Genomic DNA, 288358 nt, shown 5'->3' on the forward strand with positions numbered 1-288358 from the left:
TGAGTGAAGATTTTTTCAGCATGGGGAAGACTTGGGTGTGTCTGAAGTCACTATCCTATAGATAACAGATTTCTATATTCTGAACAGAGTTATAAAATAACAGTTAACATCACACTAAGTGCCAAGCACTGTGCTAAATCCTTTACAGATAATTCATTTGATCCTTGCAACAATCCTTGGAGAAAAGTACTATTATTTCTATTTTAATAGGTGAAAAAAACAGACAAATAAATTGTGACTTGCCCAAAGGTCAGGCAATTAGGCTGAATTTGAACTCAGGTCTATCCTGACTCCAGGCCCAACATTCCATCCATTGTGTCATCTATGATCATCAAAGCCATGAAGCCATATAAGAAGACAGGAAAGTGATGAAAACTTTCTGTGGGCACACAGGTCTTAATTCTTTTCCCTTTATCCTTGAAGCAGAGATTTCCTGTTTATTATGCTGGGAATGGGAAGCAGAAAGCCATTGCCATTAGACTGAGACTCCCTCTTACCTTGTTAGTGACCAGCAACTGATGGGAATTGGAGATTGCTGACTCAAGTAGTCATAAGATAGGAGGAAGAAGAAACAAAAGGCCAGCACTGGGGAGGTTATATTCCTGAGCAGACTCAGGATCTAGAATTTGAGGAAGAGAGAAGAATCTCCAGTGCCTCAAGAATATCAACTATCACAAATCTTGGTGGAGTGGTGAGCCCAAGGGGAAATCCATTCTCCCTTACAGAATTTTTACTGTGTTTCTTTGAAATATATACCTCACCCTTTTTAAATACTAGAGTCATATATATATAACTTTGATAATTTTATAAAATATTATATATTATCCCCTGGCTAAATCTGAATCCAATCAGCATAGATTTTGTTCTATTTTTAAGAAATTAATTTTAACACTTAATTTTTGAGTTCCAAATTTTCTCCCTTTCTCCAACCTTTCCTCACCCATTGAAAAGGGAAGCAATATGATATTCATTATACATGTGAAGGCATGCAAAATATATTTTCATATTAGGCATATTTTTATAGTTTTTATTAAAGCTTTTTATTTACAAAACATATGAATGAGAAATTTTTCAACATTTACCCTTGCAAAACCTTCTGTTCCAAATTTTCCCCTCTTTCCTTCCACCCCCTCCCCTAGATGGCAGATAATCCAATACATGTTAAATATGTTAAAATATATAGGCATATTTTTTAAAAGGCAAGAAAAATAAAGTGAAAAATAAAATGATTCAATCTGCAGAGTTCATTGGTTCTCTTAAGGTGGATAGCATTTTTTCATCACAGCATGGGTTTTAAACTAATGAATTGCACCACAAGAAACCTCAAGCTATGAAGATAAGGGAGCAACCCAAATGTTTATAGATTTAGTGTCCTCTTTTTATAGGTTCAGTGTCCTAAAGGAGAGACTGTAGCACTATAAAAAGACTGAACCATATGAATATCAGAAAACTGAAGCATCCTCAATGGAGGAGAGTGCCACCTGATGGATAACTCCGATATTGCATTTCCTTGGAGAATGATTGATTTTACGTTGCCTTTCAGGAAGTTTAAGGAAAAAAGCATCCCAGCTGGTTTGGATGTTGCCACAAGGATCCAAATGTCACACATACAAGATAGGACAATGAATCCACAGGTGTCACATATTATCAACTAGACTGAAATGTTGAAAATTTTTTTTCATTTTTCTTGTTTTTAATAATACATTTTATTTTAACATCCATGGACAAATAAAGCAATATATAACAATATAAACAAATAAACATGACATTATCAAAAGTACACTGGAACAAAAGGGGTGTGTGTGTATGGTACATGCATGTGATATATTAAAAATCATCTTGGCATTAAAGTTGAATCAAAAAAAACCAATATAAACAAAATAAGTACTATTCATATATTGTGTATATATACAAAATAGAGAAAATGCCCCTTCAAAAGCACAAGTGAACAAACACACAAAAAAGAATTTTAAGGTATTGCCATGTAACCAGACCTTTCTGTTATTTGTCGATTACTCTTTTTTTTTCCTCTCTATTTTTTTTTTAATTATAGCTTTTTATTGACAAAACATATGCATGGGTAATTTTTCAACATTGACCCTTGCAAAAACTTCTGTTCCAACTTTTGCCCTCCTTCCTCCACCCCCTCCCCTAGATGGCAGGTGGTTTCATACATGTTAAATATGTTAAAGTAAATGTTAAATACAATATATGTATACATATTTATACAGTTATCTGCTGCACAAGAAAAATTGGATTTAGAAAGAAGGTAAAAATAACCTGGCTTCCCAGGTTTGCAAGCAAACAACAGAAAGAGTGGAAATGCTATGTTGTGGTCCACATTCATTTCCCAGTGTTCTTTCTCTGGATGTAGCTGGTTCTGTTCAATTGGAACTGTTTTGGATTCTCTCATTGTTGAAGATAGCCACTTACATCAAAATTGATCCTCATATAGTATTGTTGTATATAATGTGTATAATGATCTCCTGGTTCTGCTCATTTCACTGAGCATCAGTTCATGTAAGTCTCTCCAATCCTCTCTGTGTTCATCCTGCTGGTCATTTCTTCAAGAAACACAAGAATGCAAACAGTTTACATTCATTTCCCAGTGTTTTTTCTTTGGATGTAGCTGCTTCTGTCCATCATTGATCAATTGAAACTGAGTTAGGTCTCTTTGTCAAAGAAATCCATTTCCATCAGAATACATCTTCATACAGTATCGTTGTTGAAGTATATAATGATCTCCTGGTTCTGCTCATTTCACTTAGCATCAGTTCATGTAAGTCTCTCCGTCTCTCTGTATTCATCCTGCTGGTCATTTCTTACAGAACAATAATATTCCATAACATTCATATACCACAATTTACTCAGTCATTCTCCAATTGATGGGCATTTTGATAAAATTTTTGCAGGACACTGATAACTCTAACAGACATGCTACCCTTGGCCTATATTCAAGCAATTAAAAAAATTAATGTATACTACTGACTTATATACTTTCTTTGAACAGTTTCAAATTATTTGATTCTTGTCACTTGTATGCACTAAGATTTGAGATGTTACTATTCCTAAAAACTCCATAGGGTTGTCTCCTAGGTTGTCTCCTAGTACTACTATTAGTACAAATTTTATTCTAATAATTTATAAGTTCTTACCTTTGCTCTCTCTCTGCATTCCCAAACTCTTTAATCCCAAAATGTAACATTGTTTTTTGCCATTTCTCCCTTCTCCAGTTCTTTCCTCTCTGCATATAGTCCCTTATGTACAGTGATGAGTCTTTAAAATTCTGCCCTATCTCCTCGTAAATATCATGAGTAAAATTCAAGAAAGATAAACTGAAGAATATTTTCTTTAAGGAAGTTTTTTGTTTGTTTTTGTTTTTTTAAAGCAGAGCTCTATCCCATTAATAAAGTGGTTTAAAAGACTACCTTAAGCAAAAAAAGACCACAAAGAGGAGGCACATAAGCATAAAACAAAGAAGGTAGGTAAGGAAATGTAGGAACCCTTAGAGGAGGGGTTGTGTATGTTTAAATCTGAAGTGTCATTAGGTCAAGTTGCAGGCATCTAATTTTGCATTGCACCTGCATTAACTTTAGATATCTCATTTGCTCCAAGAATCCCTTTATTGTTTTTATCTGACAGCCAGGAATTTTTTGGACTCAGTATCCTGGTATTACAAGGTAAATTAAAGCAAGATAGCCTAAGGGAAGAAATACATCATTCTAGACAGTCTATGGTTTGTACTACATCATTTCTAAGGATTGTATCACATGATTGCAAGATCAAATCAGCCTTGATATTCAAACCTCATCCCTATCTTCTGCTCCTCAGATTAGAGGGTGGAGCCAAGAATTCCCAAACCTTCTTTTAAAGAAGAAACTCAGTACAAATATCTTATTTCCCCACTCTAATGAATACCCTCGTTTTTAGCTTTCTTTCATATGTTATCTTCCTACATTAGACTGTAAGCTTCTTGAAGACAGTCCTTTTGCCTAGCACATAATGGGTGTTTAATAAATGTCTGGACTATTGACTGAATAACACAATACTTAATATTCCAAAAACAGCAACAAGACTAGCTCAGACCTTCCTTTCTTAAGTGTCACAGAGCTTAGCTCTGACATCCCATCTGAAGGTAGGAAATAGGTTGATAAAGTAAGTGAATAAAATAAAAAGAATCCCATCATAAAAGATTGTCTGCCATCCTCCCATAGTAACTAAAACAGGGTTCAGCATTCAGTTTCTTGTGGAAAGAGAAAATATATCAATTTGCCTATATATGTAAGTATGTCATTCCATTTTGATGGTCCTGAGACATCCTATAGTGGTCAAATATAAAATGGTAAGTCAATTAAAAACTTTTGATTTTAAAAAATCCCTAAATCATCAAATTCAGAAGGAACAACTTTATAATTCAAATTCTTGTTCATATTTTCCCCATTTTTGTCAATCCAGCCATTAAACATAATATTTTCCCTAAACTAATTAACAAAATAACTCAGGAACATGCAGTATATTCATACTTATTTAAGACAGAAATATAAAGCCAGAAAGTTTTAAAATTTTCTTATCTGCTAATCTTAGAGGACCCATACAATGAATCTACACATTATTAAAAAGAATTCTTTTCATCTTTAAGTTTCTTATGGTGATATCTTTTATCTTACATGAATTATGTCTTTTCTTTGTTTTTTTTGCTAAGGCAATTGGGTCTAACTGACTTGCCCAGGATCATACAGAGAGGAAATGTTAAGTGTCTGAGGCCAAAGGTCCTCCTGACTTCAGGGCTGGCGCTCTCTATCAGTTGCACTACCTAGCAGCCTCTACATGAATTATAAGTCAATAGTGGGTTGTCAGACTTAGAAAGTCTTGAAAAACTCTCCATCACATATCAGATACATGCCTCTAAAAGACAACTTTTTAATCTTACTATATCTGTACATTTCAGCAAGGAGTCATTGTCACCAACTTTTTTAATCCCTTTTTTCTCTGCTACCAGATGAATTTTTATCTGATGAAATTTGGGGATCCATATTATACTCTCTTGAAGCACAGGAAGCTGCTTCCTTTAGAGGATTCAGCTCCCCAACTAAATATCTTTTCCTCCTCCCAGGACTCTGATGGAGGTCTTTAATACTTTTTCTTATTTGTTCAATACTTCTTTTAAAGACTTTATTGCCGAATGTTTGTGGCAGCCCCCTTTGTAGTGGCCAGAAACTGGAAACTGAGTGGATGCCCATCAATTGGAGAATGGCTGAATAAACTGTGGTATATGAATATTATGGAATATTATTGTTCTGTAAGAAATGACCAACAGGAGGATTTCAGAAAGGCCTGGAGTGACTTACATGAACTGATGCTGAGTGAAATGAGCAGGACCAGGAGATCATTATAAACTTCAACAACAATACTATATGATGATCAATTCTGATGGACCTGGCCATCTTCAGCAATGAGATGAACCAAATCAGTTCCAATAGAGCATCAATGAAATAAATCAGCTACACCCAGGGAAAGAACTCTGGGAGATGACTATGAACCACTACATAGAATTCCCAATCCTTCTATTTTTGTTTGCCTGCATTTTTTATTTCCTTCATACTATTTCAAAGTCCAATTCTTTTTATACAGCAAAATAACTGTTTGGACATTTATACATATATTGTATTTAACTTATACTTTAACATATTTAACATGTATTAGGTCAACCTGCCATTTGGGGGAAGGGGTGGGGGGAAGGAGGGGAAAAGTTGGAAAAAGGTTTTGCATTTGTCTGTCAATGCTGAAAAATTACCCGTGCATATATCTTGTAAATAAAAAGCTTAAAAAAAAAAAAAAACTATAAAAGACTTTATTGCCCTTGATAACCCAAGAATTATCCCTTTTAATTCTTCAAGGAGAGAGACAAACTTGCATGTTTGGCAAGAACAAAAGAAAAAAAATACCTGGTTTCTTCTGACTTTAAGCTTTGAAAGAGAAGATACACCATTTTAACCTTTCTTCTGTTGGCTGAAGAGAAGACTCTGGAAAGAAAACCAATATATAGAACTTCGATCATAATCCCATTCCCAACTTAGTATAGAGATTGCTTTCTTTCTTTCTGTTCTTTGTTTCTTTATTTCTTCCTTTCTGCACTAGAGAAAATTTGGAGAATTTCCCCTCAGATGAGATCAGGGACTCTTTCTCTGTGTTATCTCACTTTCAATGGGAAACTACTTTCATTCTGTATTTACTAATATATGTTCCCCTATATATATATATATATATATATATATTTTCTCAGACTTGTATTTTGCTATCAACTTGGATAAATGAAATTATTTGCTATGTTTATTTATTGTGGAATTGGTATGAGGTGGGAAAGGAGAGCAAACTTTGGATATTGAACTCAGAGCCCTTCTTACCTATTAAAAAATATCTTTCAAGCTGCAGTCTGAATCTAAAAATCACATCCACTATAGGAATAATATTTAAGGGAACAGATAGACATAATTCTAACACAATACTACTCCTCTCTTTGTAGCGTAGTCTAACCTGCTTCACCTCTTGACATAATTGAAGTTTCCCTTGGAGAGGAGTTGGATAAAGATGTTACAGATCTATGTTCTTGCCTCCCAGTGAATTATGTCTAGACAGATCTATGTGGACATACATAATCTACATGATTAAAAATACCCAAATGTTATATGACCTGTGTATATGACTTTACCTCCCTCTGTCTCATTGTCCTCCTCTATATGCAGAACTGGGGATTTCACTTCATACATCTGCCTCATTCCCCCCCCCCAAAAAAAAAAAAAAAACACAAAAAAAACAAAACACACACACACACACAAACCTAAGCCAGTATTAAGGCATTCCATGGGGTTAACATTCATTCAAAATTATTGCTTACAAGTCCCCAGTGATTTGATTATTACCAGTAAAGGCAGAAGATACATCTTGTTCAAAGCAAAATACAATTACTCAATGCAGATATCACGAGTAGACCTCACAGGTTATCATCCAATCATTTAGTCAATTAGCATTTCTTTATTTTATTTTTTATTTTTTTGCTGAGGCAAGGATGACTCATTGAGGAAGATGAGATTGTAGCTGAGACTTAAAAGAATCCATGGAAGCTAGAAAACAGAGATGAGGAAAGAGATAGTTCCAGACATGAAAACTACTAGTACTAGGAAGGTAGGAATAGACCAAGTATGCTGAATTCTTCTGTCAATGTCTGTTAATGTCCTTGAGGAAGGACAGTGATTGTATTCTGGACTCCTTCTAGGTAAAAATTAACTGCTCTTGACTAGTGTCTGTCATGGGAATAAGATGAAAGGCATGAGCAAAAACAATAACCTCATGCAATTTGTTTAGGGCATGGGCTATCTATAGAGTATAAGACTGGAAATGTACAGAAAAGTCAGGTTATAAAGGATTTTCTAATCCAGATAATTTTATGTTTAATGTTGAAAGTAATAAGGAGCAACTGGAATTTTTGAATAAGGGGATGATAGGGTTAGGGTTTAAGAATATCAGTATGACAGCTGAGTGGAGGAATCAGGAGAGGCTTGAAACAGGGAGACTAATTAGTAGACTATTGGAAAAATTTTCAATATTCTCTGTTATATTTTCTAGTCTCCAGATCAGCAAGGCCATCTGTTAGGGTCTTAGCTCCCATATGGAAACACAGTAACCAGAAAATTCTTCTCTGACAATAGTCTAATCGTTCATAACCCCAAAACTTGGCTATGACTACCATTAATAGCTAAAGGTAGACTTCAAAAAGTCAGAAAGAATGCTGATAACTATAATAGAATACTAATTGGCTACAAGAATGAAGAAAAGTTGTACATTCAGAGAAACTTGGTAGAACTTGTATAACCTTTTGCAATATGAAATGAAATTGAACCAATAGAACAATCTATATAATGACTACAATAATGTAAAGAAAAGAAACTTTAAAAGAGTTGAGAACTCTGACCAATTCAATGACCAACCAGAACTCCAGAAGATAGATGATGAAGAGAGAGGTGATGGATTAGAGGTGCAAAATTTTGGATCTCACCAATGTGTGGATTTCTTTTGCTTGATGATGCTTATTTGTTATAAGAGTTCATTTAATTCATTCCCTTTCTTATTATTGTTTTGGTGTGGATGTGTGAGAGAGAGACAGAGACAGAGATGGAGACAGAGAAAGAGAGAATTAGGAGAATGAAATTGCTACTGATAGTATGGCTCCTCCCTACCAAAAAAAAAAAAAAGGAGAAAAAGAAAGAGATGAACATCAATGAAGCATTTAAAAGAAGGCACAGACATGAACAAAAGGAGGTTCAAAGAGAGAGACAGTCAAGCGGGATAATTTAAAAATTATCTTGTTCAATTAATTATATATCCTATCAATTGATCAAGAATGGACAGAAGCAGCTACACCCAAAGAAAGAACACTGGGAAATGAATGTAAACTGCTTTCATTTTTGTTTTTCTTCCCGGGTTATTTATACCTTCTGAATCCAATTCTCCCTGAGCAACAATAGAACTGTTCCGTTCTGCACACATATATTGCATCTAAGATATACTGTAACCTCTTTAACACATGTTTGCCATCTGGGGGAGGGGGTGGAGGGAGGGAGGGGAAAAATCGGAACAGAAGTGAGTGCAAGGGATAATGTTGTAAAAAATTACCCTGGCATGGGTTCTGTCAATAAAAAGTTACTTTAAAAAATAATTATATATCCTAAAAAAAGGAAACAAATGATGTCGTGGAGATTTGAGGTTTCTTTACGCAATTCTCACCTACTGAAGATTCTGGTAAGGAAGTTTTTGCTACTGCAAAATATATATCAGTATTGTAAAGAGTTAAAAATTTATCAATGAAAATAATATTAAATCAGATGCATCTAAAGAGTACTGGGCCTTTTCATCTGACTGGCAGCTAATTATATGCTGTCTCTCCCATTAGAATATAAGATTAATGGGACCAAAAATTTTAGCATTTCTATTTATATACCCAGAACATAGCACAGTTTGAACATACTAAATGCTTAATTATACCTATTCATTTTGTCCTTTGTATATAGAAATGTTCATATTATTTAAAATTCAATTTTATTTTATTTTCAGTTCTAAATCCTCTCCTTCCCTTCAACTTCTATTAAGAAGGCATGAACTACAACATCTATCATGCATATGAAGTCATGCAAAACAAATTTTTATGAGAAGGAAAGGAAAAGAAAAAAATCTTCATTTTATACTCAGAATCCATCAGTTTTCTATCTGGAAGTGGTGGATATAATCCTTTTTTTGTCATGGCATTCTTTGGAACTGTGATGGGTCATTGTGTTACTAAGTATTACTAAGACTTTCACACTTGATGATCTTAACAATATGACTATTCCTATGGAAATTATTCCGTTGGTTCTGCTCACTTCACTTGGTATATGTTCATTTGGATCATCACAGCTTTTTCTGAAACCATTCTTACTTATAATTTTTTTAATCAAACAAATGCTTATTATTTTTTACAAAGAAAAAACAAAAACAATCCCTTCCCTCAAGGAACTTAAAACATCCTAATCAGAGAAATAACATGTATCAAGAATGTAGACCATTTATCATTTCTTATAGCACAATATCCCATAACTTGTTCATCCATACATTTAATGGGCATGTCCTCAGTTTCCAATTCTCTACTGTCACAAAAAGAGTTTCTATAAATATTAGGGCAGTTAGATGGCACACCAAACAAAGTAGGCTTGGAATCAGGAAGGCTCATCTTTATGAGTTCAAATCCAGTCTCGGACTAGATTAGCTATTTACCTTAGGCACATAGTTTACCTCAGTTTGTCTCCTGTGAAATGAGCTAGAGAAGGAAATGACAAACTACTCTCATCTCTTTGCCAAGAAAACTCCAAAAAGGATTCACAAGTAGTCAGACACAACTGAAAGACTCAACAATGTAAATGTTTTTGTATTTATGGGTCCTTTCCTTCTTTCTGTGATTTCCTTGAGGTATAGAACTAGTAGCAGTATTGCTGCATCAGAGGGTATGCACAATTTAATAGCTTTTTGGCTATAGTTTCAAATTCCTTTCCATGATGTTTGGACTAGTTCATAGTTCTACCAACACTGTAGTAGAGGAACTATTTTCTTTTCTTTTTTTTTTTTTTTTTTCCAGAAAGTACCTAAATTTTATTTTATTTTTTATTTTTTTTTTTAGAGGAACTATTTTCCCATATTCCCTGAATATTTTCCATTTTCCTTTTCTGTTATCCTAGCCTTTCTGATGAGTGTGAGTTGCTGCATCACAGCTGTTTTAATGCATAGATGTCTAATTAATAGTGATTTAGAACTTTTTTTCATATGACATGATAGTTTTGATTTGTTCCTCTGAAAACTGCTTATTCATATCTTTTGATTATTTATAATTTGGAGAATAATTCTGATTTTTTATAAATTTGACTCAGTTCCTTAGATATTTGAGAAGTAACACTTATCTGAAAAACTTGTTGCAAAGGTTTTTTTCCCCATTGCCTTGCTTTTCTTCTAAATTTAGTTGCATTAGTTTTCTTTGTGCAAAAATTTAAAAATTTTATCTAATTAAAATAATATCCTTTACTTCATATCAACCTCTTTATCAATCTTATTTGGTTAGGAACTTAACCCAAGAAGGAGGGCTTGACACATTGGATCAAAGGCAGGTCTTATATACAGTAATTGGGTTGTATATGACATAATCATTTTTAGATTTTGAGTTACTATTCCCATGAACTCTGTGGGAAAAGTATTTGTCTCAAGTTTGGGGGGTTGTGCCCAATCTGTGGTGTGAAGAAGCAGAGTTGTATGACAAGAACAGAAGGGCAATACTGGTTGGTGACAAGGAATAGAGATTCTGAATATGTGATGAATGGCTGTAGGGAATTAGATCCCCCATTGAACATCTGTTGCTGGTCCAAATAAAACACTGCCAGAGGTGGTATCATCCCAGAAAGCTAAAGTTTAGTGTTATGTCAAGCTCAGCCTGCTTACTGGGCCTTTGGTCTGGGAAATAGGCTATCTCCAAAATATTTTGACACTTCTCTTGCAGTTTTCCCAGCAGTTTGTATCATAGTGAATTCTTGTCCTAATAGCTGAGATCTCTGGGTTTATCAAATGCTCTGCTCACTTTCTTTCATTGTATATCTAAATGTGCTCCATTTATCAATCACCTTATTTCTTATACAATATTAAATTGTTGTGATGATTACAGTTTTGTAGTATAGTTTGAAGTATGGTACTTCCAAATTCCCTTCCTTATTTTCTTTTTGTTGATTCCCTTGATATATTTGATCTTTTATTCTTCCAGATGACTTTTGCTATAAAATATTTTTCTAGCTCTGTAAAGTAGTTCTTTGGTTGTTTGATTTGTATGTCACTCTATAGGCAAATTAATTTAAATAGAATGGTCATTTTTGTTACATTGGCTTAGCTTGCCTTTAGCAATGTTAATTTCTCCAGTTATTTAGAAATGTGTATGTGTGTGTACACACGCGTATAAAAGGTTCTTTTGTATAGGTTAATTGTATTTTCATAATGCCTATTTTGTCTTGACAAGTAGACTTCTAAGTATTTTATATTGTCTAGGTATTTTAAATGGAATTTCTCTATGTCTTCCTGCTGAGTTTTATTTGGTAACAAAAAATGCTGATGGTTTATGTGAATTTATTTTATATCTTGCAAATTTTTTTCTTGATAGTATTTTATTTTTCCAAATACATGTAAAGATGATAGGTTTCAACATTTAATTTTATAACTTTGTGTTCTAAATTTTTCTTCCACCCTCTCTCACCTTCCCCCTCTCCAAAACAGCAAGCAATCTGATATAGGTTAAATATGTGCAATCCTTTTAAACATATTTCCATATTTGTAAAAAAAAAAATGCCAAAAGGGAAAAAAATGAGGTGGGGGCAGGAGAGGGAAGGAGAGAGAAAGGAAAAGATGAAATGCTATGCTTTAATCCACATTCAGCTTCCATAGTTCTCTCTCTAGATACCAAAGTTATTTTCTATCCCATATCTACTGGAATTGCCTAAAAGAGCCATGTCCATCACAGTTGATCATCATATAATCATGTTGTTACTGTGTACAATGTTGTCCTGGTTTTGTTCATTTCACTCAGTATCAGTTCATGTAAATCTTCCCAGTCTTTTCTGAAATCAGTCTGTGTCATCATTAATGTTTTTTTTAAAATAGCTTTAATTTTCAAAATACATGCAAAGATAGTTTTCAGCATTCACCCCTGCAAAGTTTTTCTCCCTTACTTCCTCCCACCCACCTCACCTAGACAACAATCCAATATATTTTAAATATGTACAATTCTTATCTATCTATCTATCTATATATATATATCCACATTTATCATGTTGCACAAGAAAAATCAGATCAAAAAGGAAAAGAAGAAAGAAAAAAAAGCAAGCAGACAACAATAAAAAAGGTGCAAATATTACATTGTGATATATACTCAGTCCCCATAGTACTCTCTCTGGATGCAGATGGCTTGCTCCATCACAAGTCCATTGGAATTGGTCTGCATCGCCTCCAGATTGTTGAAAAGAGCCACATTTACCACAATTTATCATCACATAATCTTGTTGTTGCTCTTACAATGAAAATTTTGCTGTGTATAATGTACAATTCCCTTTTTTCTGCTCATCGTTTCTTACAGAATAATAATTTTCATTATATTCATATACAACTTATTCAGCCATTCCCCATTGATGGAAAATGAGTTGATGACTCATTTTCCAATTCTTACCACCACAAAAAGAGTTGCTACAAAATTTTTGCACATCTGGTCCTTTCCCCTCTTTTATGATATTTTTGACCTGGTAGTGACACTGCTGGATCAGAGGGGTTTGCACAGTTTAATGGTCCTTTGGGCATACTTCCAAATTGCTCTCCAGAATGGTACATCCTGCAATTTTGATGAATTTGATAATTGTTTCTAGGATTGTAATTAAACCATCTTATCATCTGTAAAAGGTAATAATTTTATTTCTTCATTGACTATTTTTATTCCTTAAATTTATTTTTCTTTTCTTATTGCAGTTATTTAGCATTTTAGCATAATATTGCATAATAGTGATAATTGACCCTTGCTTCATTTCTAATCTTATTGGAAAGGTTTCAAACTTTCTCTTGATTTTAGATAGATATTATTTATCATTTTAAGGAAAGCTCTGTTTATTCCTCTATGTATGTGTGTGTATGCTGAAAACAAGAATGAGTGTAGAATTTTGTTAAAAACCTTTCCTGCATCTTTTGAAATAATCATGATTTTTGTTGTTTTAATTATTGATGTAGAAAATTATGCTTTACAGTTTTTTTATATTGAAATAACCTTTTATGACAATACTATCTAAACTAATGTATTTATTTAGTGCTATACCAATCAAACTTCCAAGAAACTATTTTACTGACCTAGAAAAAATAACAACAAAATTCATCTGGAAGAACAAAAGGTCAAGAATTTCAAGGGAACTAATGAAAAAAAATCAAATGAAGATGAGCTAGATGTACCAGATCTAAAACTATATTATAAAGCAGCGGTCATGAAAAGCATTTGGTACTGGCTAAGAAATAGACTGGTTGATCAGTGGAATAGGTTAGGTTCACAGGTCAAAATAGTCAATAACTGTAGCAATCTAGTGTTGGACAAACCCAAAGACCCCAGCTTTTGGGAAAATAATTCATTATTAGACAAAAACTGTTGGGAAAAATTGGAAATTAGTATGGTAGAAACTAGGCATTGACCCACACTTAACACCATATACCAAGATAAGGTCAAAATGGGTTCATGATCTAGACATAAAAAATGATATTATAAATAAATTAGAAAGACAGAGGATAGTTTACCTCTCAGACTTGTGGAGGAGGAAGGAATTTGTGACCAAAAAAGAACTAGAGATCATTATTGATCACAAAATAGATAATTTTGATTATATTAAGTTAAAAAGTTTTTGTACAAACAAATGTAGCAAAGATTAGAAGGGAAACAATAAACTGAGAAAACATTTGTACATTCAAAGGTTCTGATAAAGGTCTCATTTCTAAAATATATAGAGAATTGATTCAAATTTATAAGAAATAAAGCCATTCTCCAATTGATAAATGGTCAAAGGATATGAACAGACAATTTTCAGATGAAGAAATTGAAGCTATTTCTAATTAAAAGATGTTCTAAATCATTATTGATCAGAGAAATGCAAATTAAGACAACTCTAAGATACCACTACACACTTCTCAGATTGGCTAAGATGACAGGAAAAGATAATGACAAATGTTGGAGGAGATGTGAGAAAACTGGGACACTGATACATTGTTGGTAGAACTGTGAACGGATCCAACCATTCTGGAAAGCAATTTGGAACTATTCTCAAAAAATTATCAAACTGTGCATTCCCTTTGATCCAGCAGTGTTTCTACTAGGCTTGTATCCTAAAGAGTTCTTAAAGGAGGGAAAGGGATCCACATCCACAAAAATGTTTGTGGCAGCCCTTTTTGTAGTGGCAAGAAACTGGAAACTGAATGGATGCTCATCAGCTGGAGAATGGTTGAATAAATAGTGGTATATGAATGTTAAGGAATATTATTGTTCTGTAAGAAATGACCAACAGGATGATTTCAGAGAGGTTTGGAGAGACTTACATGAAGTAATGCTAAGTGAAATGAGCAGAACCAGGAGATCATTATACAAGGTAACAACAAGATTATATGACAATCAATTCTGACAGACGTGGCTCTCTTTAACAGTGAAATGATTTAAACCAATTCCAATTGTTCAGTAATGAAGAATCATCAACACTCAGAGAGAGGACGATAGGAAATGCATGTGGACCATAACATAACATTTTCACTCTTTCTGTTATTGTTTGCTTGCATATTTGTTTTCCTTCTCAGGCTTTTTCTTTCTTTCTACATCCAATTTTTCTTGTGCAGCAAGAAAACTGTATAAATATATATACATATATTGGATTTAATATATATTTTAACATATTTAACATGTATTGGATTACCTGCCATCTAGGGAAGGGGGTAAGGGAAAGGAAGGGAAAATTTGGAACAGGTTTTTCAAGGGTCAGTATTGAAAAATTACCCATGCATATGTTTTGTAAATAAAAAGCTATATATAAAAAAGAAATCTTTCATTCCTATATGTGATTTTTGTCATATATTGTTATCTTCTTACTAGTATTTTTATTTTAAATTTGTGCATCGTTATTCATTTGGTAAATTGGCCTGTAGTTTTCCTTCTCTGTTTTGGCTCTTGGTACTTTAGATATTAATGTCATGTTTGTGTCATAGAGGGAATTTGATAAGACACCTATTTTTTTAAAACAATTTATATAGTATTGGAATTAATTGTTTAAATTTGTAAGTCCATCTGAACCTATTTTTAAATCTTTACCTTAGGGAGCTCATATATAGCTTATTCAAAGATCAGATTATTTCAGTATTGTACATCCTGTTCCATTAATATGAACAATTTATATTTTTTATAAATTTCATCCATTTCATGTAGGTTGTGAATTGTATTGGCATATATCTGAGAAAAATAATTCCTAAAATTGTTTTTATTCTTTCTTCGTCGGTTGTGAATTCACTTTTCATTTTTGATGCTGGTAACTTGGTTTTTGTTTTTTCTTTTTTAAAAATTAAACCATTAAATTTTATTGTCCCCACCCCCCTCCCCCCAAAAATTTAATTCCCAGTTTGTAGCTTTATTAGATCAGAGTTTTTATTTTTACTTTCAATTTTATTCATCTCCCTTGAATTTCTATCAGTTTTTAAATTGTAGATTTTAAATGTGTTGTTTATCTATTTTTTTCTTTTAGTTATATGCACAATTCATGGATTTGCTCTTTCTCACTTTTAGTGATATAAGCATTTGTAGAGTTTAAATTTTCCCCTAAGTACTGCTTTGGTTGCATCCCACACATTTCATTATGTTGTCTTGTTGCCATTATCTTTAATGAAACTTTTGATTGTTTCTATCATTTGATCTTTGATTCACTCATTCTTTGAGATAGTTATTTAATTTAAAACTTTAAAAAGTTTATTCCTCAAAAGTCCTTTATTGAATAAATTTTTATTGTATCATGATTAGAAAAACATGTCCTTAATACTTCTTTTATGCATTTATTTGTAAGCTTTTTAATGCTCTATTAGAGGGTAAGTTTTTGTGAAAGTGTCATGCACAGCTGAAATAGGTATATTCTTTTCTGTTTCCATTCAGTATTCACCAGATGTCTCTCATTTCTAACTTTCCTAAAATTCTGTTCATTTCCTTTACTTCTTTCCTACATCTCAAAGGGATAAATTGAGGTTTTCTACTATTATAATTTTATTATAATGTAACTTATTTAAATCTTCCTTCAAGAATTTGTTATGCCATTTGATGCATATATGTTCAGTATTGCTATCAATTCATTTTCTATAGTAGCTTTTAGAAAAATATAATTTCAGGGATTATCTCTTTTAATTGAGTCTATTTTTGCTTTTGCTTTTTCTGAAATCAAAATTGCTGCCTCTGCTTTTTTTTTTTTTTTTTTTTTTTTTTTTTGGTACTTCAGCAGAAGCATAATAAATTCTTCTTCAAATCCATCTTTTAAGTCCATGTATATTTTTCTGTTTCACGTGTATTTCTTGTAAACAACAAACATGTTGTTGGATTCTGGTTTCCAATTTATTCTACTTTGAATAATAATACTTTCTAGATCGAGTTTTTCTTGTGCAGCAAGATAACTGTATAAATATGTATACATATATTGGATTTAACACATATTTTAACATAGTTAACATGTATTGGACTACCTGCCATCTAGGGAAGGGATTGGGGAAAAGGAGAGGAAAATTTGGAACAATAAATTCTATTTTTCTATTTTATAAATGATTTCATCCCATTCACATCCACAGTTATAAATTTATAACTTTATTTTCCTCTCAATTGTTCTTTTATATTTAACCTTTTGTTTTTTATCCTGTTCCTTCCTCAAGAATACTTTTGTTTTGCTTCTCACAATTATGTCCCTCAATCTGCCCTTCCACTTCTCTCCCTCTCTTTTTTTATAACTCCTTTCCCTTTTATTTCTGTATTGAGATGTGTGTATGTATCTTCTTTTTTCTTGGATCATTTCAGATGAAGGTGAAGTTCAAGGGTTCATTTCTTCCTCCAGTCTTCCCTCCCTTGTACAAATTCTTTCTTGCATACTCAATTTATGTGAGAATATTTTCTTTATCCTTCCTCTCTTCCACTAGCCCAGTATATTCCTCATTCTCATCAAAAAAATGAAAAAATCAAATTGATTCTATTTTCTAATTGATTTCATTTTTTATCACTACTGACATTTTGTATAACTACTTAAGCCACATTTCATTTGTTGCTGAGTTGTTTGGAAGTTCAGTTTTCCTGCTAATCATTGTTCTATACTTGTGCCAAGGAAATCTGTTGTCTTTGAAAGATGCAGATGAATGCTACGGTGTCTGGTCTGTTTTCTCTACAGCACTGGCCATCCTTCAAGAAAATCTAGTCTCTTATCCCTGTGATATTAACTAGTTATGCAAATGGACACCATCCATGAACTTTCCATAATTACAAGGTGGAAGGACTTGCTGCTAGTGCTGCATCCCAAATTTCCAGCCAATCATATTGTCTCCCACACCAGTGATGCTTCTGATTTTGTAATCAACCATATTATTTTCCTCATTTATGATGCTGCCTTCTAATTTTGGGATGCTCTGACTTTCATCTATAAAAATGATCCATCCGATTTCATTCAGTGTCTTAGCTAGCTGAGGAGGTTGAGACTCTGTTTACTGGCAAATTCATGCTTTGTGATTAAACTGATCATTCTTGGAGCTTTGTGTTTCAGTTTACCTAAATCCCCTTTCTATTATTTTAGAGATCATCCTAATATAATAGAATCCTACCCATAACCTTAGACTAAGAATACCTAGTGATACTAGTGATGATTAAGTTTGATATATATCATCCTCCCATATGAGTATATAAACAATTTAACCTTATTTAGTTCCTTTGATTTCTAACTCATATTTGCTTTTTTTACTCTGCTCTTCAGCCTTGTGTTTGAATGTCACATTGTCCATTCAGCTCTGATCATTTCATCAGGAATTCTTGAAAGTCTTCTTTTTCATTAAATATTACTTTTTTTTCCTTTCGTAGGATTATATTCACTTTTTCTGGGTAGTTATTCTTGGTAGTAACCTAGCTCTGTTGCATCTGTAATATCATAACCCACACCCTGGATTTTGGCTACAATATTTTTGAGAATTTTTATTTTGGAATTTCAAACGGGTGATCTGTGGATTCATTCAATTTCTAATTTTCCTTCTGGTTCTAAGATATCTGAACAATTTTCTTTTATAATTTCTTGAAATATGATATCTAGGTTCTTTTTGTTGTTGTTGTTCTTGACTTTCAGGTAGCCTAAGATTCTTAAATTCTTGATGTATTTTTCCAGATCAATTGTTTTTCCTAAGAGATACTTCACAGTTTCTTGTATTTTTTTTCATTCCTTTGACTTTATTTTATTATTTCTTTATGTCTTAGGGAGTTATTGACTTCCACTTGGCCAATTATAATTTTTAAGGAATTATTTTCTTCAGTATTGTTTTGCACCTCTTTAACCAAATTGTTAATTCTCTTTTTATAATTGCATAGCTCTCATTTATTTTTCCACTACTTTTATTTGATTTTTAGAATTTTTGGTTCTAAAAAAAACAATTTTTACTCCACTACTTTTATTTAAGTTTTAGAAATTTTTTTTTGTTCTTAATAAAAAAAAAAAAAACCTCTTAGGAATTCAACTTGTTTCCAATCTGCCTTTTTCTTTGAGGCTTTGCCCTGTAAATCTTTTCTGGTCTGTCTTCTATGTTTGTATTTTGTATTTCTCTGTCACCATAAGAACCTTTTCTGATTGAATTCTTATTTTATTTATTCATTCTTCCAGACTACTTGTTGATTTTGGACTTTATATTAGTGTTCAATTTTGCTCACTTCTCAGGTGAGGGAAGGGGATATCTGCCCTGAACTTCTATTTTTTTTTTAAGATCCTTGTGTTCCTTTCAAAGCTCAGTCTGGGGACCTGCACGTTTTCAGTTATTCTACATGGATATGATCTGTCCATCCCCTCTCGGTCAACTCTGCCAGTATTGTGTGTATGGTTGAATTTCTATAGAATGGTATTAGATTCAGTCACTGCTAGCATGCTGAAAGATTTTGCAGGTTCAGGCTGACTCTTCTGGTTTTGATATCCTAACATGATTTATTTGATGAGGCTAATTTGATTTGATTTATGTGTGGGGCTAAAAGTTTGAACTGAGACCGTTTCTATTCTTAGGCTCAGAGACACACAGATGTCTGGAACTCCTAACTTGCTCCTAACACAAGTAGGGTCCCTGTTCCCTTTCAACCTCACATGCTAGTATAGGGCTTCCCAGAAATCTCTTTTGGTTCAGGTAAATCAGAGTTCCTGGTTACTGAAAAACTCCTGTTGCTGTGATTGCTGCCATAGCCCTCTGTCACTTCTGCCTTGTAGCCATCTCCACTCTTCTGGCCAGCCCTTACCCACATACATCTGAGTGTATCTTGCTAAGCTGTCCGGGGGTAGAAAAATGACATAAATAACACTATGTTAAGTTTGGATGCATCTGTAAAGATGATTATTCTTTTAAAAGGAACCTTAGAAATCTTTTCTTCAAAAATCCATTGCCAATTATGTAATAGCCGGGGTTATCTTTAATGGAGAGTTATGTGTAAAACTTGGAGCCATGGCCAATAAAATTTGCCACTCTGGGATGATTTCACAACATACGTTAATTTGTGCATTGGTATAAAAGGTGTATATCTTGTCAGGTCTTATCCCAGATAATTATACTGCTCGCTTCTTGACCTTTAATAAAATTCTAGCCACAAGCACTGGGTAAGGAGTAAGGCTTTGGTCTAGTTGTGCAGGGAGGGTCACCCACTCTATCACACTGTCTCCTTGGTGAAGGACTGCTGTGGATGCCTCTTTTGTAGCAAAGACTGATATTTCCAAAGGTTTTTGAGTGACTCTTTTAATTACATTGGATAAATTCAGTTTAACCCCTCTCAAAGCCTCTTGAGGTTCTTTTGTAAGCTGGCATGGTGAGTTTAAAGCAGTGTATCCCCTTGAAATGTCATATAATGGTTGTAACTGATAGGTAGTTAAACTAAGACTGGACACATCCATTGGATATCTCCTATCAATTTCTGAAAGTCATTCAAGGTGTTCAACTTCTCTGTTATTAAGGAAGTTTTTGCACTGTAAGTACCTTAGGGTATACTTCATATCCTAAATATTGAAAAGGAGCGTGCCTTTGAATTTTTTCTGGGACTATATACAATTGGTAATTCCTTAATGTTTCTATGGTCTTTTGTAGTCATCCTTCTAACATTTGCTCCTCAGGAGCACACCCCAATATATCATTCATGTAATGTAATAACGTAACTTTTGGAAATGCTTTTCTTACAGGAGTGAGAGCAGCAGCAACATACATTTGACATATAGTAGGGCTGTTTTTCATTCCTTGTGGCAAAATTGTCCATTCAAATCTTTTATAAGGTTCAGCTAAGTTAATGCTGGGTACTGAAAAGATAATTCTTTTCATATTCTCCTTATCCAGAGGGGTAGAATAGAAACAATCTCTTACCCACAGATTGATGGGGATTTTTTTTTTTTTTATTACAAAAGGAATTACTTCTGTCTTATCTTCCAATTTCCATCTCAAAGGGGTAGCACTAACTTCAGCTACTATTGATTCTCCTATGCCAGACATATGGGTGTTTGCTGTAATCTTTAGCTGATGACTGGGCCAGCTGGCACCTCTAATGATTGTATAATCTGCACCCATGTCTACCAACCCTTTCAATGGTATGCCATTTACATAGACAGTGAGGATAAGCTGGTCAGCTACAACAGTTGCAGTCCAGAATATTTCTGGATTCTGTTATTGGGAGTCAAAATCTGGATAAATATCACCAAATTGCATTTCAGGAGTGTGTATCAGGAAGCCTGATGCTACTACTTCTTCTGGGTGATAGATCATACAATGTCAACCTATATCAGTGACTGAAACATTAGCTACACATTCCCCAGTTTCCCAAATCAGTGTATGGATAGACATTGTTTTGTAAGCATAAAAGTCATGATGTGAAAGAAAAAATAGCTCAAACAATTAAAAAGAAAAAAACCTTCTCCAGAAAAATAAAGGTTTTTTTTTGTTTTGTTTTGTTTTGTTTTGTTTTAGTATATTTCAATCAGCATTGGCCATTATCAGTTCTTTCTTTGGGTATGTATAACATTTTTCATCATAACTCTTTCAGAGCTGTCTTGGATCATTGTATTGCTGAAAATAGTTATGTCATTTAAATCTGGTCATTTTACAATATATTGCTGTTACACAGTACATTTCACTTTGCATCAGCTCCTATAAGTCATTCCAGGTTTTTCTGAAAAGCATCCCTGCTCATCATTTCTCATAACCCAATAATATTCCATCATAATCACATATCACAATTTATTTGGCCATTCCCCAATTGATAGGCATCTCCCCAATTTCCAATTTTTTGCTCCCCAGAAAAGAGCTGATAGAATTTTATATATATATATGTCCTTCTCCTTTTTTTTATCTCTCTTGGGATACAGACCTAGCAGTGGTACTGTTAGGCCAAAGGGTATGCATAGTTTTGTCACCCTGTGGGAGAGAACTTAGGCTAGTCCCTGTTTTTATTGCCATCTTGGCTCCAACTCCATTTGTTCTTCTGGTTCTGCTCACTTCATTCTGCTTCAATTGTTAGAAGTATTCCCAGGTTTCCCTATTACCATTCTTTTTGTCATTTCTCACATCACAATAATATTTCATTACTTTTGTTTCCATTTCTTTGCCATTTCAAAAAGTTATATTTTTATAAATATGAATTTTTTCCCCCTGTTTCTTTAAACTCCCTAGGGTATAATAGTGGTATTGATGAAACACTAGGTTCTGAGAAAGAGGTTCAGAATGTGAAAAACTCATAAAGGCTTCTCAAAGGCTTAAAGAGTCTTTTTTCAAAGGACAGGAGTAGATCTAGGTGATCTAGCTGGCATTGTTAGTCAACTTGAAGATTGGAGATAGGGGGAAATTAGGGTTTGATCTACAGAGTTAATGAGGAGTTAGAGAAGGTCCTAGTCAAGAAGGAACTATGCACATTTTGTCTATATCAGTAGCTGCATGATAGGAATATTGGAAAAGCAATATACTAATACAGGATATAATGAGGGAGCTTTCATCAAAAAGGTAATTTGTCTGGTAATAATATGTTTTAATGTGCCTGTTCAAGGGGAGGTAAAGTCCCTTATCTGTCCATGTCCTTAGTGATTTGGTGGGTTGGAAAACCTTGGTCATGCTGACAAGATAAGTCCCAGATATGTGGCCTCCCTTTGTGAGATAAGATTGACTATGGGAACAGGGTGGGCTTGATTAGAGTTCATATCATTATGGCTAGATTAAAAGATGTTTAATAAATTAAAGTTTCATCTTTTTCTTTTTTCCCAGAATGGTTGAACAAGTTCATAGCTCCACTAACTTTTCCATAGCACTTTCAAAATTTGTCATTTTCTTTTCTGTAATTTTTGTTAATCTGATAGTGAGTTTGAACTTTGAAATTGCTTTAATTTGCATTTTTCTATTTCTGATTTATTATTATTATTCTTGCTGAGGCAATTGGGGTTGTGACTTGCCCAACATCACACAGCTAGGAAGTGTTAAATGTCTGAGATCACATTTCAACTCAGGTCTTCCTGAATTCAGGGCTGGTGCTCCATCAGCTGTGTCACCTAGCTGCCCCTGATCTATTACATTTTTAAAAAATATGGCTATTGATAGTTTAGATTTCTTTCTCTGAACACTGTTTGCTCTCATATACTTTGATCATTATTCAACAGGGTAATAGATTTTATTCTTATAAATCTAAATCAGTTCCTTATATATTTTGGAAATGACAGCTAACAATTCACTACACTTTACTATTTGCCTGCTTCTCTTCTAATTTTAGATACATTGTGCAAAACTTTTAATTTTTTTTTCCCGCAGGGTAATTGGGGTTAAGTTCACTTGCCCAGAGTCACACAACTGATAAGTGTTAAGAGAGTACATTTAAACTCAGATCCTCCTGACTTCAAGGCATGTGCCTTGTCCACTGCATCATTTAGCTGCCCCTAAAACTTTTAATTTTATATAATACTGTCCCATTAGCTTACATGACCTTCTCTATCCCTTCTTTTATCATGGATTCTTCCCAATTTCTGGCAGAAAGGAGAAGCTACTTTATACTTTGATTAAAGGAGAACATTATTATACTAGTAGGGGGCAGTATGTCTAAAGGACTGAATGAGAAAAATGCCTGAAAACAGGGGAACCAGAGGCATTTGCTTGATGCATTCAATGTCCTCAACACATAGTTTAAATTTTTTTACAAATTATCTTTTTAGATAGCCTTCATTTTCAAATATATACTACCCCAATTACTTACCCAGAGAGCCATTCTTTGTAATAAAGAATAAAACAAATTTACCAAAACTAGGAGGGGTTGGGAATCAGAAAAAAAGGAATGAATCAATTCTTAAAGGAACCACACCAGCATCATTAACTGTCTGTGACCCTGGGCAAGTCACTTAATCCCAATTGCCTCAACAACAACAAAAAAATCCCTTGAAATTATTTTTTAATTACAAGCAGTTAAACTTGAGTTTCTGCTAAAGTAGTTTTGCTCCCTAGACCAGATGGTAAGAACAAAGCTGAAGAAATTTGTTAAGATGGAAATCTGAATTCCATGAAGTCACCTATGTGTTATACTAACGTATAGGGAAGCTCTTACGCAAATTAAAAGCAGTGACTCTCAAGGTAAAAAGCAAAAAAGGATTTATTATGATCTCTGGATAAGGGCAACTCCTAACAGAGGAGTGCAAAGCACAAAGTGCAAAATACAAGATTATATAGACCCTAATGCAGAAGTCTGGACACCTTTCTGACCTTTTCAAGACCGTACAGGCTTGTATCTTAATTTGGAAATCTACCCCTGAGATAAAGATTACCAGTGAATAACATACTCATACTCTTTACCTAGTAGGTATTTAAATAAGTCTGAGAATAGGGTGGGGGAACAGGAGGGAAATTAAATTTATCTAAGATAATGGAACACCTATAGCTTTTAGCTGTAGCTCAACCTGTTATGGCAGTCTTTAAGTCACAATAGGGCACAGGTTTGAGGCCCTCACATTCACTAACCTTTTAAGCAAGTCACTTCTGTAAAAGTGGGGATTGGTTGAAAGGATTTCCAAGGTCTCTACATCCCACAATTCAATTGTTAGCTTTTATGAAAAACTTTTATCATGTGCCAGGAACTGTGAATGCATTTTGCATGACTAAGTTTAATATATAAACTTTATCCAAGTTATTTCTCTGGCAGAATATCTTTCTAACCAATCAAGTTTTTTTCCCCACTATTCAAACCTGACTTAAATTGGCCAAGCTGACTTTTATGATGAATCCCTTATTTAATGATACCTTTACTCATGCTCTGTTTCCCATCTCAAAAATTTCAGTGTTACTTTGTTGTGCTTTATAGATGCTCTTGTTTGTATCCCACAACTTCTACATAGTATTTTAAAGTGGTTCCTTAATACTCCAATTCTAGGATTCTTTTCACTATTACAGATTTTGTGATTAAAGTTAGATATAATTATAACTTGAAAAAAAACTACATACTGGAGACAAAAATAAAAAGGGGCAAGACAGAATTTTATTTCAGTATTTTAATGAATCCTTTATCTGAATAATGGCTTTCCTAGGCGTTTACGTAAAATAGCCTCCCAGTCTTTGTATTCCGAGTTCCAGACGGTGCAATCTCTTCCCCGAAGTCTGGGCTGAGATTGGATGGTTTGTGTGTGCAGCAGATCTATTCAAATTTGGGTTCTGGAGACAGAAGCAAAAAAAGATTGAGACAAAATAGTATCCCTTCCCATCAATTCAAGACTCTATATTCCTCATATTCCATTTTATACAAGGTCTTTCCTCGATTAACACACCTCGTTATTCTGATTTTGCGATTAGGAATATTTTTTTCCTTACCCGCCTGGTTCCCCAGCTGGGCCTCAGGCCGGTCAACCCAGAGCTGGTGTCTGGGATCATTGAGAAATCTGCGGCTTCGATGGCATATCAGACAAGTCTGTACTGTCCAGCGCTGACCCTGGCGACCTTGGAGGGGGTGGAGGTAAGGACCGGGTGTAGAAGAGAGCTGACTGCCCATCTCTCCTTCCACCCGCCCCCGGACCTTTCCAGTTCATCTAATTGTAGAGGGGAAGACCCAACCCTGTTTTTCCTAGGTGAAGCTATAGTAGAAGAGTTTAGGGATAACGTAACTTTCTGGAAAATCCAGATGCAGCACTCGAGAAACAAAAATAAAACATGGGTGTGCCCTTCATCATTTCCACCTCAAGCCACAAGGATGGAGGTGACACTCACGCCTCTGCCGCTGGGTGCAAGTCAGACCCGGGATGAGAAGGGAGGAGCAGCCGCGACAGAGGGTCCTCTTCACCGAGGGGTCTCTTGGGGGGGCGAGATCAAACAGTAAGATCACCCTGAGGCTCCCTCTCCCGCTTGTTCGCCCTTCCTTTCATCCCCCACCCGCCTAGGTCTCACTGTCGCAGGACGAGCCTCTTCCCGATGGTTTTCTCCGTGTGGCAATAAAACCTCGCCAGCGCCTGGTTCTCAGGGTTGTGGGCTAGGACGCAGTGGGCAGCCTAACGGAGAAGAAAGGGGCGCAGATAGATCTCCGGCTCCACGCGAACCTCCCCGCCCCGCTTCTTCCTTCCTCTCCCTCCATCGTGTCCTCACCTGGTACAGGAAGCTGAGTCTCTGAAATGCCTCCTTGTCCTTCACCAGCCCCGCCATCGGCTCGGCTCCGCAGCCCTTACAGCACCCGGCCTATTGGAACACCTCCCCGCCCCTTTGCGACTGCACGCGCGGCTCCTACTGGGAGTTGTAGTCTCTCCGGACATTACAGAAGCATATGCTTTCAAAAGGCAAAACTCCCTTTCCTCCGCCCCGAAATTCGGCCTTCCGGGGGCAGATATTTCGACTCACTCAGTCCCGCCTCCAAAGGCTCGCCTAGCACACGTGACTCCTATTCCCCATTCCCGTGCTAGTCCTCCCAGTTTCATTTCTATGGTCCTTAAGAATTCGGAAGTCTGGGATCCCTTTTGCTTTCTTCCTGGGATTCACCAATTCCACCCAACTCCTGCCAAATCTCCATATACAGAGATTAACTAGAGATGGAAACCTCAAGTCATAATGTAAATATTTTACAACTAAAACTGAGACTCAAAAATGACTTGCGTAAAATCACAGCTCAGACCTCACTCAGACTTCGGTTCTTGACTCCAGCTCTTCATTTTCACCACAGTAGCTGCCTCTTGGGGTAATATAAACTTTTTATAGATGGTTACAGGGCAGAAGCATCTCACAGCTTTCCCCACGTTCAAAGATCATGAAATCTTAAGTTACCAAACAAGATTATAGGAGGATAAAATAATGCAAAGCACTTTGCAAGCCTTAAGTGTGAGCCATTATGAAAACAAATTTGCTTTATGGCCTGAGAGTTTTGAGGGTATACAAATCAAAAAGGTAGTTAGACTATCTGGAGGAATTTCATACCCCAAGATGCCTTCACAAAAACTCAAGGATGGGTAGTGCCAGAGATTAAAAAAAAAAGTTCCAGACTTTTTTCTCTTTACACTTTGATGTGCCTTCTAGAACATGGTAGAGAATAAACTGGAAAGATACACATTCAGATCCGGTGCAGAATATATTCTAGCTGTATGATCACTTAAAAGTGAATGCCCCAGAAAAATCTGTGGCAGAACTGAGCTCCCATTCTATCACTATGACCTGGAGCATGGGTCTAAACTTTCTTATCTGTAAAGCGCTTTCACAGGAGGTTCCACTAGATAGCCTCTGAGTCCTCTCAGCTCTATGTGATTAATTGCAATGAAAAGTTCTTGAACTTTTGAGTCTTGAACTCTGATGAATTAGATGGAGAAAATGATAAATCTTATTTTGCTTAATTTGCCATAAAATAAGATTCTATTAACTTCATTAATCACTATCTCAATATTTACATATTAACATTCCCCATTTCTATCAGCCCATAAATAGTGCCCAGGCAAAAGACAATAGATTGGGATACTGTGTGGGACTTATCAGTCCACTATTGGCAAGAGACTATACGGAGACCAGGATACTGTGAGAAAACTTTTTTTGGCTTGGGGGTGCAGGGAAGGTTGAAGGGAGCCTGGACAAATCTGATTCACTCAATAAGCTTGTGACAGTGATGCTTGCTTGTATACAAAATCTTGGTTATCAATAGCCACGGACTGTGTATGCTTTTGGCAACATATTTGCCTTCATTCTACTTTGGCGAGCCTTAGTTTGAACATGGCAGTAAATCAGGTATGACAATAGGTAAAAGGTTTAGATACAAGTGTAGGTTCAGGATTTAAAAACATTGTTGGAAACCTTAGTAATGAGGTGAAAAGTGCTGCCTGGTCCCCCCTTACTCATCCTGCCAGCTCCAAATGTAGGAAGTGAATGAGAGGAATATTTCTGGTTCCATTAATAGTACAATTAGTATTATAGAAGGGATCTCAGATTATCTAGTTCAATCCCATTATTTGACAGATGAGGTAACTAATCAGTTAAGAGTGAGCAAGGGACTGGTCCAAGCTCATGTGGCTACTAAATGGCAGAATCAGGATTTCAATCTGTTTCTCAAGTTCAAATCCAGTGCTTTCCCTACCCTCCATCATCATACTACTTTCCCACTTCTGTGCTATAGTTCCATCTATTCAAACCCTTTTCATAGTCAGGACAAACAGAAACAATTCCTTCATCATAATTCCTGAGTCATCTTGGGGAGTGTTTGCCATTTTTGGGCTCCAAACATTTCTCTGCCTGTAATTTTCATTATCTTCACCAGTAATGTGCTTGAGACAGTATAACTTCAAGAAAGCTGGAGAAGGTATCAATTTTTTCTTTCTCTCTACTACACCTAGCTAGGGAATAACCAGGAGACTCATTTTGTATTCTTCCCTGTAGCTGGAACCTCTGGCTCTCTCCTCTTCAACCCTCTTTTCCCAACTTTCCTTTCCCAATCTTCTTTTAGCTTTGACCCAGACCAACTTTAACACTCTTCTTCCCATGTGACTGACAATTCACCTTTATTTCATTCTAGGGATACAGAGATTATCCTGCTTCCCTCAAATGAACAAAACTGTCCTGGACATATAGAATCACCCCAAATGGGTGAACAGAGACTTCAGGGTTCCCTGCACCTATTTCTGTTTTGGAGGGAATTGGGCCCCCTAAAGTCCTCTGGCAATGAGGAAATTGGTTTAACATAGAGCAGGCAACCAAGACATTCTCTCCTTCAGTAAACCTCTCTCCCCCATCTTCACAAAATGGGAAGAAATCAGTCTTTAGGTGTGTGATCTCTAAGACTCTCTTCCAGGCCCAGTATCTTTCCTACGATAATCTTCCCTACTACTTCACCTTCTCCAGGATATAGGACATAAGCCTGATAGTAAGGAAACTTCTAGCAGCAGGACACAGGAAATTAAGAGACACAGTTCCAAATACCTGTCTCCCCTATCACCATCATTACTTTAACATCCCACCCTGTCCCTTCCCATCATCATTCCCAATCTGTTGGAGGCCGGATGGTAAGAGGTGCTGCATTCTTCCGTCCTGCTCGGATACCCGGGTAGAAGAGGGGCCAAAGTTTTTCAGTGAAGGTATCAGTAAAAGTATAGATGTGCGAGCGGTCAGTAACATTGTAGAAAGACAGTGTGCCAGCCTCATAGTCCAGGAATACACCCACCCGCTTGGGTTTCACTTTTATGCAGAGAGGGGTGAAAGGTGAAGTTGTGGCTGCATATTTATCCCCATTCCACAGTCGAACCCTCCAGTATCCAGTCTCAGGCAGTGGAGTTAGCTCGCCTTTTCGGCTCACAGAGTCCTGGCACACACCTACTGCCCAGTGGGTTTTATCACCCACTTCCACCTCCCAGTAGTGACGACCTGAAGTGAAGCCCTCTGTGGCCAGGACACAGGGGTAAAAGGTAAAGCGCCGAGGAGTATCAGGTAAATCCCGGAGCCGAGTTTCCACAAACTTGACGCTTTTTCGGTCCTCTGACAGGACTAAATTAGGGTGAGCTGTTTCTGGATCCAGGATGACATCCGCTGCAGGAAGAAGCCAGAGTAAGGAAGAAGGTGGGAAAGATGCAATGGACCTAACTTTGTAAGGCCTATCTTCTCTAAGATCCCCCAAACACTATTATTTGGTTGGCTTTTAGTTCATGTTCATGGAGGGAATGCTATTTTCATCCTAAATCCCAAACGTATTCCCTTACAGCAAACTCTTTGACTATCCAAAAGCTAATTGGCTAAGGGATGATTAATTCAGGTTTTGGCCTTCTCCATTTTTTTGATTCACTAAAATCTGCCCCAATATGTTGAGAGGGGAAAGGGCAAAGATTGAGGGCCAGAAAGAGGGAAGAAGTTAATTGGAAAGGAGAGAAAATAAGGCTGAAGGTATGAGAAAGAAAGAATAAGGGGAGACTGGAGACCAGCCAAGGGAGGTCAGTGGGTGAGGAAGGTTTGAGGAGGCAGAGGGGAAAGACCTAATGAACCTCTCCTCCCTATATATTCTTGCAGCTAATTCTCTTTTTGGCCCAACTCACCCATCAGCTGTTTAAGGATCTTCCTTAGGGCAAAGTACTGTCGGGGGAAGCTGCTGAAGTTCTTTTCCAGCTCAATGGAGACCGAGGTCACCTCCATGGTCTTCACCTTCTCACATCTGGGAGGGGGGTGGGGTGGGAGTGGGGATAAGGGGCTGGATCAAGGAAATGCCCTAGGCAACTGGGCCACAGCTGTCCAAGTCTTCAAAGAGAAGCTGTGATCTCCAGTCCTTCCCATTCCTTGCTCCCTAACTGTAGCCAAAAATTCCTTTCCTGTTTGATTCTTAATCCAATCTGCTAGTGGGGGAGGATGGGAAGGGCAACACAGGGTCCCCAAAATAACTTCTCCTTTTAGAGTTCTCTTTGTATACCCCTTTATTCCCTCTTTCCTAGTCCCATTCCAACTGGTAGATTTGAGATAGGATTGAATTCTGTCATTGCTCACTATATGTAGGGAAGTATTAAGCAATAAACTGGGAGAAGAGGGTGCAGTCTAGAAGCCCCAATGACCTTGTGCCTCTTGGTGGTAGGTACCTTTCTTTCCCACTCTAAGGCCCTGTTGACTTTGATCCCCCCACAGGCAGCTGGTTCAAGGAGTCACTTACTTTTCCAGGGTGCTTTTGACATCCTGCAGGAGAGAAGGGAACAAAATTAATTTTTATTTTTATTGCCCTTCTACTCCCAGACTTTAGTGCTTCCCAGACCTGAGGGTTCCCAGGGGTTACAATTCAGTATCTTCAGAGAGAGTAAAACATCCTAGAACTGGGAGGGGTAAGGGATAGAGCCAAGTGAGGAGGAGAAAATTCTTGATGGGGCTCATGGCCTCACTTGACATTTTGTTGGGTTTGCAATCTGAGGTTCAACTTTGTTACTTTATCATGATGCTCAGATATTATTTCCAAATTACTTAATGTATATTTGGCTGTGTTCTTCCACAAGGAGGAAGTAGCATGGCATAGTGAATAGGATCTTGGTATTAGAGTCAAGAAGATCTGAGTTCAAGTCCTGTATCAGAAGCCCATGAGCTGTGTGACCCCCTTGAACTTTAGCGTCCAGGCCATTAAGACACAAACTGAGTGTGATAAGCACCAGAAGAATGAGTTTCTACACCAAGTGTACAACACACTCGAGACCCCAAAAAATCCTGGCAGGCAAGAACAGCATTAAAATAAATGTATTAAAATAAAATTCAACAGAGACAAATGTACCTTTCCCTTTTGATCAACCCTTCCCCCCAATTTCACAAGTATATGTTGGGGGAAGGAATATGATTAAACAGCAGTTTATCTGAAGAAAATTTAGGGACTGAAATCTATGAATCAGCATAATGTGTAATATGACAATCCATACAGCAAAAATGACCATAGGCTGTATTGGGGCACAGCTTCCTGGAATATGAAAGGCAGCAGGCCCCTCTACTCTGGTCATATCTTACTGGGGCTATTCTACTCAGTTCTGGGTACTACAGTTTAAAGACAGGGATAAGTTGGAGAGAATCTGAAGTGGGCAGGGGGGCCCCACTAAGCTGGTGAAGGGCCTTGAGTCCACATCATCTGAGGATTGGCTAAGGGAATGAATTAGGGAATATTATACTGGAGATAGGACTTGGGAACACAATAACTATTCAAACATTTAAAAAGTTGCCATTATCAGACAGAAAAGGCAGAACCAGAACAATGTTGTAGAAGTCATAGAGAGGCAAATTTAGTTCTAACATCAGAAAAAACTTAATATTTTGGATGCCAATTTCTCATTATATTGGAAGTCCTTTCAGATTTGGTTGGATTATGTAACTACTTGGATCCCTTCCAAACCCTAAAAATTCTGAGTTTTCCATACTGATGGAATATTATAGGTCTTAATCTACTCCCTCCCACCTCACATCTACCTCCCAACAACAAGGACCTTGTTACAGAGTAAAAGACTGTGAAAGAATGAATCATATATCAGTAGCAATTTTAGATCCCCATTATCATCATTTAGGATCATGATATTTTAAAGCCAAAAGGAAACTAGGGGGTTACCTTCATTTCTACATATCACAGAACTGAGTCCCTGAAAGTGGGATGTGATTTGTCCAACGCTGTAAAGACAGAAGATGCCAGGCCTAGGAATTTGAATCTAGGTTTTCAGCCTCTGGTCCCAGGGCCCTTTATATTATAATGGACCTTGATATTTTATGAGCATGTAATCACGTGTAGCAAGTCCTGAGTTTTGGTGAGTACAAAACAGCAAGATTACCAAGATAGTTTCTGCCTTCATGGAGCCTTCAAGCAAATGAGGATGATAGAACATCAAAACTTGAAAGAATATAGAACAATTAAAGTAATATCTGTGAATGAATAATACATACTTGTTAATTCTCATTAACCTGTCATTTAAAATGGCACAAATACATTTTCTATAAGTTCATTAATTGCTTAATAGAACTGTTTTCAAAAGCATCACTTTATATATAATTGATAAAAAATTTTCTAAGATTCATTAAAGCAAATACTTTAAAGTTTTACAAAGTATGATTTCTCTACAACAGCCCTTTGAGTTAAGTAGGTAGTAAAAACATATTCCCATTTTACAAATGAACACTCAGAAAGCTTAAGTGTCTAGCCTAAGGTCACACAGCCTAGTGCCAAGTGCTAAAGTCAGGATCTGAAATCAGGCTTCCTCACTCCACCCAAGCAAAAATAATTTGAAAGCCTGGAGAGGATGAGTGGGTAGCTTGATATAGACTAAAAAAGCCAAGACCCAGAATCAGTCTTAAAAACCCAATCCAGTGTTCCACTACACCAAGCCATCCTAGGCAGACAGAATGAATAGTACAGTTATTTATAAGGGTTTGATTTTAGATGTGGAGAAAACTGGAGGTGAGGAGAGTGAAGAGGAAATCACACCTTGAGCATCTCAAAACCTGATTGTAGGCACTTGCCCTCTATCTCAGCAGCAAGGCGGGCAAGGTCTCGACGTTGTTCCCCAAGCTGTGCAGCATTTTCCCTAAGCCTCTGAAGGATGTCTTGCTCCTCTTCCTCCAATCGAGAAAGCAGAAGCTGCTGCTCTTCTTCTAGCCGTCTATGTAATTCCTCAAACTCTCCAGCAATTTGCTGCCTCCTACTCTCCACTCGACGCTAAGAAAAGAGAAGGTATATATGTCAATAGGGTCAAATGGGAATTCTGTAGCTCAACCCCCAAGCCACCACTTAAATGTATTAACACAGGTTAAATCCCATTATAAGGAACTGAAGGATACCCATTTTCATGATAACAATTTCTTTTGTAATGAGTACATTTGCAGGAAATAATATTCCAAGCTTATAGAGGTTGAGTTCTACAGGTCTTTGATAGGGTTAAGAGTTAGCAATTGGGAAAAAAAAAAAAAAAAAAGTGCTCAAAACACCATAAGAGAAAAGGGGAAAACCCCCAAAGCAAATTTTCATTCACTTTCAAGGAGGTGGCATGCACACACCTTCACCCCATCCCTTCACTCCTCCAAGTTCCTATATCTTTCTGAGTCTGCTGTTTGGTTTTGCAGGGTTGTTTGAGAATTTAGGATGTTTGAAGAAGGGAGTTGCTTGAATTCCTCTGCTTAATTTTCCACTCTTCTTCCCCTTTACACTTTTACAGTATATTAGCAAGTGAGATGTTCTCTGTAAGTATAGTTGAGAAATATTTTGCAAACAACATACAATTAAAACTTCTCAGAATAGAGTGAACTAGAGTGACAGACTATTAGCTTTAGTGGATTAGTTGTAAGGGAGCGGTGAACATCCGAACAGATAAAATACAATTTGTGATTTTTAACAATTTATTTTCTTGATTTAAAAGTTTTGAAAATTTAATTGGATTCAATAAAAAAGTTCGTTATGATATTTTAGGATGAAAACCTACATAAAGTAGTTTTAATGTAATATATTAAAGTTAAAAGGTATCATGATATTGGCTATAATAAATTTCAAGGCTATACAGTCTGCTGTTATTCACCTTAAATATTTTTAAAATTTATTTATTTATTGCGGAGGCAATTGGGGCTAAGTGACTTGCCCAGTGACACACAGCTAGAAGTGTTAAGTGTCTGAGGCCAGATTTGAATTCAGGTCCTCCTGACTTCAGGGCTGCTGCTCTATCCACTGTGCCACCTAACTGCCCCAATATTTTTTTAAAGAAAGTTGGGTTATGTCTTATGCAATGTACCTAGTGGGTGCTTAGTCAATATTCATCCATTGCATTAATAAACTGAGTTTAGCAATTGCAAAAGCTAAATATACAAATCTTCATAAAAATATTTTTATCATGATAAAGTTTCTATTTTAATGGTACTCTTGTAATGGGATTTGACCTGTAGTAGCCTTTAGTTATATGTATAAGGATCATACCCACAGCATAGTTCTAATTAAACTCTCTCCCCTCCCAAGTATTTTCACCTTGAGTTCCCCAGGTTTCTTCTCTTCAGATGACTTGCACTGGGTGATCTCCTGCAGTTTCTGCTCCAGAGGCTCCAGACACTTTTGCAGCTTCTCCTGAGATGAAGGGATTGTGAAAGGTGATGGGGGCTGGCTGTCACCATCACCTGCCCAATCCTTCAAACTCACTTTTCTTTGCTGATTTTCTCATTTCAACCACTATACCTCATCACACTTGAAATCATTCATTCAGCATCCCACTACCACACAGAGGTTATACACAATTCATAATCAATCTTCTGCTTAATAAATCTCACTTATCTAATTGCTGCCCTAAACTCAAAGTCCCCTAACAACCCTTTTCATCTTCTATTCAACTAGATATAGTTGCTAGGATTCACTGGTCATTACTAATTTTGAGTATTTTTCCTGCTCCCTCCCTTCCTCCCTCTCTCTCCCTCCTATAACCCCAGCAATTCCCCTGCTCGCTTCCTCTCTGTTATTACCTCCCTCTCCCCCCAATTTTAACTAAAGGAATATACTCCTTTTCCATCTGTCCACTCATCTTATTGTCTCCTCTATTTGTCTATCATTAAATATAGTTATTACTCACATGAATTAACTCAAATCTTGTATCTAAGTTAGGAACATAAATAATTCAGCAAAGTAGGTGATAAAATGTAATGTTTATATATTATTCTCTATTTACTATTAAACATTTCCTTCTGCAGTCCAGAAGGAAACATTGTAATTTAAATCAACTCCCTCTCAATCATAGAAACATATGCAAACACCAAAAGAAATTCAACTTGAAACTGGTGCTCCATCAGTCTAAAAGATATGAAGCTACTTGTTCCCAGGCAAGGGAGAACTTTGTGTGTGTGTGTGTGTGTGTGTGTGTGTGTGTGTGTGTGTTGTGTGTGTGTATGTGTGTGTACACACTGGGGTAAAGGGATAGGTAGAAAGGAGCCAGGGAAGGCCAGATCATTGTCCAGTTTCTCCCAACCAGGACTTCTCAAAATGATGCCATTTATTTGTGCAAAATACTGTAAATTCCCAGATCAGACACACCAAAATTCACACATAAGGCCCCAAAATGTGCTGCAAAGTCAAAAATAAATGATTTTTGGATAATCCTCACCACTGTTTGCTTCCATTCGCGTGGATAATTGAGATGACTGGACGTACTGAGCGTCCCCTGTGTGTGTAGCTCTGGGAGGTTTACAGAATGTGGACCAGATGCAGTCTTGCCCTCAAGGAGCTTACAATCCTCTACCCAATGGAGTCTCCCATCCTCTGTTGCTCCTCCCTCTTTTTCTCCCCACGTCGGCATCACGCATCAGGTTCCCCACCTTGTACTCCTGTGCAGCATCATCCAGTGGCACGATGGTGTGAGCCCGGTGGGCATGGGAGATCTCACACACCAAGCATACAGGTTCCTGGTCCTCGCAGCAAAAGAGGTTAAGGGCTTCATGGTGCTGGGGGCAGAGGCTCTCATCCCGGGTCTTCCGCTTGACAGCTTGTAGCTGTTTGGCAATTTCCACCATGTTGCCCAGTTGCCTGTTGGGTCGGAGGCTGCGATAACGTGATGTCTTGCGACAAACAGGACAGGGGAAATCTCTTTCCAGTTCTTCCCACCAACGGGTAATGCAGGCCCGACAGAAATTGTGCCCACATTCAATGATGACAGGCTCCTTCAGATACTCCAGGCACACCGAACAACTTGCCTCTACCTGTAAGTTCTCCAGAGCTGTAGCCGCTGAGGCCGCTGAGGCCCCTGCCTCAATCAGGCCTGTATCTGCCATCATTCACCTAATAGTAGGGAAGAAAAGAAGATAGATTTAGTTTTAATTTTTTGATGCCCTAGTCCAACAGATATTCTCATCTTCATTTCTGATTCCAATTTTCATGTTTGATCCTAGAGGTCTGGAAGCCACCAAGTATTCTTATCCATATGTGTTCCATATTACCTTTCCATACCCTAAACTTTTAATCCCATACCCTTTTAAAAGCATTATTTGCCAGACTTTATTCCATTGACCCTGCTCTCAACTCTGTATCTTTTATTATGTTTTCCTGCTATGTTTCTTTGGCACATCCCCCCTTCTTTTCTTGGATTCTTCTACAGATCCCCATTCTCCTCCACATCTCATTGTGCTGGGCAGTTGAGGGGATACTGAGTTTAGATAAGATAGTCCCCTGCTTTCATGGAACTTTTCTTCTTTGATTCTCAGTGAGGTATGCAAACTATACAGACATCCCCAGCACAATGGTCTGCATATTGGAAGACTATAAATAAACATTATACAAATGCAAAGTATTACCATAGAGTGTATGCAAATAAGTAAAAAAATTTTGTGAAAGCAATTTTTTTTGAAGAAAATCAAGCTTCTCTTTATATATATTCCTAGTCTGACAATTTTTCTGCAGACATAGCAGATACTTTGGAAAATTACAAAGTATCCCAAAAGGTAAGGTTACAATAATTATCTCATATTCTGCACCTTTTCACTTAAATCATTCCACAATAAAACAAAGCAAATAAGATCATATATTTTTATAATTGGAAAAGACCTTTAGAGGCTATCTAGTCTGACTCCCTCTCATTTACAGATCAGGAAAGTGAAGTCCAGGTGTTATAAATGACTAGCTCAAATTCATACAAGTAATCTTGTAGTGACGTAAGACTGAGTAAAAGAGCTTTCTTTGCTTTGAACAGCATTTCTCTACTTATATAATAACCATACCTCTTTCTGTTCAATAGGACATTTATTTGCACAATACTTCTAAAAATGAAATCTGACTAGGCCTAGTTAATTTTTATGGGCTTCTATGAGCACTGTTATAATAGCAAATTATTAAGGTTTATTAATTTTGCTCCCAGTCTTCCCATCATTTCACATGTTACTCCTTTTAGCAATGGATACTGTTAATATTGCATTACAAAATTATTTTTCCTCCTCAAGTGAGCTGATAAATTACTAGAGTGCATCAATTTGAATCCACTTGTCAACATAACTAAGCAAAATAGTCAACTCTAAGGCATGGGATACCTCTGCTTATTACAAAGACCTTTATTTCAAGCAGTGGGTTCCAACCTATTTCATTACATGACTTAGTATAATAAGTAAGTAAACATACCTTCTGGAGGCTCAATATATTATGTCACATATATGCATTTATTTTCAAATCTATGTGAATGGATAAAATACAAATTCAATTTAATGAGTTAATACATTTGTAATAGTCTTTTGTCATAATATAGTTCTTAATCAATAGATAATAATAGTACAATTATCATTTTATTAAGGTTCTAGAATATTCCCTCCCCCCTCAAAATCAAAGCTTCAAGTGAATACTAGAAAAGGTTGGAAGCCACTGAAGCCTAAGTATCAAATGTTATCTATCCTTCCAAAGACCTCAATTTTACAGGAAAACAAAATTCTTGTTAATTAAATCCTTAACTGAAGTTTGCTATTATTATCTAGTTCCCAAAACTGAAACCTCCTTGTTATTTTTGAACTTTCTTTCTTCCTTTACTCATTCATAAAGTTACCAACTTTGTCATTTTACTTCTGAAATATCTTTCCTCTTTGTCCTTTCTTTAGTCCTACTAACCCTACCTGATAAGCCTTTATTACTATTATCGTCCTCTGACAATGCCACTATTCTGGTACAGGCCCTTATTCTCTAATACTTAGACTATTACATAGCCTGCTGGTTGGTTTTCCTGCCTCAAGTCTCTTTCTACTCCAGTTCATCTCCTCAGCAACTTTCTCAAGTGCAAGTCTGAACCATGTTATCCCCTTCTCAGCCCTTTTCAATAAATTCTAGTGGATTCAAGATCTAAATATAAAATCCTGTTTGGCTTTCAAAGTTCTTCATATAACTCGGACCCTTTTTACCTTTCTAATTGCTTAGATGATCAAATACCCTATGATCCCAGGATTTTGAACCCCTTGCAGTTTCTCCATGACACTCCATCTTCTGACTGAATTTTCATTGGCTTTTCATCTGAAATTGCTCTCTTCTCTTCAAGTTTCTGACTCCTGGCTTCCTTCAAATCTCAGTTACAATGCCATGTTCTGTAAGAAGCCTTTCTTGGTCCTGTTAAATGCTAGTGTCTTTCCTGTGTCACTAATAACCTCTGCACTCTTCTGGCTTCAAATAGCATTGCTGGATTCAGAAGAGCCAGACAAGGTCAAGACCTTAGACAATTAACTTAAATCTAACTCTGTTTTCTCATCTGAAAGATAGTGATTTCATTAATTATCTCACAGGGTTGTTGTGAAGAAAATAGTTTATAAATATGAAGTCCTATGTAAGAATTTATTATACAATCACACACTCCTTACTAGGATAAAAACTCTGAGGACAGTGATCAAATATCTTTTTACACTTGAATCTCTTCTAGCACTTACCTAATATAATTTCTATCACATAGTAAAGGTTTAGTTTTAGGTCAAATTTATGACACTCTAAAATTGTATTCATGTCCATGTTGGTTGGAAAACCAACTAGCAAAAACTAGCTTGAGGAGGCAGGAAAACCAGGTATTAAGTCCTATCTTGGATACATAATGGTTGTGGGACCCTTGGAAAACCAGTGCAATTGTGCAATTTAATCTCAGTTGATGCTCTGAATTAATAGAATGACTTGCTTCATCTGAAATTTCAAAGTTCTTATCCCTCCAAAATCATAGGTCCCAACTAGGGAAAAAAAAAAAAAATACAGGTATTGGGGTCTTTTATATAACTGGTGTCCAGCAGTATAGTTATACAGGATTTGGAGTATAATTTCATTGCTTTTATTTATTACTATCAATTAATCAGAGTCACCAAATGAATCTGAGACCTCTAAACGTCATTATGGCATGGAGGGTTTAGTTGTTAATAGAAGAGAGCACATTCTTGAATATCAACCAAACTTCAAAGGCTTCTGGAAATGATGAGAGGCTGTTTCTGTTAATTATCACTCTTAACTCAGTGCTAAGTCAGTGAGGCCCACACTTCCAGATTGGTTACAAGCAAGGAATTTCTGATCCAGAATAAAACATTAAGATTATCTGCTAAGACACCGAAAGTGTTCTGATCTTTATGTTTTTCAGAAAAGCCTCAATGATGAAATTAGTTTGTTGAAGATTAGATATATTTGCTTTAAGTATTAGTCATGGCTATAAATTATCTGATGATAGATTCTTGGTAAAGAACAGAATACTTCCCAATTCCTGATGCTTATGAACATGCCCAATTCTACCCATCCTAAAACCTTCACTAGACTCTAGATTCTATACCATCTATACTCAAGCTATCATTTATCTTCCTTTTCTTAGGCATACTATTAGAAAAAGCTATCTATACTTTCTCTAGTTCTTTTCTCTCACCTTTCTACCCTATACACATTAATTGTAATTGCTTGCTCTTAAATTAGCAATGTCCCTCTTAATGTATAAATCTGATGTTTATTTCTTAGTCCTTGATTTGATCTTTTTGTAACTTTTGACACTGTTGATCACCACCTCCTAAATAGTAGTTTCACTGCTACTTGACTATTTTTTCTCAATCTTCTTTGCTGTTTGTTCGTATCTTGGCCCTGTGAGTCAAGATTCAAGGCTCTTATATGAAATTCTTTTTTTCCTACTTTATAGTCTCTTCTTTGGTGACATTATTAACTCCATGGGTTTGATTATCCATGCAGACGACTTACAGATCTATATTTTGAGTGCCAAACCCCCTGAGATTGTAAAAATACCAGCAACTGACAACTTATAGATAACAAAACTAAAAAACTCAGAAATTTAATAATTTATTCATGAACACAATCAGCAACATGATTTAATTTTTTCCCCCTGAGGCAATTGGGGTTAAGTGATTTGCTCAGGGTCACACAACTAGGAAGTGTTAAGTGCTGAGGTCACATTTGAACTCAAGTCCTCCTGACTTCAGGGCTGGTGCTCTATCCATTGCTGCCACCTAAGTTCCCCTCCCCCCCATTAAAAAAAAATTTACCCTCAGGTTTTCTAAGTTCTTCTACAAGTATCAGAAAAAGGATCTCAGAAACTACACCTCCTTTTCCTCCCAGAACTACAACTTCAAATCGGTCTGCCCTACAAGGCTTATATTCTTCATGCTGGCCTTCTAAGCATTATCATTATTATTATCATCCATACTCAAAAATTTGTAAACATTTTATTGAAAGAACTAAAAAAAAGAACTAATCTCCACATCAAATTTGTGATACATACAAGATAAATATTTTCCTCTCTACCCTAGGGCACATCAAGTTAACTTCTAACCACTCACCTGTAGCTACTATTTTTTCCCATCCTCCAATTTGTCCCAATCATTCTTCTCTCCTAGAGTTGCTCTTCATCTTTCTTCTAGGCCTATTCCTCACCAATTTTTTTCATATATTTCATCATGGGTCATTCATGCCTCACTCTTTCACAGGACTTGAATTGGGATGAGGATGGATGCCACCCTGCTTCTTTTCAGGAAGGCCTGATAGATAAAGCCAGCAGAAAGTTACAATGTTAAAAGGTGTGCACTTTCCCTCTTTCTAACTGAAATGATTCACTGCTCTTTGGGTACATCTTGTCTTAGTATGCTCCTGATGCTGGGGATCTATTCATCTCAGTGCACACATTTAAAGAGTTGCAAACATGCCTATTAGGTCATCCAAGCAAATCACCCTTTGAAAACAGGAAAGGTTGTCGAGCATACTTCCAATCAGCATTGATTAGAAATTCTTTAACATAGATCAGTCTAGTACATTCTAGAAACACATTCTACTCCTTCACTCCACGAAATCCATCAAAAAGTATTGACTCTACTTCTGTGCTACAAAATTTGCTAAGCAGTAGAGATTTTTAAAAAAAGGAAAAACAGAAATCTTGAATTTTTCAATGACTTATTCTGCCTATATCCTTCCTTCTTCCAGGATGCAAATACTTTTAACTACCTCAAGTCTATATTCCCTTATGCCCAATTCATAGCTTACTACCAAAAACTACTTTAAAAGATCTCTATTAAATATAATTCACTGGCCAAAATAATTTTCTTCCATTAAGTCAACAATAATGTTAATAAAATCTGCTAACAAATCATCTCAAAGCTGAGTGATTTTAATAATCAATCTCAGCCCTGGAAAGGAAGTAAGGAAAACATCTCCCTTATCATGATGAATAAAGGAATAGAACACTGCTTATAACTGTTCAAAATTGTCCATCATTATGTTGGTTTGCTTAATTGGTTTTGTTTCAAGTTAGTGTTTAGATACACCAATAAAATTTGTTTAAAAAAAAAAGCATCTTTATCTAGTTCAGTCTTTTAAAAAATGTTCAGCACATAAGAAATTCTGCACTTTTTACTTTCTTCCTGACCTATACAGGGAACATATCATCCTTTCTAACACCCATCCCACACCTCTTTTTTGTGCCTAATACCAAGAAAAACCTATATGATTCAAAGAAAGAAAAGACTTGTGTGACCAAACTAATGTCTAACATTAGATCTTCTTTTCTTTAGTTATTATTAGATTTTCGGGGAGTTTTTTGGTAGGAGAAGGGAAGGAAAAGGGAGTAAGTAGTAGTATAGTATGTCTCATCAGGCACTAAAGCACAATGAAGCCTAAAAATAATGTTAAAGAAAGGAATCCTGGGATTCTTCAAACATTCTATATCAATTAGAACTAATCTCCTACCTACCTGAATTCATTAAAGTCCCCATTGGGGGGAACTAGCATTCATTTTTTCCCATCTCCAGGACCTAACCTAATATTCTTGAGCTTAATAAACATTTATTGATTTGCATTGTAGTTCTCTGTGAATTCCTGTGTACACAGGCTATTCCTGTGTAATCCTTTCCTCATCAACCAGGAGCTAGATTAAGATTTACATTTTTCTACCTATAAGGGACCCAAGCCCTACGACCTTCTTTTGCCACATTCATAAAACATCTAAAAGCTGGGAAGTTTACTCACCTGGGGAAGAGTTGTAGTCTCTGTAGCTTAGGAGCCAATACTGAACAGGGCATTAGGATGGGAAAAGGGAAGGACCACCCAGCCCTGAAGGAAAAAAAGGAAAACGGTCAAGTATTCAGAAGATCTATGGAGGAAGCCAAAGACAAAACTCGAACCCTACAGATACTGACTCTGTGAGTGATGAAACAGATTCTCTTCCTTCTCTGAAAGTGCCAGTGGATGAGGGGCAAACTGTGGGAATTACCATTCTTCTCCCTATCTTTGGGAGTCCCGAACTTTACTATTCTTTTCTTCCAAGCATTGGCCCCCGACAGTTTCCCCAGCACACCCTTATTTCCTCTCTCCAGCTCTGCCAGACGTGACTTTTCGGGGAGGGGTAGGGAAAGCAAGACCTCTGGCCGGCAGTAAGAGTGAGTGTGACTCCAAAAGAGCAGAGTATCTCGGACTGTTATGATGGAGTGCAAGATGTCTATGACATCATGAAGTTGAACGATGAGGCTCATGAAAAAAATATGGTACAGGGGAGATGGTAAGGCGATGTAGCTAGACAACGTTAGACGTCCTGACATCATCAGGGCAAAGGTGACGTTAGCACCGGCCCCCCAAGCAGGAGGAGGAAGGCGATTGTTACGTGCTGGGGGTGGCAGTGACGTAGTAACAGGGCGCGGGGACGCTGGAGCACAGAGCTGAAGCCAGTCAGGGAGAAAAGGGCAGCAGAAGTCGGAGGGGAGGGGAAGGTATTCCCACTTACCTCCCCCAGGTCCAGGTCCAGGGGTCCGGGGGACCGGGGGACCGGAGCTGCCGAGGCCACTGCCGCCTCCTCCAGCCCCCGAAAGATACACACAATACACACCGGAAGCGGAATCTACGCTCCACGAGTCCCACCCCGAGCTGAAGCCTCGCTGCCCTCAGCCGGCTGGGGGGAGGAGCCCGTGATGCCATCGCCAACACGCCGTGGGGATAAGTTAGGCTCAACTCCGATCCGCTCGGGCAGGAAAAGGGATTAAGGAAAGGCAGGTTTGGGCTATCGCGTTGTAAGTGCCCAGCGGATCAACAAGGCCATGCCGAAAAGAGCAGGAGGAGGAGGCGTCGGTGACGCACGCCTTCCGATAGGCCACAGGAGTAGGTGAAGCCTCGGAGAAGGGTGGGCGGTGGCGAGGGTGGGCGGGGCGTGGGGGCGCAGGCGCCCGGGAGCCACCTGAGGCCACCGAGAAGCGGGCGTGGGCTAGAGGGGCCGAAGGGAGGAGGTGTTGAGCCCAGGTGGGCGCGGGTTCCCTCTTCGGCAGTCTGGGGACTGGAGCGAGATGAACGGGTCCTCCAATAGGAAAGTAGGACGACCGCATTCCCCCGGCTGCTCGCATTCAGAGGCTGGCAAGCGATTTTAGCGGGAGTCTCTGGCAGGATCCCCGGAGGCACGGTGGGCAGCCGGGCCGATTCCTCCTCCCGCCCGGGGTGGGAAGAGTTCTCAAAATGAGAATGGGACTTAGAGCATCAATTCACTTAACTAGTCTCTGTCGCGAGAAACGCGTTTTGCTTAAAAGCATCTAAAGCGCCTTGCGAATGTGAGCTACCTGACGTCCGTCCGTCACGGATCAGTAAGAGTTACAGCAGGTAGGTAAAGGTGTTCTGCAAGTGGGAGGGAAAGAGGCGGCGTGGCCTCGGTGTTTAAAAGACATGCCCTTAAACTCGGAAGACCTCGGCTCTGATCCCGACCCAGATCTCTTTCCTGCCGCCTGAGCCCTAAGATTATCGAGCTTGTTAAGGTTCTTCCATTTAAGGGATTCTGCGAAGTCTCGGCTGATGGCTGGAACCGGGGAAGTCTGCGGTCTTGAAGTTAAATCCACAAGAATCGCTTCTTGGGTGCCTTTGGAAGGAGCGTGTAAATGGACTGCTCCGTCGCCCGTACCAAAACTGCTCTCCCTGCCTGGTGTTCCCTTGTGTCTTCGGGAAGTTGGGGACTGTGTTTTTGTGAGCAATTCCTTGAGACTAGGAGGGCGAAGGTGTTACTTCAGGAAGGTGTTAACTGCTAAACTTGTAAAGAATGACAACTATGGCCTTAGACACTGGTCCACTATTACTCGGCTCACACTGAGAAAATTCTAAACGTTTTGCTCAGGTTACCTGAAGGATTTTTAAAAGTGAAGACTAGCTCTTTTCAGTTTTGTGCTGCATCTGCAAATCGTTTTGGAAGCCCTGCACAGTAGAGCTTTCACCTGAATTTCACTTTGCAATAGGTTTCAAATTAGTCTTTTCCTTCTTCAAAGCATCTTCCAAATACACAACCATAATACCACGGCACTGCCTTTTTTGTTAGCCTTATTTTGTACTTCAAATATTGTGGCCGAATTGGACTTTTACCCGTTGCTCAGGACATCTATTACTGAGATTATTTTTCACCCATTCTCTCCTCTTTGAAATCTTCAATCTTCAAGGGTCAGATTACATGCATCCTCCTAGAAGTCTTTTCAGATCTTTTTTCCCCAATCATCAACAGCAGAATGTATTAAAAAACAAAAACTACTACTATAAATAAATAGTTGGGGGTAGATAAATAGCAGTGTATAGTGTTCAGCCTAGTTCAAATTTGGTCTCAGCTGCTTATTAGCTGTGTGACCCTAGGCAAGTCACTTAACCTTATTTCAGTTAAGGAATTGTAAAATCTGTAAAATGAGCTGAGAAGAAGGAAATGGCAAAACACTCCTCAAGTAGCTTTGCCACGGGCCCTTCCTTCATGGGGTGTATGAGAGTTGGGCAGGCTGAAGAACAAAAATTAAAAATTGGCATTTTATATAGCACTTTAAGATGCTATGTGAATACATAGATTGTTTCATTTAAGCCTCACAATAAACACCTAAGGGATGAGATAAGGACTGATTATGGCTAATCTAAATTTTCTCCCAGCTGGAACTTTTTTCTTCTAATCTTGAGTGTGTGCTTTATTTTCTCAGTGTCTGAACTGTTTGTGAATCCATCTTTTTCCCTTGTTAATATTAAATTCCTTTTTTTTCCCCCTGTAGACATATGTAATATATATTTATATCTATTTATATAGATCTCTGTGTGTATATATAATGCATATTTCTTTACTGGAATCTTTGTCCTTTAAAGTTTAGCTTAAGGTACCAAAAAAGTGAAACCTCTTAGGATCTCCTTTCTCTTCTCAATTTATCTTGTATATACCTGTTTGTATAAATAGTATTGTATCTCCCAAAGAAAATATAAGTATTGAGTGCAGGGAATATTGGTTTTTGTACAGTACTGATAGAGACTACCACAGTACATTATAACACATACATTTACTAAATGCTGTATTGAATGAAACTTCAGCAGTTTACCACCCCTTAAGAAATTGAAAAATGTAGGGAAATTCTATTCTGGTTCCTCTTTTCATTCTCTCTTACTCCCTTAGCAATCACACCTGCACCTTATCTCTAAGCATATTATTCTCAAATCTATAAGTATTGAGCTCACTCACTTGAGCTCACCTTCCACTTCTTGCTTTGAGAATAAAATTAACATTACCTTTGCCTTTGGAAAGAGCATGTAAATGGACTGCCCTATTGCCCATACAAAAACTACTCTCCCTGCCTAATTAATATTCCCTTATGTCTTCGTGAAGTTAGGGACTGTGTTTTTGTATTCCCAGTTTATACAGATCTTTGGCACAAAGTATTTGGTAATTGTTTTATTCTTTCAAATATGCAGATTATACTGTATGAGAAAATGAGTATAAGAGGTAACTAAAAAAGGTAGAACAAAAATATATATAAGTATATAAAATTTAATGTTTGCTAAATAAAACATTGATATTAATGTTCCTTAGATTCATTGCGTGTGTGTGTGTGTGTGTAAAATCATAATAAAGAAAATTATTCAAAGTAATGTCCTTATGTTCTGCTGATGAGGTGCAAATGATGAGGCTAGTGGTGGAGAATTGGGGTGGGGAATCCCCTCTAGTAAGCAAAGGACCAATGCAAAGGAAACCCGAAAAGTCTATGTGGCAAAAGGGAATTTAATTATTGGCACTGAGAAGCCTGCTTTGCTAGAAAGACAGATTTCTTAGTGGGCAAGGCCCTGTCAGGGAAATAACAAAAGATAACATTGAGAAGAGAATATCTTCACAGTGGGCAAGAGTCCTGGAAGGCAGCCTTGCCAAGAAGAGAGCTTCCTTGGCAAAACAAATTCCAGTTTCAGACTATTGCAAAGATTTGGAATTCTGAGTTGTCTTTTATTATCAGTCTGAGGCTCAGGCTTCCATTCAGAATTAAATGAGATTCCTTTAATACTGTCAATGTGTGGGGCTTAGATCTCCAAATGAATAAAATCACTTAACTGGGAGTTTGAAGGCTTCTTCCCAGAATCTGGGAATTCCCTGAAGGGGGGATCCGGTGCACCCCAAAAAGATCTCAGTTTCAGTGGAGGGTGGTTTGACCAAGATCTCTGATTGAATGAAACCATTTAACTTGGGAAGGGCTTGTCTGGAAAGGTATGCTTTTTCCAGGGGAGAACCTATGACCCCGAGTCACCCTTTTACAGATTAAAGGAGAGACAGTTTCAGGGTTCACCCCATCACTGCCAGACAGTAAGACAATCGAATAGGAATAAATTGTTTTATGTAGTTCGATCATTTTATAAATAAGGTAGGCCCAAAGAAACTGAGTCTAGTTAATATTACACACTTGGTTGGTGATAGAATTGTGATTTCTATCTTGCTTTGCTGAAAAGTCAGCAGAATTTCAAAATCTGCCCCAGGGGAGGAAGGCGAGAAAAGTAATCCATACCCAAAAAGGAGTTTGTCAGAGGATAAAACCAATGGACTTTCTATTCCTTTTTGACTGGAATTAGGAAGAGGACAATTCTGAACTCCAGAAGACCTAGATTTCCTAGTAAAGGAATATTCCAGCCAAACCTAACTAGCATCTGTCAAGATGAGCTACACAGCAAGAATTTTGCTGTCATTGTCATCATCAGTTTTTTTAGTGTTTGCTTTTTGCCATGAAGTTCCAAGAAATAATACAGACATTATACATATCCAAACTTCCCACACATAAATAAGTACATTGGTTGTTCTATAAATTACAAGGTGAGAAATGAAAGAAAATTATGCTTGCTTGTGTGAGAAACAGATTTATTTTGGTTTCCACAATCTTTTATTCTTTTCCCCTTGCTTTCTGCTGTTGTCTTTCCCTTCTAGAATTAAAGCTCCTTGGGGGCAGGGACTGGATTGAGTGGGGAACACCCTACTCTATTAAGCATTTTGATAGCTTCAGGCTTTCTTTCCTCATTTTTAGATACTTTAGAAACCCTACCCAATGAGGAAAGGAACTACAAGGTTGGGGGGGTGGGGTGGGGTAAAAATGGGAATTCCCTTTGCTTGGGTGTATCTCTGAAACATGCTTTGTGTGTTAGAGGCTAGGAACTCTTTCTCTTGGGAAAGTAAACTTTTCCTACCCTCATACAGATGAGGTTTAGGTTTTGGGGTTCCCTTTAGTAGGGAACCAAATGATAAGGTCTAGATTTAGGAAACCAAAATGAGATTAGGGTTTCTGGTGGTCAGAGAGTTAAATGATAAGGTCTAGTGGCAGGTTTGGGGTTCAGGGAACGAAATGGAGAAGTTTGGCTCCCCTGCACCCCCTTGGGATTCGGCACAAGGGTAAGGAGTTTTTAGGAAGTCCCTTCTGGTGGCACAGGAATTCTCTGTAAAGGAATTTATAAACCCGAAAACCTAGATTGATAAGAGGTTTAATTATAGGGATTGGGAAGTAAGATTAGAAATCCTGACAGAGAGGCATAAAGTCTTCCTTAGAGAAATAGGTGAGAGTAAAGAGAGGGTGGCACTGGAAAAGAGTATTCAGTGGGCAGAGGCCTCCTTGGCATGGCATAGCCTAGCATGGCATGTTTGGAACCTCTGCAAAGAGAGGATTTTAGTTTAAGGCTTATAATAGGAGCTTTGGCTACAAGCTGAAGGGAACTCGTGGGTGGATTCCCAACTTGGCAGTGTTTCAACTGAATTTCAAAAGAAGGAAAAGATCTGGCCATTTTAAGATTTAAAAGTACTTTGTGTGGCTCAGAATGGTGAGTGGTCACCATTTAATAAAAAGCTGGAGAGATCTTTAGGAGCAAAACAAAAGTTTATTGTACAGAGAACGGGTGTCCTTCCTGTGGAACAAGCAACGGAAAGGAGGAGAAACCCTTTGGGACAGGTTTTACACTTTAAATAGTCCCTAACACAAACACCCCTCCCACCACTGATCATCATCCTCATTGGCTAAGGATCTGACATTCTAAAGGCAGTAACTACCCAAGAAGTTGAACTTGACCAATAAGTACATAGTTGCCCATATTTGATCGAAGTAGGGAGAAAATGATGTCATGGACAGAATAGCAGGAAGGGGACTTAGGTAGGTCCTTTAGTCAATGCTCAAGGACCTTCAGGCCTACTCCAACTCTGAAGTAGATGAAGCCTTACTCAATTTTCACAACTGTTTTGAGAGATCTCACCTCATCTTATTCAGCTTGTTTTGTGTCTTTGTTTTAAGTCTATTTGCCTGTCAGGCATCTTGATTCTCACTAATCTGATTTTTTCTCTAGCTCTGATTTTTCTCTATATGGGTCCCTATGTCTCCCCCTAATCTCAGAGTGCCACAACTCTTCTCTAAGGACTCTGGACTCAGTAAAAGGATATGATCTATCTTCACGTATTGAGGTTGGGAATGGGGAATCTCAAAATTTTGGAGTCCCAGAGACGACAAGTTTCTCAAAACAATTTGCAGGCTTGGGGGCAGCTAGGTGGCACAGTGGATAGAGCACCAACCCCCTGAAGTCAGGAGGACCTGAGTTCAAATGTGACCTCAGAACTTAATACTTCCTAGCTGCGTGACCCTGGGCAAGTCACTTAACCCCAATTGCCTCAACAAAAACAAAACAAAACAAAACAAACAAACAACAATTTGCAGGCTTGAATCCATCTCCTAGTCAAGGGGCAAAGTTTTATTGCAATAGTAACTATAATACCATTACAAAAAGTTGGTTGGAATTTTAAGGGAATTTTGGTAGTGAAACGGAAGGAAGGAGATACATTTATACAGCTTTCAATCATAGATATGCTAATTCTTTGGCTCATATGTAGGAAAGAGTGGTTTCTAGAATTTGGTTCTCTTGACCAAATTATTACTGACAAGATTACCTGTCAGCAATGAGTTGAGGAGTGGTCTTTTTACTATTGTCTCAGGAGATTGATCTGTGGGAGTTTCCTGAGGCCAGAAGCTATCTGATAAGGAGTGGTCAGAGATCAGATTGGTTAAGGGAGTTTCCTGAGGCAGATTCCAAAGCTAGAAGATTTAGGAGTACTGACTTATTGTTAGGACAGGAGGCCCCCCAAACCACTGCTATATTTCCCTAGAAGCTATACCGTGTCATTTTCCCGTTCTCAAGCAGTTTGTACCTCAAATTCATTAGGGACAGAGAACAGAGGTTCCATCTTCTGGAACTGCTTCATGCTGATAAGGGGTGGAGACTTGTCTCTGCCTATTGGGGGTCTATACTGAGGAGGGGAAGGTAAGATGGAGGTAGCAGTATTCAGAGGGGCACTGGATGTGAGAATCAATTAACCAATGATATTCAGGGTGAACAAATAGTTGGAAGTTCATAGATTGAAGTCTGGAGGAAACAAATCTCACAAATAGTTTAAAAATGCAGGAGCCAAATATGAACAAAAAGAATAACTAAAAGTGAAGTTAGTAGGGAAAATAGCTAGGAACTCCACCCAGAGGAAGGCTATCATAAATGCCTCATCCAAACAGCTCTTCCTGGGAAAAATACCAAGGAATGTTTCCCCCCAAATCACCACTTGGGTGGGAGCAAGTGTCTGACGCAGTGATAATTATACACAGTGAAAAGAGCACTCATGACCTGGGGTGCAAGCAATGTGTTTAAAAGGTGTTGAGGATGACTTGCAGGATGGAGATAATTAATCTTAAATGGGTTTGATCTCCTTTAGAAAAAACCTGAGCCTTCAGTTTTACAAGGAAGGCTTTTACCCAATTAGTAAAGGAGACAACAAAAACCAGAAAGTAGTTTGAAACCCCGCCCCACCCTGAATATCAATGGTTCCCCCCCCCCGAAAGGGACATATGTGTAAAACCCATCTTCCAGTCCTCCAAATAGGCTTCAGGATAGGGGGTTTAGCAGTCCTTTCACAGACTGGGCATTTTTGACAGATCTGTTTGTTTCTCCTAGCTTGTGACCAGTGAAAATAGGTTTCACGAGGACTGGAGAACATTTGTTTTTGTTTTTGTTTCCCTTTCCTCCCCCCCCCCCCCCCCCCCAAGTGAGTAGCTTGGTTTAGGCCTTAGAGAAGTTTCTACTGGCTGGCTTCAGGATTTGGAATATTAGTTCTCAGGAGGTTATGAAAAAGCTGATGGTGTAGAAGCATTATGAGCTATTTTACCAGAATTTTGGAATGGATATCCTACAATTATTATGTGGGTAAGAGATTCTTTCTGGAAAGAAAACAGGAGATAGGTTATTGGAGGGGGTAAGAAGGGGTGGAGGGTTAGGTAGTACAAATGGCGGGGCATCCCAGGTAGGGATGGTGACATTTGGGGAAGGGGCCTTTGCAAATAATGCATCAGGTCACATATGTAGGCTGTCTTGAGGATGATGCAGGTGATGGAATAGGAACTGTCTCCCCCTGACCTTTTGGGGTATTGGACCTATGTTGGAAAAACCCTGAATTTTAACACCTCCCAGCCTTTGGGAGTATCCCCACCCTCCTACTTGATTCTCAAGGGAAATTCCCACAATAATCCCCACCTGCAATTCATTTGGAGATCTTGGCTTGGGGCATAATTACCACCCCTTATTGACTTGTAAATTAGTCCCTCAATTCATCTGGAGATTGCTCTCTAGCCCCAGATTATGGAAGGCTAAATAAAAAATCAAGGCTCTGTATCCCTACATGTATTAATCTTTGCTAATTTCTAATCAGGAACTATCTCACTTGAGAGACTTCTCAGTGATAATAAGCCCATTTCTGCCAAAGACCTTGCTTTGAGTTTGGGACTGTGAATTTTTTTTACAAAACTTGCTACACAAGCCTGGGGACCCTCATTGCAATTAGGGTATCCTCACCTCTAAACATTTGGTGGCCTGCACAGGAATCCCCCAAAATTTTACCTCCTCTTCCCTGAGATAACCCTCCACTTGCTTCTATTGTGTCTATTCTATAGCTGGGACAACCCAAACACCCAGGAATATTTGGGGCTGTCAGGAGCTCTACTTTCAGCAGACTTCCTTGACTAGGGACACCTAGATTCTTGAGTTCCTGCATCATTTAGCAGAACTACCCTTAACCAGGGGACTTCTGGCACCAGTCGCCTTCTCAGGGATGCCTGAGAGGTTGGGGCACTATAGAATTTGGAAAGTCTTAAGACTTGTGGCAAAATGGGACAATTCACATTTGTATCTATCCTAAAGGATTGTTAGTCTGTCTCAAAAAATAGAGACAAATTTGACCTGAAAGATCTCAAAACTAAGAAACTTATTTTCTTTTGCAATACTGCCTAGCCTCAATATATTTTGGGGAACCAGGAAAAATGACCCATTAATGGCTCAGTTAACTATAGCACTATCCAGCAGCTTGATTTGTTTTGCTGAAAACAAGAAAAGTGGACTGAAATTCTCTATATTAAAGTCTTTATGGCCTTGTCTCAAGATCCTAGATTAAAACAGCATTGCAGGATGTTTCTAAAATTTACTGGAGGGGAATCAAAGTTAGATAATAACCTTTTTTTTTTTTTTTTTTTGGATAATAACCTTTTAAATAACCTCCTTTCCACTCCTTTAGGATACAGGATCCCTCCTCTGCACTCCCCATGCAGTCTTATCAGGTGGCTTGTGAATCCCTTTCAGAACCACCTCCTTATCAAAGACAGGATCTTATGTCCAACAATATTTCTTCAAAACTACCCCCCTTAACTCCTGTATCAGATCCTGAGACTTCCCTATCCCCATTCCTCAAATCCAAGGAGTGGGATCCCTTTTCCTCCTCCTCAGGATACTGATTCAGCCATTCCTTCTAACCTCTGCCCACTGAGAGAAGCAACTAACTCTCAGAAGGGATACTCGTGGTATGGGTGGGTGCCCTTTTCAATGTCAATTCTCTCTCAGATTAAGGAAAAACTTGGCCATTACTCTGAGAATCCTACTAAATTTATTGAAGGGTTTAAGGCCAATGCCCTCCAATTTGATCCTTCCTGGGGAGATGTTTACAATCTGCCCCAGATATATGTAGGAAGCTGCAGAAGTTAAATTTGGGGCCCCAAACTCAGCTGTTAGAAACAGCTTTTGGGGTTTAGGGTTAGGGGACCGAATAGCAGCAGAGGAGGAAGATGGAAGAGTTAAAGTGAGAAATGGAGAATAGGCCCAAATTTTAGTTGCTGCCATATCCGAGAACCATAGGAGTTTGGGCTTCAGGTGTAATGGACAGGGCCATTGTGCCTGCAGCTGTCCTCCGAGGAAGCCCTTGATCTTTGCCCCAAGTGCAACCAGGAGGGGCACTGGAAGAGAGACTGACCACAGCTGACAAGCTGCTCCCCCCTCAATGCCCTACCCTTTGGCAGGAGTGTGAGGCTTGGTCAGGCTCCCCCTTGCTCCACTACCACAACCCAACCCTGGGTTTCATCTGATGTGGCTGGTAAGATCATTGAATTTCTTTTTGCTACGGAGAGCTTTCTTTCTGTCTCAGTCACTTCAACACTCTGGTCTCATCCCCCCTTCCTTCCATAGAATAATGGGATTAGAATAGTAATATTACAGCCATTCCCCTGCTGTAAATGTATTTGGGATGGGGACATCGGGATTTGGGTTAATATTACCGAGAAAGATAGCCCACAAACAATTCAGAAATATAGAGGCTTCATTACCTGTAGACAAGTAGTTACAATAAGTATAATAAAAAAGGGAATGCACTTTGCCCTGGGTCTGTGTGTGTCTCTAAAATCATGCTTTGTGGGTCAGAGCACCCTTTCTCATGAGAAATAAACTTTTTTCTGGACTTCTGATTGTTTTAGTGGTCACTACTGTCCCACTGTTGGTGATGATAGGGCTGTGGGATGCAGGCAGGTGCTGGGATTTTATTATGATACAAAAGGAACTCTTAACTGGGGCTTGTCTTTGCACTATATACATATATATAAAACTCAATTTAATAGGTACTTAGTAATTGCTCAGCACTTTATAACTCCTGCCTTCAAGGAGCTTACATTTTATTGGGAGGAAAAAACATGTTCATAGATCAGTAAATGCAAAACATATTCAAAGTAGGGAAATGGAAAGGTGGGAAACAATTTTTACAGCCAGTGTTTCTAATAAAGGCCTCATTTCTAAAATATATAAAGAACTGGGCCAAATTTATAACAATGTAAATTATTCCTCGATTTATAAATGGCCAAAGGATATGAACAGACAATTTTCAGATGAAGAAATTAAAGCCATCTATAGTCATGTGAAAAAATTAAATCATTATTGAGTAAAGAAATGCAAATTAAAACAATTCTGAGGTACCATCTCACATTTGGCAGATTGGCTTAGGAGAAGGAAGATATTGGTGGATATTGGAGGGGGTGTGGGAAAACTAGGACCCCAAGGCACTTTTGGTGGAGTTGTGAATTCTAGCCAATTTAAAACACTATCCAAAGAGGTATAGAACTTTGATTCAGTAGTGTCACTACTGGGTCTGTGTCTCAGAGAGATCCTAAGAGGGGAAAGATCCTAGATGTGCTAAAATGTTTGTAGCAGTTTGCCTTTTTTTTTTTTTTTAAATTGGTGGTGATGGTGGCAACTGTGACAAAGAATTGGAAAATGAATGGATGGTCATCAACTGGGGAGTGGCTGAATAAATGTATATGAATGTAATGGAACATTATTCTGTAAGAAATGATGAGCAGGCTGATTTCAGAAATGCTTGGAAAGGCATAATTACTTGAACTGAAGTGGAGTGAAATGAGCAGAACCAGGAGAATGTTGTACACAATAATAGCAAGACTGTATTGTAGAGGGCTGAAACTATTGGGTTGATGCACTGAGATCTGGACGGCTGAGCACTTGAGGCTAACTACTGATTGGACAATACTGTATGGGCATATCCTTGGAAAATGGTCCTTTCCACTATTCGTACTGGCTCAATGATTGGTGTATAGAGGATTGTAGGAGGGACTAGGGGGTGGAGTAAGACTAGCCAGAGTCACACTCTTGGCGGTAAACGAGGGAGAAGGTGGTTGTGGGAGAAGATGGTTGCGGAGAATCTGCTTCCATTCTGTTCAATCCCGCGTCTGGGGACCAAGAATAAAGATTGACATTTGCTTATCCTGACTCCGGTTGATTTTGGGGTGTCCTGGGTACTAGCGCGGTTGTTACATTTGGTGCCCAAGCATGGGAACCGAGGACCCTAACTCCACTGAAGAAGTCTCTGGTAACCAGGAAATAGGGTGAGTATTTAAATAGACAAACATGGAACTGACTTTGTTAAGGGCTAAAATAGTAACCTTTTCTAACTACAATGGGGCAGATATTGGGAAAAGAATCTCCCCCAGCCCCATCCCCACCCCCAACCCCACCCCAAAGGAAATCAGCAGGAATCATACTCATACTGGTAAAGAGACAGGGCTTATTTATGACTTGGGAGCAGATTGATGGATTCCTGAATACATTAGAATGTATGCCCCCTTGGTTCTTTGAGAAGAGATAAGCCTAAATAATTGGAAACTTGTAGGCGATCAACTATACAAATATTATAAGGATAATGGTTCTGAGTCACTTTCCAAAGAAACATTTTATATATATATATATATATATACACACACACACACACAAAACATAATTCAATTGGCCTTAAAAACTCTGCAAGCTATAGAAAAAAAAGTTTTCAGAATGGCCAGTTGAGGAAGTATGAGGAGGACAAAGGGGGGATTAAAAGCGATATCACCAGAGGGCATGGGGAGTTAAGTGAGGATGAAGGGCAGGGTGATTCTGGCTCTCACAAAGCAGCTTCAACCCCACCTAAACTGGAATTGGTTCTTGACACGCCCCCATCAACTTCACCTTCCCAGATGCCAGATGCAGGGGGGAGGAGTAGTGAGAGAGGCAGTGACACCACCAGTACCTCCCCCCAAAAAATCACCCCCTCCTATGACTAGATTGCAAAAAACAGTAGTTAAAGCCAGGGAAGAAGGCCAGAATTTAAGTGATTTGCAACTGGAAATGTATCCAGTGATTCAAGCATTTGACTCTTCAGATCAAGAAAGTAGAAGATACGCACCTTTTGCTATAGAAATCCTCAAAGACCTGAAGAAATCTTGCACTTTTTATGGGGTTACTACAGAATTTGGCTTATGAAGTCTTAACCCCTAGGGACTGGAAATCTATAGCAAGGACATGCTTAGAACCTGGATAAAACTTATTGTGGCTTTCTGAATATAGTGAGCTCTGTAGGATACGAGCCCAACAAAATAGACATAGTAGAGTTAATCCTCCAATCACCTGTAACCAACTAACAGGTGTAGGTTCTTATGCAGAAATTTCAGTACAGATTAATTACCCCTTAGCAGGATATGGGCAAATTGCTACTGCTGCTATCAAAGCATGGACTTCACTTCCCAATAAAAACAACAAGGGCTAAGCCTTCACAAAAATAACACAAGGGCCAAATGAACCCTTTGCTGATTTTGTGGGACATTTGCAGACTGCTGTCATAAGAACTAATGGTGAAAATGCAGAAACAGACATTATGATAAGGCAACTTCCTAAAGAAAATGCTAATGAGGTTTGCAGAAGAATTATACTAGGACTGTGCAAGGATGCTCCTATAGAGGAGATCATAAGACACTGTGCCAAAGTGGGCACAAATGCCTTTTGTAGCCAGGCTATGATGCAGCCTTCCCAAAATCCAAACATGGGAAGACAGGGTCCGTTTTGGCAAGGGACTTCCAGAGAGACTTATCAATCTTTCGATGTGGTAAAGTAGGACATCTGAAAGCTCAGTGTTGGCATAGAGACAGAATGAGACAACAGGGTGGGAGAACAAGACTCAAAACCCCATGTCCAAAATGCAACAGAGTCTTCCATTGGGCATCAGAATGTAGACTGATTCAGGAAAATGGGATGAGCTCAGCCCCAGGGTCCAAGACAAAAAACACTAGAGGCATGATGGCAGCCGATGCTACACCCAGAGAGCGTCTAGAAGTCCAGTCCCCAGACATGACCAATCAGCCAGGAAGTCATATGATGGGAGAAAGGGATTACACAATCAACCAGCCAGAAAACAATCTGATGGGAGAAAAGGATTACAATTGGGGAAAATAGAGTTGTATGCAGCTGGGGCAACTGAGATATACCCTCTGGAGAGGTGAAATCTGTTCCTATCCAGCCTATGGATCCCTTGCTTCCAGGCACAGTAGGCTTGACCATTTCACCTCCTGAGAGCACTTACAAACCGTGTCCATCCACACACTGATGTGGAAACTGGGGAATGTGTAGACAATATCCTAGTCACTAATACAGGTGGACAATGTGTGACTTGTCAACCAGGAGAAGTAACAGCATCAGGTTTATTAATACAGACTCCTAATAAGCAATCTGGTGATAATCACCCAGATTCTGACTCCAAGCAAAAAAATCCAGGAATATACTAGACAGCAGCTGTGACAGCTGACAGACTTATGCTCACTATCTATATAAATGGCATTTTTTTATTACAATTTATTACAATTAGAAAGATTGGTAGACACAGGTGCAGATTGTACAGTCATGAGAAGTGCCAACTGGCCAAAGATTAAGGCAGACACCTACATGTCTGGCATAGGGGGATCAATAGCAGCTGTAGTTGAGATGGATTTTTGAAGGTGAAACAGGAGTTTTTACTCCTTTTATAGTTGAAAAAATACCCATCAATCTGTGGGGAAGAGACATTTTACAACAATTAGGATTAAAAATGAGTACCTTGGTTTTTTAGGCAGGACTGCTGTTGAAGGCCTGCCAACACTTTCACCTGTTCCTATGCAATGGAAAACTGCTATACCAGTATGGATAGAACAGTGGCCCTTAGGTAGCAATAAAATTCAGGCCTTATTAGATATAGTACAGGAACAACTTGACCAAGGACACTTACAACCTTCTCTAAGTCCTTGGAAATCCCCAGTATTTGTTGTAAGAAAGAAATCTGGAAAATGGAGTATGCTGACTGATTTAAGAAACGTAAATGAACATATAGAAACTATGGGAACTCTTCAGCCTGGGCTTCCATCTCCTACTCAATTCCTAGAGAATGGCCTCTTTGGGTTATAGACATTAAGGATTGTTTCTATTCTATCCCCCTAGATAAGGAGGATATGAAAAGAGTTGCCTTTTCAGTGCCCAGCATTAACTTAGCTGAGCCTTATAAAAGATATGAATGGACAGTTTTGCCACAGGGAATGAAAAACAGCCCTACTATGTGTCAAATGTATGTTGCTGCTGCCCTTGCTCCAGTAAGAAAAGCATTTCCAAAAGTGATGTTATTACATTATATGGATGACATATTGGGATGTGCACCTGAGGAACAAATGTTAGAAGCATGTCTACAAAAGACCATAGAAACACTAAGGAATTACAAGTTGTACATAGCTCCAGAAAAAATTCAGAGATATGCTCCTTTTCTTTTTTTTTTTTTTTTTGCTCCTTTTCAATATTTAGGATATGAAGTATACCCTAAGGTGCTTACAGTACAAAAACTGTCCTTAAGAACAGAGAAGCTAAACACCTTAAATGATTTTCAGAAACTGATAGGAGATATCCAATGGATGTGTCCAGTGTTAGGCTTGACTACCTATCAATTGCAACCGTTATATTATATTTTAAGGGGAGACAGTGCTTTCAACTCACCATGCCAGCTTACAAAAGAAGCTCAAGAGGCTTTGAGAGAAGTTGAACTGGCTTTATCCAATGTGGTTGAAAGAGTCACTCAAAAACCCTTGGAATATCAGTTTTTGCTACACAAGAGGCACCCACAGCAGTCCTTCATCAAGGAGACAGTGTGAGAGAGTGGGTGAACCTCCCAGCACAATCAGAACAAAGCCTTACTCCTTACCCAGTGCTTGTGGCTAGAATTTTATTAAAGGCCATTAAGTGAGCAGTACAATTATCTGGGATAAGACCTGACAAGATATACACCTTTGATACTAATACACAAATTATGTGTGCTGTGACACCATCCCAGAGTGGCAAATTTTATTAGCCATGGCTCTAAATTTTACACACAGGTCTCCATTAAAGATAACCAGATTATTACATAATTGGTGATGAATTCTTGAAGAAAAAGTTTCTAAAATTCCTCTTAAAGGACCAACTCTCTTTACAGATGCATCCAAACATAATATTTGTGCTGTATACTCTCGTGACTTAGCTATAAAGAGAGTAGTCAGAACTCCTTTTCAGTCCATTTAGCAGAATGAATTGTATGCAATCATTCTAGCTCTTATTATCCAGGAGATTTAAATATAACATCTGATTCAGCCTATTCAGTAGGTGTGGTACAAAGAATTGCCACAGCCCAAATAAAATTTGTAGCCTCTAATATATATCAGCTCTTTAAGAAACTTCAAGAGCAAGTGAGAAAGCATCCAGGTAAGATTTATATTTTGCATGTCCACCCTCATAGTGGACTTCTAAGTCCTATTTTGGATAGTAAGTCAAAGGCAGATAGCCTTCTAACTATGTTGGTCAATACTCCTTTATTCCAAGAAGTCCAGGAATCTCATTCTAAATATCATCAGGCTGCTCGAGCTTTACGCTTACAATTTGGAATAACAAGAGAGGAAGCTAGGAGCAGAGTAAAAGCCTGTATGGCTTGCCTTCCTTTCCATGCTCCTACACTGCCTCCAGGGAAGAACACTGCCTGGTGGTTTGAGACCCATTGAAATCTGGCAAATGGATGTGACCCATTATAAATCTTTTGATTGCCTGTCTTTTATCCACGTTGTGGTAGACACCTTTTCAGGATTCACTTTTGCAATACCAGCAGCAAAAGAGACAGCCTGAGTGGTCACTGAATTCCTCATACAAGTATTTGCCATTATGGGTGTGCCACAAGCAATAAAAACAGATAATGGTCCTACTTATACTTCTAAACATTTTGTGTTCTTTTGTGCACAGTATAAGATTTTACATACCCCTGGCATACCCTTTAATCTTCAAGGACAGGCAATAGTAGAGAGGAGAAACAGAGACATTAAGATGCTCCTCCAAAAATAAAAGAAAGGGGGAGCCACAGGTAACGCTAGGGAGCTTCTAAATTTAGCTCTTTATACTATTAATTTCTTGATTTTTGACAAAGATGCACTGGCTCCAGCAGACAGGTTTTATAACCCACCGGAAGGGCAGTGTTCAGTGCGAGTGGCTCCACTATCTTTAGATAATCTCCAGGTGATGTGGAGAGACCCAGAAAGTGGTGAATGGAAGGGACCAGAGAGGTTAACTGCTTGAGGGAGAGGGTTTGCTTGTATAATCCACAGATGGAGAAGGAATTAGATGGGTGCCAGTGAGCTGTATTTGCCTTGTCCATTGGAGGGAGACAGAGCAGACCCTTGAAACAAAGGAGAAGACCCAAGAAACATCAGATGGTTCCATTGCTGATTGTGCCCACCACTGAAAGAGCATGGCAGTTATGGCATTTGACTCATGGACATCAAAAATTGTTAGACTTTAAAACCCTCAGGAATCATTGGATTCTCTGAGACATAAGATTGTTGTAGGACCTCAAAACCCTCAGGAATCATTGGATTCTCTGAGACATGATAAGACTGTAGGACTTAAACTCTCAGGAATCATTGGATTTTCTGAGAAATGATGACTGTTGCAGGATTTCAAAAACTTGCAGGGATCATTGGATTCCCTAACACATGAAAAGACTGTTGCAGGGCTTCAAAAACTTATGGGGATCATTGGATTCTCTGACACGTGAAGCAATGGACAGTAGATTAGTTTTGGACTATCTCTTGGCTGCTGAAGAAGGCGTATGTGTGACTGTTGTTTACATACCTTCCTTCTAGGACTTCTGAAAATCTCTTATAATGCCATATTGATTTATATTGTTATATCACTACTTGCATATGCAATTCATGTTTGTTGCACCACATTAAGCCTGCACTGGTTGTCGGGAGAATCATCACTAATAGCCTCTGCTTTGCTTCTATGTGCTCATGTAATACCTCCCATGCTGATGTGTTTGTGCATACCTGTTTCTAATAAGAGCCTTCAGCCCAGAAACCCGTTAGCAATCCCCACTTTCCTTTGGTGCTTTTCATCTCCCTTCCTAAGAAGTCAGGAGGGTGTGATCACCTCCTTTTGGGGGCTCTCACCATCCTGAAAAGTCAGGGATGGTGTGGCTGAAACAAAAGAAAGCGGGAGATGTAGAGGGCTGAAACTATTGAGTTGATGCACTGAGATCAGGACTGCTGAGCGCTTGAGGCTAACTACTGATTGGACAATACTCCATGGGCATATGCTTGGAAAATGGTCTTTTCCAGTATCCATACTAGCTCAATGATTGGTGTATAGAGGATTGTAGGAGGGATTAGGGGGTGGAGTAAGACTAGCCAGAGTCACACTCTTGGTGGTAGATGAGGGAGAAGGCGGTTGCAGAGAATCTGCTTCCATCCTGTTCAATCCCACAAGAACTGGGATTTAAAAACATGCCAAGACCAAGAATAAAGATTAAGGACTTTTACTTATCCTGACTCCGGCTGATTCTGGGGTGTCCTGGGTGCTAGTGTGGTCATTACAGTGTATGATAGATTTAGTTCTCAATTATAAAGTGATCCAAGACAATTCCAATAGACTTGTGATGGAGAGAACCATCTGCATCCAGAGAGGGAGCTATGGAGGACTGAATGCAGTGCTTTTGGTCTCATTTTTTTTTTCACAACATATGATTAATATGGAAATATTTTTAAAATGATTACATATGAATAACCAAGATCAGTAACCAAGAAAGTTTGGTGAGGTCTCTGGCTAGAGTATATCTAGAGTTAATATATCTAAAGTTAATCTGGCATAAGCAAGAGTATTAACTAATGTTAATGTGAGCCCAATTAAGATTAGATAATGCTAGGTGGTAGTGGATTTAGTCAGTACAGTTGTGTGACTTCCTCCAGATGAATACAGACCTATGTGAATAGGAATAGAGAAGGTTGGAATAACCTAGGAATAGGGTTTGAAAAGGTAGGAGCAGTTACTGTGACAAGTCAACAAATGCCATGTGTAATAACATTGAACCTGGTCAGAATTGTGAAAGGAGGAGAAAAAGAGGGTAGAGCCATAATGATCTTTGTAACTATGAAAGCAAGGAGGAATGGGGTGAGGGGTAAAGTGAAATAGAGAGCATAATGAAGATAAAAAAGTTTAGGAGTGAGCTAGAAGAAAGGAAGCAATTACAGTCTGAGAAAGAAAGCGCTTAAGTAGAATGTAAGGTCATGAAGGTCAAAGGTGACAGTAGGATCAAAGGCATATAATGATCTCTGTGTGTGAAGCTTAGGAGGCCAACTTTATTTGTGTTGGGGGGAAATCAATGTGTATATTGAAGTCCCTAAGTTAAGTAAGAGTATTGAGTCAGAAAGCAGCCTCTTGCTTAGTACTGAACTACTAAAGAAAAGAATGAAAATGACACAAATGTTACAATTAACAGTAATCAGGATGTTGATAAGGAAAGATGATTCTTTTACCTTTTATGATAGCACGTTCCTTGTCTGCAGCAGTTAATAATCTTTGTACTTTTTTTAGATCTTTGGAAACTCCACATTGGAAGCTCTTGAAGTAGAAAATGGTGGCTGCCCACTCTGGGACTCTAGAGTTGTAAAGCAATTCAATTGGCTAAAATCCCATTGGGCTTGATGTCTCTCTTTTAAAAAAGCTTCTGACATAAAATTCAGGTTGGAGTTTCTTCTATGGACTTGCAGATACCACAGTAATCCAAAATATGTTTGGTTTTTTTGTTTTGTTTTGTTTTAATTGAATATGATTTTTATTGTCTCATGATCTGGGGAGGGGAATGCATTTACTATTTCTGCCTTTCTGCATTTGATTTTGAAGTTTTATGCCCTAATACATGCTCAGTTTTTGTATAAGTTCCATGAACTGGTGAGAAAAAAGATCTCCTGTCTCCTGTCTCCATTCAATTTTTTCCAAAGGTCTATCATACCTGACTTTTCTAAAACTTCGTTTACCTCCTTAACTTCTTTTTTATTTGTTTTGTGGTTTGATTTATCTAGTTTTGAAGATTGAGATTCCCCACTAGTATAGTTTTGCTGTCTATTTCTTCCAGCAACTTTCTTAACTTTATAATGCTGGAGAAATTGAACAAGATAGTGATTAGAGAGTATTTAATAATTTATTAAATGGGATTTACTGGGACCAAATGGATCCATGATTTAGTCCCAGGACTGAATGAGACTATTGTCTCCAAGAATCCAGCAGTGAATGTCAGATACAAGATTCTTTTATATAGGGTTACAAGAATGATGACATAATGGGGGAGGTACCTGGATGGGGAGGACCTAGTGGGGGGAGGAACCTAGGATGAGGATGACATAATGGAGGCAGGCACCTAGGATGACATAATGGAGGGAGGTACTGGAGATAGTCCAATGATGTCTAAAATGGATAAAAACCTTTATCCCATCAAACATTAAGAGGGAATGATTATAGCCTAAGGTCTAAGATATAAGACCTTTATTCTAACATCAAGAGGGAATGGTTATAACCTGAGGCAGAATTAGATGAATAGGACAATTAGGGAAACTGGGTCAGGATGTTAAAAGGAAACTGTGGCATTTATTCCGATATATATCAAACATATTAAAAATATTTGTAAATCCAATATAGACATATATATTTATACAATTACCTTGCTGCACAAGGAAAAAAAAAAGGGAAAAAATAAAACTCAAGCAAACAACAAAAGAAGTAAAAATACTATGTTGCAATCCATACTCAGTTCCCACAGTTCTCTCTTTGGGTATAGATGGCTCTCATCATCACAAAATCTTTGGAATTGGCCTGAATCAGCTCATTGTTGAGAAGAGCCACATCCATCAGAATTGATCATTATATAATCCATGTACAATGTACAATGAGCTTCTGGTTCTGCTCATTTCACATAGTATCAATTCATTTAAGTCTCTCCAGGCCTCTCTGAAATCATCTTCATGCCATCACTATGGCATATTCAGCCATTCTCCAATTAAGGGGCATCCACTCAGTTTACAATTTCTGGTCACTACAAAGAGGGCTGCCACAAATATCTTTTCACATGTGGGTGGGTCCCTTTCCCTCCTTTAAGATCTCTTTGGGATATAAGCTCAGTAGAAACACTGCTGAATCAAAGGGGATGTACAGTTTGATAGCCCTTTGGACATAGTTCTAAATTGCTCTCCTGAATGGTTGGATTACTTCACTATTCCACCAATAATGTATTTATGTCCCACTTTTCTCACATCCCCTCCAACATTTGTCATTATCTTTTGCTGTCATTTTAGCCTATTTGAGAGGTGTGTAGTGGTATCTCAGAGTTTTCTTAATTTGCATTTCTCTGATCAATAGTGATTACAGATCAATAGAAATGAATTCATTCACCTGAAAATTGGCTGTTCATATCCTCCGAACAGGTCACTTCTGAAGCAAGCTTTTTCCAGAGCAGATTCAGAAAGCAAGACTGCTATCTAAAATGTGTTTGAAAATTTTTCCTATGGAGGATTCTGCTTCCTTATTTGATTGATGAGAGGAATGGGGTTAAGATAGTGGAAAGGGAGGAATTCAAGTTGGGATTGAAATAGATAATTGACAGCTCTAGTGCTGTAAAATTTACCTAAGGTAGTTTTTTTATCAGCTAGTACTCAGGGTTATTAGAATGTTATGCCCAAACAGATATGAGATAAAACCCAACTGGAATTTGATGTGGAGATGTATTGAAATGCTGGTACAGTCGAAAGGGGGAAAGAAAGGTCCCAAATACAAGCAGGTCTTAATGAAGGGAGAATTTATAAGAAGCAAGAACCCGCTAGGTGGAGGATTTCTTAATGCCATAAGCAATAGTTGTACAGAAGCAAAAAGCCAACAAGCAGTTCCTTAACTGAGGATTACCAGAATGTCCTTAGGCCTCATGGAAGATGTTCCAGTGAGATAACAAAGGAGGGAGCTGATTGAAAAACAACCCCTTGAAGCCTAAAAGAAGGGAGCTAGCTGTAATGGGGACCATATGGTCCCCATTGCAGGGGGATTGAGCATGAGATGTAGATTTTGTGCTTATCCATTGTTCTGGAGGTGGGATAGAGACTTGCCTGGGGATTTTGCATGAGGCCAAGAGGATATCTCCCATTGTCCTTGAAGAAAGGTGAGTTAAGTCAGGTGGGCTATGGTGAAATGGCAGTTTTCCTCCCGGCCTCAGGGGTTTCCCTGTACTTCAAGTTATCTAAACTTTCAGGATTAGGCAAGGATTAGTTTAAATGTTGGGATGGCACTTCAGAAGTTACTGCTTTTAATTTTGTATCCCAGGAATAATGATGGGGGGAACCCTGAAACTATCCTCTGACTTGGGGGGGAGCTCTTCTCTAGGAGAGGCCTGCCTCAGGGAATCTAGATAAAGTGGTTTCATTTTGTAGTCTTGGTGGGACTAGGTGCACCCTCTATTGAGCTGCAAATTGGCTCAGGACCACTCCTAGTAATGGTCTCATTCAACTGGAAACCTAGGTGTGGGGGCAGTGACAACATTGAAGGAATCTCATTCAAATGAAACCACAATCTCAGATTCCTTATAAAAACATGCAATTTTAAACTCATAATTTGCAGAGGCCTGAAGTAGGACTCATGTCATGCCAAGGGACTTCTATCCCCCTGGCACAGCTGCCTACCAGGATCCCTGCCTACTGTGAAGAGACATTCTCTTCTCAGTGATAAACCTTTTGTTATCTTTCTGCCAGGATTCCTCTACACCTCTTGTTTATCTCTCTGAGAGGACTTTGTCACTCAGAAGTCAGTCTTCCTAGCAAAAGCTGGCTTCTGTAGTGCCAACAATAAACTTCCTTTTTGCCTGTCTAATATTTCAAGTTCGTGAATTCTTTCAACGTGCGACCTGTGCTGACCAAAGAGGAGTTCCTACAACTCTGCACTGCCGCTAATCTTATCATTTAGTTCCCTAATTGCATCTGTAGGAATGTTAAAATTAATCAATTTAGGGATTAATGCCTTGTCACTGAGGGAAGCTGTCATGGAAGGTAACCATCACTTTCCAATGAACCATTCTTACTGTCTCAAAGAAAAAATATTGGAATAGCATGGTGCTTGCACCATTTGATTTGATTGATTTAGACTAGAATGACTAGGGGCCTGACCTAGTGTGTCAATTGTATTTGTTATGCTAGGTTTTCTTATTTCTCTCACCCTTCCTACATTTCTTCCTGTTGCTCTCTTCACTAGGGGACCTCAGTCTACATGGATCTCTCCCTTATATGAAGTTGAATAATTCTTTCACACATGTAACATACACACTGCTTTTCCCTGTTGTTTCCTTTAAATCCTTCTTAATGCCTATTGTGTGTGGAATTCATAGTAGCAATTCAATAAATTTTGAATACTGCTTTGAATGGATTTCAATGGTAAATGAGATAATAGCTAATATTGAGTGTTTAAGAAGTTAGAGCAAAGAAAAGGAACTTATTTACATAGTGAATGGTAAACAAATTAAAACATTGGGGAGACAACTGAGGAAATTGAAAGAACAACAGATTAGGAATGAGGAAACCTGTTTCTAGTCTTAATTCAAAATTCTATGACTTTGAGCAAGTCCCTTAATTTCTTTAGGCTTTAAGTTCCTCATCTATAGAACAAACAGGGTAGAATAAGTAGACCTCAAAAGTCTTTTCCAATTTTATAATGGAATTTTGGAGAAATTGAGGCAAGATAGAGATTAGAGTTTTTAATATTTTATTTGAAAGGGAGAGATTTTGCCTCCAGGGCTGATATCTCAAAGTATCCAGCAGGAAATGTGAGTTTCCCATGAAATATATATACACATGGCTCTAATCTACCAGAGTAGAGAGAGGCAGGGGCAGAATCAGAGCACTGAGAGTGGGAAAGACAACGGTCTTGTTCTGACAGGGTGGGAGATGAGGACCATAAATTCAGATAAACCAGGAGTACTTAGGAGGCAGAAAGTCTGAACTCCCCCTTATCTTGAGTTTACACATTTGCAATTTATAACCTTAGAATAACTAGCCCTAAGTTATATCAGTCCTAATGATCAGGAGGGGGTAGGGTTGCAATCAGAGGGATTGAGGCAGAACAATTCAAGGAACTGAGGCAGGCAATTGGGAAACTGAAGCAGAACAATTTAGGAAAACTGAGGCAGGACAATAAAAGGGAACTGTGGCACAACAAATGAGACCAAGTTTTCTCTGTGAAATTCTGTTCTTTTTTGATAATCCATGTTGGTTATATATAACCATTGCCAACTCACTTTCTTATCTATACTCTCACAACCACCAAGATATAAGATATATATATATATATATAAGATATAAGATAGAAAGGAAATGGTAACAAGCTAGATACTGAGTTAACCACCATATATTATAAATACTGAACATCCAGACTAGGGAAGGAGGGCAGAAAAATCCTTATTCTCCAATCTTCCTCTCTCCTCCACTCTCCCCCACCCCAGACTCTTCTGGTACTATACCCCAGAAATCAGTAAAAAGAGGGGATAATCCAAAGTGACTCTGAGGTAGGAAGTCCAAGAGAAAGAGAATCTGATTTACTTATGTGGAAATCATTAACTTTGCTAAAATGAATTGAAAAGAGCTTTAAACATTTTGTTCCAATCTTCTTGTACCTTCTGTGAGAATTACAATTAGAAGTCCCAGCATATTCTGGTAAAAGTACTGACTCTAAAGTTAGAAGACTTCAAATAAAATCCTGGTTTAGGCTTTTCTCCCTCTGTTGATGTTGGGCAAATAACTTTGTCTCTGGGTCTTAATTTCTTCGTGTTTGAAAAGAACCTGTTGGTCTAGATGAGTACCAAGCTCCCGTCTAGCTTTAAATCTGTAACCTATGAGTAACACATATGAAGCTTAGATATGTATGTCAATAATTCAGTAAGAAACAGCTTTTTAAACTGTGGTTTGAAGTTTCATAATTGAATGTGGGGGGGTTCCACAAAAGTATGATTATCAGTTAATGTTTGATTTTTATACCTATTATTTTAATATCTATAAAATATATTTTATATATAATATAAATCATATATATATATATATAATTTATGGAATCATGTAAAAATTTCTTAGGTCAAAAGGAGTCATAAGTCGAAAAATTTAAGAAACCCTAGCACAAGAGGATTGTGCTAGGCACTAGAGCAATAAAAAAGATTAAATGAGATAAGATTCTTGAGACATAGTCTTCAAAGTGCTTACAAATAGTAATGTCCACAGTGAGGGGAAGAAGATAGGGTAACAGCCCTATGACTTTTTATTAGGGAAAAGCTGGTATCAAAACATATAACTCACAATTAAGTTCTCTAATGCTTCCAGCTCTAATTTCATGCTCTTGGACTTATGAAACTTCAGAATAAGAGGAGAAGGAGCACATTGTAATCATGAGGCAGAATAATTAAGTGGATGGTAGTGTAGTAGATAGTCTGGCACTTGAAGTCAAATGTGTTAAGTGACTACTGAAAAAAAATGCCATACAGGATCACATGGGAAAGAGTTAACCGTGGTCTGATATAGCCTGAGAAAACTTTCTTTACATTGGAGAGTGGATTAAGTGAAAAATATTGGGGAAAAAAACATAGCCAAGAGTTAATGAAGGAGGCCATCATTTTGACATGAGGCACTGGTCATCTATTACAAACACTTTCTTCAAAAAGGAAAACATAATGATAATTGTTAAAATATGTATAGAAGAACTGCACATGTTTAAGATTTATTGAATTATTTGCTGCCTAGGGGAGGAGGTAGAAGGAGGAAAAAAAAATTTGGAACACAAGGTTTTGCAAGGGTGAATGTGTTTTGAAAATAAAAGGCTTTATAAATATATATATATATATAAAAAGCATAACAGCATAATAAATGAAATTTACTATATCTTGATAGGAAATACCTTTTACTTATTACTAATTACTAATTTACTGATTACTAATATCATTCATTTATAAGTTGACATTCTATGCAGAGAAAGACCACCAATTTGTTAGAGCAAAGAACAAAATCTGCTGATTTTATACACCAAATGAGAATAAAGATGAGAAGATGATATGAAGTATAATTTAAAACAATATCATTCTGACCTATATAAACAAAATATTGATAATAGAAAAAAAAAGGATACTAAATGGATAGCTTTTTTTTTAAGTGACATAAATCAATTGCCAGAAAAGCAGATAGCCAAGGTCAACACCAGTGTAACTAAATTCATTTGTGAAATTTTATTAGAGCTGGGAAGAGTATGAATTGTATCTCAAGACAGTAAGAAGTGGCTGAGGTGAAAAATTAATTTACAGAAAATTTGATGAGAGATCCAGTTTAAACCAAGATCATCCTGAAACTAATAAGAGGACAACAAAGACCAAAAAAAAGGAAAAGATCTGTCAAGATTTTTATGAACTATTTATTCTGGATTCAAACATCATAGTCCCCAACATGCTACTAAGAAATGACATTAAAGACAACATAGATAGGAAGAGAAGTTAGACTAGACTAAATTTACAGAAAGGAAGGTGACACAATGGGGGAGGGTTAGACGTTTGAGAAGTTGATTCTTGAAATATCTGAAAGGATGAAGACACTAAACACTTGAAAAAAATGAACATAGTAATTAAGAAAACATTATGCGTAAACATAAAATACCAACTTTCTCATATCTGTGAAATGAGAATAATCAGCAAACATATCAAGGATATCCTTGAAAGTACTAGACAGGATTAGATAGGTTCTTACCAATGGCATTCTATATAGCATGTACTCCTTTATAGTTGTAACACTAAATGAAAGCTCCAGAGTGTACATGATCCTATTGTGCTTACTATTGATTGTAAAAAGTATTCCATATATATGCATGTGTGTGTGTACATGTATATAATCATATGACTCTTTAAAAGGTGCAGAAGTTATAACATGTTCAGTAATTCTTTGATAGTTAATATAGGCTAAGTTAATATAATCCACTGTGTGACACTTGGGCAAATCACAATTGCCTCAGCACAAATAAATAAATTAATAATAAAAAAAAGAGAGTTAATATTAAGCAAAAAATAAAATGGGGAGACATAACTTGCCAAAGTCATAAAAGATGTTGAGTGCAGAGGACTAATAGACTGACTGTAAATATTGAAGTCCTCTAAATACTTCTGTTTACAGATGACAGTGATGATTGCATCAAATTCTCAGTTAAGAGATCTATAATCATTTAACAGATTTATATCTAACTATATATGCACTGAGAAGACTGAATGGAGAATACTTGTTTTATATACAATATGTTAAAGTTGTCAAACCATGTGAGTCAAATTCAGACCATGCCTGTTTTTGTGTAAGCTAAAAAGGTTTGTCTATTTTAAAATGCATTAAAACTTTATTTGAAAGTAGAAAAAAAAGCATTTTTAGCTGGCTAGGTTATATAAAAACCAGGCAGTGAGCTGAATTTAGCTCACAGATTATTGCCAACCCTGGTGTGCAACAGCCCTTAGAATTGGTCCATTAGTACACAGATCTTGGTCAGATACCATAGATGGATAATGAACTGGGCTTACATTTCTGAAACAGAATCCTAACTTTTTGCATCAGGATTCTTCCAGTGCTGCAAAGAGTTTGAATCAGGGAATAGTATAAGCTCTCAAAGATCAAAACGACACACCATTCAAAGGACAATGAAGAGATATGTGGTGGGCATGCATAGATCACAACAAACTACTGACAAAGAATTGCACGAGATATGGTTCAAAAAACATCATAGATGTCCTACTGGACAAGAAATTAGGCTAGCAATTTTGCTAGTGATAAAAAAAAAAAAAAAAAAAAAAGCAACCCAAATGATGTATTAGTATCTAGGTAATGTTAGCAAACCTAAAAAATAGAACATAAGCTTGAGAGTAGGAATATTTACAGTTTTTACATTTCTATCTCCAGCAGCTACCACAGAGCCTAGTACGGAATACTTAATACACACTTGTTGATTGGAAATGAATTACGAATTGAGGTTGGTTTTTTATATCACTCCTAATCCAGGGCACTTACTCTCATCTCCCCTCCCTTCCACTTGTCAACAGCAATGCTGGCATGCCTTTATGATTTTGGACTGGACATTATTTTCCCAGACTATGTAAACTATCTCTAATTCCCTGACTACCAACCAGTGATTAAGATCATCTCTTTCCAGAATCTTGTAATCTTTCTCATTCTGTATTATCCAGTTTGTCAGAATGTTCTCTCCCAGTTAAAATTTTTGTAAAATTTTGACTTGATCACTCCATTGCCTTCATTTCAGTGTTTCTGTTATTATACCTTCATCCCTCTCAAGTTGACAGTTCCTTTAAGTTGGAGATTGTGTCACTTACTTTGTTTTCCTAGTGGAAAGCATAATGCCCAAGAACTTAATATCTGTTTAATTGAGTCTAGTCCAAAAACCTCATTTTACAAATGAAGTCCAGTGAAACGATTTGTCCATGATCACAGATGTGACAAAGCCTGGACTGGAAAACCAGGTCTCTTGACAATCTAGAGTTATTTTTGCCTTCTCTCTTTTTAAATTTCCCCTTATATTTTTCTCTCCTCTTTCTGTTTGCTCAAAGTACATGGTCTTAGAAACTAGACCTATGTGATCAACCCTTGGATTTAAGTAGTAAAGAAGGCCTTGTGAGGATGCTAGAAGAAGCTCCAGACTGGAAGGATGCATGCACAGACCAGCAGCAACAGGGGAGGAGCAAAAGAGCACAGAATCTGCAATCCCTCAAGTCTCCACCCTTCTCCTTCTCCCCGCCCTCCTTCCTCTCAGGCTACAGGTACCAATCCCAAGCCAGTGTCCCTGGGACTCTAGAGCTTTTCCACTTACCACTCTCCTGTGGACCATAAGACTGTATTGGGAAGGTGAGAAAAACGGTTGGGGAGGGTGCAGTGTGGTGTGTGAAAAAATTTTCAAACTTTGCCCTCAAGAAGCTTATAGACTTCCATCTTTTATCTCTCCTGACCTTTCTTTTGACAGGAGGTTCTCCATTAGGGTTATGTGTGGGATTCTTACTCAAATTAAAATCAGAGGCCCTCAGACAAAAAAAAAAAATAATTAAAAAAGCAAAAATTACAATCTTGAAAGAGCAACTTCAAGCAGACAAGATGTCAGTAGAGGAGTGGAAAGCACAAACTGCAAAACAAGATTATATAGACCAGAAGCCACTTGCCCTTGACCTTGGCTGGCAAGTTCTAATTTACCCATATTTACTCCAGAACACACTTTACATATTAATTAAAAGGAGGTAGTGAGGGAAGACTGTAAGGAAATATTTGTTTATCTAATAATCAAACACCTGCAGCTTTTAGCGATAGCTTAACTTGTTATTGCAGTCTCAAGTCACAATTAGGACATCAGGCTACATTTTTATGAGAGATCTTCACTCAGTTTATCCCATTCAGTTTCTCCTTTTTATTTATTAACCTTTGAAGACCTCTCACACCATTTTCTCAACTATCTTGTTCTCAGCTTCAATCCCTCTGGGTCTTGTTTGTCCTTTTCTCTACTGGGGGGCATCCTCATCCTTTAATACTCAAAGTCTAACTGTGTGGTGTTCTTTTTTCCTAAAATATGATCGTTCTCTCTGGGAAGCAGGTTTCTTCAGGAGATTTCCTGGAGGCAGCCTTAGTTTCAGTTCAGATCAATAATCGCCTCAAATGCAGCCAGGAGTTAAAATACAGTCTTTTATTGTCTCTTCCAAAATAGCCTGGTTAGCTTTCTTAGAGGCCTATCTCCTTCCTTGGTTCCAAGTATTCTTGCAGCTTGTCTTTTAGTTCTTCCAGCTTCTGCCTCTAGCTCAACCCCGACTCCTGGCTTCTCAATCTCCTCTTCCGAATCCTTTGTTCTGCCCGACTGCAGTCTTCTAGCTTGTCAATCTCCCGAACTGACTTGACTGCCTGACTGAAGCTCTAAGAGCTTCTTATATATGATCTCTTAAAGGTGTGAACCCAAAGGCTGACTCTTTCTCTGAGAGAGAGGGATTGTGGGTTTTTGACTTGTGAATCTCCCAAACTTGTGAACTCCAATGTGTGAGCTAATGTGTGAATTCGCAAAGGTGTAAACTCAAGCATTATTTCTATCAACTCCATTGAGTTATCACTAGGATTCTAACATAACTGGATCTCTCCCTCCAAGTTCAATTTTTACCATCCTGACCAGTGATGTCTGTATTACCCTTGTAATAAGCTGTGTGCCATGGGAGGCACACAGGGAGTAGTATCCCTTATGGACATGTGGCCAAGAATTAACTCACATTTCCAGGTTGCTTCTATTCTTGGGGTACTCAAGAAGTTCTCCTTGAGCATGGCATATTCTCTTTGTTGGGTCCAATCTACTTTTTGTTCCTAGTGATGGAGAGACTGCTGCCAGCTAATTCAAGGATGCCTTCCAGTGCACTAAGAGGAAGGTGAAAAGGTCCAACATCCTCCAGACACTTTGAAGCTGGCAGGCTCCTTCTTGAGTCAAAAGGGAAGGGGAAGGAAACCTGGCCTAAACCTTTTCTTTCTTTCCTCAGTGATTCCTTCTCAGAGATATGCTGGAAAGCCACAGTTCAACTGAATTCAGGTCAATAAACATTAAGGGTCAAGTATGTATCAGGTACTATGTTATACAAATAAGAAAAAGAAAGTCTCTGATCTCAAGAAGCTAATGAGACAAGACAGTAACCAAAAGAAAGATGCAAAGCAGGGATTGGAGGAATGAGAGTGAGGTCAAGCAGAAGGTGGGGTATGATGATGAGATTTCAGATGACTGGCTTATTTCTGGGAAGAACATAGAATTCCATGGAGTTCAGATCCAGCAGAGTTGCTGATTTCTTGAAAACTCAATACTTCTATACAGGATTCAATTATACTTTAACATTCAAACTGATTCGATCACCTTATCACTCAGTTCTTAACCTACTTACTCATATCTTTCCTATCTGGGGAAAAAAACCTCACCTGATCCTTCCATCCCTACAGAATATACTCTTATAAAAATCTCTTTTCTTTGTAGCTAAACTCCTTGAAAAGGTCTCTATAATAGAGGCCTTTACTTCCCTCTCACTTATTCTTTAACCTCTTAGAACTTGTCTTCTAATATTATCATGTCCCCTAAACTACTCTCTCCAAAGTTACTAATGAGCAAGACTTTAGCTGCCAAATTCAATGACCATTTCTCAATTCTTATTCTATTCGACTCCTCTGAAGCCTTTCTTTTACTCTGTGGATCACTTTGTTTTTTTTTTTTTTTTTTTTTTTTTTTAATAGCCTTTAATTTACAGGATATATACATGGGTAACTTTACAGCATTAACAATTGCCAAACCTCTTGTTCCAATTTTTCACCTCTTACCCCCCACCCTCCCTAAATGGCAGGATGACCAGTAGATGTTAAATATATTAAAATATAACTTAGATACACAATAAGTATACATGACCAAAACATTATTTTGCTGTACAAAAAGAATCAGACTCTGAATTATTGTACAATTAGCTTGTGAAGGAAATCAAAGATGCAGGTGTGCATAAATATAGGGACTGGGAATTCAATGTAATGGTTTTTAGTCATCTCCCAGAGTTCTTTTTCTGGGTATAGTTAGTTCAGTTCATTACTGCTCCATTAGAAATGATTTGGTTGATCTTGTTGCTGAGGATGGCCTGATCCATCAGGACTAGTCATCATCTAGTATTGTTGTTGAAGTATATAATGATCTCCTGGTCCTGCTCATTTCACTTAGCATCAGTTCGTGTAAGTTTCTCCAGGCCTTTCTGAAATCATCCTGTTGGTCATTTCTTACAGAACAGTAATATTCCATAATTTTCTTTTTTTTTTTTTTTTTTTTAAATTTAATAGCCTTTTATTTACAGGATATATACATGGGTAACTTTACAGCATTAACAATTGCCAAACCTCTTGTTCCAATTTTTCACCTCTTACCCCCCAGCCTCCCTAAATGGCAGGATGACCAGTAGATGTTAAATATATTAAAATATAACTTAGATACATAATAAGTATACATGACCAAAACATTATTTTGCTGTACAAAAAGAATCAGACTCTGAATTATTGTACAATTAGCTTGTGAAGGAAATCAAAAATGCAGGTGTGCATAAATATAGGGATTGGGAATTCAATGTAATGGTTTTTAGTCATCCCCCAGAGTTCTTTTTCTGGGTATAGCTGGTTCAGTTCATTACTGCTCCATTAGAAATGATTTGGTTGATCTTGTTGCTGAGGATGGCCTGATCCATCAGAACTGGTCATCATCTAGTATTGTTGTTGAAGTATATAATGATCTCCTGGTCCTGCTCATTTCACTCAGCATCAGTTCGTGTAAGTCTCTCAGGCCTTTCTGAAATCATCCTGTTGGTCATTTCTTACAGAACAGTAATATTCCATAATTTTCATATACCACAATTTATTCAGCCATTCTCCAACTGATGGACATCCATTCAGTTTCCAGTTTCTAGCCACTACAAAAGGGCTGCCACAAACATTCGTGCACATACAGGTCCCTTTCCTTCTTTATAATCTCTTTGGGATATAATCCCAGTAGTAACACTGCTGGATCAAAGGGTATGCACAGTTTGATAACTTTTTGAGCATAGTTTCAAACTACTCTCCAAAATGGTTGGATTCGTTCACAACTCCACCAACAATGAATCAATGTCCCAGTTTTCCCACATCCCCTCCAACAATCATCATTATTTTTCCTGTCATCTTAGCCAATCTGACAGGTGTGTAGTGGTATCTTAGAGTTGTCTTAATTTGCATTTCTCTGATTAATAATGACTTGGAGCATCTTTTCATATGACTAGAAATAGTTTCAATTTCTTCATCTGAGAATTGTCTGTTCATATCCTTTGACCATTTTTCAATTGGAGAATGGCTTGATTTTTTATAAATTAGAGTTAATTCTCTATATATTTTGGAAATGAGGCCTTTATCAGAACCTTTGACTGTAAAAATATTTTCCCAGTTTATTGCTTCCCTTCTAATCTTGTCTGCATTAGTTTTGTTTGTACAAAAACTTTTCAGTTTAGGTATAATCGAAATTTTCTATTTTGTGATCAGTAATGATCTCTAGTTCTGCTTTGGTCATAAAACCTTCCTTCCACAGGTCTGAGAGGTAAACTATCCTATGTTCCTCTAATTTATTAATAATTTCATTCTTTATGCCTAGGTCATGAACCCATTTTGACCTTATCTTGGTGTAGGCGTTAAGTATGGATCAATGCCTAGTTTCTGCCATATTAGTTTCCAATTTTCCCAGCAATTTTTATCAAACAGTAAGTTCTTATCCCAAAAGCTGGGATCTTTGGGTTTATCAAAGACTAGGTTGCTATATTTGTTGACTGTTTTATCCTTGAACCTAATCTATTCCACTGATCAACTAATCTATTCCTTAGCCAATACCAAATAGTTTTGGTAACTGCTGCTCTATAGTATAGTTTTAGATCTGGTACAGCTAAGCCACCATCATTTGATTTTTTTCATTAATTCCTTGAAATTCTTGACCTTTTGTTTTCCATATGAACTTTGTTGTTATTTTTCTAGGTCATTAAAATAGTTTTTGGGAGTCTGATTGGTATAGCGTAAATAAATAGATTAGTTTAGGTAATATTGTCATCTTTATTATATTTGCTCGCCCTATCCAAGAGCATTTAATATTTTCAATTGGTTAGATCAGACTTAATTTGTGTGAAAAGTGGTCTGTAATTTTGCTCATAAAGTTTCTGATTTTCCCTTGGCAGATAGATTCCTAAATATTTTATATTATCAGTAGTTACTTTAAATGGAATTTCTCTTTGTAACTCTGACTGTTGGATTTTGTTAGTGATATATAAGAATGCTGATGACTTATGTGGGTTTATTTTATAACCAGCAACTTTGCTAAAGTTGTGGATTATTTCTAATAACTTTTTAGCAGAATCTCTGGGGTTCTCTAAGTATACCATCATGTCATCGGCAAAGAGTGATAATTTGGCTTCCTCATTGCCTATTCTTATTCCTTTAATCTCTTTCTCAGCTCTTATTGCTATAGCTAGCATTTCTAATACAATATTAAATAGTATGGTGATAGTGGGCAACCTTGTTTCACTCCAGATCTTATTGGGAATGGTTGCAGTTTGTCTCCATTACATATGATGCTTACTGATGGTTTTAAATAGATGCTGCTGATTATTTTAAGGAAAAGTCCATTTATTCCTATACTCTCAAGGATCACTTTCTTCTTCACAATACTTCTAGGTTTTTGGGATAACCACTCTCTTCTGGCGTCCTAGTTATCATCTATGCTGATTTTCAAATCTACCTTTCCTACCTCAGTCTCTCTGTTGACCTCCAATTTTGAATATCAAACTGCCTTTTAGACATCTTGAATTGTATGTCTAGTAGATATCTAAATTACCTTTCCTCTTAAACTTGTCCCTACTGTTACCTTTCCAAAGGGCAGTCCATTCTCCTAAGTCCTTTAACTCATTATGTAGGAATCATTCAGGACTCTGCACTATCTCTTACCCTTTATATATCCAAACTGTTGCCAAGGTCTACCAATTTCACCTTTGCAATAGCTAACAACCTTTTTTTTCTTCTGACATTGTATCGCTCTAGTGGTACACCTCATGCCTTCATTATTGCAATAGCCTGCTGGTGAGTCCGCCTGCTTCAAGATTCTCCAATTCATTCTCCATTCAGTCATTAAAGTGATTTTCCTAACATTCAGGTTGTCATGTTGTCATTTTTCAGTTGTGTCCAACTCTTCATGATCCTATTTGGAGTTTTCTTGGCAAAGATAATTGGAATGGTTTGTTATTTCTGCTTTAGTTCATATTACAGAAGAGGAAACTGAGGGAAAATATATATTTTTAAGGGGGGGACTCTTTCTTTTTTTTTATTATAACTTTTTATTGATAGAACCTATGCCTGGATAATTTTTTTACAACATTATCCCTTGTACTCACTTCTGTTCCGACTTTTCCCCTCCCTCCCTCCTTTCACCCCCTCCCCCAGATGACAAGCAGTCCTATATATGTTAACTATGTCACAGTATATTCTAGATACAATATATGTGTGCAGAACCGAACAGTTCTCTTGTTGTACAGGAAGAATTGGATTCAGAAGGTAAAAATAACCTGGGAAGAAAAACAAAAATGCAAACAGTTTATATTCATTTCTGAGGGAAAAAATATTGCCTGACAGATTAGCTCTATGGTGCCATCCTCTGGAGAAGTCTTCCAGTCTGAAATCTAAATTATGTCAAATCCCTGAGATCTACCCTCTTATCACCTTGTCATGCCCTGTCAGAAATCCCAGTCATGTCCTTGAAGTTAAATTTTCCCTGTAAAATCTACTTATTGGAGTTTCCCTTGAAAACCACATGGAATCAAGCCTCTGAACCTGTGATGGAATGAAACCATGCTCCAGCTCAAGATAGCTGAAAAAATTTCAAGAAAGAGTCAATCTTACTGAGATGAAAAGGATGTTGAGCTCAGCTCAGTCAATTTGTAAGAAAGCTAGTGATAAGATCTTAATCGCAGCAAATCAGTATCTAAGATTCTCAGTCCTGCCTCAGTAGAGAAGCAAATCAATGGGGCAGCTTCCAATTCTAGTTCAATGAGAAATCTCTGGGAAAACAGGAGTCTCCTGAAAAGAACAGGCAAAGTTACCTCCTGCAAACATAAGGGGCTCCTGTGCTCATAAACCAAGGGTCAGAGCTGCATAGGAAGCTTGGGACAGCACCCCCTTTACCCTAGAATCAGAGCTCTACTTTAAAAGTAAAAAAAAAGAAAAAAGAAATACCAAAAGAAAAGGAAAGAAAATGAGCAATAAACAGAAAAGAACCTTGACCATAGAATATTACTATATTGACAAGGCAGACCAAAACACAAACTCAGATGAGGACAGAATGTCCACAGAAGAAATCTCAAATAGTGATATGAATTAGTCTCAAACCCAAAGAAGCTTCTTGGAAGTGCACATAAAAGACTTTAAAAGGCAAATAAGAGAAGTAGAAGGAAAAATGCATAAGAGAGTCAACAGCTTAGAAAAGGAAAGAAAAAAATTGTCTGCAAACTGGAGGCAATGGGGGTCATTACATAAATTTCAGCATAAGCATTTTAATGAATAATTTTTCTTCCCTAGTGTCTTACCAAAACTTACCCAATTGTGGGTATCTATCATCTAGTAATAATGTGTGTCAAATTCTTGAGTGGAGAAATAAACTTCAGTTTAATTGCCTATATTCTGTGCTGGCTTATTTATTCCCTAGAAGGTATCTGGGTCTTCTGAGAATTTTTTTTAGCTTGCATTAGTGAAGTCCATGCCATGACAAGTACAGTGTGAGAAATGAGTTTTTCTGTCTTCTACTTAGTAACTATTATATTAAGGCCAAGGTTTTTCCCCTTTTCTACTTCCACTTTCAGAAACCAACCAGTATAGGAAATTTCTCTTAATGATTTACCCAGGTGAAGATTTAATCAGATAGTCAATGTTTTATGGCTAATTGGTATATTCTTGTACCATGTTTTTGCTCTTTGTTATACTCTGACAAGACTGAGAAATTGTGATTTTCCCTTTTGTGGAGGCTGGTTATCCAGAAATTGACATTTCTTTGACTAGGATTTAAGTGACTTAAGTCACATACCCTACGACCCTCATTTTAATATAGTCCACCTCCTGCTATATTAATCAGTCAGAGTTGATTGGCACCTTCAGGAACACCTATTCTTTGAAAGACATAAACTTTGAACCCACTGCCAGTAGGGAATCTTTGGCCTAAAAAAGATGGCCAAATGACCATTATTATTAATAATGTGCTAGCCTTATTAATAAAATGCTTAAATTATTCAGAAACTAGGTCTCAAAATTTTTAAATATCACAAGAGGGCTATATCAGTATCTTTAGGTGGTCATGATCCTATTAATGTCTTTTTGTTTTCTTTTTCAAAATTTTAATTTTTATTGATCACTTGTTTATCTATCACTCTTATGTTTGCTTATATCTTTTTTCATTTCCTTACCTAGCAAATATTTTCTTGTAACAAAGAAGGAAAAATAAAGAGGGGGAAAAGCTGTTCACCAAAACTAATAAACATATCACAGGTGATACCATAGAAAGAGCACTGATTCTGGATTCAGAGGCCCTGTGTTCATATTCTATTTCTATTATTTACTGACTCTTTTACCCTGAGAAATATTAATATTTAACATTTATATAGTACTCTACAATTTGTGAAGTACTTTACAAATATCTCATTTGATCCTTCTAACAAATTTAGGAAGTAGGTAAGGAAACTGAGACAAAAATTAAATGACAAAACCCGGGCCACATAGCTATTAAATGTCTAAGGCTGATTTTAATTCAGCTCTTTCTGATTTTAGGTCCAGTGTTTTACCTATTGTGCCATCTAGCTAATTAGGTAAGTCACTTAACCTTCTGGGTCTCAGTTTCCTTATCTGTAAAATGACTGGGTCAGGGCTTCTTAAATTTTTTCCACCTATGATCCCTCTTTGCCTGAGTAATTGAAAAATTTCCCCCCATATATAAGTATATAAAACAGATATACAAATCAAACATTTAGTGATAACAAATCATAAATTTAAAACAATTCTTTGCTATACATATAATTTTACCATTTATTAAAAATGAAAAGAATTTGTATATTAATGAAATTGATGTGCTTGTTTATTTTTACATAAAGACTCTTGGTAGAATATTTGATACTTCAAGATATAAAACATCTTCAGTGTTTTTTAGAGTTAATCAATTTTTATAATTGTCAATGCTGAGAATGCCCCTTTGCATAAATATGTAGCACAAAATGGCAAAAATATAAACATATTTTTAAATATAATAAAAATTAAAATATAAACATATAGGAACATTTCAGAAATTGTTGGATATTCTGTCCTAATCCCAAGTCAAAATTCAATTAGTGATTTTTTAGGAAACTCAAATTTTAAAGTTGTGTCACTTCATAACTTGGCAAATTCTCCTTGAACTTTTAGTGGCATTTTAAATTTCAGTTTGATATGATTTATGAACTCAACGTAATATTTTAGAATAAAGGTTGGCGATAAACATTTCTAAGGAACCATTTTTCATTCTATTCTTCCACATGTTAATTTTTTTTAGTAAAACTTTTAATTTTAACTTTTAACATAAATGTTAATTTTTTCCTTGAAGTGACATTTTAATCCTTGAGTTTTTTTTTAAAAAATCCAACAAATAACACAGTTTTGAAAACCTTGAGTTATTATGAAAAAAAAATTAACAAAGTTCATTTCTGCTCAGTTAAAAATAAAACAACCTCATCTTTTAATTTCAATAATCTATTTAAACTTTGACCTCTTGAGAGCCATCTTACCTTTACATAAAGTAATAAGCTTTTGTAATCAGAGTCTATGTCTCTGCAAAGGTTTGAAAACAAACAACTGTTAAGGGCATGATTTTGATAGTTTTGAGAAGTACGTCTATCTCCATAAATATTTTTTTGCTGCAGTGCCTCCTGATGGATCATGCAGTGAGTAAAAGTGATTTGTTCTTTTCTATCAGTTTTAATTTTTGCAACAAATCCAACATTGTTGCTCATTGTTCCTCTAGTACCATCTGTACAGATTCCAATGCATTTTTCCCACTGTAAATCTTCATTTGTGAAAAATTGACTTTAAGATGTATATCTTCCCCTCTTGTGTGCCCTTCCAAAGGATGACAAAATAATAATTCCTCATGTATGCTTCCTTCATAAACATATCCTACATAAAGTAACAACTATGCCATGTTAGAAACATCAGTTCTAAATTGTAAACTCTTTTAAGCCTGTTAATAAACTGCTGGAATTGGTCATTACTAATTTAAGAAATTCTTTGGGAAATAGTATTATTTGTTAAAGGAATTTTATAAATTTTATCCCTATACTTTTTCTCATGAACTATTTCAGATATTTTAATAGCAGTCACGAGATTTTCTCTTGTGTAGGGCTTTTTAGTTTTTGCAATTAAATAAGTTTTATAAGATACAGGTAAATAATTTTTGTTGACAGTAACACATTTCTCAAAATACTGTTTTTCTTCATTTGAAGAATTTAAAAGTTATTCCTTTGGTTTATTGATGTATACTGCATATTTGATATTAAGATATCATTTTAATTTGCCTAGTTTCATGCGCTCCGCAATCAAAACTTCATTACAAATTAAGCAAAGAGATTTTTCCACACCATCATCATTATTAGACCTAAACCCCTATTGCAAAAAACAATATATTTTCTTTTTCTTGTCAATTTAGGTGTACTGCAATCTGGTAGTGAAAACTGCACATTTTCATCATTATTTTTACCTCTTCTTTCTAAATTTAGCCACTTATTGCAAAGGGAATGATTGAACAAGCTGTGATACATGAAGGTAATTTAATATTATTGTTCTATAAAAAATGACAAACAAGCTGATTATAGAAAGGACTGGAACGATTTACACGAACTGATGCTGAGCAAAACAAACAGAAGGAATAGATTGTACACAATAACAGCAAGAATGTGTGATGACCAACTATATGAAAGTCTTGGTTATTCTCAGCACTGCAGTGATCTGAAGAAATCCCAAAAGACTTTGGATTGAAAATGCCATCTAAATCCAGAAAAAGATCTAAGGAGACTGAATGTAAATCAACACATGCTATGTTCACTTCTTTTTTCAGTTTTTTTTTTCTCTCTCCCATGGATTTTCCCTTTTGATCTGATTTTTCCCAACATGATTCATAAAACAATGTGTATTAAAAATAGTTACTACAATTAGTCACTTATCCATAACTAAAAAATAAAATATAATTATTGCTAATCATTTCTCAAATAAATAACTACTTTTAGTTTATGAAATTACATTTGCATGTACTTCATTTATTTTTTATTTTTCTTTTTACATTCTTTTTATTAAAGCTTTTTATTTTTAAAATATATGTGTGGATAATTCTTTAACATTAATCCTTGCAAAACCTTTTGTTCCAATTTTCCCACTTTCCCTATTCCCTCCCCTAAATGGCAAGTAGTCCAATATGTTAAACATGGTAGAAATATATGTTAAATTCAATATATGTATATATATATATATATATTTATACAATTATGCAGCACAAGAAAAATCAAATCAAAAAAATGAGAAAGAAAATAAAATGTAAGCAAATAACAACAAAAGGACTGAAAATGCTATATTGTGAACCACACTCAATTCCCATAGTCCTCTTTCTGAGAGTACATAGCTCTCTTCATCATAAGATCATTACAACTGGTCTGAATTGTTGAAGACAACCACATCCATCAGAATTGATCATCATTAATCTTGTTGCCATGTACAGTGATCTCCTGGTTCTGATCATTTCATTTAACATCAGTTCATGTAAGTCTCTTCAGGCCTCTCTGAAATCATCTTGCTTCTCTTTTCTTATAGAACAATAATATTCTATAACTGATGGGCATCCACTCAGTTTCCAGTTTCCTGCTATATGTGCTTAATTTTAAAATTGATATTCACACATACAGCCCTGATGGTCTTTACTTGCTACAATTAAACACATGTTTCTGTAAAAGGAGGAGATAACAGCAATTTTTAAATTGCTAGAATTTTAAATTGTTAGAAAATATTCTAACACAATACAATCCAAATATATATTGATCTGATACATGCTGAGGAATGATGATAGGAAAATAATTAAAAGTCTTTTTTTTCTGTAATTAAACTATTATGTTCTGTAAAACACTTCTATATAAAGTAAAAACACTGCAATTCACAAAATATAATAGTCTCAAATCTGTGCCGAGGTCTTTCTGAGAGTGTTTGTTAGTATTAACTGGCATGATGGCATGTGCAGTTCAAAGTACAAAGTATACATGCTGTGTTCAGAACCAAGGCTGCATTGAAGTTTCATGATGCAACATGGGCAAGAGCTCCCAGAAATACCTCAGATTCATTATACATTTGATTTTTAATTAATTTTTGGTTGTTGTGTGTTCAGAAATCTTTCATTATTATCAAATTTTTCATGACTCACATATGGGGTCATGACCCATAATGTAGGAAGTTTTTTTAGATGACATCTAAGGATTTCTGGTTGTTTTGAGAAAATTGAATACAGACTCCCAGCAAGATCAGATTATTGATACAGAAACATATAGTGTCAGATTGGCAATGTCAGCAAAGCCGGCAACCTCAAGAGAAGGAAAGAACCCTCATTATTGACACACAACAAAGACGAGGTCTTGAATAGCTATGGAGAAAAGGTGATTGTAGGGTCAGGGCAGAAACATTATGATTCAGTATACTAAGAAAGATAAGGCTGGCATTCAAGTGAGACTAACCAAGTCCCTTTCTACAAAGAATGTTAATTCTTTTATGGAAACCAATTTCATCTTGTATTCTTTGCTCTAGGAGATCACAGTTTCTTGCCTTACTGTCATCTTAGAAGAGATTAAAAACTACCCCCAAATACACAGCTAGATAAGGAGAGAAGACATGCTAACAAGCTGATTTGTGGGGCTTAACAAACAAACATATTTAGGAAATATCCCAGGGAGTACTGCTGTGAGAAAATTATTGAATCTTCTTTTAAACTAACTTTAAGCTAATTCAGAAAGTTAAATTCCTGAGTTCATCTCAAGGATATGGAAAAGTGGCTTTAGGTAGATGCAAATTCATTTATAAAAATCAATATAGTGTAAACTCAATTACATTGTAGAACCAATATATACAGTAGAAATCTATACAATAGCACCCAGAGGCAATATTAGTTTTAATCTTTTCACAATTCTAGGACTGTGGTCCTATGATTAAATCTTATTGTATATGTAATTTTTCATCGCTATCATTCTCCTTCTATAAGAAAGGGAGGGAAATACATTTTCTCATCTCTTCTCTGGACCAAGTTTGTTCACTATAATTGATTAGTATTTAGGTTTTTCTTGTTTTTCTTTTTACATTGGTGTGGTCATGTAGCTTTCCTGGTTTGTTTACTCTGCATTTGTTTGTATCTCTTCCAAAGCTTTTGTGAATTTTTTATAGATATTGTTCCTTATGACCCCATATTTATCTACTATTATTTGTTTAGTTATTTCCCAGTTGATGGACTTTGAATCCTTTAGAGTCAGTAATGACAATCTGTTTTTAGATACTCCTCTTTGATTAAAAGGGTTTTGACTTAATACATTATTTCTTTATCTTCAGTGAGAGGCCTAGAAATCAATTTTCAAATACTTTCCAAAGATTTCATAAAGTGTTTAGAATAGAGTTTTTTGTTCAGGTAACTAAATGAAAATAGGTTCTTTTTTCGTTTTTCCTTTAACATCTGCCAAAAAAATCTATATCATCAAAAGAGCATTCTCAATTTTCTTAAATCATGAGAAGTTCTCTAGCTATGATGAAAGACATTTTATGAAAACACACAAACATAGAAAATCAATTTGGTCTGGGCCCATGTAAAAGGTATGCATTAAGGAACAAGAGTGACTTGTCACAGATGAAAGGACACATAGAGAGCACACATAGGTAGGACAAATGGTGGGGGGGATAATTCACATCTCCAACATTGTAGCACTTGTCAGTCTTCTGATGTTCCATTCCTTTTGGGGCTGCTCATTCTCCCCTGAGCATATGATTTCTGTTAAATGTATATTTTTTTGTCCAGATGCTTTTATTTGCTGAATGTTTCTCCACCGGACTTGGGTTTTTTGCTGGCCGTTGCTAGGCAATGATCTTTGATGTATGAAATTGTAAAGCTTCTTTCTCTTTCCAGCTTTTGGATTCAGCTGGACTACTTAACTGGAGTGCTAATGAGAAGAATGGGTTCACTCTTTCTATTCATAACTTTTTTTGCCCTTTTAGTAGAGGGAAGAGACATAAAACCCCCAAATCTTCCAAATCTTTTTTTATTCTAGAGTGGACAACATGTTCTCTTCCTGTTCTTTCTGGAGCATTGGTTAAAACAAGCTTTTCATTTGCAGAAGATTTTTGCTTTAAGTACCAAGCTCTTCTTCTTATATGTCAGGGTCATACTCAACTAAATAATGCCTTCAAGGTTAGTTTTATCTTTGAACTTAATTTCCTGGGGATCACAGCTAGAGTATCTTCTTTATAGACATTACTCTAGGCTAATATAAGCATTTCTTAGGCTTGCTGATAAAATCAAGTTATACGCTACACTTAATCAGCCTATATTATAGAGGCTGCCTTCCCACCATAATGTCGGGGTTCTTGAACCTTTATGTGACCTACAAAACCTTTTGAGGTTCTTTCTCCAAGAGACCTGGCTTCAAATTTCCACTTTGATGCTTACTGGATGTGTGATGCTGAGGAAGTCATTTCATATCTCTATGCCTCAGTTTTTTGTTTTGATGCTCAAATGAGGTGATAATTGTAAAGCTCCTGGGACATAGTAAGCTCTGTAGCTATTATTGTTAAAGTCTTCCGAACAGTGCCTAACATATAGTAGGTATTTTATAAATGTTAGCTAAATAAAGCTAATTTTTTTATTATAACTTTTTATTGACAGAACAATATGTAATTTTTTTACATTATCCCTTGTACTCACTTCTGTTCCGACTTTTCCCTTCCCTCCCTCTGATGAGATGTAGATTTGGTTAGAATTGGGTTGGGTTGAAATTAGGGTTTCTGGTAAATAAGGTCTAAATGAGGTCTAATGGCAGCGCAAGGGTAAAGAGTTCTGGGACTCCCTTCTGGCGGCACAAGAGTCCCCTGTAAAGGAATTTACAGAACCAAAAACCTAGATTGATAAAAGAGGTCTATTATGGGGATTGGAAGTAAGATTAGAGTCTAGTTAGTAAAAGGTGTTAAGTAAAAAGAAGAGGGCACTGGAAACAGTATTCCAGTGGGCAGAGGGTCCTTGGGATGCCAACCATAGCATAGCTGGCATGTTTGGAACCTCTGCCCAGAGGGACTCCTGCTTGGCTCTTTTTAATGAGAGATTTAGCTAACGGGCCCGTGGGTGGAGTCCCAAATTGGCTCAGATCCTGTGGGGGCTGGGACAAGCCCAGATCTCCTATTGGAATTCAGAAGGGGTGCTTTTGACCAGGATTTGTGAATCAAAGGTCCTAACTTTCTGAATTGATAATGTATCAGCCAGGAGGGGTTGGGAATCCTCTGAATCACAAATTAATTTGAAAGAATCACAAATCAGTTTCTTAAAGGGACCACAACCACTTCACCTCCACTGGGAAGAAAAACAAAAATGCAAATAGTCCACACTCATTTCTCAGTGTTCCGTCTCTGGGTGTAGCTGCTTCTGTCCATCATTGATCAATTGGAACTGAATTAGATCTTCTCTTTGTGGAAGACATCCACTTCCATCAAAATTGACTCTCATATAGTATTGTTGTTGAGGTATATAATGATCTCCTGGTTCTGCTCATTTCACTCAGCATCTGTTCAAGTAAGTCTCTCCAAACCTCTCTGTATTCAGCCTGCTGGTCATTTTAAAGCTAATATTATTAGTATCAAACAGATGTTTCAATGAAAACATTCTGCAAGTGTTATATTAAGGCGAATTATCATTAACACGAGTTATATGGACCTGTGACCCTTCCCATGTCCATCTGGGTCTAGATGTCTGTCCAGCGGGGTGCAGGGATTGGCCTCTTAGTCCCTCTCTTTTACTGTCTGCAGAAGGAGGGAACTGAAAACTATCTCTGGGGTATTGAAATGCGAATCAGAAAAAGTTCTTTTTTCTTGTCCTCGGAATGATTTTTTCCAAGCTCCGAAGGGCTGTCAAAATGGTCACGTTCTTCTAGAGACAAATTGAAAAGTGAGAAGACCTTTCAGCTTCAAAAACTGGCTTTAGGGGAACAGCAACCTCCTTCCAATCCTATACCCAAGGGAGCCAATTTCCGTTTTCTTTTCCTACCAAAGCTGTCCTCGGTTCCCTACCCAGTAACCGGTGACTTCAAGAAACTTCAAAATGTGATTGGAAGATATTACCTGGTCACAGCCAATCCTGGGACTGGCCTTGTTAAAAAAGAAAATATGAGCTCCGGGCTGGCTGGAGTGCAGCGTCTGGTGGGTGGAGACTCTTGTGAGCTTTCTGTTCCTGGAAGATAGGAGCCACAGCTGGAAAGGTCTGGGGTCCGAACCGTCGTTTCCTTTTCCCCGCCCCCCTCCCTTCCCACGCACCTAGCCGTGATCTTGTGCTCCGAGCTGGTGAGTAGAGGCCGTCAAGGTTAAAGCTTTAATAATTCTCTTCCAGTCTCCCCCCCTTCACTGTCCGTCTCCTCTCCTCACCCCCACATCCCCCACCCCAATGCCAAGATCTGGAAGATCCAAATGCGGGCATCCGTGGCGGGGTTGGGCTGCCTGTATTACGTATGGATCCCTGATGATGGGTTAGGGCTCTGGCAGCTCTCTGGGTTTCTCCCTTTTCTCTTAACCTCTGCTTTTCCAGGTGGTGGTGTAGCTATCCCTTGTTGCTCAGCTACTTGCTTTTGCAATATGTTTCTTAGAAGCATCAGGGCATGGAGTTATAAGGGAAATTGTGGAGAGGTCTGATTGCATTATTTTTGTTTTTCAAAATGACCTGGTTTGGCCACTCATAAAGAACCATAGGATTGCTGATCTTTGATATAGGCGCAGTTCTGGAAGGTAGATGTATTGTAATGGAAAGGAGTCAGGAGACTTTGATTTGAGCCTTGACTGTGCCATATATTCGTTTTGTGAACCTGGTGAAATTATTTTACCCCTTTGTGCTACAAGTAAAGTGGGGATAATATCTGCCCTGCCTCCTGCCCTCACAGGGTTGTCCTGAAGAACAAAATTGAGACCTTTGTAAGTGGTAAAATGCTATTAAATAGGAAAAGGTTTTATTAGATTAGCAATGACTTCCTCCTTCTTGTCAATTATTTTTCCATAAATATTTACTATGTTTTTTTTTCCCATTCCCCCTCTCAAAAGATATAGAAATTACTCTCCATGAGGAAACCAGAAGGAGTGGTAAACATTGTTTTGACAATTCTGTGTCAATACTGAGACACGGTACTACTACCGTTGATTTATAAGGCATTTTAAAGTTTGAAATGCACTACTTTAAGAGATGTAACAACCTCATGCACTCCTGAAGAGGAGGAAGTTGAGGCACTTAGAGATATGTGAGCCCAGAGTCATATACTGAGGGTGTCCCTGATCTGGGCCTTGAGCTCAGGTCTTCTGATTCTGAGACTAGTATTTTTTGCACTCCACACACTGTATACCCTGCTGAGACAACGGTATGTGAATTTGTATGCTTTTAAAAAAAACCAAAAAAACAAAAAAGGTGAATTCTCCATTCCTTTTTGCCCCATTGTCCTTCCTCTTCCCCTCTTCTCTTTCCTTTTCCTCATTATTATTAATGCTTTGAATCTGTCAAGTGAATTTTAATTTCATAGCATTTTCCCTCATAATTGTTGTCATTTGATTCCTACAAAAAATCCTATGAGTTGAACAAGATAGATAAAATTCTCATTTCATAGATATAGAAATTGAGGCCCAGAGAGATTATTTTTGTTGATCCTACCAAACGGCGGGAGTGATAGCATCTGAAAGAACACTTTGGTCACATGCTGTCCAGCTTAAGGCCCTGTCATCACATAACACATTGTCTGGATTTGATTTTGGGTGTAACTAAATATCACATAAGGAAAAAAAAGAATGGAAAGCAGTTGGTTTTGGAAAGTAGAAAATCAACTTGGGTGGTGTCCAGGTTAAACTAGAATTTGCTGATCTAGTTGCATCAGGATGTTCAGACTTTCAAGGCCACAGGAATTTGAGCTAAGGCTGGCTAATAAGGGAAGAACCTTTGGTGTCTTCTGGTAAAATAGAGATGGGGGGTGCAAATTGAAGGAGGAGACTAAGAAAAGGAGATAAATTCATAGAATTTGAAGCTGGAGGGGATTTTACAAATAATATAATTTAACCCAGTTTGCCAAATTAGGAAACCACAGCCCAGGGAATTTAGATAGCCTATTTGAACCCTATTCTTCCAGCTCCAAATCTAACATTCTCTCCACTGCACTAAACAGACAAAAGTGATTAGGTAAGAGGTAGCTGGGCTCAGCAATGGGGGAAGGGAGGGGATAGGGAAAGGGAGGACAGAGAAGAGGAAGGATGAGAGGGCACTAGAGAGCAGTTTACAAATGGTGATTCTGTTTAGCTTTAGTGCTGAGAGGGAGGGTGATTGAAATGTATTTTGTCTTTGTAACTCAGATTCTGAGTAACTTATATAATTAGTTTATTTACTCCATTTTTGAATTTAAGCAAATGAAATTTAATTAAAATTGATCGGGTAACCAATCTGGATCTGATTCCATAATCTGGGATGTGAAAAGAGACCCCCTATTTCCCTAAAGAGGAGGAAGTTTTAAATTGTTTTTCTGATGATTTCTCATGTTAATTAATCAGTTGAGATTTGTTTCCATCCCTGATTCCCGTGCTTGGACTAGCTAGCACCAGCAGCTAATAGTGAAGTCATGATGTGTAAAGAGACCTGGATTTTCATTTTTTATTCTCTAATGTATCACTCCAATTTTGTGATAAATGTTGACTTATTTTTATTGACACGATAATGCTTCTCAGTTTGTTAATTTTATCCTGATGACAGCCTAAAACAATATATAGGGTATGGTTTTTTCCTTCTGTTTGACACATGGAAAAAAATCTTAAGTCCTGGAGTGCTTTAATATCTTGCACAAGTAAGTATTAGAAGTTGAACAAAACTGATTCTTTTTGTACAGCAAAATAACGGTTTGGTCATGTATACTTATTGTGTATCTAATTTATATTTTAATATATTTAACATCTACTGGTCATCCTGCCATCTGGGGGAGGGGGCGGGGGAGTAAGAGGTGAAAAATTGGAACAAGAGGTTTGGCAATTGTTAATGCTGTAAAGTTACCCATACATATAACCTGTAAATAAAAGGCTATTAAATTAAAAAAAAAAAAAAGAAAAAGAAAAAAGACGTTGAACAAAAATAAAAGTCTATGGATTCCCAGTAAAGGAACACTTTAGCTACAAACACTATATTAATTTATTGTTGTTATAGAAATCTGGTGAGATAATAGGTATTGAGGAGTGATAATAGGTGTTGAGGAGTCCTTCAGGATTTATATTTATATATAATAAAATCACAATCCAGAAGATAATCATTATCATAATAATCATATATAGCTTTAAGGTTTAAAAAGTTTTACCGATTTTTTTTATTGTCATAGAAACCTGAGGGGTATTATTTTCACCTTTTAAAAGATGAGGAACCTGAAGTAAAACATGGTTAAATGACTTACCCAAGTTCACACAGCTAATAAGTGTCAGAGGGCTAGATTTGAATTCATATGTTCTTGATTCCAGATTCAGCATGCAATCCATTTTACCAGTTTCAATAACTCATATTTTATAGCCCTTTAGGCTATAAAAAAGTATTATAGAGTATTTTCTTCAAAACTGCCCCATGAAGGAGATTCTATAAGTATTATTAGCAAAGGGAGAGAGGGAATTCTCCTTCTCTCTCAGACCCACCCAAGGGAATCAAGATAAAGTGGTTTTATTCTGTTATCTGGATGGGACTAGTTAAGTCCAGGACCATTCCTACTTAGCCCAAGCTGGAGATAGAAATTTCTATCGAACTCTATTGAGTTGGAAATTAGCCCAAAGACACTCATTCAATTCCAAGATTTTCTATTCTGATTCCAGCTCAAACTGCTCCCAGCCCTACTAAGAGCTGCCCCCAGCTTCTAGCCAAGGTTTCAATTATATAAAAGGGGGAAGCTGGGCTCAATCCTTGGCAGTGGAGGAGGAATCATGCCAGGCCAAGGGACCTCCCTTGCATTGCTACCTATGAGGGACTCTCTGCCTGCTGAAAGACATTCTCTTTCAGTGTTCTCTTTATCTTTCTCACCTATTTCCCTAACAAGACCTTATTCACATCTCTGTCTAGATTTCTCTGCTAGAAACATTCTCTGCTAGATCTTTAATAATAAACTTCTTTCGCCAGTTTAACTTTTTTGGATTTGTAAATTCATTTACGAAGGACCTGCACTGCCAGAAGGGGGCTCCCACAATTCCCTGCCCTGCACCAAACCTCATCATTTGGCTCCCTGACCAGGAATCAAGGGGAGCTGAACCTTATCATTTGGCTCTCTGACCAGGAATTGAGGGGCGCCTACCCTCATCATTATTATCCCCAAGTTACAGGTTGAGGAAAATGAGGTTGGTTGTGTCCACAGTGACATAACTGAGTGTCAGTAAAGTGTCAAACTAAGCGTTTTAATTCCAAAATTTAGGATGCTTTTTACTCTACTGCCTTGATTTGTTTTTTTCTGATTAGAAACTACTTTTTGACTTTTCTCAGATTTGTGATCGTTAACCGGGTTGGGAAGAATGCAAGAAATATAACCACTAATTATCTTTTTTCCACTGGGAATTTCTGTGAGTGAAGGTTTATAGAGAGTTAAAAATCACAGAACGGATGCTGTCAGCGTTAGAAGGCCTGTAGAGGTAATCTGATTTAATTTTATAGATCATATTTTATAGGTAAGGAAAATTAAAGCCAAGAGGGTAAGTGACCTGCTCTAGATCAACCTATTTGACCAGATTTTAGAATCCAGTTCTTCTTACTTCCTGTGAAAGATGGGGAAGAAATTGCATTCAGATAATATTTGTGAAGTGCCTGTTGTATACAAAACTTTGTTCGAGGCAGACCTTGGGGATTCATAGAAATGAAACAATTCCTGATCAGATTACATTATATTTTTTAGATATAATATGTACACAGAAAAATAAATACAAAGCCATTTTAATAGGGAGAAAAAACTAATCCCTAATAGGATCAGGAAAGTATTTCCCCAGGGTCACTCAGCTAGTAATTGTTTAGTGTCTGAGGTCAGATTTGGACTAAGATCTTCCTGACTTTAAGGGTGCTCTATCCACTTCTACACCTAGCTGCACCAACCTAAGCTGATTCTTGAAGACTGTTAGAAATTTTAAGAAGTCAAGGTGAGTTGAGAAGAATATACATTCCAATGATTGTATAAAGATACAGAGAGGATACTTGAGTTTGAGGAACGACTTAAGAGTACAGTTTGGTTGTAACATACTGTATGCACAGGAAATAATAGGAAAAACAGGCTGGAGTCAGAATGTACTGGGCTTTAAATGCCAGATGAGAAGTTTGTTTTTTGTAATAGAGGCAATAGGGAACTACTAAGGATTTTTGAATGAGGGAGTGGGGAGCAACATAATTAGACCTGTGTCTTAGGAACTTGATTTGGCAGCTATGTGAAGTGTGAATTGGAGAGGAAAACCCCATTATATAAGGAGATCAGTCAATCAGGAGATTTGAGTAGTTCAGGTGAAAGATAAGACCTGAACCAGAATAGTTGCCATGTAAGTGAAGCAAAAGTGATTAAAGTTGATAGATTCTGGGAACATTGACTTGACAAGATGTGGCCAGTGAGGGAGCAGGAAAAATCAAGGATGACTCCATGGCATAGAGTCATGGTAGGCCATGTTAAGAAAGTTACGAATGATAAGGACAAAGTCTAAGCTTAGGAACATTGAGGCAAAGTGTCATAATCAGAAAGAGATTTCAAAGATGGCAGAATCATAGATTTCATGCTAGAAGAGACTTCAGAAACTATTGAATCCAGCCCTCCCTTTCATTTGACAGATGAGGAAACTGAGGAACATAGAAATGTCCTAAGAACATTATGGTTAGTAAACAATTGAGGTTAAATTTGAAACTCCATCTTCCTGGCTCCAAGTCTGTCCTATTAGAATTACATTTTGGTAGGTAGGTATAGCAGTTAGAATGTGATGGTGAGATTGGAAGAAATGACCATTTTTATAGGTAACTGAGGTAGCGTGATAGTGAACTGAGAAGTTGATCAACTCAAAAGCCAGGATGTTCAAGTGGACTTTGACATGAATATGAGTGCCCCAAGTGTGAAGAAAGGAGTGAGGAGAAAAACACTTGAAAACAAAGGAGGATGTCTTGGAACAAGTATTTGTATTCATGACATGGATGTGGTTAATAAATATCAAAAGAAGAAGAGTTGCTAAATGAAGGTGAGAAAAGGCAGTGTGAAAGTGAGAATGAAGAGCAAAAAGTATGCCCACTGGTGGCTTAGAGTGTTGGAGGGAGATGAAGGGAGGACCTACTCCTGAAAGAGTCATTGCAATAATGGAAAAAATGTGAAATGAGAAGATATTTTATGAAAGGGACTTAATAGAAACACAGTGATCCAAGACAGTTCAATAGGAATCCTGATGAAAAATGGTTATCTTCCTCCAGAGAAAGAATATTGTCTGAATATAGACTGAAGCAAACTATTTTTCCTTCCTTTCTTCCTCCTTCCCCCTTTCTCTCTCTTCTTCCTTTCCTCCCTCCCTCCCTCTCTCATTCCCTCAATCTCTTTCTATCTTCCCTCACTTCCTCCCACCCTTCCTTCCTTCCTTCTGTTCTTTCTCTCCCTTCTCTCTTCCTCCCCCCTCTTCCTTCTTTCATCTTATTAAAAAATGACTACTATTGAAATGTTTTACATGATTTTGCACATGTGTAACCTATAACAGATTAGTTACCATTTCAGGGAAGAGGGAGGGAAAAGAAGGAAGGAAAGAATTTAGAACTCAGAATTTAAAAAAAAATATTTAAAAGTTGTTTCACCATGTAATTGGAGGAAATATTATTTATTTATTCTCAATAGTATTTTATTTTTCAAGTTACATGTAGAGTTAGTTTTCAGGATTCATTTTTGTAGGGTTTTGAGTTGTAAATTTTTTCTCCTTCCCTCCCCTCTCCACATGATAGCAGGCAATCTGATGTAGATTATACCTGTATAATCATTTTATACACAAAATTCTAAATTTTTTCTTCTTCCCTCCCCTGTCCCTACATCAGCCAAACTGATGTAGGTTTTACATGTACAATCATTTTAAACACAAAAAATATTATTTAAAAAAAAATAGTAGACCAAGGGTTCCAGGGCATACTAAAATAGGCAGTCAGAGAAGGATAGATATGGATTCTGAAGTAAAAAGGGATGAAAGGAAGGGAGAAAGGATTTTTGCCTCAATGATAATAATTAGCTGGTGTTTTTTTCACTTATTAGTATTTTATTTTTCCCAATTACAGATAGTTTTCAACATAAATTTTTATAAGATTTTGAGTTCTAAATTTTTCTTTCTCCTTCCCTTCCTTTCCTCAACACAGCAAGTGATCTGATATAGGTTATAATGTATAATTATTTTAAATATATCTCCATATCATTCATGTTGTAAAAGAAAAATCAGAGTGAAAGGGAAGAACTGTGAAAAAGAAAAACAAAAATAAAATGAAAATAGTATATGCCTCAATCTGCTTTCAGTATCCATAATTCTTTCTCTGGATGTGAACGGCTTTTTCTATCCTCATCTATTGCAATTGTCGTGAATCACTGTATTGCTGAAAAGAGCTAAGTCTGTCATAGTTGTTATCACACAGTGTTATTTATTTATTTATTTTTAATAGCTTTTTATTTACAAGTTATATGCATGGGTAATTTTACAGCATTGACAATTGCCAAACCTTTTGTTCCAATTTTTCTCCTCCTTCCCCCCATTTCCTCCTCTCCCATGGCAGGTTGACCAATACATGTTAAATATGTTAAAGTATAAATTAAATACAATATAAGTATACAACACAGTGTTACTGTTAATGTGTACGACTATCTCCTGGTTCTTTTCACTTCATTCAGTTGGCATTTTTATAGTGTGTTAAGGTTTGCAAAATGTTTTACAAATATGTCATTTTATCTTCATAATAACCCTGAGAGGTAGTTGCTATTATTATCTCCATTTATTAGATGAAAAAGCTTAATCAGGCAGAAGTTAAATGACTTGCACAAGTTTACATGGCTGAAGCCCAATATTTGAACTCAATCCTGCACTGACTTTGCTACTCTATTACACTATTTAGCTACTCCAGAGCATGGGAGTAGAAGTTGGGAATTCATGCTTCTTAAAATAAAAAAAGACCTTATAGAGTCCTTGAATGGAGTCAATTTCTATGTCTCTCCAAAACAGAGGGCCGGGTGTTGGATGTTAGGAAGTTTTCTTTAAGTAGTTGGATAAATAAAAAACTGGCATTGCACGCTTTCCAGTTTGTACTTATATTTAATGCAGGCTCCATATCCTCATCCCAGTATGAAGAGGCCTGAAACAAGGAGTAGGTACTCATTTCCCAATACCTAACTGGAAAAATGACAAAGAAGAAAAGTAGGAAAGGCAACGGTTTACAAAGAACTTTTTAAAAATCACAGTAAGGTATAAGTTTATAGTCCTTTGGGCATGGTTCTAAATTGCTCTCCAGAATGACTAGATTAGTTAACAACTCCACCAACATACACATTGGTATCCCCGTTTTCCCTTATCTTTTCTAACATTTATCATTTTCCTTTTCTGTTATATTAGCCAATCTGATAGGTGTGAAATGGTATCTCAGAGTTGTTTTAATGTATATTTCTCTAAAAGTAATTGAGTATTTAGATAGCTTGATTTCTTCATCTGAAACCTGCCTATTCATATCCTTTAACCTTTTAGCAATTGCAGAATGACTTGTCTTATAAATTTGACTTAGTTTACTATGTATTTGAAAAATAAGGCCTTTTATCTTAGACACATGCTGTAAAAATTGTTTCCTAGCTTACTGCTTTCCTTCTAATTTTGGTTGCATTTGGTTTGTGTATACAAACTTTAAAATTTAATATAAGTAGAATTGTCCATTTTATATCTCATAAATTTCTTGTCTGGTCAAAAATTTTTTCCTATTCCATCAATCTGGTGGATAAAATCCTTGTTCTCCTGATTTGCTTATGGCTTCACCCTTTATGTCTAAATCACGTACCCATTTTTACCTTATCTTGGTATACAGTGTCTATAACAATTCTTTATAGTGTTAGTCTTTTTTTTGTTGTTGTTCAAAAATCTTTAGTTCCTAAGTTTTTGTGCTAAGATCATGCTTCACCCCCTGCAGGATTTTTGGATGGGATTATTGCCCCTACTTGATCTCTACTAATATTACATGGGTTCTATACTAACTTCTATCTCCCATGATTATTTCTACTGATTATCTGGGGTTTAGAGTGTTGAGTCTCCAGACTCTCTATAGCATCTCAGGATCTATAGCCTCATCTAGAGACCTTGAAGCCCATGGGTCCTGGCTTGGGGTATCCGAATAATAGTGCTGCTATGCCTGCAGTAGTTGCTGCTACTCCTGGTGACTCCTAAATTATTTACTGTGTTTTCTTGATCTTCTCCTAGGACTTTCTCTTAGAAGCCTTCTCTTCTTGCTGCTTTTGGATACTCGAAAACTTTCTCTGGAGGGGGTGGGGGGGAGGTGTTTCTCTGGTTAACTGGAAAGTTTGTCTCAGCTGGTCTTGACTTGCTAGCAGTCCCCTTTCCTTTTGCCAGTGGGCCTGTGTGTGTAGAGGGGCAATATTAGTGTGGAAGTAGTAATTTCTTTTTTTTTTTTTTTTTTTTTTTTAAATTTAATAGCCTTTTATTTACAGGATATATACATGGGTAACTTTACAGCATTAACAATTGCCAAACCTCTTGTTCCAATTTTTCACCTCTTACCCCCCCACCCCCTCCCCTAAATGGCAGGATGACCAGTAGATGTTAAATATATTAAAATATAAATTAGATACACAATAAGTATACATGACCAAAACGTTATTTTGCTGTACAAAAAGAATCAGACTCTGAAATATTGTACAATTAGCTTGTGAAGGAAATCAAAAATGCAGGTGTGCATAAATATAGGGATTGGGAATTCAATGTAATGGTTTTTAGTCATCTCCCAGAGTTCTTTTTCTGGGCATAGCTGGTTCAGTTCATTACTGCTCCATTAGAAATGATTTGGTTGATCTTGTTGCTGAGGATGGCCTGGTCCATCAGAACTGGTCATCATCTGATTGTTGGAGGGGATGTGGGAAAACTGGGACATTGATTCATTGTTGGTGGAGTTGTGAACGAATCCAACCATTTTGGAGAGTAGTTTGGAACTATGCTCAAAAAGTTATCAAACTGTCATATCCTTTGATCCAGCAGTGTTACTACTGGGATTATATCCCAAAGAGATTATAAAGAAGGGAAAGGGACCTGTATGTGTCACAATGTTTGGCAGCAGCCCTTTTGTAGTGGCTAGAAACTGGAAACTGAATGGATGTCCATCAGTTGGAGAATGGCTGAATAAATTGTGGTATATGAAAATTATGGAATATTACTGTTCTGTAAGAAATGACCAACAGGATGATTTCAGAAAGGCCTGAGAGACTTACACTTAACTGATGCTAATGAAATGAGCAGGACCAGGAGATCATTATATACTTCAACAACAATACTAGATGATGACCAGTCCTGATGGATCAGGCCATCCCTCAGCAAATCAGATCAACCAAATCATTTCTAATGGAGCAGTAATGAACTGAGCTAGCTTATACCCAGAAAAAGAACTCTGGGAGATGACTAAAAACCATTACATTAATTCAGTCCCTATATTTATGCACACCTGCATCTTTGATTTCCTTACAAGCTAATTGTACAATAATTCAGAGTCTGATTCTTTTGTACAGCAAAATAATGTTTTGGTCATGTATACTTATTGTGTATCTAAGTTATATTTTAATATATTTAACATCTACTGGTCATCCTGCCATTTAGGGAGGGGTGGGGGTAAGAGGTGAAAAATTGGAACAAGAGGTTTGGCAATTGTTAATGCTGTAAAGTTACCCATGTATATATCCTGTAAATTAAAGGCTATTAAATAAAAAAAAAAAAAAAAAAAAAAAAAAGAACTGGTCATCATATAGTATTGTTGTTGAAGTATATAATGATCTCCTGGTCCTGCTCATTTCACTCAGCATCAGTTCGTGTAAGTCTCTCCAGGCCTTTCTGAAATCATCCTGTTGGTCATTTCTTACAGAACAGTAATATTCCATAATATTCATATACCACAATTTATTCAGCCATTCTCCAACTGATGGACATCCATTCAGTTTCCAGTTTCTAGCCACTACAAAAAGGGCTGCCACAAACATTCGTGCACATACAGGTCCCTTTCCCTTCTTTATAATCTCTTTGGGATATAATCCCAGTAGTAACACTGCTGGATCAAAGGGTATGCACAGTTTGATAACTTTTTGAGCATAGTTCCAAACTACTCTCCAAAATGGTTGGATTCGTTCACAACTCCACCAACAATGAATCAATGTCCCAGTTTTCCCACATCCCCTCCAACAATCATCATTATTTTTTCCTGTCATCTTAGCCAATCTGACAGGTGTGTAGTGGTATCTTAGAGTTGTCTTAATTTGCATTTCTCTGATTAATAATGACTTGGAGCATCTTTTCATATGACTAGAAATAGTTTCAATTTCTTCATCTGAGAATTGTCTGTTCATATCCTTTGACCATTTTTCAATTGGAGAAATGGCTTGATTTTTTATAAATTAGAGTTAATTCTCTATATATTTTGGAAATGAGGCCTTTATCAGAACCTTTGACTGTAAAAATATTTTCCCAGTTTATTGCTTCCCTTCTAATCTTGTCTGCATTAGTTTTGTTTGTACAAAAACTTTTCAGTTTGGTATAATCAAAATTTTCTATTTTGTGATCAGTAATGATCTCTAGTTCTGCTTTGGTCATAAAGACCTTCCCGGAAGTAGTAATTTCTTAATCATTATTCAGCCTAGTGTGATTTTTAGGGTTTTACCAGGTATAAGTGTTAAGTAACTGATCTGCCTGTTGCCATTTGATTATGCAGATATTTTTGGAGCTCAAACTGAGAACGTTTGTTTCCTGGTCTTAAGTATCTCTGATTCCTAAGGAATCAGAGTATGCATTCAGTTCTGACCCTTAGACACTACTAGTAGCTGTCAACCTGGGCATGATAATGTTTGCTTCAGTTTCCTCATCTGTAAAATGGTAATAATAGCAGCTACCTTCCGGGGTTGTTGTGAGGATAAAATGTGATATTTATTAAATACTTTGCAAATTTTAAAACTGTATAAATTCTGGTTATGATCATGATTTTCATCGACAGAAGGGTTGTTTTCTTCTATAATAACTTCAAAGACCATCAAGAAAGAAGCATTGGTAGCCTGAGAGGCATTGCTATTCCTGGGGTTCTTAGGTTCTGGGCTAGGTTGTTTATACCAAGTTCTGATGGGAGGTGGTAGTCAAGGTGGTAGTGGTGGTTTGACCCACCTAATCATTCTTTCTTCCTATCTTTTTCTCAGAATGCTTTGTTGCTTATGCTTATGACTTTTTGATTATGGAAGGGAGAAAAGGTATTTGGAAGGGAGTATTAAAATTTAATTAAAATTAAAAATTAAAATAGTATTTTTAAAAAGGGGATAATTTCAAGAGATGGGAAAGAGAAGAAATATTTTAACCAGTATTTCGTGAAAGAATAAATAAATAGTAATCTTAACTTTGAATGTCATTGAGCTAATCACCCATAAAATGTAACAGTGATAGTGCTTTAGAAAACAAAATCCAGTCATTTGTTGATAATGAATCACACTCAAAATCAAGATTTATGCAGTTAAAATAAGAAATTGGAGTAATATATATCACACTACAGCAGTATCTTAAGAAACAGTAGCAACAATGTTAATCACAGACAAGGCCAAAGTAAAAATAGATACAATTAAAAATGAGTCAAGCAAGGGAATGTGCTTAAAATCATCATTCATAATGAAACTATCAGTATTAAATATCCACATCAGAGTCCTTAAATAGCATAGCACCTAAGTAACTTTAAAATAAGTTAATGGAATTACAGGAAAATCTAGATAATTAATAATTGTTAGAGATATTATCATTCCTCTTTCTGACTTAGGTTAATTTAACAGAAAGATAAACAGGAAAGAATTTGAAGATATAAATAGAATATTGGGGAAAATAGATATTATAGACCTTTGGCAATTACAGAACAGGAATCTTGGGGAAGCTATTTACTTTTACAAGATTTGACCACGTGCTTTGGGGGGGGAAATCATTAATAAATTCAGAAGAGCAAAAATGTTAAATATGACCATAATGCCATAAATATTGTAATCAGTAAAATAAATATGAGGCAAATAGAGCATAATAGAGGTTATGCCAATGCCAAATGAGACAAAATAATCTAAAAGAATGAATTAATGAATGAAATCAAGCATTTAAACACTTCCTATGTACAAATCATTGGGGTAAGCACTGAGGATACATAGAGAAAATGAAATCAATCCTTCTTTTCTAATAGCTTCCCATTCTGTGGGGAGAATACATGGAACAATTCAGCTTCAAAACAGATGGAAAAGTCCCATGGTTCTTAGGGTGTAGTGGTAAAGTATATGTTAATGTCTTTTTTTTTTTTTTTTTTTTTTTAAGTTATTGTTTAAGGTCACTATTCCAAGAGTGGATTCAGAGTCTTAAGTTTTCCCTATCAGGATCTGAGGAGAGATGATAGTCAAAATGATAATGAAGGTTTGACTTTATTGGCATGTTTTGCCTCCTCTCTTGCTATAAGAATACCTCCCTGGTTCTACCAGCCTGACTTCCCTGCCTTGATTAAATAGTTCAGTATTATTTCAATTGTATACTACAGCTTTTTCTTAAAATTCTAGCTTTTTTCTCAAGACTGACTGTACTCAAACAGCTAATTTAGGGGTACTTTTCACATTAATAGTGAGAAGTTAATCATTAAGTAACTTGATAGATAAATAATTGGACATTGCATTCATTTTGAGGTTATTTTGAATGAATTTCCTCTTCCTCTATGTGTGGAAAGAAAGAACAAATATATTTAAAGGCATAGGGATAGGGGTTAGACCTGTCATTCTGTGGATACAATAAACTTTTTTTTTTTGCTTCTTTTTTTTTTTTTAATATTCATTTAAAAAATAATTATAATTTTTTATTGACAGAACCCATGCCTGGGTAATTTTTTACTTCATTATCCCTTGCAACTCATTACTGTTCTGACTTCTCCCCCCTCTCCCATCCCCTACCCCAGATGGCAAACAGTGCTATACATGTTAAATATGTCACAGTATATTCTAGATACAATGTATGTGTGCAGAACCGAACAGTTCTCTTGTTGCACAGGAAGAATTGGATTCAGAAGGTAAAAATAACCCGGAAGGAGAACCAAAATGCAAACAGTTTACATTCATTTCCCAGTGTTCTTCCTTTGGGTGTAGCTGCTTCTGTGTCCCGCCTTGATCAATTGAAGCTGAGTTAGATCTTCTCTTTATCAAAGAAATCCACTTCCATCAAAATACATCCTCATACTATGTCGTTGTTGAAGCATATAATGATCTCCTGGTTCTGCTCATTTCACTTAGCATCAGTCCATGTAAGTCTCTCCAAGCTTCTCTGTATTCATCCTACAGAACAATAGTATTCCATAACATTCATATACCACAATTTACCCAACCATTCTCCAATTGATGGGCATCCATTCATCTTCCAGTTTCCAGCCACTACAAACAGGGCTGCCACAAATATTTTGGCACATAGAGGTCCCTTTCCCTTCTTTAGTATCTCTTTGGGATATAAGCCCAGTAGTAGCCACTGCTGGATCAAAGGGTATGCACAGTTTGATAACTTTTTGGGCATAATTCCAGATTGCTCTCCAGAATGGTTGGATTCATTCACAACTCCACCAACAATGCATCAGTGTCCCAGTTTTCCCACATCCCCTCCAACATTCATCATTATTTTTTCCTGTCATCTTAGCCAATCTGACAAGCGTTTAGTGGTATCTCAGAGTTGTCTTAATTTGCATTTCTCTGATTAATAATGACTTGGAGCATCTTTTCATATGGCTAGAAATAGTTTCAATTTCATCATCTGAAAATTGTCTGTTCATATACAATAAACTTTCAATGGAGGATACTTCCTCTACCCAAGCTTCCTCTATCCTTCTCAACAGTCTTTGGTTGGGCAAGTCACTTAACCCCAATTGCCTCAGCCCAAAAATAAATAAATAAATAAAATAAAGGAAAATTTAAAGATCGGAGCAATGTGGATTGGTCATAGTTGTGTCCTATTAATGTAATATAAAATTGATGATTCTACCCATATACCTTTATGATGAACTCATAACCTCTTTTTGCCTCAATTTCCTTATCTATAGAATGAGCTGGAGAAGGAAATGGCAAAACACTAGTGTCTTTGTCAAGAAAATCCCAAGTAGGGTCATGAAGAGTCAGACATGATTGAAAAACAACTCAGCAAAAAATTTGATAACCAAGCTACATGAAAAATTGAAACATTAATTTTCATTCCCAAATAGATAAGAAGTCAACAGTTTTCAGAAGAAATAAAATTGGTCAACAAACATGAAAACCAATCACAAATAATAAGAGAATGCAAATTAAAATATGTTGAGGTTTTATCTACTATCCATCATAATGGAGCATTCAGTATTGGAAGGGATGTGGGAACTCAAGTTTACATTATATACATTAATATTTCTTTCTGTTGGTTGAGCAAAACTTGAAAAGCAATTTAGAATTATGTCACTCATTATGAGAAAAGTCACCAACTGCTTCTACCCTTTGACTAAGTGATTCCACTGCTGGACTTATACTCCAAGAAGGTTAATGATATAAGAAAGACCCCCTATATACAGAAATATTCCTAGCCAACTTCTTTGTGGTAGCAAAAAATTGGGAACAAAGTAAGAGCCCATTGATTGGGGGAGTGACTGAACTGAACTAACTATAGAGTGTGAATATGATGCTGTCATTGACAAAATGACAAATTATAAGGAATTCAGAGAAACACTAGGATACGTATATGAGCTGACTCACAGAAAAGAAGTCAAAGCCAAGGGTTATATATATAATGGCAAAAATGATCTAAACAGAAACAACATTTATTTATTTATTTATTTATTTATTTTTTTAGAGACCAATTCAATAATTTATTAAATGGAGAGAAATACTGGGACCAATGGATCCCAGGGCTAGACGAGACTATCATCTCAAAGGGTCTAGCCCTGAGTATCCTAAGCCTTTTATGGAGTAACATTAACAATGACATAATGCAGATACCTAGGTGGGGATACCCTCATAGATGGAGGTTACTGATATTCTAATGACATTAAGGAATGTCTATGACACCTTTATCTCAACCATTAAGAGGGGATGGTCATAACCTTAAGGCAGAATACGAAGTAGGACAAATGGAGGAACTGATCACCCCATTAAAAATGACCTTTAACATTACATTCCCTCCTTTTTCTCTTGGAACTATTCAAATCTTTGAAATTGAACAACCCTATGTGAAGTCAATAAAAATCAAAATGAAACTAGACCAATGCAAGGACAAGTCTCTCCCTGATAACCCCAGAATTAATCAGCTATACACAAAGTTCCTTATTTCAATTATTTCTGACAATCAATTGTCAGATCCTCTGCAGTTGGGGAGCATATGGACAGCTGTGATCATTTGTGCATGACTCGGCCTCTGCTTATGGAGAGCAGCAGGCTCAAGGCAGTTGTGTTGCCCATTCAGAGGGGCAGCCTGCTCCAGGAGAGAAGGGTGAGGCTTGGAGCGGCTCCACCTGTCCCGCCCATAGGAACAAACAGGGCTGCTACTAGAATGCAGATGTCTGAGCAGGTTATGCACAGTTAGACCAAGGCAGGCAAACCCCAAACTTTTTAGAGGCCTTGATATCAACAAGGTACTTTTAAGTACGTTGAAATACTAATTAAGGACCTGGGGTAACAGGAGTGGAGAAATAGCTCAGAGAGACTGCCAGTTCCAAGACAGGTATCCAATTTCTGGTTGTTTCTAAGAAATAATCCCAAAAACTGAGTCTGCCAGGGCAATTCCAACAGAATAAGGGATTTCCCAAGTTAAAGCACAATCAGCAAATCGTAGTCTAGTAAATTTAAGCAAGGAGTAAAGGACTTCCAATTAAATCTGAACTAGCAAGATACCAGTTTTCCCAACTTCCAATTAAATCCGAACTAGCAAGGTACCAGTTTTCCCAATTTCCTATTTCTTCTCCTCCCTTTTTTTTTTCTTTTGGAAAGGAATTATCAAATGACCATCCCACATATAAATCATACACGTATGCATATACATAACAGACTAAAAGTCCCTCAAACATAACAGCAATAGTTACACACGTTTAACAATTTCCATTCCAAGTCTTAAACACAGCACAGTAATACAGTGAAAATTCTAACAAGTCAACCACTTTCCCACTCCCCCCCATCAGTCCAAATTACATCAGGAAAAGTGGACGCAGGCAATGGCTGTCATTTGCTTCTTCAAGCTCGACAGGGACGATGCTAGGGATGATGTTCAGTCCGCAAGGGGGATGGGTCTGTAGTGTGGCGAGCTGACAAACAAAGGTTTGATCTAGGTCCCAGAAGCAAGTCAATATATCTGCAATTTGACCAAATCTAGAAATAAAAACAAATCTAAGAAAAGTTAGAACAGTCTGAGATAGAAAGACAGGTCCACAAGGACTGCTACAAGATGTGGTCTCTCATTAGTTAAAAACCTTAAAAAAACTTGAATATCCAGACACAATATCTGGTAACCAATAGATGACCAGACTAAATACTTATTTGCTCAAGTATTTAGGATATAATGATTACAGGTGACCAGATTGGAAACAACAAGGTATGACATAATTGAATTAACAATTTCTTATTGACCATTATAGAAATCAGTTACAGGAGGGAAAAAATGCAGTGCATATTAACTACAAACCCAAGATATTTTACCTCTAGTAATAGATATTTACCATAACCTTATCAGTTTGCTGCTTTTAAAATGTCTGGAACAGTTTAGAGGAAGGGGGGAGAATAGAATTCCATGTGACTACCCTTCTCCACAAGGGTGGGGAGCAAAATCACTCCAGGCTAACTAAATGGCTCCTATAGCTGAAGTAGCAGCAGTGGGGAGGGGGGAAGTTTAAATCTTTACAAAGATCCCTACCCCACCCAACATTTAAAGTAGCAGAAATCAGTGGGTGGGTGGGGGAATCCCATAAAACTAAATGTCCAGCAGAGCTGGATTTAAAGCATATACTCCATTTCTATCTCATTTCAAATAATAAAATAACATAGTTTCTTTCTCTCCCTTCTGGCCCCATGTGGCCATTATTCCCAATGGACTTCTCCTAAGCCCAGCCTGGCCAGGGATGAAGCTTTAAGAAAAGTCCTTGTTACATACTTTAGGTAAAATTAGAGGTACATGACCGCTTTTAGGCAAGTTAACAGACATTCTTTAACAAGCTATTGTTCCTTTAAGATCTTATACTTAAGGAAAACCAATTCATTTCCCAAATTTAGAATCATCTTTAAATTCCTAATCAAATGTTTTCACCAGCTGGAGTTCAGTATTGAAATAACCAATTCCCAAATTTGATCATTGTTCTTAAATTTAACAGAGCTCTTAAGTTACCAAAACAGACAAACAAATTACAAACAATTTCACAAAAATCACATAGAACACAGAGCACAACTAGACTGTCCAATAACATACAAGACATACAGAACACTGGTCACACTTAGACTGCACAATTACAGCATTCAGTAGGACACTAACATTAAAGCCAAACCAAATGGCATTTTTAAAACCCCCAGTCTTTGTAGATAGCCCCCTGAGCATGCAAAAGCGGGAGGGGCCGGCATTACTCTAACACAGGATGACCCAAACAGGGAAACTGAGTCCCATTTTCAAATGTATATACTTCCCACTCGATGGAAGAAGTAGGAGGACCTCTCTTAGAAATGCAAAGGACGGGCCTTTGTCTCTGGAAAAGAGTTGGACAGAAAGAGTTTCCTCAAGCAAAGCATCTGCTCCAGGAAAAGAGTTTTGAAGTGGCCAAGTGTCTAGATTGCAGACAAGTAAAAACTTAGTTTTCCCAACCTTTGCAGCCTCCCTCGTATCTCTTTTTAGAGATAGAGCTGCAGCAATTCCTAAAGAATTGTGCCAGAGCTCCGAAGAGCTTTTTATGTCAAGATGATTAGAACTGGCCTCAATCATCTAATTGTTGGAATGACGTTCATCAGAATTGATCATCTTATAATGATCTCCTGGTTCTGCTCATTTCCCTCAGCATCAGTTCATGAAAGTCTCTCCAGGCCTCTCTAAAATCATCTTGCTGATCTTTCTTATAGAACAATAATATATTCCATAGCATTCATATATCATAACTTATTCAGCCATTCTCCAACTGATGGGCATCCATTCAGTTTCCAGTTTCTTGCCACTACAAAAGGGGCTGCCACAAACATTTTTGCACATGTGGGTCCCTTTCCCTCCTTTAAGATCTCTTTGGGATATAAGCCCAGTAGAAACACTGCTGGGTCAAAGGGTATGCACAATTTGATAACTTTTTTTAGCATGGTTCCAAATTGCTCTCCAGAATGGTTGGATCCATTCACAGTTCCACCAACAATGTATCAGATGTGTCCCAGTTTTCCTACATCCCCTCCAACATTTGTCATTATCTTTTCCTATCATCTTAGCCAACCTGAAAGGTGTGTAGTGGTATCTCATAGTTGTCTTAATTTGCATTTCTCTGATCAATAGTGATTTATAGCATCTTTTCATATGATTAGAAATAGTTTTAATTTCTTCACCTGAAAATTATCTGTTTATCCTTTGACCATTTATCAATTGGAGAATGGCTTGAATTCTGAGGCCACACTTGACTCCTGACTCCAGGGCCAGTGCTCTAACTGCTGCACCATCTAGCTGCCCCCTGTCACTAAACTTTGACCCGCAATATGCTAGTACCAAGCATAGCAAAGAAACCAGGAAAAGAAAAAGGACCTATTTGCACAAAAATATTTATAGCATCACCTTTCAGAATAGCAAAATACTAGACATTATTGGGGTGCTTGCCTATGAGCAATGACTAAATAAATTAAGATAGATGAATGTAATGGAATATTATGTAGTGTGAAATGATGAAATGAATAATTTCAGAAGACCTCCATGAAATAATGTAGAATGAAATGAGTGGAACTTGGAGAAGAATTTGTACAATGTCAATAGCACTTTGAAAGACTTTAGAAATCTGATCGATTCAATGATAAATCACAATTTCATGGAACCGAAGAAGTATGCTGTCTACTAAACAAGGAGTGGACTTAAAATGAAGAATTAGATGTATATTTTTGGACATAACCAATGAAGGAGTTTGTTTTATTTGATTATGCATGTTTGTTATGAGTCATTTTAAAACATTATCTTTGCTAATGTGAGGGAGAGGTAGCCAAGTGATGCAATGGATAGAGTGCCTGGAGTCAGGAAGATTTCTGAGTTCAGATCTGACCTCAGACCCCCTAGCTATGTGACCCTGGGCAAATAACACTTTACTTTTAAAATATGTTAGAGAAAAAGTTGGCAAACAATTCCAGTATCTTTGAGAAGAAAACCCCAGGTGACATCTCAAAGAGTTGGATGTGAGTGAAAACAACTAGAGCTCCTACATGGATAAAATAACAGGTCTGGACAAAGACAAACAAAACAAAAAAACAACAAAAAAAAAAAGACAGTCACATAGATAATAAGTGTTTTACACCCAGTACTTAAGTTTATTTCATGAAAACATTTTGAATGAAATATAAGGACAAGGATTTCCTTCTCTGTGTTTTCTTCCTTAGCCTTTAAGGCCTTACTTATGTCCCACTTCTTCTATGGAGTCCCTTCTAATAGCAGTTCACAATACTCATTCTATTTTCTGAATCTCTGAAACTCTGTATGAAACATGTATATGATTATACATATAACCTAACACTCGGTTGTTCTCTTAATTGCTTAATATATATATATAATATGCATTTATTAAATACCTGCCATATACAAGGCACTGTTCTTCATTTAATCATAATTTACTCTGAAGTGAATCCAATGCTTGGGCATTGTCACAATGTATATCTGTTGATTACTTGATTGTTTGCTTTTTAATTATTTGAAATAGGTGCCTTTGAGTGTGACTGTTTTATTACTTTTTATAAATTACTGATAACTTTGATGAAATTGAAATTTTATTTCATCCTGTAATTAATCCTTTTCTGCATTTTGTATAATTATCTATATACTAAGTCTCTTTTTCTCTTAAGTTCAGATATTCATAGGTTTAAACATTCAGCCTTTAATTCTGAATTAAGGTTTAAAAGTTCTGGGGCAGCTTTGTAGCGGTGAATAAAGCACCAGCCCTGAAGTCAGGAGGACCCGAGTGCAAATGTGATCTGACACTTAATACTTCCTAACTGTGTGATCCTGGGCAAGTCACTTAACTCCAATTGCTTCTGGGGGAAAAAAAGATTTAAAAGCTCATTTCCCTTCACTTTGATTAGAAGAAACTTATTATCTTCTAGACCCTTAAACTGTATTAATAGAATCCCAGGAAATTTATGGGCATCTCTATGCCATTAACTAGATTAATATAATTACAGGAAATAATATTATCTCCAGGTACCCTTTCCAGGAGACCTGTTATCTAGCTAATAAACTTTTGCATCCTAATGTATAATTAAAGGAGATCTGTTATCTTACTAATAGGTCTTACAGAATTAAGGTAGAAGCCAAGAAGTCTTTTATCTCTGTTCAATTAATGAGCAGATAGACTTCTACCAATCAGTCTTTCCTGATAGCAGGTTGGAAGGAGGAGTTATTGTTTACCCCAAGTGTCCACTCAATCAGTGTTTTTGTTGACTATGACACTTTGGACTTTGTAACCAATCATAGTGTTTTCTATCTATAATACTCCCTGCTCTTTTTTGTCTTTTACTTCCCCAAACTATATGAAGACTAGGTAAGCCCTGTCTCATTGACTTTGGTCATTGAAAGAGACCATTGATCAAATTTATTGGGTTTGCTAGCCTAATTAACAAATTGATCATACTTGGAACTTTGTCTCTCTATTACCTTAATTTTCTTCTTCTTCTTCTTTTTTAAATTATAGCCTTTTATTTTCAAAATATATGCAAAGATAATTTTCAACATTCACCCCTGCAATACATGGTCTTCTAGTTTTTTCCCTCCCTTTCCCCCACCCCCTCTCCTAGACAGCAAAGTAATCCAATATATGTTAAATATGTGCAGTTCTTTTATACATATGTCCACATTTATCATGCTGTACAAGAAAAATCAGATCAAAAAGGAAAAAAATGAGAATGATAATAAAAAGAAAGCTTAAAACAAAAAAAAGTTGAGATACTATGTTGTGATTTACAATTAGTCCCCTCAGTCCTCTTTCTGGATGCATAGGGTTCTCTTCATCACAAGTCTATTGGAATTGGTTTGAATCACCTCATTGTTGAAAAGAGCCAAGTCCATCAGAATTGATCATCATTGATAATCACATAATCTTTTTTTTTAAATTTTATTGAAGCTTTTTATTTACAAAACATATGCATGGGTAATTTTTAAACATTGGCCCTTACAAAACTTTCTGTTCCAAATTTTTCCCTCCTTCCCCCACCTTCTCCCGTAGATGGCAGGTAGTCTGATACATGTTAAATATGTTAATTACAATATATGTATATATATTTATACAGTTGTCTTGCTGCACAAGAAAAATTAGATCAAGAAGGGAAAAAAACCCCAAAACCTGAGAACAGAAACAAAATGCAAGCAAATGTCAACAAAGAGAGTGAAATGCTATGTTCTAAGCCACACTGAGTTCCCACGGTCCTCTCTCTAGGTGTATATGGCTCTCTTTATCACTGAACAGTTGAAACTGGTTTGAATCATCTCATTGTTGAAGAGAGCCACATACATCAGAATTGATCATCATGTACTCTTATTGTTGCCATGTATAATGATTTCCTGATTCTGCTCATTTCACTTAGCATCACTTCATGTAGATCTCTCCAGGTCTCTTTGAAATCATCCTGTTTATCATTTCTTACAGAACAATAATATTCCATAACATTCATATACCATACTTTATTCAGCCATTCTCCAATTGATGGACATCCATTCATTTTCCACTTTCTAGCCATTACAAACAGGGCTGCCACAAACATTTTGGCACATACAGGTCCCTTTCCCTTTTTTAGTATCTCTTTGGGCTATAAGCCCAGTAGAAACACTTCCGAGTCAAAGGATATGCACAGTTTGATAACTTTTTGAGCATAGTTCCAAACTACTCTCCAGAATGGTTGGATCCTTTCACAGTTCCAACAACAATGCATCAGTGTCCCAGTTTTCCCACATTCCCTTCAACATTTGTCATTATCTTGTCCTGTCATCTTAGCCAATCTGACAGGTGTATAGTGGTATCTCTAGAGTTGTCTTAATTTGCATTTCTCTGATCAATAGTGAATTGATGCATCTTTTCATATGACTAGAAATAGTTTCAAGTTTCTTCATCTGAATATTGTCTGTTCATATCCTTTGACCATTTATCAATTAGAGAATGGCTTGAATTCTTATAAATTTGAGTTAATTATATATTTTAGAAATGAGGCCTTTATCAGAACATTTGAATATAAAAATGTTTTCTCAGTTTATTGCTTCCCTTCTAATCTTGTCTGCATAGTTTTGTTTGTACAAAAGCTTTTTAACTTAATATAATCAAAATTATCTATTTTGTGATCAACAATGATCACTAGTTCTTTGGTCACAGATTCCTTCCTCCTCCACAGATCTGAGAGGTAAACTATCCAGTGTTTTGCTAATTTGTTTGCAATATTATTCTTTATGTCTAGGTCATGAACCCATTTCGACCTCTTCTTGGTATACAGTGTTAGGTGTGGGTCAGTGCCTAGTTTCTGCCATATTAGTTTCCAATTTTCCCAGCAGTTTTGTCAAATAGTGAATTCTTATCCAAAACTAGGATCTTTGAGTTTGTCAAACACTAGATTACAATAGTCATTGATTATTTTGTCCTGTGAACTTAACCTGTTCCACTGATCAACTAGTCTATTTCTCAGCCAACACCAAATGGTTTTGATGATTGCAGCTTTATAATATAGTTTTAGATCTGGTACAGCTAGGCTACCTTAATTTGCTTTTGTTCCCATTAATTCCCTTGAAATTCTTGACTTTTTTGTTCTTCCAGATGAATTTTGTTACTTTTTCTAAGTCAGTAAAATAGTTTCTTGGGAGTTTGATTGGTAAAGCACTAAATAAATAGATTAGTTTAGGTAGTATTGTCATCTTTATTATATTCGCTTGACCAAAAATATCAACAGCACTTGATATTTTTCCATTTGTTTAGGGCTGATTTTATTTGTGTGGAAGGTGTTTTGTAGTTTTGTTCATATAGTTCTTGACTTTCCCTTGGCAGATAGATTCCCAAATATTTTATACTATCGACAGTTATTTTAAATGGAATTTCTCTTTGTATCTCTTGCTGTTGGATTGTTAGTGATGTTGATGCTAATGATTTATGTGGATTTATTTTGTATCCTGCAACTTTGCTAAAGTTGTAGATTGCTTCCAGTAGTTTTTAGTTGATTATCTAGGGTTCTCTAAGTATACCATCATATCATCTGCAGAGAGTGATAATTTAGTTTCCTCATTACCTAGTCTAATTCCTTTAATCACTTTTTCTTTTATTGCCAAAGCTAGCATTTCTAATGCAATATAGAGTAGTAATGGTGATAGAGGATAGCCTTGTTTCACCCCTGATCTTATTGGGAATGGTTCTAGTTTATCCCTATTACATATGATATTTGCTGAGATCATCACATAATCTTGCTGTTTCTTTGCAGAATATTCTCTTGGTTCTGTTCACTTCACTTTTAGCATCAGTTCATGTAAGTCTCTCCAGGTTTTTATGAAATCATCCTGCTCATTGTTTTTTATGGAACAATAATATTCCATAACATTCATATACCTTAACTTATTCAGTCATTCCCCATTCAGTTTTCAGTTCCTTTGTCATTACAAGAAGGGCTGCTTACAAACAGTTTGTATATACATGTGGGTCCTTTTCCTTTATTCATGATCTTTTTGGGATACAGGTCAAGTAGAGACATTACTGGATCAAAGAGCATGCATAGTTTTATAGCCCTTTGAGCATAGTTCCAAGTTGCTCTTCATAATGGTTGGATCAGTTCACAACTCTACCAACAATGTATTAATGTCCCAGTTTTTCTACATTCCCTTTACCATTTATCATTCTCTTTTCCTGTCATTCTTAGCCCATCTGAGGAGTGTATAATAATACCTCAGAATTGTCTTAATTAACATTTTTCTGATCAATAGTGATTTAGAGAATTTTTTTTCGTATGTGTGTATATATATATATATATATAAACTAAATTTTCAAATATCATAATTTTATTTTTACATCACAGTCATTTCCAAACAAATCTCTCTTTTTCTTACTCATCCCAGTGAGTCTTCTTATGTAATGAAGGAGAAAAACAACAGGTGAACAAAACCTTTTGACACCTCATGCAACATTATATACCCATATTGTCTTACCTCTCCAGTAAAAGGTACATTTCCTCATCTCTTCTTAGGTCAAGTTTGGTCATTATAATTACACAACATTTGGTATTGTTTTGTCCTTTTCATTTATACTGTTGTTGTCATCTATCTTATTGTTTTCTTGGTTCTACTTATTTTATTCTTTATCATTTCATATAAGTCTAATCATTTCAGAATTTCTCAAATTTGTAATTTTTTATGTTAGATAATATTCCATTGTATTCCTTTATGACCATTTGTTTAGCTTTTCTCTATTTACTATTTACCCACTTTTTCTCCTTGTAGGTCTTTGCCACTGTATTAAGTTCCCATGTATACTCTTGATTCCATCCTCTGGTATACAGGAAAAAGAAGTCCAGCAGTTGAGCAGAGGTCATTCTTGTGGATCAGGCATCATGGCTACCTCTGCCCCACTGAGAACCTTGGAAGAAGAGGTGACATGCTCCATCTGCCTTGACTATCTGAGGGACCCAGTGACCATTGACTGTGGTCATGTCTTCTGCCGTGGTTGTGTCATAGACATCCGAGCACCCCCAGGGGGCCGTCCAGCATGTCCACTCTGTAAAAAGACATTTAAGAAGGATAATATTCGGCCAGTTTGGCAGCTAGCCAGCCTTGTGCAGAATATTGAGAGACTCAATGTGGAAAAGGGGAGAGAAGCGAAGGAGAAGCGACCTGAGCCAATGACAGTGATGCAGTGTGAACGGCACAAGGAGAAGCTACATTATTACTGTGAGGATGATGGACGATTCCTTTGTGTAATGTGCCGGGAGTCCAGGGAGCACAAGTATCACACAGCTATCCTCATTGAGAAGGCTGCCCAGCCCCACAGGGTAAGACTTGGTGGTCCCTAGCTCACATAACTTTTAGCCAGGAGGAGAGTCACAAACTTCTTGGAGGGCGATTAGGAAATGTTTTCCCCACACCCCCTGAGAATTTGAGCAAATTAGACTTGGGGGATCCTGCCATAAATAATCTAGACAGTTTGGAGTGAGAATGATTGTCGAATGTAGCCTTGCCCAAGATCTCAAATTAGATCCCAACTATCCTATATCTGATTATTTTCTTTTTTCACCAGGAAAAAATTTTGAGTCATCTGGGCACCCTAAGGAGAGACAAAGAGAAGGTTCAGAGTTTTCAATTGAAGGGGGAAACTGAGATTCAGCACCTGCTGGTAAGTGAAGTCTTCAGGCCTCACATTTAGGCACATTCGTGCATGTCAGATTAACCTACTTATAATAATAAACATTTATAATATGATTGATATTTCAAAAAAAAAAAAAAGAAGGAAAAGATAAATTTGGCTAATGAGTTCAGTCAGTCAGATTATATTTATTAACTGCCTAATATGTGCAAAACACTGCTAAGTGCTGGGGCTACAGTGAGTGACAAAAGAGAATCTCTGTTGTCAGGGAGCTCACAGGTTAGTTATGGAGGAGATAATGTAAAGACAACTATGTACAAATAAGATATTAAGAGCTTAATTCAACACAGAGAAGGTACTAATAATAAGGGGAATTGGGGCAGGCTTTTTTGAAAAATGTGGGACTTTAGATCCAAAGGAAAGTAAGCTGAAGCTAGGCGATGGAAAAGAGAAAGAAAAAGAATTCCAGGCTTGGGAATTCAGTGAAGTAGAATATAAATGATGAAGAAAGAAATGAAAAGCAGAGAGTGACCAAACCTGAGTGGAATGAATCAAGACAGACTGCTTAGAAAGGAATTTGACATGGTCTGATTTAATATGCCATCCTTAGTGGGATCCAGTGTGCAGTGGCTGTGAGACAGTTATCCAAGTCAAGGAGAATATTAGTTTGGCTGCAGTAGTGAAGTTATATTTGAAGAAAGAACATTGGACTTAGGAATCAGGCAACCTAAGTTGTAGGCTTGGCTCTTTCTGTGTTACTTGACTTTAGGCAGGTTCTGGATTTTAGTTTTCTCATCTGTCTAATGGCATAATAGTAACTAGGTAAGATTACATAAGGTATCTTTCATTTCTGATGTTTTTTGATTCATAGAATTTAGGGACTTAAAGATCATCTATTCCAATCCACTTATTTAATAGATAAGAAACTGAGGTGGAGAAGTTGAATAATGTTCATGATCATATAGATTGTAAGGCAGAGATGGAATTCAAACCTGTCTTATAGATTGTAAGTGGCAGAAATGGAATTCAAACCTGTATCTTATGCCAGAATTAGTCCTTTTTCCACTACTGCCTCTTTTAAGTTGGGATGAGGAGAAAGGACGTGAATAAGACTTGAACCATCGTCAGGACAGAAGAAGCAAAATACAAAGCTAAACACAAGAGGTTTCACAAAATGTACTAAGCTCTTCACTAGGACCTAGTAAATATGGTGCAAGGTGGTATAGTAATTGAAATGCTGGATTTTAAGTCAGAAAGATCTGTGACAATAGAGCAAATTATATAACTTGTTTGGGCTTCAGTTTCCTCAGCTAAAAAATTAAGGGGTTGGACTTGATTTCCATTAAAGATCTAAATTTATGATTCCCTAGGAAGGCATTCATATTTAAAATATTTCAATGGTTTTGTATGTACCTTCATCCACTGTAGACCAAACTCCAGATGGAGAGGCAGAACATTGCCTCAGAGTTTGCCCAGGGGCACCAGTTTCTGAGAGAACGAGAACAGCACCTGCTGGAAGGACTTGAGGGACTAGAGCAAGAGATCATTGAGGGAAGAGAGAAATACAATGTCAGGACTTCTGGGGAGCTCACCAGGCTGGGAGTTGTGATCTCAGAATTGGAGGAAAAGGCCCAGCAGCCAGCAGCAGAGCTCATGCAGGTGAGACATTCCTTAAAGAAAAGTAATCCCACCAATTCCTTCCAGACTGTTCTTATGGAAATAGTGCTTGAGTAGGAGTCAAGAAGTTTAGATTCAAAATCTTATTTTTCCCTTTTTCTGGACTTTAGTCTTTTCATGTGAAAAAAGAGTTTAATAGGGTTGTTTTAATAAGGAGCAAATAAGATCAGGAATATAAACATCATTATATACAAATATAAGATCTGCCTGACCTCTACTTTTGATTATAATCTTTGAAAAATCTTTAAGCTTTTTGGACCTGAGTTTTCCCCATTTTTAAAATGGGTAACATCTGCTTTACCTGCATCCAAGTTAAATGTGAACTACAGTGAAGTAGTAGTTGTATTAGTCAGCTATTACCATAAAAACTTACTCCACCTTGTTTTAGTTTTTGCATAGAAATTGCACTTAAAAAAACAATATTTCCATATATCATGTTGTATAAGAAAAATCAGATCAAAGTGAAAAAACCAAGAGAAAGAAAAAAACAAACAAATGGTGAAAATACTATGTTTTGATCTGTATTCACTTTCCATTGTTCTTCCATAGTTCAAATTGTCCATTTGTGATCAGTGGAAAACTAGGTCTTACTCCTAGCCAAGGAGTCGACCTTTGACCCTTTTTCAGTCATTATAGATAAGTTGACATGTTCCTATATTAGGAACCTACACTGATGTTACCTTATGGTAAAGAGAGGAAAAGTTTTTATTTTATATAACTAAAATATTGTTTTAGGGGATCATAGGTTGTACATTCACAGAACAGTTCCCGTGGGTTTTAACAATTTGTTTGAAGTAGATGTACTTGTCTCTCATGAAAATTTACCATCGTAATTATTCATCTACAAGTTAAATATTTGTCAAAATGTTGTCAAAATCTGTTTGTGAGTTTCTTTGAAATTCATAATTTAGAAAACCAATAAACTATTAATCTCAAAATATAAAAACAAAAGTTTCAGAAATTTCAGTATCATCTTCCCTCCAAAATTCCATTGCAGAAGAATCCCCTGTATCTTTTGGTCATTGTTTTTAGGGGAGGACAGGCTTCAGAGAACTGAGAGAATGACTTTATGAAATAGGAGGTGATAATCTCTTAAAGAAAAAGTAGGAATTCAAGAAGCTGAGAGGGAGAAGCAGGATGTTCCATTCATGGGAAACTACTTGAGCAAAATTTAGGAAATGGAAGAATGCCATGGGCCATCTACACTACGTAGATCATTTTGGTTGGAATCTAAAGTGTGCTGATATTGTGATATGAAGCTGGCAAGATAGGGTGGCACCAATTATTGAGGGTCTTGCATGTCAGTGAAGGAGTAGGCACTGAGAGGAGTTTGGATGCTTTGGGGACCTCTTATTCCCATTTCTGAAGAGAAGGAAGTCTGGTCAGAAGAGAGAGAGAGAAATAAAGTAGAGGGCAAGGAGTATGATGAAAGCAGAAAGGGGAAAGGAAACAAGGATAATTTAGATGAAAGAAGAAAAGGAGAAACAATCTCATTGTGTTTCTGTCTCTGAACAGTCAGGGTAGGGTCAGCTAGTTTCCATATCATAGAATAGAAGAGCATGCCTGAAATTAAAATAGCAGTCAAAAGATGGGGATTAGACTTCTGATTTTATTGGTGTAGGGACCCTCTGGATGAGGAAATGCACTCTTTCCCAATGTAGATAGCACAGTACATTTAATTTTACAGCAAAGTTCTTATTCATTAGTACAATAAACCAGTGTTCATGGATCCCATGTTATGAATCCTTACCTTAGAAATATGACTTCATGACTTAATTCAGAGATTTAAAGGATCTTATCAACTCTTATTATTAGCTAACAACTTTAGTAAGAGTTAGTTTGCTGATGGGGCAACTAGATGCCGAACTCAAATCTGGTCTCAGACATTTGCTAGCTGTGTGATTGTAGGCAAGACACTTACCTATTTGCCTCAGTTTCCTTATCTGTAAAATGAGCTGGAGAAGGAAATGGCAAACAATTCAATGTCTTTGCCAAGAAAATCCTAAGTGGGGTCATAAAGAGTCAGACAAAACTGAAAATGACTGAGCAACAACAAAATTTACTGATGACAGAGAGAATGGAACAAGAAAGCTGTTGAATGGATGAGAATTGAGAAGCTCTGAGGGAAGGAGGTATTCTAGGATGTCTTTTTAACTATGACAAACTCATTTGAAAAATTCCCTGGGAATGACTGGGAATGTCATGAAGTTTGCAGTTTGGCAGTTCCTAGCCAAGAATATTCTAATTCTTACTATAAAATACTATCGTCAGTGAGTTTCATGACTCTCCTACTGTGACAGTAATGAGTGTCCACTGATTAGAGCATTCTCCAAGACAATTGTCCCTATTTCCTGTTTTTAAATGGCCACTGCTTTAACCTTGGGTAACTTTTCCTTTATCATTAGGTTAAACTCATTGTGTATCTCCTTCCTTTTTAGGACACCAGAGACTTCCTAACCAGGTAAAAGAACATATTTCCCCACAATAGACATCATTCCCCTGTGTCCACATCCTTTTTATGTCTTAGAACCATTTTCACTTGCCACTCATCTAACCATAAGCTTTTAAAATGCCACAACAAGAGTGTGGATGATGCAAGGGAGGTTATTACTGTTGTGTCCCTTGTCTCTGTGGCTTTGTTTTTGATGGAGTGGGAAGAGAGAAGAATCTTTCAGCATTGTGAATCCCTGACAGCTATCTATTTGGACCCTGACCCACACAAAGCAGAAATTTGGCCTTGCCCTTTCTGAAACAGTTTCATCAGAAGGCCTTTTCCAACTGCACCTGATGTCAGGGATATGTTCAAAGCCTCAGGAAAGTTTCCACCAGCAGGGGGGAATGACTTGATTCATGTTCATTCTCAGGTATCCACGGAAGAAGTTCTGGAGTGGGAAACCTATTGCTCCAGCTATTAGAAAAAGAACTGGAGAATTCTCTGATAAGCTTCATTCCTTGCGGAAAGGCCTAAGGGAATTTCAAGGTAAAGTTAGGGATGGAGGAGCACTCAGATAGTTTCCCTATTTAACTGATTTCTGATTCTTATCATAGTTTCTCTGGCCTCATTGTTATACTCAGGATGACTTGTTCTTCTCTGAATTTCTTTGGTGGTTCTTGGGCTATGCCATTTTAAATGCTCTATTACTCTGCTGCAGAACCTCTACTTCTACCACCTTCATTCCTCTTTTGCTCTCAAGATCACTAGTCATCAGAGTCTCATCATTGTCTTTTTCTTCTCCACCAGGGAAGCTGCTGAGAGTCCTGGAATATAAGACAGGTAAGTGTCCAGCATGTCCTCAAATAAAGAAAATTTGCTCTCCCCTTATCCTGATCTCTTTCCAGTCTCAGCATTATTTTATTCATATTTAATTATTCAGGTCTCCTTTCCTCACAGATCTTTGTGTTCGGTTCCTCCTTCTTCCTAATTTCTTTTCTCCATTTCTGACTTCCATATAATCCTTGTGGCATCATTATGTCTGGAAAAAGGAGACAGTTTGACCCAACATCAGATCCAAATACCATCTCTATCCCTGACTCTGTTATTGAGTTCTTGTTATGATGGCCTTGAATCTTGTGGGATTTCTATTCCCAGACCCTTTCTTTATTTTTCCCCTCTTCCTAACACCTTTCCTTCTTGTCTCCACAGTGAACGTCACTTTGGATCCTCAGACAGCCAGTGGATACCTTATATTGTCTGAAGACTGGAAGTGTGTGTCCTTTACCAACATGTATCAGAGTCTATACCAACACCCCCAGCAATTTGATCCTGAACCTGCAGTTCTGGGTAGTAAGGGCTTCACCTGGGGCAAAGTCTATTGGGAAGTTGCAGTGGAGAGGGAAGGATGGGGGGAAGAAGAAGGGGATGAAGAAGAAGAAGGAGAGGAGGAGGAGGAAGAAGAAGAAAATGGATATGGGGAAGGAGAGGAGGACTGGGAGACAGATGAGGATGATGAATCGGGAGGAGATGAAGATGAAGATGATCTGGAAGAGGATGACATTGTTCAGGAGTCTTGTCTGGTGGGTATTGCCAGAGACACTGTGAGGAAGAAGGGGGATCTCCGCTTAAGTCCTGAGGATGGGGTATGGGCTCTGCGTTTATCATCTGCTGGTGTATGGGTTAATACCAATCCTGAAGCAGAGTTATTCCTTGCCCAGCGACCCAGGAGAGTAGGGATTGCTCTGGATTATGATGGGGGTACAGTGACCTTCACCAATGCAGAATCACAGGAACTTATTTACACATTCTCAGCATCCTTCACAAGGCGCTTAGTTCCCTTCTTTTGGCTAAATTGGCCAGGAACAAGTCTTATTCTGAAACCCTGAAAGACAGAGACATTCATACATATAGATCCTCCCTTTGGCCCCTCACTTTCTTCAGTGCTCTGATTTCCCTTTCACAGAGGCAAATAGGCCTGGGAATGAACATGCTTTTTATTGAGGGGAGAGAGTATTCTCCTGGACAGGATATCAGGAACAGGAGAGAGGAGGGTTTTCTTGCCTCCTGCCAATTCTTATGTCCTTAGTTTCCATGGCCCCCATGTAGACTTGTACCAGGGCTAGTTCTACAACTTGACATGTCCCAATTATGACATTTCTGATGGTCTCCCTTCTCCATGAGGTGATAAACTTCACTAAGGCTCTAGCCTTGAATTCCACTTATTCAAGTTCTCTCCCTCAAAGTCATTCCCAGTACCATTGGAATTCTAGGCAATTTTGATGATAAAATCCAGGAGAATTGCAAAATCTATTTCTCTAGTCTCCTGTCCCATGCTTTCTCCCCTTTCCCCATAATAACCACCTACTCTTATCTGGTTAACTGCTTCTCATTCCTCCATCCCAAATCCTGCCTCTCTCCCAGTCCTTCCTTCATGTAGTAGAGAGACAGTTTCCTCAAAACATAAATGAAAATATCTGTGGAATAAAATGGAATTCCCCTAGGGTTTCTTTTAGGCTGAAAGACTCTAAGATGTCAGAAGAAGGAAAGGGACTCCAAGGATCCCAGGTGCTAGTGGGGATCTATTTCTCTTAGTACTTATTGATTATGTAAAGCCCTTGAGTGAGGTCCTGACTGAAGTTCATAGTCTGTATTGGACCAGGGCTTTGTAGATGAGGTTCTCAATGGTTATCAAGGTACCAACCTCAAGTCCTGATGTCCTGATGTGTACATAGACCCATTTGATTTTGGGAAAATTATCAAGATCAATAAATCACCTTTATGAATCTGTTATTTTGAGTATGTGACTGAGCCCAGGGTGTCTTATTCCTGTGACTGGGTGTAGCACCTCTCCTCACTTCAAAGGCCAGTGAATTGTAGTAGGTCCTCTATTATGCCTATAGATAGAAATCCCCCTGGTCTCTGGTGCTTTTCCAATCCTGACTGAGCTCCTCCAAAAAGGCCTTAACTTCTCCCTAAGAAGAGATAGGGGAAAGATATTCAAGGTGCCTCAGAGGTCCACAATCAGATCTCCAGTTCTCTATAGCACGAGAAGGGAATAAAATGACCACCTACCTCCTAGGGGATAAAGTCCTGGCTCCTTAACTTAGCATTTATGGTCTTCCACAATCTAATGCTTATTCAACCCAATCTCATGCCCTAACAATCCAAAACAAACTCTGCCCCTGCCAAATTACTCTAATCATTGTCTCTGCAGCCTCCTTACACACCAGAGTCACTGCTTACTCATACATTCGCAAGTCCCACCTGGAATATCTTTTTCCCTTTCCTGTCAAAGTCTTTGAGAGTCCACCCCAAATCTAACTCTTCCAAGACCCAAGAGATCTTTTTCATTTGCTTCTGATCATAGTAAATTTGTCATTTCTTTTGTCCTCATGTGTGTATTCTTGTGTGTACCATGTGGTGGCATTTCTCAGATAGTAACTTGTATTGTTAATTAACATGTTTCATATGTTCATATTCCTCCCCCTCCCCCCCCCACTAGACTGTAAGCTATGGAGGGACCATGTTTCTCATATTCCACAGTGCTAGATATATTGCATTACTAGTACTGAATAAATATTTGTCAAATGAACTGGGTAATGAAAAAGTAATTTCAGTTGGACTTTAGAATATGTTCTGTATTTTACAACATGCACTGTGGTGTAATACAGTGGGTCTCAAAGTACAATTTGGGATTCCCTGGGAATCTCAATCAAGGGGCCTGAAAAGTCAAAACTTTTCTTAATACTAATTTCCAATATGGTAAATATTGATAGCAATAACCCACATAAACAAAAGCTCTTGGGGTAGGGTCTCAGTAATATTTAAGAGTGCATCTGGGTCCTGAGACCTAAAAGTTTAATAACCACTTATATAGAGGATAAAATGTTAGGTCAGGAAGACCACCTCCTAACATTTACTAGCTATGTGACTTTAGGTCTTACTTTTTTATAAAATAAAGGGAATTTCTAAGTCCTTTAAGAACTCTGCCAGCTCTGATTCTAGGATCACTTTTTCCCTTCCGCCCAATACATTTGTACCAAATTTGGAGCTAACTTGCTGGGTGATTTGAGCAAAGAATTTCTGAGTTGGATTTCTTAGTTGCAAAATGTTGATATCTTAAAGTTATTAGCTCTGTAGTCTTTCTGTGATTCTATTAATTTTGGCTCTGGTTAATTTACATTGTCATTTTCTTTGCTTTCTTGTGATCACTTGCCCTTTCTAGGTCATAGTTTTATCATTTTGTAGGGATAGGACTATGTGGTCTCCTGGAGTTCTAAAAGGCTACATGATTTACTGATTTCTATGTGATTCATTACTGTTACACTCTGGGAGGAAGGAGGAGAGAGAACAGAATGGTTGGAATGCTTAATCTCCAGGAAGAATTTCTTTTTTTCCCTGCAAAAGTTTACTCTGATTTTCTGGGTCATACTTACCAGGGATTTTCCAGGTTTTAATTCTTCTTAACCTGATACATAATTTTCACTTGGCAACAGTTTAGGCTTCTCATTAGAGAAGGAGGCTGGGCAGAATCAATCCTAGGATTGGAACCTTCACACTAGCCCCCTAGACTACCAGATTTATTCCCAGTCTTAGTTCTGGGAAAGTGATTATGACACTGATATTGATATTGAAAATGAGCATGGCTGCCATGTTTGTCTCATGGTTTATTGATATCAGGCATAGACATTGAGAATGGAATAAACATTATGAGAAGCATAGGGAATAAATGACTTTTGGTAGAAGCAAAAAGGATGTAATGAGAAAGCAAAATTAATGAATTAAGAGTGAGGAAATGATCAATGAAAAGAGCTTTAGAACCTTACTGTATCCAAAATAAACCCCCCAGTTTATTTTGTCACTTTTATGAACAACTGTAACTACCTTGCTTTTAAAGTCCTTTACAACTTAGTCCCAACTTAAACTAATGTTTATTATATACATTACGCCCCTTTCATTTTTTGGTCAAATTGGCTTTTTTATTATTCTTCATACAAAACTCATTCTCTTATTTCTCTGCTCTTACACTGACTGTCTCCTATGCTAAGAATACACTCCTGTTTCACTGGTGCATGGGTGCCTTCCTTCCTTTAAAACTCTGGGGTACCTTCTGCATAGATCCTTTATTGAATGCTCCTCCCTCAGAAGGTAGTTGGCCTCTTTCCCAAAATATATTTATTTTTTATGTGGTTGTTTATGTGCATATTTGTTCTTGAAGAGAACCAATGGCATCATGAAGATGATGTCTTGACTTATGCATGAATTGTATTTAAGTAAGACAGAACTGCACAAAGTCCTCAGACTCACTCACTCCTCCAGAATCATTGAAGTCCAGCAGCAAGAAAAAAATCAAGATGATTGGTAGGTAATGGCCTGGGATGCCTGGGTGCAGGTAGGTCTTACAGGGCAGAATAATTAAGCTGGATTTGCCAGATTTAGTCTCAGGGTTTGCATCATCACCTGCAGCACACTCTGAGATACATTAGTGTCAGCACATTGTTAAATTTTCATTTTCAGCAAGAGAATTCATACTTTGGATATTGTATGTTTTATCTCCTCCAGTGGAATATAAAGTTTTTGAGGGCAGAGACTGTAACATTTTTTTTTTCTTTTCCTTTTATTCCCAGTGTTTAGTATAGTGTGTGGTACATATTAAGGAGTTGGCATTAAATTCAAAGACTGGTACTTCTATGAGCAGAAAGGCAAAGTGATTTAAAAAAAAAAGATGAAGAGGATAATTCAGACAGCTAAATAAAAGATCAAATGATGTTTTAGTAAAGTAACAGGATTTACAAAGAAAAAACCCCATCATATTATGGGTCTGAGAAATTAAATAACTTCGCCTTAAATTCTTGGTTTGGAGAAAAAGGAGAGAAATGGATTCCTAAAGAGATTTCTTTGAGGAAAAGACCTGAACAGTTTGAATAATGTATTTAAGGGATTCTTGATAAATCTGAATTGATTTATGTGTGTTGGAGAATTTTGATCCTGAACTGGGATTGGGGTGGAGAAGAATGGTTTTTATGAAGTTTATCTGAGATCTAAGGTTAGACCAAGGCACCTTTATCTTTTTTTATTAAAAGATTTTTCTTTTCTTTTTTTTTATTATAGCTTTTTATTTACAAGATATATGCATGGGTAATTTTTTAGCATTGACCCTTGTAAAACCTTCTGTTCCAACTTTTCCCCTCTCCTACCCCCTCCCTCAGATGGCAGGTAGACCAATACATGTTAAATATGTTAAAGTATATGTTAAACACAATATATGTATACATATCCATAGTTATTTTGCTGCTCAAGAAGAATCGGACTTTGAAATAATGTAAAATTAACCTGAGAAGGAAATCAAAAATGCAAGTGGACAAAAACAGAGGGATTGGAAATGCTATGTAGAGGTTCACACTCATTTCACAGAGTTCTTTCACTGGGTGTAGCTGGTTAAGATTTTTATTTTCAAAACATGTACATAATTTTCAACATTCACCCTTGCAAAACCTTGTGTTCCAAAATTTTTCGCTTCCCTTCCCACCCTTACTTAAATGGCAAGGAATCCAATATATGTTAAACATGTGTGGTTCTTGTATATATATATTTCCACAATTATGGTGCACAAGAAAAATGAAATCAAAAAGGAAAAAAATGAGAAAGAAAATGCAATCAAACAACAATAAAAAGTTTTTCCTTTAGCCAATCTGAAAGGTGTATAGTGGTACCTTAGAGTTGTCTTATTTTCTCTGATCATTAATGATTTAGAGCATTTGTTCATGTGGCTATAAATGATTTTAATTTCTTTATCTGAAAATTGTCTGTTCATATCCTTTGACCATTTATCAATTGGAGAATGGCTTGAATTCTTATAAATTTCAGTCAATTCTCTGTATATTTTAGAAATGAGGCCTTTATCAGAACCCTTAGATGTAAAAATTTTTCCTTAGTTTATTGCTTTCCTTTTAATCTTGTCTGCATTGGTTTTGTATGTTATAAAAACTTTTTAACTTAATGTAATCAAAATTATCTATTTTGTAGTCCATAATGTATTCTAGTTCTTTGCTCACAAAATTCTTTTCTTCTCCACAGATCAGAGAGGTAGATTATTCTTTGTTCTAATTTGCATATAGTATCACTTTGCTTATAATATAATTAGGTCTAAATCATGAACCCATTTTGACCTTCTCTTGGTATTGGGTGTTAGATGGAGGTCAGTGCCTAGTTTCTGCAGGGCACCTTTATCAAGTCAGTTGAAGACATAAGTTTAGACTAGCCAACCCAGGGTCTTTACTTTTCATTAATTACCAAAACAGTGTTCCTAATCTGAGAATCTTCAGTGGCTCCACATTGCTTAGGAGAAAGAATACATAGGACCCAGCTTAGCATTCAAGATCCTCTAGTTTTTAACTTCCAATCTATTTTAATTTAATTACGCTTCATGTATTTTGCATTGTACATGAAGTAGACTGGTACCAGTTTCCTGATCTCTTCCTGTCATCATTTCTTAAGCATCCCAACATTCTCTGCCCCATGCTTACAATGCTACCATGTATCCTTCAGCTCAGAGGCCATGATGAAGAAACTTCTGGATAGTAGTCTTCTATAGCTTCTCCCCACCCGTTTTCACAGCTAGCTAAAAATATCTAGTGGACCTTTGGTTTCTTAGGGATTTTTTGTCTGGATCTCTTTTGTCTTTGTTACTTTGTGCCTAAAATCTTAGCTGTTTGTATACATGTCCTTTGGTGGACAGGATACTGGACTTGTAATCAGGAAGACCTAGGTTCAAACTCTGCTTTGAACTTACTAGATATGTGATCCTGGACTTCAATTTCCTTGTCTTTAAAAAGAGGAAATAGGGCTTGTTGGTCTTGGTCCCTTCTAGTTCTAAATCTGTGATCTCTTCCCATTGTATTATAAGGCAAAGGGCAGATTGTTCTTTCTTCATATTTTGTTTTCCCTTTAGCTCTTAGGTCAGTGTCTTGCACATAGCAGGGTTCAGTATTTGTTAATTCTCTAAAAAGAAGAATTTTGTTTCTGGCCATGCCATTTATCTTTCTAGATATTTATTTCCTTTCAGTGATGGAGACTTTATAGCCTGGGGAGGTGGTATTGCTAAACTACTAGGGAAAAAATGAATTAAAAATGGACTCGGCTGGCACAGAAGCCAAGTAAGGAGAACAGTCCCTTAAGCAGAAATGACTGGGAATATGAGAGAAATTTATAGATCCTTTTATCTGAAAAAGGACCACTTAGAAGAAGTGACCTTTCTATCCTCCTACTCTTTAGTCTCATTCTGTCTTGGTATAGTACCTTGCACATAGTGAGTACTTCTTTATTAAATGTTTATCAGTCAATATGCATTATTAAACATCAACTTATTATCAGGTCAAATTGCCAGCATTCACTGGGTTGTGGAGAAAGCATGGGTGTTCCAGAAAAAAAAAATCCACTTCATTGAGTACACTAAAACTTGTCTGGATCACAACAACAAATGTTGTTGTCCTCAACAACAAACAAAATGTCCTCAAAGAGATGAGAGTGCCAGATCATCTTGTTTCCTGAAGAACCTGTATGCAGATCAAGAAGCAACAGTTAGAACTGAACATGGAAGAACTGATTAGTTCAAGATTGGGAAAGGAGTATGTCAAGGCTATATATTGTAACTTTATTTAATTTATATACAAAGTCCATCTTATGAAATGCTGGGCTGGATGAAAACTAGAATTCAGGTTTCTGGGGGAAATATCAGTAATCTCAGATATGAAGATGATACCATTTTGGTAGAAAAACAAATTGAAGCCTCTTGATGAGTTTGAAAAAGATGTAAAAGCTAGCTTGAAGCTTAACATAAAAAACCCCAAACAGACAGGATCATGGCATGTGGTCCCATTGCTTCCTGGCAAATAGAGGGAGAAGAAATTTAAGAGGTGTTGGATTTTATATTCTTGAATTCAAGATCACTGCAGATAGCAACCGCCATGAAATGAAAGATGTTCCTTGGAAGGAAAGCTATGGAAAACTTGGAAAACATACTAAAAAGAGGAGACATAACATTTCTGACAAAAGTTTATAGAGTCATAGCTATGGTTTTTGTAGTAACAATGTGTGGCCGTGAGAGATGAGTATAAGGAAAGCTAAGTGCTATAGGATTGACACTTTTGAATTGTGCTGGAGGAGACTTTGAGAGCCCCTTGGAAAGCAAGGAAATTAGTCAATACTTAAAAAAAATAACTCCAACTGTTTGAAGGAAAGATACTGAAGCTGAAAAAGAACTTGTTGCTGGAAAAGATTGAAGGTAAAAAGAGAAGGGGACAGCAGAGGATGAATTGGATAAGTTACTGTCATTTAAGTAATGGATATGAGCTTGAATAAACTTGAAGAGGAGAGAAGAGCTATGAACTCTATGGTTCATGGGCATCATGAAGAATCAGGAACACCTGAATAAACACAATGTACCAGGCACTGTCCTAAGGGCTGGGTATTAAAAAAGAGACTAAAAACAGTGCTTATCCTTAAGGAACTTGCAAATGAATGATTGGTTGCTTTGATATATGTATTGAAGGAGATTTTTGGAAAAGACTTTCCGAGAATGAGAGGAGCCAAAACCCATATGTCACTTATGGTGATGGAAAACTTCAAGAAAGACCTATCCCATCCTTCTTGCTTGGATTATCAGACCAAATCCATGAGTCTCCAGCACAGAAACATCTTTTGTCATGATTACCTCGTCACCATAAGAAGCAGTGTCAGTTTCCCATGACAATATTGTCCTGTTTCCTCCACAAGAAACCATATACAAAGCTTAGCTTTCAGCCACTTTGGCAGATGATTGGTGTGGGGGGGGAGGGGACTTCAAAAGGCAAAAGAGGGATGAACTAAGAGAATGGCCTGTTTGTGTTACATGGGGGAAAACCTTATGTGGGCAGAGAGAGACTTTAAGGGCTCTATGTAGATTGAGGATCCCCAGAACATAAAGATCATGCAGAAATCTTTATAGAAGACACCAGTCAGCACTACAGGGTAAGATAGTGGGTCTTTAGGGGAAAGAAGTTGGAGTGTGGAGCTGCTCCCTCCCTTCCTTTTCAGGGCAAAAGAAATATAGCTAGAGTTCCCAGAGTAGGGAGCTGGAGAGGTGTAGGATAAGGTGTGGTGAGGATGGAAAAGTGATGCCAAAGACAGAAATGGTGTCTTAGAATTGGGAGAGATATATAATGGAAAGATATTCTATAGATGGTGGGAAGAGTTTAATGAAGTGTTTATCTTGAAGGTTGGCAGAGAAGGGATAGAAGTTTAGTGAATTTTGTACTAAATTTGGGAAGGTGGTGGCAGTAAAAATGCTAGTGTTACCTCCATGACTCGCCTTTAATGATGAAGGAAAAGAAACTTGAGTTAGACTGAAGGAGTACTGTAATAATTTGCATTATGTAATTCTTCATATACTATTATATCTGAGGTGGAAAGGGCAGGTGGTATTATTTTTATTTTACTGATGGAAAAAGTGAGCCCTGAAAGATGGAATGACTTCTCTCAAGATTGCACAGTAGTGAATGCCAAAAATGATACTGAAGCACAGTTTTGTGAACTCCCATGTCTGGTGATTCTTGTAGTATAGGTCACCATAGTATATATCGCCATTTAATTTTGTTAAGGTAAATTTTGACTAGCAGTATTATTAAATCATCAGGAAACAAGAACTTAAAATGACAAATTTTTGTAAAAGGAAGCAGTGTGATGGAAAGGAAAAGCAGCCCGTATTTAAAATCTCAGAACCTACGTTCACGTCTACTTGGGACCTTTAGCAAGTCACGTCCCTTATTCCAAAAACTCTCAGGAATCAGAAGATCTGGCTTCAAATCTATGTGGCTGAGAAGTATGGTTGAGTTAGGGGAGATACCATGTGGCATAGTGGAGTAGTAACGAGAAAGACCATGAGCCAGAGTGCTGTGACAGATTGATCCAAAGTAGATTTTATAGGGATAATTTAAAAGGATAACATTTGTGACTGGATGACCTCCTCAGAAACTGATTTCTATCTGCCTTTTCTCCACCTGCCCCAGGGATTAATTTTTATAATTCTTCTGTTTCTCTGGGTTAACCACACCCAGTATTGAAGATCTCATCAACACCAGCCACTTCCCTGCCTGCCAAGTAAGTAGAAACTACTGGTTCTGAGCCAGTTGGAATCTGAAGATGATGCAAGATAAATTCAGATGTTAATTAGTAAAAGAGAGTCAAAAATCTAAAAGTCTTGTCTCCTTCCAGGGAACTTATTTCTACTGAGGAAAACAACTTGAAGACTATCATCATAAGATAATCAGGGAGCTGCTAGGTGGTTCAGTGCATACCGCACCACTCCTGAAGTCAGGAGGACCCGAGTTTAAATCTGGTTTCAGACAGAACACTTCCTAGCTGTGTGACCCTGGGCAAGTCACTTAAGCCCTATTGCCTTAGCAAAATAATAATAAGATAATCGACAAATATCTGTTGAGCATGCTGCATCTTCTGGGGTTTGGATTTGGTGCTGTTGGTCTAGTTGAGGAAATGGAACACACACACTTGGAAATAGCTCATTAAAAAAAAATTAAGTTTACAACCTGACTCTAAACCATCCTATGGAATACGTTGGTATTCTCCTCATCCTTTTTAGGAAGAATTGAGTGTAGAGAGAAGTGACAATTGACTGGTTCAGCAAAACTGATAGTGTTAAGTATTAGAACCAATGTGTCTATTCCAAGACCGGCATTCTTTCCATTACACCCCTAGTTGCTTCTAAACAAAAGAGCAAATTTTAAAAATAGAGGAGGAGAAAAGTCAGTCATGATTTTTGTGATGTAAACACCAGATGATGATAGGCACCAAAAGTTGGGATTCTGTTATGTGAGGAATTCATAATAACCATTCTCTTTGGCAAAGATGGAAGGTTTCATGTGTTTATGTTCAAAGGAGATCCTGAAAAGTTGGAGTTGCAGGCCAGTGTAATAAGTTGTCTCAAAACATTTTGCAGGCTTGGACCCATATCCAAATCAAGAGGCAAAATTTATTATAATTTGTAATGCCAATTGAAATGGGTTAAGTTTCAAAAGAATTTAGCAAAGAGCCTGGAATAAGAAGATAAATTTATAGGAAAAAGCTAGAGAGACCAGATCCTTCAAGTCACTGATATATTAATTTTATGGCTTATAAGTGGATTTAAGGAGTGGTCTGGTATGCGCTTTATTGTCTCAGAAACTTTGTTATTAAGCAACATATTGTTGTTTTACAGCCAACACTGTTTGTGGAACTGCAGCACTCCTAAAGCTAGGGTATCTTAGGGTTATTGCTACATCTTCCCTAAAATCTCAGGGAAGAAATATATAACTACATTTCTCCTGAAGTCAGGGGACTTTAGGGTTATTGCTACATTTTTGAGACCCAAATTCATTTGGGACAAAGTAAAATCTCATCTTCTGGAGCTGTGTCAGGGTGATAAGGGGTGTGAAGCTGGTCCAGACTGAGGAGGGGAGGAACATGACTTGAAGATGGTGACATCCAGGGCTTGCTAAGTCTCAGAAGCAAGTAGCAGGTGATATTCAAGTTGAACAAGAAGTTGGAAGTTCACGGCTCTGAGTTTGGAAGAAAGAAAACTCACAAGTAGATTAAAAATGAAGGGAGCAAAAAGGAACAAAAGTAGAATTATTATGGGGGTTACTAGGGACAGTAACCAGAAACCCTACCAAGAAGACTTGAGGCTATCTCACATCCAGCCAGTTTTTTCTAGGAACCTCTTGCTATGAAGCTCTACCTTCTCTGAGTTGTTGATGTACAGACCCCACTACTAGAGGCAAGAAGAGAGTTCAAGGCCAATCAGTTGTCTAAAACCATGATAGCAAGAGAGTCTGGGCGTTCTTGGATTTCTTGGAGAGAGAATGCAGTTTTCAAGGGACTGAGTCAAGACCCCTAAGCCCTGGCTCCACCATTCATCAACATACAGAGTTCAGACTTTTCTAAATGAGGTAAGGCTAATGCTGAGGCAGAAGTTAGTTTTGCTTTCAGGGTCATAAAAACCTTAGCCTGATGAGGGCCCCAATGGAGAGGAAGTTTATCAGAGCCCTGAATAGCTACAAAATCTAGCCATGCTCAGGAAAGTACACAGTTGTTTCTTTGAGGCAAATTCAGGGAGTGCCAAGATGTAAACCATACTGAAGGTGTTTCAGATTTTGTTTCAATAATCAATAGAATAACAGGTCCCATAGACACTGTATCAATTTAGGGACCTAATTTTATACAGGTATATATCTAGTTACCTAATTATTTAGGATATAATGACTATATATTTTCAGATTGAAAGTAACTTTAAGGTGTTTTTCTTTTCTTCTTTGAGTTTAAACTCATCCTGGTGCAAGGACCAATCATTATTTCTGTATAATAAACACATTTCTTGTTATATATATATATACATCCCAAACAGGTTCATTTCTCAGGGCTTATGGCTTTGCTTACCCTGAGGGTTTTAAGAAAGCTGTCAAGCTTACAAATTAAGGGGAGTTGACAGAGCCCCCAGGGAAGGGGTTGAACTTGCTGTTGCCCACCCTCACCTTCTGTGAGCTGTGCTGTTTGATATCTCCCTCCACTCTGTAAAGGGGGAAAGGGTGTTGCATACCCTCATACTTGAAGTTGAACTGATAAGGATTTTACCCCATTCTCATTCCACACATAGTAATTTCCAATTTTAGTTTAACATGATAACAATAACTCCAAATAACTTAGGATAACAATCTTAGAAACAGTTTTAGCTGCAATTTCCTCTTAATTTTCTACCAAAGGTGGAAATACCTAATTTTTAAGATTGCATTTACAAAACACTAAACAGGATTAGCAAAGCTAAATAAACTTTCTACCTTCTTTTAGTTCAGTTTATTCTATCTCCAGTCTGTCGCAGCTTTAGGAATTCTCAGGGAGGGTTCCGGCTTCCCCTCCTATTCCCTTAAACAAGCCTCCCTTTTGTTTTAGGGAGAAAACAAGACAATTCTTAAAATTCAGATAGAGCAGAATCTATTGCAAAAATGAATAGGAGTTTCATATAATTTACAGTTAAATTTCCAATTTTAACATACACACTGCTTTAAAAGTTATTTTAAAATTGACAACTTTAGCTTATGAGATTCCCTAAATTCTAATTAAATGTTCCAGACAAACTGAATTGTCCTTTAATTATTTTCCAATTCACACAAATCATTTCTCTTTTGTGAGCTAGTAAAGAGTTAAGTGTTGGTTTTTATTGACAGGACTCCTCAGAAATCTGACTCTAGATAATGCTCTAAAAGCAAGCTGTTTGTTGCCAGTTTTTAAAGCAATAGTGAGTTGCTTTTGTGTTTTCCTAAATTTCTCAAACTTTTAAATCTTTTGTTAACATTGTCAGTGAAAATAAATTGCAACTTACATATCCCATTAGTAGGTTTTGGTTAAAGTCCATTTAAAACTGCTTTTACTATCATTTCTCAAATAACAAGTTTCATCAAACTGAATTTATTTTCTTTCCCTCTCAGGGAAGGAGATAGAAAGATTTTTGTATTATACTCTATCCTTGTACTCTTAGGGAGCCCAGACATGGTAACTTAATTTAGTTGAATTTGCTTCCAAATTTACACACACAAAAAAAATATTCTTTATCCCAACATTGGCATTGTATGTTGGTCACATCTAAAAACCCATATAAACTTGTCAAATATGAAGCAATTATATCCACTAAAAGTTAACATTCATATAGTATTTGCTATATTAGCACTTTTTTAATCATGTGATTCACAACCATTATTAATTTTCTTTACAAATCAGAAAACTGCTGAGATAAAATAATTTGCCATAAATTACATAGCTAATACATTTCTGCAATAAAAACAGAAGGTGTGTTTACTAAATGCAGAGGCTGGCTGCTTTCCCACTTCATACTTCAGACTGCTTTGGTGCTGCCAGAGCCAACCAGATTCTTCCAGTCAGTTGCTGGACAGAACTTGAAGGCTAGAGTGGCTGGTGTCAGGATCTCCCTTTGATGGTAGTTTCAAGTACCAGGGCTCAGAGAATGCTGACTTTGGGGCTTGACCCCCACTCCATCCTCACTTTCCAAAGCTGGATTGGGGGTGGTGCTTGGGCAAGATGTGTGGGTTCCCCACTGTGAGACAAACTAGGATTAAGTTTCCACAGAATAGTTAAAATTCAATTCTTCAGAAACTGTAAGCAAACATTAAGAAGTACTAAAAAGCTAAATTTCCACAGAATGTTGTAAACCTCAAGGTAATGGAAGATAATAACTATCTCTGACCAATGAGCTTTCAGGAGAAGAGATTCACTTGCCTTCAAACTTTTGATGAAGATGTCTAGGCTGGAAACTGGTTTAAACTGACTAGATTCAAGGACCGGGAAAAGGCTTTTCTTTATTGCACTTGCTTAATAACCCTCATGCATATAAGCTGACACATTCCATATAGAATTACAACCTCATTAACAACATGGGATATATGACAAGGGAGGGGGAAAATATTTAGGAGTAGCATGTAAGAAATCATGTTATCCTATGGGGAACTGACCAATATATTCTTTGAGGGAGGGAACTGCAATGAACTAACAGCATAAGGCTTGTCTGCTTCTGTACCTAGAGCTCCCTCTTCCCATCAGAGGTAGAGCCCGCTTCTGGCCAGAAATGTCCAATTTCTCTTGACTTTCTCAATAAAATTTCTATGTTACCTGACTTTTGAAGTGTGCTTGTTTCTTGTAGTGGTGAGGCTTGCTAACAAAGATCAATATAGGCCATATCTCCTCTGTTAGCCCCTCTCATCTCAGATCAGATTAAGAGAATTCTGAGGAATTATAGGGAAACTCCAATTCTGCCCCACCAGTAGAAATGATGGAAGCAGCAACAGCAGTGATGTTAGAAACAAGCTGGCCTCCAGGGAATGGAGCATGCTAAGTAGAGGGTTTCTTAATATCTTCTGGGGTTTTTTCCCTTTATATAAAGTGAACCATATTTTCCTTTCCCAATGGAACAGAAGGGGACTCCAGACAAAATAGGAGTCAAGGAAGTGACAAGGGAGCCCCGAAACTCTCTAAAACTTAAAGGAGAAAGTCTCCTTGAATCCTGCTTCTGTGAGACCCACCCCAAGGAACCAAGATAAAGTGGTTTATTTTGGTGGGACCAGTTGAAGTATTCAATTCCAAGATCGAATTGTTGACTCAAAATCAGTCCCAGTAAGTGGTCTCATCTAGGCCTGAGGGCAGCGACAGCATTGAAGGAAACTTCTGTCTCAGATTTCCTTATAAAAATGGCGATTTTAAGCTCACTCCTTGCAGAGGACCTAACATGCCATGCTATGCCATGCCAAGGAAACCTCTGTCTGTTGGAATGATATTCTCTTTCAGCATTACCCTCTCTTTATCTCCCTCACCTAATTCCCTAATAAGACTTTATATAGCTCTGTGGTATATTTCTCTACTAGAAACTTTACTTCTCTGCCTGGGCCTTGCCACTAATTTTTATCAGTTCAGCTTTTCAGGTTCGTAAATTTCTTTACAAAGGACCTCTGTGCTGTTAGAAAGGGGGTTCCCACAATTCCCTATCTTGCGCGAATCCTAAAGGGGATTTAGGGGAGCCAAACGGTTCCCTGCTATTAACCCCCAAATTGTTAATCCCAAAACCTGCTATTAACCTTATCATCTAACTCCCTGACCACCTTACCTAGTTTTTTTTTTTTTCCTTCACTCTTCCAGCATGGAGTAAATTCCTGGAATTATCCCTAGTGTCAAACAAATTTTTTTCTTGTAATCTTAACTTGACTATTTGCCAGACTCCTTAATCATTGCTCTCAAAAACTTGAGGATCTGCTAAGATGTTATATTGGTAACTTTATAATTTTAATTAACTAACTTTATTTCTGTAGCCCCCAGTTTGGCCAGAGTCAGGATCCACAGGAAAAAAAGGCAGGCTTTTCCCTTTTTAAGGTGGGAATCAAGGATGTTAAGAAATCTTTCCCAATGTTCTAATGACAGCATAGAAGTTTTTTCTTACTGGCTGAACTTTTCAAGGTAACAAAATCTAGCTCACAGGAAAAACATGACATATACATTGTGTGCAGAGATGCAGACACAAACAAAAATGACATGGAAAAGAACTGTCCAATCTTTGCCAAAAGCCATAAAATTTATATTTCTATAGCACCTCACCTTTTCTGGCATCCCAAGGTGGTCAAAAAGGTGGCAAAGTTATTCTAGTTAGAAAGGAACTCTGCTGAAAATTGCAGATGCTCAAGACCAGGCATTCTCCGTCAAAAAAAGTTGGCTGAGCGTGGAGCTCCTAGCAACCTGACAAGCTTTCCTAGGTACTTGGGGTGTCCCAGCTTAGAATATAGAAAGAAAAGACTATGGGGTTTATTTTGAGGAGGAGAGAGTGAAGTCAGAGGAGACCAGACTCCTTGTACAGGGTCAGCAAATGTTGGTGTTCAAAGGAGACCCTAGAAGGTTGGGGAAAAGATTTTGTAGGTTTGGGCCCATCTCCAAATCAAAGGGCAAAGTTTATTATAATTGTAATACCAACTGAAGTAGGCTAAGTTCCAAAAGAATTTAGCAAAGAATCAGGAATAAGAAGATACATTTATAGGAAAAAGCTAGAGAGACCAGGTGCTTAATGTCACTGATATGCTAATTTTATGGGTTACAGGTGGATTTGAAGAGTGGTCTGGTAGGCATCTCATTATTATCTCAGAAACTTATGTTTGAGGAACTACAGCACTCCTAAGGTCAGGAGATCTTGGAGCTATTGACAGATTGTTATCCGACAGATAGTCATGTTTGTAGAATTACAGCACTCCTAAGGCCAGGGGACCTCAGGGTTTTATTGCTACATCTTCCCTAAAATCTAAGGGAAGAAATATATAATTACATTACTCCCAAAGCCAAGGGACCTTAGGGTTATTGCTACATTTCCCCTAAAAGCTGCATTCCTCCACATGGAAAGAAGTGCTTAGTACATAGTAGGCATTATAGATATTAGCTATTATTACAGTAATACATATATATAATTTATAAATAAGTTATACAGATACTTAGAAGTATGTACCTTTTAATTCATGGGATACACTATACAAAATAACATGGTGCCAACTGTTTCAAATTCTTGTTCTTTTTTTCTTTTTTCTCTGACTAGTCATATTTTTTGAATATTGAGGCCATTTACCTAACTTTCCTTTTTTCCCCTTCCTCCTCATTCCATATCACTCAAATGCCTTCTGCTACTAGTTCCTCTTCCACACGGTCTCATATGAAAGGTAGTCATCCTCCTTGCCATGGCAAATCCCTATATCTGCACAAGTGACCTCACTGCAACTTTAGATGTGTTAAACAGTTAAGACTTTGAAAACGAGTGAATATATTCACCTGTAAAAGCTTTAGACTTTTGGCTCCCTTTTACTAATTCGTGTATCTTTGTCATGCTCTGCAATGAATCAGTGGAAGATACTTATATCTTCTGAAGAGATCTTCTGGGCTTATATACTTCTCTCCTAGTAGAGGAGTTTACACCTGTTGAATTACAAATCCAGCCTCCAATATGTATTCAATCAAATAGCTAAAATCCTCCCCTAGAATACTCCAGAATGGTGGGAAAATCACTGGGCTAGGAGTTATAAGACTTCTTTCTAAGTGTTATGTCCCAATTTTATTATTATTTCTATTTTCAATAGTATTTTATTTTCCCCAATACATGCAAAGATAGTTTCCAACATTCACCTTTGTAAAACCTTGCATTTCAGATTTTTCTTCCTTTCCTCCCCAAGAGAGGAAGCAATTTGATATGGGTTAAAAATGTGCAATTCTTCTAAACACATTTCCATATCCATCATTCTGAGCACTTCCCCCCCCAAAATCATCACATAATCTTGCTGTTTATAGACTTCTTTTTTCCTTCCGCAATTGGGTTTAAGTGACTTGCCCAGGATCACACAATTAGGAAATGTTAAGTGTCTGAGACCCAGATTTGAACTCGGTTTCTCCTGACTTCAAGACTGGTGCCCTATCCACTGAACTGCCTAGCTGCCCCTAGGCTTTTCTGAATTCAGCCTGGTCATCATTTCTTATAGAACAATAATATTCCATTACATTCAAATACCCTAACTTATTCAGGCATTCCCCAACTGATGGGCATCCACTCAATTTCCAGTCCTTTGACACTGCAAAAAGGTCTGCTACAAATATTTTTTGCCTCTCAAATAATTTTCCCACAGTACAATGAAAAAAGTTGGACAGGAATTATTATCCTATGTCATGCAACCAACAAGCACTAATTAAGTTATGAGGTCTATATGCTAGACCTTATCCTAGGTTGTGGGGATAAAAAAAAAAAAAAACCCAAAAAGTAACATTCCCTCTTCTCTAAGAGCTTACTCTATCAAGATAATTAAGTACACATAGAAATATATGTGGAATAATTATAAAGAGAATAGATACAAAGAAATGCAAAGTAGTTAAATACAAGGTAATTAGGCAGGGAGGGCACTAGCATGGAGGATGGCCCACTGGCTGAATGAAAGACTTGCAGCACTGGGAGGAGAGAATGCTCTATTGAATTTTGCAGAAGTGAAGAGTAACATGCAATGAGCCTGGAAAGATGAGTAGGGCCAGGTTGTGAAAGGCTTTTAAAATTACACAAAGAGATTTATATTTTATCTTTATAAATTTCCTGTTTACAAGAATTCGCTTATAGTCTTGGAGTAATAGAATGGTGTTGGAATCTTTACAAAGTGTTAAGTCATTAGAATTGATAGAGACAATAATTATCTAATTTAGCATGGTTCAGTATGATTGATCTGATCCTACTAGGAGATGTTATGGGCCAGAACTTGAAACAAGGTACTAAGTACAACTGATAGAAACAATGCTTGTGTTTACACCTTTAGAGAGCTCTTATAAGCAAGAAGTATTTTAGTACTCATTGGAGTTCACATGTTTGGGAGATTTCAGGGATTAGTATGAGATATCCGAATTCATACCTTCCTTGAAGTTCTTAGGGCCAGAGAGCACTCTGGCCATAACCCATAATCCCATTCTCTCAGAGGAGGAGTTAACCTTTGGGAAATCATATATATAGAAGAAGCTCTTAGAGCTGGAAGAGAGTTACTTGGGAACATTTCCAGGGGTTGGAGAGGAGCACTTTGGGAGGAAGCCTACAAGCCCTCTCTGGAAGGCAAGAGAGATTCATTGCATCTTCCACCTTGGTCCTAGCTGGAGTCTTAAAGACAAACTTTTGGATTTGGAGACATTCGGAGGGAGCTCTTGGAACCAAGCAGAGAGATAGGCCTCTGAGCTAACCTGGCCCAAGGAAAGAGACAAGACTTGGAAGGAGAAAATAAATGTTTGCATTTTATCAGCTGGCTGCATTTTGGGTGATTATTTACTTGTAACTGAAACTAAGGCTGCCTCCAGAAAACCTCCCTGAGAAACCTCTCTCCCAGAAAGAACCATTATATTAGAAAGAAGAAAAACACCACAGAATGGTTTCTAAGGTCTTCTGCAGCTTTAAGGAGTTTATTTTAGACAGAAAGTTATGAGTACAATCATAATTACTCTAAGATCCTAATAAGGAAAATTCTTAACATTTAGGTGGTTTGACTCTTTAGCTTAATTTGCATTTATATCTATCTCCATTTTACCCCTGGCCTTTTTGTGTTTGAGGTGAGATTCAAGTCGCCAGAAATGTTTGGGTAACAAAGTAGCGGATTATATTAAAGTGTTCGGATTCCAGGCACCAGGAGGGGAAGCTTGAGAAATGAGTGGACCTTTTCCCTATCTTGTGAAGTATATGTGAGAGGATATTGATGAGACTCATACCAGATGAGATGTGGAAGTGTAATTTGCACTACTGGAGGAAATACTTGAAGATCATTAATCAATCAAAAATCATTTATTAAGTGCTAGCTACCTGCCAGGCACTAGGCACTCTGATAAGATTATCATTATGGTATTGAAGCATTAGCATTTTATTCAAGAAACTGAATACAAATCAAAGCATACTCGTTTTTCACTTTTTTTTTTTTTGGTGGAGTTCTAATATGGAAATATGCTTTGCATGCTTGCACATGTATAACCTATTTCAAATTACTTATGTTATTATCCAAAAAAAAAAAAAAAAAAACAAAGAAAAAGAAATATTAACATTTTTACCTAATAATGTAGGTTGCTGCTGCTACTATTACTTCCTATCACTGCTCCATTCCCTTCAAGGCAGCATCATGTAAACACTATCCTGCGGTAGATAAGTGTTGAACCTGGGAGTCAGAAAGATTTGGGTTCGAATCTAAGTATTTATGAGATCATGTACAAATCATGTTATAGCTCTTTGAGATTCCATTTCCTCTACTGTAAAATTTTTAGTATTTTCATAGAATTGTTGTAAGGTTCAACTGGAATAATGTATGTGAAACTCTTTGTAATCTTTAAAGAATCTTTATAATGTCAGTCATCATTATTAAATTATAACTAGAGTATTTTCCTGTGTTCTGAGATTGCTAGGGCAGTTTTAGCCTCAGGGCTGAAAGGAGACAGAATTGGGAAATTATTTTCAAGTGCAAGATGTCACTATGTGAAAATAATAATGTAGGAATAAAGGTGTGAGCATGGATAGAAGAATGAGAACTGACTCTGAAGTCTGAGGACTTGGGTTCAAATCCTGTCTTTAATTAATGAACAACAATTATTCTTGTAAAATTCTTAACGTCCCTAAACCTCAGTTTTATGATTCCATAAACATTTGATCTTTTGAATAGTTACACTTACCTGAATTATAGTAGCAATCTATCAACAGTACAACTAGGTTAAACAGTGAATAGAGGACTCAACCTGGAGTTCAAATTCAATACTAATCTGTATGACAATGAGCAAATCACTTATGCTTACTCAACCCCAGTTTTCTAATCTATTTAATAATAATATATTATATTATATATGTAATATAATATAATAAGAGCACCTATTTCCCAGGCAAGTTATAAGGATAAAATAACATATTTGTAAAGTGCATTGAAAATCTTAGAGTGCTGTATAAATATTAGTTGTCATCATCATCATCATCATGATAATCATTATATTTATTAGAATTAGAGTAGTTTTGTGTATCTCCAGTCTACAGAGTGATGGAGTAGAAATTACAGGTAACTAAATCTCTGCTCTGGAAATAAAATATACTGCTTTGGATGATAATGTGTTTTGTATTTCTGGAGAGTGTCAAGCAGAGTCTGAATGATCCCTTGTTGAAATGTTGTTCAACAAAATAGACATAGGAGCATTAAGCACCTTCTATATGTCAGACTCTATTCTAGGTGTTGGGGGAATAGAAAGACAAAATTGAAATATTTCTTCCCCTCAAGGAATTTATATTCTATTGTTTGAGTAAAGGTTGAATTACATAATCTATGATGATCCTCCTAAGTCCAAAATCTACTTGTAGGACTCTATGGAAAGGATCACAGAGTCAAGAGATCTGGGATCAAATCATATTCTCTCACTATCTGAATGAATTTTGGACTCAGTTTCCTTGTCTAAAAAAAGAAGGGATCCAATTAGATGACCTCTAAACTTCTGATTCTAAATCTTATGATCCTATTATGCTTATGTCATCAGGCTAAATAATAAGCAGAGTTTCTAGAACCCTATGAGCTTCATATCTGTTAATATATTAGTCCATAGAGATAGATTCCTTGGCATCTCATGGAACCAAGATTTTGTTGAGAGGGGATGAATTGGCTGTCCTGAACTTCTGCAAGGTGTGAGCTACTGCTTTGTGCTGGGTGTATTAAAAAAAAAAAAAAAAAGAGTAACAATTGTAGTTATCCTTTTTAGTTTTTATTTTTTGGTCTGTAGTAGCCTAAGAGAGCTGAGCTCAGAGCTGGAATACTATGGGGGGGGGAAGGGGAAGAGTGAGCGTAAGGGGAGTTCCTGGGGAACATTGCCTTTTTAAAGAGAAAACAAGATTGTTCGATGTGTTTGTATAGCTCGAAAACAATGAGATGCTAAATACATCACACCGGGCAGCAGAATGTCTGGACTTTGCTCTTTATTATAACTTTGAATTCTTTGAACAGTGGAAAGAGTCCCATTCCCGTCCAATAATCACAAGTTCTTTTTGTTTCAAAGTGAGATCACTCTTCTCATTGAATCATAAAACCAGATGCCTATGTGTATCACTGTAATACAGGAATTATCAGAAGGTCAAGGGACTTGTCCCTTTAGCAACTCCTGTTTTGTTTCCTTTATGAAAGGAGCCCAAGACTTAAGGATTTTATAAATTTGGGTGCCTCGCTAGGTCTCCAGGGTCAGAACATGAATTCACTAGAGAAGACAGAAGAACTGTATTGATTATAGGTTTTATTGGAAGAGCTTTATGGTTTTCTGCCCTTTTTGTAAGGTCTAATAAAGGCTATTTTGAATTCAATATAAGCATTGTTATTTGAGGGCTCATACAGAACTCTTTTTACCCATATGTGGATACCAAGACATATTTGAACCACATTAAGAAATTTTTCAGAGGAAATCTTGGGTGGGAGCAACATAAGCTGATTTTTGGAGGTGTTATCTGAAATATTATAATTCCAAGTAAGTCCATACCTTGGGACACAGGGCCATGTTTTATCTAAGATAAAGTGTATAAGATGGATATAGAATGAAATCTACTAGGGACAGAAGGTTAGAACTGGCAAGTTCTAAGAGAGAACTAGTCAAACACCCCTATTTTATAGTTAATGAAACCAAAACCTGAACTTATCTATTTTCTTTCCAATTAGGTGACCCAGGAAGTATCTTTTTTTAACATTCATCCTTTTCCTCACCCTCCATATATCCCCTAAAGTTCAATAGATATTCAGTAAATTTTCATTCGATTCTACCACTACTGACATTATGTAAAAGTTAGGTTAATTTGTCTCAGCATTGGAAGTGAAACATTCTTGGAACAATTTCTATATATCTAAAGATTTGACTAGAAATAAGCTGAAAAGGAAGGAAGTTGAAACCTGCTATATACTAGAGCTCAGGGAATACAGGGGTCTAGGGAAATAGAAGTAGGGAGAACATTACTTCAGGTTTTCAGAGTCAATTGGGAACCCTTTTTCCAAACAGCAAAGAATGGAAAGATTTTGCCTGAGAAGGAGGTGAGAAATGTAAAGATAGTGGTCTGGGTCTCAGCATTGGAGAGAGTCACATGTCCTCCACTGTAGTCTAGAGTCACCTGAACTCTGTGGGGAATTTCATTCAATTGTAGATCAGTACCTGGGCAGGTGCTGGCCCAGCACTGGTGATAAGAGAAAATCACAGCCCAAACCCCCTCCTCAGTGCTCAGGCCCATATCCCCTTTCCTCTTCATGTCTTCTCGGGCCACACCCACAGTACAACCACCTCCATCACCTAGCACTACTTCGATTTCCCAGGAATGTTTTCCAGAAGAGAAACCTTGAGCACCCAACACAGCAGGTAGTCTATCAAAACGCTGGGGATTTTCTTGCAGATTTTGCTTCTGTTTGGTATATCTCACTGATTTCCTGTCCGTGGAGAGGATCAGGCTCCAGCTAGCAGTCTGGGGATCCAGAGTGATACCTCCTATAGAGAGAATAGCAGAATATTAAAGCCTGATCTTAATCTAGGCCAGTAATTTTCTTTCAGCTTCTGATAGATCCTTGGATAAGTGCTCCCTTTCCCCCTGGTATGATATGGCTACCAACCTGGTACAGGGCCTTATCTTGCATCAAATCTGGATTATTGCAATAAGCCTCCTGGTGGGTCTCTCTTCCCCTTGTCCCTTCCTATTCTAGTTCATCCTCTATTCCAGGGGTCCTCAAACTTTTTAAATAGGGGGCCAGTTCACTGTCCCTCAGACTGTTGGAGGGCTGGACTATAGTGAAAACAAAAATTTTGTTTTGTGGACCTTTAAATAAAGAAAATTCATAGCTCTAGGTGAGGGGGATTATCGTCCCCGGCTGCCACATCTGGCCTGAGGGCCGTAGTTTGAGGACCTCTGCCAGGTCTATTCAATTGTCAAATTGATTTTTCTAAAATGCAAGTCCAACCATTATTGCCTATTTAATCAATTCCAATAACTGGCTCTCTATTGTATTCAAGATCAAATATAAAATCCCATTTTTGGCTTTTAAAGTTCATTCTAACTGGGTTTGTTCCTGTCTTTTTAGTCTTCTTACACCCTAGCTTCCTAGCTTGCTCCGCACACAAACACTTGCATCTCCTGACGAGCCATTTTTATGGGCTGCCCCTCATACCTGGCACTTTTTTCCTTTTCATCTCCATCTCTTTACTTCTCTGACTTCCTTTAGTTTCACCTAATGTCCCATTTTCTATAAGAAGACTATATATCTCTTGTTTGTATGTAGTTGTTTGCATGCTATCTCTCCAAGATCTGTGAGCTCCTTGAAAGCAGAGACTATTTTTGCCTTTTCCTGTATCCCCAATACTTAGCACAATGCCTGGCACACAGAAAGCTCTTAATACTTCTTGACTTGATTTGACTTGACAACAGAGGTGGTGATGCTATCAACAAAAGGATTTAATAAACATTCAGTTTTGGAGGTGAACACTCCTTACAAAAGAGAATGGAAGTCAGAAATGAGGAGACTGGGTTCAAATCTCAGATCTCACTCTGCATTGCCATGACTAAGTCCCTTAACATCACTGAGTTTTAGTGTCTTCATCTGTAAGGTTGTTATTATCATAAGACTGTTGGGAGGAAAGCGCCTTGTAAACTTCAAGTTCCATGTAAATGTGTGTTGTTGATCTTTCTTATTTTACAGATGAGTTCACAGAGGCCCAGAGAAGGCTAGTTGTTTGCCTAAGATTATACAGCAAGTTAGTGGCCACAGAGAATTATAGGACTTATAGTTAAAAGAGATGATTAAGCTCATCTAGTCCAGTCTCCCCTTCCCTCTCTTACTGTACAGTTTTCAAAGAAACTGGGGCCAAAAGCTACATGGGAAATCAATCAGCCAATCAATCAATAAAAATGTATTTATTAAGTAAGTGTTTACCATGTATTAAGAACTTGCTCTGAAGTCAGAGGACCTGTGTTCAAATCTTGCCTCTGATATCACTTATGTGACTTAGGGCAAAGGCCCTAATATCCCAAGGTCTTATCTGTAAAATGAAGAGTTGGATCAGATGGCCTCTGAAGATTCCCTAATAGTTCTAGATCTATGATTCTATGATAAAGGGACTTGTCTAAGGTTACATAGCAGAACTAACCTTCAGATTCTGAGTCTAGTATTTTTTATTATTTTATGCTGGTATCAATCAGAAGATAAAGATGATTTTTTGGAGTGGGGGAATTGGCTGTAACTCAATTACAAATTGACAGTAAGTTTGAGGTAACCAGCTTCACCCAACTCTTCCCTTCCACCCCATCACCTCCATATATCTACCTGCATTGGTGTCCAGATGAAGCAGCAAGTTTTCTGGAGGAGAGTAAAAATAAAGAGATGAGATTGGATCCAGTGTAGTGCATTAGTCAGATATCCCCTCTGTACTGAGGGCCTTTTGAGGACAGAGGTCTTTCTGTCCTGGCACTGTGGGGAAATCAAGAGGGATGAAAAGTCTTGGTTTAATGGAAGAAAGATGGTCCTCTTCAGGAAACTTGTAGTCTAATGAGAAGAGGGAAGAATAACACATGCTCTTCATGAGTAAAGTTGAGACATTAGAAAATGATTGAATAAATAGAATAAACAGCATATATAGCATCAATTAGGAAAGACTTTCTGGAAGAAGGGAAGTTTAAAGCAGGTTCTAAAGGCAGAGAGGGAAAGGGCTTGGTAGAGAAGTGCCCTTAACTCTCCCTTCTCCCAAAGTTGGGTAGGTGGAATTTAGAAAAACTATAGTCCCCTTATTCTTTACCTGAGAATTTCTCCATCATCTCTGGGAGAACACGCATTTTTTGGTGAAGATCATGGATCCTTCTTGCCAGACCAGGAGAAATAGATTCTGGACTGAATCTCTCTTTCTCATACCTTCAGACACAAGTTAGTAATAAATTATTTTTAAATTCACTGAAAGATTAAGGTAACACAGTCTCTGATTGTTTGTGCTGATTTTTTCCTTTCCTTTTTTTTTTTTTTTCTCTTGTGTTTAAAAAGAGCATTTGTTATATGGAATGGCTCTCTGGGAAAAGGAGAGGAAGGATTCTTGGGGAAATTATGATGATTTAAAAACAAAATACTTCAATAAAAACTTAATAAAATAAAATAAAATAGAAAGTGGAAAATGGGAGAGATCTGTTTTCAAAAGAAAAAGCTTGACTTCAGGCTTCATTTCAGCCAAAATAATTGTTGAACATCAAGAAAAGGAATTGCTGATCACAGAGTTTGCATGAATTTGCCAAAAGCAGATAAAGCTAGATTTAAGATTATTTAATTTTTGACACAAATATTAACCTACTAATTAAGAGTGTTGTAGATATGGTTTACTTAGATTATAGCAAAGCATTTGATATCACTATGTTAGTCTTGTGGTAAAGATGTGGAAAATGTGGACTAAATAATGACTGGATCTAAAAATAATCTTTAGTAGTTTGATGTCAACATAGACTACAAAAGGAAATAGAAATGTTGATAAAGAAAACAAAGCTGTGAAGAGAAGCTATTCTAACCCAAGTTTATACAGAAGAAGTAGGTATTGGAGTCAACACAGTTTTGAGGATATTGGGAAATCAGTTCTTAATATATCTGGGCAAGAAAAAGTTTTCAAAAATTTCAGACCTTATTATTACCAAAAAAGATAAACTAAATTATATTAACAACTACTGACTTACTTTCTTATTTTTATAAATTTTTTATGAGAATATTATACATAGTCATTTAGGGCCTCACTAATGAAGGTATGAGAAACAAGAACATTTTTGCAAATGAAATATATAGGCTTATTGATTTAGAGCTGGAAGGAGTCTTAGAGATCTCATTGAGATGAAGAAATTGAATCCCAGAAAGTATTGGCAAAAGTGACCCAGTAGTAAGTGATAGAACTGGCATTTAAATCCATTGACTCTAAATCGATTGCCCCTTCTAGTGTATCACACTGTCACTCTACAGTAGGTCACACCTTTGCAATCACATAATTGAAGGGCATAGCAAACACAAGATCCTATTTTGCTTATTGACAGCTATTAATTTTTTTTAGTTTACTGAGAACAATGCTACCTTAAAAACTTTCTTCTCCAATAAGCATTTCCCATGTTTGTAATATTTTATTCCTTAAAAGATGTAACATAACTTTATTCATAGTTCCCCTAATTATTGATATCAAGTGATGCATGAAATGAATAGACATGCATGCTGAAGGGTTTTTTTTTTGTCACTGTTGTGATCGATGCACAATCTAAATCTGAAAGGACTTCCATCTGGATAGTGGGTTTTTCCAGGTGTTTCTCTTTGCATATGATGTGTTGACTATATCTCCTAAGTGAAGCCTCTCCTACATAAATACTCAAAAGAACTTTTTATAACTATTTGCACTTTATAACTATCTACACTAAAAGAACTAAGTGGATGAATGATGCTTATTGTGTAGACTATATAAAATTGGATGAACAACCCACCCACTAGTATTCCAGTCTCAGGAAGACACAAAAGATGAACAATTTGGAGTTGGATAGGAAGAGGAAAGCAACTTGGATTGCCTATGGAAAATTACGCAATGATTTTTAATGGTCCAGCTTCTCTCTGTAATAAAGGCATACCTTTTAAAAACATGATATTATTATTCCAGTGCTGCTATGAATCATGGAATACTATAATCTTAAAGTTGATAGTCATCTCATTAGAAACACTTGGTGGGTGTGAGTGGGTTGCAATGTATTACCAATTCAGAATTGTTAGAGAAAAAAGTGGTATAAAGGCAGTCATCAAAAACATACATGACTAGAAAAGAAAGTGGATATGAAGCGGGTTATCGTCCCTTTAAGAAATTTTTTCCTATTGATTTGTGATTCCTTTCAGATTGATCTATGATTCCTTTCAGATTATTCCCAGCCCCTCCTGGCTGAGGCATATCAGTCCAGGATGCCAGGGCCTTTGATTCACAAATCCTGGTCAAAAGCATTCCTTTGAATTCCAATAGGAGATTTGGGCTTGTCCCAGCCCCCATCAGATCGAAGCCAACTTGGGCTGGTTCTGATCTGCTCGGGTTTTCCAACCCTCACCAAGACACCCAATATAATGAGCTTCCATCAACTAAGGTCTTTGCAGATGGACCTTGGCAGCTCACTAAATTGCCAGGACTTTCTGTCCACTGAGAACTGCATTCTCAATGCAAAACTCCATTTTCTATAGATCTGCTTGCTGGAATAATATTCTTTTCCAGTGTTGTCCTCTCCTTATCTTCACCTATTTCCCTAACCAGACTTTATGCCTTTCTAACCTTACTTCCAATTCCTATAATAAACCTCTTACCAATCTAGGTTTTCAGGTCTGTAAATTCCTTTACAGAGAACCTCTGCACTGCCAGAAGGGAGTTCCCCAAAACTCCCTATCCTTGCGCTGAATCCCAAGGGGTTGCAGGGGAGCCAAACTTCTCCATTTGGTTCTTGAACCCCAAACCTGCCACTAGATCTCATTTAACTCCCTGACCGCCAGAAACCCTAATTTCATTTTGGTTCCCTAAATCTAAACCTTATCAGATATGGTAAGAGCAAGTGTTAACCAGCATACCACTCGTGCTTCATTAATATCTTAATGAATATTAAGTGAGACTCTTAATAGAGTGAGACTCTTAGATGAATCCCATGTGAAGATTTTATGGCAGAATCAACAAAACTTTTCATCATTAAGCCATTTGATTCCAGGTACTTTATAGGAACTAGGGATATATATCCAAAAATGAAGCAGTAGGTGAAAGCTAGGTACAATAACTTTCCAATGAGTTCTTAAGTTGATTTTGTATGGTTGGCAAATGATGTCATAAGTATCCAAATGGCCTTGGCAGAAAAAAATGTTCCCCACTCCTAGTTTAGGCAGTCGTAGGGATTGTGAATGTAGAACCTCAGGGTAAATTATTAAACCATTTCTAAGAGTTGATCTGGATTAGAAGGTAATCTACACCCTCAGAGGAAGTATCCGAATAGATGAAATCACAGACCTATTACAATGTTAGAAAATCAATATAATAGATCTTTAGCAGATTACTGGGATTTATGCTTGGCCTTTAACATTTTTCATCAGAACTTAGATAAAGGCACAGATATAATACTAACAAATTTGCAGATAACTCAGAGCTAGAAGGGATAATTAACATGCTTTGATGACAGTTAATATTAAAAAAAAAAATCTGAACGATTTTTAGACGAAACTTAATAAAGATAAATGAAAAATCCTACACCTAGGCTCAAAAAATCAACTTGGAATATTTTTGCAAAAGATAAGGAAGGCAAGGCTAGCCAGCAATTTATCTGAAAGATATCTGGGGGTTTTAGCGTATTTTAAGTTCAATAAATTAATAGCATGAAGTAGTAAGCAAGTAAGTTTGTTGAGGACCATGCATAGTGTAAAATCCAGAAAGGCTGTAAAGGGTTAACAGGGAATTGCACAGGAAGGCCTTCTCTCAGCCCCCGCAGCTGTGTATCACAGTACACTTTGAGAAGTTAAGGGAATGATCAGTTCTCACAGACTTGCAATAGTGGAGTTGCAAATCAGTCTCAACTGTTATCTTACTTTTAAGTTAAGCTAGCAAACTCCTTGGAATCAACATGACCTTGGCAACCAGAGATAAAAGTCTGGAGGTCATAAAACATAGTTACAGACAAAAGTGTAAGAATGTATGTTTTTCTTTAATGGATAATAATCTTGCTGCTTAGAAAACATTTATATTCTGCATAGGGAATGGAATAAATCAGAGGTATTCACTGACATACAGTTGCCTTTTGTCTCCTTGTATCATTCGTGTCCTCTCACATGATACCAACTATTCTGCTGGTCAGAATTAGATCCCAGCTGCCACTAACAAATGGCCCCTAACATAAGTTAATGCAATCTTAGGCTGAATTAAAAGATTCATAAAATCAAGGAATCAGAAAAGGGTCTTCTCTAGTGAGGTAGGAGTTCAGGATTTAAACAAGACATTTTTTAAAAGGACAAAAATTAAAAAAAAAATGACTAAGGAAAGAATAAGCTCTTATTATAATAAGGAAAGAATAAGTTCTCTGCCATAGTAGGAACATATTGGCAGTACAATGACAATTCTGGATGCCACATTTTGGGAAGGATATTAATAAACTGAAGAGCAATTGGGGAGGACGATTAGGATAGCAAGGAGTCTCAAGGTCATGTCATATGAGGACTTTTTGAAGGAACTGGGAATGCTTAGACTAAAGGAGAAAGGATTTATGAGAACATGATGATTTTAAGTATTGAAAGGCTATCATAAAAGAAGAATTAGATTAATTTAGCTTTGTCCTCAAGGACAGAAGTAAGTACAAACCCCCCCCCCCCGCCCAACACATTTAGGTTTGATTTAAGGAAAAAAATGTTCTAATAATTTCCCCAAAATGGAATGGGCGACCTTGGAAGGCAGTAGGTTCTTCCTCATTTAGGGTCCTCAAACGCCCTTTGAATGACCACTTGTTGAGAATGCTGTAGTGAGGATTCTTTTGCATTTATGGATTGGTCTAGATAGACAACTATGGATTTACTTTATTTACTTATGAATTAAGAAAAGGGGGTAGGAGAAGGGTTCTGGTGCTTCGGAGTTTTATTTCTCTTTGTTCATCATGGAAAGTTTTTCCCCATAGAAACAACATGGACTTCCCTGGGGAAGTCCACAAAAATCTGATTGTAGTTAAAAAAATTTTTTTGGATCAGATTTATAATTTCAATGACATAGAGAATTCCTCATAGGAAATACCCTCTACTAGTGCAGATCACAATATGCTTGCAAATTAGAGAGTCAGTCCTCTGGTATGCTGTGAAAGATTAAGTGAATTAGTTAGCCAATATGTTCCAGAAGTAGTACTTCCTTGAATTGAGGTCTTTCTGACTTATGACTGGTTCTCTATCCTCCCTGCCAGTCTTTCTTATAGCTTAGTTATTGTACTAGTAATAATAATATGGTGTAGTACAAAAATATCAAACAGTCCCCATGCCTGCCCAATCTGATTAAAATGCAATTGTTTAACAAAATAAATAAAAATACAATATAATGTGATGTTAATTTATGATTTTCTTAATATGTGGCCTGCAGGGATCCATTTTCATTGGAGTTTGACATCACTGATATAATGGATATGGTACTAGACTCAGAGTCAGAAAAATCTGGGTTCTTATCTTACTTCAGATATTTACCATGTGAGTCTGTTTAAGTCTTGTTAGATTTAAATTCAAAAGATCTTAGCTTGAATACTACATACTGGACTATGAAGAATATTTGACAGAGTCCTCTGCAATTGCAAGGCAGCCACATACCTGCTTTGAATTTAATTAGAAAAATTCTCCTCATTTATAAAATGGAATGACAATATTTATATTACCTACTTCACAGGGTTGTTTGTGATGAAACCCATTTTTAAACTTTAAAATACTATATAAATATGCGATATGACGATGAGAATGTCAATTTGTCAGTATGTCTGTGTGAATGCTCGTTTAGGTTTGTATTTATGTTATATATGAAGAAAGTAGGACTGAGGAAGGAGGACTTACCTATTCTGGGTCATTTTGACATCCTAGAAAAAAATAAAATAAGAACATGTACTCAGTGTCTTTCCTCCTTGGGAGTTCCCATCCACCTTAAACAGTCTTTTCTCTCTTTCCAAATCTACCTGCAAATCCTCTTCTTCAGGGAAACAAAAATCACAGAATCTGAGTACTGAAAGGGGCCTTAGATATAATGTAATCCAAGCTTCTCATTTTATAAAAGAGGATACTAAAGTCCAGATTATGGAAAATCCACTTTGAGATCATTGAAAGTGGATGGCAGACCTAGGACTAAACTGTCATTCGGTCTAGTAAAAGGGATGCAGAAGTCAGGCACCTGGGAGCCAATTGTTAGGTTTTTCAATGTGAGCATTTACATGTCAGAAATTGGCAAACATTAAAAAACATAATCTGATTTATTGTTTTGTTGATTGTCCAGACTTAAGAAAGTGATGGAGAAAATCTTAATAATACAGATTAAATTTTAAAGCAGGATTTTTTTTCCCTTAGAGAGCAGGTCCTTTCCACTATGACACATTGCCTCTCCCTTATTTAATACCAGTCTTCTTTAATTTATGTCAACTTATCCTTTTGCACTTGTTTTGTGTTTTCTATGCTTTACATACTGTTCTTTGGGTGTGTCAAGTTTTCATCATTTTCGGAGTTCCCTGAAGGGAGAAACAAGTTAACAGAACAACACATCATATATTTAGAGCTGAAAGGGACCAGAAAGGCTATTGAGTCCAACTACTTTTTATAGACAAAGAAACTGAAGCACAGAGAGGTTAAATGACTTCCCTAGAATCACACAACTAATAAATATTTGAGGCAAATTTCAAATTCAGATTTACCAGACTCCAAGTATACAAGTTCAGGATCTGCCACTAATCCACTGTGTGACCTTATTAATCTAAGCCTCAATTTTCTTCTCTGTAAAACAAGATTTCTAGACTAAATGATCTTGGTTCCTTCCATTTCTGATATTCTATGACCATTTTCTTCTTACTATTAATTCCTTCTTCACCTAGGACAAGGAACAAGATTCCAAAGTACTGATTGAGTGACTGATCCACATTTTTATTCATGTGGATAAGTAGGACTGAGGAAGGGAAGGGAAGAGAGAGGAAGTATCACTTACCTTTAGGAGTTCATTTGCTGACTGTTGGCACTTCCCCTCTAACTCCTTTATGTGAAGATCCAACTGGACAATCTCTTCAGAGACTTTGTCAATGTAATGATCTCTCTCCTTCCAGATCTCTTTTTTTAGCTCCCCCAGTTTATCCAGGAGAAGGCGCTGTTGGTCCTCAAGTATTTGCTGCAACTGTTCAAATGCCTCTTCCACCTGCTGCTTCTTGGATTCAATTTGGGTCTGCAGTGAAAAGACAAGGAATTGGAGAAGATAATATGTAATTGGGGGCGGGAAGAAGGGGTGGAAATTGAGGGATATCATAAATCCTTACACACTATATCCCAGAAAGTTTTCCCCTTAGGAGTAGATGACAATGATATAAGGAAACCATTTCTAAATCTGAATCCCCAAATCACTGATTCACCTGTGGTTCCAAGAAACTGTAGCATGCACAGCAGCCACACCCTGGTAAACCCATCTTAGCAGATAAGCTAAACCAGTTTAAGGGTAATCAACAGGTCTCAAACTTGTCAGTGAGTTGGGGGATATCTACTCCAAGTTTGTGAAGACTTCCCCTGGTGAAATAAGAAGATGAGAACAATTCGTTACAATGGTCATGAAGATGGCTGAAGCAAGCGATGTGGAACACAGTGTTTCATCAGACCTTGAAGATGGCAAAGTCATCTACAGCATCCTAGGCCATCCCTAATCATCTTGACTTTTTGTCCTGCCACTGAACTTCAATGACTCTGAAAAAGAGAGTGAGGCTGAAGACTCTGTGCAACTCACTTGAATCCAATTTACTAACAAATCATGACATCAACCATGATATCATTGGTCCTCTTTGTGAAAGAGGGATGAATACAGTCAAGTGTGTATTGCTAAAATAGGAGATACTTTAGCTAGATTCTAGAAAGGATTTACTAATCAATCTATGGTCAAGATTTGATATCATCTGTTCATCTATGCTAAAAAGGTTTTTAATAACATTCTTTTGTCATTTTAATGGTCGTTTTGAATTTTTAATGATTTTATATGTACAATCTATTAATGTCATAACATCTTTGTGTGATATATTGTTATATTTTTCCATTTCATACTTGAGGAAACTGAAATCAAGTGAATTACCCAAGATCACAGTATGTTTCAAACTGTAACAATGGAAAGGGAACAAACATTTATTAAGTGCCTACTATGGGCCAGCCACTGTACTGAATGCTTTATAGATATTATTTCATTTGGTCCTCACACCAACTCTGTGAGGTAGGTCCTATTATTATTATCCATTGTACAGGTGAGGGGATGGAGGCAGGCAGAAATTAAGCCACTTTCACAGGTCACACAACTAGTAAGTATTTGAGGTCATATTTGAACTCAAGTCTTCATGACTACAGGCCCAATGCTTTATCCACTTGTTTTTTAATCACTTAATTGATTCTATTATTACAGTAACAGAGTAGGCCAATTGCTCTTAAACACATATGAAGTATTTGGCTTCTTACATTCTGAAATATGAAAATATTTGGCAGGCTCAAGTGGATAATTTATTTTAGTTTCAAAGATGCTTTAAATCTTTTTTTTTTTTTTTTAATCTTTCAATCTTATAAAACCCATAGTATTTAGACAGGATTTAAGGAACAGAAGAAATTTTCTGTGGAAAATGAAAGTATGGCACATATTTCACTATGGCAGTGAAAATCAGCAGCTCATCGGCCACTTGCATGTCATCTTAATAACCATAGCTAATATTTATTTAGCACTTTCTATATTCTAGGTACTATGATAAGTACTTAACAATTATTTAATTTGATCATCTCTACAACTCTGGAAGATAGAGGCTGTCATTTTACAATTGAGGAAACTAAGGCAGGTATTGATTAAGTGACTTGCTCAGGTCATACAGCTTGTCTGAGTCTGGATTTGAATTCAGGTCTTCTTGACTCCAAGTCTAGTTGTCCTGATTGTGCCATTTAGCTTTATGGAGTATAGAAACATACAGAGATGCCTGGAGTACAAAGAAATTACTTGTCACATAGTCACATCAGAAGTAGGACTTGAATTCAGACCTTGCTGATGGCTTTCTATACCACATCACCAATTAAAAGTCTCTTAGAATACGAATACCTTAATATATAACTAAGCAGAGAACAGAAGTCCAAATGACTAAAGCCTTAAAGAATGAAGGATAGATATTATTTGCATTTTACAATGAGGAAAAGAAAGCTCAGAGAGATTGAGTAACCTTTTATGATCTACAAGAAATAAGCATCAAAGGTGGGATTTGAACCAAGGTGCCTTCATTCCAAATCCACAGGATTTAGACTTCCTAAATATCATCCCAGAGATCTTTCCCCTTGACTAGCTTTTTCAGAATGAGTTTCCTGACCTCTTGCTCCTCATCTACTTACTCTCATCAACTGATTTAATTAGATTATTGGATTTAAAATCAGGAGACTTGGGTTTGAATCTCAATCCTACTACTTATTTGATTTGTGGCTTTGGAAAAGTCACTCTCCCTCTCTAGAGAGATTTACTCATATAAATTTTCTCATTTATAAAATGAGGAGGCTGGACCAGGAGATCTTTAGTTCCTTTCTTACCCTAAATCCTATGATCCTGTCACTTTAATGCTTTGTAAATATTATTTTATTTTTCCCCCCAATTACATATAGTTTTCAACATTTTTTTTTTAAACAAGGCAATGACTTGCTCAGGATCACACAGCTTGGAAATATGAATGTTAAGTGTCTGAGGTCGGATTTGAATTCAGGTCCTCTTAACTTCAGGGCCAATGCTCTATCCACTGTACCATCTACTTGCTCCCTAGCACTTTTTTTCTGAGGACATCATTTTCCTTCTCTGTAAAATGAGAGTTAGACCAGATGATCATAAATCCCCCTTCCAGTTCAAATCCTCAATTTTAAGAGTAAAGGGAATTTGTGAGAAAGACAGGTGATGTTTTTGAGCTTGAAGACTAGGGCAATGGCAAAGTCAAATTTTCAGACTCCCCATTAGTATTGCAATAATAATAACAATACCTGGTATTTATATAATGCTTTAAAATTTGTGAAGCACATAATGAGCTTTACAAACTTTGTATATAAGTTATTTCCATTTTACAAATGAGGAAAATGGAGTTTCGAAAAAGTTAAATGTTTTGCCCATAGTTATACAAACAATAAGAGTGAGAGGTAGGATGTGCTTGCTGACTTCAGGACCAGTACACCACCAAAAAACACGTTTTGATTGAGTTTGTGAGGGCAGCTTCCAAGAGGAACAGCTGGTTGGCAATGCTTCCTTACCAATAACACCTGGAGTTTCTGTTCTTCTCGAGATTTCATACGCTCCATTTCTTCTTTCTCTTCGTGCAAGACCTCTAACCTACTTTTCAGTCGTTCCTGGTGAAAGCAAGAAAGTAGGGTTCTTGAATGAGTGATAATTCTTATGTATTTGAAAGATAGCTGTGATGCTGAGATAATCTCAAAACTAATGGTGAAAGTTGTTGTTTTTAACAAAACCTGGGGTGGAGTATGACTTCTGTTGCCTATTACTGTGACTTTAAGTGAGATACTTTCTCTGTACCTCATTTTTCCTATCTACAAAATGAGGGTACTGAACTGATCTTCAATCACAAATAGAAGTAGTCATTTCAAGCTATCTTCAAAATCATCCAAGGGTATTATAAAATCATTAAGTCAAAGAGCTTCAACCTTGAGATAACCTCTCAAACAAACTGGATTATTTATTAATTTATGTACCTAGGCTTTCCCTCCAGTATTTCCTTCCTTCTCTCCACCTCCCACTTCCATCTCCACTTCTTTTCTAGGAACTTTTCATTCTGAAGAAGGATCTCAAAATTCTTCCAAGGTACCTGAAGTTAGTAATTGTGGTTCTCCTATTTGGGAGCTTCCTATGAGAGGGGAGTATCTTTCCCTATTTTCTTCCCTACATCTTGCTGCTCTTATCTGACTGGGAGCTTTTTCAGTCTGGGGAAAGTGTTCCTTTCCTCTGGATTCCTTCCATCACTTGTACTCAGGACAAGACTCTGCTGTTCCTCACTGACTGGGAAAATGGGGGCCTCCAAGGTAAACCTAAGACTATCAAATCACCCTTACCAAATCAGGAAAAAGAAGAGTTTCCTACCCTGTAGGGTTGAGTGGCTTCATCCAAGAGTACCACAGCATGAGCCTGGTGATTGGAACTCTCCCGGCAGAGCACGCAAAGGAACTCCCCATCATTCTCACAGAAGAAGTAAATTTTCTCACCATGCTCATCACAGTGAGTCTCTCCTCCGTGGCCCAGGAGCTTAAGGTTCTTTGTGGCCCAGCTCTGGGGCTGAAGGGCCTCTGGCTGCTTCTTCTCCTTGCAGATTGGACACAGCCTAGGAGGATGGGCACCCTTTGGTGAGGGTGGTATGAGACACAATCTGCAGAAGATATGTCCACAGAGGTAAGTCACTGGATCCCTAGGGAAGCCACTACAGATGGAGCAGCATACCTCCTCATGGACTATCTGCAAGGAGGTTGAGGGCATCATAATTTATCCAGCTTGAGCTCCTTCAGGCCTCTACCACCTTTTCCACAAATTCCTTCTCCCTTAATTGATCTTTAAATAGTCAGTGAAAAAGAAATAGGAAGGGGCCTGAGTCTCTGTTTCCTTATTTGTAAAATGAGGGGGTTGATCTAGAAATGATATTTAGGGTGCCTTCCAGCTCTAAGGCCTATGATCCTACAGAAATCTGGAAAGAAAACTGACTGTCCTTTATCCTTCCCTACACCCTAGCCTCCAACAGTCAGCTGAGAAAGTTCAAACTCCAGAGAATCAATCTTTCTTTACCCAGCATTCCCCAAGTTCCAGAAATGAAAGTTGTCTCCAAGTGAGTCAAACTCTTATTAAGATTTTATTGTAAGGTCTTTCTGAGAGATGGGGAGGGGAGGGTGATGAGAGATGCAGGAAGATATAGTTTTCTGAAATGCCTCACCTTGATGATGATGATGATGATGGTGTGTGTGTGTGTTGGAGGATGGGATGTGGAGCAAGGGAGGAGATCTAAAGGAGAACAGGAAAGGGGAGGAGAGACTCTTTGTTTAATTTAACAAACAAGCGAGAGGCCATAAACCTAAAACAGGAGGGAGTGCCCAGGACTGCAAAGTCCAAAAGATGGTGATTTGCTTCCGGCATTAGGGGAGGGCCTCATTGCAGCTCATTACAGATTTGGAAAGTATAGGGAGAGATTATCAGCTCCTTCCTTTTTCCTCTCAACTTCTACCTCCTATTTTTCCTTTCCCCTTTTTCTTCTCTACATTCCATATCTCTTTCTCCCACCCCTACAATTTTTGTAACACTTTATAAAAGGTGGCAAAATGCAGTGAAAAGAGTAATAGTAGTTATGGCATCTCTGCTTATGCATTTAGTCTGTTATGATATATTTTGAGAGAAATGATTATCAATAACCAATGATTTGAGGAAATCTAAAGTCCCTCTCCCACCTTTTTCTAAGGTCCTGATTTCAAAAGCAGTCTCTTGAAGAACATTATTGATAATGAGATTGGACTAATTTAATGATCTTGGTCAGACCCCACTTTGGTGGGGAAGCAGGTTTGCTCTACTCTTAGTTGGGTGGGGATAATTCTTTGAATAGATTGCCTAAGACTGAGGATAATTTAGAAGTAAAAAACATAATCAAAGTTTTTTAAATTGGATCAGCCCATCTTTATAATATTCATTGTCTCATTAGTAATCAATCAGTCAAGAGTTGATTTGTGACCTTGTGAACAACCTTTTCTCAATGGGTATATAAGTCTGACCTTGCCACCATGATAATCTTTGGTCTAAGAGAGAGGTGCCAAATGATGTATTTTATTAATAAAAACACTGACATTGTTAATAAAACTATTGAAGTACTGATAAATTATGTCTCTTGAACTTTTTAAACATCACAGTTGTTTTGGTTGAAGGAAGCATATACAGAAAATTCTGCTTTATACGTACATGTTGGGAAAGGTATGTGGTATGCAACTCACCAATAAATCACAGAGGTCTCTCAAGGTGTAAGAAGAAAGTTTATTCAATTCTCATGAGAAGCAGGCAGTTGCTCTCACCTTATAGAGAAGGTGAAAGTGAGGGCTCTGAGCACAGACAGAGGGGCACTATATAATTTCCCTGACACAATACTGACCCTCCCTACTGGCCCATTCTCATTGACTGAGAATGTAACCTTACATTCAAATGGAGAAGCAACCCCTAGATTCAAATTTAAACAAAGACAATCCTTTTACTGACCCTGAGACATATGCTTTCAACTTATGAGAGATAAGGGTTGAGTCAGTCCACTCCACACCTTCCCAGACCTGCTCCTCCTCCCCATATCCTGGAAACTGTTGCCAATGAGAAAAGGCAGGGGAAAATAGGAACCTGATACCATAGATTAGTTAATTTATAATTTGGTTTTTGAAGAAATATCAGATTTTCCATTCAAAGAGAACATTGTTTTAATAGGCAAATAATGTCTTAATATTATGAAAATAATTTTGACCTTAAAGATTCCCCTGGTCTGGGGCACCACCAGTGAAAACCATTGGAGAGTGGTGGGAGTGTCAGACTTGGTGTTAGGATGGCTTCCATTCAAATTCTCTCTGACATTTATTAATTGAGTATCTCAAGCAATCACATACGCTCTCTATACCTTGGTTTCTTCTCCTATAAAATAAGGAATTTAGACTATATGACCTCTGTAATTGCATTCAGCTGAACACTAGGTCTGAAAACCAGAAGAGGTGAGTTCAAATCATGCCTCAGACATTTGCTATGTGATCCTGGAAAAGTTATTTAACCCCATTCAGCCCCAGTTTCCTCAACTAAGAAATGAGGACTAATTTCTTTAATGAATATTGATGCAAAAATCTTAAATAAAATGTTAGCAATGAGATTACAGAAAGTCATCCCCAGGATAATACATACCAGGATAATACATACATAATACATACATAATACCAAATAGGACTTATACTGAGAATGCAGGATTGGTTCAATATCAGGAAAACTATCAACATAATCAACTATATTAAAAATCAAACTAACAAAAATCACATGATTATGTCAATAGATGCAGAAAAAGCATTTGATAAAATCCAACACCCATTTCTATTAAAAACACTAGAGAGTATAGGAATAAATGGACTTTTCCTTAAAATGATCAGTAGCATCTATTTAAAATCATCAGCAAGCATCACATGTAATGGGGACAAACTAGAACCATTCCCAATAAGATCAGGAGTAAAACAAGGCTGCCCACTATCACCATTACTGTAAAGGGCTGAAACTCTGAATAGGTGCACTTGAATCAGGCAACCAAGCATTTAAGGCTAATTACTTATTGGACAATAACTCTATTAGCATGTTTGGAATTATTTCTCTTCTCACAGTTAATACTAGCTCAAATGCTTGGGGTTAAGAGAATTGTAAAGAGAGATTAGGGGGTGGAATGAGATAAGCCAGAGTCACTTTGGAGGTGAACAAAGAGTAGGGAGGTTGTGGAGAGCTTGTGGCAGTCTTGTCCATCCTTTTCCCCTTAAAGACCAAGGATTTTTGCTTATCCTGACACTGGCTGATTTTGGGGCCTCCAGGGAGCTAGCTCAGATTTCACATTTGGTGCCCAACATGTGAACCAAGGACCCTAATTTCACTGAAGAAGTCCCAGGTGACCAGGAAATAGGGTGAGTATTTTGATAGACAAACAGGGAACTTATTTTGTTAAGAGCTAAACTAGTAACTCTCATTTTCTAGCTGAAATGGGGCAGATATTAGGAAAAGAATCTCTCCCACCCCCACCCCCACCCCAAAGGAGATCTACAAGAAGCATACTCAGACTGATAAAGAGACAGGGTTTAATTGTGACTTGGGAGCAGATTGATGGACTCCTGGATACATTAGAATGTATATCCCCTTGGTTCTTCAAGGAAGAAGAAATAGAGGCAAATAATTCGAAACCAGTAGATCAGTTGTGGGTATTATAATGATAACGGTCCTGATTCACTTTCCAAAGAAACATTCTATATATACAACATAATACAATTGACCTTAAGGAATCCCACAAGTTATAGAAAAAAGAAAAGTTTTAAGGTCAGATGAGGAAGTATGAGGAAAAAGAGGAAGACAAAGGACAGATTAATGGCAATCTTGCCAGGGGGCATAAGGACTTAAGTGAACTTGAAGGGAGTGGTGATTCTCACTCTCATAGCCCAGCTTTAACTCTGCCTACACTGGAGCAGGTCATTGACACGTCCCCATCAACTTTACCTTCCAGGATGGAGGGAGGAGGAGTAGTGGGAGGGGCAGTGATATCACCAGCACCTCCCCCCCCAGCAATAATCCCCTCCCTATGACTAGATTGCAAAAGGCAGTATTTAAAGCCACAGAAGAAGGGCAGAATACAACTGATTTGAGAAGAGAAATGTATCCTGTGATTCAACAGTTTAACTCTTCAGGTCAAGAAAGGAGAAGATATACTTCTTTTGATCTAGAACTCCTCAAAGACCTGAAAAAGGCTTGCACTCTTTATGGGGCTACATCATCTTATGTTAAGATATTATTACAGAATTTGGCTTAGGAAGTATTAACCCCTAGTGACTGGAAATCTATAACAAGGACATGCTTAGAACCTGGACAAAACTTGTGGCTTTTGGAATATAGTGAGCTCTGTAGGATACAAGCCCAATGAAATAGTCAAAATGGAATTAATACTCCAATCACCTATGACCAACTAACAGGTGTAGGTTCTTATGCAGACATTTCAGTACAGATTAATTATCCCATAGCATCATATGAGCAAATTGCTTCTGCTGCTATCAGAGCATGGTGTTTTGGTCTTTTGTAAGGTAAACAGGACATAGGAGAGGCCTTCACAAAAATAGTACAAAGGCCAAATGAACCGTTTGCTGATTTTGTGGGATGTCTGCAGACAGCTGTCATACAAACTATTGGTGAAAATGCAGCAACAGAAATTATGATAAGGCAATTCACTAAAGAAAATGCTAATGAGATTTGTAAAAGAATTATACTAGGACTACACAAGGATGCTCCTTTAGAGGAGATCATAAGATGCTGTGCCTCAGTGGGCACAAATATCTTTTACAGCCAAGCTATAATACAGACTTCCCGAGATCCAAACATGGGAAGACAGGGACCCTTTTGGCAAGGGACTTCCAGAGAGACTTGCCAATGTTTTCACTGTGGTAAAGTAGGGTATCTGAAAGCTCAATGTACGCATAGAGACAGAGTGAGAAAACAGGGTGGGAGAACAAGACCCAAAACCGCATGTCCAAAATACAACAGAGGCTTCCATTGGGCATCAGAATGTAGACTGATTCAGGGAAATGGGATGAGGGGCCAAGGCAAAAAATACTTGGGGCATGATGGCCACCAATGCTACACCCAGAGAGCCTTTAGAAGTTCAATACCCAGACATGACCAATCAGCCAGGAAGCAATCTGATGGGAGAAAGGGATTACAATTGGGGAGAATAGAGTTGTATGCAGCTGGGACTACTGAGGTACCCACTGGAGAGGTGAAATCTGTTCTTCTCCAGCCTATGAATCCTTTGCCTCCAGGCACAATAGACTTGACCATTTCATCTCCTGAGAGTCCTTACAAAACAGTGTCCATCCATACACTGATGTGGGAAACTGGGGAATGTGTAGATAATATCCCAGTCACTAACACAGGTAGACAATGTGTGACTTATCAACCAGGAGAAGTTAGTAGCATCAGGTTTATTGATACAGACTCCTAATAAGCAATCTGGTGATAGTCACCCAGATTCTGACTCCAAGCAACAAAATCCAGGAATATTCTGGACAGTAGCTGTGACAGCTGACCAACCTATGCTCACTATCTATATAAATTCTTCCACATAACATTAGAAGAATTGGTAGACATAGCTGCAGATTGTACAGTCATTAGAGGTTCTAACTGGCCCAGTCACTGGCCAAAGATTAAGGCAGACACCTACATGTCTGGCATAGGGGGATCAATAGCAGCTGAAGTTAGTGCTACCCCTTTGAGATGAACATTTGAAGGCAAAACAGGAGTTTTTACTCCTTTTAGAGTTGAAAAAATCCCCATCAATCTATGAGGAAGAGACCTTTTACAAAAATTAGTATTACAAATGAATACTTTGGTTTTTTAGGTAGGGCTGCTGTTGAAGGCCTGCCAACACTTTCACCTGTTTCTATCCAATGGAAAACTGAAACACCAGTGTTGATAGAACAGTAGCCCTTAGCTAGTGATAAAATTCAGGTCTTATTATTACAGGAGCAACTTGACCAAGGACACCGACAACTTTCTCTAAGTCCTTGGAATTCCCCTGTATTTGTTGTAAGAAAGAAATCTGGAAAATGAAGGATGTTGACTGATTTAAGAAAAGTAAATGAACAGATGGAAACTATGGGAATTCTTCAGCCTGGACTTCTATCTCCTACTCAATTGCCTAGAGAATGGCCTCTTTGGGTTATAGACATTAAGGATTGTTTCTATTCTATCCCTCTAGATAAGGAGGATATGAAAAGATTTGCCTTTTTAGTGCCCAGCGTTAACTTAGCTGAGCCTTATAAAAGATGTGAATGGACAGTTTTGCCACAGGGAATGACAAACAGCTCTACTATGTGTCAAATGTATGTTGCTGCTGCTCTTGTTCCAGTAAGAAAAGCATTTCCAAAAGTAATGTTACTACATTACAGAGATGATATATTGGGATGTGCACCTGAGAAACAAATGTTAGAAGCATGTCTACAAAAGACCATAGAAACATTAAGGAACCAGAAATTGCGCATAGCTCCAGAAAAAACTCAAAGACATGCTCCCTTACAATATTTAGGATATGAAGTATACCCTAAGGTGCTTACAGTACAAAAACTTTCCTTTAAGAACAGAGATGCTAAACACCTTAAATGACTTTCAGAAATTGATAGGAGATATCCAATAGATGCAACCTGTGTTAGGCTTGCATGAAGCGTCATAAAATATGACATTTTAAGGGGAGACAGTGCTTTCAACTCACCATGCCAGCTTACAAAAGAAGCTCAAGAAGCTTTGAGAGAAGTTGAATTGGCTTTATCCAATGTGGTTGAAAGAGTCACTCAAAAACCCTTGGAAATATCAGTTTTTGCTACACAAGAGGCACCCACAGCAGTCCTTCATCAAGGAGACAGTGTGATAGAGTGGGTGAACCTCCCGGCACAACCAGAACAAAGCCTTACTCCTTACCCAGTGTTTGTGGCTAGAATTTTATTAAAGGCCATTAAGCGAGCAGTATAATTATCTGGGATAAGATCTGATAAGACATACACCTTTTATACTGATGTACAAATTAATGACCATTCCAGAGTGGCAAATTTTATTAGCCATGGCTTCAAATTTTATACATGGGTCTCCATTAAAGATAACCTGACTATTACATAATTGACCATGGACTCTTGAAGAAAAGGTTTCTAAAGATTCTCTTAAAGGACCAACTATCTTTACAGATGCATAATAATATTTATATTATTTATGCTGTATACGCTCATGACTTAAATTTTTTTTTATAAGAATATAACTTTATTTTTTTTAATTTTATTTATTTTATTTTTTTAATTTAATAGCCTTTTATTTACAGGATATATACATGGGTAATTTTACAGCATTAACAATTGCTAAACCTCTTGTTCCAATTTTTCACCTCTTACTCCCCACCCCCTCCCCTAGATGGCAGGATGACCAGTAGATGTTAAATATATTAAAATATAAATTAGATACACAATAAGTATACATGACCAAAACGTTATTTTGCTGTACAAAAAGAATCAGACTCTGAAATATTGTACAATTAGCTTGTGAAGGAAATCAAAAATGCAGGTGTGCATAAATATAGGGATTGGGAATTCAATGTAATGGTTTTTAGTCATCTCCCAGAGTTCTTTTTCTGGGCATAGCTAGTTCAGTTCATTACTGCTCCATTAGAAATGATTTGGTTGATCTCGTTGCTGAGGATGGCCTGGTCCATCAGAACTGGTCATCATATAGTATTGTTGTTGAAGTATATAATGATCTCCTGGTCCTGCTCATTTCACTCAGCATCAGTCATGACTTAAATATAAAGAGAGTAGTCAGAACTCCTTTTCAGTCTACTCAGCAAAATGAATTGTATGCAATCATTCTAGCTCTTACTTATTATCCAGGAGATATAAATATAACATCTGATTCAGCCTATTCAGTAGGTGTGGTACAAAGAATTGCCACAGCTCAAATAAAATTTGTTGTCTCTAATATAATATATATCAGCTCTTTGAGGATCTTCAAGAGCAAGTGAGAAAGCATCCAGGTAAGATTTATATCTTGCATGTTCACTCTCATAGTGGACTTCCAGGGCCTATTTTTGATGGTAATTCCAAGGCAGATAGCCTTGTAACCATGTTGGGCAATACTCCTTTATTTCAGGAAGCCCAAGAATCTCATTCTAAATATCATCTGGCTGCTTGAGCTTTAGTTTACAATTTGAACTAACAAGAAAGAAAGCTAGGAACATAGTTAAAGCCTATACAGCTTGCCTTCCTTTCCACGCTCTTACACTACCTCCAGGGAAGAACCTTTGTGGTTTAAGAACCAATGAAATTTGGCAAATGGATGTGACCCATTATAAATCTTTTGCTCCTCTGTCTTTTATCCATGTTATGGTAGACACCTTTTCAGGATTCACTTTTGCAATACCAGCAGCAAAAGAGACAGCCCGAGTGGTTACTGAATTCCTTATACAAGCATTTGCAATTATGGGTGTGCCACAAGCAATAAAAAAAGATAATGGACCTACATATACTTTTAAACATTTTGCACACTTTTGTGCACAATATAAGATTTTACACGCCACTGGCAAATCCTTTAATCCTCAAGGACAAGCAATAGTAGAGAGGAGAAACAGAGACATTAAAATGCTCCTCCAAAAACAAAAGAAAGGGAGAGCTACAGATAACCCTAGAGAGCGTCTAAATTTAACTCTTTATACTATTAACTTCTTGATTTTTGACAAAGATGCACTGGCTCTGGTAGACAGGTTTTATTACCCATCAGAAGGGCAGTGTCCAATGCGAGCAGCTTCACTATCTTTAGATAATTGCCAGATCCAGAAAGTGGTGAATGGAAGGGCTGGATAGGTTAACTGCTTGGTAGAGAGGATTTGCTTGTATCTCTACAGATGGAGAAGAAATCAGATGGGTGCCAATGAGCCATATTCACCTTTTCCATTAGAGAGAGAGGGAGCAGATCCTTGAAATGAATAAGAAGACCCAAGAACCAATGGGTGGTCCCATAGCTGATTGTGCCTACCACTGAAAGAGCATGGCAGTTATGGCAATTGACTCATCGACATCAAAAATTGTTGGACTTGGAAACCCTCGGGAATTATTGGATTCTCTGAGACATGATAAGACTGTTGTAGGACTTGAGACCTCAGGAATCACTAGATTTTCTGAGAAATGATAAGACTGTTGCAGGACTTCAGAATCTGCAGGCATCACTGGATTTCCCAATACATAAAAAGACTGTTGCAGGACTTCAAAATTTGTGGGGATCATTGGATTCCCTGACACGTGAAGTAATGGACAATAGCTTGGTTTTGGACAATCTTTTGGCTGCTGAAGGAGGCATATGTGTGATTGTTGTTTACATACCCTCCTTCTAGTACTTCTGGAAATCTTTACAACACCATGTTGATTTATATTCTTTGTTATATCACTACTTGCATGTACAATTCATGTTTGTCACACTATACTGAGCCTGCACTGGTTGTAGAGAGAGTCATCACTGCTAGTCTGTGCTTATGTGCTTATGTAATGTACTTATGTAATACCTCCCATGCTGATGGGTTTATACATACCTGTTTCTAGTAAGACCCATCTGCCCAGAAACCTGCTGACAATATCTGGCTTAATTCCCCACTTCCCTTTGGTGTTTTTCATCTCTCTTCCTGAGAAGTCGGCGGGGCATGATCACCTCCTTTCCTGAGAAGTCAGGGATGGCATGACCACCTGTGTTCTAAAACAAAAGAAAGCCAGAGATATAAAGGGCTGAAACTCTGAATAGGTGCACTTGAATCAGAAAACCAAGCACTTAAGGCTAATTACCTTTTGGACAATTAACATTGGAGTATTAGCATGTTTGAAATTTCTCTTCTCACAGTTAATACTAGCTCAATGCTTGGAGTTAAGAGAATTGTAAGGAGGGATTAGGGGGTGGAGTGAGACCTGCCAGAGTCACTTTGGAGGTGAATGAAGAAAACGGAAGTTGTGGAGAGCTTGTGGCAGTCTTCTCCATCCCCTTCACTTCTCCCCCAAAAGACCAAGGATTTTTGCTTATCCTGACTCTGGCTGATTCTGAGGCCTCCAGGGAGCTAACCCAGACTTCACACATTAACTATTCAATATTGTATTAAAAATGTTAGCTTTGGCAATAAAAGAAAAAGATTTAAAGGAATTAGAGTAGTCATGAGGAAACCAGATTATCATTTAGAGGGCCATTCTAAATGATGAGGGGAGCCCCCAAAACTTTCTTTCTCTCTGATTTTGGGAGGAATGCTAAGCTCTCCCCTGAGAGACCCACCCCAGGGAATCAAGATAAAGTAGTTTCATTCTGTTATCTGGGTGGGACTAATTGAGTCCAGGACCACTCCTATTTAGCCAGAGCTGGAGATCTAGATATCTATAGACCTCTATTTAGTTGAAAATTAACTCAGGACCACTCCCAGTAAACTGTCCCAATCTACTGGAAATCTAGGCCTGGGGCAGTAATCTCATTCAATTGAAACTTCTATTGAAACATTTTGTTCTGATTCCAGCTCAAACTGCTCCAAGCCCCCACCAAGAGCTGCCCCCAGCTTCTAGCCAAGGTTTCAATTATAAAAAGGGGCAGCTGGGCTCAATCCTTGGTAGCAGATGATCTCAAAGTAGGAATCATGACAGGCCAAGGGACCTCCCTTGGCATAGCTAGCTGCGAATAGGTTAGGATCACAGAACAAAATAGGTAATAACTATAGTAATCTAGTGTTTGACAAACCCAAAGACTCCAGTTTTGGGGATAAGAACTCAATATTTGACAAAAACTGATGGGAAAATTTGAAAATAGAATGGAAGAAATTAGGGCTTAATCCAAATCTAACACCATATACCAAGATAAGATCTAAATAGATTCATGATTTAGACATAAAGAATGATATTATTAGCAAATTAGAGGAGCATAGGATAATTTACCTCTCAGATCTGTGGAGAAGGAAGGAATTTGTAACCAAAGAAGAACTGGAATTCATAAACGAACACCAGATGGATAATTTTGATTATATTAAGTTTGAAAGTTTTTATACTGTAATGCTGGAGAAACTGAGGCAAGATTAGAGAGTTTTTAATATTTTATTTATTGGAGAGCTTAATTAATTGGATGAGACTCGCATCTCAAAGTATACAGCATTGAATGTGAGATTCCAGAGATTCTTTATAGGACTTTAGTGATAAGGGAGAACAAAGGCAGAAGGGGGGGGGGGGCGCAAAGTGATCACTGGACATTCTGATAAGTTGGGAAGGTGAGGAGCTAGGATGTCTGAAATAAAAGATCTTCCCTCTTATTTGAGATTACACATTTACAGTTTATGTCCTTAGAGTAGCCAGCCCTAAGTTATATCAGTTCTAATGATCAGGGGGGCTGGAGGGGGGGAAGAGGGGAGAGGGGTGTTTGCAACCAGGGGGGACTGAGGCAGAAAAATTCAAGGAAACCAAGGTAGAACAATTAGGGAAGCTGAAGTAGAACAATCAAAGGAAACTGGCATAACAATACAAACAAAACTAATGCAGACAAGATCAAAAAGGAAGCAATAAATTGGGAAATCATTTTTACATTTAAGGGTTCTGATAATGTACAAAATCAAATGGATCCATGGTTTTGGTCCCAGGGCTGAATGAGACTGTCGTCTCCAAGAATTCATCAATGAATTGCAAATACAAGATTGTTTTATAGGGTTACAAGAACGATGACACAATAGGGGAGATACCTGGATGGGGATGACCTAATTCTAGGATGAGGATGACATAATGGAGGCAGGCACTTAGGATGACATAATGGAGGGAGTTACTGGAGAGGCTCCTGATATTTTAATGTCTAAAATGGATAAAGACCTTTATCCCATCAAATATTACGAGGGAATGATTATAGCCTAAGGTCTAAGATATAAGACCTTTATATTAACATTAAGAGGGAATGGTTATAACCTGAGGCAGAGTAACTGAATAGTACAATTAGGGAAACTGGGTCAAGACATTAAAAGGGAACTGTGGCACAACAATAAAGGCCTCATTTCTAAAATATATAGAGAATTGACACAAATTTATAAGAATCTAAGACATTCTCCAGTTGATAAATGGTCAAAGGATATAAACAGATTATTTCCAGATGAAGAAATTAAAACTATTTCTAATCATATGAGAAGGTGCTCTAAATCACTATTGATCAGAGAAATGCAAATTAAGACAACTCTGAGATATTATTACAAAGATTGGCTAAGATGACAGGAAAAGACAAGGAAAAATATTAGAAGGGATGTGGGAAAACTGAGACACTAATACATTGTTGGTGGAATTGTGAATGGATCCAGCTATTCTGGTGACCAATTTGGAACTATGTTCAAAAAGTTATCAAACTGTGCATACCCTTTGACCCAGCAGTGTTTCTATTGGGTCTATATCCCAAAGAGATCTTAAAGGAAGGAAAGGGACCCATATGTGCCAAAATATTTGTGGCAGCCCTATTTGCAGTGGCTAGAAATTGGAAACTGAGTGGATGCCCATTAATTGGAGAATGGCTGAATGTTATGGTATATGAATGTTATGAAATATTATTGTTCTATAAGAAATGATCAGGAGTTTGATTTTAGAAAGACCTGGAGAGACTTACATGAACTGATGCTTAGTGAAATGAGCAGAACTAGGAGATCATTGTACATGACAACATCACTATTATCAGTTCTGACTAATGTGACTCCAACAGTGAGATGACTGAGGCCAGTTCCAATGATCTTGTGATGAAGAGAGCCATCTACACCCAGAAAGAGGACTGTGGGAACTGAATGTGGATCACAACATAACATTCTCACTCTTTTTGTTGTTGTTGGCTTGCATTTTATTTTTTTACTCATTTACTTTCCTTTTTTTAAAATCTGATTTCTCTTGAGCAGCAAGATAATTGTATAAATACGTTTATACATATTGGATTTAATATATATTTTAACATGTTTAACATATATTGAATTGCTTACCATCAAGGGGCAGGAGTGGGGAGAAGGAGGAGAAAATCTGAAACACAAGGTTATACAAGGGTCAATGTTGTCAATGTGTATGTTTTGAAAATTAAAAAAAAAAAAAGAAATTGGGAAAATAATAACACATACTTCACAGGGTTATTGTGAAGAATAGATGAGATATCACCATACCTGGCACACAATTTGCACTTTTCCTTCCAAACTCTGAATGTATCATTCTATAATAAAAAGAGCTTCTGTTTAAAAAGCACTCAATAGGTTCTAGGCACTATGCTAAGTGTTATATGATTATTATGTCATTTGATCCTCACAACAACTATGGAAATATAGATGCTATTATTAATCCCATTTTATAGATAAGAAACCTGAGACCAATTGAGGTTGTGACTTGCCTAACGACAGATTTGAATTCAATTTTTCCTAACTTCATGCACAGTGTTCCCTTATCTACTGCACATGTGAGTTACTATGATTCTGTGTTAGGGATCCAGAGGGATTAATTGGGGAATGTTTTTGACCTAATTAAATTTCACTTTATTTCCCTTGCATTCTCTTTTAATTAAATGTCTCCTGCTCTGATTTAATGAAGTGTCTCACATATTTTGGCAGAGAGTTAGTGCTAAGGGTTTGAACAGATTTGAATAGATGCCTACCAAACACAGAAACTTTGAGGAATCTTAGAGTTATGTAGGGAACCATGGGAGGCCTTTGGTACAGTTAGGGGCTTATTGAGAACCTATTTTTAGAAAATTTGAATAAAGCTTGTTTCACCAAACTAAGGCTACTATTTACTTTTATAAAGATTTAGTAGAGATTTTTTTTTGTCTAGACTATAAGATGATATGAAAATTTTCAACACAATTCTGAAAGGCTAGATAAATTATTATTTTACTGTTTTGTGTGTCAGTCTTTGAAATTTTATTACTCATTGCTGAAAAAATTATGAAATTATCATAATACATAGTCTATGTTAGGAATGGACTGAATAGTCACTATGGCTGTTCAGTAATCAGAGAAATGGGACTATTGGTTTTATATGTAACACAGGCTACTCTGGACCTAATGTCTGAATATAACATACTTTTAAACCTTCTTCAAAGCTCTGACTGTTAAGTGATTAAATGGACCTGGCTAACTGGAGCCCCTAAAATTGGTATTTAGGGGGTTGAAGGGTTTCTCAGCTATACTGTTTGGCTGGGCCTTCGTAAATTACTTTCTTCCAACTTTATACATTTAATCATTTAACAATCAGATTTGCTTTTATAATTTTTATATTACATATATTTATTATTTATCATATAGTTTTATTATATATCCTCTATATTATTTATTATATAAATTTTTATATATTTAAAAATTTTAAGTTTTTAAAAATATTTATTGATATATTTTAAAAAAATATATCAAGAACATATAAACATCCTCCCCTGACAACATTTCAGAGTACTGGGACTAATTTTTTGCCTTTTTTTTTTTTTTTTTTTTTTGGCCTTTCTTTGTATCCCTTGCATTTAGTTTGGTGACTGGCAAATGTTTAATTAATATTTATTGCATGATTGATTCACTCCAGGGGCATAATCCCCTCTACATCAGAGTGAGACTGAAACCATTAAGGAGGGAAGCAGGATTAGGTTTACAATTTAGCTTTGTTCCCAAATAGTATTAGTCCCACCAAGTTCCAAGTACAAAATCCTGAGCTTGCTTCCCTGTGCTCTGGCTTCTCAGGTCTTCCCTGTTAGTTTGGTTGGAATATCTGTCCTGAAATCCTGGACTCTAAAGTCCTAATGCTTAAACTGCTAGGCCTGTTATTCCATTTCCTCTATCTCAAACTAAAATGGACAAATGAAACAAGACCAAAACCCATAACCCATTTCTTGAGTCCACAGAACCTGAGAGGTAGGGGAAGGGAGATGGTCTTTCTCTCCATCTAGCTTACTACAGGGAGAGATAGAGAGAGAGACAAACACACAGAAACAGATACAGAGATAGAAAGAAGAAAGAGATTCAGAGAGAGAAAGAAAAAAGAGAGAGAGAGAGAGAGAGGGTGAGGGAGACAGAGGGAGAAAGAAAGAAATTGAGAATAAGAGTACCATAGACTAGTTGTGTAGTTAGTGGAACAAAGCTCCCTCTAGAGGCCAATGCAGGATGTCTCCTCCCAGAGGAAGTTCTTCATATTTCCATCGTAGGTTGTCTGGACATGTGTGAAATTTTACACTGTGGAATTTTGCTTGTCTGTTTCCTTCTAATTACATCATTAAGGATAATTTCAGGCATATGTAAGTTATTCTTTTAAAATTAAAAAAAATTGTAGCTTTTTATTTTCAAAATATATACATGAATAATTTTTGACACTCACCCCTACAAAATTCTGTGTTCTCATTTTTCCCTCCCTTCTGCCCCACCCCCCGTCAGCAAGTGATCCAATATATGTTAAACATGTGCAATTCCTCTATACATGTTTCCACAAATATCATGCTGTACAAGAAAAATCAGATCCAAAAGGGAAAAAAATGAGAAAGAAAACAAAATGAAAGCAAACAACACAAAGAGTGAAAATAATATATTGTGATCCACATTCAGTTCCCACTGTCCTCTCTCTGGGTTTAGATGTCTTCATCACAAGACCATTGAAGGTTTGAATTGAGATCTGAATCACTTCTTTGTTGTTGAGAGCCATGTCCATCAGAATTGATCATCATATAATAGATCTTTTTTGCTGTTGCCATATATAATGATCTCCTGGTTCTGCTCATTTCACTCAGCATCAGTTCATGTAAGTATCGTCAGGCCTCTCTGAAATCATTCTTTCTTACAGAACAATAATATACCATAACTTATTCAGCCATTCTTTAATTGATGGGCATCCACTCAGTTTCTAGTTTCTTGCTGTTACAAAAAGGACTGTCACAAACATTTTTTCACAAGTGTATCTCTTTCCCTTCTTTATGATCTCTTTAGAATACAAGCCCAGTAGAAACATTGCTGGATCAAAGGGTATGCACAGTTTGATAGCCCTTTGGGCATAGTTCCAAATTGTTCTCCAGAATGGTTGAATCAGTTCACAACTCCACCAACAATGTATTAGTGTCCCAACTTTGCCACATCCCCTCCAATATTCGTCATTATCTTTTCCTGTTATTTTAGTCAATCTGAGAGGTGTGTAGTGGTATGTCAAAGTTGTCTTAATTTGTATTTCTCTGATCAATAATGATTTAGAGCATCTTTTTATATGACTAGAAATGTTTTTAATTTCTTCATCTGAAAATTGCCTGTTCATATCCTTTGATGTAAATTATTCTTATAAAAATTTTATATAGGCAAGAAAGATGGCATATAAACTTTGGTTATGATTCTAATGGTGGGGGGGGGTTGACATGGGTGGGGAATGGTAGGCAAGGGAAAGACTTTTTGTCTCAGAAATCACAGAAATGATAGATAAGTTGAGCTAGAGAACAATCTGTTGTTATGTCCTTTCCAAGAATAATGCTAGTATTGATTTGTACAGCAAGATAATTCAAGATATCTAGGATGGATGGATATGAAGCAAATTTTGAGGCCAGTTTTAATCTTTTCGAATGAAAACAACAACAACAAATAAAGAAAAAACTGTAGTGTTCTTTCTAGAGTCCCCAGATTGGGGTGCCAAAATATACTATGCTTTCTAGAGCCTCCACGCTGGGATGCCAAAATATAGCTTTTGGACTAACCTTCTGGAGAATCTTGGGACCAGCCCAAGTTCTTGGTCTTAGTGGAGGAGTGAAGAAGGCAGGAGAGCCATGAGGATGGTCAAAAATGGAGTGTCCTATTTCCAGTCCTCTCAGCCCCTAAATACCTCAGTATGATTACATCATTACAACATACTAAGCATGCGCTAACTAGAGAACCTTTACATCACCACAGCACACTGTACAAGTGCTAACTACAAGCACCCTGCTATTGATATGTAAATACATCTTTACTGTAAGTATCTCTTGCTTCAAGTAGAACACAGGTGGTCACACCCTCCTTGACTTCTAGGAAGGCCTAGTGCCCTTAGGGGAGATGGGGAGCCAAACCAGACTCAGCAAGCTCCAAATCATTAAGTATTTCTGTCTTTGAGTTTCAGGAAAGAAGATGGAAGAGGCCAACCTCATTTTAGGTTACTGAAGGAAAAGACTCTGGGAAGATATGAAAGGAGCTTGTAGTCTCCATTATATCTCTACCCCCATCTTGCTATAATAGAAACTTCAGAGAGTTGCCTCTTGGGTGAGATCAAGGACCATGTCTCTTAGTTGAGCTGAATAGTCTTGCTTCCAATGGAAGTGCTTCTTCACTCCAAATTGTCTATATTTATATTGTTTATATACTCTATATTGCATATGTCTATGTAAGATGTCTAGGTACACTGTCTCTGATTTCTATTTTGCTATGATTTGGATAATTTTTTTTTTTTTTTTTTGCTATTTGTTATTTGTGTTTAATATAAAACTGAGAAGCCAAGCCTTGGATATAGAGCTTGGGGTTCCCTTTCCCTCCAAAAGAACAAAATTATAATCTATTTGCACTGATAATATTAACAAAAGAATTTTAGAATTTTAGGAAAACAGAAAAGCAAATACTACCATATCTCAGAGAAATTTTTGAATTACTTTACTCATACATAGAAATCATTTATCTATTGGTCACATCTAAAAAACTCATAAAGTTATCAAATATGAAGCAATTATATCCAATAAAACAGTTAGCATTCATATAGCCCGTTTTATGCTAAGCACTTTTGCAATCATGTGGTCTTCACACCTATTATTTCTCTTTACAAATCAGGAAACTGGGCAGAGACAAAATAATTTGCCACAAATTACATAGCTAATACATATCCACAATTGAAACAGAAAATGCTGATCTTACCAAATGCAGAGGCTGACTGGTTTTCTTATCTCACACTGCCATGCTGGGTGGTGCCAGGGGTACCCGAATTCTTCTCAGGCAGATCCTGGACAGAACCTGCTAAAAGCTGGGGTGACTGGTGCCAGGATATCCCTGTGATGGTAGTTTCAGGTGCCAGGGCTCAGGGAATACTGACCATGGAGCCCGACTCCCATTTCATCTCCATTCTCTCAAGCTGGGTTGGGGAGGTGTTTGAGCAAGGTTGTGTAGGGTCCCCAGGCTGCTTCCCCTATTTCTACAGGTGAGGCAGAATTTGAATTTCCCTACAATTCTGAGATGAGAGGAGTTAGCAAAAGAGGGATATGGGCTATATTGATCTTGTTAGCAATTCCCACAAGTCAGGACCACTCCGGGGAATGGAGTGGAGAGGGTCCCTTAATACTTTCTAGGTTGCTTTCCCAAAGGAGCAGAAGGGAACTCTGGACAAGATAGGAGTCAAGGAAGGGTTAGCAAAAAGTTGCTATTTACCTGGTTTGTTTTTCCTTTCCTTTCTTTTCCTTTCAAAATGGGTTAAGTTTCTGGATTTATCCCCAGTGTTTCAGGTATTGTTCTTGCCATCTTATAATTGTCAAACTATTTAATCATTGCTTTCAAAACTTTGAGAATCTGATAAGACGTTATTTTAATTTTAATTAGCTAACTTTATTTCTGTAATTGGCCAGACCTGTAGTCCACAGAAAAACTGTTAGGCTTTTTAAGATAATTTTCCAGCATTCTAACTATAGAGATTTTTTTTTTTTTCATGATGGTTGCATTTTAAATCTTTCCTGGGAACAAAATCTAGTTCACGGAACAAATGTGACACAGACTTTCTACACAAAGATACAGACATAAACAAAATGACATGAAAGAGAACTGGTCCATCTTTACCAAAAGCTAAAATTTTGCCAAAACCTATCCTATAGCACTTCATCTTCTCTGATGTCCCAGAAAAGGTGAGAGGGTGGCAAAGTTAACTTTCCCAAAAATTGCAAGATTTCCCAATTTGATACCAGTCGAGGAAAATTTGCTGAGAGTAGAGCTCATGACAAGCCAGACAAACCTTCTTCCAATGGCTTGGAGTGTATCAGCTATAGGATTAAGGGAGAAAAAAATTGGGGGGCTTACCTTGACAAGGAAAGAATCAAGCCAGGGGAAGTCACACTTTCCCCATATTGGGCCACCGAATGTTTAGGTTGGGAAAGGGGACTACAAAAGTTTGGGGTAACAAACCAGTATCACAAGGTATTTGAAAAGAATTTGCAGGCTTGAACCCATATCCAAGTCAAGGGGCAAAGTTTATTATAATTGTGACGCCAATTGTAGCAGGCTAAATTCCAAAAAAATTAGCAAGGGACCTAAGAGCATAGGATAGATTTATAAGGCAAAATTGGTCAGAGCTTCATGTTACTTATTTGCTAATTTTATAGGTAGGTTTGAGGAGTAGTCTTATTCACTATTGTCTCAGGAATTTGATTATTGCTGACCAATAAATTATCCATCTGACAGTCAGTAATGTTTGTAGCACTATTCTAAGGCCAGAAGATTTTGAAATCATTGATAGATTGTTAGAACAAGAGCCCTTAAGTAAAAGTGTTTAAGGATTACTAATATATCTTTCCTAAAATCCAAGGGAAGAAATATTATTACATTCCTAAGCCAGAGGACTTCCTCTTAGGTCAGAGGGCTTTAGGATTAGTAATCCTCTACAATTATTGACAGACAGGATTATTAGACTAGGAGCATTCCTAGGTCAGATTACATTACTAGAAAGACTGTGTCTGAAGAAAGGATAATAATGCCATATTGGTCTGAATACAGGTTGTATTTTCCCTCATATTTGGTAAATCGAAGATCTAAATGCAGCCTAAAATTGTATTTTTTTCCTAGCTAATACTTCTTTTTTCTTATTTTTCTCTCTCCCTAATATTTTTTTCCTAAATAAATCTGATTTTAGGGGTATAGCTTATATTCAGGTATGGTGAATATTGACAATATTATCCTGATATTAACAATAATTATTTATATTAATATGGCACTTTATAACAGGGGTTCTTACCATAAGGACCAAGAATTTTTTTTTCAATTTTGATACCTCTATTAGATTATTACTTGTTTCTTTTGTGATCTATGTATTTAATTTTATCCATTTGAGAGTATTATTTCAAGAAAGAATTTTTTGGGCTTCAAAAAATCTCCTTCAGACACCAAAAAGGCCCATGAAACAAAAAAAATTAAGAACACCTGACTTACAGATATAAACCCAAAATCCATTATCTTCTTTAATCCTAACATTAATGTTACCATGTAAGTAATTACAGTGATTTTCACTTCCATTTTACATATGAGAAATTTGAAGCTCATCAAGGTTAAATAAATTGTCCATGCTCACTCAGCTCATAAGTGTCCAAATCTTTCAACTCCAAGACCAAGACCAAGGTTCCAGTAAACATCTAGCTATCTCCTCAAGAACAAGTTCTCAAATCATCTCACTTTCCTTTTCCCTGTTCAAGAACTGTTTATGCTACTTGGTCCCATACCTAATTTCCCAACCTAATTTGCTGCACCTCAGAACCTATTTGAAAGCCAAAACAAGTTTAATCCCTTGAAAACACCAGGGATTAGTTCCCTTATCAAAACTCCTTCACACCCCTTCCATACAGCTGACAGCTGTCAACAGTCTGAAGCTGTTGATATAACCAATCTTCCTGGAGACATCTGGCCCTCTTGATGGGGGCTGGGGTTGGGAGAGGTCAAGTTTGTCATTACCCCTGTGTGAACCAGTTTTCTCCCCTTTCCTATTGCCCCATGTATTGAAAAGGAGATACTATTTTTGCAGTAGATAATCTTTGCTGAGTTAAATTTGGGCTTAACTTCTCTAGTCATGGTTGTCCAGACTGACAAAGGGGATGGGGAGCACTAGATCATGGAACCCAAAGCAGAGAGCAGCTAAGGTCACCTCTAAAGTCTCTGCAAATCTCTGTACTACTACTTCCCAGTTGTTGACTAGCATGGTGTGTTGGCTTGGGTTAAAGAACAAGACAAAGCAAGCCGGAATCCTGAAGTTCCAGACAGAAAGTGGTCACTTTTGTGTATGTACTGTCTGTGTGCTGTGGGATAAATTAAGGTTATATGTGACTGTGTTGAAATTTATATGTGATTATGTGCATAAATGTATGCACATCAGTGTTTGTGTATAAATGTATACTTGAGTTGTGTTTGACCTGTTTTTGACTGTGTTCTCAGGAGACCCTAGTTCCTATCCCCAGCCAATCAGAGAGAAAAAAGTAAGACTAAGGACTAACCCTGAGGGCAGTAAGGGGTTATTGAGAACATTATGGCCTCAGCTACTTCCCTAACCACCTTGGAAGATGAAGTCAATTGCCCCATCTGCCAAGACATTCTGAGAGAACCTGTTACCATTGACTGTGGCCACAACTTCTGTCGGGGATGCCTTACACGCTACTGTGAAATCCCTGGTCCTGGTCCTGGTGAGCAACCCACCTGCCCACTCTGCAAGGATCCCTTCTGTCCTGGAGGACTCCGGCCTAACTGGCAACTGGCTAGTGTTGTGGAAAACATCGAGAAGCTAAAGTTGGCACCTCCTTCAGGCCTGGAAGAGGACCTCTGTGAGGAACATGAGGAAAAAATTTACTTCTTCTGTGAAGATGATGAAAAGCAGTTGTGTGTGAAGTGCCGGGAAGCCCTGGAGCACAGGACCCACACTGTGCGTTTCCTGAAAGATGCAGCCGATCCTTACAGGGTAAGAAAGATGGGAAAGGGGTGTTACCATGTCCAAGAGTCCCAGGACCAGATTTCTGGGCTTTAAGTAAATAACCCTGGAACTAGAGATAGATGATGTCTAGTGCCTGTGGATAGTCATCTCTGTTATCTCTTTGTGGATTATTTATAATGATTTAGGACCACTTTTCCTACCTTCTCCTCCTTCCCTCATCTCCCTGTCCATTTGGATGCTATGCTCCCAGAAGAAGAATTGGTCATAGAGCACAGTGTAATATGTCAGTACAAATTTACATAAGTGACTGTTTATAAGATGTATTTGAACAAGGTGCTAATGTATGCCAGTATCTGAGTGTATAACTGATTCCAAAAGTGTCAATGTATGAGTTTGAGGTTGAATAAATATATTTTTGTGCTATGAATATACTTAAGATTTCTATAACCCTCAATGGTTACAAAACATTTTTGTGTTCATTATTATTATATGGAGGCAATATAATATGAAGTGTCCCAAATATTTTAGTGAAGACTCTTGGGACTCCCTGTACATTGGAAAGAGCATGGGCTCTAGATTCAGAAGACCTGGATTCATATCCTGGCTTTGTTAATTTATTGTGTGGCTTGGCAAGTATCTTAACCTCTTAGTCTAGATTCTTCATCTGTAAAATGAGAGAATTGGACTTGGCAATCTCTAAGGTCCCTTTCCAATTGTCAGCCTGATTCTACAATTTTGTTTGTTTTTTTCTGACTGCTAAAGATTATTATCCTTATTTTAGGGATGAAGAAATTGAAAGTCAGACAGATTTGTTGAATTCCACAAGTTCACACAGCTAGCATTGCTGAGCTAGGATTCAAAGCTAGATCTTTTGAGTCTGATTTTAAGACTTTTCCCATTACATTATGCCCATAGAATCATGGATTCCTTCATTTTACAGATGAAGAAATTGAGGCCCAAGTGACTTGCCCAAAATTACATAGACTGTAAGTTAAAAGATTTGGTAGTTGAACCCAATTACCCCATCTCTAAGTCCATTGTTCTTTCCCCTCTACCACTCCAAATGATTTTTGTTTTTAGTATGTGTATGTGTGTGTAGTTTTACTTCTCTATTAATGAGGGTGAGAGGGATGTCTTTCGTTGAGGTCTAAAGAATACTTATTGGGAATGTTGAAAGAATTTCTGCTCAGGAAAGGATTGGACTAAATAAGACCTATGATTTCATTGGTATAAGGAACTCTCACTACTTTTTAAATTATTCTGCAATATTACTTATCTAAGTAGTCCAAATAATCCACATTCTGGCTTCAATCAATTTTCCAGGCTTATTTCACATTATCCCCTAATAAAATGTGTATTCTTTGAAGACAGGGACTGGTTTTTTTTCTTTTGTCTTTATTTTTGTAGCCTCAATATACCCAACAGAGCCTTGCACATAGTAGTAATTGTGTTGACCATTCTTTACTGAGGATCAAACTAGAGGAAATAGGCCTAAACTTCATTGTGATGAATTGAGGTCAGCCTTTAGGACAAACTCCCCAGTAGGGTAGGATGCAGGATGCAAGGTAGAGGTTGGAGGATGGGACCCAAAAAGGAAGAGTCATCTGAGGAGGAAGAACCAAGGGAAGATTGTGACAAGGGTCTGAGGAAAACTGGGCAAGTGACTAAGGGTCTGAGGGAGTCAGATTTGAGAAAAGGAACCCAGGCTTTGAAAGTTCTCTACAAAACTTTGGAAATTTCCATACAGTATTTTGAATCTTATAGAATGTGAATCTTGGCCGCAACTGTTTAATTTTTGTCTTCGTTTCTACAGATGCTTAATGCTTTTTGAGTTAAATGGGAATATCTGATTAAGAATGTAGTTGGAATTTTCTTGTTTGGGACTATTTAAATTTGATTAATTAGTCAATAAGATTTTGTTAAATACCTGCTAGGTGCAATAAGCTATATGAAGTACCAAGCTAGAGTGCTTGACTTGAAGTCAGGAAGACCCAAGTTCAAATCCAGTCTCATACACTTATTAGCTGTATGACTTTGGGCAAGTCAGTTAGCACTACTTTAATCCACTGAAAAAGGAAATTGCAAACCATTGAAGTATCTTTGTCAAGAAAATCCCATGGACAGTATTGATGTACTATGATGAGAGAGAAACAGAAAGGGGGAGGGAAGAGAAGGAGAGAGGAAAAGAGCCAGGAAGGGAAGAAAGAAAATAGAAAATCATTTTGAGGGAGGCACTAGGAACATCAGGAAAGACCTCATGTAAAAATGGTGTTTAAGTGGAACTTTGAAGGAAACTAAGGATTCCATGAAATTGAGGCAAAAAAAAAAAAAAAAGAGAGAGAACATTCTAGACATGGAGAAGAGACAATGCTAAGGATGGATGGGGCCTATATAAGAGGAAAAGCAAAAAGACCAGTTTGACTAAGTTGCACTTAGATGCTGAGAGAAGTGATGTGCCATAAAACTGGAAAGTTAGTTTAGGGCTATAATATACATTCCTCTGATAGCTAAAACCCTTGAGAGGCTATACTCTCAAGGGTTTTAGCTATCAGAGGAATGTATATTTGATGCCCAGGATGCCACTAGAATCTATTAAATATGGGAGTAACTTGGTGAGAGTTAGAGCTTAGGAATGTCACTTGGGCACATAGAAGCTAAACAGGAGACGACAGAGGCTGAAGGTAGCACTATTTAGGAATCTATTACAGTAGTCTAGGTGGGAAGTGATAAGAACATGAAGTAGGAAGGTAACTGTATGTATATGTGGAGAGAAGGGCACAAACATGAAAAATGTGGTGGAGATAGAAATGACAAGATTTGGCAACTGATTGTATGTGTGAGGGGAGTGTTAATGAGAATTAGGCATGCCATTAAAATTGTGAACTTGGGTGACTGGAAAGATGGTGATGCCCTTGACAAAAACAGGGAAGTTTAGAAGACAAGTGAGCTTGGGGGAAAGATTATGAGTTATGTTTTGGATGGATTGAGTTTGAGGCACTTATGGGACATCCTGTTTGTAATGTCTTATAGGAAGTTAGTGAAGTGGGACCACTTCTAGTGAAGAGAGGATCCAGAACACTTTCTTGGGGAACACCCACATTTTTGGGTCATGTTATATTTATCAAAGGAACTTGAGAGGAAATGGTAAAATAGAGCATAGCATTAACTAGCATTTACATAGCATTTTAAGGTTTGCAAAGCACTTGACATAGGTTATTTCATTTATTCCTCAAACAACCTTGGGAAGTTGGTGCTATTATTATCTATATTTTATAGATGAGGGAACTGAGGCAGAAAAAGATTAAATGACTTGTGCTCAGAGTCACATAGCTAGTAAGTGTCTGAAGCAGGATTTGCATTGAGGTTCTCCTGACTCCAAGATTCATAATGTAGCCACGGAACCACCTAGCTGCCCTTCAGAAGAGAATCAAAAGAGAATAATTTAACTGGCAGGGCCTGACTAAAGGGAAGTGGCTGAAAAAGATAACTTCTCTCACTCTCAAAGGATTCTTCTGATTTTTCATTCTAAGGACTCCTTCCCTCTTCTCAGGAACAAATCCATAGTTGTCTAGAATCTTTGAAGAATGAGAGAGAAAACATTCAAGGAATCCAGTCCAGGGGGGATCAAAGAATCCGGATCTTATTGGTAAGTAATTAATGCATCATCCTCTCTTTCCCTGTAGTGAAATCCTATTAGCGATTCCTTCACAATTTGCATAGGGCCTAGGAGATCATTTTATGTCTTCTTGCTACCTCTAGACCATACTGCATTAAGCAAGGGAGAAAGGAGATGGGTTCTCTGGGACTTTTACTTGTGTCTCCTGAGGAAAGTATCAATTTGAATATCAGTATTAAGGAACATGAGATGGTAGAGATGGAGGATATGGGAATGAAGGAGGAAAAGGAAGAGCAAGAAAAGGAAGAGGAGGAGGAGGAAGAGGAAGATAAGGAGGAGAAGGAAACGGGTCATTTCTTGAGGATCTTTCTGTTCCCTCTCCCTGCTCCTCCAGACTCAAGTGGCCACCAAGAGAAAAAGGGTCATCTCAGAATTTGAGCATATGTGCCAGTTCCTGGAGAGGCAGCAGTACTTAATTTTGACCCAGCTGGAAGAATTGGATGGAGACATTTTGAAGCAGAAGAATGAGTTTGAATCCCTTGTCCAGAGTGAGATCTCTCGTTTTAATGCTTTGATATCAGAACTGGAGGAAAAACTCAAGCACCCAGAAAGAAAACTGCTGAAAGTGAGCAATGTGAAAACACTTTTTCCCATCTATGCTATTTAGATAGGCATTGGGGCACACTGCAAAGAACATTGTATTTAGCCTTTTAAAACAATAACAAGTCACTTAATTTTGAGCCTTAGTTTCTTCTGTAAGATGTATACAATATTATTTGTTGAGGTAAAGGGAAACAAATAACCAAGGAAGCCCTTTTCTAGGAATCTTTAAAGAATCACTGAAAAAGCATTTATTAAATACCTACTTCACAGTCAATAAACATTTATTAAGTGCCTATTTAATAATGCTAAGTATTAAGGCATTGTGCTTAGTGCTTTGTAAAGAACTATAAGAATGAGTTATCATTACCTCTTATTTCTTGTCCCTCCTGTACTTTATTTCTCCCTTCCCTCATTTTTAGGGCAGAGCTAGGACCATTAAGTTCAGGAAAGCAAATTATCTTGCAAAGATACTGGAGTGGTTTGCCATTTCATTTTCCAGACCATTTTACAGATGAAGAAACTGAGGCAAACAGGATTAAGTGACTTGCCCAGGATCACACAGGTAGGAAGTATCTGAAGCTAGATTTGAGATCAAGAAGAGGAGCTTCCTGATATGAGGTTCATCACTCTCTCCACTATACCACCTAGATGCCTGGTAACAGAGGAAAATGACAAAATGCTCTACCTTGTGCAATAGCCAGTCACTTTATAGATATTCAGGATTTCAGAGCTCAAAAAGACCTCACTACCTCTTTCTGCAGTGAAGATATTTTGGACTTGCAAGTAGGCAGCAGGAGCATGGGTATTACCATATTTTCCCAAAGGCTAGGAAGACCTAGCAAAAATAATAGGTGGTAATTATGGGAAAAGGAAATGAAATAGATAGTTGTTTGAAAGCCAACTACTAAATTTTCAGTGTGAGCATTTTACTCTTCAAAAATTGACAAATGTTACAAATGAGGTCTTAAGTTTGGACAATCAGGTGATGCAGTGAATATGATGCTGGCCCTGGAGTAAGGAGGATCTGAATTCAAATTCAGCCTTAGACAATTGGTAGCTGTGTGACCCTGGTCAGGTCACTTAATCCTGTTTGATTCAGTTCCTTGTCTGTAAAATGAACAAGAGAAGGAAATGATAAACCACTCCAGTATCTTTGTCAAGAAAATTCCAAATGGGGTCAAGGAGAATCAGATACAGAACAACAATAATAAAAGGGCTTAATTTATTATTTTGTACATTATTATCACTGAATAAAGTGATAGAGAAATGTTTATAATGCAAATTAAACTTAAGAGTATATATATATATATATATATATATATTTTTTTTTTTTTTTCTGGAGAATTAGTTGTTAAAAATGTATACCCAGAGAGAGATTAGGGATAAGATTTCTCTTCCCTGTCTTCCTATCCCAGCCCTGTTCCTGATCCCTGGCATGATGAAAAAAGAACAAAAGAAAGATCAGAAAGAATCACAAATAAGTCAACTTTGAAAGTTACATATTTAATTTTTTATAATAAAAACAAAAGCAAGCTCAATATAATGGAGATTTACATTTGATATATGATGCTGTCCTTTTCTTCCAAATTGAATGTGGAAGTATTATTTTTGTTGTTTTAAGTTAAGAATAAAAATAAAATAAAATGAGGAAAAAAAGCCTCATAATGTAATAAGTTCAGTTGGATAACTACTAAACTCTAGTCAGAAATATTATAGGTGAGATTCATGCTTCAGATAATAAGCCCTAAATTAGATGTGACTTTTGGAATCTCTTCTAATGATGGGATCCTATGATAGTGTCCAGGGCAATTGCCCCATGACTGTGGGGCTCAAGTTTTCTAGTAACCTTAAGGAAAATGACAAACATGAGAACTGAATGTTTGGTATTTCTCTTTCTTTTAGGACATCAGGAGTACCCTGTTCAGGCAAGTGATTCTTTCCTTCTTCCTCTCATGTACAAATACTACATATATGCACATGAATTGTGTACATATGTGTATTATACATATGCATTACACTTATACACACACACTTTTAATTTAAAAATTTATCATCATCATCTGGTTCAGGACCTGTGATTTTATTGGGAATTCCCAATGAGGAAACTATCTACCAATCTATTTTTTGAGAGTTGCATGGAGGCACTGTGGGCTTGCCTAGTAGTCAGTACAATTAACAAAAACAAACAAAAAACCAAAAGTGAGTAAAAGCCTACTATGTGCTAAGTACTAGAAAGGTTCCTGTCCTTAAGTTGTTCACAGTCTAACAGACTGGATAAAGTACCTACACAATAACTGAAATACCAAATAAAATATGAGAAGATCATGGAAGAGCTGTATAGAATGTTGGATCTGGAGACAGGAAGATTCAAATCTAGTCTCAGACACTTCTTAGCTGTATGAGCCTGGGTAAGTTGCTTAACCCTGTCTCAGTTTCTTCATCTATTAAATGAGCTGGAGAAGAAAATGGTGAACCACACCAGTATCTTTGCCAAGAAAACCTCAATAGGGACATAAAGAGTCACACACAACTGAAAATGGTTGAACAATAGCAACAATGAAAGGGTACAAGGAAAGGGCTATGTAATGTCTAAGAAGGAACATACATGCACTAGACACAAGTAAGCTCATACCTATATACACTTAAACAGTAATATAGAAGTATTCACATATTCACATAGAGAGAAAGTTGAGTGTAATGAAAAAAATCCTAGAGGTTTTGAGTTCCAGCCCTGATATTCATTAGCTATGTCTCCTTAGGTAAGTGACTCCCCCTCTGTGAGACTCAGTTACTTCATCTAGAAAATGGGAATAATAATACTTACACAAAGTTGTTATAAAGGAAAGTATGTTTTAATTATTTTTTTAAAGCTTTTTATTTTCAAAACATATGCAAGAATAATTTTTCATCACTGACCCTTGCAAAATCTTGTGATCCAATTTCCTTCCTTTCCCCCCATCCCCTCTCCTAGATAGCAAGTAATCCAAAATATATTAAACATTGTAAAATATATGTAAATCCAATATAGGCATATGTATTTATACAATTATCTTGCTGCACAATAAGAATCAGATCAAAAAGGGAAAAATGAGAAAGAAAATAAAATTCAATTATGGAACATTATTGTTCTGTAAGAAATGACCAGCAGGATGATTTCAGAAAGGCCTGGAGAGACTTACATGAACTGTTGTTGAGTGAAATGAGCAGGACCAGGAGATCATTATATACTTCAACAACAATACTATGTGATGATCAATTCTGATGGACATGGCTCTCTTCAGCAATGAGATGAACCAAATCAGTTCCAATTCAGTAATGAACTGAACCAGCTACATCCAGGGAAAGAACTTGGGGAGATGACTATGAACTACTACATAGAATTCCCAATCCCTCTATTTTTGCCTGCCTGCATTTTTTATTTCCTTCATAGGCTAATTGTACATTTTTTCAGAGTCCAATTCTTTTTGTACAGCAAAATAACTGTTTAGACATGTATACATATATTGTACTTAACTTATACTTTAACATATTTAACATGTATTGGTCAACCTGCCATCTGGGGGAAGGGGTGGGGAGGAGGGAAAAAATTACAACAAAAGGATTTGCAACTGTCAATGCTGAAAAATTACCTATCCATATATCTTGTAAATAAAAAGCTATTAAAAAAGAAAAAATAAAACAACAAAAAAAGAAAGAAAATAAAATACAAACAAACAATAACAAAAGAAGTGAAAATGCTATGTTGTGATCCACATTCAATTCCCACAGTCTGCTCTCTAGGTGTAGATGGTTCTCATCATCGCAAGATTATTGGAACTGGCCTGAATCATCTTATTGTTGAGATGAGTATGCTCTAATCCTTAAAGTGCTATTTAATGTGAGTCATTAGTATTATCATGAATCTATATAATAAGAAAATTAGCATATAGTAGTGAAGTGTCCAGGTGAGAGAAAATACAGGACAGCCAAAATAATGAAAATTTAAGAGCGTTTATCGTCACTGGGACAGGACTGAGCACTGTCAGGACCAGGGTCAGTATGAAGTGGTTTCAGAGACACGTATTTATAGGCAAATTCTACAAAGGAATTCTTTGATGCATTCATTATAATAATAGGATTCTTTTCCCAGACAGGAGGCAAAGGTTATTACATTTAAGAATTACATTCCCAGATAGGCAGTAAGACAATAGTTCTTTAAATTTTATCTTTGTCAAATTGTCAAGATCTCAAGGTGGCACCTCTAGGGACTGTGTGTGCCTGCAATTGGAAACAGAAAATATCATCTGCATTAGGGAGTAAAGAGCTGGCAACATAGTTCTGACTGCAGACAGAGCTGAAGCTGAAATAATGTTCTCATGGTCTCAGGAGTGCATAAGTAGGTTAGGGACAGCATCCATTTCAGTAGATGGAAACCTGAGCTTGAGCAAGGAAGACCTGGGTTCAAGTTCTACCTAGCTGTACTTCTTTTGCAAGTCACTTAACCTCTCTCTGTCTAGAAAACTTTCTAAGACGATAAGTTACAAAGATGGTATTGACCAGTCTTGGTAGAGGGACTTTATTTATTTGGAGGTGAAATTATATACCTATGAAATCATAAATCCAATCCCTGTATTTATTGCATATATATTGCATACACACACATATATACATTCCCAACTTTTAAAAAACCTCAAAGAGAAAATGAGGTTAGTCCCAATTATGGAAGGCATTTTGGAGAGAGTGTCTCTGGACTTGAAACTCCAGAGTTAAAACAAACTAGTGACCAGCTCAGAGTGTCCAGAGAATCTCCAAGCAGGATAATCTCTAGGATTTCATTGTTTTTCTTTTTTATGTGTGTATTTCTAGATGTGAAACTAGGAAATGTAAGAAACCAGAAGCTGTGTCACCTGACTTGGGGGAGAGGATCCGGGATTTCCCTCAACAGGCCTTGCAACTGCAGAGGGAAATGAAGATGTTTCTGGGTAAGAGGATCTACTTATGCCTCAATCCTAGGGGAGTTTGAAAAATTGTCCCAAATCTCAGATTATGCAATCCTAAATAATGTAAAATTATTTTTTGATAGATAACACTTGGATTTGCTTCCTACCTCCTCTGCTGATATACTGGGTGATTTTTGGTAAATTGTTTTACCAGTTTGTGTCTAAATTTGCCCATCTACAGATTTATTTGACAGGGACAAGGAGGATAATCTCTGTTTCCTTTCACAAAGATGATGTGAAGGGAATATAAAATGAGTGTTAAGGTTTCTGAGGGGGGGAAATGGATTCATGTGATTATCAATAGCAAAATAACAATGAAAAATTTTAACCTTCAATAGTAGAAAAAATCAACAGCATTTATGATAAATATTGAGAATCAAAAAATGTGATATCTGGAAAAGATCTTAGATACCATCTAGTCCAAATGCCTCATTTTACAGATGGGGTAACTCAAGGCCAGAGAAAGGCAATGGTTTTCCCAAGGTTGTGCAGCCAATAAGTAACAGAGCCAAAATTTGGATGTAAATTTCTTAACTTCTAATCCAGGGCTCTCTTATATTTTACTGCCTCCAGTAATGTCTCTCTTCTCTTCTCAATTTCCTCCTATCTTCCCTCAGTTCCTAACATTGACTCTATTTTGAACTTCAAATGAGATTATGAATGTAAAACTCTGCAAACCAAGTACTATATGCATGGCAGTGATTATTATTATCACCTATAGTCTGTATGTGCAAGCAAATAATTTAATAGCTACTTAAAAGACTGAGAGTGGGAAGGAGAGGTGACCAGAATATATGCATATGTAATTTTAAGTTTAATCTTAAAATTAACATTTTATCTATCATTTTCTTAAATCTAGACAATCAACAAAATAATAAATCAAGTCCTGATTTATAGAAATTATTGACTTCTGAGCTATATATATTCACACTGAAAATTTAGCAATCGACTCTCACAAATTAATTAGATATTGCTCCAGCACATTCCTGCATGGTCCTCTATGAACCTCTTTCACTAATTCTCTGCTTCTCAGCATCTGTCAAGAGAAGGGTAGAACTTTTTCTAAGTTTTTACTTAAATCAGACATAAATCCCAACTTCTTTTTTCCCTCTTCCTACAGAAAAACTACTCTTTGAACTGGACTATGAACCAGGTGAGTGTCTTGGGGCCAAAAAAAATGTGGACATGTATGTTAAGATTATCCTGGTTTCCCCAAACAAGGAGAGAGAATTGTGCAGGAGCGCTTATATGTTAAGGAGATAACTAAAGAAGAAAAGACAGTTTTTGCCCTTGAGGACCTTCATGGTGAGACTACATATGTGAAGTAGTAGATATAGTCCTGCTAGAGTTCAAATTTGGTTTCAGACACTTATTAGCTATGTGATACTGGGAAAGTCACTTAACTTCTGTTTGTTTCCTCTTCTATAAAATGTGGATAATAATAGCATCTCCTAGGGTTATTGTGATAGTAAAATGAGAAAAAAAATTGTCAATTGGTTAGCACAGTCCCTGGTACAGAAGAAGCACTATTATTAGGTTTGCTTTTTTACTAAATCTACCAAGAAAAAAGTACCATTTATTGAAAGGCAGCTAGATAATGTAGTGAATAGAGTGATATCCCTGAAGTCAAGACCTGAGTTCAAATATGACCTCAAACATTTCCTGCCCATGAGTCCAGGGCAAATCTATTTGTTTCAATTTACTTATCTATAAAATGAGCTGGAGAAGGAATTGGCAAGCCACTCCATTTATTTTTGCTTAAAAACAAAAAAAAAAAAGAACAAAACTCCAAATGGGATCACTGAAATGACTGAGCAACAACACTTTGTTGAATTGAATAGTGAATCCAAGAGGAATGAGTGTGTCTTAGGGAAGTCTTCCTGGAGGAAAGGTTTAAGCTAAATTGGGAAGACAGGACTAGTCTTAAATAGATAGGCAGGGGGACAGATATGAGAAAAGAAATATACTGGGGGCTCAGAGCATACCTTCATCATTCTATTAGGAATAGTCATTTAAGTGAATCATGGACTTGCAGATCAGGGCTTGAAAAAGGGATGTGCTGGTGTTTAGCAATTGGCTATCCAGAGGGGGAAAAATATTTATCTCTTTCTTAAATCTACACAATCAAAAGGACAAGAAATTAAAAATAAATTTAGTGTTTGCCAATTTTCAAAATGAAAATTTTTCTTGTTGAATCATTTAAGTGGTGTCTGACTCCTTATCACCTCATTTGGGATTTTCTTGGCAAATATTGGAGTGGTTTGCCATTTCCTTCTCCAACTCATTTTACAGATGAGGAACTGAGGCAAATTAAGGTCACGCAGTTAATAAGTGTCTAAGACTAGATTTGAATTTACAGAGTTTTCCTAGCCTGAAATTCTATTCTCTATATAACCTAGCTGCCCAAGGTATTAATGTTTATGTTGAAAATTCTAACAATTGACACTTCAGAGCTGAATAAGCTAATTCTATCTCACCTCTGGTGACTTTGCTGACTGTTTAGTCTAATATTCTTTATTTACAGAAAGACCTAAAGACCCATTGTTAATAACTGATAAACATTTATTGAGTCCCTCCTCTGTACCAAATATTGTGTTAAGTGCTGGGGATATGAATATGAAAAAGGCAGACTTGCCCTTAAAGAGTTTACAATCTAATGAGGGAAAACCCATAAAAGAAAATTGAAAAAAAAAAAAAAAAAAAAAAAAAAGAAAGAAAATTGAAAAGGGGAAGAGAAGTACTTGGCATGGGGACATAGTGGAGAATCCAAATAAGTCTAATATGAGTGCAGTCACTTTGGAAATGAGATGGCACACCTGTTCTTCCATCCTGTCAGATGGAAGAGTGCTGAATTTAGAGACCTGGGTTTGAATCCCAGGTGTGCTACTTATAATTTTTGTATCTTGGATAAATCACTTTGCCACTCTGGGATTCATTTTCTTTTGGAAAATAAGAGAGTTAGATTAAGTCTTATGATACCAGCTCTCCTGGGTAAAGTGACTTATTCAACATCAAAGGGCAAGTCATTGGAAAAGTTAAGATTATACTTCAAGTCCATTGGTTTCCAGATCAAGTTTTCTTTCCAAGAAGAACAGACTGCTTGAAAAAAGGGAAGGTCTCACAGGGTGTATTGGAAAGTAATAGTATATTTAAAATGATAGAAGGGGAAAGGGTTTCTGCCTAGGCTTTAGCAAGAAATTGTTGCCAAATGCAGTTTTTGCATCTTCCCCCATGCAGTTATGACAACAATGCAAATTGTATGCATTCTTTTTTTCCTCCCAGCTCATATCTTTTTAGACCCCCAGACGTCACATCCCAAGCTCCTCCTATCAGAAGATCACCAGCGGGCCCAGTTTTCCTACAAATGGCAGACCTCACCAGACAGTCCACAACGTTTTGACAGGGCCATCTGTGTCCTAGCCCAAGTTGGATTTGTGGGAGGGAGGCACACATGGGTGGTAACTGTGGACCTGGCCTATGGGGGTAGCTGTACCATGGGTGTAGTGAGCCAGAATGTCCGACGGAAAGGAGAACTCAGGCTTAGGCCAGAGGAAGGGATATGGGCACTGCGACTGGCTTGGGGTTTTGTTTCAGCCTTGGGCTCCTTCCCTACCAGGCTGTCCTTGGAAGAGAATCCCAAGCAAATCCGTGTCTCCCTTGATTATGAGGTGGGCTGGGTGACATTTAGCAATGCTACCACTCAAGAGCCCATCTATACCTTCACTGCCTCTTTCACTGGGAAGATCTTTCCTTTCTTTGGGCTCTGGGGTAGAGGATCCAGTTTCTCCTTGAGCCCTTGAGAAGGAAAAGACCCTCTGGTGAGTGAGGTTGGGGTGAAAGGGGTCAAGAGTGTGTCACATATAAGCTTGGTCTTACACTTGTGAAGCAGGGAAGATTGTGCTCCAGGTCACAAGTGAGTAGCAAAAGAGGAGTTTTAACCTTGCAAATCTACTAGTGACTCCCAGACAGTTTCCATTGTCCTTTCCAGAGAGGTTCAGGTTGTGGCTATTCTCCCTCCTAAACCAAGCTAGAGAATTTCAAATCATTCCCCCAAGCCTACCTGTGACAGGGCAGTCAGGAGTTTAGTGGTGCCATCCTATGTACCCAATAGTCCCAGACCCCACTGATTGCCATTCTGGATGGAGACAGCCTGAGAAGAAGATAGGGCAAAGAACCTTGTCCAACATTGATGAGCTAACATGAAACCAAATGTTTTTGTCTGTCTTACCTGTCCTTTTACCTCTGTGTCAGAATGACACATCCGTTGGGGATATTTATTCTCTCTCTTATTTTCTCCCATCCTTGAGCTACTTACCATCTAATGTTAATGAAGGGAAATAGTGAGAAGAGGAGAATGAATCAAAGATGATCAAGTGGTAGGATAAGGGAAACCATTTGTGGAATCCTGAATATAGCAAGGGTTTGTGTTTTAAGATTTAAGATCCAGACAATGAATGGCAAATGAATCCAACTTTTTTTTTTTTTTTTTTTTTTTTTTTCCTAACCTGGACAGTAAGGGTTATCCAAGGGGAAGGGAGGAAGAGAGATGGAAAAATTCAGAGTAGAAGAAGATCAGCAGTGGGAATAGGATTGAGTGGAAGTAGTGAGAGAGAACTTTGAGAAATGGGCTTCCTTATGGGATTCTGGAAAGGGGGTTGTAACCACATGTGTAATGTGTGCAGAGTAGTAGTGACTCCCAAAAATCTGCTTCACTGTTATTTATGGGCTAACATTTTACGGCATGAGTTTATAGGAAATAGAATAATCATTAGCTTTGTCATCTTGATTTCAAGAGGGATTTGAGTTCTGTAGCATAAGGAAGGAACTTCCCAGTTAGAAGAACTGAGGAAGTTAAGTGATATCTTTGCTTTCAGTGTACCCATCTATAGTGATTTTACTAGGCTCTTATCTAGAGATGAATATACATGAGATGACCTAGCAATAACAGAATCTACCTCTGTGGATAGTGAAGGTGGATTCTGATTAATTTTGACTCTCTGTGGTCTACAAGTAGCTAGTCCTCTCAGTTCCTTCTTTCTATTTAAAGTCAGTTCATGTTTTGATTTATTTGTAGCAGATTTTATTTATATTATTATTTATTTGTTTAACTGCCTTTATTAAAGCATTCACTCATATCGCAAACTGTATAAAGCACTCTTTTACAGAGGAAACTGAGCTGTCTTGCCCAGTAAGTGTCGGAGGTCACATTCAAACTCAGGTCTCCCTGAATTCAGATCTGGTGCTCAATCCACTGAATCACTTTGGACTAGAGTGGGAGAGGCCTATGGAGGCTAGAGATGGAGCAATCAATTAAGAGACTACATGTAATCTAGGAAGGAGGAAACAAGATTAAACAAGGTTGATGTTAATGGCAATAGAAAAGAGGGCAAGTGTTGAAAAGATAGGGGAAGAAGGAATTGACTTGAGTTGGAAAGTAATTGGATGAGCATCAGAGTAGAGATGAGAGCAGGATGCAGTCACACATGTCAAGCAGCTATTTCCTCCAGACCAGACCTAAACAATAACAACAATAGCAACAACATAACTCTCTATCTTTCCTCTTCTAATAGGCAGGGAAGAAGTGAGCTGCCAATATGCAAGTCATGTTCAGGCTGTGACTTTGACTCCATTTAAGGGAATGCTGTCCATTCCATGCATGATTAAAGAGAGGTGAAGTCAGAATGAGATAAGAAATTGGCAGCTTTCCAGCTCTTTGTGAGTCAGTTCTCCCTTGGGGGTTTTCTTTGTGTAATAATAATATTAATAATAATAACGACTAGGATAATGTAAGATTATCCAACTGTACCAGTGTATGTAGAACATTAAATATAAAAGAAAACTAGAAGGCAGTTTATCATTCTTTATGAATCTCCACTGAAGAAGAGAATGAGAAAATAATTTAAAAAATAACTCACATTTATGTAGCAGTTTGAGGTTTGTAAAACACTTTCCTGACAGCACTCTTGTGATAATATATGTATATAACAAGTATTCTTGTAACTATTTTACGTATTAGGAAACTGAATCCTAGAGAGAGTAAAGTAATTTGCTTAGGGTTATGTAGCTAGTAAGGGCTGAAGTCAGATTTTCTGTCGCCAAAAACAGTATTTATTCGATTATGAAACGTTACTTTTGTTGGGATATACCCAGGACATCAAATATACCCAAGTTCTTAAATAAGGTCAAAACCGCATCTAGTAGTCAAAGAAGAATTAATTTGAATTTATATCATTTTGTATTATTTTCTTCCTGGTGGTTTTTATTGCTTTCAGTTATAGGGATTAATCAGACTAAGTACTATTATAGTTCTGTCATTAGCTGTACAGTTTCTTGTTTTAAGCAGTTCAATTTGGTATGGCCAAGTCCAGGTAAATGAATTCATGCTCATCACAAAGATGGTCTCTGGTGAGGAGAAAAAATATTTGGACCCAAAGCATAGGCCCAGAGAGTTTTAAACGACTTGCCTATGCTTATACAGTATTAGAAGTCGAACTAGAACTTAGGACTTTCTGACTTTAAATCCATCCCTTCATTTTTGTCATGCTGCCTTAACAGAGAGTTTTAATTCAATGCATCCAGAGTCAAAGTCAATAAATATCCATGATAGGTCTATTATGTGTCAGGAACTGTGCCAAGCACTAGGGATACAAAGAAAGGCATAAGCCTTTAGGAAGCTTATAATCTAATGTTGGAAAACAGCAAATAAAAAGAAGCTGAAAAGGGGGCAAGGAAGATAGTATGGGGACACAATTAAGTCCTGTAGCTAGGTTAATGATCTGAGAAGAGTTAGAGTTAATTTCCTCTCGCAGGATAATGGATTTCTATAGATCATTAAGTCCAGGGGAGTAGCCTACTGTTTTTTTCCTGAAACCTTTAAAATTTTCTTCTTTCAAATTTAGGATACACACCAGGTTGTTCCTGGCTTTCCTTCTTATCTTTTTTTTTTTAATGAAAACTTTTTATTTTCAAAACATATGCACAGATAATTGTTCAACATTGACTCTTGCATAGCCTTGTGTTTCAAATTTTCCCCTCCTCCCCACCCCTTGCCCTAGATGGCAAATAATCCAATATCTTATACATGTTAAAATATATGTTAAATCCTATATATATATATATATATATATATATATATATACATATTTGTACAATTATCTTGCTGCACAAGAAAGGTCAGATCACAAAGGAAAGAAAATGAATAAGAAATCAAAATGCAAACGAACAACAAAAAGAGTGAGAATGTTATGTTATGAGGGGTTGCCAACCCGCAGCTATCTTTGGACAACCCGCAAGGAAAGTGATTCAGGTAAACTGAGGGCGTTGCTATAAGGGTTGAACAAGATAGCGCTGGAAGGAAGGAGCCCCAAGATGGCGTTGAGCAGAAGGAGCCTTACCCCTGTGACTACATGGCATGTCTGATTTGGGCATGAGATGGGCATGACAGATTGGCTTAGGGAGCTCTTGCTATGCTGACGTAACTAAGGCTTTAAGGCTGCTGGTAGAAGCTGGAATAAAAGGAGTTTGCATCACCTCTGCTCCCTGTCTCATCGTTATTCTGATCTCCACAATATTAGGCCTTGAGTTTCTGCTGGTCAGAGCAGGCCTCACTTCTCTGTAAGCAATGGGCTCTTGGGGGCCCTAACAATCGGCGCCCAACATGGCCAAGGACAAATTGAATTACAATGTAGTGGAGGGCAGCGTAGGATCAAAGTCATAGAGATTCTTTCTGAGAATAAAGATGCACCTGCACACTTCAGAGGTGCCTCACGGTTGGGGAAGGGGCCTGTGTGGGAAGACCTGTGTATCAGCCTCTGAGAGACAGATAAGGAAAACTTCAAAATTGTGAGTAACCTGCTGGTGTTAGCATTGAGGCAAAAGTTTTGCCTTGGGACACACACTCTCTAAGGGGGGGAGTGGAAAAAGGGGAATATGCCCGAATTATTCACAAGAAGCCTAAAGATTTAGGGGCTACTATACATTTAAAAATCATCTGAGAATTTATAGAAAAAGAAGCGCTGGGATCCATCCCAGAAAGGCATCACCTCATTTATTAAGTGCACTTTAAGGGGTGCAAACTACAATCCATTAAGAGTAGATAATGAAGTGCAAACGGAGAGTCATAAAACAAATGAAGGTCATAAACCGGCACTCACTGAGATTAGCCGTGCCCTAAGATGGAGCCTACAGAAGTTAGCTTTGGGAAAGACTTAGGAAGTAAAAGAAGAGGAAAAAGGTGGATGTGACGAAAAAGAAAGATAGTAAGAAGCAGGAAGTGGATATGATGGAGCAAGAAGAGCCAGGGATAAGATGAGAAATGAAGAAGTAAACAGAGGGACATATGACCTTGAGAAAAAAGATAAGACAAGGGAGGAGAAAGCAAACAGAGGGAAGGTCGCCTCTGTCTCTGAGGCATGGCCTTCTCCCTCATCCCCCGCCCTCTCTGAGGAGATATGTCTCCCATCTGCTCCCTCTGTGCCTCCTTGTGAAGGCTTTGGAGATTCCCAGACAAGTTTAGGACAAATACAGAAAGCTGGAAGGTATGAAAGAAATGAGGATCAAATACAATATGATGCATGGGCAGCTGTGTCCCAATATTTATGCCCAAAGAGCATTTAGCAAACCTCAAGCTTCTGGGAAGAAGATAGAGGAGTTCAAAAACAGATTTAAGCCAGGAAGAAGTTATGGGACAGTAAGAACAAAGCAACTTTGTTAACTGAGGAAAGTGAGACATCTAGTAGTTTACATACAATAGGGCAGAAAGACAGGGAGACATCTGGTGGTCTGCATAGAAACGAGCAGAATAAATTTGTAAGAGGCAGAACAGTTGCACCACCTAGTGGAAAAACTCCTTGTACATAAGATGATTCAGAAGCTAAGAGAACAAGGAGATCATGATACCTTGGCGGAATTAGGACTCATTATTTGGAACTGGAGCTTACTCTGGTGATGCTCAAAAATTAAATTTTGCTATAGAAACTTATGAAAGGCTGCCTATGGTGTTGAGAGAGCTTATGATAAACTTCCAGCAAAAGAGCAAGCTCACCATGACTGCAAATTTTAGCGGGGGGCCCCCTGGTGAGGCCATTATAGAAACTCCACAAATACAGTAAATCTCTTCAGATCCCATATGGATGGACCAGTGGGCCCTTACAAAAGAAAAGTTGATGGCCTTGCCTGACACAATTCATGAACAACTACATTGGGACATATTGAAGAATCATTTAGTGCTTGGAATTCTCCAGTGTTTGTTATAAAGAAAAAATCGGAAAATGGAGAACGCTTACAGATTTGAGAGCAGTAAATGCATCGATGACCACTGGTGTGCTTTAATCAGGCCTTCCATTGCTTAATATGATACCAAAAGATTATAAATTGTGGATTATTGACATCAGAGATTGCTTTTATAGTATTCCCATCAATGTAAAAGACAGACATAGACTTGCATTTTCTGTGCCTTCCATCAATTTGACAGAACCTTCACATGGATGTCAGTGGAAAGTGTTACCTCAGGGGATGAAAAATAGTCCCACCTTATGTCAGTGTTATGTAGATAAAGTTATTCAACCAGTTAGGCAGAGATTTGCAGAAGCAATCATCACACATTACATGGATGATATATTAGCTGCACATTTGAACCCTGATATATTGGAAAATACATTGGAAGAGACATTTAGGGAGCTTAGGAAAAGTGAATTAGTTATTGCAGAGGAAAAGACACAAAGAAATACTCCCATAAATTATTTGGGTTATCAGATATATGACACATGTATAAATGGGAAAGCACTAAAATTTGATTTGACAAAAGTGACCATTTTAAATGATTTTCAAAAATTAATAGGGGAAATTCAATGGATCAGACCTAGATTGAGTATTACCACCAATCAGATGGCACTTTTTATAATATTCTGATTCATCTGAATTACATTCTCCTAGGGAATAGACTCCAGATGCAGTGAAATGTATTCAATTAATTGAAAATTTATTACAAAGTCAATGACAGAAAGGATTCAGGAACAGAGTGATGTTGAGATCTCTATACTTTTTACTATAGGATTACCAATAGGTTTTATACATCAAAAAGAAATTATATTAGAGTCGGTGCATTTACCACAAGTTAAGAATAGTTTGTCAAACTAATGTAGTAGTGGTGGCCAATATTATTCATAAAGCTATTGGGAGAGTTTGTGCTTTGACAGGAAGAGATCCTGATCCCATTCATACACAATATACCTCACAACAAACAGAACTATTATATAGTTTATATAATATATAAATATATTTTATATTTATATAGTTTATATATAAATTTATAAATATTTAATATATAATAATATAATTATATGTATAATTTGCAAAGTTTATATATAATTTATATATTTATTTTTTATTTTATTATATTTTATATTTTATTTATTATTGTATTTAATTTATAATAAAATATAAATTTTATATAATTTATAAATAAATAATTTATAATAAATAATATAATAATAAATATATAATATATAATAAATATATAAATAATATTATATAAATACTATTATAGATAAATAATAAATAATAATAAATAAATAATTTATAATATTTATATTTATATTTATTTTTATATAATTATATATATATAATTTTAAATTTTATGAAAAATAATTAAATATAAATTTATAATAAAATATAATATAAATTATATATATATAAACAACGTTTACATCCACTCAACAGAATGAAATTTTTTTTGGTGATCAAAGCCTTATGTTTTGATCAGCTTTGTAATATTATTATTGATAGTTCATACACAGCAGGATTGATTCCATGCTTAGAAATATCATATGACCCCAACAAAGGGGATGTCATAACTCAGTTGACCCTTGAAGCCCAATTAGTCATTAGAAATAGAAGGTCTCAATTTCACATGATGCATGTCAGATTGCACAGCAATTTACCTGGTTCCTTTGCTGAAGGCCATGATATTGTTGATAAATCTCTTACAACTTTGTTTTTGATACATTGCCTTGAGATGCCCATAATAAATTCTATTTATCTGCTAGGTCTTTAAGACACATTTATGGTATTGGCAGACAAGAAGTTAGGAATATAGTGAAAAGGTGTTGTCAATATGTACCTTTTATACCTCCTCTGTCATATAAAGCAAAGAATCCAAAAAGAGACAGTCCAAAAGATATCTAGCAAACAGATGTCACTCATTTTTCCTACTTTTGGAAGGCAGAAGTATATTTATGTATGTGTTGATGCTTTTTCAGGATTTATTACTGGAACAGCTAAGAATGGAGAGGCTTTAAAGGATGTTAGAGCACATTTGTTAAATTGCTTTGCTAACCATGGTGTTCCCACAATTTTGAAAATTGATAATAGCCTTTCATATGCTTTGAAAGAGTTTCAGGAATTTTGTGTCAATCATATTACAGGAATTCCACACAACCCTATGGGTCAAGCTATTGTGGAAAGAACTAATTGATCTTTGAAAACTTACGTGCTAAAATAAAAAGGAGGAGTTTCATATATGGTTTCTCCTGATAATAAATTATAAAGAACAATTTATACTTTGAATTATTTGAAATTTGATGATAAAGGGTCATCTTCAGCCATGAAATTTAAAATTGAAACAAAAGACTGAAAAAATAAGATAATGAAACAACTTCTTAATCATGATAAATTGGAAACTATAATGGACCCTCAAAAGGTCTTTGGCAGGATGAGAATAAAGAATGGCATGGTCCAGACACTGTACTAACCTAGGGAAAGGGTTATGTGTGTGCGTCCATAGGTATGGAAGAGTGTTGGATCCCAATAAGGAAAATCAGGGTCGTGGATGCTGGTGAAGTTTTCACAGGGTCTTCAACAGAGAAGACAAAGATTCCTCAAAAAAGCTATAGCTCTTCAATTAAACCATGGCAACAAAGATAGTTTTCAATGCACATGGATGAGAGGTTTTTTAATCTTTGGACTTGGAGACTTGATGGGATAGATGTCCATTTTAGCCATACTGGCCAAATGTGACACCATTCATCATGTTTGATAGGTTTAAAACACAATCTATTTATCATAAGTATCCCGGGTTTTTGACATTTCAAGATTGTGCTACACATCAATGTCATCATACTATGCTTAAAGATTAAGAATATACTGAAACACTTGTATCCTGTCATAATACCATGCTTTATCCACCTGTTTCCCATATAAGTGCTTTTTCACATCAATTATATATCACCAATAGGGGTGTAGCAATAAAAGGATTTGGATAGATTCTAGTTGTAGGGGACAGACAGTCCAACTGATTCCTATGAATATGAAAAATGGTGATTATACTAATAACATCTCTCACAGCACAGATATGTTTGAGGAAAGATCATGTGTTTTTAGTGGACCACATTGGGAACCAATCACAATTAATTATGTATAGGACTGGAATATTCAATTTTACTTGTTTAGATTGTAAAGTTTGGCAATATATAGGACGTGAGATTACTGGGTAAGTTTTTATATGAACAAGGCCAAAATATGCTATGACTGTGATAAAAGCAAAAGGATGGTTTTGAACTCCTGGGAATGAGATATTTGATTGGAAGAACATATAGATCAAATAATGGTTAGAACAAAAAGATGTATTTCATGTGTGGTATTGGGAATTACATTACTCATTGAAGCCATTTTTGTCATACACAGTTGAAAGTAGATAAGGAGATTTATGGTGCTATTCATACCTTACAGGAGGCCACACAATTATTGGGTGAAGATATGGCATATTTAGAATTACTACAACAATAACAATGTGATTATCATTATAATATCTTTTATTTTACACCAAAGAAATATAATGCCACTCATATGGAATAGGAACGGATAAGAGTTCAGTTGCATGGGCTCATACCAGATGTTACTTTGGAATTATCTAGATTGGTACAATTGGTGGCTAATATTAATTTGGAAGCTGATGTTCAAATGCGGTCTGATGTGATAGCCCACAAGATCTTGAATTTCTTTCACAAAGCAGACCTTGGGGTACTGTGAAAAGTTTACTCACTCCAATGGAAACTAGTCTTGTTGGATGTTTAATTGTTATAACTGCTTTTATATTAATTTTGAAATGTACTCTGATTATTCTTTTTTTTTTTTTTCTTTTTGCTGAGGCAATTAGGATTAAGTGACTTGCCTAGGGTCACACAGCCAGGAAGTGGCAAATGACTGATGCCAGGTTTTGAACTCAGGTCCTCCTGACTTCAGTCGCTATCTACTGCCCCTGCTATTCTTAGGGATTCTGTCACATTTGCCACATCGGAGCTCAAAGATATAACCTTCAAAAACAAAAAGGGGGATTTGTAAGGGGTTGCCAATTCTCAGGTATCTTTGGACAACTGCACGGAATGGGAGTCAGGTAAACTGAAGGCATTGAACAAGCTCTTGCTATAATGACATAACTGAGGCTTTAAGGCTGTTGGTAGAAGCTGGAATAAACAGAGTTTGCATCACCTCTGCTCCCTGTCTCATCATTATTCACAATCTCTGCATTATTAGGCCTTGAGTTTCTGGGGTCAGAGCAGGCCTCACTTATCTGTAAGCAACAGGCCTTAGGGGGCCCTGACAATGATCCACACAAAGTTCCTGCAATCCTCTCTCTGGGTGTAGATGACTCTCTTCATCACAAGATCATTGAAATTGGCTTCAATCATCTCATTGTTGGAAAGAGTCACGTCCATCACAATTGATCATCTTTTAATATTGTTGTTGTTATGTAATTGATGCTGTTTTAGTGGCAGAGTAGAGAATTGTGGGAATCCCCTTTTGGTTGGAGGCACAGGTCCTTCATGAAAGAATTCACAAACCCAAAATCTGTTTGTGGCAAAGGGAAGTTTATTTTTTACTAAGAGGCTCTCTATTAGAGGACAAATCTCTTGAAGAGGTTTGCAAAGAATGAGTGAACAGAAACCTATTTTATGAGCAGATCTTGGGGGATGTTTAAATTGATTATCAGACCAGGATCTCCCAAATGAACGAAAATCACTTTGAAATCTTTTTCAGCCTGAATGGGGGATCCAGTTTCAATGGGGGGTGATTTCCAATTGAATGATACTGGTCTGGAAAATATGCCTCTTCTTAGACTCTCTGGAGCCTGGGAGACACCAATCTCTCTTCTTTTGCAGATCAAAAGGAACATAGTTTCAGGAATTATTTTACACAATTTTTACAGAGTTCACCTGTGTCACAATGATTTCCTGGTTCTATCCTGGTTCTACTCATTTCACTTACAATTAGTTCATATAAGTCTCTCCAGGCCTCTAAAACCATTGTCCTGACTATTTCTTATAGAACAATAATATTCCATAACATTCATATACCATAACTTATTTAGCCATTTTCCAACTGATGGGCATTCACTCAGTTTCCAATTTCTTGCCACTATGAAAAGGGCTGCCACAAACATTTTTGCATATGTGGGTCCCTTTCCCTCCTTTAAGATCTCTTTGGGATATAATCCTAGTAGAAACATTGCTGGATCAAAAGATATGCACAGTTTGATAACATTTTGAGCATAGTTCCAAACTGCTCTCCAGAATGGTTGGATCCGTTCACTGTACCACCAACAATGTATCAGAAATCCAGTTTTCCCATATCCCCTCCAACATTTGTCATTATCTTTTCCTGTCATCTTAGCCAATCTGACAGGTATGTAGTAATATCTCAGAAGCAATCAAATTCTTAAAAGAGAAATTAAGTAAATTACAGGCAAGAGATAGAAAGCATTATAAAATGCAAAATGGATAATTTTGATTATATCAATTGATTATATCAGTATATCAAATTAAAAAGCTTTTGTACAAACCAAAGCAATCAAGATTAGAATCAGAAGGCAGAAAAGCTGGGAAACAAGTTTTATAGCAAGTATCTCTGTTAAAGGCCTTATTTCTCAAATATATAGAATGCTGAGTCAAACTTATAAGAATACAAGTCATTCCCCAGCTGATAATTGGTCAAAGCTTTCTATAGACATGACGTGCTCCAAATCACTTTTGATTAGAGAAATGTATATTATAAAACAAGATCACACCTATGTGATAGACCAATATGACAAAACAAGAAAGTGATAAATGTTAGAGAGGATATGGTAAAATCAGGATACTAATACATGGTTAATAGAGTTGTGAAGTGATTCAATTATTATGGAGAGCAATTTGGAAGTGTGCCCAAAGAGCAACCAAACTGTGAATATTCTTTGACCTAGCAATACCACTATTAGATTTGTATCGCAAAGAAATCATTTAAAAAGGGAAAAGGATTTACATCTGCAAAAATATTTAAGGTAGCCTTTACCATGGCAGCAAAATATTGGAAATTGAGGGGATGTCCATCAGTTGGAGAATGGCTGAAAAAGCTTGGTATAAGAACAGAATAGAGTACTATTGTGCACTAAGAAATGATGAATAGGCAGATTTCAGAAAAACCTGGAAAGATTTATATGAATTAATGCAAGAGAAATGAGCAGAACTAGGAAAACATTGTACATAGATAATATCAGCAATTACGTGATCAGCCATGATTGACTCAGTTCTTCTCAGCAACATAATGACCCAAGACAAGTACAAAGAACTCATTAAGAAAATTGTTATCTATAAATAGATAAAGAACTGATGGACTCTGAATACAGATTAAAGTATGTTTTTTCACTTATTTTATTCTTTCATATATTTTTTTCACTTGATTTATTTCTTCTTTCACAACTAATGACTAATATAGAAATGTGTTTTACATGATAGCACATGTATAAACTATATCAAATTGTCTGCCATCTTCAGAAGAGGGAAGAGGAGAGAGGAAGAAAAATTTGGAACTCAAAATCTTGTAAAAAAGAATGCTAAAATTTTTCTTGACATGTAACTGGGGAAAAATAATATTAAAAAAAGCATTTGACAAGACTGCTGATTCAGCATTGTATATTTCATCTTGATTTTATGTGGGGCTTCTTGTTTTCTATCAAGTCAGATCAGGGATTAGGTTAATCTATTAGTTGACCATATTTTATCTTCTAGACTACTAGCATAGCTGCTGGACAATCATTCTGAAGTACAGTCAGCAAACCCAAATCTGAATACATATTGACTGCAACTATGTAGAAAGAGAATAAAACATAGGGTCAAAGTTGGTAGACTTTGACAGGTTGGCAGGTTGGCAAGTCTACGATTTTGATAACATAGACTCTTGTGTCTTGAATCTTAGTTAACCAATCCCTATTTTATAGAATATTAAAACTTAGAAAGACTTAAGAAATTATATCTAGTTTAACTTTATTTTATAGGTAAGGAAACTAAAGTACAGAAAGGGAAAATGCTCAGGATTACATAGGAAGGGGACACCAAACAAAAATACGGAGAGCATTTATATAATGGGAGAATATGATCTTAATCAATTCTTGATAACCCTTAACCCACTTAATGAAATTATGACATGTAAAATCACACCCCTTTCAGAGTTTGATGAGACAGTATAAAAAAAATACAAAGAAGTATTTTTATATTTCCTTACTCCTTTCTGAGGCATGAAGCTCTTCAATCAATCTTCTGAATCTTGATTGGCTAGAAGAGATCACTCATACTTCTGCTGGCCTTACAAGGTTAGAATGGACTTGGAAGTTATCCTTGGCAGTTGAGAAGAGAGACAATTCTGGAGGAAGGACTTAGGTTGTGAGAGGAAATTACTTTTTCCTCTTTCAGAGCTCATTGATGTAGGAGATTTCCTCTCACTCATTGGCGATGACATCTTGTAATTAAGTGACTCAGCCACTTAGGAGATGGCATAGTCAACAGATGTCAAATCAAGAGAAAATTGATCCTGGAAGTTTAGGAACTGGAAAAGATAAAGAAAAAAAAAAGGTCCCACATGTGCAAAAATGTTTATAGCAGCTCTTTTTGTGGTAGCAAAGAAATGCAAAATGAGTTGATGCTTATCAGTTGGGGAATGGTTGAATAAGTTGTAGTATATGAAGACAATGGAATATTATTGTTCTATAAAAAATGATGAACAAGCTGATTTTAGAAAGGTCTGAAAAGATTTACATGAACTGATGCTGAGTGAAACAAGAAGAATCAGGAATACATTGTACAAAATAACAGCAAGAATGTGTGATGATCAACTTTGAAAGATTTGGTTCTTCTCAGTGGCTCAGTGATACAAAGCAATCTCAATAGACTTTGGACAGAAAGTATCATCTGCATCCCGAAAAAGAAAAATGGAGACTGAATATAAATCAACAAATGCTATATTCACTTCTTTTTTCTGTTTTGTTTTGTTTTTAATCTCTCTCATGGTTTTCCCCTTTTACTCTGATTTTCCCCCTCCCAACATTATTCATAAACTAGTGTATATTTAAAATAAATAAAATTTTTAAAAGTGCCTGAAGCAACTTGAAGCTTGTAGAGTTGAAGACTAAAGAAGGCTCTCTGTTTCTCACTTAATTTCACCCTATCTCAAATACAAATCAATCAACTCCACCAATAAATAGAGGATCCCATACCAAACGATGTTGGGATGACAGTTACAATAATAATACTAAAAAATTATTTGACTATTAAAGTACTTTTTTCCTAACTACCTACTTGTATTGATGAGGGGTGAGGGTACCGATGAAGAAGTTAAACAGGAATGGGTGGGGTTCTTTCTCTCCAAAGCTCGAGTTCTGAGCAAAGGAATTCACTAAACTCAGAGGCTATGAGAAAAAAACTTTACTGTTTAAGACACCAAGAGGGATTCTCTGGGCGGGCATATTCAAGGAAGAAGTGATCTGCAAAAAGTCATTTTCTGAAGACCCATTTTATGTAGGAGTCTAAAGGAAGTCTCAAGTAAATGTGAAATCTTGCCAGGGTTGTGACTTCCCCCAATAAAGCTTATCTTGCTCTGAGAGGATGTAAGACCATCTGGGTTGGTAGATCAAAGGAGACATTTTTTTTGGTATGGTTTTATATAATTTTACAACGTTCATTCAGGTCATACAGAGTTTACTCTCATCATCTCCCCCCTCAAGCAATAAGCACAAATTTTTTGGGGAAAAGGGTCAAGGGTCTCAGGTCTTCCATGACTACTTCCTGCTGAAAGTAGTCATAGAGCTGGCCCTAATGGGAGGGTCGTTCTTGAAGGAGAGAAACGAGATCTGAAAAGAGCAGCTGCAGCATCCAGTGGATGCTGAGTTTGCCCATCAATTGTCACATGATCCCCAGGTCACAGGAGAAGTTGGAAGTTTGCAGCTTGAAGCCTTGAGGAAAGAAATCTCACAAGCAATCTGAAAATGCAGGGGCCAAATATGAGCAAAAGGATCATAATCAGAAGAGTTATTATAGAGGCCAATAGGGACCATATCCAGGAATTCCATCCAGAGGAGGCCTGGGGAGGCATGAGAAACTGCTCATGGGTGTCTTGCATCCAGGCAGCTTTCTGTAAGATTCTCTCAGTGTACAACTGGACTTTCTTTGAATTGTTAATGTACATACAGCAAGAGATGTTGACCAGCACACAGACATCTTCGCTAGAGGCCAGGAGATAATCTAAAGCCATTTGTTATCTAAGACCATGTTGGCCAATGAGTCCAGATTCCTGGATTTCCCTCAGAGAATGCACCGTTTCATTAGCAAGTTGGTTGATTGTGGCCTTTAGGCTGAGGAGAATGCTTTCATGTTCTAAGTACCCAACCCAGGTAATTAGCATCCCAGCCCCTTTCTTCAAGTACCATGGAACATTTTCCCAAATCCCCGTTTATGTCTCCTCTGAGGGGTAGGGGCTGTGTCTGAGATGCTGGCATTGTATACAGTGATAGGGGTAATCAAGTAGCCTAGGGTAGTGTTTGAAAGGAGTCAGGCACTGGGTGGAAAGAATCACAGGGCAGGGGAGGGTCCCAGTCAGAGGCATTCCTCTTAACAAGCCCTTTAGAGACACTGGAGTGGAAGGGAGAACTTCCTTTGCAGAGGAAAGCACATCCCTTCAGGGCACAGATGGTATCTGAGGTCAGGTTCTGTAGCTGTCTTCTGGTCACTCGCCGACGTGGATGAGTATGGGCACATAGCATCTATCGATCATAATGTTAGTTTTCAGGAGGTTATGGAGGAGCTTTAAGGAAGGAGCCATAGAAGCATTGGGAAGGAGCTCGCAGGATAATCCCGGGATGGTTCCCCACAGTTACCCCGGGGGGGGGGGGGTGCATGATCATGGGTGCACCTGGCCCGTGACCCTCCTGTGCAGCTGGTGCAGGTTGCCAAGGTGAAATTGCGGCAGGCCTGAGAAAGCTCACACTGGTACCCACAGTATGGGTGGTACAGGTCAGCGTCCCCACGTCAGAGATATATGACCAAGTCTACTTGGCCATTATGGGAATCCGTGACATCCATTGTTTCTGTGGTGTGCTCATGTGTAGATGCAAGATCCTTCCCAGCCAGGAAGCAGGGGACAGAGAGGTCAGAGGAGTTCCCCTGGGGCTTGGCCAGTGCAAACGGGGAGGTGTCCAGGGAGGAGACAGTGACACGTGGGAATGGGACCTTTGCAAAGAATGCATTAGGCTCCATCTGTGGGCCCCCCTGGGGGTGGGGATGGCACCCCCAGCAATCATGGATGCCCCCATTGTCAATGCTGTAAAATTACCCATACATACAACCTGTAAATAAAAGGCTATTAAATAAAAATTTAAAAAAAGAAAGAAAAAAAAATCCTGGATGCCCCCATTCCTCCTAGAGTTCCCTAGTCTGGCCAGGAAGTTGCCAGCTTGTTGGCGAGGGCCCCCAGAGTAAGAACCAGGAAAGCTAGAGAGAGAACAGTAGGAATAGTGTCCTCATGATGAGAAGGGAAGGAGATTAGAGGTAATGTCACCCTTCCTTCTCCAGATTTCTCAGGATTCTTGTGGAAGAGAAACTTCAGGTCCTCTAGGGGCTCACAGGAGTACTCCGGGGGATCTGAAAGAGAGCTAACAGAGGCAGCATTTTAAATTCTAGAGATATGAATGCAGCTGGGGGCCCTTCCAGTTTGACTGAGGTTGGAGTGGTCAGAATGACCCCGTATGGGCCTTTCCACTTTATACCTGGGGGTCAGTCCCCCGGGACTTCCAGGTTTTTAGGTACTCCATGTCCCCGGGATTGACAGGGGGGGGTGATCTGGGCCTGAGCCTTTAAGGGGCTAGGGAGGTGCTCATTTACATATTCAGAGAGGGCCTTGTGAACTGCAGGAGCGGACACACTGAGTGACCAGGAGCTGCTGCAGATCCACAAGGATGTCCGCGGTTAAGAAAGGCGGCCATACAGGAATTCAAAGGGGCCCAGCTTGATAGTCTCCCGGGGGGCAATTTTGACTCGAAGTAACCCCAGTGAAAGATTCTTCATCCAGTCCTCACGAGTCTCTAAGCACAGATTAGTGAGGACTCTCAAGTGTGTGATTCATTTTCTCCCCCTTCGCTGGGGGGGGGGGGGGGGGGGGGGGGGGGGGGGCTGAGGGCAGAGCGGGGATGGTGAGAGATGTTAAGGGCCTTGGCGACCCCTTGGGTTACCTGAGAAATGGAGGCCGGCCATGATCGCCCTGTAAGGAGTGAGGCAGGCCAAAGCCCGCCATGATCTCCTGCACCGAGCCCTTAGATACCTCCTGGGTTTCTCAGTCCTGGAAGGGAAAGCTTCTGCCCAGTCAGTGACTGTGTCAGCAAACACCAGAAGCAGCTTAAAACCTCCACAGGGGGAAGAAGGGGAGGGGGGCGCATCTGCGTGAAGTCTGGTTCCCAGCCCCCCCAGGGTCCGGCCTCTCCTCGGGACTGGCTTCAGGAGGGGGAGGTTTAACGGCTCCCTCGGGGTTCCCCTGGGCACAGACTGGGCAGGCCGGGCAGAGCTGTCCCACCGTTCTCCCAGCTTGTGGCCGAGAAAAGACGCTTCCCCAGGGATTGCGGAGCTTTTCTCCCCAGGTGCGTGGCCGGGTGCAGACCAGAGATCAGTGTCCACTGACTTGCCCCTGGGACTAAGAGGTGTCCAAGGGCATCTAAAACCTACCGGAGGGAGAAAGGCTGCGCCCCCTTTCCTCCGCAAGAGCTTTATCCTGTGAGCTGTAGGAGGGAACAAAAGACCCAGGCACAGTCAGTGGGGAAAGGGCAGCGGCTTCAGCAGCTGAATCTGCAGCCCGTTTCCTCTGGCCTGAAGAGAATTTCCCTTCTGGTGCCCTTTACAGAACATGATCGAGACCTCTCTGGGCTCACGGACAGCTTACAATGGATGCTGAATTTCTCCCGCATGTTTAGTGGGAGACTTTTTCGCTGTCAACAAGCCCCTTTCTTTCCAAATAGCTCCGGGAGCATGCAAGATATGAAAAGCTTATTTGGAGTCAGTGTAGATGTTGCCTCTCATCCCCTTCCCCAATTCTAAAGCTCTGGTCAGGGCTGTGAGCTCAGCCTTTTGGGCAGAAGTCCCAGGAGGTAATGGCTTAGCCTCCAGGGGGCTATGAAGAGACACCACTGAATAACCTGCTTCTCTCTCCCCATTCCCAAGAAAAGTAGATCCATCTGTGAGCCCCTCCCCGTCTGGGTTCTCAAGGAGGGTGTTCCTTAAGTCAGATCTGCTGGAGTAGACAGAATCTATGACTTCCTCGCAATGATGGACAATTTCTCCTGGTTGAGAGACGTCAGGGAGAAGAGTGGCAGGATTTAAAGTGCGACAGACTAGGAGAGTCAGGTCAGGGGTATCTAGCAAGAGGGCCTGGTATCTAGTGAGCCTTCCACTCAAGAGCCACTGATGCCCTTTGGCTTCTAGAATGCTCTGGACTCTGTGGGGGTGGGGTGGGGTTTAAAACCTCTAATGGCTGACCCAGGGTCAGTTTGGAGGCTTCCTCAATTCACAGGGCTGTGACAGCCACTGCTCTAAGGCAGGAAGCCCATCCTAGGGAAACCGAGTCCAGCTTCTTTGAGAAATTAGCCACAGGCCTGGGATCAGGTCCTAGAGGCTGGGTAAGGACTCCCAAAGCCTGCCCACACCTCTCATCCACATAGAGGGTGAAAGGTGTCTGTAAGTCAGGGAGGGCAAGGGCAAGGGCAGAGGTCAGTTTGGCTTTCAGGGTTTTAAAAGCCTTGGCCTGATCAGGTTCCCCAGTCCAGAGGAAGGTTATCAGGACCCTGAATAGAATCATAGAGGGGTTTGGCAATAATGCCAAAATTGGGAATCCAGATCCTGCAGAAGCCGGCCATGCCTAAAAAAGGTTCACAGTTGCTTCTTTGAGGCAGACTCTGGCAGGCTTAGGATATCCTGTTTCCTCTCCTCAGTTAGAGAGTTAGAGAGGGATGAGATTGTGGCCCAAATATATGACAGACTGGCAGGCTATATGGGCCTTTGGTAGGGAGACCCTGTAACCTTTCGAGGACAGAAAATTTAGGTTCTTTGTGACTGCTTGTAGGGACTCCTCTCTGGTGGGGCTGCAGAGTAAATTATCATCCACATATTAGATAAGGCTACTGCTGGGCAGCTCCAGTTCTCTCAAATCTTTAGCTAACTTGCCTAAACAGGTGTGAACTATCTTGAAAGCCTTGAGGCAGAACAGTCCTAGTTAATTGGTGTGGGAGTTGCTCTGGCTTAGCCCATTCAAAGGCAAAGAGGAAGTAGGAGTTGATGCAAAGGAATGCAGAAAAAGGCATCTTTAAGGTCCCAGGTGGAAAACTATTGTGTGTTCCCCGGAATCTGGGTGAGGATCATATATGAAATGGGATGGATTGGAATGACTACTTCATTAATTGCCCTGAGATCCTGTGCCATGAGGTAATCTCCGTTTGCTTTTCTAACAGAAAGAATCGGAGTATTGCAGGGAGACTGGCAGGGAATCAGGAGTTTAAATTTAAGGAATTTTTCAATCAGAGGTTGTAATCCTATTCTGTCTTCCTGTTTAATTGGATATTGGTGTCTATGATTAAATACACTAGGATCCCGCAGTTTAATGAGGTCTGGGGTCACATGCATGGCTCCTCCTGGGATGTCTTGGTCCGACACAGAGGAGTCTATGTCCTCACAGATTTCATAGGGAATGTGGGAGGGTCTTGAAAGGAGTACAAAGAGATTATTTGGAAGTTTGAGCAGGGAGAATTGGGCCCCCAGCTTCACCATCCAGTCTCGCCCCAGTAGTGGGGGTGGGACAGGAAAGGATAATTAAAAAGGAATGTGGAAACAATTGATCCCCGAACAGCAAGGCAGGGGGAGCATTGCCAAGCAGTTCCAACCCATCAAGTCCCATCACCTTATGGGGGACGGGCAAGTGGGACTTGAGTGCGAGAGCAGAACAGAAAGAGAGGCCCTGGTATCAAAGAGAAACGAGATGGACTACCTGCTATATCCAAAGTGACCCTGGGTTTGGCAGTGGTGATGCAGTAAGGGGGGGCCTGACCGAATCCTGGGCCCTGTCAGTCCAGGTCCTGAGAAGACTGGAGGGCTAGGCTGGAGGTAGTGGCCCTATCCCTCTTTGGGCAGTTGCTCTTCCAGTGTCCTTCCTGTTTGCATCCAGGGCAAGGCCTGGAGGCTGATTTTTCAGTGGGCAATTCCTTGCCCAGCGGCTGTGCCTTTTTCATCCAAAGCATGAACCCTTGTGTTCTTTGGAAATAGCGGCCAGAATCTGGGCCTGCTCTTTGTTCTTTGCTCTGGCCCTGTGATCCTCCTCTCAATTCCTATTATTGAATACCCCAAAGGCAACTTCCAATAACTAAGTCATGGGAGTCTGGGGCCCTAGAGCTAATTTCTGTAGCTTCCATCATATGTCTGGGGAAGACTGATTGATAAAATGCGTGCCAAGGACAGGGGTCCCTCTGGAGAAGTGGGGTCCAGATGAATGTATTTCCTCATGGCCTCTGCAAGGAGGCCCTGAAAGAGGGCAGAGGGGGGGTTCTCCTCAGCTCTTGGGTGATCTCTCTAAGCTTGGAGTAATTCACCTTCTTTTTAATCCCTTTTTTCATGCCCTCAATGAGGCAGGTTAGGAGATGATCCCTCTTCTCTCTATCCCCACTCCCCTCCTGATAGTTCCACTGGGGGTCTGAGACGGCACGGCTATGGCCCCTGCTAGATATCTACCAGGGGAGGAGGCAGCCATGTCATCCCCAAACTTCTGGGTCAGATCCCAGATCCTCCTTTTCTCCTCTATGGTACAAGAGGAGATAATGATATTAATATCTCCCCAGGACAGATCGTACTGGAGGGTAATGGCTTTAAACCCCTCAATATACTTGGTAGGATTCTCAGAGTATCTGACCAGTTTCTCCTTAATTTGGAAAAGATCTGACATGAAAAAAGGCATCTGCACTGAGTCCCCTGCTCCCAAGGGTCGGCCAATTCCCTCAAGGGGCAGAGTTTAGAGGAAGTAGACAAATCAAGGTCCTGAGCAACAGCTGTAGCTGAGTCAGGATCCAGGGGAGGAGTAAGAGGAGGATAGAAGCTTGGGGGCAGGGCAGCCAAAGAAGCAGGTGGGAGGGAGCAGATTGAGGAGAAGGGTTTGTGTTTAGCATCACTAAGGAGTGGGGTTGTCCCAGAGTCCAGCTCTGGACGAGAGGGGAGTTGGATAGTGTGGGACCAAGGTCCCTTCTGATAAGGGGGCAGCTCTGGAGGCTATTTGGGAGCATCCTGCTGAGGGCCACAAGGAGGGTAGAAGTTCCTTGGACCCCTAAATGAATGGAAAAGAGGGGGTCATTTAGGGGATCAGTTTCTATCTCCAGTTTCCCCACAGTAAATTTACCTAGCAACATTCTGCAATTTAACCTTAATTTAGGACCCTGAGACAGACTCATGAAGGCCTGAACATAGGGAACCTTGGTCCATGTATCCCGTCTCCTGTAAAATAAGTCTAGTTCCCTAATAGTAGTGAAATTGATTGAGTCATTAATTGGCCATGCCTCCTGGTTGTCTAACTTATATTTCGGCCAGACAGTATTGCAAATATTGATGAGCTTTTTCGATTTTAAATCTCTCAACCCTAATTTGTCTCTGTTTTTTTAAGAGACACCTAAGGAAGAATCTTTAGGATTCTCTCCTTTAGGATTCCTCTCCAGAGGAAGGAAGCTGACCCATCCTGCCCCAAGCCCCAAGCTTTCCTAATTCTATAGCTCTCATCTGCTATAGGTGTCCCCAGAGAGACAGAAAGATGTGACAAAAGCTCTTTTCAGTAAGAGGGCTATTTGTCACCCCACAGAAGTTTGTCTGTCCAAGCGTCCTTGGAGAGCCAAATCTGCATGAGCACAAAGCCATAGACAGCTCAACTGTGTGTGCCCAGTTGTTTTCTGAAGGCCCATTTTATGTATGAGTCTAAGGGAAATCTCAAGTAAATGTGAAATCTTGCCAGGGTTGTGACTTCCCCCAAGAAAGCTTATCTTGCTCTGAGAAGATGTAAGACCATTTTGGGTTTGTAGATCAAAGGAGACAATTTTTTTTTTTTTGTATGATTTTACATAATTTACAGGGCTCATTCAGGTCATACAGAGTTTACTTTCTTCAGTATGAGTCCCAGTTTTCCTCATATACTTCAAACAAAACAACATATTGCCAAGAGATATAATGCAGAAGCAGATATGGGAATTCAGCTGTATTCTATTAAGCTACAAATTAAAGAGATTTGCAAAAATAGACAAAATTATGCCACTCTTTTCCCTATTTTTTGAAAACATAAGTTATGTGTCAATATGTAATAATTGTTTTACAATTAACACATTTAAAATGTTTTAATTTCTAATATGGTAAAAACTGACAGATACAACTTATATAATCAAAATTTTATTTATTTGGGCCCTCTTTAGGTTCCTCAATAATTTTTAAGAGTGTAAGTTTCCTGAAGTAAAAATTTAAGAACTGCTGCTATAGAGAGTTCAGTAGTTGATTCAACAAATCAATTGATAAACATGAATTAATGTACCAGCTACTTTAATGTAGCTGGGTCAGATACATAGGAAAAAATAATGAAATAGTTCTTGCCATTCTTTCTGAGAGGATATCTTGTATCCTTATTATAACACTAATAAGTAATTATATCAATTCTGCTTGGCAGTTCTAGATTAGGTGTTTATTTCTTCTTATCTAGATTATTTTAAGAACCTCCTCCTTGATACTTCATTTTTCAGTTGCTGCCCTTGTTTACAGAATGCCCAAGTATTCTGATATTTATTTCACTCCTCTATTAAAATTACTTCTACAATCTGGTCATTCTTTCTAATCTTATCTCACACTATTCTGCATATTCTATAATCTAGCCATATAGTATTATTTTTTATTATATCCTTCTTAACCCTAGCTGTTCTGTATACCTTTGCTTATATAGATCTCTATCTTTAGAGTAGATCCCACACCTCAAATTTCTATCCATTTAATTCCTTTATTTATAATAAGATCTAACTCAATCTCCATATTTTCCATCAGTTACCTTTTTATTTAAGTGATTTTTAAAATTTAAAAGTTATTTCTTTCTCCTCAGTTTTTCATTTTACTTTGTCTGTAAAGGAGTATAGCTTCTAGGGGAAATAACAGTAAAAAGCTCCCCATCACTCCCAAGCCCACTTCCCCCATCTTAGAATGCTTCTGTTCTAACAATCTGTCAATGATTCTAAAATCTCCTAGCCTAGGAATATAATAATTCTTTGCTTATACTTTAGGGAAGATATATTAGTGATTCTGAGACTCTCTAATCTTAGAGTGCTATTATTTTGATAATCTGTTTAATTCTAAAGTATTCTGGCTTTAGGATAGTCCTAAATCTGCTGGTCAGTGATAACCAAAATCCTGAGACCACTCCTCAGTTCTGCCTCTAGGTCATAAAATTAGCATATCAATGATACAAAGAACTGGATAAATGCGTTTCTTTGCTAAATTCTTTTGGAATTTAGCCTGGTTCAATTGGTGTTACAATGAACTTTGCTCCTTGACTTGGATATGGGTTCTAACCTGCAAATTCTTGAGATACCTTGCAAAACCAGTATGCAATCCCCAACTTTTGGGATGCCTTTCCAACCTCAACATTTGATGGCCTGGTACTAGAAGAGTCTGGTCCTTCTTGTTAAGGTAAGCCCCGCCATTTTTTCTTCCTCAGTCCTATATCTGGGACACCCCAAGCAACTGGGAGAAGACTTATCTGGGATGTAGTGAGCTCCATGCTCTGTAAGTTTTCCTTGACTGGGGATGGCCAGACTTGGAAATTCTTGTAATTTTCAGCAAAATTCCTAGGGAACTTTTGCCACTTTTTCACTGGGAAAACCAATGGGAAGCCAGAGGAGATGAAGTGCCATAGGATGGCTTTTGGCAAAGAAATTTTATGACTTTTGGCAAATACGGGACAGTTCTCTTTGTCTGTCATTTTTGTCTATATCTGCATCTCTATGCAGAATGTCTGTATCATGTTTGTTCTGCAAGCTAGATTTTGTTACCTGGAAAGATTTAAAATGGATATAGTAAGAAAAAACTTATATGCTGTAGTTAGAATGATAGGGAGATTCTTTTTCTTTTTTTGGATTCTAAGAGCTTCCATTTTTTTTTTTAATTAAAGCTTTTTATTTTCAAAATATATACATGAATAATTTTTGACATTCACCCCTACAAAACCCTGTATTCTCATTTTTTCCCTCCTATCCTCTCCCCTAGTTGGCAAGTGATCCAATATGTTAAACATGTGCAGTTCCTCTATACGTATTTCCACAAGTATCATGTTGCACAGGAAAAATCAGATCAAATAAGGAAAAAATAAGAAAGAAAACAAAATGCAAGAAAAACAACAAAAAGAGTAAAAATACTATGTTGTGATCTACATTCAGTTCCCATTGTCTTCTCTCTGGGTGCAGATGGCTTTCTTCATCACAAGACCATTGGAACTGGTCTGAATCACCTCATTCTTTTTTTTTTTTTTTTTTTTTTTAATTTAATAGCCTTTTATTTACAGGATATATACATGGGTAACTTTACAGCATTAACAATTGCCAAACCTCTTGTTCCAATTTTTCACCTCTTACCCCCCCCCCCTCCCCTAGATGGCAGGATGACCAGTAGATGTTAAATATATTAAAATATAAATTAGATACACAATAAGTATACCTGACCCAAACGTTATTTTGCTGTAGAAAAAGAATCAGACTCTGAAATATTGTACAATTAGCTTGAATCACCTCATTCTTAATGAAAACCATGTCTATCAGAATTGAGCATCTCATAATCTTGCTGTTGTTATGCATAATGATCTCTTGGTTCTACAGATTTCACTTAGCATTAGTTCATGTAAGTCTCTCCAGGCCTTTCTGAAATCATCCTTATGATCATTTCTTACAGAACAATAATATGCCATCACATTCATATACCATAACTTATTCAGACATTCTCCAACTGATGGGTATCCACTCAGTTTCCAGTTTCTTGCCACTACAAAAAGGGATTCCATAAACAATTTTGCACATGTGGGTCCCTTTGTCTTCTTTATGATTTCTTTAGGATACAAACCCAGTAGAAACACTGGTGGATCAAAGGGTATGCACAGTTTGATAGCCCTTTGGGCATAGTTCCAAATTGCTCTCCAGAATGGTTGAATCAGTTCAAACTCCACCAACAATGTATTAATGTCCCAGTTTTCCCACATCCCCTCAAACTTTTGTCATCTTTTCCTGTCATCTTAGCCAATATGAGAGGTGTGTAGTGGTATCTCAGAGTTGTCTTAATTTGCATTTCTCTGATGAATAGTGATTTAGAGCACTTTTTCAAATGACTAGAAATGTTTTTAATTTCTTCATATGAAATTTTCCTGTTCATATCCTTTGACCATTTATAAATTGGAGAATGGCTTAAATTCTTATAAATTTGAATAAATTCTTTATACATTTTAGAAATGAGGTCTTTATCAGAACCTTTGAATATAATTCCCCCCCCCCCCCCAAATTATTGCTTCCCTTCTAATTTTGTCTGCACTGGTTTTGTTTGTACAAAAACTTTTTTTAAAAATAAAAGTTTATTGTTTTCAAAACATATGCATCGATAATTTTTCAACATTAACCCTTGAAAAACTTGTATTCCATTTTTTCTCCCTTTCTCCTTGCCCTTTCCCCTAGATGTCAAGTAATCCAATGTATGTTAAACATGGTAGAAATATATAGTAAATCCAATATATACATACATATTTACACAATTATCTTGCTGCACAAAAAAATAAAATCAAACTGGAAAAAATGAGAAAGAAAATAAAATGCAAGCAAACAACAACAAAAAGAGTGAAAATGCTACATTGTGATCAACACTCAGTTCCCACATGCCTCTACAGTTATTTTAAATGAAATTTCTCTTTGTATCTCTTGCTGCTAGATTTTGTTGGTAATATACAAAAATGCTAATGTGGATTTATTCTGTATCCTGCAAATTTGCTAAAGTTGTGAATTGTTTCTAGTACGTTTTTAGTTCATTCTTTAAGATTGTCTATCATCATCTGCAAAGAGTGATAATTTGCTTTCTTCCTTACCTATTCTAATTCCTTTAATCTCTTTTTCTTCTCTTATTGTCAAAGTTAACATTTCTAATACAATACTGAATAGTAATGGTGATAGTGGGCAACCTTGTTTCTTCCTTGATCTTACTGGGAATTGTTCTAGTTTATCATCATTATATCTGATGCTTGCTGATGGCTTTAAATAGATGCTATTGATCATTTAAAGGAAAACTCCATTTATTCCTATACTCTCTAGTGTTTTTAATAGGAATGGGTATTGGATTTTATCAAATGCCTTTTCTGCATCCAGTGAGATAATCATATGATTTTTGTTAGTTTGGTTATTGATATAGTCAATCATGCTAATGATTTTCCTAATATTGAACCAGCTCTGCATTCCTGGTATAAATCTTACTTGGTCATGGTGTATTGTCCTGTGGATAACTTGCTGTAATCTCTTTGCTAACATTTTATTTAAGATTTTTGCATCAATATTCATTAGGGAAATTGGTCTATATTTTTCTTTCTCTGTTTTGACACTACCTGGTTTAAGTTTCAGAACCATATCTGTGTCATAAATTTTGGTAGGATTCTTTCTTGCCCTATTTTTCTTTCTTTTTTTTTTTATTTAATAACTTGTTATTGACAGAACCCATTTCAGGGTAATTTTTTACAACATTATCTTTTGTACTCACTTCAGTTCCAATTTTTCTCCTCCCTCCCTTCACCCTCTCCCCCAGATGGCAAGCAGTCCTATACTTGTTAATTAGGTTACAGTATATCCTAGATACAATGTATGTGTGCAGAACCAAACAGTTCTCTTGTTGCCCAGGGAGAATTGGATTCAGAAGATACAAATAACCCAGGAAGAAAAACAAAAGTGCAAGCAGTTTACATTCATTTCCCAGTATTCTTTCTTTGGGTTTAGCTGCTTCTGTCCATCCTTGTTCAATTGAAATTGAGTTAGATCTCTTTGTTGAAGAAATCCACTTCCATCAGAATACATCCTCATACAGTATCGTTGTTGAGGTATATAATGATCTCCTGGTTCTGCCATTTCACTTAGCATCAGTTCATGTAAGTCTCGCCAATCCTCTCTGCTGGTCATTTCTTACAGAACAATAATATTCCATAACATTCATATACCACAATTTACTCAACCATTCTCCAATTGATGGGCATCTATTCATTTTCCAGCTTCTAGCCACTACAAACAGGGCTGCCACAAACATTTTTTGCCCTATTTTTCTAGAGAGTTTGCACAATATTGGAATTAATTGTTCTTTAGATGTTTGGTAGAGTTCACATTTAAATCCATCTGGCCTTGGAGATTTTTTCTTAGGGAGCTGATTAATAGCTTGTTTAATTTCTTTTTTCTAAAATGGGACTATTTAAGTAATTTGTTTCCTCCTCTGTTAATCTGGGCAATATATATTTTTGTAAATATTCATCCAATCTAAATGAAATGGATGATTATCATATTTATTGGCATACAGTTGAGCAAAATAGTTCCTAATTATCGCTCCAATTTCCTCTTCATTGGTGGAAAGTTCATCCTTTTCATTTTTAATACTAACAATCAGATTTTCTTTTTACCTTTTTCTGATCAAATTAATTAAATGTTTATCTAGTTTGTTGTTTTTTTTAATAAAAACAGATTTTAGTTTTGCTTATTAGCTCAATAGTTTTTTACTTTCAACTTTATTAATTTCCCCTTTTATTTTCAGAATTTCAAATTTGATATTTACTTTTAATTTGTTCTTTTTCTAGCTTTCTTAGTTGCATGCCCAATTCATTGATCTTTTCTTTTTCTATTTTATGCAAATAAGCATCTAGAGATATAAAACTTCCTCTAGCAACTGCTTTGGCTGCATCCCAGAAATTTTGGTATATTGTCTCATAATTGTCATTCTCTTGGAAGAAATTACTAATTGTGTCTATGATTTGTTGTTTCACCCACTCATTCTTTAGGATCAGTTTATTTAATTTCAAATCAATTTTTGGCCTATTTTCCCCTGGCTCTTTATTACATGTGATTTTTATTTCATGATGATCTGAAAAAGATGTATTTACTACATCTGCATTTGATTTGGAGGCTTTTATGCCCTATTACATGGCCAATTTTTATATAGGTTCCATGAACTGCCAAGAAAAAAGTATACTCCTTTCCATTTCCATTCAATTTTCTCCAAAGATCTATCATACCTTGTTATGCCTGCTAGTGGCTGCTAGAGATCTAATTTTAACCAGCAGAATAGATTGTGTCATGTGAAAGGACAATAATGATACAAGGAGATGGAGAGATTTTTGCAGTGAAAATCTCTGAACCTCTCTCTTTATTCCATTCCCAATACAGAATACATAAAAGTTTTTTTTTTAAGTACAGCAAGGTTATTAAAATATAAGCATACATTCTTTTGCAAGTAATTACTGCATCAGTAAATTTGTTTTATGACTTCCACACTCTTATCACTAAATGCCAGTGTGGGGCAAAGCAGTTCCTAGAGTTGGCCAGTTCTGCTGAGAGAGTGAGATTACCAAGACATATCTTTTAGTTTCACTAGTGTGCTGTGATTCACAGCCGTGGCGGCTGGGATTCACGGCTATGATAGGGGTGGGTTAGGGATGAGAAGATGCCAGGGGAGGAAGGATCGGGGAGGCACTTAAAGGTACTGTTTCCTTGAACCTTTTTACAAGCTTTCTGGGTTCCACAGTTAAGCATGGTCCTCAACAATACCTAACTTGGCTACCTTCCCCCATGCCCAATAAAAACTGACTTTTTCTGCAGTTCTTCCAAAATGTTTTCTGTTTCCCCCCCCCCCCAAAAAAAAAAAATTCTGGAAATTTGTTACACTCCAAATATTTGTGGGTTCTGTCACTTCAAAAACCAGTTCAAAGGTTTGATTTGGTGCTGATCTGAGGGATATCAGGGAGAGCTCAGAGAAATTTGAGAAGATTTCTTGACTTCCACCTCAAAAAGGGAAAAAACCCTAATTTTTTCCTGTGGACCTCAGCTCTGTATATGCTATTGGCTACTGAAATAAACTTAGCTAATTAAAATTAAAATAACATCTTAGCAGATTCTCAAAGTTTTGAAAGCAGTGATTAAATATTTTGATAATTAGTCATTTTAAGATGGCAAGAAAAATACTTGAAACATTGGGGATAATTCCAGAAATTTACCCCATTCTGAAAGAAAAGAGAAAAAACCAAACTAGATAAATAACAAAAAACCCAACTTTTTGCTAACCCTTCCTTGACTCCTTGACTCGCGCTGGAATCCCCTTCTGCTCCTTTGGGAAAATACCCCAGAAGGTATTAAGAGACCTTCTACACTCCACTTCCTGGAATCTTGAGTGTATTCCAATTGTGAGAATTTCTAACAAGATCAATATAGGCCAAATCCCTCTGTTTGCTAACTCCTCTCATCTCAGAGCAGATTAAAAAAAGAGAATGTTGAAGTACTGTAGAGAAACTCAAATTCTGCCTCCCCTGTAGAAATAGGGGAAGCAGCAAAACCATGAACACCCCACACAACTTTGCCCCCAAACCTCCCCAACCCAGCTTTGGGGGAATGGAGAGGGAGTGGGGGTCAGGCTCCATGGTCAGCATTCCCTGAACCCTCGCATCTGAAACTACCATCAAAAGGAGATCCTAGCACCAATCACCCCAGCCTTCAGCAGGTTCTGTCCAGCAACTGATTGCTATCCCTGACATCATCCAGCATGGCAGTGTGAGGTGAGGTGAGATGAGAAAAGCAGTCAGGCTTTGCCTTTGTTAAGCCCACCATTCTCTGTTTCAGTTGTGGATATGTATTAGCTATGTAATTTCTGACAAATTATTTTATCTCTGCCCAGTTTTCTAATTTATAAAGAGAGATAATGATTGTTGTTGTGAAGACCATATGATTACAAAAGTGCTTAGCTAAAATTTGTTATATGAATGTTGACTGCTTTATTGGACATAATTGCTTTATATTTGATAACTTTATAGGTTTTTAGATGTGATAAACATATAATGTCAAAGTAATTTTAAAGGACCTTTAATTAAAGCCTGCTAAAGGGATATGTGAATTGTAGTGTAAATTATTATGTAATTTACATGTATGTATTGTAAATTATTTAATATTATATAATGTATAATTGTATAATAATAATATAATTTATGTAATAAAATGCTATGTAAATTATTTGCTGTGATAGTGTTAACAGAAGATTTAAGAGTATTTTAGGGAATTTTAGGAAAACAGAAAAGCAGTTTGCCACTACTTTAAAAACTCTGGCAACAAACTGCCTGCTTTTGAGTTATCTAGAGTAAGACTTCGGAGGATCCTGTCAATAAAAACTGACACCTTAATCTGGCTCACAAAAGAGAAATGATTTGTGTGAATTGGAAAATAACCAAGTGATAATTCAGTTTGTTTAGAACATTTAATCAGAATATAGGGAATCTCATTAACTAAAATTAAGTCAATTTAAAAATCTGTTCTATTTAAGAGAATAGAAATTACAGCTAAGACTATTTGGCTATTAGGAAAATTCTAAAATTGCTAAGTTATTTGGAATTATTGTCATCATTTTAAATCTAAAAGTGATAATTACTGTGTGTGGAACAAGAGGGATGAGATGAAAGCCTTATCAGTTCACCTCCAACTATGAGGTATGCAACACCTTTTTCCCCTTCAGAGTGGGAGGAGATATCAAATAGCACAGCCCATGAAAGCACTAAGAATAGTAGGTGTGGCAAACAACAAACAGCCCCTTCCTTGAGGTCTGTGTCAACTCCCCTTAATTTGTAAGTTTGCCAGTTTTCTTAATCATTCGAGTAAACAAGGTCATCAGCTCTGAGAAATGAGCCTTTTGAGAATATATAGTTTCTAAACAAGGAATTTCTTTACTAAGAATCTATGAGCTTGTTTAATGATTTATCCTTTGCACCAGGATAAGTTTAAACATATAAAATATGCTAAGCAAAATCTCCTATGTGTGTAAATACTGGTAAACTTTTAAAATAATGTGGAATTGTCATTGCATGATTGATTGTCAGAGTTAAGGATCCTGTCATGTATGCGCTGTCAGGCTGAAGGCTGAAGGACCTGTTTTGAAGTTATTATAATTATGTCCCTGCTTTTTCTTTGTATAGCAAATTTCTATAATCAGAACAAATGGTCAGTAGAAGCCATGAGCTCAATACAAGTATCCCAGAGGACAAAATGTTTTTCTGTCTTACATCTTAAAGATATTTTCTTTTCTTTACATAGAGACTCACATTTCTTTTTGCCTTTGAAAGGGCAAATGCAGGGGAATATAACCCTCACCAAATAATATAGATAATCATATCCATAACATGGAAAGAACTCAGGGCTTCCATGACAGTCCCATATATTTGGACAGGGCCCTGGCTATCCAGTATATAGATGATATCTTGCTCTGCAGCCCAGCCCTAGGTTCAAGAGTCTCTGGCCGCAGCCATACAAACCCTTAACTTCCGCCCCCTTCTCCCCACCCAGGGCTTTGAAGTTTTTTTGTCTAAAGGCCCACCTTGCCTGTTTGTTAATCACTCCCTGAACCTTCCCCAAGGAAACAGCTGTGCACTTTCCAGGGCATGGCTGCATTTTATACCTAACTTTAAATAACTGAACAGAGATGTCTGACCTACCCAGTTTGTGCCCAAGTAAATCCTAAAAGGGCTTTTAAACCTTTCCTCTCCTGAAGGATACACATCCAGAGGTAGGACTGACAGACAGATTTTACATATGCCCCTTGTCAAGAGCTTCAAACTGCTTTTTGTCACCTTTACTAATTGGGGAAAAGCCTTCCTTGTAAGAATGAAAAGCCCTAAAGTTTTTGCTAAGGGAGATCGAACCCATTTAAGATTATTATCTTCATGTCATCCTCTCTACCCAGTGCTTAATGCCTTTTAAACATTATGGTGCTTGCACTTTAGGTCACCTGGGTACTCCTTTCACTGTGTATGATGCCACACTATCCTGCTCATTTGAGGAGACTAAAGTATGGATTTAGGGGAAATGTTCTTTGGTATTTACTTTAGGAAAAGCTGTCTGGATGGGAGACATTCATGATAGCCTTGTCTACCCTCCCTCTCCCCCCTCTTCTTCTGGGTGGGGTTCCTGATTACTGATTCTAGTAACCTCCATATTAACTCCACTTTTAATTATCCTTTTTTGCTCATATTTGGCCCCTGCATTTTTAACTTGTGAGATTTGTTTCCTCCAGATTCCAAGCTATGAACTTCCAACTATTTCTTCAACACGAATATCATCGGCTAACTGACTCTGACACTCAGCACCCCCTAGATGCAGCTGCTGCCATCTTCAAGTTGTGTGCCTCCCCCCTTCAGTCTGGATCCCACTTGGCAGGGACAGCTCTCTGCCCCTTATCAGCATGAACAGCTCCAGAAGATGAGATCTCTGTCCCTTTGTCCCAAATGAATTTGGGGTGCAAACTGCTTGAGAGGGGAAATGAAGGAGTATAGCTTCTAGGGGAGACAGCAGTAAGGAGGTTTTCACCTTGTCCCTGACCTTAGGGTGCTTCTGTTCTAACAATCTGTCAGTGATTCTAAAGTCTTCTGGCTTTAGAATCAGTGTTCCCAAAGTCCCACCTACCTCAGAGTGCTATTGTTCTAATAATCTGTCTGTCAATGATTGTAAAATTCTTCTGGCCTAGGAATATAATTAATTCTTTCCTTAGACTTTAGGAGAGAAATATTCATGATCCTGAGACAAACTTTAGAGTGCTATTTTTGTGGCAATCTTCTCGGTCAATGATTCTAAAATCTTCTGGCCTTAGGATAGTCCTAGATCTGCTGGTCAGTGAAAACAAATTCCTGAGACCACTCCTCAGTTCTACTTCTAGGCCATAAAATTAGCATATCAATGACAGAAGAACTAGATAAAGGTGTCTCCTTGCTTCTGGTTCTCTGCTAAATTCTTTTGGAACTTAGCCCACTTCAATTGGCCTTATAATTTCAATAAACTTTGCCCCTTGACTTGGATATGTGTTCAAGCCTGCAAATTCTTTTGAGACACCTTGTGATACCAGTCTGTGCTCCCAACCTTTTGGATTGCCTTCTCAACCTCAACACCTAGATATATAATCTCTGCTTCCATCCATACCCAATTATATTTGCCAGCTCCTTGAGAGCAGGATCTCTATCTTTGTTATTCTCATTGCTCAGCCCAGTGCCTCTCACAAAGTATAAGGTTTGTACATTTTTGTTGAATTGAAAGGAATTAATAAGCATATCTTATTTTTGCACAATGATTTACCATTTATGGAGCTTTATTGTCAAATCTTTTACAATTCTGCAAGTAAATAAAGAATCTCCATTGAGAAAGCTAAATCTCATAAAGAGTAAAAACTCCAGAGAAATTTCAAAAACATGTATAAGGTTTCCCTATTCACTATTGATAAATTCCTCTCCCACAAAGGCACTCAATATATATGGTGCAAATAACAGATATTGGACAATTGTTTATTTCCTCTACTACATAAGTTACATGAAATGCAAAGAACACGGGCCTACTTTATACAAAAATGATAAACAAAAAACCAACTGAAATTATGTCAAATAGCCCATTAGTCTTATTATACTATTCCTGAAAGGGAAAGATCCTTTATAGGATTGCTGAACACATTTTTCACATTAATCACAAACCTGCATTGTCCTAGCAACTTTCAACAATTTTTGTGAAGGGTAGTTGAAGTTCAGATTTTTGGCCAGGACAGGAATGGTTTCTGATAGTCTTCAGGTGTAGGATCATTCTAGAAATGTTCTTCTCTGAACAATGAAGTGGTGGAAACTCTGATTATCTGATCCCTGAATCAAGAGCTCTTGATGACACAAGATAACTATCAAGGCTGTAAATATCTGTCTTTGAGTGTCATTAATCACTGTCATATATTTATGTTATAAGTTGCCAAGGCCAATTCAGGCCGAGGAAAGAAATGCCTTTGTTCCCCCCTCTTCCCTGAATCCTAAAAGGAAGAGAAGGTCCTAGAAATGAGTTTCTTAAGGATGAGTTGGAGCAACTTTTCCTTGGATCTTTCATAGTTCAGACAGAGAGAGGGGCACCTCTTACACACATTTGTTCTTCTGAGCTTCTGTTAATCCTCAGGAGAGAGTATCAACCTCTGAGAATTAATAAAGAATTTACTGTGTAACGGTATTTATTATATAATGGCGCCAAATATGCATGTTATGCTTGCTGGAAAGTGCTTATGTCTAACTAACAAGGCTTTATGACCGTAATCTTATTTGATGGAACCAAAGAGAGATGAACCAAAGTAATCAAGGATTTCCATGATCACCCTATAACTAAGGTCTCCCACTACAAATTTATTACTTTTTTCTCTATACTAAATATCACTAATGTCTGCTTTGTATGTCCTTGAGTAGCCAAAACCTATTTCCATTAATGTGGAGGGTGGAGGAATAACTGTAGACTCTTATTATTTTTTCTGAAACAGGAAAAATAGTTAAGATCACTTCAAAGATATGTGTGATCCTGGTTTCTGTAGGTGAGAGTCACAGGGTAAAGAGAAAAGAATGTAAGGAGAAATTTATTGCCATAAGTCAAGTGTAAATGGGTCAGGCATCAGAGAGGGAAGCGTGGGCAAATCCAGGAGTTAGTGCCAAGAAGGAAACAGTCCAACCTGGAAGTTGTTGGAGTGGGAGGATGGAGGAGACAGGAGAGAGTCATACAGTTCTGGGATAGGGGTGTTCACAGATAGGCAGGGTACTGAGGATGTTTGCTGAAGCAGCTTTCCTACTTTCTGTTTTAACACAGAAGAGTTGGCCTTTCGGTATTGCAGTTTTTCTGAAACATTTCTAGAGAGAAAATTCTTGGTTTTTTGTGTTGTTTTACACATTTTCTGGATGACTGTCCCATTTTTCTGGGCATGATGAATAGAATGCTAAGTCTGGAATCAGGAAGACCTGAATTCAAAACTAACCTCAGACACTTAACTGGTTGTATGATTCTGGGTAAATCATTAAACCCTGAGTTTCCTCATCTGGAAAATGAGCTGGAGAAGGAAATGGCAGACTATTCCAGTATCTTTGCCAAGAAAACCTCCAATGAGACTACAAAGAGTCTGATACAAGACCACCCAACTTTTATTAGTAGTGTATGTAAAGAATAAATTGCATGTCTCCACTCTAGGCTGGTGGCTCTTGATAGCAATGCCAGATCCTTCCTCTTAAACAAGTATGGAGGTCCCAGACTTCAGCTTAGAGAATCTGAGAGGATTTCAGATCTTCCCAGATGGAAACGGAGAACCAGATGAAGATCTCTTCCTTCTATGAGTTCTTAGCCCTAGATGTTGTATTTAAAGCAAACTTTGCAGTCTTCATCTCTTTTTATGGCCAACTTTGATTCAAAACAAAACAAAACAAAAAACTCAAAACTGAACAGAAACAAAACTTGCTTTTTATCAAGTTTGAATTAAGAAATAATATTATGTATAATATAATAATATTATGTATAATATAATTATATTTTTATATATACATTTCACATGTATATTTTTATTTTTTTTTCTATTTTAATATTTATATTTATTTTTTAAAATTTCCATATATTATTTATTTACCCCAATATCATGTCTATTTATTTATATTTATTATTTAAATTTAAATATTTATCATTTTGATATTATTGCATTTTTATTTATATTATTGTTATATGCCATTATATTACATATAAATATATTATTACATATTAATATTTTATATTATACATAAATTATAAAAATATAATAATAATAATAATAAAGTACCATTGGGCATGAAATTGTACTCATAGCATTTGCTGTAATTTTGCTTACATGATCTGTGGAACAACTCTGGTAGGCTGGTTCTGACCATAATTAAAAGGATTTTGGAGAATGTCTGCAGGCAGGATCTCAGACTTCAAGACTTAAGAGGACCTCAATAAACAAAAAAGGGGAAGATATAGAGAACTCCCAAGAAGCTAGAAACTTCTGTAACTGGAATGTTCCCCTCCTCCTAAGATTAATCAAAAGTGCATTTAAGCATGAGAAAACATAAGGTTCTAGCACAATTACTGAGGCATTGTGAACTTTAAATAAGATTGAGTCCCTAGAAACTAACAACATGCTTCAGAGAGTTAGGGTTGGTTACAGAACTGTGTTTTTCATATTAACATATTGTTTTAAAATATATAAGCAAAATAATTTCTCTCATTAAACTGCTCTGTTGAATTATCAACAACCCCATCTCCTTATTTTTAGCCACCACTAGCCCATTTGTCTTGTACTGGCCACCACAGTTGTTCAATGGCAAAAACACTGGTTTTGGAATCAGTGAAGTGTTCTTATGTAGTCACCTTGTTGACGTGTGGGAATAAGGGGGAAGAGATTCCCTCTTCTTGGAGACACAAGTCCAAATGCGAAAGAATTTGCCTTCCTTCCTTTAAGTACTAGCTAAATTCTCATCTTCTACAAGAAAAGTTTCCCCTCTCCTTTGTCTCTAGCTTATCCTTTTGTACATACTTTTCATATTGTGTTTTCTTTCAAACCATGAGCCTCTGGAGGGCAACAACTTTTGTCTCTTATTGTATCTCTAGTGCTTATCGTGATGTCTGGCACACAGTAGTCACTTAATAAGTTCTTGTTGATTTGATTGAAGGTGCCAACTTGCATTTTTGGAGGCTTTTCCCCATCTGAAAGTCTCACAAATATAATGTCAATTCTAATTACCTTATGTCTGTTTGAGAGACATGTAACTTATGGGCATCCATACCACTCTTTGATTTCCTTTCTGTAGAGATAAGCAAATAGCTTAATTCTTTGAGACTCAAGGAAAATATTTCTTAGCTTTTCATTCATGGAATTATTTTATTGTATTATGGAATGTTAGAACTGGAAAAGACCCTGAGGATCATCTAATCCAGTCCTTTCATTTTAAGAGGAGGAAATGGTGTCCTGAGTAGAAGAAAGAGAATTTGACCAAGGTCACACAGATAATAATGACAGTCTAAGTTAAAACACCAATCTAAACTTTTTTGATTCCAAATACACTCACTGCTTTGGCTCCAAACCCAGATCCCTTTGTGATCTGGGCCTAATAGACTTTTTCCAGATGATCTCCCACTACAATAATAGATAAGACAATATTCTTCCTTCAGTTAGTATGTCCTCAGCTGTTCTCTCTGACTTCAATGCCCTCTTTCCCAATCTAATCTCTACTGTTGAAATCTTCCTTGGCCTAGCTCTAATACCACATCTTCCAGGAAGGTTTCCCCAGTTGCCTCACTCAGAAGTGATCTCTCTCTCTTCCGAATCCTTAAAAGCACTGTATGTATCTTTCCCATATGTTTAACACATTCTGTCTTATAGTAATTATTTGTGTGTCTGTATTATGACCCATATGCCTATATTATGGCCATAAACTCCTTGAGAATAGTGTGGTTTGGGCAAAAGAATATGGATTGGGTATCAGAGACCCTTTGCTATAATTCCATTTCTCTTCCTTATTTTCTATGTGATCTTCCTTTATATCTAACACCTCTGGTCACTTTTTTTCCCCCTGAATGTTCTCTCCTTAATTTTTATGACCTAACTCTTTTAGTTTTTCTGCCTATCTGACCATTCCTCAGGCTCCTTTACTGGGCTATGTGTCCCAAGACTGTTCTAGACCCTCAAATTTCTTTTTAGAGGCCATAAAATCCTCCCCTCCTCCCCCATTTTACAGATGAGGAAAATGACTGAGAGAGATTAAGTGATTTTCTCAGAATTATGTAGCCAATAGTATCTAAAATAGGATTTGAATGCAGGCTTTCTTGATTTCAGTGTTCTTTCCACTGAGTTACTTTGTTTCATTTTTCTTCTAAGTTCCAGTCTCTAATTGTCAACTGCTTCCTGTACATTTTAAACAGGATGTCCTGCAATTAAAATGTCCAAAATAGAAATAATTATCTTTTCCTTGACCCTAAACTCACCTCTCTTTTGAACTTCCCTACCACTGAGGTATTTCAAATACCTCCTATAGCCATTAACCAAACCCAAAGACCCTGGCACTATAATCTGACCTGATGTAACCTAAGGTATCCTGGACTTTCAACAGTTACACCCTTTGGATTTCCAGAATTTGCCAATGGCTTTGCAGTTGACTTTCTGTTATGTATGCATCTCTTGTAATATTCTTGTTTGGCTTTCTGGAAGTCTCTGAGCAGCCTTCATTTCAGTAGAGTAATCACTATGAGAATAGCCAGGTGTTAAAGTCCAATTCTTTATTTTCTCCTTCACAATCTTGTCTCCTTTCCTGGGGCCTGGGTTAGCTTTTTTGGAGGCCTTCTGGAGTCTTGGTTTCAGTGGAGAAGCTAAGGAGGAGAGCCCTGCCACCAAGGTGGTGTGAGATGGGATGAATAAATCTGGCTCTCCTTGGCTCTGAGAACTTGAGCTCCCACCTCCAGTCCTCTTGTCTTCTCTGGCTCTGACTCTGGCTGAGTTTGTCCCCGCTTATATGCTCTTTTATAATTACATCATCGTAGGTGTGAATCTTATAGAACTATATTAAGTACTAAGAACATGTACTGAACTAGAGAATCACCATGCTAAACTAGATAACCACTGTATTTATCAATTCCACTGAGATAGAACCTTATAAGAATGCTTGTTTCAAGTTCAGAGTTCTGGCCCATAACGATCTCTTTTTGACTTCACTCATATTTCCACCTCATTAGAATGTGATTTTGTTTTAGATATTTGTATCTGCAGCACTTAGTATATTGCTTGGCACATAGTAAGCACTTAAGTATTTTCTTTTAGTAATTTAAAATGCTCCCTCAAATAATAATTTGAGACTGAATTTTATTTATATTTATTTTTTAAATTCTTTTTATGTCATTAAAGCTTTTTATTTTCAAAACATATGTGTGGATATTTCTTCAATATTAACCCTTGCAAAACCTTGTGCTCCAATTTTCCCTCCTCTTCCCCATCCCCTCCTCTAAAGAGCAAGTAGTCCAATATATGTTAAACATATATGCATACATATTTACACAATTATTTTTCTGAACAAGAAATATAAAATCAAATCAGAAAAAAAAGAAAAAATAAAATGCAAACAAACAACAACAAAAAGAGTGAAAATGCTCTGTTGTGAAGCACACTCAATTCCTACAGTCCCCTCTCTGGATGTAGATGACTCTCTTCATCATAAGACTGTCTTCATCATCTTTTTGAACTGGTCTGAATCATAAGATTGAATTTTAAAGCCAATTTGAAATGACTTTATTATCTCTTGGTTTAGATTCCCTGTAGCTAGGAATTACCAACTCTCTGGAGATAACCAAAGCTGTGGGTCTCTGCCATTACCAGGTGATGTGAGAATTGACTATTGTGTGAATTTCTCTCTGTTTCTGGAGTTAGAATTCTGGAAGGAAAAGAAAGAAGTTAATTTTCTGATAAACTACTTGTCTTGTTTTATGAAAGAAAGGAAAAAAGCCCAAAGCAGAGAAAACAAGAGGCAACTCTCCACAGCTTAGAATCACCTCAGTCAAGTCAACTTGTACAATTTCTTGATTACAAAAGAGTTATGAGAGTTAGGGGAGGGCTGCAATGAAAAAATCATTTATTAAGAACTTACTACATGCCATGTATTGTGCTATGCATTTTATAACTGTAATTTCATTTGATAAGGAAGAGGATTCCTTTCTTGACTTCAAAATTCCAGGCTTAATCATTCATCGATTGTAGCATCATCCAGCTTTTTCTCTTCTAGAAATACCTACTATTATCCTACCTTGAACTCTCCTGCTACAAATTCTGTGATTTTCTTTTGCTCCAAGTCTCAGCAAGTTGGTGCCTAGGTGACAAGGTCCGTTGAAGGAGTGATAGTTGGCTCAAAAGCCTGTGGAACAAGAAGGAAGGGAATACCATAAACCAGAGATGATGTCCACCTTTTTTTGGAGTCACTAAGAAAGTAAAACTGATCTTGAGGCCTGTTATGGTCATCGTGGCTTTCTTTCTTTCTTTTTTCTTAAAGGCAGGGAGAAATGGACTTTAGCTGCCAGATAGGACAGAATCTTTGGGTAGAATTATAGAATGTCAGAACCAAATAGAATCATAGATTGCTGTCAGGTGTGGTCTGAAGACCCTGATTAGGATCTCAGCTCTTTCTATTGGAATAACCTGGACAAGTTGTTTTCCCTCTCTGAGTGTAATAAGAATTTGATATCTGAGACAAAGACACCTTTGTGGGAAAATCTAGGAATTGGAGTCAAGAGAATGGAAAACTGGAGCTTGTGTGGAATTCTGGGAGCAGCCATTAGCTACATGACTGGAACTGTAGCTATCTAAAATGACTGAACTCAGAAATAGTGATGGTGACATTCACATCTGAAGATAAAAATGACTCACAACATATGGTGAGGAGTAAGGTTCCTTTTCTCCCTGCCTTCCCTCTCTATTCCCCTCCCCCCTCACATGACTATATGTGCCTGAGAAAGGGTTTTAGGTCTTTGATCTTTTCACTAATTCTTTTCTGGTCCAGGGTCAAAGAACACAGTACAGAAGGGTGAGCTATAGGAATCTTCACTATTCAGGAATCCACACTATTCTAGCAAAAATGCATCGAGGAGTACTGTCTGGGTACAACTAGGTCAGCAGAAGCCTACATTGCCAATTTTGAATTTAAACTCAGTGAAACTAATAATATGCAGGAACTAAGTTAAACTGTAAGCCCAATTCCCTGTCTTCTCTTCTACTCCTGCAGAGACTGAGGAAGTATAAGGGGAAATCATTCTGCAAGAGGAGAAATATTATGTATTATGTAAATGTTATCATTAAAGTAAAGTAAACATCCCTCTTTTAAAATGCAATTCAATGTTAAGTAATTAAATGGAAGTGGGAGCTAGTCATTGGACCCCTCAAAAACAGCAGGGACACAACACAGCTAATGGGAACTTGAACCAATGAGGGGAAAAAAAGAAGCATCCCCTAACCTTTTAATAGGTTAAAAGAGAACAAGGTGGGAAAAAATCCACAGATTACCTACAAAAAAAAGAAAAAAAAAGCCTATGGTACAAACTTCAAGATCCGCTGTAGTTAAATTTAACAATCCCAATGACAAATAACAAATTTTGCAAGTGACCAGGAGAAAGATCTTCAGATATAAAGGAAAGAAAACTGTACCCACCAGTAACCCAAGAAGGGAGCAAAGTAATGCATTCTGAAAAGCAAAAGTGCTCAAGATGTAATCCAAAATGATTAGCCCTATAAACCTGAACTTAATCATCAATGAAAAGAGATGAAAGTTCAATAAAAGAGACATTTGAAATTTTCCTTCAAAGAAAACTAGAACTGAATGGATTATCTGTTCACCTCAAATGCAACCACCTCAAATAACAGAAATATAGGTAAATCAAAGTTTTGTTTTCTCTTACAGAATGCTTGGGTACCTAAAAGGAGAGGGATGGAGAAAGAAGATAAAAGGGGAATTCATAATGTGACTTAATCATGTCAGTGATTAATGATGAAGGAAAAATTCCTATAGTCTTTCAGGAAGAAGAGAGCCTACAGGAGAATGAGTGATGTGAGAAAGGATGGAATTGAAACAGGGCAAAAGAAATGGAGAAATGTAAGTTCAGTGGAGGGACATAGTGACACACTGAAAATCATTCCTATGAAGAGAGAAAAATACTTTATAATGGGCGATGTGAACATTGCAATGGATATAATCTTTAGGAATTGGGTGCTTGGAGAGTGTGTGCCTCTAAGAAGAGCATCCTAACTCAAGAGAAGGGGAATCAGAGCCCCTGGGGGCAACTGACACCAGTAGAGTATATGTATATGGGATATAGACCTAGAGAGATTCTATGGCAAATGGGGGGAAAAATAATAATGAGAGGGCAAGGGACAGTAATGAACTTCCCATTTAGGGACATAGGAAACTTTCTACTGTGTAATTCTTGTATTCTCTCTATCTCCTATAAGAATTGTTGTTTCTGTTCTTATTTCTAAAGCCAACATTTCTAGTACAATATTGATGATAATAGTGATAATGGGCATCCTTATTTCTCCATTGATCTTATTGGGAATGTGTCTAGCTTTTCCCCATTACAAATAATGCTTGCTAATGGTTTTCTATAGATACTGCTTATCATTTTAAAGAAAACTCCATTTATTCCTATTCTTTCTAGTGTTTTTAATAGGAATGGTGCTATTTGTCAAAAACAGTAGAAATCAAAATATGCTACATAAACAGAGACAAAGGAAATTACGTTATAGACCAAAAAGAAATCAATATCAATATTAAACTTGTATGTTCCAAATGCTTTTGTTTCCAAATAGATAGAGATTTGGATAGAGCATTTGGAATTTTGGAGTCAGAAGAACCAGAGTTCAGATTTTACCTCAGGCATTTGACACTTATCTGTGTGACTATGGGCAAGTCACTTTACCCCAATTGGCTTGCAAACAAGAAGAAAGAAGAAAGAAGAAAGAAAAAGAAGAAGAAGAAAAACAACAAGAAGGAGAACAAGAACAAGAAGGATAGGAAGAAGAAAGAAAGAGAAAGAAAGAAAGAAAGAGGGAGGAAGGAAGGAAGAAAGGAAGGAAGGAAGGAAAGAAGGAAGGATGGATGGATGGAAGAAAATAAACTTTCATCTTATGGACAGTATGGGGTCTGACAGGCAAATAGAAGATTGAAGGACTTCCTACTGTCAAGGGATACTAAGCACAGCTATCTTGACCAGACATATCCTAGGCTGGGCTGCTGCCACTGGGAAGAAAGAGCTAATACACCTGGTGAATACAGTAGCAGAGGGGCAGAGACTTGTTGACCGGGGACATCAGCAGGAGATCAGAGCTTCTGGTCTAGTTCTAGGTGAGAGAGAACAATAGTCTGCAGCCACTAGATGGACATAAAATCATTTGCTGTACAGCATGACTAGCCATATAGCTTAGGAGTGTTGTGTAGAGCCTGAGGTTGGGTCCTGAAATATACCTCAGAAAATAACAATAAAAAGGATGTGAGGCTAAAGCAAAAAAACAAACAACAACAACAAAAAAACTAAAACTAAACTAAAAATGAGGAAGAAAAGGAGAAAGTACCTAATAATAGATAGCTATTATGGGGATAGAGAAGATCTGGGTTCATATTTAGAGGAAGAAAATGGAGCTAAAAAGCTACTAATTTTTCAATGAAAAGTGTCAAATGGTCGCAAGCACAAAAAGAGTTCTTGGAAGGACTTAAAAAGTACTTTAAAAATCAAATAAGAAAGATCCAAGGAAAAATTGGGGAAAAAAAATAAGCAATCCAAGAAAAATATGAAAAAAAAAAGTTAACCAATTTGACATAGAAAACCAGAAACTTTAGGAAGAAAATAATCCTTGGAAACTAGAATTGGGCAAAGGGAATCTAATGGCATTCTAAGACACTAAGAAATAATAAAGCAAAATCAAAAGAATGAAAAAATAGAAGGTGAAACATCTCATCAGAAAAATAACTGATCTAGAAAACAGATTGAGGAGAAACAATATAAGGATAGTTTGACTACCTGAAAATTACAATTTAAAAAAAGAATCTTGATACAATATTACATTAGATTATCAAGGGAAATTGCCCTGGAGTTCTAGGACAAGAAGGCAAAGTAGAAATAGGAAAATCTACCAATCACCGGCTGAAAGAGGTCCCAGGAAGAGGAATATTGTAACCAAGTTTCAAAGCTCCCAGATTAAGGAGAAAATATTGGAAGCAACAAGAAAAAAGAAGTTTAAATATAGTGGAGCTACAATATGAATTACACAAGGACTAGCAGCTACTATGTTAAACAACCAAAGGTCTTCAAATATTATATTTCATATGCTGGGATTATGACCAAGAGTAATTTACCCAGCATAATCCTGAATGGAAAAAATAAAGATATATAAAATAAGCATTAAAGACAAACTAACAGGAACTCAATAAGGTCAAATCATTTACTTCTTATATATGAACATATTGTCAGTTCTTTTATGATTATCATTTTTATTTGGGTAGTTTGAAAGAAAGGTTTGAGCTGACTTGAGTAGGATGGGATGATTCTTTAAAAAATCTGTGTAGAGAGAAATAAAAAGGAACAATTAAATCATACAAATGAAGCAAAAAATGAAAAATTGATATAGAAAATGCAAGTGGGAGAGAACAGGTAGTGCTGAAACCTTATTCTCATCCAGAATGGATTAAAAAAGGGAACAACATATGCACATACATATGTATGTATATACATATGTGAATAAAAGTCTTCTAAATTTTGAAAGAAATAAGAGGGCAAGGGGGTAGGTGGAGGGAAAAAATAGGGGAGAAATTCTTGATGGGATGGGTAGGTTAAGGAATAGGAGGACAAGGAAGGGGGAACAAGTAAAGAGAAGAGTTAGAAATAGCATGAGAAGGATAGTGAGGGAAAATAGGAACTAGGAAAATAAACAATAAGTAATTATGTGAATGGGATGATTTACCCATAAAGTGGAAACTGAAGGCAGATTAAAAATTTGAATTCAACAATATGTTGCTTTCAGGAAATGCTATAAAAAATGAGAGATACACACAAACATAAAATAAAAGTTAGGAGGATGTAAAAAACCCCAGTATATTAACCATCATCTCAGACAAAACTAAAGCTAAAAAAAATCAAAAGAGAAAAATAGGGGAACGATATCATGTGTAAGCCATATTTTTCAATATTATTTTAGGCCCCTTAAAATATAGTTATGAAATATCTGAGAGTATAACTTCTAAAGCAGACGTAGGAATATAAGAACATACATAGGGGAGGATTCTGAAGATATCAGAGTAGGTCAGTAAATTCCAAGCTTTCCAGATTTCCTCCACAAACAAAATAAATTGCCCAGAAGGATGAATAAAAGCTAGTGAAAAACAAATAAAACTTGGGGTAGAACAGGGACCCTCTCCTGGGACAACACAAGAAGACTAGAAGAAAGACCCGAGGACTGTGCTTTAACCAAACACTTCCAGCTAGCTCAGAAGAAACACCAGCAGGGAATAAAACAAGAACTTTCACCCCTAGACAGCTAGGGGAGTTGGGGTCTGAGTCCAGGAAGACTGAGGGAACCTCTCCTGATAAAGAATGCCAGTACCAGCTATGATCCAGAGATGTGACCCTGGGTGAGAAGGCACACACCAGATGAGTGGAGAAGCAGTGAGGCAGGAACCTAGGAGGATGGAACTTTTGGTTTGAGGTTTTTTGGTGTGAAGGGAGACCTGAAATGAAGTCAGAGACACCATCTCCATCCTCCCTGCCCCCTCAATCCTCCCTACTCCAGGATTAGAGGTGGTTACACTAATAAGTTCCCTTTATTAAAAAAAAAAAAAAGTAGTTAAAAAAGAAAGAACCCAATGATAAAAACTTACCATGGGAATAGGAAAAACCAGAGTCCATCTTTACAAGAGGACACTGAAGTCTCTTCTACCTCAAAGAGTAATTTTTTTTTAATTAAAGCTTTTCATTTTCAAAACATATACATGGATAATTTTTAGTACTGATCCTTGCAAAGCCTTGTGTTCCAAATTTTCTCTTTCCTTTATCCCCAGATGGCAAGTAATTCCAATATATGTTACACATGTGCAATTCTATACATATTTCCACAATTATCATACTGCGCAAGAAAAATCAAATCAAAAAGGAAAAACATGAGAAAAAAAATGCAAGCAAACAACAACAAAAAGAATGAAAATACTATTTTGTCATCCACACTCAGTTATCATAGTTCTCTCTTATAGATGGCTCTCTTCATTATAAGACCATTGGGAAAGGCCTGAATATTCTCATTGTTGAAAAGAGCCATCTCCATCAGAATTGATCATTGTATAATCTTGCTGTTGCCATGTGTAGTGATCTGATTCTGCTCATTTCACTTAGCATCAGTTCATGTAAGTCTCTCCAAGCCTCTCTGAAATCATCCTGCTGGTCATTTCTTATAGAACAATAATATTCCATAACATTCATATACCATAACAATCAGCCATTTAGTTTGGGATGGGCATCCACTCAGTTTCCAGTTTCCTGCCACTACAAAAAAGGCTGCCACAAATATTTTTGCACATTTGGGTTCATTTCCCTCCTTTATGATCCTAAAAAGTAATGTTAAATGTTTACCTGCCCAGACAAAAATTTGTAGAAAAATGCAAACAAGACTTTAAAAATCAAATAAGAGAGATTGAGAAAAAAAAAAAAACTTACAAATTTAAATAAGAATCATCAAAAAAACAAAAAACAAACCAAAAAACAAGATTATGAAAGGAAAGCCTACCAACTAGGAAAGGGGATCTGGAGTCTTAAAGAAGAAAATAATTCTTTGAAAATTAGAATTGGCAAGGAGAAGTCAGTGAAGAGACCAAGAAATAACAAAACAAATATAAAGAATGAAAAAAATAGAAGAGAATGTGAAATATAAGAAAAACAACAGATCTGAAGAACAGATCAAGAAAAGAAAACACAAGAATAATTGAACTAACTGAAAGCTGTGACCAAAAACCTAAATAAATCCTTGACACACTAATACAAGAAATAAGCAAAGAAAATAGTCCTAAAATGATTGAAAAAATGAAGAAAATAGAAATAGGAAAAACCCCACCAATTACTACCTCAAAGATATCATACAAGGAAAACATATAGGAACATTGTTGCTAAATTTTGAAACCCCCAAAACAAAGACAACATTTTACAAGAAACAAACACAAAAAAGCTCAATTCAATTATGTTGGAGCGACACTTAGAATTGTATCTTTATCAGCAGCTACAAAAAGAGATGATAGACCCTGGAATATCAACACTCAAAATAAATAGGCCTGCGGCCAGAAATATTATATCTTGCAAGACGTTCAGGGAATTCTCAGATTTTTAGGACTTTGTCTCAAACAAGTCTGAAATTGTGTAGGGTATATAGATTTATGGGAAAGGGATAAAGAGGGAGCAAAAGGATTTAGGAGGGAGAAGATATGGAAGGGGCCCTAAGAGAGAGGAAGTAAAGTAATAGCAAGGCAGATAAAGAAGTACAACTAAAACAGAAAAGTTAATAGGGATAGGACATAAGAGATATACATAAACACAATAATAATGATCAGGAGTAGAATTTATTGGAAAAAAAATGTAGTTGATCTCAGACAAAATCAGACTTTCTTATTCAATAAAGAAAAAACTACATTATATGTCATTTAGAGTAAAATTATTTTACATGCATGTCTATGTATTTATATATGTATATATGTAGGTATATGCATGTGTATATATAGATACACACATGTGTATATGTATGTATGTAGATATATATACACACATATAGATAAATATTTTTAATAGTAGCCTGCTTTGGGGAGTGAGAGAGATAAAGGGGATAAAAAGAATAGAGTAAAAAGTACACAGTAGAGAACAAAAGAGAACCTTCAAGGAGACAAAGAAAAGATATACAGTCATGAGTGTATTATCTTCTATTATTATATATGCTTTCTTGAAATGGAAATGTGTTACCTATTTTGAATCTTCAAGGTATTTCTGCTGGGCACAGACAATGGTTTCTCCCCTCCTCCCCCCTTTTCTGTATTTTTTTTCTATTTTGTTTTTTCTTAGTTTGTATTTAAATTTTAAATAAATAAATTTTTAAAAAGAACAAACATAAAACACTTTTTTATGAGATCTAAATAATTGAAGTAATATTTATTGTTTATGAGTAAGCAGGTGAAGCCAGTATAAGAAAAGATGATAATTTTGCCTAATTTATTTATGTAATGCCATCCTGATTAAATTACTAAAAATGATATTACTGATTTAGAAAAGTTCACTTAAAAAAACAAAAGGTCAGGAACTTCAAATAAATTGGGGAAAAAAGATGTAAAGAAAACAAATTCAGTTGTGTCAGACCTTAAACCATATTATAAGCATTGTTCAAGTATAAAATGGATAATTTTGATTATTTTAAATTAAAAGTTTCTTGTATAAATAAAACCAAGAATAGAAGGAATACAGAAAGGGGGAAAAACTTTCATAAGTCAATCTCTGAAATGGAATATGATTGGGCTGGAATATTGGTATGGTGCAGGAAATGATGAACTGGTTGATTTAGAAAAACATGGAAAGACTGGGACTTCTGAAGGAAGATGCTATTCACCTTCAGAGAAGACAAATAAATGAAAATAAACATAGTAAGTACAGTCTTACATATAAGTGTATGTTTACAGTTACCTATACATGTGCATATATACATAACTATACATATACATACACACATACAATACACACATATATGTTTAATTCTAGTCTTCTTGGGTGAGGTAGGGAAGGGGAAAATAAAGTAAAACAGCAAACAATAAAAGAAAACCTACAATGAAGCAAAGAAAAACTGGACAGCTCTGAAAAAAATGTGTAGTATTTATTTTATAGGTTTTCTTGAAATAGAAATTTATTGTTTTATTTTGAATCCTTATGTTTTGCTGTGTACATGGCAATAATCTTTTTCTTATTTGCATTTAAGTTTAAAATTAATTTAAAAAGTTATGAAACAGAGAGAGGCAGAGAAAGAGAGAGAGAGGGAGGAGAGAGAGAGAGACAGAGACAGACAGAGACAGAGACAGAGACAGAGACAGAGAGAAGAGAGAGAGAATTAACTGCTTGGTAAGTGGCACAAAAATACTGAAGAAAAACTAAAAGGAATGAAAAAAAAAAAAAAAAAGAAATATCTAATAGGAAAAACAAGTGACCTAGAAAAGAAATCAAAGAGAGATCATTTAAGAATTATGGACTACCTGAAAGCTATAACCAAAGAAAGAGCCTAGGACATCATATTTCAAGAAATTATAAAGGCAAAGTGATCCAATATTTTACATCCAAAGGATAAAATATTGTTTGGCCTTTGTTCTTGAGAGAACAATGACATACAAGTGCATTGGATTCTTTAGACATAATACACACTTTTAAGATGCAACTTGTTTTACAATTGCCCATATCTCTATACACTAATTTTTCTTGTTTTTACTTCTTTCTTAAAGGGAGAAAGCAAAACAAACCTTAAGATTCAAAATACAGGTAATATCTAAATAACTTTGGACCAAATTTCATAAAATTTATACCACATTATACAACATACAAAATTTATATCCAGCAAGGCTACCAAAATGTTAAAGCACAGCTCATACAATTTTTTTTTTTAACTCCAAATCAAATACAGATTTAAACTTCTAGTAATAATGCTTAAATATTAACGCACAGATATTTCAAAATCTCATACCAGAATAAAAAAGTTTATAATTTTAGCACACATTAGATAATAAATAATTATCTCATGCAATTTCAGAATCAGAATTCCAATTTAAACATACATACAGCCCCCAAATTTAGGATAGCAAAAAGCTGCTCTTTCAAGTCCATCTACAGGGCTTTAAGAAATTGGCAGACTAGGATCCTGAGGGAGAGAATCGGAGAAATTTGGACCTACATGTACAGCTGCAGATCTGTGGCCCTGAGACTAGCATACCCTCCATGGCAGAAATGCCAGGGGTCATGTTGAAGATGTTGGAGCACCAGCACAAACCCTAGAAGTATCCAGACTAGCCAAGAACACCAGCCTAGCTAGAACAGATTCCACAAGCCTCTTCAAGAGAGAGAAGTATGGAAAATCCCAGAGAGGGCATTGTGTTTGTTGTTGCTGTTTTTTTTGTTGTTGTTTTTTCTTTTGCAGTTTTTCTAAAAGCCCTCAGAAGGCTTTTAGTCATGAAAATTAGACCTACTTAAAAATATAATAGACTAACTCAAATTAGCTGAGTGTCAAGCAACTTAAAATTTAGTCTCAAAACCCCCAGAACCTGCTAAAATGTTTTAAAAGTTTTATAACTTTCAATTATTTCTGCAAACTCAAACTGGCCAGTTCTAGGTCCACAGAAATAAGTCAGTTTATTTTTTTCTTTTTTGATGTAACAGTTAAAAACTTTGCTATCTCAGAATTAGTCCTTCTTTTCTCTAGTTAAAAGCAATTTGCAGAAGTGCAATTAAGTACACAAGTGTTTAAAATCCCAAATAGCCAGATATTTTCCTGTGTAATTTGGCTGACTGAGAGAAATATAGAAGACAAAATGCAGGCTCTCCACCATTAATGTTATAATTTTAGCATAGCCAGCCCTAAATTATATCAGTTCTAATGATTAGGAGGGAAGAGTGGTGTTGCAATCAGGGGGACTGAGGCAGAACAATTAAGGGAAACTGAGGCAAGACAATTAGAAGGGAACTGTGGCACAGCATTCCTAAAGGGCTATCTTCCTAGGACACTAGATAAATTTTTAGAACCACCTACTTTAGATTGTTCCTTTCTCAAGGTTCACAGGATCTTGTCCTCTTTGATGGAGGATTCATGCAATGTTATCAAAGGAAAATGGGAGAACCCTTATGGACTCTAACCACCTAGAGTTTCCCAATATCAAAGGGAAATAGGAGCCAGATTCTAACCACTTAAATTCTCTTTATCTCAATCCCAGTCACCTGGGCAGTTTATGCCAACATTGACCCTTGCAAAGTCTTTTGTTGAAAAATTACCCATGCATATGTTTTATAAATAAAAAGCTTTAATAAAATAAATAAATAAATAAAGAAGCTTATTTGGAAGAATATACCATATGCACATAAATATCTTTAAAATTTGATGGAAATAAATGATTATATATATATCCCTTGCTTCAAAAATGTTTTTGAAAAAAATTCAAAGTACTTAAGTGTTTCTCAATAAGCTTATTTGGCACTATTGATCAGAGAACTGCAAATTAAGACAACTCTGAGATACCACTACACACCTTTCAGGTTGGCTAAGATGACAAGAAAAGATAATGAGGAATGTTGGAGGGGATGTGGGAAAACTGGGACACTGATACATTGTTGGTGGAACTGTGAATGAATCCAACTATTCTGGACAGCAATTTGGAACTGCGTTCAAAAAACTGTGCATACCCTTTGACCCAGCAGTGTTTCTACTGGGCTTATATCTCAAAGAGAACTTAAAGGAGGGAAAGGGACTCACATGTACAAAAATGTTTGTGGCAGCCCTTTTTGTAGTGGCTAGAAACTGGAAACTGAATGGATGCCCATCAACTGGAGAATGGCTGAATAAATTATGGTATATGAATGAATACAGAGAGGCTTGGAGAGAATTACATGAAGTGATGCTAAGTGAAATGAGCAGAACTTGGAGATCATTATATCTGGCAACAACATGATTATATGATGATCAACTCTGATGGATGTGGCTGTTTTCAACAATGAGATGATTCAAACCAGTTCCAATTGTTCAATAATGAAGAGAATCAGCTACATCCAGAGAGAGGACTGTGGGAACTTAGTGTGGACCACAACACAGCATTCTCACTCTGTTGTTTGCTTGCATTTTGTTTTCTTTCTCAGTTTTTTTTTCTTGATCTGATTTTTCTTGTGCAGCAAGATAACTGTATAAATATGTATACATATATTAGATTTAACATATATTTTGATATATTTAATATGTAGTGGATTATCTGCCATCTAGGGGAGGGGAAGAGAGGAAGGAGGGGATAATTTGGAACAAAAGACTTTGCAAGGGTCAATGTTGAAAAATTACCCATGCACATGTTTTGTAAATAAAAGGCTTTAATAAAATAAATAAATAAATAAAGAAGCTTATTTGGAAGAATATACCATATGCACATAAATATCTTTAAAATTTGATGAAAATAAATGATTATATATATACATCCCTTGCTTCAAAAATGTTTTTGAAAAAAATTCAAAGCATCTACCACAGTGCATTACAATAGTTATTTCAAATAAATGTTTGTTGAATTCATTCTGTTAATTACCTCAGAGTTTTTCTCAGCACTTAGGTTTTGTGAATCTATTATTCTAAGAAAGGGCTAAAAGGAATTTAAGCATCTATGGAATTTGAACCCATGTTTTCTCATCACTGAATCCAGCACATTTCTCATAGTATCAGAATGACTCCCCTAGATGAGATTCTAGATCATCTTCATTTAATGTCACGACTGGAGTGAGGGAAAAGGAAATCTTTCTTCTGGAGCACTTTCAGAAGAGGAAAATGAGTTGTTATCATCCTTACTTTCTAATCTCCTTTTCCTGTTCCCCACCCACACATACCTACTTGTTGAGTCAGGGAAGGTGGTGGATGCAAGTGATCTTCAGAGAACCTATAGAACTCAATGGAAAAAATCATAGGTCACTTCTTCCAGAAAAATCAAATTGCTTTGTAATATTGAGCTTTTGACTTTAATTCTTGGGAATCTTCTCTATGCTCTCTCTATAAGGAATGTGGAATTAGAGATCTAGAGAGACATGGCCAGATTCTTCAGAGACTTGCGCACCTGTAAGGAAGATTTAAAGATTTCTTTTACCCTTTGGGAAAGGGGGGAAATGGAGTTTATTCTGAAGGGGATGGATTAAGTAATGGTTTGATTTATATGTTGACTTATAGTTGTTAAGAACATGCCATGTTAATAGAAAGTTGTAGAGGGATAGTAAACAGTGTAAACACATACAATGAATAATCCAGAGACAACTTTGTAAAGTAGATGATGAAAATATTAAGTTTAATTTTACATATAAGTTAATTGAAGCTAAAAGAAATAAAGACTAAGATCACCACTACTACACTTAGAAACAGAGCCAGGATTTGAACCCAGGTTCTGGTGATTCCTAGTTCAGATCATTTTGTCCCACATTGTGTATCATCTACAAAGAAGAGATTATTAAAGCTAGGAGCGATATTGCCATGGATGAAAATGAAAAAGAGGTAAGTCATCAAAGTACTCTTAGGGAACTCCTAGACTCAGGATGCAAGAGTGAAACAATATAGACCATTGTTGCAGAAGTTAAGAAAAATGGTATTTGGGAGATGAAAGAACATCAATAGGAGTATACTACCTAGAGGCCAATTAGGAGAAAAAGTTTTAATTTGGCAATCAAGAAGTTATTGTTAAAGAATGATTGGGTGAAGCAGCAAATTATAGATACAATTAATAATTTCACTCAAGATAATGACAATGATGAGACATCATACCAAAATTTGTGGGATGCAGCCAAAGCGGTAATAAGAGGGAATTTTATATCCTTAGAGGCTTACTTGAATAAAACAGAGAAAGAAAAGATTAATGAATTGGGCTTGCAACTAAAAAAACTAAAAAAAGACCAAATTAAAAACCCCCAATCAAATACTAAATTGGAAATTCTAAAATTAAAAGGAGAAATTAAAAATATTGAAAGTAAAAAATCTATTGAACTAATTAATAAAACTAAGAGTTGGTTCTATGAAAAAGCCAATAAAATAGATAAGCCTTTGGTAAATCTGATTAGAAAAAGGAGGGAGGAAAATGAAATTAGTAGTCTTAAAAATGAAAAGGGAGAACTTTCCACCAATGAAGAGGAAATTAGAGAAATAATAAGGAGTTATTTTGCTCAACTTTATGCCAATAAATTTGATAACCTAAGTGAAATGGATGACTACCTCCAAAAATATAGACTTCCCAGACTAACAGAGGAGGAAGTAAATTGCTTGAATAGTCCCATTTCAGAAAAAGAAATAGAACAGGCAATTAAACAACTCCCTAAGAAAAAATCCCCAGGACCAGATGGATTTACATGTGAATTTTACCAAACATTTAAAGAACAATTGGCCCCAATGCTATATAAATTATTTGATAAAATAGGGAATGAAGGAGTCCTACCAAATTCCTTCTATGACACAGACATGGTACTGATACCTAAACCAGGTAGGCTGAAAACAGAGAAAGAAAATTATAGACCAATCTCCCTAATGAATATTGATGCTAAAATCTTAAATAAGATATTAGCAAAAAGACTACAGAAAATCATCTCCAAGATAATACACTATGATCAAGTAGGATTTATACCAGGAATGCAGGGCTGGTTCAATATTAGGAAAACTATCAATATAATTGGCCATGTTAATAACCAAATTAACAAAAACCATATGATCATCTCAATAGATGCAGAAAAAGCATTTGATAAAATCCAACATCCATTCCTATTAAAAACACTTGAGAGTATAGGAATAAATGGACTTTTCCTTAAAATAATCAGCAGCATCTATTTAAAACCATCAGTAAGCATCATATGTAATGGAGACAAACTGCAACCATTCCCAATAAGATCTGGAGTGAAACAAGGTTGCCCACTATCACCGTTACTATTTAATATTGTATTAGAAACGCTAGCTATAGCAATAAGAGCTGAGAAAGAGATTAAAGGAATAAGAATAGGCAATGAGGAAGCCAAATTATCACTCTTTGCCGATGACATGATGGTATACTTAGAGAACCCCAGAGATTCTGCTAAAAAGTTATTAGAAATAATCCACAACTTTAGCAAAGTTGCTGGTTATAAAATAAACCCACATAAGTCATCAGCATTCTTATATATCACTAACAAAATCCAACAGTCAGAGTTACAAAGAGAAATTCCATTTAAAGTAACTACTGATAATATAAAATATTTAGGAATCTATCTGCCAAGGGAAAATCAGAAACTTTATGAGCAAAATTACAGACCACTTTTCACACAAATTAAGTCTGATCTAACCAATTGGAAAAATATTAAATGCTCTTGGATAGGGCGAGCAAATATAATAAAGATGACAATATTACCTAAACTAATCTATTTATTTAGCGCTATACCAATCAGACTCCCAAAAAACTATTTTAATGACCTAGAAAAAATAACAACAAAGTTCATATGGAAAAACAAAAGGTCAAGAATTTCAAGGGAATTAATGAAAAAAAAATCAAATGATGGTGGCTTAGCTGTACCAGATCTAAAATTATATTATAGAGCAGCAGTTACCAAAACTATTTGGTATTGGCTAAGGAATAGATTAGTTGATCAGTGGAATAGATTAGGTTCAAGGGATAAAACAGTCAACAAATATAGCAACCTAGTCTTTGACAAACCCAAAGATCCCAGCTTTTGGGATAAGAACTTACTGTTTGATAAAAATTGCTGGGAAAATTGGAAACTAATATGGCAGAAACTAGGCATTGATCCATACTTAACGCCGTACACCAAGATAAGGTCAAAATGGGTTCATGACCTAGGCATAAAGAATGAAATTATTAATAAATTAGAGGAACATAGGATAGTTTACCTCTCAGACCTGTGGAAGGGGAAGGTCTTTATGACCAAAGCAGAACTAGAGATCATTACTGATCACAAAATAGAAAATTTCGATTATACCAAACTGAAAAGTTTTTGTACAAACAAAACTAATGCAGACAAGATTAGAAGGGAAGCAATAAACTGGGAAAATATTTTTACAGTCAAAGGTTCTGATAAAGGCCTCATTTCCAAAATATATAGAGAATTAACTCTAATTTATAAAAAATCAAGCCATTCTCCAATTGAAAAATGGTCAAAGGATATGAACAGACAATTCTCAGATGAAGAAATTGAAACTATTTCTAGTCATATGAAAAGATGCTCCAAGTCATTATTAATCAGAGAAATGCAAATTAAGACAACTCTAAGATACCACTACACACCTGTCAGATTGGCTAAGATGACAGGAAAAAATAATGATGATTGTTGGAGGGGATGCGGGAAAACTGGGACATTGATGCATTGTTGGTGGAGTTGTGAACGAATCCAACCATTTTGGAGAGTAGTTTGGAACTATGCTCAAAAAGTTATCAAACTGTGCATACCCTTTGATCCAGCAGTGTTACTACTGGGATTATATCCCAAAGAGATTATAAAGAAGGGAAAGGGACCTGTATGTGCACGAATGTTTGTGGCAGCCCTTTTTGTAGTGGCTAGAAACTGGAAACTGAATGGATGTCCATCAGTTGGAGAATGGCTGAATAAATTGTGGTATATGAAAATTATGGAATATTACTGTTCTGTAAGAAATGACCAACAGGATGATTTCAGAAAGGCCTGGAGAGACTTACACGAACTGATGCTGAGTGAAATGAGCAGGACCAGGAGATCATTATATACTTCAACAACAATACTAGATGATGACCAGTTCTGATGGATCAGGCCATCCTCAGCAACGAGATCAACCAAATCATTTCTAATGGAGCAGTAATGAACTGAACTAGCTATACCCAGAAAAAGAACTCTGGGAGATGACTAAAAACCATTACATTGAATTCCCAATCCCTATATTTATGCACACCTGCATTTTTGATTTCCTTCACAAGCTAATTGTACAATAATTCAGAGTCTGATTCTTTTTGTACAGCAAAATAATGTTTTGGTCATGTATACTTATTATGTATCTAAGTTATATTTTAATATATTTAACATCTACTGGTCATCCTGCCATTTAGGGGAGGGGGTGGGGGGGTAAGAGGTGAAAAATTGGAACAAGAGGTTAGGCAATTGTTAATGCTGTAAAGTTACCCATGTATATATCCTGTAAATAAAAGGCTATTAAATTAAAAAAAAAAAAAAAAAAGATTACTTTCAAAAAAAAAAAAAAAAAGTTATTGTTGTTTTGGATACAGTTGTTTTGTTAGTGTGATAGTGATGGAAGCCATACTACAAGATAGGCTGAGGAATAGGTGCTGAAGATATGGGGGCAACAAGTGTACAAACTAAATGAGATTAATAATTGTAAAGCATTTGGCAAATAAATGCCATGTTAAATTATTATTATTATAATCATTATCATTATTCCAACACCTGTCTTCATCACTGGGGAATTCAGTAGATTATATTGGTGTCCCCTCAAAGGTACTGGTTTCCTTTGGGCTCATTGGTGTTAGCTATGAAATTATACCCCAAGAACTCTCTCTTTGTGTCAGTCATCACCTTTCACTTTTCCTTGGCTTTCTTAGGATTTTCAGTCTATACTTGGTCAAGATAAATCCTTCTATTTCCACCAAGAAGCTTTGTCCTTATTCCTCAGAATTCTCTCATGGAGAATTAGGCTCCTCTTGTCATCCTCCACCAAACCCATTGTCTTGTCCTTGAAGTCTGAGTTGGAGCAGTAGCTACAAATAGAAGGTGGATTAACTCTTCTTTTATCTCCCTCTTCTAGCAACCCTATTTTGTGACTCTTTTTCCTGGACAACTTACCTCCATAAATTATTTGGGGGTCTGGATTGACAGAAGACCAAGAGGGATGGTCTCCAGACCAAAGCCGGCAAGAAACTTCACCATTCCCAGAGTATTCAGGAAAATTCTCAGATCCCTTGCTCTACTTACAATTCTGGCTAAATTACCTGTGTTTTTTTTTTTGGGGGGGGGGAGGGGGGAGGAAGGGAGAGGGCTACAGGTACACAGGAGTCCTGGTTTCCCCTATTTCTTATTCTCTGCTGCCCTCTTATGGTTTTTTTATGCCACAACTGAGTCCTTCATTCTATGTCAATTAAATGAATTGGCTATTAATGAGTTTACAACAGGCTACAGGATGGTAGTTTTGAAACCAGAAGTAACCTCAGAATTCACCTAATTCCATCCTTTCATTTTACATTTAAAGAAACTAATATTCAGAAACATTTAGTAAGTTGCCCAAAATTACACAGGAAATGTTATGGGCCAGAACTCTGAAACAAGGGTTCTTACAATGTTAAGGCAGTAGAATTGATGAGATAATGGTTATCTAGTTTAGCATGGTGCTTGATAGTTCTCTAGTTCAGTACATGTACTTAGTACTTAATCTTAGTTCCACAAGATTCACACCTATGATAATGGAGTATATAACAGCCAGCAAGGACTGGACAAGACTCATTCTACCTTCAGTCAGGCTCCTGGTGGTTCTCCTGGGGAACTGACAGATTCATTCATCCCGTCTCACACACCTTGGTGGCAGGTTTTCCTCCTTAGCTTCTCCACTGAAACCAAGACTCAGGAAGGCCTGTAAGAAAGCTGGCCTGGCCCCAGGCAAGGAAACTAGATTGTGAAGGAGAAAATAAAGGATTTGGACTTTTAACACCTGGCTATTCCTGTGGTGATTACTCAACTGAAACGAAGGCTGCCCCAGAGGTCTCCAGAAAACCTAACAAGAACATTATAAGGAAACAGTTGGAATTCAAATCCAGCTCCTCTGACTCTCAATTCAGTATTTGGTTCCACTATGTTATTCCTACACAGCTTTGGATTCCCTTCAAAATCCCTCCCTGTGATGACCACATTAACACCCTGGATATCTTAAAATCAGCCAGGGTCAGGATAAGCAAAAGTCCTTGGTCTTTATTCTTGGTATTTAGAGGTAGGATTGAATTGGATGGAAACAGAATCTCTGTGACCTTCCTTCTTTGTCTCCCACCCTGACCCTGGCTAGTCTTACAATTCTCTGTATACACCAATTATCAAGTCAGCACAGGAGAGTGGGAAGGGCATTTTCCAAGTATATGCTTATAGAGTATTGTCCAATTGGTAATTAGCCTTAAGTGCTCGGTTGTCCAAGTGCATCAACTCAAGAGTTTCAGCCCTTTACACCTCCCCACTTCTTATACTAAAGGAACAGGAAAGTCAGAATTCCAGAACTTGGAAAAGGGAGGAATAAGACTAGAGTGTTCTACTTATCCCTAATTCTTCTCCCTATTCTCCCTTTAGTTCTGTCTCTAGCCTCTAGCTTTTATATCTATCTCCACAATGGAGAATTGTCCAGGTCCTAAAATTTCTTCTTATAGATGAATCCCAATATTTTTTGCCATAAGTCATGTAACATTTGCTTTTTGGAATGGGCAAATGAGAATCTAGCTGCCTAATTCTCATTTTGAATGCAGAGTATAGAGGAGGAGTAGTTCTGAAATGACAATTAGCTAAGTCAATCAATAAACTTTTTAGTCTCTCTAGGAACTCCAAGTTTTTGTGTACTAGAACCAAACTTTCTTTGATTACTCCAGAATTGTTAGCATAAAAATGACAGGCCTCTTCTTAGACTCCTTAAGAGGAATTCCAGAAGAAGATTCCACTCTGCCTCCCTTCTTCCATTCAAAGCAGCCTACTCTCAGATCTTCAGATCTTTAAAATGCAAATCTGATCCAATTAAGGTTTTTGCTTCTTTTTTTTTTTTCCTTTGCTGTTTATTGCCAAAATTAAAAACAGCCAAACGCTTTTGTTTTTCCCATGTTCCCAATTCTTAAATCTTCAGTTAACAGTCAATGCAAAGAGATTACAATTTGCATATCCCTTTTAGTTTCTAAATCGACATGTAACATAACAAAGATAGACAAGGCACAAAGAGGGACTACACAAATGCATCACAATTTTTAGACTAACAACTTCACCATACATCAACAAACACAGACCAGGGGCAAGCTCTTGACATCTCAGGAGTGCTGTGAGGGGAGAGTTCAGTTCCACAATTTCTTCCTCCTTGAAACAGAGCAGACTCCAGATTGAATTGGAAGATACCCAGACCTACTAAAGCATCCCATCAACACCACCCAAATCATTAAATGGCTGCATTCAGTCTAATGCCTTTGGGAAACTGAATGCTAGCAACCAGAAAGAATAGATTAAAGGATTTACCCTGCAGGGGTTTCAGACCACATTCTCTACTTAAGTCGAATAGAGCTCTGTCTATAGTGAGTCTATAATATGCTAAACCAAGTTACTCCCTGTGCCCTGAAACTTTTTAAGGACTGGTTTCCCTCCGAGTAAACAGAAGAAGCAGATCCCACCTAGCCTCTACACCCAGAGGTCTCTAGGCAACAACACATGTTGCTGATCTCACTGGGGCCTCCAGATGATTTCAAATACAGAGATTTATACATTTTTTTTTTTTTTTTTTTTGTGGAGTTTATTGTTCACCTGGCAGGGAGCTATTTCTTCCAAAAACATATGACCCCATCGGATTGTGAAGCAAGCCTATATAGAATTGTAACCAGGGAAGCAAAAAGATGATAACAAAATTGAGAAGAATGTGGTTAGGCAATTTTCTTATCTATCACAATAACAGGATGCATACAATAGTGGGAATGGGTTCTAGGGGACCTTCCAGGATCAGTATTTTTGGGGAACAATAATTGATCTTATCTGTAGAAGCACCTTACAGGAGTGATGTCCGAGAGAGCAAAAGAACAGAAATAGGCAAGGTCACTCTATGGTCATGCTTGTCACTTTGATCTAGTGTGTGAGGCAGCTAAATTCAGATTCTCATGAGAAATTTATGGGGTCCTTTTGGTTCAACATAATGATCATCACCTGTCTCTTTGCCTTCTCCCTACTTCTCACTCTACAGCTTCTGTGACCTTTAACTCTTCTATGGTCAACTAGGAATTCATACTCTCCAAGCCCTGAAGACTGTGTTGTAAGGTTTTGTGTTTCCCAGAGTTTACAGAGCTCTGGATGTTTCAGAGGCTGAGGATGAACCCAATCACTAACACCTGTTCTGTTCACTTACACTTATTTCTGACCTACCAGTGGTTTTTGAACTTCTTTCCTGAGGCAGATTTCTGGGTACTCTACATCTTCCTAACCTCCTTTCTCATTCAAATTTTCTTTTTTAATTTTTTTTCCTGTCCCCTTTGTTCTAGAATGAATTTATGCTCAAACCATGAGAGAAATCTTGCTGTTCAATCAAATCAAAGAGTTCTGCATTTGGGTTTATTTCTGAATATTGCAACATTTGGGATTGAGATTAGATTATAGCATTAACTGTATTCTATCTTCTAGGTCTCCTAGGCTTAGACTAGACATAATCTAACTCTCCTCATTCCCCCACCTTTGTGCTTTTTTTTCCCCATCACTTCTATTTTGTCACAGAGGCTACTGAACCTTTGAGGCTCACCAAACCTCATGTGTGTTCAATTATTTGTGGTATTCCTAGGGGCTGTAGTAAATTGAGATTAGCTTTCTATGAAAACATACATGCACACTTTCCATAGTCCCTGATAATTTTCTTTGTTGGGTTTTCTTTTTCCTAACTCCTGATATCTGGGGCCTCAAGCTTCAAGACAAGCCTAGCCAATTTCCATCCCTATTCCTGTTACAACTAAGGATTTCTTTCCAGGAATTCTATCTTTCTATCTATGCAGTTCAAGAACAAAGTTCATCCTAAGCCCCAGAAATGTGTCCCTTTCCATATCACCCTCAAAATCTGTCTTGTTTTGTGATTGAGCATGATAGATCAAAGTCAGACCCTAAGAAAGACGGCCCTTATTCCCTAGATAATTGTTAGCATTTAGGACAAGGTCTTAGGGGAGGAGGATGAGTAAGAGGAAAACCATTGGGACAAAAGAATAGATGAGGGCATGGAGGCTAGGAGACAGATAAGGTGATTTTACAGAGGAGCTAGGTCTGGCAGCATGTGCCTTATTTACAAAATGATTCTGGGTTTCTTAACATTTTACTCACTGACCTGAGGCAAATGTGTGAGTCTGTCTGAAGTGTGTGAAGAGCACGCAGAGGAAACTTCAAAGATTTTACAGCAATTTGTTAATGTGGAGAGATTTTCAGATAAAAGGTAAAGTTCAGAGGCCAACTCATGGGCAGCCCAGCACGTGTCACCCCCCTAAAAGGGCAGGAGGAGCAGAAGGCTGAGGTGTTGAAAGGCAGGAATGTGCCAACGCCCCAGAGCAGAGATTCCAGAAGTCAAGAGTCACACCCTGGCCAAGCTCCCCCTTCCGGTTCCTCCAGCAGCCAGTTTGACACCAACTTGCATAAATTTTCAGGCTGAGCAGAGCAGGCTTCAGCTCTACTGCTTAGCACAGTGCCTGGCACGTAGTAGGTGCTTACTAAATGTTTGTTGATTAGCTAGGGAAAGATCTCTGAAATCCCTGTTTCACCAATGCATTTCGTTTTGAACCTTCACCCCTCCACCAGCCTTATCCCCAAAGAAGGAGGGGAACAAACAAAGCTCCTCACAACTGAGTCCTCTATTAGAGTCAGGAAACTCTAGGTTCAAGCTCTGGCTCTGAAACTCTGACTGTGTGGACTTGGGCAAGTCTTTGTTGGGAAACCATTTCCTCTTCCTAATTTCCTTATTACTGTAGAGGAACCACCATTCTCCCAGTTATTCAGTCAGTCAAATCCTGACATTTCTTCCATATTAACAAGTCTCACACACACGCACCTTTCTAGCCTCTGACACTGCTGCCACCTTGGTGCAGACTTTCATTTCTTGGACTATTGCTATAGCTGGCTGGCTGGTCTCCCTACCTGAGGTCTTTCTCTCTTCTAATTAATTCCTTACTCAACTATAAAACTGATCTTCCTAAAGCATAAGTTTGTCCATGTCACTTCTTATTCATTCAAGTTCAAAGATTCCCTATTATCTCTAGGATCAAATATAAAATCTTTTGTTTTGTTTGTTAGATTTTAGAGCCTTTTCCATCTTTTTCTTTCCCGGTGTTTTAATACCCGGTGTCCTGCACTGACTTCAAGGCATTTTTACTAGCTGTTCTTTATGGACACATGCCTTCTCATCTTTGTCTCCTGGCTTCCCTGACTTCCTGTGAGTCTCAATTAAAGTCCTACCTTCTGCAGGAAGGTAGCCCTCCTTCATCTTACCAATTTCTGTTTGATTCTACCTCAATTTAGTCTGAATATATTTGTTTGCATAGTTGCTTTCCCCATAGACTATGAGATCCTTCAGAGCATGGATTATCCTTTGCTTTTCTATGTATTTCCCTTTTCCCACTTAGCACAATGCTTGGTACATAGTAGAAACTTAACAAATGCTTGTTGACTTAAGTAAGATTTCTTTTAGGAATAGATATGTGATTCTTTAAAAACTTGAAATTATTCCTGATTGCTTTTCCCTCCAAACGGTTATAATGTAGATCAAAAGATTAAACTAAGATTATTAGAAGGTTTTCCAACAATGGAGAAGGTTCAAATGGGCAGGATGTTCTTATTCTATCTTTCCTTCCCTTTGAAAATTCAGCATTAATTCCTAATATATAGAGAGCTATACAGTGATAAAGCTAAAAGAGATCTTTGGAAATCATTGGATCCAGCCTCCTTATTTTGTAAGAGAGTAACTCCAGATTTGGAGTGGATAAATGACTTGTCCAAATTCTCATAACTAGCTAGTACCATAGCTAAGGTTAGACTCCCAAGTCTTTTTATTCCTAGTGTATGTGTATATATTTTAAATAATGTAGGTCCTTCTCAGTTCCTCCTCTAATCATCTCTGTACCCTAAAAGATGGAAGATAGGGGAAAAGCCATGGAAAAGAAGGATAAGAAAGAAAAGATAAACAAGTGTTGAAGGGAACTAAAAAGAAGAGAGAAGGGCCACACAGGATGGGATTGTCAGAGAAAGGGGAAATGAGATGCTAGGATGGAGGGAAGAATCTGAGGTATAGATTATTAAGAGAAGAGAGATGGCTTTCAAGCTTTGGAAATTGAGGAACTAGGAGAAATGAAGAATTTCTGGTCTCTCTAAAAGGAGAAAATAAAAGTGATATTTTAAAAGAGGATTTTAGGTTTAGGTTTAGGTTTAGGGATAGGGTTAGTGTGCATTTAGCTTTAGGGTTAGGGTTATGAATAGAATCATGTACAGACATGCACCTCCCTTTCACTCCCATTCTCCACTCTGAAACCCAAAGGTGGGGCAGAGCTCTGCTCATTTCAAAAGTTCTCATCCAAGAGTTTTTTTGGTACCTATGTCTTCTGGTCCTGGACTTATATGTGAAATCCTTTGAAGCTCCCTATATACCTCTGTAACCTTCTCCATAACAGATCCAAATATGGAAACCCATGCCTAGGATTTCCTTGGCACTTAACTACTTATGAGGTGGAATGATTATAAAAGAAAGACAATAGAAATAGATCATATCTAGATAGCTCATTAATGTTTACAAAACACATTTCCCATCAAAACCCTGTGAATTAGTTTGTAAGGTAGCATAAGCTCCAAGTAAATAGTTTGTCTAGACTCACACTGATGTTAGCAGAGGAATTGATAAAAATTAATCCCTGAGGCAGGAGGGAGAAGGCTCTGATAGATAGAGATAGAGATAAGTCTTGTTCCATGGTCCCACCCTCTGGGAAGATGGTCCAGTCTGAAGTCCAAGTTATGTCAAACTCCTGAGACCCACCCTCTGTAGAGATTTCCAGCAGTTTCACCTTGCCATGCTTTGTCAGAAATCCCAGTCATGTCCCTGAGGCTAAATTTTCCCTATAAAATCAATTTATGGGCCATCTCATGGCTGCTGCCGGCTTTTTTTGGGTCAGTCTACCTGGCACTCTGTCTTATGGTGTCTTTCCTCATCCCCCTTCCCCCATGTCCCATGGTATCTCCTCTATTTCTACTATGCTTCCCAACCCCACTTCTAATTCTTTTAGAGTGCTAAATCGCTTTCAGGATTTAGCCTACCAGCTAAACCCAACCTCATGGGGTGCTCTCTTTCTACTAGGTTATTGTGAGTTCCACTAAGAAACTTATCTTTCATATTCTCTCCCCTTTATTTCATATTTACCATTATCCTAAATAAATCTACCTTTTGCAAGAAAATGGCCACTGTAAATTCTTCACATGACTGAACCCTAACTTTTGATGCTAAACCCCACATTGTAGATCACATCAACACACCTAGCATTATCAATCAAGATCTAAACTGGAAGAATAAGAATCAAAAGCTGGAAGATAGGTTGCAAGTCACTACTCTTAATCCTACCTTCTGAACTGCTTTCCTACCTCAAATGTTCCCATTTGCCTTGTATTCCCTCCTTTTTTCCCTATCCCTATCTCATCTTGCATTCTATTTAGTTATGTACATCCCATATACTCATATTCCCATATTACATTGTAAGCTTCTTAAAGGACAAATTTCATTTTCATATGTCTCCTCCCCAGAAACTACTTCAGTGTCCTGAACATACTAGTTATTTAATGTTTGTTGAATCCTGAACTCCAATTGATTCAACTCATTTAACTAAAGACTTCCCAGGATTCTGGAGATGTGTATACATTGGTTAAATTGTGGTGGGGCTCCTGGAAAGGCCAAGGTTACCTTTAGAACTGGACTCAAGCTATAATTTTTTCTCAGCTTCAGTCCCTTGGGGGAGAAATTTAGGAGTTTATTTTCCTGGTAAGTAGTATTTATGTTTGTCTTCTCCATCTTATGTTGTTGTTTCAACGGTGACTCCCATCCAATCCCCTTGTGCCCTGGAGGATATCTATTATATCCCAATTTTTATTTGTTTTGGTACACTTAAAAGGGCTCTGCTCCTAGGATGAGTGGGGCCAGACAGGTTGGACTCCCTGAACTCCAAGGCCTCATTACTGGGGGGTGCCTACCACTCCAGACTGTGACATCACTCTTGCTTACAATTTCTGGGATTCAATGATTCATTTCAAAATGTCAACAGGATGTGCAAAGAATTAAGGTATCATAACCGGAAGGCTTCCCAGAGATGTTGAGCTCTCTTTGCTTACCCTTTCACTTACTCTTTTCATCATTCAATTTTTCTTTAAAACTATTTGTCTCCCCCTCCCTGTGCTTCCTCCACCCCTACTGCTTCTACACAGCCTCCCCCATTTTATTCTAAATCTACTGCTTTCTAAAGACTTTATTGTCTCCAGTCAACACGCTTTTGCTTTACTTTCAGCTCCACTGAACTCTTAAAAAAATCTGTCCTTGGGTTCTAGTTTCTTTGTGGTTTTCTCTCACTTCTATTTAGTTCCTTGAAAACTCCTATAATTTGCTAAAAGTCAAAAGCAGAGCAGCTATTAACTTCTTAAATTGACTTCTGATAATTTCATCCTCCAAAAAGTGGAGGTATAAATAAGGGGGAAAATCTATTCAAATTCTCACTAACAGGTAGGCACTGGTTGCTGGGGATATAAAGGAAAAAAAGTGACCATTCATTCCTTCCTAGAATTTTGATAGAGAGAGGAAAATTGGACATAATCTGACATCCATTCAGATTTGGGAAGAACATATTTCAAAAAGAAAGAATGAATAGTATATAATGGACTAAAATTCTGTAGAAATCAGCTAAGGAAGGATAGGAAAATTCATTTTCTTTTTTTCTGGTTATATATGTACATTATTTTTAAAAATACATATTTCTTTATAAATCATGTTGGGAGAGAAAAATCAGAACAAAACGGGAAAACCACAAGAGAAAAAAGAAACAAGAAAAAGAAAAAAAAATGAACATAGTGTGTGTTGATTTACATTCAGTCTCCATAGTTCTCTCTCTGAATGCAAATAATGTTTTCTATCCAAAGTTTATTGAAATTGCCTTGGATCATTGAACCACTGAGAAGAACCAAGTCTTTCATAGTTGATTATTGCACAAACTTGCTATTACTGTGTATAACATATTCCTGGTTCTATTTGTTTCACTCAGTATCAGTTAATGTAAATCTTTCCAGGCATTTCTAAAATCAGCTTGTTCATCATTTTTTATAGAACAATAATATTCTATTACTTTTATATATCATAACTTATTTAGTTATACCTCAATTGATGGGCATCAATTTTCTAATTATTTGTCACCACAAAAAGAGTTGCTGCAAACATTTTTATTCATGTGGGTCCTTTTCCCTTCTTTATGATTTTCTTGGAATACAGACCCAGTTGTAGCACTGTTGGATCAAAGGTTATACATAGGGGCAGCTGGATGGCACAGTGGATACAGCACCAGCCCTGAAGTCAGGAGGACCTGAATTCAAATTTGAACTTAAGACACTTAACACTTCCTTGCTGTGTGACTCTGGGCAAGTCACTTAACCCCAGTTGCCTTAGCAAAAAAAAAAAAAAAAAAAAATAGGTTAAGCACAGTTTGATAACCCTTTGGGCATAGTTCCAAATTGTTCTTCAGAAAGATTGAATCATTTCACAACTCTATAACCAATGTATTAATGTCCCTCTTTTCCCACATCTCCTCCAACATTTATCATTATCTTTTCCTGTCATTTTAGCCAACCTGAAGATATGGGGTGGTACTTCAGAGTTGTTTTAATCTGTACTTCTTTAATCAATAGTGATTTAGAGCATTTTTTCATATGATTATAGAAGTTTTTAATTTCTTCATCTGAAAATTATCCATTCATATCCTTGACCATTTATCAATTGGGGAATGACTTTTATTTTCATAAATCTGGCATAGGTCTTTATATATTTTTAGAAATGAGGCCTTTATCAGAAACACTGGCTCTAAATTATTTTCTCCAGCTTTATACTTCCTTTTAATTTTGTTTGTGGTGTTTTTTTGGTGTGTGTGCAAAAACATTTTAATTCAGTGTAATCAAAGTTGTCAATTTTGCAGTTCATAATATTCTCTAGTTCTTTTTGGTCATAAATTCCTCCTTTCTCCAAAGATCTGATAGGTAAACTATCTCTTGGTCTCCTAATATACTTATAGTATTACCCTTTATGGCCAAATCATGTATCCATTTTAACCTTATTTTGGTATGGAATGTGAGATGTAGATCTATGTTGGGTTTCTAACATATTTTCTAGTTTTCTCAGCCATTTTTGTGAAATAGTTCTTATTCCGGAAGCTGGAGTTTTGGGGGTTTGAAAGTCTTTATGATCCTGATTTTACTAGATTACTATAGTTATTGATTGTATGTGTCATTTCTAACCTATTCAACTGATCTATCACTCTATTTCTTGGCCAGTACCAAATGGTTTTGATAACTGCTGCTTTATAATATAGTTTTAAGTCTAGTACTGCTAGGCTACTGTACTTGGTATTTTTTTTTCATTTGAAATTCTTGACTTTTGTTCTTCCAGAAGAACTGCTGTTTTTTTCTACCTCTATATTTTTTGGCATTTTGTTTGATATAACATTGAAGAAGTAGACCAATTTAAGCAGAACTGTCATTTTTATTTTATTAGCTCAGGCTACCTATGAGCAAGTGATATTTTTCCAGTTGTTTAGATTCTGACTTTATTTGTGTGAGAAGTGTTTTATAATTATGTTCATATAGTTCCATTTGTCTTGGCAGGTAGAGACTCAAATATTTGTCTACAGTTATTTTGAATGGAATTTTTCTTTCTGTTTCTTGTTGCTTTGTCATTAATATATAGAAATACTTATGATTTATGTGGATTTATTTTATATCCTTCAACTTTGTTAAAACTATTAATTTTTTCAAATAGATGTTTGGATGATTCTCTAGGATATAGTGTATCATCTGCAAAGATGAGGGTTTTATCTCCTCGTTGCCTGTTTTAATTCCTTTAATTTCTTTTTCTTTTCTTATTGCTAAAGCCAACATTTCAAGTGTAATTTTGAATAATAGTGATGATAACGGGCATCCTTATTTCACCTCTGATCTTATTGGAAATGCATCCAGCTTCTCTCCATTACAAATAATACTTGCTGATGGTTTTAGATAGATGCTGCATTATTCTTATGTTCTCTAGTGTTTTTAATAGGAAGGGGTATTGTATTTTGTCAAAAGCTTTTTCTGCATCTATTGAGATTATCATATGATTTCTGTTAGTTTTGTTATTGATATGATCAATTATGGTAATAGTTTTCTTGATACTAAACCAGCCCTGCATTCCTAATATAAATCCCATTTGGTTATAATGTATTATTCTGCTGCTAAGTTGTAGGAAAATTTCAAGTATTAAATTCGGAAAGCACAAAAATATACAATACTACTTCGGAGAAAACAATGGAATTTGTCTGAAGAAACTAATTTGGAAAACTAATTACGATTTCACTTTAAAATTTTTCATTTTTACATGCATTTAGTAATCTTTGCTTTGATTTCCTCATCTGTAAAATTATGAAGTTGAACTAGATGATCTCTAAGGTCAGTTATAGTTTTATGATTCTATAATTTTGCTATTGTTCATTCCTCTTCTTCACCTTCTTCTGGGTCCTCCTTCAATATCTGTGAGTGCTTTGTATCCTCCCTTCTTGACTGAGTGTCTTAGTCACTTTCTGAGTAAACTTTCAAATTTCTTTCCATAATGGTTGAACCATTTTCCAGCTCCCCCAACAGTATATTAGAGTATCTCTCCTTAAATCATTTTTAAAAGACTGTGCCATACTCATATTAATCTTTCTATCTACCCTTGCTTCTGAATACATCTTTTAAAAATCTAATTTGCTTTTGAAAGTCTTTATGACCCTCATCAATACAATGATTAAACCATGATTCCAAAATATTGAAGATAAAATACTTTTCTTAGGGAAGACTCATCTCCTCTCAGAAAGGTGATGAACTTAAAATACAAAAGTTTGTATAGCTGGACTATATATACTGGATTTTATTTTGTTGTTCATTGTGTATGTGGCTGGAAGTAGGGGTGGGAAATGGGGAGGACAATGGCAGGTGTAAATCCTGTATGTTCATTACTTCCTCACAACTTTTCTTAAAAGTTTTGGTGGCTACTTTATTCTCCATCAACTCCCCCAATTACACTCTTAACAATCTTCCCTATATATGCCCTTCTTGCCTTAGATTTGAGAAGAGGAGCTAGATCAGGGGAGGGGTGTGGATGCCTCTCCCTCAGTCTTAGTTTCAATGATGTGTACAAAAGTATTTAGAGATCATTAGATAAAAAAGGTAAGAGATACCACACTCTGGGTGGGGAGAGTCTTGATTCAGAGAACCTATAAACTCCATGGCACTACTCAGATGTCTCTGTCATTCTTTCAAGAGATGCAGGGCAGGATAGGGTAGGGACGTGTGACAAAGAAGAACTATGTGGCTCCACTGGGTGTTAGAAGAAGAAGTTGACAGGACTAATTGCTCAGCTGAGTGCCAGAAGCATACCATCAATATTTGAGGGACAAGTCACCAGAGGAGAGTAAGGAAGGGAAGGAGGGGCAAATTAGTCTCTAAGAAAGTTGGGATCATATGATACCATCATGGCCTTATTTAGATGCTCTTTGGCTGTTTCACTCACCATTCAATCTGTGGTTCACTTTCTGTCTCTCATGATTATTCTTGATAATTCTGTCTCTCTCTCAGCCTTTTTGTTTTTATCTTTTCCTCTCTGCCTCTTCTCTCTTTCAGTTATTCCATATTTCTTCCTTTGCTTTTATTCTATTCTATTCCATTCTTTATCTGAGTTGTCAGTTAGTAAACATTCAAACTGTCTATATGTGCTTCAAAATTTTGCTAAATGGTGACCCAAGAAAGAAAAAGACATTCTGTTTTCAAGTGTTTAGAGTTTAAAGAGGGATACAACATGTAAATAACTATACAAATAAGACATATACAGGAAAAATTGGAAATAGTCAACAGAAGGAAAAGACTAACATTAAAGGCTTTCTGTAGGTGATAGGATTTTAAGCTAGGCCTTAAAGAAAGCTAGGAAAGCTAGGAAGTGAAGATGAGAAAGGAGAACATTATGGTAGGAAGGCTAACTGAAGGTTTGGCTGAGACCTCAAAAACTCTCTGTTTACCACACTTTGCCTCACTTTATATTTTTTACAGTTAAAAGATAAGAGTGAAAGAAAGGGGTCAGCAGCAACTTAGCCTGGGTTACAAGGGGAAGTTAGGTGGTACAATGACTTGAAGAGATAAAGACCTGAGTTCAAATTTGACCTCAGACAGCTATATACTTGTGACCCTGGCAAGTCATTTAATTGCTCTATGTATTTGTTTTCTTATCCATAAAATGGGGATAATAATAGCATCTACCTCCCAGAAAGAGGATAAAATGAGATAACAATTGTAAAATGCTTAGCACAGTGCCGGGCACACATAGTAAGTTGTATGTAGATGTTTATTATTGTTATTATTTTTTTAATTGTACTTTGCAAACTGTAAAACATGTATAATGCTTACTGTTATCAGAGAACTAAGTTTGGTCATCAGCTTTGTAGGTTCAGGAACTTGATTTTATCAATCCATTATATGTATTATATGTGGACTATGGAGATTAATTAATGACATCCACACAAGATATACTGCAGAATAGAAATGACAATGTATTTGAAGGGAGAGGGAAACTGTGTTCTCTTTAAAATTATCACTCTGATAATTTTATCATTCTGATAATGTGTTCCCTTTTGATCTCAAGGCCTCCTGGGGAAAGCATATCCCCTCAGATAAGTTAAGTGTCATTATTCAATTAGAAATCTTGGCCAAAAAGCACCCTTTTTATCTTTTGAGGATGCCAGACCCTTTGAATTCCAAATGGAGATCTGGATGTGATACCAATAAGCATCTAGTCCTAGAAACTTTGGCTTCCTTTTTAACCCAAAACCTGAGCCTCTAGACTCCTTTTAAAGGGTGATTTCTGAACTCATTCTTTGCAGAAGGTCCAAAGTAGCTTGCTAGGATCCTGCCTGTGGAGAAGGCATTCTCTTCTCAGTGTTAGCCTCCATTTCCCTAATAGGACTTTGCACTAAAGAAGTCAGTCTCTTAACAAAACTGGCTTCCTATTCAACAATAAACTTTCATTTTTTGTCAATTAATATTTTGGGTTCATGAATTCTTTCATGAAGAACCTGTGCATCGACCAAAATGGGATTTTAACAACTCTCTAACTGTCACTAACCTCATCATACTGACTTATACTGAGCAGTATAAGTGCTAAATGGACAGAATATTTGTATTATAGAGAGACAGAGACAACATATTATAACATAGCATCTGGATAGATATTGATTTGTCTTAATGTTAATGTTTCTTCAAAAGATGGAGAAACCAACAAGGGAAATTTAATTCTGGATTTGTTATTCAACAGCAGAAAGAAATATTGCTGAGAAACCTTGGGGGAACTGATGATTTCCTCTTAGAACTTGTGATAGAAAAGATCAGGAAAATCACAGTTTGACATGTCTCCAAAGTTTAGAGAGAATAAATTTCAAAGGTTTCAGAGAAAGGATTGGTAGGAACCATAGACTAAAAGTTCTACAGAGAAAGTCAATTGAGGAAGGATTGGAAATTTTCAAAAATAAAATTCTGAATATTTGACAAAGGAAAAAAATTCCAAAGGAGAGGAGAAATGGAATTGTCTTAAGAGACAATTGAGAAAATAAAACACAATTAAAAATACATATAAAATATGGCACAGTAATAAAATGAGAGACAAACTCAGATTGAGCTAAACTAAGAACAACAAAAAGTGCTGAGTTTTTTTGTTTTGTTTTGTTTTGTTTTGTTTTTGGTTGTTTGTTTTTTGTTTTTTTAAATCAAATTGGTGAAAAGGGGAAGATCAAAAAAAAAAAAAAAAAGAGGATTTTTCCTTAAAGTGAATGGGATTACGATTTTTGTTAGAAGGCAGATCTGGCTCAATGCACAGAACTCTGAACTTGAATCCTACTTCAGATACTGACCTTGGACAATTCCACACTCAGCTTCAATCTATTTATCTACATGATGGGAATAATAGCATCTATTTCACAGTATTGTTATGAGACTCAAATGTGGTAACTTATGTAAAGCATTAAATCTAATAGCAATAAGTAAATGTTAGCCATTATTATTTTGCTTGTTTTCTCTACTAAGAAGAATGACCTTTGCATTGTAAATAACAAGAAAGAAAAGCTAGTGGGGAGTTTATATTCAATTTACATAAAGAGATTGAAAAAAAACCAATCATCTAGTTGACCTTTGTGAATTCAAGTCACCAGGCCCAGGTGAAGTATATCCTTTTTTTTCTGAAAGAACCAGTGGAGGTGACCTAGTACTGAATTTTGACTCTTTAATCCCTCTCTCCCATCCATTTCTAGTATTCTTAAACCTTACTCCCTACTCCCCCATGTATACTCTTTGATTTTTCTACCAGTGATTTCTCTAGTTTCCTTTAAGTTTAAACTAAAATTCTACCTTCTTTCTCTTGATTCCAGTGCCTTCCTTCTCTCAATTATTTCCTATTTATTCTCTGTATAGCTTGCTTGTACAGCAAGATATATATTTGCATGTTGTCTCCCCCATTAGACTGTAAGTCCCTTGAGGGCTTTTGCCTCTTTATTTATCTCCCCAGAATTTAGCAAAGTGTGTGGTACATAGTAAATGATAAATGTTTATTGATGTATTGATTCCTGAGTTGTAGACAGTGAAATTTGAAAAATTTTGAAGAATGGGAAAAGTACAACAGGATTTCTAAGGGCAAATGTCCTAACATTCAAAAAAGAGAACACAATCTCCAAATTATAGATTAATGAGCTTGATTTAAATTCCTGGGGAAACTTTAGAACAGATTATTAAATAGATGTTTATTACAGATTTAGAAAAGGAAACTGGGATTAACAATAAGCCACTTTAGCTTCATTAAGAACAAGGTATGTTAGACTAATTTCTATTTCCCTTTGTAAGAGGATTACTAAATGAATAGATTAGAAGTATGCTGAGGACATAGTTTGTCTAGACATTGGCATTAAATAAAGTATGTCATACAATGACTTGATAATACTAGAACAATTAAATGGATGCAGAACTGGTTGAAAGGTTATGTACAACAATGAATTAATGGTCTGATGTAAGCTAGACAAAAGATCTCCAAAGGAATGCTTCAGTGACTTGAATAAAGGTTTAGATACAAATGATTAGTAAGTTTTTAGATGACTAACCAAAAGCTGATAGGAGCCAAAAAGATCCTGGATGGCAAGGAGGATATCTTTTTTTTTTTATTATTTTTTTATTTCTTTTATTATTATAGTAACTTTTTATTGACAGAATCCATGCCAGGGTAATTTTTTTACAACATTATCCCTTGCACTCACTTCTGTTCCGATTTTTCCCTCCCACCCTCCACCCCCTCCCCTAGATGGCAAGCAGTCCTATATATGTTGAATATGTCCTAGTATATCCTAGATACAATGTATGTGTGCAGATCCAAACAGTTTTCTTGTTGCACAGGGAGAATTGGATTCAGAAGGTAGAAATAGCCCGGGAAGAAAAACAAAAATGCAAACATTTTACATTCATTTCCCAGTGTTTTTTCTTGGGTGTAGCTGCTTCTGTCCATCATTGATCAATTGAAACTGAGTTAGGTCTCTTTGTCAAAGAAATCCACTTCCATTAGAATACATCTTCATACAGTATCGTTGTTGACGTATATAATGATCTCTTGGTTCTGCTCATTTCACTTAGCATCAGTTCATGTAATTCTCTCCAAGCTTCTCTGTATTCATCTTGCTGCTCATTTCTTACATAACAATAATATTCCATAACATTCATATACCGCAATTTACCCAACCATTCTCCAATTGATGGGCATCCACTCAGTTTCCAGCTTCTAGCAACTACAAACAGGGCTGCCACAAACATTTTGGCACATACTGGTCCCTTTCCCTTCTTTAGTATCTCCTTGGGGTATAAGCCCAGTAGAAACACTACTGGATCAAAGGGTATGCACAGTTTGATAACTTTTTGGGCATAATTCCAGATTGCTCTCCAGAATGGTTGGATTCGTTCACAGCTCCACCAACAATGTATCAGTGTCCCAGTTTTCCCGCATCCCCTCCAACATTCATCATTATTTTTTCCTGTCATCTTAGCCAATCTGACAGGTGTGTAGTGGTATCTCAGAGTTGTCTTAATTTGCATTTCTCTGATTAATAATGATTTGGAACACTCTTTCATATGAGTGGTAATGATTTCAATTTCATCATCTGAAAATTGTCTGTTCATACCCTTTGACCATTTATCAATTGGAGAATGGCTTGGTTTCTTATAAATTAGAGTCAGTTCTCTATATATTTTGGAAATGAGGCCTTTATCAGAACTTTTAACTGTGAAGATGTTTTCCCAGTTTGTTGCTTGCAAGGAGGATATCTTGACAGCCTAGAACACTGTGTTTAATTTAAGAAGATGATATTCATTAGGGATTTTTGTAAACTTTTACATTTGGATTCAAATCATAAGCTCAAAAATGATTAAACGAAAGTCTTCTGAGAAAAGATCTGGCTTTTGTTGTTATTGTTCTTAGTAGATTGAAAGCTTAAAGTGAGATGGCAGCCAAAAAAAGCCTCTAGAATCTTGGGATGTATTAAGAGAAGTCTGGTATCCATGAATGGAGAGGCAAGATTTCTACTATCTTTTGTTTTCATCAGATCATAACTAAAATATTGTGTTACTTTTTGGGTGTCACAGTTTAGAAAAGAGATGGATAAGCTTGTCTGGAATGGGGGCAACCAGGATTGGTGAAGAATTTTAAGTCTGTGTTCTGTGAAGTCTAAGATATTTAATTTGGAAAAGGTAAATGAAAGTAGAACATGATTCAAGTGTTTGAAGGGATTGTTGTGTGGGAGAGTGATTAGATTTAATTTGGTCAGAGGACAACAAATTCTATCCCTCCCTCCTGTTTTCCCACCCATAGCTGATGTGAAATTCTTTACTTTAGGATCTTCCTAGAATTATAGGACTTTAAGTTGGAAGGTTAGTACTTCAGAGATCTCTTATTTTACAGATAACAAAACTGAGGTCCAGAACAGAAAAATGACTTGCATGAAGTCACAATTGGAATACATGGAAAAGTCAAGCTTTGAATTTATATTCCATGACATCAAATACAAAACTTTCTCCACTAATAATAATAGCTAATATTTATATAAAACTTTATAGCTAACAAAATACTTTATAAACATTATCTCACTTTTACACTTAAGCCTGCTGTCTTCAAGTTGCTTAGAGCACGTTACCCATATATTCCTTGCCTTATATCACTTTATGGATCGCTCTCTTTTCTTGGTGTGATTTGACATCTTTCCATATCTCTGCTTTGCTTTGTTTTTCTCATTGAGTCTATATTAAACTAATATGGAAACATGTTTTGCATGACTTTATATGTATAATGGATTATTGTATCTTTTGACTTCTCAGTGCATGAAGGAGAGGGTAGAAGGAGAGAATTAAGAACTGAAAATGAAAAAAAGTTAACCAAAAAAGGTACTTTTTAAAATTTTTTATCAACTTAAGAGTCATTAGGACCAAAAAACCCCAAAAAAACAACAACAACAGGGACCCAAACAAAAGGACAGACAGAAACAGAAACTCTTTCCGAAGACAGAACAGTTTTTTTCTTTTATTAAAGCTTTTTATTTTTCAAAACATATGCATGGATGATTCTTCCACATTAGCCCTTGCAAAACCTTGTGTTCCAATTTTTCCCTCCTCCCCCCATACCCTCCCTTAGATGGCAAGTAGTCCAATATATGTTAAACATGGTGGAAATATATGTTAGGTCCAATATATGCATATATATTTATATAATTATCTTGCCACACAAGAAAAATAAAATCAAATCAGGAAGAAAAAAGAGAAACAAAAAAAAAAATTGGAACTGGTTCAAATCATTTCATTGTTGAAGAAAGCCACATTCATCAGAATTGATCATTGTATAATCTTCTTGTTGCCATGTATAATGATCTCCTGGTTCTGCTCATTTCACTTAGCATCAGTTCATGTAAGTCTCTCCAGGCCTCTCTGAAATCATCCTGCTAGTCATTTCTTACAAAACAATAATATTCCCTAACATTCATATACCATAACTTATACAATAAACAGTTTCTTTTATCCAAGAATCACTCAGTTTCAAATAAGTTAAAGCAAGGGAAGCAGGCAGACCAACTTTCTCAGCATATGGTTTAATTTTTGTCCCACTATGTAGGAAGGGATTTGGCAAAATCAAGATAAATGGAATTCCCATTAAGGGAAATTAAAAAGAAAAAAGATGTTGGGGGAAGATAGAGGGAGTGAGAATCATAGGATCAAAGAATTAGATCTGGAGGGGATTGTAGAATTGATTTAATCCAGCCTCTTAACTTTATTGATTCATTTAAGATCACAGAGATTCAGAATTTGAACACAAATCTGTTTTTTTCCATTTCACTCGGCTGCAAATAAGAAATAGGAAGGGAACATAACTCTATGAGGATGAACTGTAGGACTGTCAGGAAGGAGAAATTGAGCAGTAAATCAGATCACCTTATTCTTTCATATTCTTCTATATTCCACCTTAAGTATTGTAAGTTACTTGAAAGCAGAGATGGTGTCACACTTCTCTGTATCCCCTGTTTAAAGTCTTCTGGGATAGGTAGTGGACTATTCACAATTTTCTAATTGAATTGAATTAATGTTGAATTGAAAGAATTCTTTTATGTCAGTTACTAGGCTCTTGCATTTGGTGTAATTATTGAATGAACAAGGACAAGTTAAGAATTAGGGTCTCCAAAGGGTCTTAGATGTAGTATACATTAAATATATGAAGGAGGCAGAAGGGAATAGTTATCAAAAACATGGGGAGCAGAGGAGGGCCAGCTGGAAGGTGTGACTAATGAGGAAGGCATGGTTTCCATGCCAGGAACGCCTTCTTGGAAAACTTTGTGCCATCTCTCTCTATTTCTATCTCTCCATGTCACTCAGTGAACCTTCATAATTTGGTAATCATAGATTTCAGCTCTGACATATGTTTATACTTTGTCACTCTTATCAGGCTACTTGATGAGAAAATTGATTGGCCTGTAATCAGACTCCTAAATGCCCATTTATACCTTTTATAGGGGCTCAATAAAACTTGTTGACTGGTTTGAAGGAGTGAGGAAAATGTCACATAAATGATTGATGTTGAGAGAGATTGAGAAGTATCTTCAGGCTGGGAAGGTGGAAAGGGTGAGGAATAAGCAAAGGGGGGATTTAAAAGAGAAAAAGGATAGAAAGGGAGGGTGATGTCTCTCTTCTTGATTATTCAACTATATTATAGCTAGTTCTCTAGACTTTAGTACCTCTCAATACACAGAAGTATAGTGTTAGATTGGAAGGGATCTTAAACATCATCCTTTTAAACTGCCTTCATTTGCAGAGAAGATTGGGGTCCAAAGAAAAGAGGACTAACATTAGGTAAATTACACAGTTAATGCTCCCAGCATTGAAATCCTTCTCTGGTTTTAGATAGTCTTCTAGCAAAATCCACAAAGGATTATGGATGAAAGGTGCCTTTCAAGTAGATATCTATTCTTAGCTTTTAAAAAATACCATTTTTAGAGGTCTCCTTCTTAGCTTCCCTTTTCTAAAAGAGTTGTAGAAAAGTGCTATCTCATTAAATAAAGAAGTATATTTAACTAAATCATCTGTATGATACATATTCAATTATAGCTTTTTGAATTTATACTAATGTCTTTGGTATTGATAATACACAAATTCATTTGAAAGTGAAAAGGAAAAAAGAGGGCAAAAGGAAGCAACTATTATTGATAAAATGAATGGCAGAGACAGGAAACAGACTCCATAAATTAGAGCAAAGAAAGTAAAATCAGTTCCAAAAGACTCATTCCATCCTTCCTCTCTCCTAGGTATGGATCCAATGAGGATTGAAGGATATGGTGTAGGTTTAGACAATAATAATGGAAAGGGAAGAGATGAGATATGGAATTGAAACATTATAGAAAGAGAGCTTCTCCCAAAATGCTTTGCTTCTCTATGTCACTGCCCTTGCATAATAAAGTAGGAATTAACAATAGCCAGTAAAAAAAAAAAAAAAAAAAAAAGTGGGGACACTATTATTATGAATAAGAAGCTGGCAAAAATCAGATAAGATTGTAAATTCCTCCACCAAGATTAGCAACAACTTAAAGGCCAAGAGTGCAGATTATACTCTTTTGGGAGGTGGGGTATCCACAGTGTCTTGTTCAATAGATACCTGTTTTTTTGAGAAATTTCAGGTTTTGACACTCACAGTGTCTTGTAGTTGGAAGAGACTCATAGGCCTTCTAGTCCAATCTATCCCTGGATAAGTTTCCATGAGAATGAAGCTACTAGGCTGATAGCTAGCACTAGAGAGCCTTCTCTGGACAATTTCCAATTTGTCAATGGCTCCCAGAAAGGAACACAATTCTCTATCGATGTGGTCTAACAAGTTTAGAGTACAGTGAGACTGTGACTGCCTCAATCCCAGACACTCATCATCATGAAAGCAAGCTGCCATATCACCCCAATGACTTACTCCAAATATATTCTTTGCTAAGAGCCCCAGATTTTTTCACTTATAGGAAATATTGTCTATTTCTACTTCTTCCATCTTGTATTTGCCAAGTTGATTTTTCAAATCCAGTTGTAAGACTTTATAGATCCAGTCCCTTTAACTTTGCTCCCCGCTTTCAATTACTTAGAAAAGTAGGTATTTGAATAGTGAATGGAGATGGTAAGTTGAAGAGAGACTCACTTAGAATAAAAAGTTGTCACAGTCAAGATAAAAAAAGAAAGAAATTTGAGGACATTTTGCTAGGATGGTTGCTGAGTCTATTTACCCTATTACCCAAAGAGATGGAAAAGGTCAAAGGTTTCTGAGAATGACATGAGAGAGAGCATGTCTCAGGATGAACTAAGCTCCTAAATTGACTTAGATTTCTAATCATTTCCTCATGATGTAAAGATCAAGTTTAGAGTCTTTTGCAAGTATCTGTTTCTTCATCTAATGTACTGAGCATTGAGTGTCCATAACTCCCTGCCCCAAAGGAAGAAGTAACGGAATTAAAACAAAATCTAACTACATATTTTCTAGAATTCCTAGATTTTATGTCAGTCAATCAGGCTATAAATATTTACTTATGATAGTCTAGGCATTGTTCGAAGGACTGGAGAACAAAGAAAAGTAAAACATGGTCCACACCTTTGCAAAGCTCACATTCTAATGGGGTAGACAATATGAAAACAATTAAATGCATGCAAGATATATAGTGTATAAACGGGTCATCTCAGAGGCAAGATTCTAGCACTGGGGATGTGTTGGGGGGGACTGAAAAAGGGCCTCTTGCAGAAGACAGGATTTGAAATGAGTCTTAGAGGAACCCAAGGAAGCTAGGGATCAGAGTTTAGAAGGGAGAACATTCCAGGTATGGAGGATACAGATATTGAAAGAGATATAGCATCAGGAGGTACAATGCCTAATGTGGGGAACATTGAATAGGCCAATAAAACTAACGGGAAGTAAAGTCTGAGAAGACTGGAAAGGGATTGTGAAGGACTTTAAATGTCAAACAGAGCATCTTATATTTTCTTCTCAGAGGTAATAGAGAACCATTGGAGCTTACTGAGTGACATGGTTAGGCCTTCATTTGGGGCAACTAACCGGCTGGATTGGAATAGGGAAGAGACTTGAAACAAGACTTCCTAAAGTCGGGTGATGATTGTGTAAGAGGCAAGAAGAGGATATACATGGGAGATGTTATGAAGATAGAAAGAATTGGCAACAAATTGGATTTGTGAGATAAATGAGAGGAGTCAAGAATGGCACTGAAGTTCCTTGCCTTGGGTGACAGGGAGAATTGTGATGCTTTATAGAGCAATGAGAAAGCTAGGGTGAAAAGAAAGGTTTGTGTGGGGATCTGGGAAAATAGTGAGTTGGCAGCCTAGTTTGGTAGCCATTTTAAGTATGTATATTATGAATTGTGCTATAATTATTATGCAATGTTTATTTTATACAAGAGTAAATTCTACAAAGAGTTTGAGCATAGGTGTCTGCCTCCATGGATGGCTAATTCCATTATGCTAAAGATAATAACAAGTAACCACTGAAATACAACAAATTAAAAAGAAATGAATTTCACTAGTGTGATGAATTAGAAAAAATAGAACTAATTTTGATTGAGTAGATCCATAAATCTCCATACATGCTTAATAATAAATCAGGATACAAATTGCATATGAAAGTGTCAGGGTGAATTTGGGACACCCCTGTGCATTATAATAGATACCATTTACATAATGGCCACCAACCACCTGGTATTGGAAAATGTCTCTCTTTTTAGAAGCAATGACCATGTGTCAAGGAGGAAACAAGGTCTTTTATCCTTGCCTATGCCAATCAAGAAAAATGCCAATCGGGAATGGCAAATGCAAGATGATGGAATTAATTACATGGTTTCACCATGATTCCTAAATAGACACATATATACTCTCATTCCTGAAAAATCTTTGGGAGGGGAGTGTTTTATTGAATTAGAAGAATGAATAAACGAAGAGGGAAAAGGAGGAATAAAGAGAATTATAGTAAAGGAGAAGAGAAATATAAAAGAGAAAAAAAGACCAAGATATGGGTAGACAGAGACAGAAAAAGAGACAGAAGAAGTGACACAGAAACAGAGGACTAAGATAGAGATGAGAGAAAGTGGTTATTTATTTATCCCTTCTAAAATAAATCTTTGGATATACTTAAAATTTAAGTATTTCTATAAAATTTCGCTATAGGCCTTCATAAGTATGTGTTTTTAATATGGTATCTGTATTTATGTGTCTACCACTACTTGGAATCTTACTGATATGTGTGTTCCCCTCCCTTTCCCACAGCTGTGCCTGCAGTGGGGTTTAATAAAAGTGTTGGAACTCAAGAAAGGTTTAGTGTTGTTGTTGCATTGTTATCCTTATTGACATTAAAAGTAATGACAGTTTCTCTCTGTGCATTTTATTTGTGTAATTCTCTGTCCATGAATATCTCCAAGTAGTTAACTGAAGCTAACTAAAGATATTTTGTCAGTGTTATCTATAATTGAATATATGTGTGTATGTGTAAGTGTGTAGCTGTCCTTGATCACAATTGCATGCAACTTTGTGCTTATTTATTTATAAACTCTATTGGGTAACTAGAAAGAGAGGCCTCACAGGAGAAGCAAAGAAATGGAGAGATATAGGGCAGAGGGCAGACAGGGAAAGGGAGAGACCTTGGCAGAACCAGAAAAAACAAAAGGAGAGAAGCAGAGAAGAGCACCCAAGTGGATGGAGATAAATGTAGAGAAATGAGAAAAGTAATATCAAAAATAAATGAAGACAGAATGAAAGAGTAAAAAGCCAAGTAGAAATGTACAAAGGGAGAGATGGAGATGGTCCCAAAGATCAGAAACTTGGTAGAAAGCTAAATGTTTGAGCTGAGGGACCACATACTAGAATTCTGTTGCATCTAGACAGAGGGGGATCTGGATTAGTGAAATTTAATTCAGTTCATGAACTTCCATGGAGTGGTAAGTGAAGTCTTCCTTGGAGGCCAAAGTAAAAAGGATCCTGGTAAAGACTCGAGTGCTCAATTTGGAATTGGAGAACCTATATTCAAATCCTGATTCAAACTGATTCTGTCACTATCAATGTGACGGTAGACAAATGATTTAATCTCTCTCAGCTTAAGATTTCTCATCTTTGAAAGGAAAAAATTAAGCAAGATGATTTTTAAGTTTCATTTCAGCTCTAAATCTATAATCATAGGTTTCTGTTATGACTTGGGAATTTTTTCTTAGCTGGTATGGAAGATCCTAGGAGATCTGCTAGGTAATGATGGAAGTTCAAATACCACCTCCGTTACTTGCTAACTGGGAGACCTTGGGCTAGACATTTTACTTCCATATGCCTCAGGTTCCTTATCTGTAAGTCGGAGACCAATCCATATCTTTGCCAAAAACAAAATCCCAAATGAGATCACAAAAAAATCAGACATGACTGAACAACAACAAAATGAAGGAACTGGACTAGATAGCCTTTGGAGTTTTTCTATGAATAGACACAAAAGAAGTAACTAGAAGAGAAAAGAGGAACATCACTGGACACAGGAGTTTGGGTTTGGACACAGGAGTCCTATTAGTGCAGCTGACAAAAACCTTGAAGTTATAGTCAAAACATATGGAACTGATTCCTGAATCTTCCATTTACTGGTTTTTTTTTTTTTTTTTTTTTTTTTTTTTGATGCTGAATAAGTCACTTAAGCTTTCTGGGATTAGCTTCCTCTTTTGTAAAATGAATCGTTTTAAATGATCTTTAGGGTTTTTTATAACTCTCCTAGAAATCTGTGACCTGCAAAATGAAGAGGTTGAATCTTAAAGATCTCTTTTATTCTAAATCCTATGAGCCTTTGAAATGGGGAATGAAGTAAAAAAGTCATTCAACATTTATTATTTATTCAGTACTTGGGACAGTGCTAGAGCTGTGGATGTTTAAAGGATGAGTAAAACATTCCTTGCCTATAAGAAACATATAGGCTTGTAGGGATTTTAGTCTTGTTCATAGCACAGAGATAATTATAGTAAATGGGAACATAAATATCTAAGACAATATAAGCAGAGTGCCATGAGAGTTTATTTGGATGGATCAGAGAAGGCTTAATGGAGGATAAGAAACCTGACCAATCTTGAATGATGGGCAGGGTTTGGAAAGGTGGAGATAAGAGTTAAAGGACAACCCATGAAGCAGTGGGAATTTTGACAGTAAAATTTTTAAAAAAAATTTTAAAAAATCAATGAGAGAACCCTAAGATGGTAAAGATGAAGCTGGCACACAAGACCTCCTCTTCCTCTTATTCATAAAGCAGTGCCTTTGAGGCCAGGGAAGATGGGGAAAATGATAATATAAAGCTGGGATTTAGAGCTACACATATGTATTAGACAACCAGAAACAGAATGAGGCACACAAATCCTCTGGCCTCTTTCAGAAACCAGTCTACTGAACAGTCCCCACCTTCAGTCCCCACTTGAAGGAGTGCCAGACACCTGGAATGATTCATGCCTTGAAGATGTTAGTGCAAACGCCAAGAGTGCATCTGGGCACTTTGCCCACCTTTCATTGGGCAGATGCTAGCCGTGGGAAGAAGGCATAAGCAGGAAGACCAGTGTGTGGTGGGAGACCAAAGAAGTCCAGGGTTACTTGACTCTGCCCTAGCTACATAGTGCCCCTTAGTGTTTTTATCCTTTGCTCTCGGGACTCGGGTGTCCTTCTCTTCTCCTCCCCTTTCCCTTTGGGAAGCGGGAGAACCAGATGGGCTCTTGCGCAAGGTCACGGCTTGTTGTTTACCTCCCGCAGGGGCCTCCTCCCTCTCTATAAAGCCTGTGCAGAGCCGGGGTGACGCGAAGAGACAAACACTGAGGCTGTCAGAGAGAAAGACAGACTAAAGGAGAGCCAGAACGGCAGGAAAAAGCTCAGAAATTAAGGATTTAGAGGAGGAGAAATAAGACTAGTATTGCGTTGGGGTGGGGAGAAATCGAAAGCCTCGAGTAATCAATCCACTATGGAGGTCGAAAGAACATCAGGTGGATCCTTGCCCCTTCTCCCCACGGAGATTTCGGAGTTCGGTCCCGGGCTAGTGGAGCGTTTGGAACAACTGTCTACTTGCCCTCTGTGTAGGGGGCCCTTTCAGGACCCCGTGATCCTAGCGTGCGAGCACAGTTTCTGTCGCGCGTGCTTGGCTCGCCGCTGGGACATCCCTCCAGGGTCGGGTGATAGCAACACCGCGCCTCCCATCATATGCCCCTGCTGCGGTCTCTCGTGCCCTCGCCGCAGCCTTCGGTCGAACGTGCGCCTGGCAGTGGAGGTGCGGATTAGTCGTGGGCTAAGGGACAAGCTGGCAGAGCCCGGCGCTCGGACCGGGAGACGCCGTGGGGGACGCATCCCTACCATGGGCTGTCAGGATCCGCACGGAGAGGTAAGGACTTGTCCCCGGAAAGTTGGGCGGAAGGTAGGGACTAAGATTCAGGATAAAGGGAATTGGATACTGGAAGGCTGTATGTATGACTGGATCTGGGGGCGGGAGAAGGGGAGTGGGTTGATTTACTTGGCTTCAAAGGGAAATCTGGGAGAATAATGGGGTTGGGAAAGAGACAAGCTGGAAGGCCGTTTTGGAACACATTATGGTGTTTTGAAAGTTGGAGATGAGAGGAAAGGGTGGAGTCGAATTTGAGGAGAGGATGATTTTGGGGAAGGGAAAGGAAGGTAGACTTCAACTGTAGACCCGGGATAAGTGACAGTTGAATGTCTGTGCCCTTAAATGGAGAAAAAGGTCAGAAAGTCAGGTAAGTGCAGGATCCAACACTTGGGGCTTGAGAAGTAGGTGGGACCTGGTAGAAGAAAGTGAGGTGGAAAATGAGAGGTAAGATATCTGAACTCTGAGAAGGGATTTGGGGGAATGGGGGAAAGCAAGGAGTTAAGACTCTAGGTGAACTACAGGATTTCTTGAAAACAGCTAGCACCCATGAGAGTGCACTTGGGATTGTACACCCAGATTGGAATTTGAAGCCTAGTTATTATTGTTGATCTTTCTCTCCCAGAGACTTAGGTAGGGTTGTGGGGAGGGAAGTGGGTAAGAGGTAGTGAAACCCAGGATGAGGACAGGAATCTGGCATATGAGTTCTTTGGTTTTTGCCTTGAATCCAGGATATCTTGTCTCAGGCCTCTTATTCCCTTTGAGGACCCAGGTAACCTGGCTCTTGGCCTTCTCTTCTCTTCCCTTCCTGGGACACAGAGGTGTCTAGAATTTCTTGCTGCCCTAGCCATTTCCGCCTGCCCTTTGAAGCTTTGAGAGACCTAATTAGTCTTGTGGCAATTAACATAACAAGGCTAATTGCCTCCTCCTTGGCTCCAGCCAAGACTGGTCCACACCCTCGCTAAAAGCAAGAGACCCCTGACCAAGGGACCTTAGGGCGCCATCTGTCTATTTCTTAGACTCCTCAAGAACCTAAGTGTCTCAGTCTCAGTCTCAGTTGGGGCCCACACCCCATGTCAAAATTGCTCTCCAGGCTTGTTGGGGAGTCCCAAAGTTTGGAGAGGCTAATAAACACTATTAGGGTTTTATGATGAGAGGAGAAACAGCTTTTATTAGAGAGCCTGGGAAAGGGATGGGAGTGGGGGGCAGTGGTGGAGGTAGGGGAATAATTGAACGTGAAAAAAAATGTTCTTTTGAAAGCAAAGAGGCATTATGAGCCTCTTTGGGGGGGTGTTTGTGTAAGATATAAGTTCTGGAGGATATGGGCATGATATGATGAAGGATCTAGGAATAAAGGAAAAGCCTAGTTAGGCTAGGATGAAAGAAATGAAAATGTAAGAGTTTTTGATAAGTGGTGGGGAAACAGACATACTGAGAAGAGGAGGATATTGTAGCTTTAGAATTTGGAAGTCATCTAAACCAACTTCATCCTAGAGAAGTTAGATTTGCCCAAAATTACATAGGTAGTGGCAGAGATGGAATTCAAACTTCTTCCATACTATGCTGGGGAGTACTAAGAGAGGGAATGCCTGTGAAGAATAGAATGGGAAATCTCTAGAACATTTTTTTTTTTTTTTGACCCAAGTTCACAGACTAGATAGCTTTTAAGGAGTTCTTGAAAGTGGATTTAAAAAAAAATACATCTTTGATTTGTACTAACCTCTAACAAAATTTAGTGTATTATTCAATTATTTAAAAACTTTTTTTTTTCTTTCTGGGAAGGAATTCCTAGGTTGAAAGGAAAAGATTAAGAGTACTTGCCCTAGAAAAAGAGTTCTTGCAAAGGAGGAAACGAGTGTAGGATTTGAAGGATTAAATAGGTCCTGGGATGGGGTCTTCTATTGCATCAAAGCCTAGAGCTCACCTCTATTTTCTCTTTTATCCATCCCTAGGATGTGAGGAAGACATGGAGAAGGTGAGTTCAATCCTGGATGTTCCTTTTTCTTTACTAAGAATTTCTACTTCTGAAATCAAATAATACATTAAAAGTACTTCTCCAATCTTATCTTGATATTACAGCAGCAATTATTAATTGCTTAGCTTCACCTAGGATAATCTTCCCTCCCACTCCCACTTCTCGTTTCCCCATAGGAATCAATTGTAATGAGTCCACACATGTTATGTGTGTATGTGTGTGTATCTTCTCAGTTACTAGCAGGTCTTCAGCATGAAGGTTAATGAAGTTTGTATGTGCATGTCTGTAATAGCTACATCTTTCTCAGACTTGATGCCACAAAGTCCAAACCAGAGGAATCAGATGAGGACATCCCAGATGATTATCCTGTGGTCAAAAACATGCTCCACAGACTCACAGGTGAATTGGGAAATGGGAAGAGGAAGACTAAATAGACTGGGGAGATTGCTGTCAGGAAGTTTTTGCAGATGTCTCACCCTACTTGCTTTTCTACCTGGGTCTCTCTCCCTTCCCCTCATATTCTTAGAATCTCACTCCCTCTCCTCCTACACCACTATTTTACCTTATTGGGAAGTATCCCCCCCCTGCCACCAAGGAAAACCACACGCATTTTGGCCAGATATTTCCCTTGTTGGAGATATCCAGAGAAAAATATTCTCTACTTCTGTCACTGATGTTTCAGAGGATGGGTTGGCTGGTTTCTCAAGATACCATAGATTCCTCCCCACTCCTCACTTCTGGTTCTCTTCCCTCCCAACTCCTTTACCTTAGGTTTCCTGTCAATCACTTTCACGAGGTTTCCACCTTCACGGTGTTGCTGACCCGCCTCCCTCAGCCCCACCCAGATTTAGTTGAAGCCATTTCCTCTCCACCCTTTTCTGGGTGTCTCCTCCCACCTTCTCCACACCCACTCATTTCCAACCCTACCTTCTATTCTCGGCTCTTCAGTTCTGTCCCCAAGCTCCAAACTCCAAATACAGTACTCAGGCCCCACACCTTTTCCTTTTCCTTTTCCCACCGTTATTTTCACCTGCCTTCAACAACTCAACTGTCCATTGATTTTCATCTCTAATATTCCCTTAGTTCTTCAGCTCTTCCCTGGCCTCTCAATCCCACCCTCTCATTTGCTGTCCCCAACTTGACTAAACTCAGGTTTCAAATCTTTTTTCTCTTATTTTGGAATCCCCACTCTTCATTTCTGCTTTTCTCCAATAAGTCCCTTTTACAGTGGGAATTGGAAAAGCGCACCGGATTTGGAGTAAGTGGACCAAGGGTTCTAGGCTGTTTCCCCACTTCATCTGTCAAATGATGGTAGTTAATGTGATTTCTTAAATCTTAAAAATTCTTTTAATTCTTCTTCTCTTGTTTCCCAATCCACCACCCAGCGGACTTAACTCTGGACCCTAGCACTGCACACCGTCACCTCCTTGTGTCTCCCGATGGTCGAAGCGTTTGTCTAGCTCCACCTGGGACACCTGTGCCACTGGACGGACCAGCCCGCTTCGACCAGCTCCCCGCTGTGCTAGGTGCGCAAGGCTTCAGAGGTGGACGGCATTGCTGGGAAGTGGAGACTGCCAGTGGAACTTCTTTCGGGGAGTCCTCTGGTGAAGACGACAAAGGGAGCCATTATGCCGTCGGTGCTGCTGGAGAATCTGTGCGGCGAAAGGGCCGAGTAGGCTTATGCCCCGCGGGGGCCGTGTGGGCTGTGGAAGGCCGAGGAGGCAGGTTATGGGCTCTGACAGCCCCCGAACCTACGCCCCTGGGAGGTGGAAGGCCTCCGCCCCGGAGAATTCGCGTGGACTTGGATTGGGAAAGAGGCCGAGTGGCTTTCTATGACGGTCGGTCTCTTGACCTGCTTTTCGCTTTCCAGGCATCTGGATCCCTTGGGGAGCGTGTCTTTCCGTTGCTTTGCACCCGGGACCCCCAGACCCCACTGCGCATAGTGCCAGCTGATGGCTGAACACTCCACCCTGCATTTTTACTAAGGGATTTCGAGCTCAAGTTTCCCTACTTGGGAAACTCCAGCTCTCCTGACTTGCCTCACCCACTCCCAAGAATTTCCCATTTCCTCCCAGTTAATTTCAGATCCAGTCTAAATAACTGGATGTAGAAATTTGAGATCCATTGCTTCCAAAAACTTCCCTTCCTATTAAGTCGAACATGTCATATTCCTATGGGAAATTTACAAACCTAACTTCCTACATCTCCAGCCCACTGTAACCCCACCCACAATTTCCCAAGTCACGAATATTCCTTTGTTCAATTATTGTTTCCTATTGAGCCTCACCCTATTGGAGAAACTGCCTTCTCAGCAATTCCCCAAGACCTTTCAGAAATCTCTTCCATTCCCCTTCCCAGAAAATAAGTATAAAAGGTATGGTTCTTCCTTATTTTTTTCTGGGCCCTTTTCCTGGTGATTAATTTCTACCTTGCAGCAAACTGTAAAATCTACCATTCAGGCATCTCTGATCTTGTCCATTTGGGGGAAAAGCTCTTTACTGAGAGCTGCCCTTTTCTCCGAGATTTGGCTTGATGGTATACAAACCCTCCCTACATTTCTCCCACCTCCCATTCAGGATAGGAAGAATGGTACTACCTCTCCCCACTTTGGGGGTCTCCACACAGCCCACTAAATACTCCCTTTAGTTGGCCCCATATTTAACACATTCTGTGACATTGGGTTATTTATTTTGAGAGCCTATGGCAATAAATGAAATCTCAGTGAAGAGGTGGAGTTGATTGACCTTTGTAGATAAATGGAGAATGAAGGAGACAGTGGATGACTCATTCCCAGGAATTTTGTGGAGGGGCCTATTAAGTTGGTGGTGCTCTTCTAGGCTTATTTGGGAACAGAATAAGGAATTGGAAGGAATACCAACCTCTTAGATCCCTCTTCATTCCTTCCTAGGTTCCCCTCAAAGTCATATTAGATCCAACCTCTGCAATGGGAAAACCAGAAAACTGAGGGAAATCAAACTCAGACAACAAAAATTTTAGCTTTCTTTGCCAAAAGTCCTAGAAAGGACAGGGAAATCCTTCTCCCTTCAATCCCTTCTGAGAACATTTTTGGAAAGGAATAGTTAAGAAAGGGGTAGGGAGTGGGAATTCTCTGCTGTCAAGCCTCTTTGGAAGGGGCAGCCATTTTCCAGCCTACTGATGAGATTTAAGGATATAACCTGAATCTCTTTCCAGCTGATGAAGAATTAGGATTGTATAATACTTTGGAGTAGGTGTTTTAAACCAGGATTAGAGTACAGCTTGGCAGCAGGGCAACTGGCCACTAACAGGGGAGTGGACACTTGGGTCTTGAATGGGATAGAGGCCTGGCAGTGAAAGCTGGGGTTATAATGAAGTCCACCTTCTACTGTGCTAGATTCAGAGAACAGGGGATTGTGGGTTGGAAAGATTTGAATTGCAGGGAAGGGAATTTGGCAGTGAGAACAGAGGGCTGGATAAGAATGGGGCTGGAGACTAGGATAAAAAGATGCCTGGGTCCCCCGAATACAGGGATGAAGAAAGAGGAATGAGAGTGAGGGAGCTAGATGCCTGGGTCCCTCAAGGGTGGAATGAGCCTAGAAGCCTGGGTTCTGTTATAGCAGCAAAGTCAGGACTCCGGGATTTTTACCTACCCTCCTCTCCCCATACCCTTCAGCAGGTAGAGGAGAAGCAAGGTGAGGTGAGGGGATAGGAAAGGGGGGGGGGGTAGAAGGGGTCAAACCATGGGTTTAATCCCCAAGTAGTGACACAGACACATTCAGGTCCAGATAAATGGAGGGACAACGGAAGAAGAATGAAGCTCAGTGCTGCATGGGCCCAGGTGGGGGTTGGGAGGGGTTAGGGAGGTGAGAAAGAGTAGTTGGGGGTGGGCCAGTGGTAGCACGACGCTGTCCCTTTTGGTGGCCCCGAACACAGTGAGTGTGACCACAGCCTTCATCATCTTCATCATCACTCTCTGTAGAGCTCTCACCAAAAGCCCGAGGCTTTTCATAGATACAGCAACCTAGAAAAATGTAGGGGAAAAAAAAGGAATTCAGCTCTTCAACTCAAACTCCTCTCTTACTCCATTCCTCCCTTTATATCAAGTGGAATATTTCCTTTTATTGTGTAATTAACCCCATATTTAACATATTTTGTGATCTTGGATTATTTATGAGAGCCTGTGGCAATAAATGAAATTTTGATGAAAAGGTAGAATTGGTTGACCTTTGCAGATGGATGGGGGAACATGGGAGGTAGCAGACAATGAACTCTCAGGAACTGAATGGAGGGGATTCACTTCTACTAGGAATCTCTTCTCTCCCTGCAGGATAAAATTCTTTGAGGTTCTCATTTCTCTCCTAAAATTCAGGCCTAAAAATTCCTATCACCTGGTTCTCCCTCAAAGCATCTGGTTCTCTTCTACCACCCAACCTCCCAAAGTGGAAATACCATATTCAAATGCTCTCTCTTTCATTTCCTCTAAGGACCTATGCATTCACTGTGCTTTAGCATCACTGAACCAACTCATAAGAATCTGGGACATATGCAAGACTAGGGGGGAGAGGCAATGTCTGGGATTTGGATAGTTTCACTGCTTTGGGGGCAGGCTGAAAGTATTGTCTCGTAAAGAGTCTGTAGGGTTTGGCTACTCACATTTTGATGAACGGCGTCCTAAATGCTCGTTGTCCACAGTATCACTTGACCATTCCACCTTCTTATCTGGCTTCCGTTTCCGAAGTTTAATAGTTAGGCTACGGTTTTCCTAGAGAGGTGTGTGGGAGGATAGAGAGGAAGAGGCTGAGGTGAAATGATGAAGTTCCTACCAGAAACATTGCAATATATGTAACTAGATAGTCAGGAGACAAAAGTGCACAAACAAGCACAACACTCAGGGGCTCTCAGTCTAAAAGGAGAATTATTTCTTGGTGGGTGGGGGGAGATAATCTCTGGATCTTGGAGGTATAGAAAAAACAAATGACTACCCTCCGTATGTTCTCTGCTCTTCGCGCTAATCATGATCATCAACGTAAAAGTAAATTTTCCAGGCTGCAATGGCATTTTAAGTTTCCTACGGAGTCCTGCTTGATTCCCCACGGCTTACCTCTCTCCATCTCTCTACCTTTGCAAGTCCAGTTAATGAATGGAAGGCGGGGGAGGGGGGGTACCCTGAAGCTAGGTCTTGACTATCCCTACGCCCGATCCCGTTTCACGGCATTCTTTTCCATTTACCTCCTAAATGCATCCTATCTTCCAGATCTCTCCTAAGACCCCGCGCCAAACACCTCACCTCCTGATTCTGACACCCTGGCTCCCCGCCGCTGGTGCCCCCTTTCCGAGGCCGCCCATCCCCATCCCCGCCCGGCCCGACCCGGCATCCTTTCCCTCGCCCCTCTCTCCCCGCATCCCTTTCCTCCCTCTCCTCTGTCATTCTCTCCCAGTCTACGCTAGGTTCTCCACACCCCTGTCCTCCTCACGGGTTCGGTTGTCACGGTAACCGATGTCTCGGTGACAGTCTCGCTCAGTCCAGCCGTGGTCTCGGCCATGGCGGAGGCTGAGAGTGGGAGAGCGATGTCGGGGGAGGCGTTCTCTTCTCTTCCCTGGCTCTCCGGGTGAGCGTACGCCTCCGGTGTCGGGGGAAGTGGGAGTCAGGGTCGAGTTGTTTCTCCTTTTTGGCCTCGACTTCCCCGCCCCCTGAGGACAAGCAACCCACCCCCACTTCCGGCACTTGGCTTCCGGGTATGACGTTCCTTCGCATCAGGTTTGTCCCACTGCCAATCGCAAGCGGTGAAAGGCGCAGGCGCTCCAGAACTATTTCCGTCGTAATCGGAATCAAAGTTAGTTGACGGAGAAGCCCCGGAACGCTTGGGGGCACCCTTTGGACGCAGGCGGCAACGCAGCTAGCCACTGCGAGGGCTAGATGCCCGAGCGCGCCTGAGCTAGCTGCTCTCCGTCCTAATCCCTGACTGCGCTTGGGCTATGACGAAGTCTTAGGGACTCCCATCAAAACAAACATCCTTTCCTCTTCCAGTGCAGGAAATGGGTTTGTGTGTCACGAGTCAGAAACTTGTTTGAGACCCGGAATGCACCACAAGCGATGCTGTTTCATTTGTCCCACCTTCCTTCCTTCCTGAATTATGTAGTTTGTTGAAATGCCTAAAGACCTGAAAAAATACCCCAACGGTTACAATGATCAACATTTGTTCGTGTACTCCGTATTTCCTCCTCACCCTCAGCAACAAATGCTGGAGAAAAAGCAATTTCCTAGTCCCTTTTTTGATAAGTTTTTCTCATGGTCTTAACTCGGGCAACACTTTCCATTTTTCAGTCTCGAGTTATTTACTTCTTTGGTCCTACTTTCCTGTTGCTTCGAGCAACAAAAGATGTCACACTGGATATTAAGGTTCTCATTGCCGAATTGAAAATGTTTTCTTTCCCAAGATTCCTCCCTCTCCATCCCCCCTCCCCCAATCATCTTCCCTACATGTTTTCTTTCATTCTTTCCTTAAGATACTTAACCCATTCTTCTCCCTTCCTCGCCACAAAGTAACTGTGTTTTACTGATAAAACATGTCATTCTTTGACTCATTTGTTTCCTCCAAGTTCTTCATCTCACATCTCGTTACCACTCTGGTTTCTCCTTGTACCTTTCTATACTCTTACTAGAGTAATGGATTACTCCAATTACTGGAGTAATACTAGAGTATCAGAGGAAGAGATGGTCTTCCTCATTAAGACCATCTCCTTCAATCTGGGCCCTTGATGTCCCATCTTCATCCCATCATTTGACCTATTTCTAAATCTCAACCTATGTACTGGCTCCATCCCTGCTCTCAATTATATAAACTGATGTCCCAAAAGATATATAATAGCTTAAAACTGCATTAGGACTTTGCAGACCCACTTTATATATTCCTCATTTTACTACAAAACTCCCAGAAAGGAAAAGCTATCTACATTTTTTCCACTTTCTATACTTGATCCATTTAATCTTTTACAATCTGGCTTCTGAATCCAACAATCAACTTAAATTACTTGTCTCTAGATGTTTCTTATAATCTTTAAATTCAGTGACTTCTTAGTCATCTTTTTAAGTATGACACTATTGACACCCTTTAACTGATCACACCTCCTTCTCATTCTCCACCTTTAGTTTTCCTGACATGTTTCTATCCTTGTAGAATGATGTAAAGTTCTCTCGAGCCACCTTGTCTTGGTATTAACTTCCGTGGATTTTATGTATCACAATTAGTTTTAAAATGTCTAAAACAGAATTTCTTCCTCCCCCTCTCATCTTTCTTTCCTATTTTTGTTTGTGGTGGTTGGTTGCATCCTGCTGTTGTTTTTGTTCAATTACCATTAATGAAGCTCCCCTCTCCTGTCCTTTATTTTTTGTAATCCCTAGGTTCCTTTGAGGTTCCATTCACCTAAATCTACCTAATCCTGCCCCAACCTCTTTGCTGACTTCTGATCTCTAATCTCAGATGCATTTCAGAAATCTGAAACTAGATGTCCAAAACAAAACTCATTATCTTTCCCCTTAAAACAGGGGTGGGAAAATTTTTTCTCCCAAGGACCTTTTAGATATTTGTAACATCATTCATGGGCCATACAAAATTATCAATTTAACAGAACTCGAGCAGTGGGAGGTTGTACCTAGTTTTCAACTGATCATCTGCAGTTGTCTTGGCAAATGATTTTGTGCTTCCATATCCAATATGTTGCCAAGCCTTGTCAGTCTCATCATTGTAACATTTTTCAAATATACCTTTGTCTCTCCTCTGACACTGTCACTCCTAAAGTCATCACCTCTAACCTGTTAGTGGGGGTCTGCCTGCTTTCTCTGTATTCCAAAGCCCTACCTAAAGTGTTATATCCAACTATGTTACTCCTATACTCAATAATTTCTATTTGATTTTAAAGCCCTTTATAACCTAGTCTCTTCCTATCTTTTCAGTCTTCTTACAGCTTATTCTTTGATCTCGTAGCACCATTCTCCTTGCTGTTCCATGAACAAGATACTTCATTTCTTGGATCCAGGAATTCTGATTCTAAAATTCTTAAAATGGTCTTCTTCCTGTATAACTGGCTATTTTTTTAAGTCATAACTAAAATCTCTTCTCCTGTAGGAAGTCTTTAACAATCCCTCTTAATTCTAGTGGCCTATTTATCCTAAATATAGTTTGTTGGTATATATTTATTGCCTTTTTTCATTTGAAGATCAGCTTTGAGATGACAAAAGGCATTGTCTGTTAGTACCTTTTTAGTACCTTTAATGCTTAGAAGAGTCTGGCACACAGTAAGTATTTAGTAAATGTTTGTTCCTACACCTATCCTTTGTTAATACTCTTCCTTCCCATCTCATTACTTTCTACTTATCTGTATAATCCTTCACATACAACAGAATGTAAACTCCCATAGAAGGCAGGGACTAATTGGGTCATCTTTTGGTCTTTTATCTCCAGCATCTAGCCAAATGTCTGGCATATAAGTAGATACTGAATGATATCCATGTGAACTGAAATGATAGTCCTGCAATACCAGTTGACCAAATGTCCCAAAGATGTGTTTCTTGTTGCCTTCATTTTTTTTTTTTTTTTTGCTGAGGCAATTGGGGTTAAGTGACTTGCCCAAGATCACAAAGCTGGGACGTGTTAAGTGTCTGAGAGGATTTGAACTCGGGTTTTCCTGACTTCAGGGGCTAGTACTCTATCCACTGTGCCACTTAGCTGCCCCCCATATTTCTTTTTTATTTACTTTTCCTAGGAGAGCAAATGCATTGTACTTTTAGTTTGTCTTCTGGTTTAATATAAAATGAATGTAAAGGTCCATACAATTCTTTTAGTTGTATGTTTACTTGTTGGTCATTAGACAAAAATCTCTATTTGAGTTCCTCTCTTTTCCATCACTCTACCACTGTAAAAAGAAACCACTATTACAGTGAGTCATTTCATATTTTTCTGTTTTATGATTTATGGTAGTTATCACCAAAAAATCTGTGTTCTTGAAATTAGGCCAGGCCTTGGGAAGCAGATGTGTTTTTGGGATGGTATCTGAAGCCTTTCTAACTAAGCAGAACCTGTCAGAACTTTCAAGAACCCAAGATTACTGCATATAATAATAATAACATAATAGGACTTTGTGAAGAAAAATACTCATTGTTTAAGCTATGAGATACCCTTAGACAACTGATAAAGCTTGTCATCTGTACATATATTTCTGGGAACCTTAAAAATGGATAATGAGCTAAATCTAAAATTACAAAACAGGAAGAACTGGACTGCCTCTGGGAAACTGCATAGTTCTTTTAATAATTCCCCAAGCTTTTCTCCGAAACAAAGGCCCACCACCCTCTTAAGTTCTTCAGTGATATACTTAGAATCTCTGAGGCTGAAACCGAAGATATACTCCAAAGCCTTCAAGAACTCAGGTCACTTCTATATCATATGCCATCGAAGCAGGCCTCTCCGGAGGAAAAATGCTGAAACACATTACAAATGAGAAACTACATAGGATAAGTTAGTTATAAAATATTAAATCAAAGAATATGACCAGAGTGAAGTAAATTAGTTATAACACAGGGAGACAATCAATGAACAAATAGCCTGTGTGCTCTACCAGTATCCACATAATAACAAGAGCTTGTAAAGGCCCCATGAAAGGATTAATGAAAATAAGCAAAAAAGAATCCCATGGGCTAGGCAAGGATGGGTTGCATTCTGTATCACTGGAAGAATACTCAAACTTAAACTCCACCATCCTTGCACGACTGTCTTGCTCTCCTTCTCTTCCCCTTCCTGGGATCTTGACCACAAAAATTTGAATTGAAAACATACTAGATTTACAGAATTACACAGATTTAATCACACACAGCCACACACACAGACCCCTTCTCCCCCCCCCCCCCCCCCCCCCCTCAAAGAGAGAGTGGTACCACAATAGCAGATAAGGATTTAGGATGTGAGATAAGTCTAGAACCTCAGCATTTAACTAGGGACCTACCTTTCAAATAGAAGGGACTGAATCCAAGAGAGTAGAGATCAAGAGTCTTCTTTCTCTTGAAACCTAAAGAGAATGGCTTATCAGATTAAATACAAAGTACTTCCTTGCATGCCAGTCAGATACTGTTCCCATAAAATGTGTTTTCTCAGAAAAGACTCTTCAATTTGGGCAAAGTAGAGGGGAGAATGAATGTGATTATTTATAATCACAGTTTTCTTATTTAAAAGTGTCATGAGGACACCATGAAGTAAGTATTAAAAAGGACTCTAAACCTCAGACAAATTTAATGATTTATCCATGGTTACAAAGTTAGTTAAATATCAGGATCAAAATTTCACAATTTTATGACTCCTAGGCCAAGGACACAATACACTATGAGCCATTGAGAGCTTTAACTGGATCCAGATGTGAGATTCATGTCATAACACTTTGGGTAAAGAGGGGTTGGAGAAGGAAAGAATAAACCTTTGCTTACCTGCAGTTAGTACAGGTATAAAAGACAGTCTGTCCTTCATCAGCTGAGCGCATCTGCCGGGTGTGATATGCCATTCCCTCATGACCACAATTGGAACAACGCCTATCAATCTGAGAAACTAGTAGATTAGAAGCATAGCTCTCTACTCAAAAATGTTCAGTGATCCCTTAATACCTATGGAATTTAATACTAACTTCTTCCTCAAGCTTTTAAGGTCTCCCTACCACAGTTGGTTTCTAATTACCTTATCTTAACTATTCCCTTGCTTGGGCTCTACAACCAGACAAGACGGACTACTTACTAGCTGTTTCTTGATCTCATCTTGTTCTCTTTTACTTCCATGCCTAACTGTAGCCTATTACCCACCTCAAAAAATGTGTTCCTACCACATTTTCCTACCTGTTGAAATCTTTTTCTTCCTTTAAGGCCCAATTGTTAACAGCAGAAAGTACAATGAATTTAGATATGAGATAAAATCCCAACCTGCCCAGTTCCATAGCTCTGTTTCTAGGCAAGTCAAAGTCTGTCTAGGTCATAATTTTATCTGTTTTGAATGAACTCGGACTAGATAATTTCTTAAGGTTCCTTCTACCTCTGACAACCTAAGATTTGCAACTCCTCTATGAAACCTTCCCTTATCTTTCAGTTTAGCTATTAATCTCTACCTTTTCAAATGTTCTGGCTCCATTTTACATGACTTAGATTTAGTCTTTACTAATCCACTTTGTCTCAAAGTATATACAGTGCAAGCCTCTATTATATTTAATGATATGATGCAGTATGTGGGAAAAATGTTTATTGAATTTGCTGGCTCCATCCATTCCCCGTGGACCCATGAACCTAACACAGAAGGCCTCAACTCACCACTGGCCCCTGCAACTCGGGCCCCTCTTCCTCTGACACTATCAAAGCTGTTGTTCCCAATTTATGGAACACGATCGAGGTCTCCACCACCTTCCCTTCGAACTCTGTAAAGGAAAGAGGGTGGGAGGGAGGAGGGGGAAGAGAAGACTGCTCCGAGTTACTTCCCCCAAGGCGGGATCTCTCACCGCCCTTGT

General features: G+C 37.5%; 8 protein-coding genes and 1 long non-coding RNA gene across 21 annotated transcripts in view; 3 read left to right on the forward strand and 6 right to left on the reverse strand.

Moving 5' to 3' along the window:
* Positions 1 to 24823: 24823 nt before the first annotated feature.
* RPP21 (ribonuclease P/MRP subunit p21) lies at positions 24824 to 26157 on the reverse strand. 2 transcript variants are annotated; one of them, XM_023502854.2, is made up of 5 exons: positions 25939 to 26157; positions 25744 to 25844; positions 25567 to 25649; positions 25174 to 25299; positions 24824 to 25016 (listed from the first exon to the last, which is right to left on the reverse strand). In XM_023502854.2, the coding sequence occupies exons 1-5, from the start codon at positions 25993 to 25995 to the stop codon at positions 24898 to 24900; spliced, it is 486 nt and encodes a 161-aa protein (XP_023358622.1). In that variant the 5' UTR covers positions 25996 to 26157; the 3' UTR covers positions 24824 to 24897. The 2 variants fall into 2 exon arrangements, 1 of the variants encoding a protein (XP_023358622.1); XR_004233729.1 differs by lacking the exons at positions 25744 to 25844; positions 25939 to 26157 and having other exon boundaries at positions 24824 to 25017; positions 25567 to 25737.
* A 1184-nt stretch (positions 26158 to 27341) lies between these two features.
* Positions 27342 to 43343, reverse strand: LOC100915427 (E3 ubiquitin-protein ligase TRIM39). Of its 6 annotated transcripts, XM_012548890.3 has the most exons (10): positions 42963 to 43343; positions 42212 to 42295; positions 40534 to 40731; positions 37373 to 37422; positions 35584 to 36043; positions 34253 to 34348; positions 32729 to 32959; positions 30443 to 30465; positions 29841 to 29956; positions 27342 to 29340 (listed from the first exon to the last, which is right to left on the reverse strand). In XM_012548890.3, the coding sequence occupies exons 5-10, from the start codon at positions 36037 to 36039 to the stop codon at positions 28793 to 28795; spliced, it is 1470 nt and encodes a 489-aa protein (XP_012404344.1). In that variant the 5' UTR covers positions 36040 to 36043; positions 37373 to 37422; positions 40534 to 40731; positions 42212 to 42295; positions 42963 to 43343; the 3' UTR covers positions 27342 to 28792. The 6 variants fall into 6 exon arrangements, with proteins under 6 accessions (XP_012404344.1, XP_003768930.1, XP_012404345.1 ...); XM_003768882.4 differs by lacking the exon at positions 37373 to 37422; XM_012548891.3 differs by lacking the exon at positions 37373 to 37422 and having other exon boundaries at positions 42382 to 43343.
* Positions 43344 to 43380: 37 nt separating this feature from the next.
* On the forward strand, positions 43381 to 124001 carry TRIM26 (tripartite motif containing 26). 3 transcript variants are annotated; one of them, XM_031965238.1, is made up of 8 exons: positions 43381 to 43822; positions 113319 to 113807; positions 114053 to 114148; positions 115547 to 115777; positions 118234 to 118256; positions 118660 to 118775; positions 119037 to 119069; positions 119439 to 124001. In XM_031965238.1, the coding sequence occupies exons 2-8, from the start codon at positions 113370 to 113372 to the stop codon at positions 120113 to 120115; spliced, it is 1614 nt and encodes a 537-aa protein (XP_031821098.1). In that variant the 5' UTR covers positions 43381 to 43822; positions 113319 to 113369; the 3' UTR covers positions 120116 to 124001. The 3 variants fall into 3 exon arrangements, with proteins under 3 accessions (XP_031821098.1, XP_012404351.1, XP_003768929.1); XM_012548897.3 differs by lacking the exon at positions 43381 to 43822 and adding an exon at positions 87534 to 87690 and having other exon boundaries at positions 113260 to 113807; XM_003768881.4 differs by lacking the exon at positions 43381 to 43822 and adding an exon at positions 87534 to 87690.
* Positions 124002 to 141273: 17272 nt separating this feature from the next.
* TRIM15 (tripartite motif containing 15) lies at positions 141274 to 156836 on the reverse strand. The gene is made up of 7 exons (XM_003768896.4): positions 156177 to 156836; positions 155336 to 155431; positions 152043 to 152273; positions 150911 to 150933; positions 145122 to 145234; positions 144653 to 144685; positions 141274 to 142826 (listed from the first exon to the last, which is right to left on the reverse strand). The coding sequence occupies exons 1-7, from the start codon at positions 156567 to 156569 to the stop codon at positions 142309 to 142311; spliced, it is 1407 nt and encodes a 468-aa protein (XP_003768944.2). The 5' UTR covers positions 156570 to 156836; the 3' UTR covers positions 141274 to 142308.
* A 20154-nt stretch (positions 156837 to 176990) lies between these two features.
* Positions 176991 to 192607, forward strand: TRIM10 (tripartite motif containing 10). Of its 2 annotated transcripts, XM_031965240.1 has the most exons (9): positions 176991 to 177359; positions 177514 to 178030; positions 181554 to 181649; positions 182014 to 182244; positions 184125 to 184147; positions 187068 to 187183; positions 187285 to 187338; positions 188322 to 188354; positions 190484 to 192607. In XM_031965240.1, exons 2-9 carry the CDS (start codon positions 177605 to 177607, stop codon positions 190999 to 191001), a joined length of 1497 nt encoding a protein of 498 aa, XP_031821100.1. In that variant the 5' UTR covers positions 176991 to 177359; positions 177514 to 177604; the 3' UTR covers positions 191002 to 192607. The 2 variants fall into 2 exon arrangements, with proteins under 2 accessions (XP_031821100.1, XP_031821101.1); XM_031965241.1 differs by lacking the exon at positions 187285 to 187338 and having other exon boundaries at positions 176992 to 178030.
* Positions 192608 to 229912: 37305 nt separating this feature from the next.
* LOC116423221 lies at positions 229913 to 242987 on the reverse strand. Its single transcript, XR_004233730.1, has 3 exons — positions 242772 to 242987; positions 230411 to 230518; positions 229913 to 230041 (listed from the first exon to the last, which is right to left on the reverse strand). It is a non-coding gene; the product is annotated as an uncharacterized LOC116423221 (long non-coding RNA).
* Positions 242988 to 274232: 31245 nt separating this feature from the next.
* Positions 274233 to 279823, forward strand: RNF39 (ring finger protein 39). Of its 2 annotated transcripts, none has more exons than XM_031965242.1 (4): positions 274233 to 274875; positions 276825 to 276847; positions 277140 to 277246; positions 278233 to 279823. In XM_031965242.1, exons 1-4 carry the CDS (start codon positions 274462 to 274464, stop codon positions 278805 to 278807), a joined length of 1119 nt encoding a protein of 372 aa, XP_031821102.1. In that variant the 5' UTR covers positions 274233 to 274461; the 3' UTR covers positions 278808 to 279823. The 2 variants fall into 2 exon arrangements, with proteins under 2 accessions (XP_031821102.1, XP_003770416.1); XM_003770368.4 differs by having other exon boundaries at positions 274235 to 274875; positions 277155 to 277246.
* PPP1R11 (protein phosphatase 1 regulatory inhibitor subunit 11) lies at positions 279519 to 282597 on the reverse strand. 2 transcript variants are annotated; one of them, XM_003770366.3, is made up of 3 exons: positions 282301 to 282597; positions 281480 to 281588; positions 279519 to 280847 (listed from the first exon to the last, which is right to left on the reverse strand). In XM_003770366.3, the coding sequence occupies exons 1-3, from the start codon at positions 282367 to 282369 to the stop codon at positions 280645 to 280647; spliced, it is 381 nt and encodes a 126-aa protein (XP_003770414.1). In that variant the 5' UTR covers positions 282370 to 282597; the 3' UTR covers positions 279519 to 280644. The 2 variants fall into 2 exon arrangements, with proteins under 2 accessions (XP_003770414.1, XP_023359650.1); XM_023503882.2 differs by having other exon boundaries at positions 282286 to 282595.
* A 3511-nt stretch (positions 282598 to 286108) lies between these two features.
* Positions 286109 to 288358, reverse strand: part of ZNRD1 (zinc ribbon domain containing 1) — a 2776-nt gene continuing 526 nt past the window's right edge. The window contains exons 3-6 of one of the 2 annotated variants that reach the window (XM_003770365.4): positions 288165 to 288268; positions 287301 to 287410; positions 286826 to 286888; positions 286109 to 286304 (exon numbers count right to left, since the gene is read on the reverse strand). In XM_003770365.4, the coding sequence (XP_003770413.1) occupies positions 286864 to 286888; positions 287301 to 287410; positions 288165 to 288268 (239 nt within the window). In that variant the 3' untranslated portion in view covers positions 286109 to 286304; positions 286826 to 286863. Of the gene's footprint in view, positions 286329 to 286825; positions 286889 to 287300; positions 287411 to 288164; positions 288269 to 288358 lie in introns of both variants that reach the window. The other variant, XM_012550067.2, reaches the window with a different exon arrangement.

The sequence above is a fragment of the Sarcophilus harrisii genome, chromosome 4 (genome assembly GCF_902635505.1).
Source record: "Sarcophilus harrisii chromosome 4, mSarHar1.11, whole genome shotgun sequence".
NCBI lineage: Eukaryota > Metazoa > Chordata > Mammalia > Dasyuromorphia > Dasyuridae > Sarcophilus > Sarcophilus harrisii.

Coding starts and splice junctions, on each gene's coding strand:
- RPP21 (XM_023502854.2), bottom strand. CDS start 25,995: ATGGCGGGGCTGGTGAAGGACAAGGAGGCATTTCAGAGACTCAGCTTC. Junction 25,650..25,743: donor AAGAGGCTCGTCCTGCGACA/GTGAGACCTAGG, acceptor CGCCCCCCCAAG/AGACCCCTCGGTGAAGAGGA. Junction 25,017..25,173: donor CCAGCTGGGGAACCAGGCGG/GTAAGGAAAAAA, acceptor TCTGTCTCCAGA/ACCCAAATTTGAATAGATCT.
- LOC100915427 (XM_023502852.2), bottom strand. CDS start 36,039: ATGATGGCAGATACAGGCCTGATTGAGGCAGGGGCCTCAGCGGCCTCA. Junction 30,466..32,728: donor CAGGTTTTGAGATGCTCAAG/GTGTGATTTCCT, acceptor TCTCTCCTGCAG/GATGTCAAAAGCACCCTGGA. Junction 29,341..29,840: donor GATCCTTAAACAGCTGATGG/GTGAGTTGGGCC, acceptor TTCTTCCTGCAG/CGGATGTCATCCTGGATCCA.
- TRIM26 (XM_031965238.1), top strand. CDS start 113,370: ATGGCTACCTCTGCCCCACTGAGAACCTTGGAAGAAGAGGTGACATGC. Junction 114,149..115,546: donor CTGAGATTCAGCACCTGCTG/GTAAGTGAAGTC, acceptor CATCCACTGTAG/ACCAAACTCCAGATGGAGAG. Junction 118,776..119,036: donor AGGCCTAAGGGAATTTCAAG/GTAAAGTTAGGG, acceptor CTTCTCCACCAG/GGAAGCTGCTGAGAGTCCTG.
- TRIM15 (XM_003768896.4), bottom strand. CDS start 156,569: ATGATGCCCTCAACCTCCTTGCAGATAGTCCATGAGGAGGTATGCTGC. Junction 152,274..155,335: donor AGAAACTCCAGGTGTTATTG/GTAAGGAAGCAT, acceptor TTTTCACTGCAG/ACCCAAATTGAATCCAAGAA. Junction 144,686..145,121: donor GATGATGGAGAAATTCTCAG/GTAAAGAATAAG, acceptor ACTCTCCTCCAG/AAAACTTGCTGCTTCATCTG.
- TRIM10 (XM_031965240.1), top strand. CDS start 177,605: ATGGCCTCAGCTACTTCCCTAACCACCTTGGAAGATGAAGTCAATTGC. Junction 181,650..182,013: donor AAAGAATCCGGATCTTATTG/GTAAGTAATTAA, acceptor CTGCTCCTCCAG/ACTCAAGTGGCCACCAAGAG. Junction 182,245..184,124: donor CAGAAAGAAAACTGCTGAAA/GTGAGCAATGTG, acceptor TCTTTCTTTTAG/GACATCAGGAGTACCCTGTT.
- RNF39 (XM_031965242.1), top strand. CDS start 274,462: ATGGAGGTCGAAAGAACATCAGGTGGATCCTTGCCCCTTCTCCCCACG. Junction 276,848..277,139: donor GTGAGGAAGACATGGAGAAG/GTGAGTTCAATC, acceptor TGTCTGTAATAG/CTACATCTTTCTCAGACTTG. Junction 277,247..278,232: donor CATGCTCCACAGACTCACAG/GTGAATTGGGAA, acceptor TCCACCACCCAG/CGGACTTAACTCTGGACCCT.
- PPP1R11 (XM_023503882.2), bottom strand. CDS start 282,369: ATGGCCGAGACCACGGCTGGACTGAGCGAGACTGTCACCGAGACATCG. Junction 281,589..282,285: donor AACCCGTGAGGAGGACAGGG/GTGTGGAGAACC, acceptor ACACCTCTCTAG/GAAAACCGTAGCCTAACTAT. Junction 280,848..281,479: donor AGGACGCCGTTCATCAAAAT/GTGAGTAGCCAA, acceptor ACATTTTTCTAG/GTTGCTGTATCTATGAAAAG.